Source organism: Melopsittacus undulatus, chromosome 3, assembly GCF_012275295.1.
Source record: "Melopsittacus undulatus isolate bMelUnd1 chromosome 3, bMelUnd1.mat.Z, whole genome shotgun sequence".
Classification (NCBI taxonomy): domain Eukaryota; kingdom Metazoa; phylum Chordata; class Aves; order Psittaciformes; family Psittaculidae; genus Melopsittacus; species Melopsittacus undulatus.
In genome coordinates, this window is record NC_047529.1 from 318665 (window position 1) to 605531 (window position 286867).

The 286867-nt window shown below is 49.8% G+C and overlaps 4 protein-coding genes across 4 annotated transcripts; 2 read left to right on the plus strand and 2 right to left on the minus strand.

Moving 5' to 3' along the window:
* Nucleotides 1-2347: 2347 nt before the first annotated feature.
* Nucleotides 2348-13588, minus strand: CRNKL1 (crooked neck pre-mRNA splicing factor 1). The gene is made up of 14 exons (XM_034061212.1): nucleotides 13508-13588; nucleotides 12902-13054; nucleotides 11644-11735; nucleotides 11368-11526; nucleotides 10842-11008; nucleotides 10129-10307; nucleotides 9305-9475; nucleotides 8493-8684; nucleotides 7723-7782; nucleotides 6728-6808; nucleotides 4415-4654; nucleotides 3909-4010; nucleotides 3093-3341; nucleotides 2348-2599 (listed from the first exon to the last, which is right to left on the minus strand). The coding sequence occupies exons 1-14, from the start codon at nucleotides 13553-13555 to the stop codon at nucleotides 2432-2434; spliced, it is 2061 nt and encodes a 686-aa protein (XP_033917103.1). The 5' UTR covers nucleotides 13556-13588; the 3' UTR covers nucleotides 2348-2431.
* Nucleotides 13589-15901: 2313 nt separating this feature from the next.
* Nucleotides 15902-112892, plus strand: CFAP61 (cilia and flagella associated protein 61). Its single transcript, XM_034060368.1, has 25 exons — nucleotides 15902-16044; nucleotides 17144-17294; nucleotides 19859-19935; nucleotides 20860-20927; nucleotides 22004-22130; nucleotides 28044-28176; nucleotides 30148-30301; nucleotides 35318-35409; nucleotides 36425-36603; nucleotides 40437-40476; nucleotides 42983-43122; nucleotides 46505-46631; nucleotides 47434-47511; nucleotides 48638-48844; nucleotides 51440-51589; nucleotides 64562-64689; nucleotides 79248-79346; nucleotides 83030-83198; nucleotides 85005-85179; nucleotides 90748-91040; nucleotides 95182-95509; nucleotides 96006-96097; nucleotides 98342-98547; nucleotides 111153-111243; nucleotides 112704-112892. The coding sequence occupies exons 1-25, from the start codon at nucleotides 15902-15904 to the stop codon at nucleotides 112890-112892; spliced, it is 3636 nt and encodes a 1211-aa protein (XP_033916259.1).
* A 1435-nt stretch (nucleotides 112893-114327) lies between these two features.
* INSM1 (INSM transcriptional repressor 1) lies at nucleotides 114328-115577 on the plus strand. The gene has a single exon (XM_034061065.1). It carries the CDS (start codon nucleotides 114328-114330, stop codon nucleotides 115561-115563), a length of 1236 nt encoding a protein of 411 aa, XP_033916956.1. The 3' UTR covers nucleotides 115564-115577.
* Nucleotides 115578-122364: 6787 nt separating this feature from the next.
* RALGAPA2 (Ral GTPase activating protein catalytic subunit alpha 2) lies at nucleotides 122365-232386 on the minus strand. The gene is made up of 40 exons (XM_034060969.1): nucleotides 232281-232386; nucleotides 224487-224597; nucleotides 223820-223869; nucleotides 214334-214391; nucleotides 211023-211066; nucleotides 210589-210763; nucleotides 209955-210070; nucleotides 209426-209564; nucleotides 207660-207859; nucleotides 205950-206180; nucleotides 202412-202585; nucleotides 201411-201548; nucleotides 200678-200826; nucleotides 200131-200242; nucleotides 199189-199426; nucleotides 198508-198672; nucleotides 194657-194794; nucleotides 194072-194169; nucleotides 192145-192235; nucleotides 191811-191987; nucleotides 190415-190608; nucleotides 189851-189949; nucleotides 189432-189587; nucleotides 178926-179054; nucleotides 177572-177700; nucleotides 176894-176952; nucleotides 176539-176647; nucleotides 175480-175590; nucleotides 175081-175149; nucleotides 174815-174952; nucleotides 174204-174387; nucleotides 172718-173486; nucleotides 172145-172216; nucleotides 171347-171470; nucleotides 170173-170328; nucleotides 163026-163184; nucleotides 157518-157645; nucleotides 132863-132984; nucleotides 124937-124976; nucleotides 122365-122442 (listed from the first exon to the last, which is right to left on the minus strand). The coding sequence occupies exons 1-39, from the start codon at nucleotides 232384-232386 to the stop codon at nucleotides 124972-124974; spliced, it is 5622 nt and encodes a 1873-aa protein (XP_033916860.1). The 3' UTR covers nucleotides 122365-122442; nucleotides 124937-124971.
* Between the last annotated feature and the right edge of the window lie 54481 nt (nucleotides 232387-286867).

Genomic DNA, 286867 nt, shown 5'->3' on the forward strand with positions numbered 1-286867 from the left:
CTGACAGCAGGATCCTCACCTCATGCACCAGCCAGGCAGCAGCAGCCCCGCAGCCTGCTGGGTCCCTCCAACAGAGGTGCCCCATGCCAGGGGACCTCATCCCACAGCATCTTCCCTGTTCCTGCCTCCCCTCTCCCCACTCACTGCAGCACAGGTCAGCTCTGCTGCTTCTTCAGTGCAAGTATAAATCAAACACTCCAGTTCTTAATATTCTGCCCCAAATCAACCACCTGCTCTTGTTGTGGAGAGCAAACCAGGACATCACAAACCAGCTTTTAAACCACACACACATTTTCCATCTCTGGAGTCAACATCCACCAGAGTTCAGGAAACAGATGAGATGGCAGCAGTTCCATCAGTTACCTTCCATTTGGGGCACCTAAAGTTCTCTCTCCTTAAGCTCCTAAGCACATGCCTGGATAAACAGGTACCACCAGCTTCTTTACTTGCCAATAACAAAAAGCAATACCCCCCTGCCCACTGCCATTACCAGGGCTATGGCTTAGCAGGACACAAACAGAGCTTCAGGGACTCAATTTACAGGGGTAGAATTAAGAGACACAATATATCAGCTAGACAGGGACCCTGAAGGAAACCAAGCTCTGCATCACCAAAGCACTCCACCAGCACCCCTTGATTGCACAACACATGTGTGAGGTTTTGCATCCCTCCTCAGAGCCAGCAGGCAAATGGTGTCTGCATCAGAACGTCTTACAGCAATAAAACAAGCTGCTCTCAGACAGGAGTGCTGCTCTATGCTGGGGTGCACCAGAACCACCACTGTGGCCCCCCACTACCCAAAACATCCCTCCCCAGAGCACCCAGACACCAAAGTTAAAGCCTGGGAGGCATAAGAGCCACTATGAACTTAAATAAGCTGATTTTTGTCTCACCAACACACTCCCATGAGCTGCTGGGATGAAACAGCCATGCCTCACCATGCAGGCTTTGGGGAGGCTTCAGGGAGTCAGGGTAACTGGTGCAAGACATGTCTGTGTTACAGCCACTGGTTGCACGGCCACAAACCTCCCTCCTCCCATAATGAATCTTTAAAATAGAAGGTATAAATTTACAGAGGTGGCTCAAAAATCCAGAGAGAGGCCTGTTAGTTTGACTAAGAACAATGGTCAGCGAGAGCTCCAGCACAGGCCCCAGCAGTGGAGTCATTCAGCCAAGTGACTGAGATGAACAAACCCAGGACAAAATGAGGCAGGAAAGACTCACCCAGTGCAGCAGAGCTCTGCATTCACAGGACTGGTCCCAGGCACTCCAAACAGGCTCCTAATCCCACAGGATTCCCAAGAGAAGAGCCAGAATATCTCTCTATATGCAGCATACCCTCCATGTAAGTATTCCCTGTGCTGCTGCCCCAACTCACTGATCCCAACCCCACCAGTCCCTCTACCCTCTATGCTCCCAATTTAAAGCCTTCTGCCACCACCACCTGGCCCCTCAGCAAGCTCCCTTTGGCTCTCCTTTGCCAGGTGGATGCTGTTGCTCCCACCCACGGGGGCTGTGGGGGTGAAAGCCCATCGCTCTCATCAGCACCAGCTGCATGAGCAGGCTCTGACCTGCATTGCCCCTAACCCTAACCCTGTTCCTCAATGATCAAGGGGAAAACCATCTGGGTCCCCATGCCCTTGACCACCCCACCTGTGGCCACAAATTCCTGCTTCACCTCCTGAGTGTCCCCTCGCAGAGAAGCTGTGGCTGCCCCATCCCTGGCAGTGCTCAAGGCCAGGTTGGACACAGGGGCTTGGAGCAGCTGCTCCAGTGGAAGGGGTCCCTGCCCGTGGCAGGGGTTGGAGCTGGAGGAGCTTTAAGGTCCCTTCCAACCCAAACCATTCTATATTGAAACATGGACTGGGTGGTACCATCTCTACAAATTTGCCTTCTCAGGGCTAGCTTCAGTACATTTAATTTCTGTTATTGTCTCCCCTAATCAGTTTTCTGGGATAAAAGCTGACTTGGATGGAAGTTGGACAGGCTGCGGTCAATAGGATTTACTGTTTTCAGCTGTCCTCATGATCAATACACATTTTACAGGATTACTGGAAAAATCATTCAGGGATGGTTGGAGACATCTCATTACAGAAACCAGATCTGCTGTCTTGGCACATCACAATACCCTTACTGTGGTAGCTTGCAGAAGCGTTAGAACAGTGGGTCTTGTGCTAGAAACAAAGCTGCTGTCCAGTTCTCCCAGTTCTCAGATCATTGAAACAGCTGACTCTTGCCCATGACCCCTCCTTTCAGTTGCTGGAATTCTGTCAACTGTTGGACTATCAAAGGGAATCAACCCCAATAAGGTTTTTTTTTTTCAAACAAAAAAGTCTGAAGTCAGTAATAGTAAAACTCTTCAAATCCATTTATTTATCACCAATGAAAATACTGTACAATGCCCAGGAAAAGGGCAGCGAAAGGCAAGGCCTTAAGACTGGCTCTCATCAATGTCCTTGTCGGGATCCATCTCTGCAGCTTCACTCTCCTGCTGCTGTTTCTTCCAGAGTTTGGCCATAGCAAGCAGCTTGAGATTTGGCTGGTTGGCAGTATCTTCTGGGAAAATATAATCGTAGTATTCCTCCCAGCCAGCATCGGACTAGGGAAAAAAAAGTACCATAAAGCACATTTAATCTGCATGTTTAACCATTAGAAGGTGCTTCTAATAAGCTTAACAGCGAGATAAATTAAAATCCATGTTTGTTAAACCAGCAAGCTGAATGGGTATAAGACAACACTACTGCTGTGCACACTGTGCAGGCAGATGTCATGAACAGCCTGGCTGTAGTTTCCCAAAGGAAATTAAGAAACAAACACAATCTGCACAGTACTACCTAAGCTGGTTTGATTTGTCTAGGGTCAGAGTTTAAACTACAGGTGGCTTGAGCATGGGTGTATCTCACTCTGAATCAGCTCTCCACCAAGCCTGCTGCAGAGTAGGGAGCTCAGCAGCACATTTCAGGCCAAAGCTTTTTTCCAGCTCCTGCAGTAGCACACATGCAGTTACAGCACCCAGACAGGTTTGCATAGCAGATCCCAGCACGAAGCCACCAGGGATTCAAAACAACTATGTGCAGTGTTTTTCCTCTTACCCCATCTTCAGCCTGCAGTTTTCTCCTCTTCTTTATCTTTTCAGGCATAAGTTTATCTACTCTCTCTTTAGTGGCATCGCTTCCAAACTCCTCTTCAAAGCTCCTCCAGGATTCCAGCAGCATGACCCGCTCCTCTTTCTCCTCACAGTTCCGCATGGCCTTATTGGCCTCCTCATAGATCTGCCGGCCCCGGGACAAGCTGCCCTCACTCCCTGCAGAGAGCTCGAACTGTGCAAAGCTGATCCATACCTGTGGTGGAAACAACCAAATCCAGCTGAAACCTCCACTCCCACCTCTGACAGAGAAGTGACAGTTTAAAAACGAGACAGCCAAGAAAGCAAATGTCAGTGCAAGTCTAAAGTAGTTTTTCACAGCACACACCTGGAAAATCCAGATTTGTTTCCCATGTGTGAGATTTGCCTCACTTTGGCAAGATAGAATATTCACAGAAGCCATGCTGACAAACTCCTTGTGGTTGTTTTTGGTCATGGCAAGTCTGCCTGAATTCAGCCAAACAACAGCAACAAACTACACTGAAACATCACAACTATTTTTACCTTGTAAGGTTTTTGCAAGTAAAATTCCAAAGCTACTCAGCAGTAAGAGGGCTGCTTGGAAAAGCTTCTTTCTTAGAGATGCCTGTTGTCATGTGCAAGTTAGAAAATGCTTTCCCTCTTCATGGCACAGACATGGCTTAGATTCACTGTTGATTTCAAAATCAATAGTGGAAAAGCCAGAGAAGCAAAGCAGTCAAGGGCTTCCATCCACCATGGGCCAGATCCAAGACCAATCTGTGCTCTGGGTATCCATACGTACCTTAACGTGTTGTGTCCGCTGAAGTAACCTGCGGTAAAGACTTCTTGTTTTCTCATACTCCTCTTGCTCAATTTCGAAGTCAATGTAGGACTTCCAAAGAACCTGCAGAAGAGAAGACTCTTGTTATATTCACAGAATACTGAGATGGTGGGGAAAGGAACAGAACAGAGCAGGAGCAGGGATAGATGTGAAGACTCTGAAAAACGTTTCAGAGGTGTGATGAGGAACTGCCTGCAGGAGCAAGGGCTGCAGCCAGGCAGGATCAGATCTTGTGCACGTGATCTGCTCAGCTCACTGCTGGAAGCATGCTCCCCCTCCATATTCTATCATGGGATTTTCAGTCCTGTGTACCCCGCTAAGACACAGATGCTAAATTAATGAGACAGAGGCTAAGGCACTCTGTGAGCAGTTCTGTCCAGGTCAGGAGATGAGTTACATTTAATTAGCCATAATGGGTAATAAATACCTTTAAATGGTGCTTGCATGGAGCTGCTGCCCCCTCTTACCTCAGGCATGTCCAGACGGGGCTGCCCAATGGCCAGCTCATATATTGCACGGGCCCGGTCGATGTCTCCCAGGATGGTTTCCAGTTCTGCAAACTTAATCCAGGAGGTGCAGTTCTCTGGGGCAAACTCCAGGAACTTCTCATAGAGCTTTCGGCAGCGATCGAATTCTCGCAGCTGTAGCTCCAGTTCAATGTAGCCTTTGAACAGTTTGTTCTTTGGACATTTACCAATGGATGTGCCCTAGGAAGAAAAACCCAAATGCAAAACCCACTTAAAGACCTTGCAAAGAGGAAAACCTCACCCTGTCTTCTCAAGGTCCATTCACTCTCCAGTATTTGAACTGAAATTCGCTTTTGAGCAGTCTGGATTTTAAGACTGACCAGGGCCAGTCTGAATCCAACCAGTGTGTGCAAAATGAGTGTGCCTCCATAAACATCAACAGCAACTCTGAAAGCAGAAAACCTAACTTACTACACTCCTACAAAACACAACTGCCCACAATGTATCATTGACACTCAGCCTGTCTCATCAAATGAACACTTCGTGTTGCATCAAAAGCTGTAGCAAGCATAGTACCAGGATGTACCAGTTCCCAGGTATATCATAAAACAACCTAAATCAAGAAGAATCATCTCCTGAACCACCACTGCTATCACCATCACAGAACACTATCCACGCTCCCTGCTTGCTCACTTATGGTAAAAAGTGATGGAGAATCATATTTTCAAAAAAATACTTCCTTTTTGGCATGCTTCAGCATCTGAAGAAACCTGTGTGTCCTGAGCCACAGTGCCAAGCTGGGAGGAAGCAGTTTCTGATTCTTAATTTGGGAATCCTGTAAAGCCAGAGTTAAGAATGGGCCTATCTGAGACTGGTACGTGGTGAGCCTCATGCTTTGAGTCACTGGGAAAACAAAGAATCCACACACCATCTGCAGCAGACATGAAAATAAGGCAGAGGATAAGGCAGAAATGCCATCTGCATCCTGATAAAAGCTTCAGATCTGGAGCTGGACCCTCTCTTCTGAGTGGTGACAGTGCAGGACCCTCACCTTGGGAAAGGAGCAAGGCTTCCTGCCAAAGAGATGGCTCAAAGCCAGCCCATTGCAAAAGAAAGACAGAAACTGCCAAATCTTGGCTCAGTCTGAAAAAGTATTATGGCTGCAGCAACAAAACCTGGTTTCCAAAATAAGACAAAGGTGACCTACTAAAAATAGTTTGTCAAAGAAATTAAGCAACAAGAGGGGAAAAGATCAACAAAAGAGAAGCCTAGAAGAAATGGAGGAAACTTTATTTCTAGCCAGGCCAAAGCACCCCTTCCAGAATCTCCCATGACATTTACCCAAAAAGTAGGCAGCCAGAGGCAGGGTGCTGGTGGGTGACTGTGGTAGTGTTGGGTGATAGTTATTTTACACCAAGCTACAACAGCAGCATGCTGCAGGACAGATGGCTGTCTTCTCCTGCAGGGTGACAGTAACAGTCTCATGGGGAACTTAACCCCTCTGCTTCATTTTGTTGTGGTCATCAGCAGAAGTCTGTCTCAAGAGGCTTTACTACCACATAGGGGCAGATTGGCCCAGTGGCAGCTACAGAATGTCACCCATATTTATGCTCTTGGCACTGCTGTGCCATGGGTTTGGTAGAAATCCTATCAGCTTCCTCTTTAAAATCAAACCACCTCAACTACTACCAGCGCTGGCTTCCTCTCATAATTCCCAATGCCATCACTGAGATTATTTAGAATATCTTAACTGAAAGTTTCATTTCAAAAGGGTTTTTTTTGCTGCTAAAATGTACTCCATTGTTCTCTGACATGCTGACATTCACACAGCGAATTTGCACAGAAGCTCTTGAGCCTGCCCTAAGTCCCTGTGATTGGTTTTATTAGCAACCTTGTAGCTGGCACCCCAATGCTCTAGTCAACAGCTCTCCATTTCCAGGATTCAAAACTTCCTGTTTATTTCAAATGCTTTTTAAAACGCTATTGTTAGTGCAAGTGTCACATAAACAAACCAGCAGCAGTTAAATACTTCCAAGTGCACTAAGCTGATTTGGGTGTTCCTGCATTCAGATGTGTGTTGTGTCAGCTGAAACAAGAAAGCTGCATTCATGCTGCCCATGGCTAATCATCATACCAAGTTACGCTTCTTTTTAAATCATACATGACAGTGAACACTGGTCCCTGCAGACCTCTCAGATGCTTTATTTAAGTGGATTAAACCAGCACCTTATAAAGGACAATTTAAGAACTTTTAATGCCATTCCCTTGGTACTGTCAGTTAGTGAAGTCTATCATAGATTAACAAAAGCTTACCAAAGCTCTTCTGGCAAGTGGAAGATTTTTCTGTCGTATTTCAAACTGTGCATACAGCAGCCACATTTTGGCAAACGTAAACTGAAAGAAAAAGAACAATGTGATGCTTAGGGTGGAAGCTTATAAATAACTGCATATATTCTTTAAAAAATAATCGTTTCATCTGGGTCTGTACATTCTGTTTTGCCTGCACAAGGTGTTACTGCTACTGTTGTTAATTCCACTTAACCTCAGTGCTTTCCTGCTGTGAAGTTGAGAGTTCATAACCCAAAACACCCTCTCTAAAACAGGACAATATACACCAAAATAACAAAAGCAAAAATGGCCAGGACAGAAGTCTTCTCCAACACAGAAATGTTTTTTTAATCCATCAACTGATGGGTAAAGTATCAGCTATCCCTGATAGCTCTAGATTACTAAAGATTCATCCTAACCTATCCAATTGATACTCAGAAGACATAATTAATGACAAACTAAGAAAGAAAGTACATGAACTAAGATGCTGATTAGTTGTTTTAATGGTTTGGCCACATGGATACTTTAGTTAAAGCTCACTGGCAATAACATCCACAAACCCAAATAGGTCTTAAAGCCGGATTGTAACAGGGAATGCACACCTGGAAGAGTTTTATCAAGTGCACCTCCCTCAGGTGGGGCCATGCAGACAATTACAAACAGTTGCTATAAAAGGTAGTAACTCCCTATTAGAAAGGGCAACAAGTCTTCTGCAGAGACTACAAGCAACTGGGCTGAGACAGAGCAGTAAAAGACTCAGTAGGAGGAAGAAAACAAGTAAGTAATGAATAGCAGAGGCTTTCCCTGCTACTTAATAGTACTGCATGCACTATCCTTTGGCTCTGTGTTATTTCAGCTTCTTAGAGCATACTTAGAGATTTGAGAATACTGGAGAAACCCTTGCAGGGAAAGAAAATGAAAGGATCTTATCTTGGCAGTTTTAATCCAAGACTCAACACTAAACCCTAGAGGAGCCATACCTTCTTGTGGGGAATGAGTTCGATGCAGGCCTGATACACCTGCCTGGTTCGCTCCGCATCCTGCAAGAACAGGCAACAGAAATACTCTGTCACTGCTAGGGTTATGCTGGATTTTGCATCATGCAGTATCTGCCAAACTGCAAAAGTCAAGCTATTTAGAACTGTGTATCCTTAAGATGTAAACGTCCTTATCCCCTTGATGTGCACAGTCCAAAAGTAGTGACTTGTGAGAATCAATACAAGCAATCTTTTCAAAATAAGATTCAACACTAAAAAATAGACAATGAAACCAGAAGTGTTCCTGTTTTCTAGGGAAAAAGTTGTGGGTTTTTTTTCCTTTAACAAACACTCCAAACTGCACTCCAATTTTATGAAATGAAGAGCAGCTCATGTTGTGTGACGGGTAATGAGAAATCCTTACACAGCCTCAAAAGGTCCCTAAAGCAAGAGTTTGATTGTTCAGCTCTTGATGAACAATCACAGATCGGTCTTTTACTTAGAAAAAAAGCTTCACAAGTTCAGGAACAGGCAATTTAACAGGGGCTGCTTTTACTATCAACCTGTTTGTGGTTGAATTGTGATGAAACTGAAGTATTTTTATCCCATATATATGGGAGGGGGAAACACTCCCCTACTTCAATAGCAAATCCAACAAGTAAGGCATAATATTTTTGTATCTCTGTTTTCTTACTAAAATATCTGTAGCTATTCAATGTAAGAAAAATACATGGGAAAGACAGGGAAAAAAAACCCCAGTTCTTACTACTTGCCTTTGCCTCCAGCTCTTCATATAACGCATAGTTTATCCAAAGATAGATGTATCTCTTCCAGTGCCTCTTCTCTTGAACTGGGGGAACATTGGCGATGGCTCTTTCATACACTTCTCGGACAGTCTCAGCATCTGCATCGCTTTCAACTAACCTCAGGTAGTCAAACCATGCATCATAATTATGTGGATTTGCCTTCCAGAAAGATGGGAAAGAAATTTCAGTAACTACAAACAACAGACCTTGTTTCTTTACTTATGGCTTTTATACAGAATTTCATCTTCAAAAAGAGATGATTGGAATATTAATGCAAACTGTCAGTCTCAGGTATACTTATGCGAGAGCTCTGGGGTTCAAGTGTATTTAGTTCTTTAGTTTACCTGCAAATGTTCTTTAAATGAAGGCAAACAAACTGAACTGTGAGAAAGGAAGAGGAAATGGTGAAATATGTGATATTTAGTGAATAGCAGATAGGTGTGGAACACCTGTTTTCTCACAAAAAGGTATTAACACCCAGGTGAGGTGTCCTATAACAGTTACTGTACAATGGTAGAAGCTAAACTGTCCTGTACCCCGAAATGACTGTGAAGTATACTGAGCTCTGAGTTCAATCAAAAACATCTCTGCAGTCTGTGTTAAAATACAGAATCAAAATAAGCCATGAACGCAAGTATCATCCTCTTTCTGGTGGGTGGCATTTTCTTTGACTGGGCATCGAGGGTAACAAGACTCATCAGCCTTCCTATTCTGAGACACTCATGTACCTTAAGCAGCAGCAGGATGCATGATGAGCCCAGTGGTGTTTTAATACGTACCTTTACTTCCTCTTCATACTGGAATCTCCTCTTGCTGACAATGATGTCCTCAATTCCCCTTCTGTCTCCAAACTTCTTCTCAAAGATGGTGTAGTTCTTGAAGAGATTTGAGGCCTCCTGTTTGGGGATTCTATCCAAGGCATACTTGTAGATCACCCTTACTCTTTCAAACTGAAAATATTAAATATCATTTTAGTAACACCTACAAAGCCGCTCCTGTCTTCCCCCCAGTTTCTCAATGAGCTTTCGGCAGTATTTAATAAATGCAGAATCTTAGACTATCTTACCATAAATTACTTTAGACAGGACTAGCACAGATCTCCCTGAAAGTAAACTAGGGGCAGGGAGTGGAAATATCTATAAATACTAAAACCCACCACTGTTTATTCATTTGGAATATTTAGGATATATTCAAGAGGTTGTGGGTTTGTGTTCACAGAATTCTTTCAATTCCTGAATGGCCTGGGCACTTTAAAGAGAACACCTGGGAAAAGCATGGCTCCTTCAGTTTTTGTCATGCAGGCCTGCAACCTCCAACAAACTTTCAAGTCTGAGGATATGTATTACATCCAATGATACTATTCTCAGGCTTGGCAGATCTGGTGCCCACCTTTCTTAGAACATATTTCCTTGATGTCACCAAAAGTTAAATAGAAGCTAAGCAAAAAAATTGCCTCTTTAATTCAGACTACAACAGCAATATCTCACAAGGTGCTGGAAAATGAAAGTATTGCAGTGAATGTTAAGTGGCCTTAAGTTTGATATTCAAGAAGGAATCTCATGCAGGTGGTTGACATTAGTGTGATGTATTATCAAGGTCTTACTTCTTTTTGGTTCTCCTCAAATTTTGCAAAAGCCACGTACAAGTGCTCATCCATATGTTCTTCTCCAAAGAAATCCACTGCCCTCTCATATACCTTCCTTGCATGAGCAAAGTAACTGTGCTTCTCTTCAAAGCGGGCATACTTGATCCAGTTTTTAACATCAGGATGCACAATTACAAGTAGAGATATGTTAAAGAAAAGGTGGTTGAATTGACATTTTGAATTGCATTCTTCCCAGTGACTGCAGGGAACCCACAGGGACCCAGGGACCACATGGAACAACTCCCAGGGATGGCAGATGCAAAAAAATCCAACTGGGAAGAGGACACAGAACAGCTCCAAGCATGCACTGGCTTTGTGCCTTCCTGAGAACTTGAAGAAAGTTTAGGAAATGATAAAAATCAGGCAAGGGTCAGGGAGATGTTTAAAGAGGAGGAATCTGAAACAAATGATGACTGCAAGAAAGCTACATGAGTGCTGCATGAGTGCTGTTAAGTACACGCTGTTGTGACAGGATGTGCATTTGCTGAACGACTTTGGAAAGCATATACAAAACACTTTAAACACCTACTGCTGGCTCTTGGCATGGTGGCCTACTCCCATCATGCTGCAGTAAAGAGAAGCACAGGGACATAGGTGGAGGTAGAATAGATAAACAAATGAAAGATGCAGGCCTAAACTTGGTCAGTGTTTCAGTACATTAAAAAGGATATATCTCTCATAAATGCTACGTGCCCTGTCCACCTCCTTGTATCTGAGCTCGAAGTTAATGTAGGAATGCCAAGCCTGCTCCTCTGGCTGCCATTCCATCCAGCGTTCAAACACCTGACGTGACCCGGCAATGTTCCCCAACATCTCTTCCATGTACGTATACTTGTACCTTAGAAAACAAGATCCAGTTTTACAATCACACAATAAACACAAATTACAAGGATTTTGTTAGTGCTTGGTAAGAGCGTTGCTGAGATTTCTTCACCTATTTCCCACCTGCACTCCAGAAATGCCTGCAGACAGTGTTGTGATTGGCAGCATGCAGGCACACGAACATCCTCTCTCCCAATACTCTTTACTAGTTGAAAAGTACAAAACCATTCCAAAATTCAAACCTTCCTCTTTTCTTCAGATTAGCATGAAGACTTGGAGAAACAGAAGCCAATGCACTGTTGCATGATACCAAACCAGAAACACGATCCTTATTCTCTGGGGCTGGAAACAACACTCTGCTCCCTGCAAACGTACCAGAACTGGTTCACCCTGGGGAGGGTGGTGATGGCTCGGTCCCAGATGTTTCGGGCATGATTAACCTGGCGGTTCTTCATCTCCATCTCTGCATACTTCAGCCAGAGTGTGACATTTCTGTAGTCTACATCTAAAGCACGCTCGTAAATGGAACGGGCTCTGGAAAGCAAAGAAACGTAAGCTGTGTCTGTAATGTGCCTCCAAGGCTTTGATGATGTTTGTCACTATGTGTTTTAAAAGCTTTGCAAGAGATGTCTGCAGCTGTATCATAATTACCTCTGTATTTCTTTCAGGCTTTCCTCCCATTGTGCGTACTTTATCCAGTTACTGATAACAGTCCTGTTTTTTCTTATGTTATCTTCAAAAGTCTGAGGAGAAAATTATTTAAGTAAGAAATCCCTCTGTGCAGACCATTGTTATAAATGGCTCATGGAATATTACTGCAATTATTGGAATTAATTCTAAATGTCTTATACCCATACAGATGCAGTAACGGATCATACCCAATACACTTCCTAAAAATTGCATAACAGAAGCTCAAAGTGTAAATACTGATGGAATAACAAATTCTTTTTTGCCCTTTTATTTTAAATCTCCTGGTTAATGATTCTATAGCAACATTATGTGGACAGATGTAATCCAGCTATTGCAGACAATCCAGAACATACTTGGATGCTTCAGCACAAGTTTGTTCACTCTGATGTGTATGTATCACTACTCTGAATTTTTCTTTAGAGCAGGATCTGTTATTCCCCAGATTTAATATGTGCCAGACAAATTCCACTGCCAGTGGAACAGCAAGGGCACCTTCAGTCCTTTGCCTTGCTACCATCAGGATCAATGCTACTGGTGTTTCACATGGTGTAACACAGTTAACCTGCTGACATGTAAAAAGGTACCATTAGACACTGTTTCTGCAGTGCTGTATGGTGCTGATCACTGGCTCTGGCTGCTCTCCATGTGCCTGAGGGAGGTACACCTGTGTCCAGCACAGCAAGGCTTGATGTGTTCACGAGGAGGCCTACCCACTGTGGTAAAGAGGTAACAACCACCGGCTCAGGGCTGCGCACGGGTGCTGGGCCAGGCCACCACAGTCCCCAGCTCTGAACACATGTGTGTGCTTCAGGGAACAACAGCCCTAGTTCATGCTGTCTGCATCAAGATGTTTCCAACACTCAGCAATTCCTTTACAGTTCCCTGTAAGGGATATGCTTGCTTTGCTGATGCACAACAGCCCTTATTAATGGAAAAAGCAGAACAAAGCCACAGGTAAGTTTGCTTCAGTAAAGTAATCCTTTCACATAAAGCAGAAAAGATGATCCCTAAAATCTCTTATGGGTAATGGTCAAGTTTCAAGCCAATTATCAAATATAATCGCGATTAGTGCAGACAGCTGTGGACCAATACTGTAATTATACAGCACAGCAACAGCACTTGCAAACACAGTAAAATAGACTGCCTCTTGTTTAAATTAGAACACAGCAGAAGCTTTAGGGCTTCTTGTGAGCATCAAGATTAGGGATTTTTCCTTTACCTTCCTTTTCCGAAGTTTATAGTCATTTAGTTCCTCAACATCTGTGATCTTCTGCTGGGGAGGCGGTGGGAGAAGCTCGAGCTCTCTCTCCTTTGCTTCTCTCAGAAGCTGCTCTGCTGTGATCTGAACTTCTGCAGGCGCTTTATTTTTCACCTGTGGAACGAGAGCCCTCGAGTTGCGTTTTCTCCCGAAGGAACACTCGGATTCCCCCCGCTCAGACCCATGAGGTCACTCCGGTGGGTGCCTGCGCTCGGTGTGTGGCGAGGACGGATCCGGCATCCCCCGTCCTCCGAGCGCGGCAGAGCCCTCAGCGCCAGCCCGAGCCCCTGTAAGGGGCATGGCGAGGGGCGAAGCTCCCCGAGGCCGCGGTGAGGGGCGGCTCACCTGCCCCCCCGAGGCCGCGGTGAGGGGCGGCTCACCTGCCCCCCGAGGCCGCGGTGAGGGGCGGCTCACCTGCCCCCCGAGGCCGCGGTGAGGGGCGGCTCACCTGCCTCCTGAGGCCTCGGGAGCTGCGGGTCCGGGACGCCCGGCAGGGGTAGGTTCCGGCCGCCCTCCGCTCCCTCACCCGCCCCTCCGGCCACGAACCCGCCGCCTTCCCCCTCACACCTTCGCCACTTTGGGGATCCGCTGCTTCCCGGCCGCCGTAGACGCCATCTTGCCGCCTCTCTGTGCTAGCCCCGCCCCGTCACCTCTGACCTGACGCAGCGTCGTTGCCGGGGTAACGGCGGCGCGTCCGGACGCTGCTGCGAGGCGGAGAGTAGGAGCTAGTCGGTAAGTAGTCGGTCAGTTGTCAGTCAGTAGTCAAGCAGTCAGGCAGTCAGTCAGTTAGTTAGTAGTCAGTTAGTCCGGTCGGTCAGTCACTCAGTAGTCAGTCAGTCTGGTCGGTCAGTCAGTCAGTAGTCAGTCCTGTCGGTCAGTCAGTTAGCAATCAGTCAGTCAGTAGTCAGTCAGTCCGGTCGGTCAGTCAGTCAGCAGTCAGTCAGTCAGTAGTCAGTCAGTCAGTCCGGTCGGTCACTCGGTCGTCAGGTGCTGTCTCTCCGTGCCTCAGCCGGGCCGTGGGCTCCCCCAGCGCCGGGACAGGGTGAGAGCGCGCTCAGCTCGCGGCCCCGTGCAGCAGAGGGCGCCCCCTGGCGGCGGGGCGGCTGGCGGAGCTGTGGGAGCCGTTACCGGCTGCGGCGCTCCGCGGGTCCCTCGGTGTGACCGCAGCAGCAGTCCCGCCTGGCTTGGAGTGTTCGTGCGGGGTCAGAGCTGGTTCGGAGCAGCAACGGGTCCTCACCTGCTGGCTCAGCCGCCGCCCGTCGGTGCTTTGCTGCTCCCGTGGCAGAAACACAGGAGCTGCGGCTGGAAGAGCACGTTTTCTCAGGGTAACGATACGTTTTTAACTTGTGAATGCTGCTTCCCTTTAAAGGGGAGCTAGTGAGAAAGGGGTGAGACTTTCTCAATGTAGTTAAAAACCTGACCATAGAAATGTGCAAACTTCTCCTCCGTTGGGGTAATTTTACTGCTTGACTACAGTTTGTGAATGACAATTTAAAATTCTCATTTATTTTGATAGATGCAGTTGGTATTAATAAAACCCATTTTACTGATGGTTGTTTACTAATGATTTACTCAAACAACTGTTTTAGTCTCCCAGCTTGCAGTTACGGAATGAAACGCGGAAAGGAATTCTTTGGCCATTCTCTTCGCTCATTTGAAGAGTCAGCTGTCATTTAACCCTGGGGGTAGCTGCCTTCCACTCCACTGGGAGAAAAAACACACATCTCTCTCTATATATACACCTTAGTACTGCAGACGTTTGAGAAGCTTGTTACCCAAGCTAGTATAGGGGGTTATCTTGTAGATGTTATTGCTATATTCCGTAATAAGTACACTCTTACACCTAGCTGGTTCTTTCTACATCACCACAACTCTGCTGAGCGCACACATTAAAACCTGCGGAGGACGTTTTGCCTCAGGTTGGTTCTGGAACCTCTTTGCAAATGTTTGTGGCGTGACTGCCACCTGTGCTGTCACCTGTAACAATGTATTGGTTGTGGGAGAAAGATGGAGTTGTATATGCAACTCTCTCTGGATTTAAAAAGTATGAAATTCGGGATTATCCCATTTGAGCTGGGATCTGTGGGGCCTGATACCTGGAGCAACTGTTAGCAATGGCTGTTGTGTTTGGTAGGTTGGTAAAAGTGCCCTGATAGTGTAAGTATGTTGGTTATTTAGACTTCTTTTGAGCTAGTAATGCTATATTTTGCACAAGTCTATTTAGAAATTGCACTAAGCTGATGTGTTGGTCCATTTGGGTTTCACATGCCCAATTCTCAATTATATCACAACAGGCTGCACTACAGTGTCACAATACGGGTGAAAGATGACTGAACTGTTAGTCGATAGGCATGGGTGGGCTGTTGCCCCTGTATGTTCCAAAACTGCCAGGTCAGTAAATCCCGTGGACCTGGCAAATGGTGTGAGTGTGGAATCACAACAACATTTGTCTTGTGGGCAGGAAAGCTGCAGATCTTTCAGCTCCTCCTGAAAGGCAGAAATTAAAGGTGCCATTTTGTACAAAATACATGAAACTGCTGTTTAATGTCACCAGGATGCCCTTACCCTAATTGTTTGCAGCTCATCCTCCCAACCCTGTAGACTTACAGCTAGTAAATTTGACATTATTACTGATGGGCACTGTTTTGATAGACAGCATGCAAATGCCTATAAATGAACAAATATAAAAGCATTTTGTAGCCTATTAAAGCTATCTATTTCCTGTGTAGCATGTACAATGCATACAATAGGAGTGATGATTGCCTGCTATATTTCTACATGTGCACTGTTGGCATGCTCTATATCTATGCAGGCAGTATGGATTTATGTTGAGGTGTACGGGAATCCACTTGAGTTGTGCTGCTTCAGCTTCTTTGTAAGGATCAGTTTAACTGCACTGCATGGTGGATTGTAGTGGGATCTGCCAGAGCAGCAATGTGTTCTCTTGTTGCAGCCTGCAAGATGACTACAGAAACATCTTCCAGAGGAGACAGAGGAGTGATCAGTGCCAGAAGAACAGAATCACACGATGTGTCTGATATTATTGGCCTCTTCAGCAATACTACAGATGACCTTTTTGGAAGAATTGATGTTGTGCACCTGTTGTAAGTAACAGTTTTTAAGGGTCATTATATTGCCCTTCTTGCAGGAAACATCAAGAAATTGTGTTAAATGACAGAAACCATTATGAGCCTTTGCATGGTGTGGCTTTTTATGCTAGTCAAAAAAAGGGACAGAAAATCTGCTTCCAGATCTTCTCTGCCTCACACAGATGTGACTGTGCAAACTTCGTGCGCTGCTGCAGCGTGGTACAGCGTCACTCCAGGCTGGCTTCCTTTTTACACAAGTTCAGGAGAAATACTTCAGAGTGGTACCTGATGAAACCATCAGATTGCAGTGCCTACTGTCTGCTGCATCTAACAGAATTCTTTTGCCTCTGGAGGGTGACAGAAGTAGAGGGGCTGAGGGTTTTAATCACTACATCCCATGACCATTCTCTTTTCTTTTCCTGTGTTTGTTGAAATATTTTCCTTCTCCTCCATTTACCACTTAATGTAAGGTACTGGTTATTTTTTGCCTCTGTTATAACCTGGGAGACAGCCTCTATCTGCCATAAAATAGGTTTCAAGGTGTCTCGTCTTTTTATGGCCCAAGATACCCAATATATTCTCTGTGTTTTGGCACCTGTAACATAGCTGCTTGCATGGCAGAAATGGGTGGTTGTGGAGGTCCTCTGTTACCATATTTTCACCACTGGAGATAGTGATGAACCCTCTGTGCTTCATCTTTCTTTGCAGTGATGAACAGCAGAGATGAGCTGTGTGAAATGCTGATGGGTCACTGAGGGTTAATGACAACCGTCTCAGATCCCTGCTATCTGGGTGACAGACAGACAAATGAAGACACATACAAAAAAGCGGGAGCATTTCCATTTTGTGTATCAAATTCATAGTAATTGAGGGCTTGAAAAATGTAATATTTCATCATAGTAATGAATTGTTATAATGCCAGCATACACAAAATAAATATTTGGAATTGATGATTTGGAATCAGATTGGGATGTGGGTAATGAAGTTTTATTGAGGCCTAATCCTGGGAGCACTTTTGAACATGGTTAGTTTTGTGATTCTGACAGGCTGAATTAATAGTCACTTTTCTCAGTGTAGTTTCTTCAGCTTCTGCAAAATTAAATTGTTTTTACAGAGAAAGAGCAAGCCTGGCTTTGACTCTCTGCAATGAGAAGAATGTGGCTATAGCCCATGCTGTCTTTCTGGACTATCCAAATTGGAACATCACTGATCAGTCTGATTGGGAATCATTCCTACGTGAAAACTACATTAGCAGTAGCTGCACTGTAAGTAAATTGTGTGATTTTAGCTGAGCTTTCTTTTAAGGTAATGGCATCTAAAATCTGTGTTGGGTAGATCCGAGGCACTCATGCTGAAGGTGGTCATCAGATTCCTTACTAAACCCTCAGGTGCTCAGAAGCCCATGAGCACCTGTCTTTTTGCCACAAGGATAACTGAAGATAACTACAAGGATGGCTGTTGGGGAAGACAAGTCTTTAATTTGCCATACATGTGCAGAACATGAGCACTGTGCTAGCACTGAGAGCAGTGTGAATCATAGCTGCCACCAGTATTTTTCATGCAAAAACCGCTGGTGTTATCTAACAGAACATTTACCCCAGAGGTAGAGTCATTGCTCTAAGGTCCTCTTGCTGTAAGGGAACTGGAATCCTCATTTTTCACCTTTTGGAAAAAAGGTCTTGTTATTTTACAGAATTTTATGCATATTTAATGGCTTTAGAGAAACAATAGGGGATGGGGAGTGTACCCTGCTTGAAGAGTGGTGACTCATGCTGGGAGAAGGACCATGCTGACATGCTCGTGTGGAGATTGCTGTGCTCTGTTTTGTGTGGTGGCAACTTTCGTACAGGCTCCTAGGTCAAGATTATGAACTACTCTTAGGAAATATGGACTAGAAATAGGCACTTAGAAGCTTAGGATTCAAATGCTGCCCCTCATTCAGTCTAGCTAGGAAATCCTGTGATTGTTGAGATAAGATGGACAGTGTTAACCAGGAACACTCAAAAGCCAGGCAGCACATGCCATAGTAAGGTTTTGGCAGCACTGAAATTACCTCTAGACAGTTTGTTCATCAATTTTCTAATGTTCTGGGAGACCTGAAGCAACAGCTTGCAGAAAAGCTGACAAATGCAGCAATTATATTTGCAAATGCTGTTAAAGAAGCAAAATTATTACAGCCAAAGGGAAGACAGAACAAACCTATGTAATTTTCCTGTAATCTGTTTTCTTTGTCACTTGAGCAGTACTTTGTGTCTGGGCACACTGCAGGCACAGCCACTTCACACACTGTGCAGCTGCAGCTGCTCCCATGGGTTGTGCTATGCCATCAGCTCCACAGGCACGACAGCATCAACTGCAGCAGAGCTGCAGCTGACCTCAGAGTGCAGTGGCATACAAAGAGGAAGCACAAAAAGGGAGCTTGAGCATATTAGGAACTGCTGCTGGTAAACAGGACTGAAAGGTGCTTTGGAACACTGACAAGAAGCAGAAGGACTCTTCTTATTCTAGAATGGAGATTGTTTTCTACACACAGAAGTTTCAGTATGTTTTTTGCTTCTGCAGTGACAAAAGAACCAATGCTATTCTGAATTATAGCTAGTTGAGGTATCACTGGTTAACTGCAGGTTACATCCATGCAGATGTGCTTTACAAAACTGAGATCTTCTGAAAATAGAGATTCTTAAAAGTCTGGTTGCCATTTTTTATTGTGGAGCACAGAGATGATAATGTAGCCTGGAGGTTCCAGTCAGGGCTTGACTTGGGCAGCATTTGATGAGTAAGGATGCTTTCCAGCATTGCCTGGTTACCAGTGCTCTTCAGGAACGGTTCCAGGCCGAGTCTTGCCTCCTGGGCCTCCTCTTGGACCTCAGCAACAAAACAGGCTTTCTTTTTTTTCCTTCTTCCTTTTTCTTTTGCACTAAAAAAAAACAGGGGCAAGTCTGATTTTTAGAAATGGGTTCTGATGCTTATTCATTACAACAGCCTGGTGTCTTTGTGCTGGTCCATATACTGCAAGCTCTGTTAAAATCATACTTGCCCTGAAGCTGGTGAAATGTATTGGTGACTCTCACCATCACATTTTAGTTGCATATTCGACTATTCAGAATACCTCTGAATACAGTTTTCCATTTAAAGTATTTTTTTGCTAGGAATATTTCATGTCCAGGTAGACCTTGGTTGACTCAGCACTTGAATGGTTATGCACGAGGCAGCAGCAGAAGTAGCAGCACCCTCCATTCCAGCACAGTGTTTCCTTTGCTCATGCTTCCCGATTAACAGCAGGCATGTCACAGAAAGGTGCCTTTCAGTCTGCCCTGTTTCTGCCTGGCTATTTACATGTGTCTAATGATGTAATCTTAAGACTTTGTGATTTTTCTTACTTCTGTTAAAGAAAAAGCATTTTGGTAGGATGAGAAGCACAAGAGCTTCTGGGTTTGGTTTTTCTTTTTTAAACCTACTGAGAGTGTCTTTATCAGCCAAATGTTAAATTAAACATTGTTAAGAGTTAGTTGTTAATTTCTGTGGTTAAATTAAAATGTTGTTAGTCTGGCGTACTGTTAAATACGATCTCATGGATGTATATTGCAGTCAAAAAGGTGTAAGCCTGAGTGTAAATCAAAAATATGGCAGCAGCACAAATCATGATATAAAAAAAAGTCCTTTAATTACATAGCTTCATCCACACATGCTTTGACATTATCTTTACATGTAGAATTACTCATTTTGAGTGCAGATCATATACACTGGAAATAAATGTGCATATTAATGCTTGGGATGACATATAAATGTTAGCTGCCTGGTGTTTAGATTTTCATTCCTCGTTTTGTAGCCTCTTAACACGTTGTTCATGCATCTGTGTGTGGCAAAAGAAGAATATGCAGCTGAATGTCCCCAAGAAATTGTTAGGTGAGTTCATCTGTAACTTTCTGTAGTGAAGCATGTGCATTGTCCTCCCATCACCTGGAGCAGCAGGGAGTTTAAAATGCCTAAATGTGAGCACAGAATCAAAATTAAATCTCTCCAAACAGCCTTGGAAGGTAATAAAACATAACCCTGTAGTAATCAAATGTGCACTGCTGGCTTGGAAACCAAGCTGTTCTAGTTCCCAGTGCACTTCCCACCGGTGCTAAGGTTTAGCTGTGTCTTTGCTGTAATTTTCCATAGAAATACTACTGCAGTTGCAAGGCAGATTGATTTCTCTTTGTCTTAAATTTCTGCTTGTAAATATCAAAGCACAGGACTGAGCAGGAGGCTTGGAAAGCTGTAGATGTTTCTGGAATATGCTTGTTCCCAGGTAATCTATTGGTAGTTTGTTAGCTCCAGATTATCTGGTAAGGCTGCAAGCTGTACTGTGCAAACAGCACAACACATTGCTGTGTTAGCTCAGTGCTCCAATATAACCATTGCTCAGGTTATCTGGTACAGCACAGAATCTCCTTACATAAACAGTAAACTGCTCTTGGTGCTGTTGAGTTTACAGCTACTTTGTCATGTCAAGGCAGCTCATCCAGATGCCAACTCTGAGATACGCCAGCAGAGATCTGGCATCTTTAATATTTCACTGCTGGGGAACAGAGATAAAAAGGAGGATGTTTAAAATCTAAGGATTGGGAAATGAAGAGAGAAATAAGGTAGAAAAACAGTAAAAAATGCCCAGATTAATTTTATATAAATTTATTTGCCATAATTTTTTTAATTTTTGAGCCATGTGGACTCATGAAGGAGGATCAGAGACACTGGAGATAAAATTGCATATTAAAAGACTAGCTGCTGTATCTGTTTGATGGGTATAATGATGAAAGATTTAATACAGTTCTGTTATTTGTCCAGGAGAGCTTTTATCACAGTACCAGAACTGCAGTTTATACTTCTCTTCATACCAGCTGAAATGAATTTAGGTGAGAATTGAATGCAATTTTATTCTTAAAATAATGAGAACAATCTCAAACCTCATGGTCATTAATGTGCACTGTGGGGGTGGGTTTTTGTGTGGCTTTTTAGAATACTGACAACAGTTGCAGTTTCTTAAACATACAGAGAACACAATTTTAAAGTATCCTCTAGTGCACACCTTGTGGAAGAGGTTTCTGTGGTTGCGTGTTCACACCACCATTCATAGAATCATAGAATAGTTAGGATTGGAAAGGACCTCAAGATCATCCAGTTCCAACCCCCTGCCATGGGCAGGGACACCTCAAACTAAACCATGGCACCCAAGGCTTCATCCAGCCTGGTCTTGAACACTGCCAGGGATGGAGCATTCACAACCTCCCTGGGCAACCCATTCCAGTGCCTCACCACCCTAACAGTAAAGAATTTCTTCCTTATATCCAGTCTAAACCCCTGCTGTATAGAATCATAGAATAGAATGCACATCTCAATCAGAGAGCAGCACCTGACGTGGAGTTTCAGGCCTGAATTCAGAGTAATAAACCAGATGTCTTCTTAACAACTGAGTTTTTTGCTTGGAGCTTTCCCTGAAGTGAACTGATACCTTCTCCCATATGCCAGTTTCTAGGCATCTTAGTTCCAAGTCACAGTAAACAATCTCCCTAGCAGTGTGTCAACTACAGGGAGCAGCACCTGAAAAAAGGATTTTGTCAAACCCACCCTAGTAGCAAATGCCAGATTTCCTTCAGCATAATGAGTCCTGACAAAGAGATTCTCTAGCGCCATATAGGATTGGTTATAAGACCTGTATTTCTGTAGGGATTTGATCCTACCAATTCTGGTTTGCTTTGAAGCTTATTCAGGTTTGGGATGCTGGATTAATTAACAAATTAATCCAGTAACAATTCTTTCACATGTTTATACTACTGTCACTTCAGCTTCATCACTTAAAAGACTTAAGAGCATTATGCCATCTGGGGTTTAAGTTCAGATCTCTGTTTTCCTCAGACAGGTTTGCTGATCATTTGGAAGCTTCCATAATGGAGTTTCTCTGTGGCTCCTAACAGAGTTTTGTCATTCACAGAGCCAGACATGGAAAATGTCTTTGAAAAGATGGCAACTGCTCCAGATTCAGTAGTGGATAATGACTTCACCTTGTTTGTGTGCCCCAGACATCGGCAGTACCCACAGCTGTATGTCCGCAAAGCAAGGTAACGCAGTTTCCTCTCCTGCTTCTGTGAGCAGATCTGTCTGGGGTAATGGGAAGAATCCTTTTTGTTGTTTGCAGCATCAGTATCTTGGCTAAACTGCTGTAATTTTCCTTGATGACCTAATTAAGTAGTTCTATGATTATGCTGGTTCTATTCTACTTCACCACAAGATCAATTGTATTTTGTGTAAAACTAGTTTGCTCTTTAGAAAGAATACACTTTTTGTCAGTGATGTTTAGTCTGTGAATCTGCTGCTGAATTCCTTCACTGCTGTTTAGTGAGTACATGTACTTTCCTGGTCTCTTAGAGCATCTTCCAACTTCTTTTTAATTGCCTCATGTTATATTCTGACCAGTGGAGCAACATCTGAATAGGAAGGTCTATTATCTGAAAGAATTCAGTAGGAGCTGAGAATCCCTAGTTCCACTAGTCTTTCAGGCACAGAGAGTAATCCCTTTTGTCTGTTGTGCAGTTCCTTATGTGCCAGCACTGATGCACCCCTTTCTCACTGCTGCTGACAGAGATTAAGAAATTCAGGGGGTAGCACTTTTTTCCTTCCATTGTGTTCCTTGTTTTAATGGATGCAGTTTAGAGCAAGGACTCTGATATGCTCACACCATGTCCCTTTAACACAGCCTTGCTTTTGTTTTGGGATTCAAGTCATAAATGTTATTTTCAAAGTTAGACTCTGAATGAATTTCCTCTTTTCTGCTCAGCTGCCTGCACTGTGCACCAGGCAGAGCTGCAGGTTTCTCTAGCAGCCTTGCTGGTGATGCCTGCCTGCATGTTCACTACTACCACTCTTGTGTATTTCTGCCATTTGAGTTCTGCTGCCTGCACCAAATGGCAGCTTCCTGTGCCCGTGCCAGCTTTGTGTGCCACCAGCATGAAATGCAGCTCCTGACCCAACAGGGCTTTCTGTTTGTCTGTGTGCATTGCTGGACCGTACATGCTGTCACTGATGTGTAGATGCTTCCCTGTAGTGTGGCTGAAATATAGCTTGTATCCATGCATTTTGGTTCACTCGTTTTCCTCTTCGCAGTGGGAATAGTTCATGTAGACTAGTGGTTTACAAAGTAATGATTTTGTTTGATTCTGATCCATTCTGGACTTGCTCTTGTTTGTTCTGATGTAAGTGTTGCTATGTGTTATATACCATTTCTGGTCCATGTAGTGGAAACTGAAGAGTAGGGACAAGCAGATCTCTGGGACAGTGTACCGTACGATACCGATGTGCATGCGGGTCTGTATCGACCAGCAATAGCACTAGTGCTAACACCACATTAGGCCTATCTCTGCCTGGTAAATGCATGCCTGTCTGCTTATGGGTTAATTCACGTGGACATCTCAGGATGGATTCTGGCAGGAGCCTATCTCAGAGATGATTTACACATATTTAATTTTTCCAAATAGGCCTAAAAACAAATCACAGATCATGCTCTTTATCCTATAGATTCAGTCAGTGTTTGCAACTTCCCATCACTTGACTTTAGGATATTCTAAGAAAAAGGACAGAGGCCTGACCTTGCCCACACCATCCTGCTATAGCTCTGCACGTTTCAATATGCTACAGAATTATTTGCATACTAGTCTGATCTACAATTTTTAGGCTGCTTATGAGTCTTTCTTTTGAGTTGTCTACCATTGATCAGAAAGTGAATGAACCATAATCCTGAGAAGTTATCAGTAGGTGAATTAAATCCTAAGGATTTAAAGTTCTTCTGTATGTCTTGTTCCCAACTATTATGTTTGTCTATTTAGTTTGAACCATAATCTTTTTTTTTTTTATGGCTATTAGATATTATCAATAGAGATATTTTTAATATAACTGGAAATGTAATGTGGGACATACAAATAGTCCATGTAAGAGATACCATCTTGCCTGGGATTTCTGCAGTTTGTTACAAATAATAAACTCTATTTACTTTAGTTTGTTTATTATTGTTAGAAAAATAACCAGGAAACTGGGTTTTTTTCTCTTAAATTGCACAGTATCTGGTGATATAAAATTTATACTTCAGTGCTGTCTATCATCAGATTTTCTGAGCAAGCTAAATTCTGTTTGCAGTAGATGCTTTGCCTTTCCTTTTCCTCTGTATTCACCTTTGTACTTCACTGGCATCCATAGTAACGTTCAGTGGAGCCCTGCAGAGACTTATCTATGGAAGTTGTCCCAGCCACCTGCCTAGCAACACGTTCTGGGTCAATGACAGGAGATTAGGGTAATCTCTGTTCCCTTTTCCCTTGCTTATATGATGGGGGAAGAGGGGAAGATGCTGTAAACTGATGCTTTGCTTAACCATTAATTTGAAGTTATTCTCCATCTGACCTTTATAACGCGAAATAAACCTGTACTGTGCCAGAACACAACCCACCGAGCTTTTATATCTAAGTTTCTTGCTGATTTATCATCTAGATCCCATCATTCTTGGGTTTGTACCATATACAGGAGAGCTCAACAAATTTGGAATGCCTTTATTGTGCTTGTTCTTACCGTACAGGAATTTTGTAGTGTTTTCATATTAAAAAGCTATTGTGTTTTGTGTTTCTTTGTTAAAGACTGTGGTAATATTAGAGGATATCAAAACCAGAAAAGTATAGAAGTAGTTGTATTCCTGCAGCTTCTGGTGTACAGGGAGATGAATGGGCTTATGTGGAGCCCCCCTGACTACCATGAGGTTAATCTTTCTATGTCCCGTGAGCTGGCAGAATTGCCATCTGCATTTTGATGCTGTTTTACGGAGCAGAATGCTGGAAGGGACTTGGAGCAATGAGAGCGTTCACTTTGGAGGCAGTGTATGTATATTATCTACACCAGGGAAACAACACTTAGGGCATCTCATTCCTTTACCCCTAAATTAACTTGATTGGTTTGAGGTTTCTAACACATTATCAGACTTGCTATACTAATTAATTGTGTTGAAGTAATGAAGTTCAGATGATAGAAAACCTTGCAGCAGCTCTTTGAGATACTGCCTGTAAAGAAGAGGAAGACTGCTCTTTTGATTTGAGAGAGAAAGAATATGAATTACTATATGCTTTTACAGGGTTTCATTGTTCTTGGAACTTTATTTCAGCTAAAAATTTTGATTTAATGCTGAAGACAAGTAATTGATGATGTGTTGTCATTTTTGTACTTTTTTTTTCTTCCCTTTTTTTCCTTTTCTTTCCTTTTTTGTTCCTTTTGGAAGTCACAGAATCCCAGGCTGATCTGGGTTGGAAGAGACCTTAAGGCTCATCCAGTTCCAACCCCCTGCCATGGGAAGAGACAGGAACACCTTCCACTAGAGCAGGTTGCTCCAAATCCCTTCCAACCTGGGGCTTGGAGCAGAAATATAAAATAATACATATATAATGTAGCAATAAAATACTTACAATGAAAATTCTCACTTAAACAGTGACAAAAGAATGGAGAAGTGTGGGGCTTGAAAACTTGTCACCCCTGGTAGCTGTCTCCAGCTTTAGTGGGCAGTGATGGTATCCATCTCTACTGGCTTGCTTAACTTCAAACCCCATGGAAGAATCTGGCACCTGCCCTTCAGAAAAAGGCTGAAGTTACATAAAGCTGCTGGCAGGTGCAGTAATTCTGTGTGATTTCGGACATCCTAAAGGGTTTGTTCACCCTGATTAAAGGCTGTATGTGAGGCCAGGTACTGTGACCCCCTTGCAGCCCACCCTGCCCCACAGCCGCGAGGATGCTCAGGGCCTTGGCTCTGCAGGGCAAGAATGTATCGAGATAGCTCCTAAATCATCTTTCAGGCTTCTCTAGCATCAGTCAGTACTTGGAAACTCAGACCCTGTTTGACAAAACCGGAAATAATCTTTTGAGCCCAGTTGTGTTATCTTTAAGGCTTCTTCCAAATCTGGAAACATGTAAAGAGTGGGAATGAGAATCTGTTTTGCTTGTTTTTCTGAATTGCTGTGTATGCAGAAATGAGATGGCAAGTTACAGGCACGAGTAGGTAGAAGCAGATACAAACTTGAGCAGTAGGAGCCTGAGCAAAACACAAGCGAAGGAAGGGTTAATAACAATTCCTGCCAATTACCTTCAGAAACGTGTTTCTACCACAGGTAGGAAAACTATGCAGAAAGTATCTTCCTGTTGGCATTGCAGGCGGATCAGCGCAGGGTGATGCAGGGTGGACCGGGGGTACACAGGGCTGCGGCCATGCTGTGGGGGTTCGGTCGCAGCTCCCGGGGTGCTGAGCACTGCCGCACGGCCGGGAATACCGCTGGCTCCTGCTGGTGCTCCGGGAGCGCAGGCAGGGCTGGGCTGCGGCGGCCCCGCAGCGCTCCCCAGCCCGACCGCCAGGTGGCAGCAGACACCCGCGGGCGGCGGAGCCAAGCGCAGCGGAGCGCCGGCCGCAGAGCAGCGCCGCTTCCTTCGGTTGTCAGGTGCCGGTGGCGGCGGTGCGGGTGAGAAGTGGGTCTGGAGAGCTTTAGAACGGGTGTTACACGTGTTCCCATCCGATGTGCTCCGCAGGATGCCGTTTGCAGGGCGCTGCAGCTCAGGCTCGCTCTGCAGGGCGGCTGTCCGGCCCAGGTACACTCCTGGGCGCTCTGTACCCGACGGGCGCAGCCTGCTGTGCCCCAGGACCCCGCGGGCTGGGCTCGGTGGCCCTCAGTAAGCACAAATACGTTCTGTGTTTGATGAAGTGCTTTGTTCACTCTTCGTTTAATTCCTCTGCCCTATGGGGCTCGTCGTTCTCGCGGTGTGTGTGTGTGTATGTGTGTGGTTAACCGAGATAGCCAAGAGTGTGCTCACCAGCAGTCTGCTTACAGCCCTGAGGAAAGGATTGGCTTAACTCTACAGTCTGGTAGCATATTCCTTGGGGCAGCCCAGCACAGCCCTGCTTTTCTCGCCACTTTTTTAGCTGCAGAACTGTTGGTTGGACCACTTACTTATTGTATTTTTCAGACAGATAAATAAAAGTGTTTTTCATCTTAGTGAAAGCAGCTCTGTGCTGGAAGGTGTTTTCTGTTGCCCTTTATGCCATGGTCACGGCACATGAGGCTAAAGAATTCCTTCATGCACTGGTAAAAAGCACTGGAACTCCTTGTTAGGGCTGATGTTGATCCTGGTTAAAAACTAAGACTTTTTTAAGTGGGTTAATGGGAAGAAGCCCTTGTTGCCTATTTAGATAAAAATCCATGTGGAATGGGGCCTGTTTGAGCCTAACCCCAAACACTGGGCTCGCTGGGAATGGCAGGAGCAGCCTGGAGGACAGACTGCGTGGTGGAGTGGCAGATTCCCACTGGTGCAGGGAGACTTCCAGGAGGCACAGGAATAGCACAATCACACTTTCTCCTTTGCATCTTCATCAGAGGTGGAGCATTAACTTGACCTTACAAATGCATATGGCTGGTTCCTGTGGGGTGGCTCCTGTGCCACTGGCTGTAATAACAGTGGTCTACCCGGTGCTCAGCACTGCTGCTCCCACCCAGAAAGGCACTATTGCTGTTTTCTGCTTTATGTTTTGAAGAACTGGTTTCCTAAACTGCACTGATGTTGCTGTGTGAGATCTCTGCCAGCTCTAAAGACTGACAGTTGGGCTCACTGAGCATAATCATTTTAAATGAGGCCTAAAGGCCAGCTCCACCTGGCCTGGGATGGCAAAGGGATTTGAATGGGGCTGCTCTTGTATTTTCTTAGGGAAAAGAGAAGCATCCCTGTTGGGCAATCCAGATCTCAGGTGGCCTGTGCTGGCTTCCTGAAGTGGTTCTGTCTTTTCTCTGGTGCTGAGGCTCCCAGTTCTGTGTGCACTGGTGACATGTCCTGGGTGAAGTTATTTGTGGGTGGAGGCTTTGGATGGTATTTGTAATATCTGTGTAGATGCTAATGGAGTTGATCAGCAGGATCAGGACCTATTAATGGTGGAGCTTTAGGATGTGACCTCATCTCTTTTTTTGCAGGCTGGAAGATCATGATGACATCAGGGCACTCTGGACACATCAGAATGAGACCCTGAAAGAAACCTGTAGTGAATATTCCCTTGCTGACCTCATAGAAAGTCAGGATGAAGACAATCAGGCTGCTGTTGGTGAGGTCAGTCTGCCATGAGCTCTGGTTTTGTCTAATCCTAACACCAGTGATGTCGCCTGTGACAGCTCACATTGCAGCTCAATGAACAAAAAGAACAAGCTCACACTTGGAAGGCAGATTTTGTGATCTGCACACACTCAGTGCCCTCCACCACATGTTTTATGTCTGTCTTTAGGAGCAGTATCTCCTGTTAAAGCAAATGAAGCAGCAGTTCCAATAGTCGTGTGGATTCTTTCCCAGTAACTGGAATGGACCATCTTGAAGAAACCATGTTGCCATTTTAGACATTTGCATTATAGATGACCAGTTTTCATTCCCAGTGAAAATGAACATTGCATGTGAAAACCAGTAGTCAGTGTTACCTTCACAGTTACAATGCTGTAGATTTTTCCCATCTCCAGGCTCAGGCAGTCACATTTTTGCCAAACTAAAGACAGAAACACAGAAATGAATTTAAATGAGAAAGAAGTGATAATAGTGATCCTGCTGAAAATTCCTGTTACGATTTCCCTGTGTTAGTAATTGTGCATGGTGTTGTGAGCTGATGGGCAACATAACCTGCTTAATTCCATAAGTCTGCTTGCTATAGCAAATGATTTTATAAACTGTAACATGTAATCACTGCCATTGGAAGCCAAATGGGAAACAATAAAGCATTAGTGTAACAGCACATTACAAATGGCTATCTTTATAAATAATACATTTCAATTGCACATTTATAGCTCAATATGATAAGAGGAAAAGGTGTTCCAGGCCCTCATGGCTTACACTTGTCACTGCTGCTGCAGATTGGGAAGACACCTCCATGCGAACCAAGATAGTTGCCAATTTTCCCTGCAGAGAATGAAGCTGGCAGGCTCTTTTTGCACATATGGTAGATGGATTGGTTAATCAGCCTCCGCTGAGCCTTGGGCCTGAAATTACACAGCAGCCAGACAACTGCAGCGCCCCAGCTTTTGTTCAGTTACGCAAACAAGCAAAGGAACAGTCACTTGTTGTTTGAGGGCAGAATGAAAGTTTGTGTTTTCTATGTTGATGGGAGTGCTGATGGCCTGATAAAACAGCTCTGCAAACCCGGCCACTGCGGCTCCATTCTGTGTACAAAGGGGCCTGCAGTATGTGTAGTAAGAGGAAAAAACCTGAATATGACTGTTTCACCAAAAAAGTTGCACACAGCATTAACAACTGAAGAGCTTCCTACTTCTGGACTCATATCTGCCTAAAGCCAAAGCCCTTCAGCTCACCAGTTCTCGTTGTCACAGTGCATTTCCTGCTGAAGACCCCAGATATGTTCAGTACCAAACATGCAGAGTGACGTGGCCTTTCCCATGGCAGGGGCTCGTCACCATGGTACCTGCAAGTCTGTTGCATTTCTTTAAGGACTAGGTCTTAGCTTATTTTTTTTTCAGAACTTGAAAATATTTAGTGCTTATAACTGCTGCAAATAACCCACACCATGTACTGCATTAGATCCTGCTTTTATACTAGGGAATTGCTTTCTTGTATTCATCATTCCCACAGGAAAATAAAATACACTTTTCAGTTTGAGCACAGCTTTCTTTACAAAGCCGAGTGCAGTAACTGGCCTTTATAGGTAACTAAAGCCTGGTTTTACTTCATCTGCACTTCAAGTTAAATATAAATTATACCTTTTTGGAGTTATGTAGCTGAAAGTATAGGGTTTTTATATACTGTAACAAATGCTTTAATGAAACAATAGGTCATTACTTAGTCCATACTTATAATCCTAATGCTCTTGTAAGTCATAGCTAGCAAAACAATTGTAGCATCTAATATAGAGATCCTAACACTGACATTAGAGGGAAAAACCATTAACGTTTAACTTTTGCTGAAATAGTTCCTTTGTGCACAACCAGTAACTTTCATGTTTCAGAAAGCTTTTTGTTCACATTTTTGTCCTGACCTCAAATCATGCTCAGCTTTCACACATGTACCGTTGCTTTTGTGTTCCAGGCTGGTGGCACTGCAGTAGGATTCATGAGCTTGTGTTCACAAGTGAATGTTTCCTTGTTGCAAGAGTGTTTTGACTTGGGGCCTTTCCATGGACTCTGTAAACCACATCCTGAAGATATTCTCAAAGTGCCACAGGACCCAAGCCTTCAAGAAGGTATCTGTGTCCTAAACCATTGATACATTGGAGGTGCATCTGGTTCTAGCTTACAAGTAGGTTTTGCCAAAGGTTGGAGGAGGATGAAGGTTTACTGGCAAGAAAACACAAGTTAATGTGTCTGTTTTGGAGATGGTTACCTGGTGGGTTGTAATTCAGGAGGGAAATTTTGCTAGCCCTGGTGTCTGACTGGGAAGTGGTGGTTGGTTGTGGGGAGCTGGTCTGTACCAGCTATGGGCTAAACCTGGGTGTCAGGTTTTGGAAAGCTGAAGCATCAGGTATGGTTGTGCTATAAACTGAAGACTCAGTTTTGAAGTGTGCTTCTAATGTCTGTAGCTAAGCAGCTGGTTAACTGTAGCTATTACATTGTCCCATTGACTTGTGTCATCCTATTAACTTGTGGTGCAGCTTTGCTCTCTTTGCTTACTGTTTTCAGTCTTCTAGATGACAAGACTTTGGAGATCAGGGACTGTCTCTTTATTCTATTTTTATATTGGGCATGATACAACACCACATCTACAACCCTCCTTACTGCAAAGCATAGAAACCAGTAACATGAATATATTACCTCTTTGCAGAACGGAAGTGTCATGTACGTGATTTACAGTTGTCATCTTTGTGTGTCAGTGTCAAAGGGCTTCTTAGGCAAAGGGCAACATTTTGCTGTCTGCTAATTATCAGTAATAGAATTAAAACCCCATGTTAGGCTGTAGGTATCTGCCTGTCTGAACACAAAGCAGCAGGCAAAACAGGCAGCAAGGGAGCACCAGAGCAGCCACCAGCTGGCACCTGAGAGCTGACAGCCATGGAACAGGAAAGGGAAAGAATGAAGTCCTACAGCTGCTCCTGTGGATTTCCCTCCCCCACAAAGAAGCAGCTTGCACACTGAGGTGAAGGGAGCCACTGTCTCCTCCCGTATGGTCCTGTGCTGCTGGAGCTGCAGCAGTGTCATTGTGAAATAGGTGACAGATGTGTGGAGACATAAATGAGCCTGGGGGAGGAAGAAACATCAGTCATCATAGTCTGGTCTGAAAAGTAGGAACACAGTCCTGCACAGCCAGACCTAGGTGACCCTGCTGGAGCAGAGGGCTTGGACAAGATGACCTCCAGTGGTCCCCTCAACCACAACCACTCTGTGACTGTTACTGGTTCAGGGAAAACCCTCAAACACTTCCGAGTGCTTTCCTTGTCCCAGGGCTACAAGCTGTAGGCCCATATTCTGTGGCCAGTTCTGTGCTGCTGAGCTTTTTAATGAGTGGGTGGTTAAAGTTTTTAACACCACGGTTCTTACACAGGGTTTTACATTTAGGAAATCTAAGAGAGTTGTTCAGAATGTGAAAACAGCATGAACAAGTGTTGTGTTCAGGTTGTGGTGTCTCTAAAAGAGCACTGCTCACAGCTCTCATGCTCATCGCTCTTCTACCTCTCCTCTGAAGTACTAGGTTAGTTTTGACAGTTGTTACTCGTTTGCAATCCTGTGTGTCTCCTCCAGGCAAGATTTTATCCCTCTGTTCAGAATGACAGGGGCAGCTCTGGAGAGAGAGAATTACTTGTAGGCTTTTCAGGTAGCTTGAGTTCAAATCACTGACGGTCCCAGATCCCTGAGAAGGAACTTGAGTGGCGTAAGCCAAGAGCCTGGCTCTGACACTATTCCTAGAGAGAAAGAGCCACTAGAAATGTAGTAGTAAATCAGGGTTAGCTCATGACTGTGCAGCTCAGGAATATTAATTCTCTTATCACTGAATAAGAATTATTGTTGTAGCTTTGCATGTTTTTGGATAAATGAACAGTTACAACCCCTCAGGAAGCTGTTGTCCTGAAACATTGGAAGTTGTTGTTTATGCCTCCCCTTTATGGCCCAAAGGAGAGATGTGAAACCAAGGGCTGCGGCAGCTGAATCTCAGGGAAAGGAAAAAGAAAGAGGGAAAAGAAAATCAAATGTAGACTGTTGCTGCCCAGGTTTCTGATACCCCTTCAATGAGGCATCAGCTTGAAGAGTTCCTGAAGTTTGTTACGGCTCATTGAAAGTATGTGTCTCATATGGCAGATGTTTGATAAACAGCTTTTCCTTTTACTGCTTAGTACACATTTGACTAATGGCTATAAACAGAGTCCCTATTTTTGAGCAGTTTGAGTGAAAAGCCCTTTCCTTTGGGATGATTTGTGTTTCATTATTCATGAGAGGCAATGCATTTATTTCAGTATTCATTCATGACAATTTCCAGGAGAAACAGGAATGTTGCTTTTTTTTCTTTTTTTCCCTTTTTTTCCTTATTTTCCTTTTTGGAAATAAAAAATCCCACTCTTTTAATAAAGAAGTTTACAGCAAAAAAGGCCCCAACCAAGTCATAAGCACAGTTCCCTTCCTTCTGCCTTTTGTTTTGTGAAAATATGTCATTTGGAGAGAGCATTGTCTTGTCTGGGGGGTGGTTTGTTGGGGTTTTGGGGTTGGGGTCTTTTTGTTGGGGTGTTTGTTTGGGGGCTCTTGGGGGGGGTTTTGTTTGGGGTTTTTTTGGTAACTGCAGAGTCCATATGAGAGTTGCATCCCAGGAGCGCATTGTGGAGCCTTCCCAGTGTAAGGGTGAAGCTAAGGCCTTGGAGTGTATTGTAGTGTCAGTCACACATAGTTGGTATTTGCTTACAGTGCATAACACAAGCACTCCATGAATGACTGAATGGTGTTTCAGCAATGTGTACTGGAAACCTGGGGGCAGTAGTGCTGGGACTTCCTGTCATGAATTCCAAGTGCAGGCTGCATCCCTGGGTAAGGTCATTGGATGTTTACACATAAATAACCCCCCCTATGTTTTCCCATGGTAAGTAAAGATCACAGGTTGGTGATATTTTTCCCTTCAGAATGTAATACTGAATAGTAATGCAGGCACATACAGGAATCTGTCTTTAACCCAGTATTGATATGCCACTTAAGCCTTGGGGTAATTACAGTCATTTGGTTGTTACTCTATATGGTGTCACGAATTAGTAGCTACAAAACATTATGATGCAGTGAGAATGATTCAAGGGCTTTTCATCAGGCTTCAATGGTGAACTGGCTTCTTGCTCCTGCTGCCTGTTACCTCTGCTAACAACCCAGCAATCACAGGATTAGTTCCATTTTCCCTTTGTTCACATTCCTTACTTCATTTAGTGCAACAACATTTGTGTTCATCCCACCACTTGTGTGCACATCCATGCAAGCAGTGCTGCAGCTGCATTTGCCAGTGCTGGATGCTAGAGCCATTGAGGGATTTCATTTCAGTGTAAAGTCAGGAACAACATCTCAATATTTACACACAAGCAGAGCCCTGTATTAATTACCTGTGACACCTGCAGGGCTGTTTGTGATGGGGAACGAGGCTGGGTTAGTCCACAGCACATCTCATCATTCCTGTGCAGCCTCACATCTGTGATACCCCTGAGAAACCACCGTTTCAAGCCCCGTGTTCCTTCTTGCCCTACCATTGCCTCTGCATTCTTCTCTGCTAACAGAGGAACAGATGTTCAGATAACACATATTTCAGAATACTTTTGGCTGAATTATTTTAAACCTTGAAGGTATTTTTTAAGCTCATTACTGTATGAAGGAATGCTCCTGTGGGAGAATGCACTTCGATGGGTTTCCCAAGGTAAAGTTCAGAGAGGAGTGAAGGATTCTGTTGTGCTGGGTCTTCTGAAGGCTTTTTGCTCCTCCTGGGGCTCAGAAATGTTGACCTCCGTGTGTCACTGGAGCTCTCACATGCCATGTCCAGCCTGATGTGTTTGCTGCAGCAGCGATACCCACACCTCCAGAGCTCATGAGTTAAAACTCACGTTCAGGCTTTCTTGTTAAATAACCCAAGCTGTGAGCGTGCAGCTGGGGAGGTGACAGCACCAGGAATGGCATGACTAGTACAGGTACGTTCAGGGCTAAAAATACAGGAGCTGACACTTGGCTTTAGTAATTTGGGTGGTCACTTGGAGTACCATGTAGGATTCATGTGTATTTCACATGTAGGATTCATGTGTATTTCACATGTAGGATTCATGTGTATTTCACATGTAGGATTCACATGTATTTCACATGTGACCTTAGTGACCTGTTTGACCACAAATACAGTATTGCTCAGGTTGGAATGAACTAAACTGGAATGCTACTGGGATGTGACTGAGGGTGGCAGGATGACCTGTGATGCAATTGTAAACCTGGTTTCTGTTACTTTGTCAAGTGCTTGTCCCTTTCCATGGAGCTCTTTTATTCTTTTTCATGCTGCTGATGTCAAAGCCTGTGCTCACTGCTACTGAAGCATTCCTGGTGTGGCTCAACAAGTGTGTGTTGTTGTGAGTGAGTAGTCCTGCACACACCCCAGCTTGCAGTGACTGACAGTTACTCCAGCAGTTGGAGCAGTTACTCCAGCATCTGAGCAAAGCAGCAGAGGAGAGAAACTCTTAGAGGAAGAGAAGGGCAAAGACAAATGAGCAACCACCTTATATAGAAATAAAACAGGGTTTAGAGAGCTAGTTAAATTTAGCAACTGAGAAGGGACTTTAAATACCTGATTCTTGTCCCTGCTTGCACCAGTAAGGCCTGACTAGGATTTATTCTGAATTCGGGTTGGTTTAGGAGAGCTAATCTGAGAATCAAGAGCCCTTGCTTGCCCTTGTGATCATCAGAAAATGAGTTAGAACAGCTTCAGGGCTTAAGATACCAGTCAATACACTGATCACTCAGACTTGTCTCCTCAAATAGGGTAACAATTTACCACATATAATACATGAGTTAGGAGTTGCTTCAAAACTCTGTCTTGTTCAATTCTCCTTCTGCAACCAATTCTCTGATTCTTTTGCCTTGAAATCAAAAAGTCTAATGAAATTCTAGCCAAGTAACTGTGGGAGGGTCTATTTTAAGTGTGCTTGTTGAAAACCAATTAAATAACCCTTCCAATAGAGGCAGCCTGGCACACTCTCCTCAAGGCTGTGATCCTGAGGGTTCAGCCTGCGTTTTTAAGCCTGATGCATTCATTCATTTTCATTACTCAGGTGAAGATAAAAGTAACCAAACAAGTCAAGAGACAGAGTCTGTTCCATCTCCAAACGTTGAACATGTTCCTGATGAGGATGCAGCTGTGCCGGTAATACCTCTGCACACAGCAGTGCCAATGACTCAAAGCTAATGTGAGGCAAAGGTGGAGGCTGCCAGGACAGGCAATGCTTGTAATTGCCACTCCTGCACTGCCCTGTGCATGGACTCACTCTTCGATCCGCTGTTGTGTGGGATCAGGATGGACAGGGGTGGTTTTCCCATCCACTTCCATGGGATGATCCGGCACAGGGGTGGCAGTGAGAGGAGGAAGAGGATGGGGGCCTGTTTGTGCAGGCATGTGGAAGCACAGCTCTGAGTGAGCTGCTCACAGGTGGGAGAGAGCTGTCCTGGAAGAGGAGGGTGGGAGTCAGTGCAAGGCCTGAGGGTTTGACTGACTGCATTGGGAGCTGAAACTCTGCTGTTGATGGGAAGCTGGCAGAGCTGAAAAGCAGCAGCACAGCTCCAGTATTGCCCTGTGGGCTGCAGAAGTTAAAGGGCGCGTGTTCTCTCTGTGCCTCTTCTGTTGAGTGAAGCTCAACCTGATGAAGACCATTACTATGAAATGCAGGGGAGCAACAGAAACCAGCAGAGAATTTACCCTGAGAGATTCTGAATGGCTGCATCAGTATGTCCCAAAACTCCTCTGGTTTTCTTCCCATTGTTCATTTCCATCTCCACAGTATTCTCTGCATTGATCCCATTTTCTTTAGCATCACGTGTTTTCAGCTTTCACCTATTTCCAATACACATCTGTTTTATACAGGAACATTTTTGAAAGATAAATATTTTCTTGCTTTACAGAGGGACCATCATGGTAGGTTAGTTTGTGAATCTGTTGCTCTCAGCACCAATGTATGTATTCTTAAAGGCCATTTTTATCTAGTGTTTGGGAAACAGATATCCCATGAAATACACCTCCTTGAACTTCTGTGTTTGTCAATATGTGACAAGGAGAAAGTGCATCCCTGTGGGTGTGCTTGGAATGCTGTTAGGTAGGAATAATGCAGGAGCTGTTAATTCAAAATGAACTCTTATACATGACCACTTGTGTGTTGTTACTGCAGAGCAGTGGAGCCGTTACCGTCCCCCACGCTGAGCTGCTCCCAGGTGATGCCAAGGATTTCAAAGGCTCAGCAACACTCCTTGAGGCTGAAGAAAAAGGTTCTTTTCGCCCCTTGTACAGAGGAGCTTCCAATGCTTTCTGTATCCGCCTGTTTTGGATCGATGAGAAGTATGAAACCAGGTAAGCTTGAGTGAAGAGGTCCTGCTTCCCCACTTTAATACCTGCTCTCAGTGCTCCATGTTTAGGACAAAGCTGGAAGTGGCAGCACACACTGTGGGAGGTTGGGTTTTTTTCCTGACCTCTTTTTTTTCCATTTCTTTCACTTTCACTAATAACGTAGTGAAATTCTCAAGCTCTGCTGCAGCCTCCCCCTGTGGTTGGACATCTGTGGGGCAGGAAGTTCAGAGCTCATTTCTGTTGGGAAAATGCTAGTTGAAATCTTGGAAGAAGGCCACTTCTTCCTCTGAAGAAACATTGATGCCAAAGCTGCCTAACTGCAGAAGGAGCTGGGTGTTGCCATACTGCTCACCTTGTTCCATGGGGCAGTGAAGCTGTTCTGAACTCTGCAGTTAAATGTTGTCCTTCCTAAAGACTCAGTCTCCCATCACTGAGAGAATCGATTCAGTGTCCTGGAATCCACTGCTGCAGGGGGAGGCAAAGGCTTTTTGTCTCCAGATGATTGCTGCTGACTTTGGTCTCTGAGATCCTGGTGGAGTAGAACAGATCTATACATATGGGTAAGACATTCTGTTGTCAAATTTCTCTGCACCCCTGCAGAATGAACTTCTGCTCAACCACACCAGCAAAAGCCTCTCCAGGAGCATTGGCCCTTTCTGCTTACAAGTGATCCCTGCTCTTGTTTATAGAGAAATACAAAATATATATCTTTATAAAGAAATAAACCATGTAGGTACTTATGAAAAGGAGACAGAAAGAGGCTGAGCTCACTCCAGGTCTTCCACACTCTTGAACAGATGTGATTTCTGGAGATCCAGGGTATCAGTAGCAAGGATTTTATAGATGAGTCTGACAACTGCAGCACTGTTTGCAGAAACATCTCTGTGTTTGTGGTAGCAGTCACTGGTGATTGCCAACTTCTCAACTCATCTGCTTTAAAGGAGAATCAGGAATAAAATTCATTAAGAAGACAAATCAAAACTCCTTGGAAATGAATTCTGTTTATTAAGCTGTTTCTTGACTAAGGAGGAATCCTACCCAAAGGGATTAAACACTGAATCTGCTTCAACTACAGGTATCCTAAGTTACAAAAGCAAAGCAAACACTTAGTCTTCTTGTAATGTATTTCCCAAGTAATGCTGGTTGGATTCATTAGGAGGAGAGAGAAATGCAGTGCCAGAAGTCTGTGGTGTACTTAGAAACTCTGATGCATGTACATGCGACAGAACCATGGCACTGCAGAGAGTCCATTCCAGAACACTGGATTTATGGACAATCTGCTCTAAAATAACATTCAAGTAATATAATTATTCCAGAATAAAATAATTTTAAAGTAGTGCTGAGGGAAGGGACTTGCTGTGGATGACTTCACTGCCCTGAACCAGCAATTCACAGCAGTGGTCCGTATCTACGGTGGGAAATATTCCCCTGTAGGCTAGCGTTCTCTGCTCACAGCATCCTGCTTACGATATGGATATCACACTTTTTTGCTCCCTTCTCACATTCTATCCTTTGTCTGCATCATTGTTGTTTCTGTTCAAGCTCTCTTCACTCTGTTTATCATTCAGCACTGCAGCTCCATTCTTTTTTCCCCTGAAGACATCTCTGGAGCAGTTGGGATTCCAAGATGGGTATCTGTGGAGAACACAGCATTCCTTCCTGAAGACTTCTCAGATTAACTCATGCAAGATCCTCTCCTCAAGAGCTGAGGAATCTGTAGATCTAGGTGTTTTCAAGTATTTTGCTTGTGTTTGCTTGATCCACCTGTTTGCGAAAGAAACCTCAGGGAAGTGAGGATGTTGAAAGGGTGGCGTGAGGCAATCCTGGCTGTGCGCTGCAGGAGTTACTGCTGACCTGCATGGATCCAGAAATAGAAATGCAGGCATGATTGCATCTTAGTCCTCGAGGGGAGCTTACTGCTGGGGAATTTGTGTTACCCAGTCAGGTAGCTAAATGTTTCCATCTCTTAAATCTAGAGTGGCTTAAACCTCCACAGTGAACTGTGGAGGAACCAATCTGCTGGTTCTTCTGCAGACATCTGATACCTTTTTAGGCCCCCTGAAAAATCTTCCACCTCCATTCTTGTGTTCCCTGCTGCCAAGGAGATGCTGGATAGGAGAGAGCAGAAAACTCCATTGCAATAGCATTTTCCATTCCCCATTTAGCTATTCTCTAGCTGTAATTATGGACTGTATAGGTGACTGTATAATGCCCCAATCCAGATCTGTGCTTACAGCTTTTGTTGAAAGGGTTATTTCAAACATAAATATTTTTATTAGAAATTATTTCTCTTTTGATTAATTAATATTATTGGTGTACTAGTTAAAGGGAACTTAAGTACTGGTCTGGAGGAAGGAGGAGGTTTATCACTACTGTTAGGTAGTGTATAGGAGGTTTATCAATAGTGTTAGGTAGTGTATAGGAGGTTTATCAATAGCGTTAGGTAGTGTATAGGAGGTTTATCAGTAGTGTTAGGTAGTGTATAGGAGGTTTATCAATAGTGTTAGGTAGTGTATAGGAGGTTTATCAATAGTGTTAGGTAGTGTATCTTGATTTGGCAAAAACTCCAGAACAAAGTTGCCAACAGAGTTTCAAGCTGACAAGCAGGTATTCTTTATTGCAGCACCAGGAGACACGGGGGAGAGCTCCTCCTGACGTGTGTCACCGTATTGCTACACAGGTCATCCTTATATGGTCACCGGGCATATGTACATATTTATGAGGCTGCACATGAATTGCATCACTTTCCAGAAAGTTTCCTGCACATATACAAAAATGTGATGGTCTTTAAGGGTCGTTTACTTCTCCCAGCAATCTTCATAACATCTGGCAGTCTTTGAAGCACCAGCTTACTCAACATTACAGACATAGCAATCATCCTGTCCTTCTACTTATCAGTTAGTTTTACTGTGCCCATCCTGGACATCTGCTAGTCCCAGATACTCCCCATCCCCAGTCCTGGTTTTCTGTTCTGCTTTTCTTACACTTTTTGTACTAAGGTCCTAAGGACCTAAAATGATGTCAACTACCTTCAAGCACTGCTTGAAACTTTTCTATTCTATAGAAATTTTTATATTACAAAGCCATCAAACTTAACGTGACTTAGAACTGATTACATTGTGCTTTTGTGCCTCCTTGTCTCAATCTATATTGAGTTTCTTCAACTTTGTACAATGAAAAATATTTTATAATGCTTCAGCATCATTTGTATTTGGGTTTAGAGCTTACACGTAGGAGAGACACAAAGAATTTGTTAGATTTCTCATGTCTTTTTAAACTCAAATGTCACATTTCACTGTCACCATGGAAAAGGGGGTGGAATTGCTCTAAACCAGTAGGTGATAAATGGAAAGAAGTGTTCAAAACCAATTCAAAGTATTGACACTCCTGTTAGTCTCATCAAGCACCTTGGAGACGTTTACCAAGTGAGTAAAGACAGAACTCTTGGTAGTGCCTACGAATATTGTGGCCCATAGCAACGACTGTTTGTAACCTCAGTTAACACTGACTGACTGCTAATGCTGCTCTGACAGCCCATGAATGACCTCTGGAAAACGCTGGAGTCAACAGTGTGAGTCTTTTTCTTTTTACCTTTCAGTGAAGAGCCCAATGCTGTGAGATTAGTTCAGACATTCGGGTTTATTCTTGTTACTAGTAATGCTTTAAGCCCTGGAAGTCAGCTGCAGACAGTGCAACATCTGCAGCGGATCAGTGAGGAACGAGTGGACTGATCACTGTGAACAACTGTGCCTTGCACTGATAGGAATGTAAATGCCAACATGTACAGTCTCTGGCTGATGTGTGCTGTGTTTAACAGTTTTTTCTCTTGCTTGCAGATCGCTGGATTTCCTGCAGTATGTTTTCAAGCTTTTCCCAGTGAGTATAATTCAAGTTTGTGTGCATGTGAATGTTTGGTGGGACAGCAGTGCAGTTGTCAGCCAGAGTATTTGGATATGATGCCTGAGGAAGACTGTGACTGACAGGAGTGTGCCATGGCTGAGTTACCCTGGGCTGAGTTACCCTAAGGAGTTCAACTTCCCCTCATGGCTGCTTTGGACTTTTATGTTGCAAACATCAGTCCTTAGTTTCTGTTCCATAGAGGCTTTTCTGAGATGCAGATTTAGAAAACAAGTGTTTCAAACTCTGTCGTGGTTTAAACCCAAACTGCACAGCTCGTTCACTCACTCCCCCCCTTGCTCCCCCAACTCCCAGAGGGTTAGGAAGGAGAATCCAAAGAATGTAGCCCCCATGGGTTGAGATAAGAACGGTTTAATAGCTAAGGTATAACACAAATCACTACTGCTACTACTACTACAAATAATAATGATAAACCCAATAACAAGTGAAGAGAATACAACACCTCACCAGCCACCGACCCATAACTCACCCCACCCTGCCTGACTGAGCACCGACCCATACCTCCTCCATTCCCCCCCAGAGTCCCAGCCCTTCCGGGTCTCTCCCGGTTACATCCTGGGTATGACATGCTATGGTATGGAATACCTCTTTGGCTAGCCTAGGTCAGGTGTCCTGTCTCTCCTTCCTCCCAGCCTCCCTCCTCCCTGGCAGAGCATGAGCTCAGAAAAGGCCTTGGACCAACCAAACCTTTGAGCAGTAACTCAAAACATACTTGCTATCAGCAACCGTTCTCAGCCCGAAAGTCAAAACCCAGCACTGCACCAGCTACCAAGAAGGAGAAAAATGACTGCTACTGCTGAACCCAGGACAAACTCCTTTAAAATCCTGCATACATCCAGACTGTACCTAAATTAAAAACCAAACTGGGAGAAATACATTAGAGGAAATGAAGTTAAAGCCTACAGAATAGCGGTTTTAAGGAAATACATGGTATTTACCCATAGCCTAAACAGTGGCACTGAAGGCTTATTTTTAGGGCAAGACTAATGTGTGGCAAATAAAGATGTGAATTTACAGTGCCACAACTATTTAACACTATGCCCTGTGTGCTCCATCTTTAGCTGAGGTAACAGAGTCCACTCTCTGAGGCATTCTTAATGCACACTTGTGTGTTGTGAAGCCACACTGCAATTTACTGCATGGTAACATCCCTTAATGCCAGGTCCCAGTGACCAGAGGTACAAACTTTGCCATAGAGATCAGCATGTTCAAAACTGCTGCTTCCCACCATAGAAAGCTCCCACAGAATGTGAGCACGGGAGCATTCCAGATCTCTGATTTATCCATTCAGCAGTGCACCTGCCACTCCTTGAGACTAAATGTCATGATGGAATCACCAGGTGTAGTGAGAAAACTTAATCACCGTGTGCTTAAAGAGAAGAAAAGGACTGAAATTCAAGCAGCTTTCCATTGGAAAAAATGCCATAGAATAATCAGCCAGAATCAACTGATTAAACATCTTCCAGATCTGTGCTGCTTGGGAGTCACACGTCACGTGCATGAAGTGTCTTTCTGAATGGGCAGAGTTCTCCAACATCCCTGTGTGCAGGCAGATTATCTCAAAACATGGATTCAATAAAAAGGGATGGGAGAGACTCTGGTGAAAGGAGTGCTTGAGCAGTTGAATGGATAAAGTTAGTGTGCCATGAAGCTGTCTTTCATCTGAGTAGGGACAGGCCAAGGGGAACGGCTTGAACCTGCCCAAGAGAGGGGAGACTGAGCTGAGCTCTGAGGCAGAAGCTGTTCCCTGTGAGGGTGCTGAGGCGCTGGCACAGGGTGCCCAGAGAAGCTGTGGCTGCCCCATCCCTGGCAGTGCTCAAGGCCAGGTTGGACACAGGGGCTTGGAGCAGCTGCTCCAGTGGAAGGGGTCCCTGCCCGTGGCAGGGGTTGGAGCTGGAGCAGCTTCAAGGTCCCTTCAACCCAAACCTGTCTGTGATGCCATGGGGTTTCCTGCATTCATTTGCACCTCTGCAGCCTTTACAGCACAGGTCTCAGCAGTTACAGTGGCTGCTGTTCCAATGTGTTTGTTTGCAGGTGCACCCTGTGGTGCACACCAGCAGTGCCAAACCTGGGGCAAGCTGGACATTACTGCTCATATACAAACTTGCCTTCATCAAGTCTACTGTGCACACAGTGCAAAGTCAGTCTGTGCTTATTCTGTTGAGGAAGAAAGTTGGGGGAGCTGTACATAAAAAGGAGCATTAGGGAATATCATGATATTCATGAATAAGTGTTTACTATGGGAGCTAAAGGACCTGCTTCTGTGAGCCAGCTTAGTGTTGAGCTCATCAGCTCCTTTGTGCTGCCCAAGCATCAAGCCAGCTAAGTAAAGCGGTGCTTGGAGTGTACGTGTGTTGTAAGCGCTGCATTCGGTTTGGTTTCTTTCTGTCCCCTCAAGATAAGCTTTTGTGTTAAGCTTCTACTGAGGTCACTAAGAACGTTTATTGTCTGCAATTTTCTTCAGGACAAAGACTTCTGTGTCATCCTCGTGCCACATCATGTACCAGAGTTCCCCCTGCTCCAGAGTTTTGTCCGAGCTGTTCCATTCTGCACTTCCAGATTTGGCCAGGAGCTTTACGTGTTCCACCGTGCAGGGCTGCTCACGTGAGTCCTGTGCCTCATGGCAATAGTTGATGGATCCCCCAGCCCAGCACCAGTTGGGTGTTCTCTGCTGGTATTCTGCACAGGATGGCAGAGCTCACAGCTGGAGTCCCCATAACAGTGTATGGAATAGCCCTAAGCTGTGCCTGGAGCACTCAGGAGCAGAGCTGAGTAACTTAGTCTCTAGCAGGGTTACTACAGCCTCTTGTTACCTTTTCTGCAGTGAATCCTAAGCCTACTCAGGTGTATCTCCAACAGCACTATATGAGACAATGTGAAAATAGCCTCATATTATTAACTGAAATAAGTAGTTAGTGATATGAGTTTTAATCAAAGAAAAACTGTGATCATTAAAACTGTAAAAGCAAACACTCTTCTGACTGCCAGCATTTATATATAGCTTCCTTCAAGGAGAAGCAAAGTGCAGTGAGAGGATTCATGAACACTGGTACAGACAAGAAGCTTCTTCAAGCTGTCTCATTGTGAACCAAGGCTAATAGAGAAACACAGTGCAGTGTTTGGCCCTGTGGACTGGGTCAGGTTATACCTGAAAGTCTGGTATAGGTGTAATTTATGCAGTGTAATGCATTTCCGAAACACACAGAACACAGCATAGCCTCATTGTTGAGTTATCTATTTTATATGATTTATCTCTTTTTGTTTAATCATCTATTTCATACCTTTGAATTTCTGAATGCTTCTGTATCCTGAAATACTGGTGGACTGGGACCTACAACCACTCTTGTTGTGACTGCTGTTGTGTGGTAGGAGTTTCCAATGCTTTGTTTGTGTAACAAGCCCAGGCTGGCCCAGACACCAGCTAAAACTGTGGCACAGTTAGAGATTCCCCCCTCCTTTTTTAATGTAGCTAAATAGTACATGGTTTCAGAGCAATACTTCTGCTGTAATTGCATCCTTAAGCACCTTTGGTGCTATACAAATAGCTCATGCAGGGTCTGGCCGGCTCCTCTTGGACCTGTGCAAAGCTTTTTACCCTGGGCTGAAACTGGGCTTTCGTGTGCTCTGTCAGAATCCAGCTGGCTGCAGGGAAAGCCACTGGAGTAATTCCTGCTAATCTCAGCCCAGCTGCTCAGTAATCCATGGGTAGGTTTGGGAGTCACACGTCCTCTTGTGATTTTGGTCAGAATTAAACTTGTTATCAAGGTTTGTGTAAAACTCTTACAACTCCGATTGAACTGTGCATATTCCAAATGATACCAGCCCTTCTATGAGAACACAACAAAGTCAGTAGTAGCATTTTCCAACCCCCCTACTTCAGCTGTGCAGGGAAGTAAGGAAAATAGCCTTACATTGAGGTTCAGGATCAGAAAAGCTATGGAAGGAACCAGCTGAAACCTTTGGGAAGTTTCTGAAGAACAAAGAGCTTGGTGCACAACAGCAGATGCTCTCTTAGATGAAACCAAAATATGAGCAAGTGAAAGATCAATATATTGTACTTGCACCAAAGGCTTTCGACAGGCAGGAAAGAGAAAAGGAGGTCACAGAAAATGGACTTAAAGAAAAGCAGGGCTAAAGAGATGGGATATGAAGACACAAAAGGGCAAAATCAGAAGAGGCACAGGCACAAAATGAGATACTGATTAGTAAAGGTTGTAAAAGGACTAAGAAAAAGTGTTAAGTACACAAAAAGCAAGAGTACAGCAAATGGAAGTATGGGCCTGCTACTTACCACTGAAGGAGGAAAAATAACAGATGACGAGGCATAGGCTGAAATGCTTAATGGACACTTTGCCTCAATTTTCACTAACAAGCATTATAATAATAGCAGCATCCTGGTCTCTGAGCAGTGGAAGGAACTGGACATCTAGAATCACTTAATTGTTTGCTGGAAGAGAAATGGGCACAGACCTTGGATGGTCCTTCCTAGTCCTCCATCCTCCCAGTGGATCTGGGGTTTGGGTGTATTTAAAACTGGGTTCAGTTTTGGTGTGTTCTGGGTTTTGTCATTCAAAACATGGTTCATTCTGACAGCGCTCCAGGACATGGAGGGGGACACCTCTGTGCTGGGTGCAGTGGGGTGGCAGGAGGGGGCAAGTGAACTGTGCTGTGGGTCTCCCTGATCATCATCCTCATCACTTATTCCATCCTGCAGTGAACTCTGTGGAAGCAAATGTGCAAAGGAAGCTGATGCTCACTTCCGAGTTCAGGATAGTTTGTGATTTAGCAATCAATGTGTGCTTTGAGCACTCAGAACATCCAGCTGAAAATGAGCACAGAGATGGAGCTGAGACATTTCCCATAGCACATCAGAGATTTGGTAGCTTTGGGTTTTAAAGGTCCTACTGCTGTTCATTAAAGCAGTGTTCCACAAAATCAGTCTGAGCATGACTGGGACTTAGGCTGACGAATAGCATGTGAAGTTGAAATGGCAAACAAGAGCAGGAGTGGCAGTCAGACTGCCTGGATCCCAAGCTTTTATCTGGGGGGAAAGAACTGAATTCTTGGAAAAGAATCTGTAGTTTGGCTCCTTGAATAGCTAAATCTTTGTTCCATGGACCTTGTCTAACCAGGAAGGGTCAGTGCCTTTAACAAGCAACGTGAGAGAGTTCCTCAGCTACTGGAGACTGTCACTGGGAAGTCATTCTTTTTCATGCTTAGTGGTGGTAAGGCGTTCTATAGCAGTGTGTGTGTGAACTCAGGAAGTGCTGGGATATTCCTGCTGTAGCTCATATGCTGCTGCTTTCCCTGTTGCACTGACACTTTCACACTGTGTCACTGGTGTGTGATCACTAAGTAGTAGTCTTATGTTCAGCAGGGGCATTTTGTTTGTGCTTCATCTAAGTTTATGCTCATGTGTTGCTGTTTGAAGAACCGAGGCCTAACACAAATGCTACTTGGTTGTTCCTGCTGGAGAAGGATGCTACCGCCTTTCCTTGGTATCGTATCCCAGGATGACACTTGGCTCTGGCTTATCTTCTTCTCTCTCCTTTTTTCTTTTCTTTTTTCTTACCTTTTTTTCCTGTTCTTCTCCCCATGTGTGTCACTGTGCAGCCACAGCTGCTGCTTCCATCTGAAGTGATTCTTTGGCTCCTTTCTCTGCTGCCTCTGGTCACATGAAGGTTGGGTGGTACCTGTGGGTACAGCAGTCATTGCTTTATGGGACTGGACTGTAGGTACAGAAAGACTAAGTGTTCAGTAACAGTTCAAGCAGCATCTTGAGTTGTCTCAAGTAGCTGTTGTGTGATCTTCTATGTTCTCATACACTAAGCTAATATATGCACTTGGAACCATTGTCATACAGCAATCAATTCCAGCTTCTAAAAGAGGTGTGTGCAGTGCTTGTGGAAGGCAGGTTGTCACAGTGAGGGAACTGGCTTTAAATTGTCACAAAGTGAGCTTTTTTCTTTTTCCCTTTTTTTTATAGGTCATTTAATGTAAGAAGCGCAACAAACAATGACCTGCCTGGTGTCCAGGTGCTCACTGAAACCCTGAGCTTGAATAAAAGGATACTGAATGACTTCAGCACATTTACTCTGCTTCGCAGGGATCCCGTGAGTATTGCTTGCAAAGACACAGGAGAATGGATAAACACTGGTAAAAACCTCCATAATTTGTTACATGAAACTGGTGAACTCTCTTTGTATAGTGTAGAGGTACTCAAGTCAGTACCAACAGCCGGCATAGGCTGTATTCAGCCTGACCTGATGGTTAATCTAACCTGTGGTGTATATCGGTGCAGGGACAGAAGCAGGCTGGATGCATGCCTTGGCCACCCATAGCCTCCTTTATGTTGTTGCTTTTCTTGCATGCGTATCTGGTTGTGTGATGAACATGTACTTGTGTCTGTCACAGATGGGGCCTCTTTCTCCTTCCAATGATGCAGACAGGCACATGCCCAGCAGACTGTTCCTTCTCATGATGTGGATGGGTGCATGCCCAGCAGACAGCAGGGAACATCTGCAGTTTGTTGTGTGATGGAAAATGCTGCATTAGACCCAAGTGTTGTCATGACAGCTGCAGGGAAATCCATTTTATACAACTATTAATGGAGAATATCTGTTGTAATTAATATTCTTTCCTAAGACCAGAACTTAACCCAGGACTAAAGTAGTGGCTGAGCTTATAGCACTGCTGTTAGCTAGATCTTAACTGAACCTTTAGTTCCATAAAGTTCTGCATGGTCCAGAATCCAGCCACAAACACCACTTAAACATTGTGCCTCAAGTTAGGGCAGAGTGGTTAAACTGGGGGAGTGTGTATACTGGGAGGAAAGTATTTTAACTGTGTGTTGAAATGCAGTCAGCTTAAAGAGTAACAATGAAATAGGGAATGTGCATGTGTTTTGCCTTGCAGGATGGGACTGCAGTGAAGGCTTTTGTAGCAGAAGTTCTGGATCAAATAGTTGGTGTTTCTGTCATTAGAGATGAAATGGTAAATCCTGTTTCTGTGTTGTGTGAAAACTGTAATGCTTAGCCCTCAGTGCTACAGCCTGAGTTTCAGGCTTGCCTCTATAGGTGTACCTAACAGAAAGTCTATGTAAAAGATACTGCTCCTCTAAACTTTCTTTCTCTTTCCTGACAATGCAGACCTCATTATTGCCCTTCCCATAGATGATGATTGGCACACAGAAACTCATCCTGTGATTTGCAGGAAGCTGCTGATGCATTCTGGAAGTGCCTCCTGCACCTCTTCTTGGTTCTTCAGCAGAAAGCCATTCTGCCTCTAAATATGTTCATAATCACCTGTTTTGCCCCCTAATTGACAAAGTCAATAAGCAGTTTTGCCATGTGTACTGCAGAGCAGGAGTTGTCCTTCTAGATTTGCTTTCTTACCTTCTTTTCTCCAGCTGTAGGTTCTGAGTGATTCTGAATCACACCCTTCAAAGCAAATAACAAGTGCATGTTCCAATGGAGCACAAAAGAGATAATGTTGCACATTAGTCTGGAAAAATAAACCTTCTTTGAGGCTTACTTCTGGGGCAGATTTTACATTGCTCAGCAGCTGTTTGCTCAGTTTTTAACATAGTCATTCCTGGTTTCAAAAATAGCTTTTAATTATATTAAGAGCATTGAGATAAGAGGATATAGCAGTTTCTCTTGAGTGTATAATGTGCAAAAATGTCAGCTTATCACTTCAGCCCTTGCTGGAGGGCATTTCGTACACAGCTCTTCCTCAGTGTCAGTGTTGTGAGGGGACAGTCTGGGCTCCTCTGTCTTGAGCTCAGCAGAACAGTTGTGGGGTTTGGGTTAGTTGGTTGGCGTTTTTTCCCCTCCCTGAATGTCCATTACCCTGTTTACATTAACACTGTGAAAAGGTCAGCTCTGCATTCCCTGCAGGAAAGGTGGGCAAGCTGCAAGAGCAGGCTTTGATACAGTGACAGGGCTTCCAATAGAAGTATGTTCAGTCAGTGCTTTAATTGAGAACAATGCCCACAGGCACTGCATTTCAGTGCTCAGATTTGGTTTCTTAGTTGATAGGAAGCAACTCACTGGACTTGCTCCAGTAGTGTAAATGGAGCTGTCTTGTCACTGCTGACCTCCACGTTCTTGTTTTCCAGCATATTGAGTACATTCGATCACACTACAACATTGAAGCCTTTATTAATTTCAATCGCCACCAGCAAGAGGAACACGGACATCTTTGCCACTTTGTCTTAAATCCCATATTTCATCACTATACAAAATATTTTCTAAAGGAGATACTTCGCTTGGCCCACAAATCTTCTCTTTACTATCCTATTTATCCACAGTATGTGAAAGGCAAGGTAAGGACAAAGTTATTTGTATTTCTGATACTAAATGTTGTCACCTTTTCTCACTCTATTTTTCCTCTGTGAGTGGCTGTAAACAGGGATTTTTTTAGCAAACTGCACAAATTGTACTTTCTTTACTTCTTGCATGATATCATCTGCACTCATGGATGTAGCAGTTGCATTGTACGTATGCTCAGTAGATGCTCGGTAGTGTTGTGATTCCAGATGTACTCAGTAGCTTCAGGAAGCATGTGGAGGAGCAGCAGTTTGAAGTGTGCTTGGCCTTGCCGTGCTCCAGTCTGTGAAGAGAGAGCAGCTCTTCAAGGGGATGGCTCCTGCTGAGCCAAACCACTCTGCAGGTTGAATTCAGAGAGTCTGAGTGCAACTGACCTCTAAGTGAGTTAGATGCCTTAAGGTAACACACCCAGGATGCTCCCTGGTAGCAACACAGCAGAGGAATGAATCATTTGTTTGATACCTCCTTGCTTGTTTCTAGGAGAAATATGTGCTTCTTACCCATCCAGGCTTGTGTGCTGCTGTTGCTTTGTGCCTTGTTGGCCCCCTCCATAAATGAGCTGTAGTCCCAACAGCCAAGTGTCTGCCCTTTGCTGTCCATTCCCAATAGATGGGTTCTAGAATGAAGTAGCAGGCATGCAGTATTCCCACTCCTGCCTAAGTTAGAGCCCTGTGTCTGAGTTGCAAGCTTTGGTTTGGGTTTGACTTTGTTTCTTGCCATTGTGTTAGATGTTTAGATAAAGAAACAAGAACCTCATCAACTGAGGAGACCAACACAAGAATTTTCATGTCATTGTTTTAACATGCCAGTACATGTGCTTCACCTTCACTTGTAGTGACAAGGCAGAAAGGACATGGTGTATCTTTAACAATGATTTGTATTTCCTCTTATAGTTTATTAATAGAACCTGATCAAGTTGTGCTGTCCCATATACCACTCACCTGCATAATGAATTTTGAGTGGTACCAGTATCTGTTTATGTTCAGGATGAACTGGAAGGCAGGGAAGGCAAAAGGAATGATGTCACTGGGTGTAAAGTAGCATGAGTAAATGCAAGGGGATACTACTAAAACCACTAAAACACACAGCTCTGTAAAAACTCTTCAGAAGTGACTGAGGCTCTAGGCTGTGTTTCATCGGGAGCTGGTGGGATCTCAGCACCTCACTGCTGTTGAAAATGAGGCTTGTGTTTCAGCAAGGGCCTGCAGAGCCCTGAAACCCTAATGCTGTGAAAGAAAAGCCATTGCTGAGAACAGCATCATTTCTGGAAGCAAACTGAAAGATTCTTTCCACAACACTGATGTGTGTGTCTTGTCATCAGTCTCTTGTCAGAACAGGGTAAACAAACATGTCAGCTCATGCTGTGTAGCCTCCTAGAGCTACTGTCTGGTCCAGGCTCCTGCCAGCGTTAACGGAGGATGCTCAGTGCACCTAGAGGACACTTCACCCATCCATCATTACTGCCTATCTCAGGGTGGAAAGAATTGCCCTCTGGGGATGCTCTCTCTACCTGGGGGCATCTGCACGGCTGCCTCAAGTAAGCACCCAGCTCTGAGATGGTGACTGAAACACTCCTGTCCTCAATGGCTTAGGTGTTTTTGAGACGGTCACACTCTGCACACAGGAATTGCCAGGTTAGACACAAGCAGGTTTTCAGAAGGATGTTTTTTCCTGCGCACTTTTGTGGAGGTTTATGAAGTGTTCCCTTGAGGAACCAATGTCCTTACGTAGCATTAGGTTCTCAGATGCTTAAGAGGCACTTACAAAAATGCAGTTTAATGGCAGTGGATGGAAGAGGAAAGTTAAATCTTACTAATGATTCTGGTTTGGCCCATTTCCAAGCTACAGAGTTCCTTTAAGTTACTTTAGCTTACCATTGCTTTCTAAGTGGTAAATGTGATATTTTACTCAGTTCTCAACATAGTAAGATCAAGTTTTTCATTACTTACGGCTGGAATGGTACTTCAGTGTAATTTAGTTTGCATTAACGCTCATTCTCTACTTACAGGAAGTCTCATTTATTTTTTGTCCCTTTCATGTTGTAAATTACGACAGAGCCAGTCATGCTGTAATAAATGGAATACAGCTATTCCTAATGATCCATGCTCCTCGCATTAGCATCGGGGTTTGTTCACCTCAGGTTTCTGCCAGTTGATTAACATTTATCACTCGGATGAAATTGACATTTTGGTCGGTATAGAATCCGATATGAATTCATAACCCTCCTTTGCCAAAGGAGCAAAGGTTAGAGTAAGCAGATAACACCACTTAATGGGGTCAAGTCAAGCTGATTCATGATCACTATGGAGCAAAATATCCTCCTGGGGAAAATACTTGTGCTGAAAAATCCCATAAACCAAACCACTTGTTTATCTGTCATTCCCACAGAGCTGGTAATGTAATTACTCTCATAATTATCTTCATTAGTGTCAGGAATTAGCTGCAATTCATTCCTCTGCTCTGAGTATGTTTGTTTATTTGCTGATTTTTCTCTCAGATTTAGCCAACAGAGCTAAGAATTCTGTATTTGCAAAGCCATACAACAGACATCTGTGATGCACTGCTCTGACATTCTCTCTGCTGAAATATAGATCGCTGCCTTTCAGTTTCAGACTCCCTGTGCCCATTCCCTGACATCTGCCCTTCATTACATGGCTCCCGTGCGACCAAGACGACAGATTGTCTATCCTCTGGAAGAGCTTGGCATAAACGCTCCATCAGAGCAGGTCTCCAAGGATCAGGTGGGTAACAGAAGCAGCAGCAGGCGGAAGGCATAGTGCCAGCTAGTGCAGGCTTTGGCAGATGGGATGGCATTACCATCCCACTGTTGATAGGTTGCTTCTTAATTACACTGAACATGGTGTCCATACCCTCACAATCCCAGCCCTGCTTCTGCACTGCCACTGCTGCTTCTGAGCTTGAATTTCAAGCACGTTATAGGAGCAGCCACTGACCTGGAACATCTGCACACAATTGCTTCCATTTTAGCAGTGGCTTCTCATGATGCTGCTCTCAAACTCCCAACACATTCTAAATGCTCTGACTTACTGTTTACTCCTTCTTCTGGTAAGTTTATTTAGGCATCACTCCGCAAGTGGAAAAAAGACAATGCCATGATGCTGACTATTGCTGTAGAAATTGCTTAAATACATGTTAGTTTTCAGTCCCAAAGCCAGATTTCTTCCATGCACAAGAAACTCTCAAAGAACACTCAAAATATCAGGAATGATTTAACAGCAAAAGAAAGGGTTGTTGTTTCTACCAAACAGTTCTGGTTTGTGTAGGACTCATGAAGGCTGGAGGCTCTGACCTAAAAGTCTCTCCTTTTCCTATGTTAAATAACTGACACCTTATTCTGTCTTACATTTTTAAGTAACTAAAATTTGATATGAAGATGGTTCCTCACAAGTAACCAGCAAAGCTGACATCAGAAAAACCCCATTAGTGATGGATACTCTCAGTAGGTAGCTGCAATTTCCTAAAGAAATATAATTAGGGAGCTTTGTGTCTGTCTGTGAACTCCGGTTGGCTGCAGTGGGCCCATATCATATTTTAGAGCTGTCCTTTTCACAGTTAGTCAGTATTTTTGGCACCCAGTACTCTTAATTAGGCAGCAATTGGCAGAGCAAGATCCAGAACATGGCTGAGGCTGTTGGTGTGAGTTTGGCTTTGTTGAACAGTCTTCCCTCAACACCCCCTCCCCCCCACCTGCCTTCCTCCCTCTTCTCTGCAGGACAGACTGTCCAACACTGTTCTTTAAACTACATTCTGGTTTATCTTTAAACTGACCTGTTGCTCACTTGCAAGAAGAGCTCCTCTGAGTGTGTTTGCTGGAGCTGGGAACCAGACTTCCTGTGATGGGGACATTCGCAGATCTTTTGTGTGCTGAGGTTGAGCCTGAGCCTGTCTGAGTTGCAGGCACTCAGATGATCAGTTAAAATCTTGAAAGTTTAATCAATTTCTAATGAATAAAACTTGTGAGATTTTCACTAACCAAGTTGCTGAGGTGAAGGCTGCCCACTGCATGAGAGCTGATGCATATGTGCCAGCATTAATTATAGATTCCTGACAGACTGTGTTCTATCAAAGCTGACATCTGGGGTTGATCCCTAGGTGGTAACTTGAGGATAAAGCCAGTCCACTGCTGCTGCCTGTCGTTTTCTGAAGGACCAAGAATCTGAAACCACATAAAGCTAAATTGACTCCTCTGTTGAGTGAATGAATTGACCTTTGGCCACCATACGTTGGGAAAGCTTTATGAATTGGGAGGTAACCTACCACAGGGGACTGAGTGTGCTTGTAGAAGTAAGAACCTGGTGCTGCTTTTAGATCCTGGATGTTTTGTTAGCTCTGGCAGTAGCAGGCATAAGGCATTTACCCTCTCTCTACTCTGAATTCAGCAAGGAAAATTGATCCCCGTGGATAATCTTGCACTTTCCTGCAAAATCCTGCAGCTGAATTGCAAATAAAATGAGGTGTATTCTATAAAATTAATATGATCAAATTTCAGTAGGCACAAAATGATACTTCTACATTTTGCAACGATCACAAGGCCTCCCCAGACACTCTGCCAACAGGACACAATCTGTATTGCAAAGAGCAAACTATCCCACCAAGGAGTTATATGTGATAACTGCAAAATGGAAAGGCTGAGAATTGTCACCCTTCAAATACTATGAGAAGGTGAGATGTGTTGGTCACCAAGACGCCAGCAGCCTAGGAAAGGAGGTAACAGGGAAATGGGAAAACAATGTTGTAGGGAAAGCTTGGAGAAGAGAGGGAGAAGTGAGGGAGGACAAAGAGGCTGGAGCAGGAAGGAGGAGGGAGCTGTCTGGTGCGAGCACCTGGGGAGCAGCAAGGAGCAAATTTCTGCTGTGCTCTGGTACAGAGGGTTTAAGCAGGTGGGCAGGATCCTGCAGGATCTGGAAAGCTTTGGGCAAGCAGAGATTCCAGGGAGTTGAGACCTCTCCTTGTTTCTTTATGATACTCTTCAAGCTTGCCGAGTGTGGAGACAGCACTTCCTTCAGACATCAGCCCATGGCCCCTTTGCTTCTGAGAGCTGGAGGATCTCTTGTTTTAGGCACCTCTGCAGTGGTGGCAGGAGCCTTTCACATCAAGTACAATACAAACATTGTAAATGCAAGTCAATGTCAGAAATGCACAATCTTCATTTGATTGCCCGTCCTAACCCATTGCTGGAATATCTGTCACTTATGATGGAGATAATAGTAGCCAAATTCTTGCTTTGATGCCCAGAAGATGCCCCATGGTATCTGGCCATCAGCATCTGCTTCTGTCTCTTGGTTTTTCAGCTGCCTTCCTCTCGTTCCAGCTCTCTCTCCTATTCCTGCTGCAGAATCCATTTCTCACCAGGAACAGCTCGGGGCTGAGCAGCTCAGCCGTTCCCTGCCTAAGCACGGCTCTTGATTTGTGCCTATACATCTCTGTAGGCCATTAGTGGCTTACTATCTCAGAGAGGGTGTGCAGTGGGAGCCCTGGGGCTCCATCACTTTGTGTATCTCTTCAATACATTCCAGCCTGCCTGGGAGCATGAAAAGATTTGCTCATAAATATTGACCCAGTAGAGATAACTAAGCCAGGAGCCACAAGGACTGTTTTCCCCAATTCCTTCCTCCAAAGCCAGAAGCAAAAGCTGCAATCTCAGTCAGAAAGGCTTTGCCCTCAGCTAATTCCCATGTGCTGCCAGTCCAGATGGATCTCGGCTGTGCTGGAGAGGTGGTTTCCCTGCAGGTCTGGAGGGGTTGTTACAGACAGATGAGCACCCGAAATTCAGTCTGTGATAACTTGTTCTTGTCTCAGATCTCTGTTCTACTGCAGTGTTGGGAAAGCTGTGCACGGCCCTGCCATGGATTCCTGCCTGCTTGCTCCTGCTCCTAGGAGGCAGCATGGGCTGTGCTTTGTGGGGTCCTTCTTCCTGTAGGCTCCCTGGGAGCAGTGGCTCTCTGTTTCCTGAAGGGCTTCACATACTTAGTGAACATAGTAACGTTTTCCTGTGACAGTCACTAGTGACACAGTGTGTCTTTACCCCCTCCTTGAGATGGCAAACACATTTTCCTGCTGATTTTGTGTCCGTTCCACAAGACTCTGTCTCCCATTGCTCTATGGCAGAGATTGGGGTAACTCGGGCACAGAGGGAGGTGCTGAGTCCCGCTGCCTGCCCGCAGCCCTGCCCAATGGCACAGATGCCAATGGTCTTGTTTGCTGTAGCCTGGGAAGCACGAGGCTTGGGAGCCTGCTCATGCTGAGCCCCTGTAGGAGCATCCCTGCTGTGGGGCTGAGGACAGCCCTGCAGAGCCCCGGCTGCTGCTGCTGCTGCATCAGTCGCTGCTGCAGCTGCTCCGAGTCAGAGCAGAGCTCTCGGGTTTGTAGTCCAAGTCAGTAACTGGCTCTGAAGAGCCAATTGGCAAAAGATGCAAAGATTCCAAATCTTAATTCCCACAGTGTTAAAGCAGATTAGATGATGATTGTGTTTTGCACATCTGTCAGTCATTTCAGTCGCGTTACGTTAAAAACCAGTTGGTTACAACGGAATACTAAATAACATGTAAAGTGCTGCTGGCCCTGGCAATGCATGTCATTATGGGTGCAGCAGAACACTACAGGTAATGAAATAATTTTTAATGATTCCTTCATAAATAAACAATTGATAAACTTGTTTGCTTTGCCACCATCTGGGAGCATTCTGTTATCCATCTGCTTCATGTAATTATCAATAAAAGGGAAGAATAGGTGATATAATTAACAAGAATAACTGATCCACAGTGAAGAACAAAAATGTCACACATCTGTTGAATTATTTTCCTGTTTCTGCCCTTTCATTATTATTCATGCTACCAGGTTTACTTGTGTTTTTATGTCATGGCTGCATTCAAGCTGTCAGGTTTTATGGCAGAGTTCAGAACTGGTTTTTCTGCTGTAGCTCATAGGAAGAAGACAGAACAGTTATTGAGGCATTGCAGAAACACATACAGGGCTGTATAAGTTTAATTGGAAAAAAACCCGAATCAACCCACCAGTCAGTTCAGTGTTTGTCAATGGTGCAGGTGTGTTACAGGGAATCCAGACATGGGGCCAGAAGCAGTGAGTGGAGGAGGCTGAGCCCCTGTAGGGCTTATCCGGACGGACACTGTTTAGAAGCCGGAGAAAAGACCTTGTACCCATGGAATTGAGTAATACTGTGCATGAAAACATGCTGCCTTCTGTTCTGAGCAGTGGCACGGGCTGTGGGAGGTGGTATCCTTCTGCTCCCGCATACTTGCATTGCTCTACAGCTTATGGGAACAGAAGGGTTGTCACTGGAGTGGTGAAGTCTGCTTACCTCCTGCGTAACAAGTTACTCTAAGTAACGGCACTAGACTGTTTTCTTCAGAAGAAGATTTTTCCTTTACTGTTTCAAGCAAAACTTTCAATGTCCTCTTCTCCCCTCCAAGCAGTCGTGGGCCTCTCACTGTGACCCTGTCAGTGGTGGGTGCTGTTCTGCAGATGGGTGGGCTTTGGTCTCCAGCCTCTGCACCATTCAGAGGGGGTCTGCATATAGGAGACACCAGGAAGAGCTGGGTTATTGTGTGTGTGTAGTTCTACACTAACACATGGAACCGTCCGGGGTCAGAGCATGAGAAAAGGCTGAAAACCTGAGGGGGAAATGGAAGCTCAACCGCAAAGGGTCAGTGTTAATTTAAGATTCAAGCAATGGGAATACAAACACTGCTACCTTCCTGATTTCAGTGCCAGTGTCGTGTGTGTTTACTTGATTCCAGGCTCATGCCTGTGGCCTGAAAGCAGTTTAATATCATTTTTCAAATGTAAAATGAGAGAAAATACTAAAACTTTCAAGCATGTTTTTAATCAATGTAGTTGTTTCTAGAGCAATCTCACAACTTGTTCCACCGAAGTCTATGTTCATGCATATTCTATGTATTGCAAAAGCTACTCAATGAGTTGCAATTGGAAGTACTGTCCTGCACTAATCTCTGTTAGATGAGCTTTTTTATGTTCGCTGTAAAGCTTCAGGTCTTTAAACCCAGAACCAAACATGCTCAGTATGTCTGCAGGGTTTCTAAAAGGAAACAAATGGAGCTACCAGGTAAAACTGAAAACCAAAAACCTAACTCGTTTTCAGGCTTGACAGGACCTGTCATTTGGGGCAGCTTGTCTGAAAAGGAAAAGAAAGCAGATAGACATGAGTGCTTGTACAGAAAACTCCTCTGAGTGATCCTGCCTCCCCAGGAAGCTCTTGAGGCATTTGACACTTCTGCTAAGGAGAAGCTGCCCTACCTCTTCACTTGAACCTGAGGGGCTGTGTGCAGGTGGGACATACCTGACTGCTCCATCCTCAGTGCTTCCTACTGAAGCAAACTGAGCAGGGTCTGCAGTGTTTGGATCAACCTCCCAGAGTGAGCATAATGCATTACCCTGGCCTATGGAGAGCTGATGCACTGACAGTTAACACCTTGCTGTGGAGGGAAGCAGAGGAAAAGGCAACCCATGGCTGAGTCCCAGCTGGTCCAGAGAGTGCAGATAGAAAATCTGTGCTCAGTTGCACATTAATGATAATAAAACAAGGAGTGGAAGCAGGTTCTAAAACAGTGGGAGAGGCTGTGTACAACAGAACAACCTGTTCTGAACAAGCAGAGCTGTTTGCTTCTGACAGGGTGAGAGAAATGGAGGGAGCAAGGTTTTCACCTTAGGCATCCAGAGAGAAACGTCAAGAAGGAGGGCAGGACAGGTACCAGCACTGCTCTGCAGGGCATGCCCTCCTCGAGTGCAGATGGGTGTTAGAGCAAGCTCCCCGCAGCTTCCTGAGCCGCAGTTGACTGGGAAGCTTCTGTCCCCCATCCCTGTTTGTGTGGCAGGGAATAGTTGTGCTTCCGAGGTGCCTCCTGTCCAGCTGTGCTCCAGCATGAACACTGACAGAGCATGGAATGACTGAGTGGTGAAGAGAAGCTGTTAGTGCTGTTGTATTTTATAGCTGTCTGCCTTCAAGCAAAGTGTATTCAGACTGTGTGAGAAACCTGTAGTAACAGGAGGCTTTGTTGTGACTCAGTTCTGTGTGAACTCAGCTGAGGCACTGCAATGTACCAAAACGGGCTAAAGTTGTTGTGGATGTCCCTGCTTCTTGCAGGAGGGTTGGGCCTTCAACAGTCCCTTAGAACCCAAACTGTTCTATGATTTAAATGGGACAGGTTTTTGGTTTTGGGTTTGTTCTTAATCATTAAGCCTCTGCTAATGATTATAATGATGCTAAGCAGGATGAGCAGCAGCTCACTGCTTTTAAACATCAAGAGTCACAGATCAGTTAAAATGAACACATTCCTATGTGCTCCCATTTGTCTGTGACCATGTTGGTGTCACAAACACAGGCTCAGTGTGTGCAGTTTGCACTTAACCAGGAGGGTAGTATTAATTTTTAAAGAAGTAACTGTTGCTTAAGATGCTGTTGAGTTGGGGCAATGAATTTTTCATGCTTCAGTAATATGTGCATGGGTGAAAATCCATTATTTATTGTACCTCCACTTGGTTGGGAAAGGTGATGGTTTTACAGCACCAGCAGCCATGCAAACACAGCCATTCCCAACTGCTGGCTGGTAATAAATTTCCTTACTGTAAATGTCAGTGGGTTTGTGTGTTGCTGCCATTACATCTTGTTTGGAAGGCTCAATATTACACAGTTATGGGAGGCAGCAGATGGCATCATTAACAGGAATGCTCCCAGTGTTTACCACTTATGTGCCTGTGTGAAATTAAAAGTAGGGTGACCTGTCTTTATTTTGAAAGCAGGGTGTCAGGCCTGGGCAGGTGTTAATGACACTTGCAGCAAACTCAAATAGTCATTTCTGCCTAAAACCGGGTCAGACTCGTTCCAAAGCTCCTTCAAAGGGTTTTGCTGGATTGACTTTGGAAGGAGCAGAAGTGCAGCTTGGAAGGAGGGCATAGATATGTTTCCCACAGAAACGGATTGTTCCCTCTCACAAATGGAGAAGCAGAGCTGCTGTCACTAATATACAACTCTCCAGTAAGCTGCAAATCAATGTCCCCTGTACCCTCGTGCTGTGCTTTCCTTACCTCATGTTTGTCACCTCCAGTACGAAACCTGAGGATGGTTTTTATGGTTTATTTTTTACAGCTTTTAATTTTATACATCTCTTGGATGATGTAATGAATTCTGTCCATTTAGCAAACGCTCCTTCTGTTGCCATGCGTGTGTGTGCTCAGTAGGTGCAGTGCACAGAGGTGCTTCTGCCCTGTCCCTCTCCAGGGCATACACAGCCCTGTTCGGGTATGGGCACTGGTGTAGCTGTGCTGTCTGTGGCAGTGACCCCTCAGGAGGGGCTCTCAGAGGGAGCCTTCCTCAGCCAGCACCCACAGATCTTTCCAGTGAAGTCTCTTCACGGATGTTCAGGTTTCCCTTTGGAGCTGGGCAGGGAGGTGAAGCAGGACTTGCTTCAAATCAAACCTTAGGGAAGTCCTGTGGTTCACTGTGGAAGCAAGAATTGTCTGGGAATGCTCATGGTGTTTTCTGTTACATATCATTCTGCTTTTTATAGGTAATTATTTTATGCAGTCTTAGTGGGCTGTTAAAAGAACTCTTCACCCTTTAGCATCTGTCTGCTGTAAAGGTATGGGTGACAGTCTTTTTCCAGGGCTGCTGTTAGTGACTTTCTTAACAGATGAGAATTGGTCTCCATAAAGCAGGTTTCTTTATCTCAGCACCCTAGAGCCAGCCATGGCTTCAGCCCTGTAGCCATGTACCACCCCTGTGCCTTCTGTACATCATTGTCTACCCCTGAGGGATGGGGAGACCTCACCTCTGAAAATGACCCCATTCAGAGTTCAGCCATTTGGCCTTGTAAAGTGAGCAGCAGAAGTCATGAGATCTGTATGCAAGTGTGAACTGTCCAGCCCTCGTTGGGCTGGGAATCCAAATGTTGGTGCTAAAGGGAAAAAGCAGTTTCTTACCATGGTAACAGTGGTTCTGCAGGGAAATTAGATCCATGTGCCCATGCTCTGCTCTCCTGTGCTGCCTTGTGGAGTGGCACAGGAAAGCCCTGGTTTCACAGGGAGTCCTAGGGATTGGTCATGAATACACAGACTGAGGTCAGCATTTACCTGCATGAAGATTGGTATAGTACTAATGACTTCATTCTCAAAGGCCTTTGAGGTCTATGGATGAAAAACTCGATACAAAGGCAAGGTGTTACCTGTGCAAACTGGTTTGACAGAGCTGCAGTTGCCAAAGGAGGGGTCTTGACAAAGATGACAAAATGCTGAAGGCTGCACTCCTCATCACAGTTTCTTTCTCCTTTTCCTTCTGTTCCTGGTGTTTGTGTAGATCTGTGAATGCTGTAAACAGCTCCTGGAAACACGTTTACAGACATTCCTAATGAGGCTCTTTGGAACATAGCTACTCTTTAGAAAAACAACAATGCAGGCTGGAAAAGCTTCCATTTTCCAGTAACTTTTGGTCATATCTCCTTGGTAAACATTGATGCTTCTTTTTTTCCTTGTGATTCAAATGGAGCTTGAAATTAAAATAGCTCTGTTTGTTCACCTCCTTGTTTGCCTGCCACTAGCGCTGAGCTCAGCACTAACCCGGAGCAGCTCGGTTAGTCCGGTGGTTCCTACAGTAGTGGAGTTCAAGCTGTGTAGATCCTGTCCAGCAGTAACTATCACTCAGTTTCTCAGTAGCAAGTGCTGAATGAAACCAAAAGCCTGTCCTGCAGGCTTAGGATACCCAGGACAGGGCTGGGAGGGTCCCTGGAGTGGTCTCTGTTACATCCTGTAGCACTGAGGGATCTGTGAGGATGCCGAGTACGTAAGGAGCAAGTTGGTCCCATGTTCCCTATGTGGTACCCTGAGCAGTGCTTCTGAACTCAGCACCACTCTCATGTATTTAAATGTAGCAAACACTTGAGGGTGTTGAGCTGTGTAACACCCAAGTCCTCCATGTGCAATAAAATCAAGTCTAAATCCTGCTGCGTGATGCAGTCTTTGCATGAAGAGCCCCAGCAGTGAGTGCAAGAGCTCATTGACACACTGCTGGTGTTTTACTGGGATGCATTTACTACCACCCACTGCAGAACGTAGCACTGCTCCTTCTCTCTTGGATCTGAAACCCTCTGTCCAAGGTGGCTGTTCATCGTTGGGTGTTCAGGCTCCAGTTTTCTGTTTCCATGAAGGTAACGTTTGCTATAAAGCAATTCCACAAACAGCCCAGAGTCAAATGTTTAAATCAGAACTAGGAGGAGCTATGGGTTATCTCCATCTGAGATGGTGTGTATACAGCAGTGTACATGGGCATGTGCTGTGGGTGTGATGCTTTACATGGGTTGAAAGTGCAGGGGGAGAAATGCATACAAATGGATTTGCTAAAACCAATAATGATTTCATATTATCTTTTCCCGCTGGTTCCTTAGGGTAAAGGGATGTGAGAGTTCTAGTGCTATAAATCAGTCCTACACTGCACGTGGTGTAGAGATCCATGTAGATACATGTGAGATCCCAAGTGACAGACGTGCTTTGCACACAGGGTTTGTGTGTTCAGGGAGTACCCTGAGACATGGGTATCATTGTTAGTGCAGCGCAGCCTGAAGGCCCCAAAGAGGGTGGCACCGACTGTCCACATGAGACCTGTCCCCTGTGGTCTAGTGAAGAACAGAGGAGGTGATGGGATGGGGGTGATGCTGAGGCTGTCGGGTACCAGGGCAGGAAGGGGGACAACATCTCTTTGATACCCAAAGAACATGGAACCTTTACCCGAGGTACATGCACCTCTCCTGACAACAGCTTCGGTGCTTTCTTGCCTTACGTTAGTTACTGATTGCTGGTTTGTTTAATGAATTGGGTAGGAAATAAACAAGTTAGAGCTGGCGACTGACCTATCAATTATGATGTGTGATTGCTCCTCCGGGGAACATATGCAGTCATTTGTCCTGACATTTTGCTAAAATAAGGTGGTATTATGGGACCAATCCACCTAATTCCTTACTCCCTGGGGCCATTTAGTGTACTTAGCCGTTAGAAAGGTGATTTCTGAAGCATGACAGCTGTTGGTGTTGGGGCCATTGTGCGGTGAACAAAACCGTTAGATCCTGCTCATGTGCTGCCTTTGTACCCTCGATACAGAAGCCATTTCATAAATGAGGCACAACTCGTGCCTCAGAAATGGTGTTGCTGCTTTGTGCTTCATCACTGGGGTACATGTGTAAAACAAACCCCACACAGCCTGCAGAGCGGGTGTTTGAACCTGGCACTGCTGCAAGCCCGTGGTGTTGATTCCATGAGCTGCTGCCATTCCTGCTGAGTTCTTTCGGCTGAGGTGCACTGCAAGTAGCATCTCCTCATGTTCTCTTGACCTTCTGTTAACGTGGTTAAAGCTGCATTTCAGCAGCCATCACTGATGCTGTTCTGCCACAAGGCTTGGCTACAAAGCTGCAACTGTGTGCAGCAGAGGAGCCTGTTCAGTTCCCGTCTGGGAGTCACAACCCCAGGACTAGGGCCTGAAGCAGGGTCCTCGGTGCCTGCCTGTGGGACCACGAGGCCCCTGCACCCCCCTGCAGAGCAGTGCCAGAGCTGTACTTGGGGCAGACCTGCTCAGGGTGTCCCTGAAACACGTCCAGGTCTTCTTTAAATGGGAGGGGGCAGTCGGTTCTTCCCATTGCTTCACATCTCCCCACTGATGCATGTTCTCAATGAGACAGAGAAGGGTTTCCAGTGTTGGAAATGTGACAATGGCATGGATCCGTTGTCATTTATGGCCAAACCCCGTTGCAGCCGTGCTGGACAGGTTCGAGGGGGTGTTCAGGTTCAGGCAGCACCGCAGCGGTGCCGGGCTCATCCCCGGCTCGGTGCCGTGCTCAGCCCCGGCTCGGTGCCGTGCTCAGCCCCGGCTCGGTGCCGTGCTCAGCCCCGGCTCGGTGATGTGCTCAGCCCCGGCTCGGTGCCGTGCCCAGCCCCGGCTCGGTGCCGTGCTCAGCCCCGGCTCGGTGCCGAGCTCATCCCCGGCTCGGTGCCGTTCTCATCCCCGGCTCGGTGCCGTGCTCAGCCCCGGCTCGGTGCCGTGCTCAGCCCCGGCTCGGTGATGTGCTCAGCCCCGGCTCGGTGCCGTGCCCAGCCCCGGCTCGGTGCCGTGCTCAGCCCCGGCTCGGTGCCGTGCTCAGCCCCGGCTCGGTGCCGTGCTCAGCTCCGGCTCGGTGCGGGGCTCCCCACGTTGGGCTCTGCGGGCTGGATACGGAGCTGTCTTCTGGAATGTTCCCAGGGAGGGCTCCGGTTCACCACCGGGGGTCAGCGTTGCGCTGCCGTGCGCTGCGGCCGGGACAGCGCTTGTCCTGCGGCAGGGAATGGTGTTAACTCGGGGATGGCTGTGGCTGCTGCCGCCTGTGCAGTGAGGTGCTGCACAGCGGACGGGATGCCGGTAACCGGTCCTTAGGCACGGTACAGCCACCCCTGGGTCAGACAGCCGGCTCTCCACCTCCTGCACTGGGCTGTGCTGCGGCTCCGGCTGTGGGTCTGCAGCAGGCACGGAGCATCACTGGGGATCCCAGCGTGCTATGGGCTTCTCGAGGAGGCCGATGCAATTGCCATAGCTTTAAAATAGAATGGTTGTTCTTTGTATATTGAGTTACTCTGACAACTAATATATAGAGAATATAGTTCGACTGTAATCTCATAGGAGGAATTTAGAGGAGTTAATTTTATTAACCCTGTCTCCTGTTTGTAACCTGCTAGAAGAGAACAGAACCTGTTCAAAGTCTTGGGGTGCTTCCTGCCTTGGTGGCACAGCAGTACTGTGTAGGAGAAGTGCCTGACAAATAACAGGAGCAGCTCCATTTTGCTTGTCTCTTCAGTGCATTTCTGAGTGTGCAATTATGTGTTCTGTGAAGTGGGATCATGCATAACCCGAAGCGGTCAGAGCCGTGCCAAGGGGGCTGTGCTGCAAGGTGGGGAGTGTTTTCCTGCCTGTCATCAGGTGTTTGAGCATCAAATATAGTTCAGGGCAGGAAACAATTGTCAAACACAACATGATCTCTTGTCCCTTGTGTATTTGTTGTGAGAACCTGTTAGCTGCTGAGACCTGGAGACACCAGGTAAACAAATACATGGGATTTGTTGTCTGAGCCAGGGTCTGCATTAAGAAGAACAGAAACTGAAGCCAGTAATGAAAAACTTCATAGCCAGATTCCTATCACTATTCCTATACCTTCCTATCACTTTGGAAGAGTTTTGCATGAAACCCATGAAGACATTCCAAGGTAGAAGTTCCTCCGTAGAAGTAAAGCAATTTCCATGGATAAAGCAGCAAGACTACAAACTGCTCTGGAAGGTATAGAAATGGCTTTAACATTATGTAAATATGCTGCCCAGGTGTCAGCTAATGGCAGTAAATGACAGCAGAGGCAGTGTTTCTCCTCTCTCACAAGGACTCCATAGCATCTTTCCCAGGAAGAGCCAGACCATTAAGCTCTGCTAATTTTCTGTGACCTATTAAACATGCACATATTTCAACATTGTAGTACCATTTATCTGCTGTTTATCTTGTGCTGTGCACTGGAAAACCATAGCGTTAGTCATGTCAGGGAGCCATGGTGAGCTCTGTGTGAGTGCACGGTGAGGCATGGCTCGTGCTTTAAGGATTCCCAGCAGGCTTTGGCTGGGTTCTTTTCATGCATTTCTCTGTTTTCCATCTTTTTCCACAGCTGAGTTATTCTCTGAACCACACAAATCGAAAGCTGGTGCTGGAATCCAAAGTGTCTGTCAACACCAGGATTGTGGTGGTCGGTGCGTCCGACGTTGGAATCTCTTTTCTGGAAACACTCGTTTTTTGGTAAGTTTTCTATTTTATTTCCTTTATTGAGAAGAATGTGTTGCCTTTTGGTTGAAAGCTTTGCTGCATCCATTCAGAACCGTGCTTTGAGTCTGTCTCCATGTGCTAGTTGGTAAAGGGCTGAGTGTCTGAGGATGTTTAGAGGTAGGTGCTGCATCCTGGTGGGCTCTGGAGCTTGGAGGTGCTGACAGAGCTGCTCGTAGATCCGCAGGATGAAGGCACATTTCCATGTACTTCAGATCTCTTTGACAGTTGTTCTCGCACAGAAATACGATAAGTGGAGGTTAAATCCATGGCCCTCACATGTGCTCCAAAGCAGTATTGATCTGTAAAGCCAGCTGTGCTCAGTGGGATCACAGATCACTGAATCCTTCCCATCTCTTCCCTGTTGTGATGTGTGTTTTCAGAGCTGTGCAGTGTACGACAGAAGCTTGCTGAGTTTTAACCCCATTGTGCTGCTTTTGACTGTAATGACACCTTTTGATACCTGTGATTCCAATGAGTCTTTTGATGTTTGGGATTGCTCAGGAACCAAGGATTGCCCTTTTAGGTCCTTGTGCTGTTTTTGCTGTAGACCCTGGGGTGATGGAAAGGGCTAGCAGAGGACATGCTCTCCAGTAGTCTGGGCCTGCTCTGTGGCCCACCAAGAGCACAGGCCACCAGCACACGTTAAGGGATTCATGATCAGTAAAACTGCAAATCAGATTGCTGTGGTGACCTTGACTTCTCCAAACTGGAGTAAATGAACAGTCTGAACTGGTTCAGAAGGGGAATAAATGTGTACAACTTCTTATACCTTCCATTGTCAGAGTGTCCTGTGTTCAGCTATAGCAGTCATGGGTGTTATCAGCGCTGTTCCCAGGCTGAACGTCAAAACCACAGCACTGCACCAGCTACTAAGAAGGAGAAAAATGACTGCTACTGCTGAACCCAGGGCACTGAGCCAGGGCGAAGTTGTGTTTCACAGACAGTTAGGACAAGGTGCCCCCTCCCCGATACCTGACTGGTTGCTTTTCCCTGCCATACCCATCCCTAGCTGTTGTGGGGGCTGTGGGGAAGTCAGGCTGTATGTGAGAATCCAAGTCCTTCCGTGCAGTTGTTGTTTTCCTCATAAATGAAAAGTACATCCTAGAAATGTCTGCAAAGACTTGCAGATGAACATGGCATTCAGACTGTGAATGCTGTGGTTACAGCAGCGCAGCCGGTGCAGCCGGGGAGGCTGGCAGGGAACCCACAGTTCTGCCTGTTTCTGTCGGCTGAGTCAAGAGTTTGTATTTCTACAGCAGCCATGAATAACATCACAAATTAAAATATCAATATGGCAGGAGCTGAAGTGCTTTGTGGATGTTATTATAGTGCTGGAGCAGGGAAGGAAAAATACCAGCTGCTTGCTCTTTTTCCTTAGGTTCTGACTGCCTGCAGAGCATCCCTCTTGGGATAAAATCCCTTTTCTCTCATCCTCCTGTGCCACTCAAAACTCAGTTAAAATGCACTTTACAGCTATCAGCCATGTTCCTGTTGCTCACTCCATGCTGTATGACTGCACTTTGAGCATGAAGTACTGTGAGGGAAACCAAAGCACATTGATGCTCTGAATGTGTTGGCCAGAAGCTGGGTCCCTGCAGTGAGCAGGGCATCAGAGCCTGTCTGCAGCACTGCACCAAGGGGTGCTCCTGCTTGGGAGAACCTGAGCCTTGCTCTCAGACCCGAGAAGCAAAGAGGCAACACTTAGTGCAGAATGCCCCAGCATTGATATTCATATGTGTATGGACTTCAGGAAGAGGATGTTTTAATTTTCACATCAGCAGCAGATTGTCTCCTGATCAATGTGAAGGCCTTTTAATACAATTTTGTTTAATTTACTCGTATTTTTCTAGTACTGTTTGCAGAGGTTACATGCACTAAAAATAGGCAGATTGAATTAATTTGTAAGCCCCTAATCCTGAAAAAGAGGAAGTAGTTTTCTCCTCATTATTCTTCATACTTAATTATTTTACATGCTCAGTCACCATGGAAACACACAATGTAATTCACTTACCAACAGAACAGTTATTAGAACTACATGTTACAAGTGTTTTCAACTTTTTTGAGACTGAACAAATCCATTTTCCATTGAGCAGGGATCATCCCGAGCATTGCCTCTCAGCAGCCTCTGCTTCTGCTGTGCCAGGCAGGGCCCTGCAGCATCTCTGCTGCAGCACTGGGGAGGGTTACCCTGTTCCCTGCAGCCAAGGGCACCCCTGCTTATCCACCCGCACTGAACACAAGCCTGGCAGTGCCTGCTGCAGAGGTATGTGTGGTGTGTGGTGACACTGGCACAGGGTGCCCAGAGAAGCTGTGGCTGCCCCATCCCTGGCAGTGCTCAAGGCCAGGTTGGACACAGGGGCTTGGAGCAGCTGCTCCAGTGGAAGGGGTCCCTGCCCGTGGCAGGGGTTGGAGCTGGAGGAGCTTTAAGGTCCCTTCAACACAAACCAGGCTGGGGTTCTGTATGTGCTGTAAACTGCTGTCTCAGTGCTGCTTCAGTCTTCCCATGCGGCTCACTGCCTTGCTGCTGGTGGAAACAGGTTGTCACAGAGGTCAGAGCACCGGTGCACCCAAATTGGTGCCTGTTGTTTCAAAGGGCAGTGTGGAAATGCTGCAGATGAGTGTATGGAATGACCTGCTAGCAGGAACACTTCTTCCTGATGCTTGGGGTGCTCTGAGCCCTGGAGAATTCAATCTGTTGTGCTTAATCTATCTAGGTCAGGGGAGGTGATCTCATTATTCATGTTTCACCATTCAAACATATATCTCCTGCTGATTCTTGTTCTCGGACTGTAATCACATGCAGACGTGTGTGCTGCTTTCCTGCAGGCTCAGGGTGGTTTATTGGGGAAGCAGGGGGGCAGTGCAGGCAGAGCGGCAGCTTCCCATCCGCACAGGGCTGGCTGCGGGCGCAGGTGATGGAACGGCTCCTCCAGCACATGGGGGGCTGCAGCAAGCTGGCAGCAGAGCCCAGGCGCTGTGCAGGGCAGCGAGGAGCTGCACTGTCCCTTGCTGCAGGCATCACCTGCAGTGCAGTTACATCCTTCCCCCTGCACAGAGCCAGCCCTCAGACACGGCTTGCAGGACCTGCAGCGCATCAGCCCCCGTGTTAAAGAGGGGCAAACCTGCGGGATGTGCAGTGCTGAAGGAGAAGCAGCCACTGAACCAGTTCCCCTCGTGGAAACGCTGCTCAGCCCAGCAACACCCGGGCCCTATTGTTCCCTGCCTTCCTCGGCTCTGGCCTCCCTGCCTTTGTCGTGGGGCTTTGTGGGGAGAGCTTTCAGCTCAGTGAGTCAAGCCGGAGAAAGTCCAAAGAGAGGTTGAGCTAAAACACGAGTTTTCCTCGGTTTTAGTTTTCCTTAAGGGACTTGGTCCTTGGGGGGAAAAACAATGAAGAAAACAAATGACAAGGAAGGGGTTTATCAGCCATTCTGGTAAATACATGCATGCCCCTACACTGGCAGTGCTACGAGCCACTAACACTGACACGTTGTCATGGATGGAAACCCTAAAAGGAGCCTGAATTTAAGACCAGAGGAAGCTTTTAAGAAACTGGGCTTTTTTTTGTCATCCCCACTGAGCTGAAGTGTGCATCTGCTAAACTCACACATGAAAAAGCTGGTTTAAATACTCAGCTTGTAAGTGTTCAATGACAATTGCATCTGGAAAGGACTTGTAAGCGTAAAATCTGTTTTGTGAGTACAGACCGTCAGTACCTCTGAGTGTGAGGAGAGGAGAAACGAGCTCAGTTCTGAGTTCTGCATATACCAGTTGTTAGAGGTGAGGTTCAGCAGGAGAAACATCCACTGCAGCTAACAAGGTGTTTGAAAGCCTGTGAACAGCTACAGCTGGGGATACTGAGTTGCACAGTGCTCAGTTACACCAGTGTTCCCCATTGTGTATATCCTTAGGGGAAGGTAAGCTACAGCCCAGCTTTCTGATCTTCTCATATGCCCCACTACTGAGATGCTTTACAAGTAGCCCCAGTGCTGAATGCTGGTGTCCCAGGAGGGCAGGGCCAGGCAGTGGCTTGGATGTGCTTATTTCTTTGACACTGTAAGAGCACGGGCCATGCTGCAGCGTTAGGCCAGAGACCCAGTTAGACCCAGCCGTGCCGCTGGCTCTGCGTGGCTGAGGGCACAGCGTACTCACAGCACTGACAGTGCCCACAGTGCTCACAGCACTCATGGTGCTCACAGCACTGACAGGGCTCATAGTGCTCATAGTGCTCACAGTGCCCACGGTGCTCACAGCACTCACAGCACTGACAGCACTGACACTGCTCACAGTGCCCACAGTGCTCACAGCACTCACACTGCTCACAGCACTGACAGTGCTCACAGTGCTCACAGTGCCCACAGTGCCCACAGCACTGACAGTGCCCACAGTGCTCATAGTGCCCACAGTGCTCACAGCACTCACAGTGCTCACAGCACTGACACTACTGACACTGCTCACAGCACTGACAGTGCTCACAGTGCCCACAGTGCTCACAGCACTCACAGCGCTCACAGTGCTCACAGTGCCCACAGTGCTCACAGCGCTGGCAGTGATCACGGTGCTCACAGTGCTCACAGTGCTGACAGTGTCTCCTGGCAGCCCCCGGCTGCAGGCATGCAGCTCCCAGCAGTGTCTTGTCGCTGGTCCCACTGTAGTGAACCAGTTAGCTCTTTATCCACCTCTTTGCATATAGCTGTGGAGAGCAGCATTGTCTCCTGATTGTAGGGAAAACCCTGTTTAATCCATGATCTCAAAACCCCCTTAATCCAACTTCTGCTGTAAACAATGACTTATTTGCTGAGGACACTGGAAATATACATAACATGCTACACGAAATGAAGGTGGCTGTGGGAAGGGGTTGGGAAATAGATTTCCCTTTCCACGTGGGTGCACTTAAATAACTATAGCATTTAAAACCCAAATGAATTAAAGGACATGTTTATCAAAGCCCCAAACGTTTTCCTTAAGGCAGAACCAGAACCTGGCACAGGAAACTCGTGTTTGTCTGCAGGACAGTGTCTCCCGTGGAGTTGAATTTGTCAGGGATCAGCTTGGGGATGGCAGGGGTTAGAGCAGGGAGTGTGACAGGAGAGCGCAGCGTGCACTGCCCAACACATCTGGCCTCTTGGCAGTGGTTACCATAACGCTTGCTGTTTAATTAGGCTTTTTATCTCTGCATTTGTCTGAGAACATCTGAAGCTTCCATGTTGCCTGGCACTAATTAGTTGACTAATTAAATAGTTAGTGCTTACTTGCTGATCACAGAGCTAACGTGTAATGAATGCGTTGGTGATCCTCATTGCTTTATACTATCTGTCTCTGCCACAACAACTGAGATACATGTGCTTCCTTCTGACTGCCTTTTTCTCACACCAAGGCAGAACAATGTTGTGGTTGACCATGTGTTCAGTGTCACCGGGTCCGTGTCCTTCAGATGTTGTTGCCTTCCATCATTTCTGGTGAATAGAGATCAAGTTGTGACAGAGATAAATACAATGGGTCATATCTTGCCGTGCTGTGCAGTCAGGATCACAAAGGACACTGTCAGTGACTGATACCAGACACAAGCTGGGGGAGAGGATGTGGGTCAGCTCTGCCTGCCTAGCAGCCACTGACCTGCTTCTGCCAAAAGGTATCAATTAGCATTGCTATGAGGTTGGTTTATAGTTATGCTCTTGTTTTGGAGACAGCTTTCAGTTTTAGACAGATAATTTCAGCTTGAGGTACTTACCTTTAAACACATGAGAACATCTGTCTGAGCCCAAACCATTCTTTCACACATCAAATTTGTAAGTATTTGGTGATTTTGCTACTATTTAGGTAGGAATATTTGTAACTTCCTGTTGCATGTTAAAACTGGTCTTGGAAATAGTGTTTTTCTCATGAAAAGCCAGTTTCAGAATTGCCATGAATCACAGGAGCCTCTATAGAATTCTGTTCTGTGTGCGTTGTACCCCTCCTGCTGACTGGGGATGGCATTCCTGGGCTCTGGGAGCAGCTCTGTGCCAGGTAACCTGGCTGCCCATCGCGCTCTGATCAGCGCAGGTCAAAGCAAACAAAGCAGCATTCCAAGTGTAAACAGTGCATGCGGGTGCTCTGGGTCTGCTGAAGTCATGCAGGAGATGTACTTTGCTGTTCATGTTTGGTTTTGTTTGATGCTTGTTTCCCAGGGCTGCTATGGAGGTGGAATCACTGAGCTCTCCAAAGCCATCTGTAAACTGCCTGTCGGTTGGGTCTGAAGCACTGAAGAGTGTTCAGACCCCTTGGCTGTTAAGTTGTGACCCTTCGCCCTAGTGATTAGTGTACATAGATCTGTATGTACTCTAACAGAACATCACTGCTTGAAGATGCTTGCTTGGTTTTTCTGACTGCTTGATGAAATGTTAACGTCCTTTTCTGGAATGATGCAGTTACCCTCCCGGTCCCAGGAAGGAGATGAGTCTGATACAGTTTACATTGCAATGAGGGGTGGGAGTGCACAGGATAGAGCAACGAGCTGATGAATCTCTACTGCATGCTGTGTTAGCCAGGCTGCACAGGCTCCTAGTGGGGCTTGGTTGGGTTAGGTGGAGCTGTAGCTTGATGGTGGTGGGGACTGGGTCACGTTGTGCTGTGGGGTTGGACACCCTGGGCCCTGGTGTCAGTGACACCTCTGCAGTAATTGGATGTCCCTTCAGTTTCATGGGAGCTGAGGGCATGGGGATGGGAGGGAGCTGCTGGAGAAAGCACCTCCTTGCCCTGGTGAAGAGCTGGGTGCCAGAGGCTGTTGTGTGCTGCTGCACCTCGTGGGCTGCTCCCCACTGGGGACCAGTACCAGTGAGGCAGCTGTGCCTCCCAGGCTGCCAGAGCCCAGTGCCGCAGCTGCTCCATGCAGATGTTGGGCTCAGGGATGGTGGCCCTGCTCCAGCCTAGCCCTGGTGCTGCAGCTGTCTGCCAGGAGCCCATGGCACTGCCATGCTGCCTCAGGACATGCAGCTCTGCTCTTCCTGCCTGCTCCTGCTGCCAGCAGTAGAAGTGAACACAGAAACCTTGGTACTGATCTCAATCCATCCAAATTCAAGGCAAGTGAATCCTCTGACATCCGTGTGCTTCTCCAAGTGTGTACTCTTCCATCTCTGTAAAGGCAGCGTTACCAGATCTGCACTAAGCAACACCACAGAGTCAAAATACTCATGTCCTCTGCAATAACCTGGAAAATTGGGGTCTGGTAAATAGGCAGCCATAAAAAATCCCTTAGTTTAGCATGGCTTGGCTGGCCAATAATATTAAAAATGTTCTATTCACAAGCTGGAATTTGTGCTGTGTGTTATGCACTGAAACATTCACCCTGGAGCAGACAAAACAGCAACATTTCAACCACGTTCTAGTTTTACTGCCCATTTTATGGCATCTTCATCTGTGGAAAATGGTGTTGATGTGTCTCAACTGCGGTTCTGAAACTGCCAGGTGATTAGATTCAAACAGCTAGAGACTGTAACTGCGAGGCCATAATCAGATACCCCTCATTTTCTGTCTAGAAACATAATTGCCCTGTTTTATACTTTTAAGAGGATGAAATGCTGAAACATTTATGGAATGGAAATTGAAATTTTAGTAAGGAAATGGTCTCAGTAAAGCAGTGCTTGGATGGTGCTTTGATTTGGTCCAGCTCAAAACCAACTTATATCTGGGATAATGGGGCTGACTTGGGCTGTGGATGTTCCCACATAAGTGTGTGGATGTGTCTGAATGACTGCATGTGGTGTATGGGAAAGGAAAGAGCTTTCAGATCTTCCTGTTGGGTGGCACAGTTCATACTGCAAGGACTTTGCCACACTGGTTTTGAGAAGCTCGATCCTGGAAGTGCTGCAGTGAGCACTCCCCTTGCTGAGAGAGAAACCTTCAGCGGGGACGACACATGAGCCATCATCTGTTTGCCCTGTGCTGCCCCAAGGCACTTGGTGCATGTAGCACTTCTGAGTGCAGCTCACTGTGGGAAAGAGAACATCTTCCAGCAGCATAGTGAGGACAAATGTGATTATCTTCAAAATGGTGCTTGGAAACGTTATGGGAAGCTTGGGTTTGGGTTGGGATTTTTTGGTCTTGTGATGGGGGCACTAAGCTTGAAGCACAAGGAGGTGCCTCCACATCCTATGTAGATCAAACCATCAAGTTCAGGGTCCAGAGAGATGAGGAGGAGCTGTCAGCTGGGGAGAGGAACACTCACAGCACCCACAGGAAATATTACCTGGCTTTTTAATGGGTTCTTGCTAAGCTATTGGCAGCGGTGGCTGTGGTGGCTTTCATGGCTTGTTCTTAAGGCTGCTCTTGAGAATGCAGCATCTGGTGAAGTCAATCACTGCTAAACCTGGTGGGGAGCTTCTGGGAAACAGTACTTTGATAGAAGCATTTGCCATCAAAATGGATGAGGGGAGGATGTGGTGTGTCAGGAGGAGGGACATGGGACATGGAGAGGTGTTCTGCTGAGGTGCATTGGAAAGATCTATTTGATTTATCAACATTCAAGATGTAATTTCTTTAAAAACCCAAGTCAGCAGCAAACACTTTTAATCTCTTGTGAACACCTCAGGAGAGTGGTCCTGAAATGAAAGAGGATGGTGAATTGCAGCCATGTTGGGCCTGTCTTCAATGGAAGTAGTCCTGTTCTGGGAAGAGTATGTGAATCCTCCCACTGCCCTGACTGATCTGTCTCCTGGTGTCCTCAGTGGCACTCAGATTAAGTGGGAGCTATTGGCAATTAGATTCACTTGCCTTTCTATTTTAGTTGGTGGTGGTCTGGATGTGTCTGTTGCTGGTCTTGGAGGAAGAGTCACCATGGGCACAGCTTTGAGAACAAATGAATATGTAGAAACCCTTTTCTTGGCCCGTGCACTGACAAGTGTCCCTGTAAAGACTCTGTTGTCACCCTCCTTTCACTGAGCAAATGCGTTCACAATCTTCACACTTTTTCCTTAGGTTGATCCCATGGAGAACTGGTTTATCTTTGTTCACTTGTAATTACAGGGGATAATTATTAATAATTATGGGCTCAGACTGAAACAGGGGAGACTGAGCTGAGCTCTGAGGCAGAAGCTGTTCCCTGTGAGGGTGCTGAGGCGCTGGCACAGGGTGCCCAGAGAAGCTGTGGCTGCCCCATCCCTGGCAGTGCTCAAGGCCAGGTTGGACACAGGGGCTTGGAGCAGCTGCTCCAGTGGAAGGGGTCCCTGCCCTGGCAGGGGTTGGAGCTGGATGATCTGAAGGTCTTTTCCAACCCAAACCACTCCATGGTTCTATTCTATAACTCACCGATGGACACTGCAGTTAAGCTGCCCTCCTGCTCTGGGGGCTGTAACTTATACATGAGGATCTTGGGTGACTGTTGGTACAAACCATAAACCCTTTCTGCTGCTGCTGGTCCCAACAGCCTGATGCCCCAGTGCTGTTGGGTCTGTCAGAGCCCTCATGCCACCAGAGCAGCTGTGTTGCACATGCAGGGGGATGGCTCTTGCTGGGTTTTCACATGGCTTCATACTCAACTTTGGGTGGATTCTTCCTTGTCTGAGTCCAGTGCAGCTGCCCTGGGAGTGGGAGCACACAGGAGGTGAAGGCTTTTCCAGCTCTGCCAGCAGAAGCAGTGGGTGCTGTCCAAACAGAAGCAGTTTAGTCCTGTGGCAATATGGAAACACTGTGCTCCTAAAGGGTGCCAACCAGGGCTCCGGTGCTGAGGAATGTGTTCATCCTTGCTGAAAACATGGGCGAGTGGGGTGTGCAGCTCTGTGCAGCTGAGCAGTTCTGTGTGGGGCTTGTGTAGAGCTGGAAAATGGGTCAGAAAGTCTTTTCCTTCTGGAGCAGTCTGCTCTGGAGGTCACATCCTGCCTGCTGTGGGGTTGGAGTGTTTGGGTGCTGACAAATGGAAAGTCCTTCTTGGGATATATTGTTATTTGGGAGCAGGAGAAGGGTCTGTGTCCACCTTCTCCCAGAGACTGGGACCGGGCCCATGGTGTTCCTGTGCCCTGAGCACCCAGTGTCCTGCCTGGAGCTCTGCTGCTCCTTTGCTCTGGGCTCCTTCCCACTCCAAGCCTGAGGTTCCTTCCTCTGTTGCAAGACAGATTGCTCAGATCAACCGGTTCCATTAATGCAAGACCTGATCACATCCGAGTGTTCAGGGTCCAGTGCTGGAAACAGACCCTTTGCTGCCCTTTCTGGAACGATCTTGAGCTGAGTGAACTGAGGGTACAGGGTACTCAGGACTTGGATTTGGGTAGGTTATGAGTGCAGACAGTGACCGCACTGTTTGAGGCTGTGCCACAGAGCAGTGCCCACTGCAGACAGTGACCGCACTGTTTGAGGCTGTGCCACAGAGCAGTGCCCACTGCAGACAGTGACCGCACTGTTTGAGGCTGTGCCATACAGCAGTGCCCACAGGAGCCAGGGTGAGTAGGTTCTTCTGTCACCTGTTCTGTTTGAGCTGCCCCAGCGCCTGCAGGCACAGGGAGATGCTTTGTTCCAGCTGACTGCAACGCTTGGGTTCACACACAGCCTTCACCCAGCTTGTTGTTGTAAGAGGAGAGATTTGACTGTGATTAGTTGTGATAATGAAGGGTTTAATGAGAGCAATTAATTAAATCATTTGCTCAGGCACTTTCCACCATCCCAGCCTCCAGCATTACACCCTGCACAAGGAAGGAAAACAACAGGTAGCAAAACATGAGGCAGAAATCCACAAACACGGCAAGGAATAGCAGGGTTCAAACTGCAGGAGACACAGACACAGATCTCTCTATATTTGTAAGTACTGTACTAAAACTTTGTGTTTGCTCCTTTGCTTATGCTCACAGTAAACTGACAGACCTATTTTATTTCAAGGACAAGGGTGTTTAAACTCTTCTTGTAGCTGTCCTCTAAAGCTGTGCAATGAAACCCAATACCTTTTACTTATTTCCCTAGATACTCTAATCCCTCCCTGCTTTACCAGTATCTTTGAGCTGTTCTTCCCTCTGTATCCACAGCAACATGAATCCCTGCTGGAATTAGTTGCTTCTAAAATGCAGGTGCACTTGGTTTATGTTGCTTTCGTTCAGGCTCTTAATTTGAAGACTTTCCCACCAAACAGGAGCCTCTGCTTTTACTCTACCTCGTATTAGGCATCAATTTATGTATTAGAAGCTCACAAGACGTTCACTCTCCTGCAGACACTACCTGTTTCTCAGAGCCTTTGGTGTTTTCTGTTATCAAGAGATTGTAGGCAGCAAGAAGGCATCAAATGCCTTAATCAATAAGCAAGCCATCCTTTTGTTAGCCTGGAAGTAACACTGCTTCATGGAGGGGTGGATGGCACAGTGTGGCTGTGTACAGCCCCTGCTCAAACCCCTCAGAGCCATTACATCCATGTGCTGCTCCCTGAACATAACTGTGGCTGAACACCCCCAGGTTGCCTGTTGTTTCCAGCCTTGGAGTTAAATGCCTGTATATATGTGTGTGCATATATACGAATATGTATGTGTATAAATGTATGTATGTGTATATGTAGATATGGGCGACATGGTTTAGTGTGAGGTGTCCCTGCCCATGGCAGGGGGATTGGAACTGGATGATATGAAGGTCCTTTCCAACCATAACTATTCTATGAATCTGTGATTCTAAATGCCTGACCGAGGAGCAGCTCCCCATGACCCAGTATCAGTGAGCACTTGAGCCCAGTACCCCCCCGTGTGCTGGGCTGCACCCCAGAGTGTGAGCAGCAGCTCAGGGAGGGGATCCTGCCCCTCTGCTGTGCTCTGGGGAGAGCTGAGAGCAGCTCCAGTGCCTAAAGGGGCTGCAGGAAAGCTGGAGAGGGGCTTGGGACAAGGGCCTGTAGGGACAGGCCAAGGGGAATGGCTTGAACCTGCCAGAACAGGGGAGCCTGAGCTGAGCTCTGAGGCAGAAGCTGTTCCCTGGGAGGGTGCTGAGGCGCTGGCACAGGGTGCCCAGAGAAGCTGTGGCTGCCCCATCCCTGGCAGTGCTCAAGGCCAGGTTGGACACAGGGGCTTGGAGCAGCTGCTCCAGTGGAAGGGGTCCCTGCCTGTGGCAGGGGTTGGAGCTGGAGGAGCTTTGAGGTCCCTTCCCACCCAATCCATTCTGTACTGAAGCATGGACTGGGTGGTACCATCTCTACAGACTTGCCTTTTCAGGGCTAGTTTCGTACATTTGACTTCTGTTATTGTCTCCCCTCATCAGTTTTCTGGGATAAGCTGACTTGGATGGAAGTTGGACAGGCTGCGGTCAATAGGATTTACTGTTTTCAGCTATCCTCATGATCAATACACATTTTACAGAATTACTGGAAAAGTCATTCAGGAATGGTTGGAGACATCTCATTACAGAAAGCAGATCTGCTGTCTTGGCACATCAATATTCTTACTGTGGATATAGAATCATAGGTTCTATGGTTGTATATATATATATAATCCTAAGGTTAGGATTACCAATTACAGTTTTGAGATACAGCTTTTGCAATACTCGACAGTGGTGGATTTTACTTGTTTTCTTTAAAGATTCTGATAATCTTCACATATTCCAGCCTGTGTTTTTAAGAATGAAGCTTCACTCATGGCTTAGCCATTTAATAGAGTTTGATTCTTAGCTGAAGAAGACTTTTACCTCTCTGAAAACGTGACCATTGTTTGCATGGAGCTGTGCTCATGGATGCAGAGGGCAGCGTGCCAGCTCCTGGAGCACAGGCAGTGCTGGGTACCTGCCTCTGCAGCTCTGCCCCCAGCATCACCTGCCTTTTTGACAGCTCTAATCCCATTTTCTTTGTGCCTTGATTTTCCTCACTGTAAAATGGGAATGGAAGATACGACCCATTTCATCACAGTCTTCTAAGGAGATGCTAATCAACATTTTGATGCCTACAAGATAAATGAATGGGAAACATTGGATCATGGCAGCGTATGGAAATGTCGTGGGAGCACCAAGGTAGAAGTAAATCATTAGTTAGTAAATCAGTGAGTGAAAGGTCTGAAGTGAAGCCTCCTGTGCAGTGGGGAAGAACTGAACAAGTTCCAGGTGACTGGAAATGCTGGATGACTGTGTGTGGACTAAACAGAGGTAGAGCATCTGCAGAAGAAAATAGGATGGGACCAGATCAGTGAAGTGCATCACAGTACACTCATGAAAGAGAGACATATTCATGTTGCCTAGGACCCTAATTCTGCTGCTTCATCCTAAATATTGTTAATGGCGTTTGAAAGTCATGTTTTCTGTAGCACCTGGACATGGAGACCTGTTGGCCTGAGGCCATGCAGTGTGTGATGTGCTGAGGTCATTTCAGTTCTAACCCGAAAAAGAACTTGATGTTCCTAAAAGTCTTTTCCAAGCCGGGTTATCCTGATTCTCTGATTCACTGCTGTGGGGACAGGCAGGATGGGATTGACCAGCAGGTTTGTGTATTGGTCTAGTACTTCTCTTCATAATTACATGTAAATCCATTGCCAAGGAGCCATCCTGTTAAGGTGTATAAAGTTGTAGCTGTTCAGTAAGCACCCGCTGGCAGCGCTGCACCTGTGTGGGTGGTGTTCTGTGTACTTGGAATTCAGCTCAATGTATTGGGATACCTCGGGTTTCCATCAGGACCACTTGGTATCCCTCAGCCAGCATAATGTGGCCATGAATGAAGAGCAGATCCTGTTTACACCCACCTCTGCAGAGTGACCTTAATTTAAATGAGAATCCGGCCCCTAATCTGTATAAATATATGCACTCTGTTACATGAAGGTTATTTATCGCATTGCACTTGGCCTGCGTATGCATGGAGATTTACCATAGATAATCCATAATCCAGAATTAAACTATTAATATGCATTGTGAGAGGGGCAGCCATAACCTTGAAATTCCTTGGTTTAAGGATGACCTTTAACTTTGTTTGAATATATTTTTTAGAAGTATGAATAACAAATTAACATTGGTTGATAAAAAACATTCTGATTCCTTTGTACCATTTGCATCGATCCATACTCAACTTACAGAAAGCCTTGAAGATTAGAAGGCTTAATCACTCATAATATTTATTTGGTTTTAAATGTCAGATCACGTTTAGTTCAACATGCTGTCAGCCTGGTTCTGCACCACACTCTGCCCTTCATGAAAGTAGTCTGGTACCCAAAGACACGTGCCTCTTAGCGACAGGGCAAAACACTTTGTAGCTGCCCCATGTAAAGGAATTGCTTTCTGTATCCTCCTGAACATGGAACTAAGAGCTATGCTGTTCCTCTGACCTGCCCTCCTGACTGCAGCAGGGCTGGCACCTGAAGCAGACCAATTCCCAGTTGTCAGGAATTGGTTTTCCTTTCCCACTCCTACCAGAGGTGTTTGGGCAGACTCAGTGGTCTCACAGGTAAGTCCTGGCATAAGGAACAGCCTGTTAGTTACATTGTGAAGTCTAAATACCTGTCAGGATTAGGACAGATTGTGATGGATGCTGACTGTATGTGTGTGACCACTCACTGATGTGCACTTGGCCGGAGCCTGGCACGCTTGCTCTGCTTCAACCATGGTGTTTTGGTTCCCTTCCACAGGCCACGGCTGCAGTTCAACAACCTGACCTTGATTTCAACTCACGGCCTTCCAGGAAAAGACCCACCAGGCTCCAGACATAGAGGATTTTTAATTAACAGGTTTGATTTCGGATCTAAACACTGCCATAGCTTCAAAAGAAAACATGATGCTTTGTGATGCTCTGTGAGCTTGTCCTGAAGCTTAGATAGATACATAGACAGCCTCAAAACAATCCAGTCTGTCTGTACAACATGCATTCACCTGTGAAATGAGCTGAGTATAATGACTGCTAGAGCAGTTACTTCAGGTCAGCAGTCCATGGTATTACACCAGGACACTGGTCTGGGCTTCCCAAGACATTTTAGATTGTTTAGATCTCCGGGTTAAAGAAAAAAGACAAAAGATGTATGTTTGCTTTTAGAACATTACTGAGGTTCTCATTTTCATGGGGTTTGTTCCAAGCGATGCTGACCAAACAGACAAGAATTACCATTAGCAGCGTGACCAGTGATGTGAGATGCTGTCACCAGTGGGGACTTTGCTGAGTATACAGGGGAAGTTTAGGATTCTTGCTGTTGTTAAGTCAGTTCTGCTACTTGTGAGCTGTTTGTGTGCCTGTCACTGGGCTGTGTGTCTCCAGCCCAGCTCAAGTGCTGTCCTGCACGCTCCTGGGCTGGCAGAGCTCACAGCACTGGTGTGCAGGAGCTGCAGGGGAGGTTGTGACACAGGGCAGCAATGCCTGTGGCTGAGTGTGGGTGTTCCACAAGCTCCCTCATTGGCCAATAAGGTACATTTGGTTTGATGGTTGTGTTTTGTACTTTGGAATAGTGTCTGGGAATCCTCGCTGTAGAAAGGAACGTGATTGTCCTGGACATTGAGGAGGATAGAATCAAAGTGAATTCACTATTTTGAATGGCTGGGGAATGAGCTTTGTACAAGTTATTTAGATTTGCAGTGTGACTCTTTGGAACCCGCTCATTGGTTTCTACCAAATATTGCAGTAAGTAAGCAGCAACGCACTGAAGGGACAGCCTTTTAAATGGCAAAACAGCCCCTGTCTGCTTGCTGCACTTTAAAAATGAGCTCTCTACAGGGACGTGAGGGTGGTGTGATGGGAACCTGTTTAAAACCACCTTATCCTGTTTGGAATTTTGCCCTAGCAAGGAATTGTTATAAAGTTACCTGAATTGATGTTTTTATTGCAGAAAGGGAGGTGTTCAGCTGGTAAATGAAAGGCCTTTATGGGCACACAGACACATGTGTTCTTTCTCCTACATATACTGTAAAAAAGAGTTGCAATAACAGAGCATCCTTCCTGATGGGAACTTGTGCTTCATCTCTGCCTCGCCAGAATTAGCTGGTAACATTTGAAAGCAGATTAAGAGTGAAAATTGAACTCTGCAGGGTGTGAGTTTTTGAAAGCATCCCTGTGATTTTGGAGTGCCAGTCTCCTGGGAGCTGCACTCCTCAATTATAAAGGTGCTTTTGAAACCCCTCAGCTGTCCTTGATGTCCATGTTATTTATAGATGTGTGCCTGATTACAGCTCAGATTGTCAGTGGTTCTGTTCCCTGACTTACTGCCTCTATCTGTGAGTACGGAGGATGCAGAGAGCCTCGGAGGCGTTCTGGCCTCAAATTCTTGAGGCCACAAACAGCTTTGTCTGTGGCATCCTGTGTGATAGTGCTGCAGCTCAGTAACCACAATTAACACACAGCACCCAGCTCTTTCAGTACATGTGTGCTGCTGCTCGTAGCAAAGAGCAGCTGCCAGTGCTGTGACTCTCCAGCAGTAACACTGCAGGCAGTGGTGCAATATACAGGATCAGATGCTTCACCACGAGCCCAGTCCCCTTCTATTTAATCACAGTCCAGGTAGTCCCATGGAAGAAAGGGGAATGTTTTTCATTGCTCTGTGTCAATAGAAAGTAAAGTCATTGAGCCTCTGGATGGCTGTGAGCTTTGTGTGGTAGACAGAGTTCCTTCTGCAGTGACTTCAGATCACAGACTGCAGAAAGTGCAGGATCTCTTCGCTGGCCATCCTCACAGAGCCTGCAGTGCTGGCAGGGGTGAGACCCAGCTTCCTGTCACACAAGATGTGTGAATTCCATCTTCTTGCCATGTCACTCTGATCTCATAAACCAGACATCTGTGGGGCACCAGCCATTCATCTTTTTGGCTTGCTTCAAGCCTGTTGCATTAATTTTTGGTAGATCCCACAGATTCATCCCTTCACAAAGCTAGAAATGGGTTTGGGCTTAGCATTACTCTTCAGTCCTACTGCAAGAACCTGATTGAACAGAACTGTGCCTGGTTTAAGTTCTCTGTATCAGAAGGCACTGAGCTGCAGAATGGCCAGCAGCAGTCTGTGTATGAAAATACAGGGCTATTGCAAGACTCCATGGTCTTCATGAATCACAACAGACCTTGTTGAAGTGTCCTGGTTTAAGCCCAGCCGTCTTTAAAGTTACCAGCTAAAGCTGCTGGCTGGGCTTAAACCACAACATAAAGATGTGATTTCTCTGCTCTTCCATGTGTTCTATAATGTTGTGTCTGTTGTACCTCTTATGGGAGTGTTTTACCTTCAGGAATCATTGTCTTCCCAGAAGTCTATTAAAAGAGGATAGTACAAATGTAGACATAAATAAGCATCCTGGTATTTGCTGGCTTGGGAAGGGGGCATGCTCCGAGTCAGGACAGACCTTTGGAAACAGTTGTCATTTTCATTGCTGAGGCATTGAAAGAGGGTTTGTTCCATTCAGATTTTGCTTCAAAATTGTCTTTTTAAGTAGTGGCATCTCTGATACTTCCATCATAGCCAGGAGTATGAGCAATACTTTACTCTGAAAACAGGCTGAAACTGCTGACATCTGAGAGCTGCAGAAGTCGGTCCTGTGTGAGGCTTTGGAAATCACAAGTGGTTTCAGGTTCCGTGGTGGCCTGGTACTGACCCTGAGTGAACAGCACCAGAGCTGAGCTCAAAACCTGCACACCCCAAAGACCAGGTTCCTGTTGAGGTTTCCCATTTGGACAGCGTTCAGTCTGTAAAACCTTCAGGGGCCCTGGAAACCCCAGCTGTCCATGGAGCAGGGCTCTGCTGTTGGAACAGACAGACCTTCCTCTGGTTCCTTGCCTCACAGTGCAGAGGATTGCTTTGAAATTATAGAAGTTCCTTCCCCATTTCATTGAGAATAATAAATTGTTCAGCTACAAATTAGTGCAGGTTGATACTTCCACATCTGCACTACTTGTGTGTCTCAGTTCCTGTCTAGTTCTGTGCTCGTTTGGATAGCCTATGGCAAAGTTCCTCCTTCTCCCCCGTTACTGTTCAGTTCATCCAGCACACGAGCTCAGCTGCATCTTACAGACTTCTGTTTGGAGCAGAGGATCAGATCAGAATGTTTCCAGGGTTCTTCACTCTTGTGTTTTGGAGCAGCACAACTGGGAAGGGGTCCCCAAGAGAAGATTGGAGCTCTCTGTCTTTCCTCCCAGCTCCGAGGGCTGCTCTCCTGCCTTCTGGGGTACTTGCAAGGTTTTCATGCTAACACTTGAGACCACAGATGTTAAAATGCCACTAGGGCCTCTGAAGCACAAAGTCTCTTCCTTGCAGGAGCCTGCAAAGAAAAAGCAGATAAAGCATGTAGTTGTGACGTTGTTTTTACATGATGTGGTTGTAGGGCCCAGTGCTGGGAGGGTTGTTTGGGTTTAGCAGAGAGCAGTCAGTGTGTAACTGTTCCATACGGGCTGGTCTCATCTAATGCCTGCTGTCAGCTCATGTCACTCACAGAGTGTCTTCCTTCACAGCCACTGCTTTAATGATGAAGATCATGCAAAGATGTCACTTCGTTCCTGGGTTAACGTTGTGGTTGGCAAAATGACCAGCATAAACCGCGCTGCCAAGTACGTGGTGGTTTCCAAGGAGGAGAAAGTGCCATATGATTACCTTGTTCTGTGTGCAGGGCAGCAGTACCAGGTGAGGTGTATGTCTGCAGTTGTTGCAGTGAGTGGTGTTTCTGTGCTGAGTGAGTCCACAGCCCGTGGGTGCAGCAGTTTGTGCTGTTCCAGTGTGGCTGCACAGTGGGAGATGTGGCTTTGCAAAGTTTCCTCTCAGCAATGTCACTGCTCAGCATCAGGTACTAAGCAAAGCTGCCAGTATTTTGCCACCATGACACTGACCCAGCCCACCCTTCACAAGGAGCTTGCCCCCAGCTGGTCCAACACCGTCTGACCAGGTTTTGGTGATGGAAAGAATTCCTTATCAGATTAATTGCTCATCTCACCCCATGACCATGCCAGGGCACGCACATGGTGCTGTGTTATTGTAGCACACGGACACGTTTCCAGTGGCATCAAAGCAGATCCTTAGTTTCATGTGAAATGTGGAATCAAGCTCATCTCCTGTTCTCAACTTGGAAGGAACCCAGCCTGGGATGTCCTTCTCGTGTACCATCCCCTGGCCTTCGAGCTAGATATCCAAATAGCCATCTTTTGTGTAATCCTGTTGCCTGCAGGGTTTTGCCTGAGTGATTGGTTTGGGCATGAACAAGGTATGTTGCCTGTAAAATCAGGAGATCACACTGAGCCTGTGTCTACAGCTCTTTACTGTTCACCAGAAGTCACAAACATGAATGTGTTCAGCCCTGCAGTGAAAGCTTGGCCTGCATGGGTGCAACAGGTCTGGGGAGCAAGGAAGCCCTGAGTAATCACTTTGCAGAGTAGAGCCACTTTAAACAGCAATCCACATTTGCTGTCCAGAGACAAACAAAAGCTGAAGTGTGCTCTGAATGACTTTAAATGCTCCTACAAAAAGAAGTGTGGAAGTAACCCTGACTTGCAGAGTAAGTTATGGAAAGTAACCACACTGGAGAAATGAAGCAGGGCAAGACTTGGGTTTTATCTGCTTTCAAGAAGATAACCTAATGTCATCTATTCTCACTTTTAAGCCCTACAAAAAATAGGAAGGAATTACTTTTATCATGTGGTTTCTGTTGTATTACACATTGCTCTAGTCCATCCTTTTTCTAAGTTGTCCCTTATTTGGTACATAGTCAAATTAATCCCTAATATTATTCATTATGATTAAGAGGATTTACTTGTTGGGTAGGTCAGTCTTTTGATGTCATGCCTGGTTTTATATGACCAGATAGTATTGCAGTGGATCCAAGGGGCAGTGAGAACACTGTTCAGGACTTGCTGGTGCTGTGAAAGTTGCAGATGAGACCCCCTTTTTTGCTCTATATAGTTCAGATTGATTTTGTTACTGTAAAGTAACATTATACAAATAACACCTCAGTGCTGCTGGCACTTCAGCCATAAAGCAGGCTTGGTCCCTTTCTCTGGGACAAAACCTCTCTTCTTTTAGGAAGTTAATTTTTGCTGCCGAATGCTGGAGGCAGTCATGGTGCACAAGGCTTTCTGAGTGTCCTGTAAAGGTGTATGTTATCCAGATAACCACAGAGACCCTTCAGATGTGTAGTTACATGTTTCTGCTGTTTGCTGCGAAGTCCTTTCCCTTGTTTTGCCTGTGTTGTTACCCCCTTGTGCCGGCATGACCCTTTGAAGTGGTCATCCCCATCCCAGAGGCAGCATGGGGCGCACACAGACATGTACCTGTGTGTGTGTGCTCAGGCTCGCACCGATGGGTGTGCTACTGCTGAATGTCAACAGGGATGAGGATGTACAAGGATAGCAACCCTGAAGTTGTGTCCTTGGTATTGGAAATCTTAGCAGTTCTCTGAGATACACACCATGTATTCACTCACTCACTCATTTCTTCCAGGTCCCGGCTCCCACTGGAGCAGATATCCACAAACTCCCAACTAACAGAGATGTCCTGAGTGAGTGGCCACAGAGATACACAGGGAAGGTCCCTTCCAACCATTTTACTCTCAATGACAGTCAGGACTGTGCAAAGGCAGCGCGGTGGCTGATGGAGCATGTTGTCAACGCGGAAGGTGAGTGCCTGCATTGACACTCACACATCCACAGCAGTGTTTGCTGGGCTCATTGTTTCCTTAACTCCATGCTGCAATTGGTGCTTGGTTAATTCTAACAAAGCCTTTCATCTGCTGAGCTTTGGTTTCCAGATGAATTTAACATTTGTTGTCATTTGTGATACCCACATGTGTAGCTCGGAAAGAAAGGCTTGAGATAAATTAATTAGCTATGATTATTATATAAACCAGAATGAGTCCCAAATGCAGATCTGGCTGAAGTCATTAATTAGTCAATTAAATAATAATTTAATTACTGGGTGTGTTTTTCTATATAGCAAAATGTCTGGATTTGAGGCATAACACAAAGAAATCAGCTCTAAATTAGGAATTGGGTTCCTTGTATTGGGTTACATCTGTTACAGGCATTCACACAGAACTGAGGCTCCCAGTATTTCCTTTTTTAACCCTTAAAATCACACACCTGTGCAGATGTCCACCACTGCTGTCCTTCCTCAGCCTGTCCCCAGCTCCATATGGTCATTAGTTCAGGCACTGGAAGCGTGTGCTGTGAAAACACCTGGAATCATCCAGGCTTCTGAGCTGAGCTTAACTCCAGAAGAGAGCTGTTGATGAAGCGTTGGCTCCGTGTGCTGGGTCTGGGGAAGGATGGACCTCAGAGCAGGAGCGCTGGCCTTGTGGGAAGTTCCTGCTGAGTGCAACAGGAGCAGTATCCTAAGGGTGTAGGTCACCTGGCTCGTGCCTGGAGAACATGGTGGTTCCTTGGTGTGGTCTACAGGGTTCATGTTTGGCTTGGCAGACCTGTAGGGAGGTTCTCAAGACACTGGAAGGTTCTTTATCACACTCCAAGTCTTGCAATGATCCGGACAGGACACAACAAACATGACAGTGCTTCTGCTCTCACTTTCCTCCAGCAGTGTCCTGGCCTCAGGCAGGCAAATGGAGCCTGTGCAGTAGTCCCAGTGACACCAGCCCTACCCACAGTGCTTCACATCATGTCCTGCCAACAGGCACGGATGCATTTGCATAGACAGATGAGGTTGTTGGGCTTCCCGTTTGCTGCTCCTACTCTTATGTAAATCCCTGTGTGCCCAGTCCTGGAATGTGCTGCAGTATCCCTGCACAGGAATGCAGTGCAAGCAGCACCTGGGGATTGCTGTTCAGGCCTTACAGCACCTCTGCTGCTGGGGACAAATGCACCTTTGGTTTATTAATACTAAATTAAAATTAATCATAATGCAGAGGAGGCCATGGAGCTGCTGCGAGGGCTGGAGCAGCTCTGCTCTGGAGCCAGGCTGAGAGAGCTGGGCTGGGGCAGCCTGGACAAGAGAAGGCTCCTGAAGGGGAGAGCTGAGAGCAGCTCCAGTGCCTAAAGGGGCTGCAGGAAAGCTGGAGAGGGGCTTGGGACAAGGGATGTAGGGACAGGCCAAGGGGAATGGCTTGAACCTGCCAGAACAGGGGAGACTGAGCTGAGCTCTGAGGCAGAAGCTGTTCCCTGGGAGGGTGCTGAGGCGCTGGCACAGGGTGCCCAGAGAAGCTGTGGCTGCCCCATCCCTGGCAGTGCTCAAGGCCAGGTTGGACACAGGGGCTTGGAGCAGCTGCTCCAGTGGAAGGGGTCCCTGCCCGTGGCAGGGGTTGGAGCTGGAGGAGCTTTAAGGTCCCTTCCAACACAAACCATGCTGGGGTTCTGGGATAGTTTCATTATTGCTGCAGACTTCTGCTGTGGTGTGAAGCTGCAGATCTTCATTAGGTACGATCCTGTCTTCAGTTATAAGGTATATCCACAAATCCCAGTGAGTCTAATCTGGAGGGACCTTTTGCAGACATGCTCTGTGGGAGATGTGGCCCCTCTGTCCTCATGCTGCCTCTGGCTCCGGTTCCCTTTCATTGCTCTTCCCACTTTGTGTTCTCTGCCACTGCAGATGTAAGCTATAAAGAGTGCCCAGCTGGAGAAGTCCTTCACCAATCTCCATTTCTGTTCTTGGTCACCCTGCTTCTTTTTCCAGCTCTATTTCTTATGGATGTTGTTCTTCCCAGCTTTGTTATGGCTGCATCCAAGATCCCTGCTCTTGATGACAATGAGTCCACTTCTCAGCCCCTGGCCTCTTCTAGAGGCAGTAATAAGTGACAGGCTCATGGAGGTGCAGAGGCAGAGCTCCTGTGGAGCCCAGCAGTTGATGTGGATGTCCATCAGCTCTCTACAGGCTGTGCTGCTGCTGCACTGTACTGGCCAAAAGTGGCTGTTTGCCTTTACTTTTAACCTCTGAAATTCTCCAGATGGAGTCAGAGCTGGGTTTTCACTGAGCACCATGTACTGCTGCGTGCTGGGTGGGTGGAACTGGTGGGTGCTGGTTTGGGGGCTGTGAGTAGGGCAGCATCACCCCATACATGGCATGTGGTGGTGGCAGTGGTGAGTGCACACTGTGGTGGAGCCTGAGGCTCCTGAGGGATGGTGAGACCAAGGGTGGCTCCATGAGCCGTGTCTGCCACCACCAGCTCCTCCTCCAGCTGCCGTGGGGCTCCAGCGCCAGGCTGGGAGCCTCTGTCCCATATGGAATGGTGGTGGCTCCGGAAGGGCCCTTCCCTGATGAAACCCGAGAGCCCAATGCATGGACCTGTCATAGCTGTCATTGTGACTAATTGGAATCCAGCCCCTGCCAACACTGTGCTTTCCATGAAGATAAAAGGTAGGATGGAAGGAAAGTAAAGAACAAAACTGCTTTAATGGCCCCAAATGGAGCAATTATTTCTTTCTCTTTACCTAGAGATAGTTACTGCCGTGTTAGAAGTGTGTTTGTGGGAATGCTCCCGCATTAACATTCCAGTGCATGAATCACCAACCAGAGCCACTGATGCTGCAGTTAAACCTGGTTCTCTCCTGTAGCGTTTGCAGACTAAAGAGATTCGGGTCATGCTGGGGTCAGTGAAATCTTGAGCTTCCACTTGTGGAGGATGAATGAGCCTGCCCTGCACAACGCGGGCAGTCTGGCAATAAAGGGTACAGCTACTCTAACCACCCTTATTTATGGCTGCTTTTCCCATGGAAGATTATTACGTTTACTCCCCAATAGATACATTTTCATGTAGTTAAATAATAAAAGCATGCTGAGGAACTGCTGTCTGTTCAGTGAACATCATTTCAGGCTGTAATGAATATCTGTAGTTCCTATACTACTAGCTCTGTAATCTAAAAAGCCACTAATATTGTAATAAGCAGAAGCCATAAACTGCTGATTTACAGGAGGTCAGTAAAGGAGCAATGGTTTCCTTCAGCTAATGTAGCTCTACTTGTTATTACCATATAAACCAGAATGTTAATTTTCCTTGGGAAATGCCAGCCTGGAATCTGATGTGATACACAAAATGCCAGCATGGAACTGAGCGTGTGCCATGCAGTAACTGAGCTGCCCCTCAGAGGCTGATTGTGCCCAAAGGCAGAGGCACCTCAGGTGCCCAGACCTGCTGCTTGGAGCAAGAACCAACCTCTGCCAGGCTCTGCCTCTGGAGAGCACCTCTCATTCCCCTCTCCCAGCCATTGCATCCTCTTCAGCTGCTCATGGTTTTCACCCCTTGCTGGTTGGGAATGTGTAAGTGATGTGGGGCTGTCAGCTCTATGTTCTTGCTGCACTATTAGCACATCATATTATGAATGTATCGAAGTTTGAATCATACCACTAGTCCTGCTTGTTCACTTCTTGCATTGCATCCTGCTGCAGCAGTGGGGAAAAAGGGTTAATCTTGTGTCTTCCTTCTCTTGTGGTGCTCTCCTGAGGACAATGCTGCCCACAGACAGGCATCCTGGCAGGCATGCCACAGAAAGAGCTCTCTGGGCTTGGGAAGTCAGACTAGCAATGTACACATTGAATGCAATTCCCATTATCACATATCATATGTTTTCTCTGTGGCTTTTATGGAAGTAGTAACATCTCTTCTTTATGACTTCAGGTTAATACATTTGCAGGTAAAATCATTCTGTCCCTTTGGGCACTGGTGTGAACAGCAGAAATATGCTTCCTGTCATTCCTGAGCATGTCTATCCATGGGGCAGTTCTTTCCTCTGGCAGTTAGGAAGAGGTATATATATTTGGCAGCTACAAGTAGCCAAACGGATATGGACAAATAAAATAACATTGTAGGCAGTCAGAGAGGAATAACAGAACGTCTATAAACAACCTTTATTAATATTGTTGGTTGCTGGAGCTCTGTGGATGCTGTGTTTAGTATTGCCCTGTGTCTCATGCAGTAAAACATGGTCCCAGTGAAAGCAGTTTAGCCTATAAGATAACAAAATGTAGTTTATAGGGGATGCCATCACTTGGAGTGAGCATAAGTGCCAGTGCTGAGACAAGCACACGAGTCAGTGGCATGAGGCACACTTACCTGCTCATCACTGCTGCCTGCAGTGCCTTGCAGGGAAACACATGCTGCTGAATGTGATGCTCAGGTGGGCTCTGAGGAGGGTCCCCTCTCTGTCCTGTTCTGGCTGCAGTCACTGCTCTGCAGTCACTGCTTTGGAGGCAGCTGCTGTTGGTAAAACACTGTTCCTGAAACAGCTTCTATAATTCTACACTGGTTTTTGTTTAGAACATTCACAGAATCCCAGCCTGGTTTGTGTTGGAAGGGACCTTAAAGCTCCTCCAGCTCCAACCCCTGCCACGGGCAGGGACCCCTTCCACTGGAGCAGCTGCTCCAAGCCCCTGTGTCCAACCTGGCCTTGAGCACTGCCAGGGATGGGGCAGCCACAGCTTCTCTGGGCACCCTGTGCCAGCGCCTCAGCACCCTCCCAGGGAACAGCTTCTGCCTCAGAGCTCAGCTCAGGCTCCCCTGTTCTGGCAGGTTCAAGCCATTCCCCTTGGCCTGTCCCTACATCCCTTGTCCCAAGCCCCTCTCCAGCTTTCCTGCAGCCCCTTTAGGCACTGGAGCTGCTCTCAGGTCTCCCCAGAGCACAGCAGAGGGGCAGGATCCCCTCCCTGAGCAGCACACGGGGGGGGTCTGGGCTCCAGCGCTCACTGAAGCTGGGTCATGGGGAGCTGCTCCTCACCCAGTACCCCAAGTCCTCCTCATGCTCCTCCATCCATTCTCCACCCAGCCTGTGCCCAGTCCCTGTTTTCATACCCCTGGTCAGGAGCATCCCTCAGGTTTGTTTTCTAAACTTGGTCTTCCCACAGTTTGTGGGGTTTCTGCATGAACTATTCCATTTGCTCCCCCTCATCCATCCAGCCGCCCCATAAGGCATTTGAATGAGCAGAACTGAGGAGGGAGGGCAGAATGAAATGAAAATGTGGGTTTTTCCTCCCTAGAGGATTTCCAATCAAAATAATTTCAAACCCCAGGGTCAGGTGAATGTCATACTTGTGTGTGAAGTACTTGCCTACTTTGTGGGATGTTTTGTACAGATTCTTCACTAAATTATCTTGCCTACTGTTGCTAGGTAACGCTGTTTGCTTCATAGCATCAGAGGAGTGAGAGGGTCAGAGGGAGCAATTCTGTGCTATTATCATCCCAGTTACACTAATAAGGTTTTCATTGTACATCTTAGAGATTGTTCCCCTTTTTTCCTTCCCTCAGGGAACGTCATTGTCTATGGAAACACAATGGACATTTACACCACGGTAGAGGCCCTCTTGTCCCTCGGGATTGCTGGTGCCCGCATACACCTGGTGCAGCCTCCACTCCGCTCCAACGTGACGTGCCTCAACAACAACGAGCTCGAAGGTGCCGTGGGGCAGGCACTGGGGGAGGCTGGTGTGTCAGTGCACCGGGACTGTGTCCTGGCACAGTGGGGCACAGGTGATGACCCAGACCTCATCACCTCTGCTTCCTTCACCACCAGCACAAAACCCTTCCAGCTGCAGTGCTCGGTAAGTGTGTGCTTCCACTGTGCTTCCGTCGGTCTGGCTTAAGGCAAAAGCCATCAAATTTAGACAGTCCTTCCTTGGTTTAGCTGCTGTCTCAGTGTCTGGAGCAGGTTGAACACTCACTTGTTAGCCTAAAGGGTTGTCTTTAAAAATCCAAACAAGCCCATCACTGTACCCTGCCTGTTTCGATCACAATGTACTGAAGTCACCTGACTCACAAGTAGTTGTTCACTGCTGAGTGATGAATACTCTTAATTCATTTTCTAAACAATTCCAGAAACCCTTTTATCATTGAAATTTGCAGTTCCTCCTGTCTATAGTTCTGTGCATTTGATTAAGTCACAATAAAAGCCAAAAAGGGTAGAGGCCTACTGTGTAATGCAACCAAAATGTATTGTAAACACATCTTTCTCCCCCTCCATCCCTGACTATGGGTTTGCTCATCTACAGGATCAGTGTCTTACCATAGCACATCAATGTGCACACTCTCTGGTGTGGCCCCTCTTTGGGATCTGGGGCTTTCCTGATGGGCAGAGTAGTTCTGGTTTTCACCCTCAGGGTAACCCTCATGCCTGTGATAGAGCCACATCAAACCCACACCTGCCAGGAGCCATGCGGCTCCATGTGTGCTTCCTTGGCAGCATCCTGCAGTCCTGGGAGGGAAGAGCTGTGTGCATCCCCTGCAGAGCCCCAGGAGCTGTGGGCCCTGGGGCTCCCCTCGCTGGAAGCTCTCCGTCCCTGGGCTTTACCAATCCTTTTATAACACATGATAGTGAAGCCCTTCCTGGTGCAGTGCAGACCTTGCAGAGCCTTTCGCTGGCAGGCTCCTGGCTTTGGTCTCTCTATTAGTACTGACATTCCTCACTCTCTCCTCATATGTCCCTGTTCAATTTCTCTCCTCTTTCCCTAAAATCCCTCTGGTTTATCCTTCCTCCAGAGGGATCTCCATGTGGTTCTTGTTCTTGCAAGTGAACATCCACCCCCCGCCTCCCACCAGCCCATCTCTTTGCCCACCACTTTGGGCCAGGCCTCGCAGAGCAGCCTCTGCCAGGAGCGGGCTGTGCTCTCAGCCAACATCACCTCTTGACTGGCAGCTCTGGGGGGGCTTGATCTGTAGAGTCCTGCAGGATGGAACAGTGGGAACAATCCCTGCCTGCCTGTTCCCTGCCTGTTTCCTGCCTGCCCCCTGCCTGTTCCCTGCCCCTCTGCCTCCCTGCCTGCCCCCTGCCTGTTCCCTGCCTGTTTCCTGCCTACCCCCTGCCTGTTCCCTGCCCCTCTGCCTCCCTGCCTGCCCCCTGCCTGTTCCCTGCCTGTTTCCTGCCTGCCCCCTGCCTGTTCCCTGCCTGTTCCCTGCCTGTTCCCTGCCTGCCCCTGCCTGTCCCCTGCCCCTCTGCCTCCCTGCCTGCCCCCTGCCTGTTCCCTGCCCCTCTGCCTCCCTGCCTGCCCCCTGCCTGCCCCCTGCCTGCCCCCTGCCTGTTCCCTGCCCCCTGCCTGTTCACTGACCCTCTGCCTCCCTGCCTGCCCTCTGCCTGTTCCCTGCCCCTCTGCCTCCCTGCCTGCCCTCTGCCTGTTCCCTGCCTGTTTCCTGCCCCTCTGCCTCCCTGCCTGCCCCTGCCTCCTTGCCTCCCCCCTGCCTCGCTCCCTGCCCCCTGCCTCCCTGCCTGCCTCCGGGCTGACAGATGGCTCCCAGCCTGGAGCCCGCTGCCGTCCCCTCCCCTCGGTGACCCGGCTGCTGTCAGCAGCGCTGGGGCTGGGTGGTCCTGGTGCCCGTGCGGGCAGAGCTTCCCTGCTTTGGGATGCTGTGGATGGTACAATTCCCTGTACGTGCTGCCCAGCGGCTCCAGCTCCTCTGCTGCCTGCCTCTGCCGTCCCAGCGATGCTGATATTCTCAGGCCTCCTTTCCCCCCTCTCCTGTGCTTTTTCTTCTGGTCGTGAGCATCTGGCACTTGCCCTTAGTCCACAGGGATGCTGTTCGGTGGGATAATCAGGTAATGCCTTTACCCAGGTCACAACCGCCTCCTCCCCAAGGCTGGCGCTGAGGGAAGAGCGTGTTACTGGTGCTGGTTTGCCCTCATACGGTTGTCTCAGGCTGGTCAAGGTGAAGGCAGCAAGGTGACATGTGTTTCTCCAAATACTGTTTCACCCTTTCCCCAGCCTGTACCATGATACTTCTTGATGGTGGGCAGCAGCAGTAAACTTCTGTTGTATAATGATTTTAAAAGCTGAGGGCACTGATGAAAGGGAGAGCTCTTTGTAAAGGCTCTGAAGCTGCACAGACTGTATTGTACCAGTGAGATGGTCAGTCTTCATCTGCACCCCTTGCAGACCATGGTCTTGTTTAGAACATCTCTCAACCTTGTCACTCTTACTACTTTCAACCCTCAATGTCCCCTCAATGTGTGCACTTTTGTTTTACCCTGGTTTTGGGACACTTGTTCTTCCAGCTTTCTGTTTATCCCTTGGAAGAGGCCATTGCAAAGATGCTGCTCACAGCTGTAGCTTCTCCCACCTCTGCTGTCTGTGGTGCTCAGATGGGGGTGAGGCTGTAGTGCAGGGGCTGTTCTGTGTGTGTCCCTGGCTCTAAGCTGCAGTGACCCAACCTCCGTCCGCTGCTGCTCATTTCTCCTGTTCCAGAGCTGAGCTCCTCCAGGTGATGCAGGTTTTAGCGTCCGCAGCACTTCTGTCCTCGGGGACCGCGTGTTTGTCACCCGGTTTCAGACGTTCCTTTCAGGCAGCGCAGACAACCGGATGAAGCCCATACCCAGGCAGGGATCAGATGTGATGTGCGTGGCTCTGAGCTCCTCCCGGGTGGTGCCTGTGAGGAGCAGACAAAAGGCAGTGCGGGTGTGAGTGAGAGCGGCTCCTCGGGCCCCCCTCGCCGGCAGCGCTGCCTGTGCATCTGCTCCACGCTCGGCTCCTGCCCTGGGACATGGGGCTGAGCTGCTTCCGTGTCCCAGACAGGGGCTGTGCGGCTGCCACGGGAGACAAAGGAAGGGAATCATCAGTGCTTCCTTCTCTGGGACTTAGAGGAGGAGCTGAAGGGTTTAGGGTGATTTTCTTTCAATGACTTTGAAATCTCCCTGTGGGAGATGAGCTCATGGCATCAGTAGATGCTGGTCCTGAGAGAAATCCCTACCAGAGCCGCTTCAGACAGCCCAGGCAGTGTTACCCAAGAACAGAAGTCCCACAAAACAAACCACAGTGAATGGGTATCTGCTCATCACCAGACTCAGTAACTGAGTGCCAGATGTACCAAGGACTTTACAGACAGACACAGCCTTCCCTGGGCTGGTGCAGGTGATGTACAGGGATCTGGTGTCCATCTAGACCCGTGCCCTGTCTCTGGGAGTGGCTCAGCAGTCTCAGGCACCAAGGGGGTGCAGATCAGTATTTACTTTGCCTCCCAGAGCCAGATCTGGAGCAGTTAGAGATGTCTTTCAGTCCTGACAAAGTCTGGGTAGGCTTCCCAAATTCGACATCACTATCAAGGGTAACAGATGTGAATGCTTTCCTCTTCATGCGGATACTCAGTCTTTTTGTACCTCTCTCAATCCCCTTGGCCTCCAGAGCTTCCACTGAAGTTCTGCTGTGGTCTGAGTGGGGATGACATTACCCCCAGATGATTTTCATTTCTTCTCTCCCATGAAGGTCCCTGTGCTGGGTGCCAGGGTGATGTGGTTTGTTGGTAAAGAACCAGGCACAACAGTTGGGAACAGGTCTATAAGATGCAGTTATGATGCAGAGTACATTGTACTTTCTTATTTCTTAGCTTTTCTGTTTGGCTTTTCTTTGAAAGGAGAGAAAAAGCTTCAAGAGAAGGCTCAAGTCTGTTCCCTAAGCTCACACTAACACAGATCTGCACAACCACTCAAGCTGCTCCACACAGTTACTACTAGTTTCTAAAAGAAAGCTCCTCTGGTAACCAGAAGTAGATGAGTCCAGTTCAGTAATTCTCCTCGTTACTGTCAGGTTGAGGAGCTGTAACTCCTGCATCGGAAGGATCTTTCTGTGTCTATGAAAATCATACTTTATGTTCTTGTTTTATAAGATACATAATGTTGAGCATGAAGAGCAGGTTTTGATTTATGAAAAGAACCAGTAACTGATGTGTAATAACCTCCACTTATTTACATCTCTTTTCCAGGCATTTTTTAGCTTTGCCTACAGGACGGTGGATTATGAAACCTTTAAGGCAATTAATGATGCATGTCTGGTTTTTGATGGGAGACTTGTGATCGATACTAAATTCTGCACTAATGATGTGAGCATCAGGGCTGCAGGTCCCTTAACAAAGTACTCCAGGAGATATTATGCAGATGAGAGGACACACAGTCACTTCAGTTCAAAAGAGATTGGCTCTGAGCTCGCTGTATCAATGCTGAGGCTCCTGGATCTAACCCCTCAGCCCTCTTCTGTGGCGCCAGAAGGCACAGACAGCCTCATTCCCACATACAAAGGATGCAAAATTAAAGGTATGTCCAACTGGATTCTCTCATACTTTTGTACCCTTCTTGGTGTTGGTGTTCTTATCTAACCAGGGTAGCTCCACCTCACCCAAGCTGTTATCTCATGGCAGTGAAGCTCTCAAAGTTCCTTATCTAGTCAGTGGAGAAAGGTGAGTTGCAGTAAGAGCTTACACTGCTTTAGTAGCTTTGCTACTAACAAACCAACCTGTGCTTTCACTTACATTGCAGTAAACGTGGAGTGTTTCCAGTGAACCCCAGTGTCTTTATTCCAAGTCCAAGATCAATAAAACTATAATCAGAACTTTCCAGTGTGTGGCTGCTGCACCAGTGTGTGTAAGAGCACCCAAAATGTTTATAACACAAAGTCACCAAAGCAAAAGAAGTTCCTGGTTCTGCTTTTAGTCATTTAGTAAAGAGACAAAATGAGATGAAGGAGAGCAAAGAAATACTTTACTTTTTCTTTGTTTATGATGTAATTGATCTCTTGTTTTCCCCCTGGCAGGAGGTGTCCTTCCTGGAGGCTATCACTACTTGCATATTGCCAAACCAGGAATCCCCGTCCGCCTGGACTTGGAGCTTTGTCTGAGTGATCATGTAAGCTGCAGTATTGAACTTTCCTTTGTTTTCACCTCCGTTTGGGAAGATGTCCTTATCTGGGATGGCACAGGTACCTGCACAGGCACCACACACCTTGAAACACCTTCAGTAAGCATGGTCTCTGTAAAGCAGACGTAGGACAGGATCAGCTGAGAGTCAGTAAAATACCCTTTCAGCCTTAGTGCTTAACCTCTTTCCTCCCTGCATTTAGGGGCTAGAGATGCATACATGTAATCATAGAGATGATAAACCTTTGCAGTCTGTCAGTGAAATGGGGTTGGTTTGTAGAGTGGTAGGGAAAGGACATGTTCTGGAAGGGGTGCCCTGTACTTCACTGGTGCTGCGGCTGTGAGAGTTGTCTCATGGTGGGGAAGCACTTCACACAGCTGGGCTGCACAGGAGACTGTCCCATGATACCAGTGAAGAGACACTTCTACAGGAGAGCCTGACTTGTGAAACAAGAGTAGGACAAGATTCATGTCTTTTAAAGCCAGAAAGGACCATTCACCTCGACAAGCCCCATTCATGCTGACCGTACCTTTTTCCTCTGGGATTTCTGCATCAAGCCCATTCTTGTAGTTCATATAAGAAATGGCTTTTAAAAGACTACTTCAGTGTTGATTCTAAAACTCAAGCCAAATGGTCCATGGACAGAAATGGTTTTGTTTTAAAAGGAATCCATGCTCTGGGGCAGGAATCGGAGCATGGCTCACCTTGCTTCCCAGCTTTGCAGGTCCAGATGAGCTGGCCAAAGCAGCATGTACTGGGAAGCAGAACGGACTATCAGGGAGGGAAGAACTGGCTTTATCATCCCAGATTGCTAGCACATGGTCAGAATTTGCTGCTGCAGGTTTGCTTACCTGCTCTCTGCAAAGGGAACATCTCACAGCCACTCCAGGAACTTCAAGTAAATCCTGAAAGAATTTCCTGAGGAAGGAGTAAGCCAAGGCAGTGAGATGTATTAGCAGAGAGATGTGTAACAAAGGGGACTGTAGCCTAGCAACAGGTCTCAGAAATGGATGAAACTGGAACATGAATACAGCTTAAAAAACAGCTTCAAGCTATTTGATCATCCCACTGCAGTGTGAGGTCTGAAGCAGATCTTTACATTTGTGCCTTTTAAGTGATTGATTTCATCAGCTTAACCTAAATATTACAGTTTGAGCATCAACACCCACCATTATTAGTCCCTTATTGATAGGAGAGTTGGTGGCAACCCTTATTCAAATTAGCAGGAGGGAGTCATGGAGAGCAATTCCAAATCAATATACATGTGTGTGTATGTGTGTATGTGTATATATATACACAGACATGCTCATACACACATGTATTTTTTAAAGGCAGTAATAATTTACCATTTGAAAGGGGGAAACATCCCAAGAGATGAAGCCCAGGCTCCTCCAGCTGTGAGCAAGCATCTAGTGCTCAGTGCCATTTAGGAAACATAGAGGTTTGCTTCAGAACTGACCAGGAACCCTCTTATATTTCTTCCTTTGTTGGAGGTCACACCTCTGACTGTGGAAAACTTCTACACAAAGCCAAAAATGCTTCATCAGTCTGTGATAAGCCTTTGAGTTGTAATGTTGAAGTCTGCTTGGAGCTGGTTAATGTGGTAGTGCCAACCCTCTGCCTACAGTGGCATAGGTTCTATGATGTGCTGTGAATTTGGACTCTGGACGTATACTGTTTGTATATACATATATGAAAATATATGCATAGTTATAAATCCACAGAGGGAGTACAGGTACACCCCTGTGTTCTTCATACATCAGGTGGTATCCTATAGTAAACTACAGCACACATGTCTGCAGTAATGCAGACTCTGCAGAATAAAGTGAGATGAATAAAGATCAATTCAGTTGCATCTCCTGCTGTCTGGGACCCCAGCTGCTGCACCAGGAGGTCACAGGTCCCCATGGCTCCTGTGTCCCAAGTGCTGGTGCACTCCATGGTGTCTGGAATGGCACTGGGGACTGGCAGCACAGCCCACCCGGCCCTACGCTGCAGTTTGTGTGCAGTTACCAAGGTCTGATCCACACAGGAAGTGTTTGCATCCAAACCATAGCAAAGCACCTTGTTGTATAAAGTGTGTTACCGGGAATGGGTGTTGTGGTGCAAAAAAGGGCTGTGGGTTTTCAGAAGTGGTAAATACAAGCTGGGGAGCTCTGGCTGTCCTCTGTGTGTGTGCCCAGTCTGGAGTTCATTCCACCTCCACAGCTTCCCTTGTGTGTTCTGTTCCAGGGGATGGAAATCATCACTGGAAAGGCAAGAGAAGGGAATTACTTCAGGATGCATATCAACAAATACAGCATGGTCGATGGCATCACCTGCTTTTCAAAGGAACCCTTTCCTGCCTCCAACTACATCTGCCTGTATGGCCAGCATGAGCGTCTGCTCAACGACCTCTGCTATCGCTGGAATCAAGGGCAGATTACAGACCTTTACAGGTGAGAGAAACCCACCATTGTCCATCACATCCACATGCTGGCAGAACTGTAGGCTTAGTTTATGATGCCTTCTGCCTGTTTTCTCTTAGAGCAAAAAATAGGTTTATAAGAGTATTTTCTGCTATTTGGCAAAATTCTCAGTGGCAGTGCAAGCCCTGGAGACCTTCCTGCACAGTGCTGTGTGACTGAGGTCTGCTGAGGGAAGGAGCAGATCAGCATCTTGATAACTTCTGGTTAGAATATTCAGCAGGCTTAAGTCATTAAGCTGAACCTGACCAATCCTTTCCTGCTGAGGATTCATAGTCAGAAGTCACTTTTAAAAGGGGATATTTTTATCACTTTGAATCAAATTTATGAATTAGATTTTAAATCACTCATGATAACAGTCACACTCACAACGTGCCTGAGCATCTGGTGATTAAACCAACCATGAAGTTTATCCTCCAGACAGTGTTCTGTATGTAAGCGAGGTATTTAAGTGAATTCAACAGCTGAAGGCTGTGTCAGGACTCTAGTTAGTGGAGGTTCCCCATTCACTTTGCAGGACTTCTCCCACCATGGCACAGGCCTTGCACTATCCAGAGGTGGTTCCCTCTGCCCCCTGTGCCCACAGTCGGGGGGCTCTGTGTCCCAAGGCAGGTCTGCAGGAGGTGGGAGGGACTGAAGAGCTGTTTCTAGCAAGATTTATGTGCCACCTCCTCTGAGATGATTCTTCATTGCCTTTGGAAATGCAAACTTGGTTAAGGGGGTTATTGCAGAGAGGCCTATCTGGGAAACACCATCTACCACATCTTTAATCTGCTTCTCCAGAGTTTCATAGCTTAACAAAATTACCTGGCCTAAAAACTCAGACTTGAATTGTTCCTTTTGCCTCAGTGCAAACAAGTGCTTTGGAAGTCAAGCTTGGTTAAAACATACACAAAACCCCAACCCAGCCTTGAGCATGTAACTGAAACAGGAGGTAAAGAAGAATTTGCTGAAACATCCTGTTTGATTCTCCTTCTGAAACATCCCTCACAAGTGGTGGTGTGGGAACCTGCATTGTCACAGATGGAGAAGTGAAGCACCACACAACCTAGGCTGGTCAGAGACAGAAAGCCAAGCACAGGAGCAAATGTATATTTGTCATGATGCAGAGCTCATAGTGGTGCCCTAAAAGTCACCAGCTCTGATTCTGTTGTATTTGTAACCAGTGTGAAGCAAGACATAAATGGTGGCAGAATTTCCATATTAAACCCTGTTATTTAAGTAGCAGTTTGTACAAGTTTGCTGTACAGGATGTGCTGTGCTCCAAAAGAAACCGCATCATAACAATGATCTGCTGGTCCAAAAACTCTGTAGAATGAAGCACCTGATCTCTTGAGACAGGGGCTGAAGAGCCTCTGGTTTCTGTACCTCCTCCTCTGGCTTCTGCCCTTCCACTGGTCCAGTGTCATAGAGCTCCACAGAGCACGGTGAGGAGCTGTGCGCTGCTCAGACAGGGGAATGTGTCTGTGCTGGACAGAGGAGGGGACACCCAGCCAAGCCCCTAGGTTAACAGCAGAGGGATGCTTTGTGAGCCGTGTTTTGGGAGCAGTGGTGTCAGCTGCATTCCTAAGGGTGCGCTCCCTGAGAAGGACTTGTCCATAGAGCAGTTGATGGCATCTACCTGGACTTGTGCAAAGCGTTCAACACTGTCCCACACGACATCCTTGTCTCTAAATTGGAGAGACATCAATTTGATGGGTGGAGCACTCGGTGGATAAAGAACTGGCTGGATGGGCGCACACAAAGAGTTGTGGTCAATGGCTCAATGTCCGGCTGGAGACCAGTAACGAGTGGTGTCCCTCAGGGATCAGTGTTGGTACCAGTCTTGTTTAACATCTTTGGTGGTGACATGGACACTGGGATTCAGTGTGCCCTCAGCAAGTTTGCCGATGGCACCAAGCTGTGTGGTTCCGTTGATACGCTGGAGGGAAGGAATGCATCCAGAGGGACCTTGACACACTTGTGAGGTGGGCTGATGCCAACCTCATGGAGTTTAACCGTGACAAGTGCAAGGTCCTACACCTGGGTTGGAGCGATCCCAGGCACAGCTACAGGTTGGGCAGAGAAGAGATTCAGTGCAGCCCAAGGAGAAGGACTTTGGGGTGTTGGTCAATGAGAAAATGAACATGAACCAGCTTCAGTGTGTGCTCCCAGCCCAGAAAGCAACTGTATCCTGGGCTGCATCAAAAGGAGCGTGACCAGCAGGTCAAAGGAGGTGATCCTGCCCCTCTACTCTGCTCTCATGAGACCTCACCTGGAGCATTGTGTGCAGTTCTGGTGTCCTCAACATAAAAAGGACATGGAACTGTTGGAACAAGTCCAGAGGAGGCCACGAGGATGATCAGGGACTGGAGCACCTCCTGTATGGAGACAGGCTGAGAAAGTTGGGGCTGTTCAGCCTGGAGAAGAGAAGGCTGCGTGGAGACCTCAGAGCAGCTTCCAGTGTCTGAAGGGGGCTACAGGGATGCTGGGGAGGGACTCTTCAATGGGGACTGTAGTGATAGGACAAAGGGTAATGAGTTCAAACTTAAACAGGGGAAGTTTGGATTGAATATAAGGAAGAAATTCTTTCGTGTGAGGGTGCTGAGGCACTGGAATGGGTTGCCCAGGGAGGTTGTGAATGCTCCATCCCTGGCAGTGCTCAAGGCCAGGTTGGACACAGGGGCTTGAAGCAGCTGCTCCAGTGGAAGGGGTCCCTGCCCATGGCAGGGGTTGGAGCTGGAGGAGCTTCTAGGCCCCTTCAACCCAAACCAGACTGGGGTTCTATGATAAGCCCAAACCTCAACTGTGAGATTTAAGAGTTTCTTGGACAAAAATGTCTCTTCATAAATTTCACTTCAGGAAACCTTCGTGTGCCTCTGCTGAGTGTGGGACTTGTGAATTACTGCTGCTACAGGGATTGATCTTCATTTCTAGACAACGTTGGGTTTGTTTTACAAGAGAGGACCAGCGAATGTCAAGTTCACATAAACAGTGTATTGTCAATAAGTGTGAAGTAGAAGCTGAGGGAGGATGACACGACTGTATGAGATACAGGCTAAGACAACAGATAATTTTCCTGCCTTGTCACAGCTGATGCTGATCGGCTAATGCGTCCTGAGCACTGGAAGGAGCTCAATACTCAGGTTGTGGTGATGTATCATCAGTCTTTTCCATGGTGTGACAACATGCAAACACAGCTGTGACCCCAGCTTTCCTATCAGCCACAAATGCTGACACTGACCGCTGCTGTTTGCCCAGATGTGCTCACAGTGACAGCTGTTCTGTGTGTGAGCACCTTTCACACCAGCATCAACATCTGGAGGAGTAAATCATCTTGCTTTGGGACCTCTGCCTGCAGCACAGGCAGCAGGATGTGCCTGCCCTCGACAAAACCAGCCCTAGTTCCCTTTCCCACTGCTGGGTGTGTAGCCCAGCCAAGGACCTCAGTGCAGCTCCACTTGTCTGCACCCTTCATAGCTGCACACACAGGTCTGGAAGAGGTGAGACATTGACTTCTGAATGGACAGCTTGTTTCTTCAAGACAAGAACTCAGAATGCATTACCCCCCTTGCTGCCACGATCATAATGGGATCCCCATGCACTGCACAAGCTGATTACAGGAAAGGTGGAGTTCAAAACTGCTCAGAGACTTCACAAACCTCAGTGGAGATGAAGATCACAGTGCCGATCTGTGAACAGGAGTCAGGGCAGTCAGCACAGACAGCAGGAGGTGCAGCTCTGCCCTCAGCTCCTGCAACACCACTCATGTGAGCTGCTCCCTGTGCGCAGGGCACCTGCTCAGGGTCCTCACAGGCACCACATCCGCATGGCCTGGCCAGGATCCCTCGGGTGCACAGAGGGACACCCTCATCAGTCCTCACTGCATCCTGAGCTCCTCTTAATTAGTGCTGATGGGCTAATTTTGGACCTGTCTTTTACAGCCTTTAGATGTGGATGTTGTTTGGGATCTTTGGCCTCATTATTTTCTCTCACCTCTCATTAGCCTGTGGCAAAATTCCTGAATTACAGTTGCCAGGTTGTTCTTACCCAGTTATGTTATTGCCTCCAGCCCTGCTTTTCATCTTCTTTAAGATAGGTTTGGTCTTTCTCTTCTTGCTCTTTGGTCATTTGAATGAAATCACAGATGCTGCTCTGCAGCAATTAACATTCACTTTAATCCTTGGTTGCTTGTTTCTTCCAGTACTTGTACATGCCTGCACCCACACACGAGTGTGTTCCCATTCACATCAGTCCTGGTATGTCTGTTAAAAATGTCTGCACTATAAGGAGCATAGGTTCTCCATAGTTCAACAGGCAGGAGGCAGAACAACCTGCTGCAGTGCAGGACAGCCCTTTGCAGGCAGCCTGGGCAGGGGGAGAAGGCTAGTGAGAAAGGGAAAAGGGAGGAAGCAAACTGCCCATCATCTCCATGGGATCATGGAGTCCTGGCACAGAGAGACCAGCACAGCAAATTGCTTCTTTCAGGAGGATGCAGGGCAGTGGAAGAAGGCTGGCAATATAGCACAGTCTCATGATGTTGTATCATATATATAGTGCATACACATCCACATAATGCAATGTTATATACAAGGCATATATGTATATGTCCAATATACAAAAATACAGTGTTAAAACCTGGCCATGAGAAGACGTGTCTATTAGAAAACCATATAATTGTGGTTTAGCATCTCTTGTGGGATGGAGATTGTCTTGAGGCTTTGATGTAGACAAAAAGTGGTGTCTGGTCATCTTCTGGCAAGGAAAACGAGAATGCATTAGTTGATTTCTTTGTGTGGAGATGCGATAGAGAAGCAGAACTGTTTTGGGTGGTGTTCACGTGGGCTGTAATGGTCTCACATGGGTGTGTGAATGCAAAGCTGATGGTAGGACCAAAATTCTCCCTTTGACTTTGGAAAAACTCCTTTTAACTTTTAACCCAGTGCAGGTTCCTCCTGCACCCACTGCAGTCCCTTCTAGTGAGATGTGGAGTGCCCTCAGTGAGAAGGTGGGCAGTGGGAATGCTGTGCATTGATGGGTAACCTTGTAAACCTGCTCCCCCCTCCAGGCCGGTGTCCAGTGGGTTCAATGCAGCCGGGAAGTGCAGGTCTGATCCTTGCTGTGTTCAGGTTTCTGGCTCCTCATTCCCAGGGCAGGCTCAGCTGCCACCCGGGAGCTCATTTATTCCTGTGTAACATGCAAATTACCTCCTGACTAATGAGAGGCCGTGCCAGCAGCGCCTTTCCTCCCTGATTTGCATGGGGTGTTGGAGCTGGACGTTAACCCCACGGAACCACATTTCCTGACCATCATGTGCCAGTGCCAGCTTCAAATTAGCATTAACCACAGGCTCCAGGGCCAGGCAGCCCAACAAGTAACTAACCCCTTCCGCTGGAGCGCCTGGAACAGGGGTGGTGGTAATGATGACAGAAATCACATTTCCTCTTGTGTGAGACACCTTCCACTGCTTTCAGTGGGAGTTCAGGGTGATTAAAACCTGCAGGACTGGACCCACAACCAAGTGGAAGATGGGAGGCACATCCCTTACCCCTGCCTTCCTACAGGTGTGTCTGTGGGGGGGCAGGCAGGGGAGGAAGCCACTCAGCCCCAGGGCTGCAAGCCCAAGTCTGATGCTGCGGACACATCACTGCTGGTTGTGAGTATTCACACTGCTGCCCTTTGAGACTCTAAGTTCATCAATTACCAGCCTATCACACAGTATCTGAAAAGCCAACAGAGAATCATCATTTTGTATTGCCACAGCCACCTGCCTGCACGGTGCATGAGGTGTGAGCTTCCAGTGGGTTTGATGCTCCTCCTCTGCAGTAACAGGGTTTCCACAGCTCACTGAAAGCCTCAGAGGCTTTTGAATGAAACTTGTTTTCCAGGGAGACAAAGGTTTGAGCTCTCCTGGTTAAAGCAGCAACACTGCAGCTGATGGAACTGAAGGGTTTGGGAGTTTCTTTTCCTTCCTCCTTTAGCAGGCACGTACTATGGGCATTTCTAAAGGAGGTCTTGGAGCAGCTCTACAGCTGCACACACGTGGCTGTGATCCCAGTGACAGGTATTAATGTGATAACAGCACATACTAATCTTTTGCAGAAGTAATTGCCTGTTGTTAAGCTTCTGCAGCCACATTTGGGCCTGTTCTCACAGGTGTTGGGTGTTGCAGCTCCATTCAGAGCAGCCTCTGAGCTCACTGTGGGCTCACTTCATTCCTTAGCGGAACAGGAATTCAAGAGCCAACGTTTCTGTTGTCACCCATGCAAACAACAGCTGGGGAAACGGGCTGTTAAGCCAGGAGATGACCACATCCAGTCAGACAGCTGCCTCTGACTGCACCACAGTGGGATGCACTGCATCCCTCTAACTGGGTTATGGGATGCCAAGGTCTGTGGGGAATGAGGTCTGAGGGCCAGAGGCAGTATCTACTGAGAAGGAAAAGTCTCATCCTCACTTGCCATTGTGCTGCAGGAGAAAGGCACCATTGCCATCAGCAATGGGCACCCTTCCATCTGCCTTGTGCCACCACGGTCGGTGTCCTTGCTCCATCCAGGCCTGCAGCCATCACATTCTGCAGTTGTCCTGTGTCAGGGCATCAAAACCACAACAACCAGAGACAGTATCTAAAGCTGGGTATTCTGTATACAAAGCCTTCAGGTCACCTGGAGATTTAACAGCATTAGTGCCTAGGTTTGGAGCCCACCTCAGGAAGGATCTTCTGCAATTTTTATTCATTTCCCATAAGTTTGCATCTCAAAAAGACTCAACTGGAATTTGAGCACCCGAGAGTGAGGCTTCTTCTGACAGGGAGGACTTCTCTTGGAGGAGGAAGAGGGCTTGTGCCCCACAGTTACACCATGTGTGCTCCATAGGGCTTCACAGAGGAGGAGTGTCCCCAGTTACACCCCGTGTGCTCCCCCAAGGTAAAGGCAGTTGCCTAGTTATGGAAGGTGTTCATAGAGCAGTGGAATCTCCCTCTGCTGCATCTTAAGTACAAACTGGATTATTAGCGGGGTCTCCTGATAGCTGGCAACCAAATGGATGCTCACTGACATCATGCCTTTAATATAGGGTACAAGTGCTTCATGTAGGCTTCATTTGGCGTTAATGAAAGCCAAATCTACTAATGTAACATGTAGAAATCTGACCCGCTAGTTTCTAAAATACTCAAGTAGTTTATCAAATCAGGTGTGAGTGGTGCTTTACTTGGGATCTGTAATTAGGGTTGTATTAATGGGCTTGATTCCAGTCCTGACCCTCAGAAGGTGCTGGCTGCATCACACTGGTGTGGCAAACATTGATGACGAGGCACAGTAGCACTGTTGTCTGACAGCAGAGGCAGTGTCCCTGCAGGTATGGCACAGTTTGGGCTGGCAGTTGGTGTCCTGCCAGAGGCAACATCATCTGCCATCATCAGGGTCTGAAACGTGCTGCTGCCGTCCCCTCTATGGGTTTCTTCTCATACTTACTCCCCAGGTTTCCTCTTGTGTCCGCTGAAGGTAGTGGGATGCTCTGTGCAGAGCACTTGTGGCATCTAGCAGTTTATGGAGCATCTGACAGGCTAACACATGGTGTAGCAGTCAGAGTTCTGAGTCACACATAATGCAGGGTGCCAAGTGCTCTCCTTATAGTGCATTTACATTTAGTGCTTACCAGAAGTGTGCTTCCAACCATCTGCACTTATTACCCCTCCGTCTGCATCCCGCAGCCCATGGTGCATGTGTCTGGATGCTCAGATACTGTTGTGTGTGTGTGAAGGGCTGGGGGGTGATGGGTCAGTGCCATGCAGGACCCCATGCAGGCAGCTGCACTGGGGAGGAGGAACCTCACAGGCACACACGTGTTCAAGCTGAGCTCACGTTGTTAACACCTTGGTTCCCAGCACTTGAAGCACTTGTGTGACCCAGGGACCAGTCTCTACCCAACGTGGTCACAGGTACACCACGAGGAGCAGATGGTAATCACACAATAGCAGAGCCACGTGCAGCAGGATGTAGGTGTGCTCCCAGTGCCTCATCTCCACTGCAAGCAATGGGGCTCTCCAGGGCTGCGGTTGCTGTGTCCACTGTACTGCATAGGTCACTATGGGACCTGGTGATGAGGGGCAGGGCTGCAGGGAGAAGCCCCTTTGGCAGAGGTTCTTTGACAAGTGGGAGTTGGGGGGTGGCTCTGGCAGTGCCTGTGTATGGGATTCTGCTGGGATGTGGGGAAGGAATTTCCTTCCCAGTGATGGAATTGCAGACGGGACTCGGTGCTCACATCAGAAGGGAGTGAGTAACTTTGGCATGTGTAGGTTTCTTAGGAGAAGATGTGTCTGCAGCCTGTGCAGAGGCTCAGCACCCGTGGAAGTGAGGGATGCTCTATGGAGAGCAGTGCAGCTTCACCAGCAACAGGTACCAATACAGGACAGGACACAAGCTGCCAGGCATGCAGCTGGAGCATGTCACTTGTGCTGGAACAGCAGCATCACTCGTGCTCACGTTACATTTCTCATATGAGCTGTACAAGCTGAGCATTCTGAGTGGTATGAGCAACATTCACTCCTTTTAAATTAACCATTTACATCTTTCCCTTGAGTTCAGTTCGCACATTACAGCTCTGTTACATCAGGCTGAGAGGGATTTATTAAGCAATGCCATTTAACGAGAGTTTAAGCAGAAGCACCACACCAGATTGTTACTGACACAACTCTAATTGAGCATCTCACAATAGAACAAATAAGAAAAAGAATATTTGATGGTTTAAGTGCTTTTAAAAGGGGAAGGTAACGATACAAATTTATTACTTGGAGCCTGGATAATCAGAGGTTATTTAAACATGAAATGCATGTCGCATTTAAACATGAATGCTGCATAGAAAAGCTGTTGTTAAGCCAGCCGTTCAGAAATGGAGAGGGATTGTTCATTAAGGAAAACACTAGGATGTCTGCTGTCTGGAATGTGCCAGCTCCCACCCCATTAGCACGCTGTGATCACTTAGGGACTCCACCTAAGGCTTTTGTTCATTGTACAGGCAGTGAGACTCTTTTCTGCAGGGATGAAAGGAAGCAGAAGGGAGATGTGGCAGGTACGAGTGTGGCTGAGGGGCTGATGCTGCTCAGTGCACTTTGTGGCCTCATTAGAGGGAAAACTGTGCTCTTTTCATGAGGAGACAGACAGGATGAGGGAAGAGGAGCACAGGAAGGAAGATCTGATAGCTCTTTTACTACCAGAATTAGCTGCTGACCCCGAGGTGCACAGGCAGAGCTGTACATCCAGAGCCAGGCAGTGAAAACGGTAGGACCCTTCCGTGGCTTTAAATTTCTCTACAGCACTGCAGTTTTAAGGAGCTGGTAACTTGCTAATGAAGAGCTGGGTTACTAAGAAACCCCACGTCCCAATCAGCAAGTGAAGGCTGCTCAGCTGCGCTTGCAGCAGAGCCTTGCTGATTCACATTGATAATGATGCAAACCATTGCGAGTGACTGGCCTCGGGATCCATAAAGCAGGCACTGAAGCACTCATAGCTCTGCACACAGCCTGGTTGGTATTTGGTGCATCACACTTAATTTCCTTTAGATTGGTTTTTCATAATGCATTGCACTGAAATAGAACTGTATGAAAAAATGCAATAAACCTCATTTCAGGGGCAGCCCTTTTTTCTATAGAAAGAGCTGAGAGTGATGTTTCTACATCAGTTTTAAAGAGCACAGAGAGTTTAAAGAGCAGTTCAGTGAGAATCAGCCCCGCAATAACTGCTCATATCTCATCAAGTATCTAAACTTCGCCAAATTCCAATGCCGGAATGGACGCTTGGGATAGGACAGGGCTGCCACATCCCACTGTGGAGACAGTACTGCTCAGATGTGCTTCCCAATGGTGCCTCCAGGTAATGGTACACCTTTACTTTTGCAGCTACAGACAAAGGGGTTTGTAAACCCCAGGCTTCAAACCAGTCATCTTCCAAAGAGACCACACTGCAGGTCTGGCTGTAGATCTGTTGGAAGCACAGGCTTCCCTTCTGTGCCTGACCCACAATGCATGCAAAGGGAACACCAGCCCCATCACTGTTGTGTAGATCTGCCCAGTGAAGTAGCTCACAGGCTCGGTGCCCATAGGACCACTGATGTCAGTAATCCCTGGGTCGGAGCAGCAGCAGAGTCCTGACTGACGAGCCCAGCAGCAGTGAGCAGGCTGCCTGGTCCATCGGGTGCACAGAGCCCGGAGCAGGGAGTGCTCAGCCCTGCCAGGCTCAGCACATGCCACTGGTCCAGCAGTGCAGGTGAGTTCTGAGGCATAGCAAACCAGGGAACACTTTATGTTCCTTGAGAACAATGCTTCAGGTGGTGTCTGTGGCCTGTGCACGGATTATCTTGCTTTTTACCTATGAAAACAAGCTGCCTTTCAGAATTACTGCTCAGATGATGGTGAGCAGGAAATGCTCAATGGCTTTACTTACATTGTCTTTAAATGTACACTTTATGATTCCTATGCAAGGTATATCTGGAAGTCATAAAATCACAGACTGGTTTGTGTTGAAGGGACCTTCCTCATGATGGAGCTCCCCTGTAGCTGCTGTATGTAGCTCCCCAGAGCTACCACATGCCCTGTGGAAAGGGAACTTCAACACAAGAGATAAATGGGTAAAACTACAGAGCCTGCAAAGAAAGAGAGTTGTTGCTGTGGAGCCTTGGTTACCTTTCTGCAGGGGAAGCAGAGGGCACCTGGGAGGCAGTGCTGCTCAGTGGCAGCTTCTCAGCACCCACGTAGGAAATGCCAACAGGGCATTCTCTGTGCCTCCAAAAAGGACGTTTTATTTGCATTGAACACTGCAAACTGGGTGACACACGTCAGGTTTTGACCTCCAGATCTGTGAACATTGCAAGAATGGTTAAAAGTGCAGTTATGGACTCAGCAGGCAGGAGCAGGAATATGCAGCATCCCTGAAACATTTCATAACCACTTCATGCAACATCTTAGTGAGGCAGATGAACTTCACCAGGGTAGGGATGTTGGGAGGTGTGCAGCAGCCAGGAGGTGAAATCACCTTACCAGGGTCAGAACTGAAAGTAAGATGCCAGGTTGAAGACAAAATGTTTGGCCTTTTAGCAGGGCATAGCAGTAAAAGTAGTCTTCATGTATTCCTGTACAACACCCCCTTCTCCTTGCTCTGCTCTCTAGTACCAATGCTGAGATAAAGGTTTGTGTTGGATGAGGGTTTCCATGAAGGGGGTTTAAATACTTGGGGAACATCCTGTTCTTCCCTAGCTTTCTGCACACGCTCTGGGTGTATAATAATTAAAGACACGTAAAGCTGAGCTCATCTTTTCCAACATTTCATATCCGAATGAGTTTTATGGTCGTGGTGATGTGCTACCACAGATTGCCAGACTGGGAGCACCCCCATGGCAAGAACATGGGACTTCATAGACTCCTAGACTGGTTTGTGTTGAAGGGACCTTAAAGCTCCTCCAGCTCCAACCCCTGCCACGGGCAGGGACCCCTTCCACTGGAGCAGCTGCTCCAAGCCCCTGTGTCCAACCTGGCCTTGAGCACTGCCAGGGATGGGGCAGCCACAGCTTCTCTGGGCACCCTGTGCCAGCGCCTCAGCACCCTCACAGGGAACAGCTTCTGCCTCAAAGCTCAGCTCAGTCTCCCCTGTTCTGGCAGGTTCAAGCCATTCCCCTTGGCCTGTCCCTACATCCCTTGTCCCAAGCCCCTCTCCAGCTTTCCTGCAGCCCCTTTAGGCACTGGAGCTGCTCTCAGCTCTCCCCTTCAGGAGGTCTCCCAGCAGAAGCACCCAAAGAGAGCACATTGGCTGCACCCACCCCCCCCCCCAGACAAGCTCCTGCAGGACCCTGCTGACAGCTCCCAGTCCTTCCAGGGTGAACACAGTGCACCCCAACTCCAGAGGGCATTGACAACAGTTACACACGGAGCATCTCCCTGTAGCTACACAAGTTGTTCATCCTGGAGAGAGCAGCAACCTAGTCCATAGCTTGCTGCCTCCGGCCACATCCACAGCCAGGGGCTCCACATCGAGCTGGGTCCTTTCCATCCCTTCCCTGCCTTCCCACAGAAGGATGCTGCCATGAATGACAAAGTTACAAGAGCTTCCTCCCAGAATAGGTTCAGTTTAGCTCAGTACCAGTGCACAGAACATATTGCAGCACCGCGGTGGCCTGTTTTTCTGGCCTTTATTAATCCAGAAACCTTAATGATGAACAACATTTGTGTCATTGTCTACACAAATTTAATTTGTTTATGCAGCAGTTCAGTTAATCCTGCAATCTGCTTTTCCCAAATGAGGACAGATAATGGAGACACCGTTCTTTACAGGTCTTCAGGCTTTTAAATTCTGATAAAATCAGGATTCTTCACTGGGTCTTGCCACAGCTCTGAATTAAGCCACTTTAAATGTAATTACTGGAGCTGGCTGTACATCAGGAACATCCATTAAAAGAATTGATTGACCATGCTGTTACAGGAGGCATTTTATGAACAAACGATCGTGATGGGTCCAGAACTGTCATTTATAAAGGCAAAAAAACAGGTAAATACTTTATTAGTGGTTAATGAGAGGTTCACAAGATAACTAAATTTCTTCTTTTCTAACCAGGTTCTTCAGGGAGCCTTGGTCCATGGCCATCTATCACGATCAGTTTATTGACCTCAAGGAGGAACTGCGCCAAGCCCTCCTATCAGAGCAGGTAAGGCAAGCGGCAGGGGGGCACGTTCATCACCAGGGTAATTTGTCAGTGCTGTTCACTTCGGTTTCTGCTCTGTCTCTCTCCTCAAGCCCCACGTTTCTGTTCAGCTATTTCCACGGGCAGTATAAGCGGGTCCTGCACCCGCAGTGCTCACCATGCACAGCCCATCGTGCTCCTGCTGTTGTTACCTGGGTGCATTTGCAGGTTGCCAGTAGAACTTGAAGTCATTTTGTTTGCCTTCATGGGTATTCCACATGCAGTTCAGTACAGCCACCCAGAAGAACCAGGGGTCACCTGTCCTGTTTCCCCCCATTGCTAGTGTTTCCTGGTACAAATGTGTGACAGGCCACCCTGAACCTGTCCCAGCTGAGCCCAGGAGGAGCAGACTTATCAAGAGGGAACAGCCTTTTGTAGCCAAGAATGAAAGCAACTGGCTTCCTTCAGTGATAAGTGGATTTACTGAGTGAGGATGACATGAAGATGTTTGCTAAAGCTCCTCCTGTAGTACCGCAGGCAGGGGCACAGCGTCTGAGCACCACACTGTTGCCTGCTCCAAACCCAACACCAGCTGCACTCACAGAGAGCAATCCCAGCCCCGACGAGTTCCTGCCTGACCTCAAACATGATTTGGTGCTTGAGCCCTCAGCCAAGGACCAGTTCCCCTCTCCTGCTGCTGTTGCTCACAGTTAACATGGAGCAGTTCCTGCAGCGACAGCTCCTGGAGGTTTTAACAGGGCAGAAACCAAAGGGAATCAACTGTAAACACAGGCAGGTGACAAGGGGATGGGGCATAGGCCATGCCCACCCATTTCCATCACACAAACTGGCATGTGTCACAGCCATGGCCATGCAGATGCTCATCCCCTGCCTCCTGGTGTATGAACACAGGTGATGGTGTCTGCATCTGAATGCAAACACCTTCTGCTTTTTGTATTTTATTTGGCTTTTCACCGTGATTTCACCCCTATTTGCTAAATGTCAAATTTATGTTTTCCTTGGGTGTTCCCTGTAGGCATGCTGGTAAATACAGTCAGTACCATGCACTTAATGGAATATACAGTGCCTTGGGGCTGGCTGTATTGCTACACAGAATCCCAGCCTGGTTTGGGTTGGAAGGGACCTTAAAGCTCATCCAGTTCCAACCCCCCTCATGAGCAGGGATACCTTCCACTAGAGCAGGCTGCTCCAAGCCCTGTCCAGCCTGGTTCAGCCTGTAGATAAACCACTGATGAAACATCAAAACGAGGGGAAATACAACTTTGCAAGGGGTGTTTAAGTGCAGGTACACTGCTGACTCCCACAGGAGCTGGGAATTTCACGTGCATTTAGGGGTAATATTGATGGTGGTTTTGAGGGTGCTGTGGTTGCCCCATCCCCGGCAGTGTTCAAGGCCAGGTTGGACTCAGGGACCCTCTGTAGCCCCGGAGCGCCCGGTGCTGACCAACCGCTGTGCCCTGCAGGTGCCCCAGCCGCTGCCGGAGGACGCCGCGGAGCAGAGCCCCTGCCCGGAGCCGCTGCTGCGGCCTGTCCTGCGCTTCCTGCGCCGCCACCGACACCGCCTGCCCATGTACTACCCGGCCATGGCCCTGCGGAGAGCAGCTGAGGAGGCAGCGACCGGCCCGGGGGGCGCCGACCCCCCGGCTCCGTAACGGCTGCGGCCCCGACGGGAAGGACGGGACACATCGGTGTGAGCCTGAACACGGGGTTCCTTGGTGTGAGCCCGAACACTGGGTTTCTCGGTGTGAGCTCCGGGGCAGGGGATGTTCCGGTGTGAGCTCCGGGGCAGGGGATGTCTCAGTGTGAGCTCCGGTGCAGGGGATGTCTCTATGTGAGCTCCGGTGCAGGGGGTATCTCGGGGCAGGGGATGTCTCGGGGCAGGGGTTCTCGGTGTGCGGCTCTGCGGGTCTCGAACCGGGGCCCCAGCCCCGGGGGTCGCAGGGTCGGCGGTGTCGATGCGAGCGCCGCGGGGGGGCGGCGCGTGCCCGGCGGCCCGCAGCTGTATGCTAATGAGGCGCGCCCCGCCCCGCCGCCCGCCTGGCCCAACGCGGGGGAGAGGGGAGGGGGGGGAGCGGCCACGCGCACCCCGCACCCCCCCGCTCGGCCCCGGGCGCTGCCGCCCCCCCCCCCCGCCCCTTTGTGCGCCCGCCCGGCGGCTCGCGCAGCTTTATGCTAATGAGGCGCACAAAGGCGGCGCGCGGGGGGGGCGGGGGCCGCTCGCTCGCGTGCCGCCCGCGTGCCCCGCACAAAGGGGGGGGTGCCCGCACGCGCCCCCGGGGCCGGCGGCTGCGCGCGGCAGGGGGCGCTCACCCCCCCCCCCCCCCCCCCGGGCTCCCCGCAGCGGAGCCACCTGCGAGAGCGGAGCAGAGACCCCCCCGTGGGCAGGGGGTTACAGTGGGGCTGCACCTGCCGGGGGCACCGCACCGGAACCGGCACCGGCGCTGCGGCAGCGGGGACAGGGACCGGGAACCGGAACCGGAGCTGCCGGCAGCGGGGACCGGCAACGGGAACCGGCACTGGGAACCGGCACCGGGAACAGGCACCGGGAACCGGCACCGGGAACTGTGTGTGTGTGTGCGCTGTGTGCGCTGTGTGCGCTGCGTGCGCTGTGCGGCCCGTGCCGCTCCCGTTACAGGTGCTGTGCTCTGCCGCCCGCGGCTCCGTTCCTCTCTCAGCGCCGCCGGGGCAGGGTCGGGTCTCGGCGCTCCGCTCGCACCACGTGACGCCGGCACCGGGCTCCCCCCCCCCCGTTCCCCCCCCCCCTGCCGGCACCGGGCACACGGGGGGGGGAGGGGGGGCCGCACACAAAGGCCCGCGCGTGCCGGAGCGTGCCGGGGGGCGGGGCCGGGCGCGTGCCGCCGGCGGGGGGCTCAGGTGCACGGCGGCCCCGCCCCCCGCCCGCCGCGCCGCCGCTGATTGGTCCGCGCCGCCGCCGCCGGCCCGAACAATGGCCCCGGCCCCGCTTAAAGGCGGCGCGGCCGCGGCCGGGCTCCGTGAGCGGCGGGGCCGGGGCCGGGGGTACCGGTATCGGTACCGGTGTCGGTGCCGGTGTCGGTACCGGGGCAGCGCCGCGCGGGCGGCTCCACGATGCCGCGGGGCTTCCTGGTGAAGCGCAGCCGCCGGCCCGCCCCCGCCTCGTACCGGGCGCGCTGCTGCCGTGAGCCCGCGGGGGAGCCGCCGCCGCCGCCGGGCCGGCCCCCGCCGGTGCCGTGCGGGACACCCGATGCCGCGGGGCAGGCGCTGTCCAGCCCCACGCGGCCCGTCAGCAGGGACACGTTCCTGGAGCGCGGCTTCAGCCTCGGCTCGCCCGTCTCGGCCGAGTCCTTCCCGGCGCCGGCCGTGCCCGTCACTATGGACCCGCTGCTCCTGGCACCGGCGGAGCTCAAGCTCTGGGCCGCTGCCGCCGGCCCCGCCGAGCCGCCCGCTGCGGGTCCCGGTGCAGCCCCCGCGGCCCCGGCCGCGCCGCCCGCTGCCGCCGCCCGGCCGCAGCCCAGCAAGCGGCCGCCGAGCGCCGCGGAGCCCGGGCGGCAGAAGGGCCCTGCGGGCAAGAAGGCGAAGGCGATCCGCAAGTTAACCTTCGAGGACGAGGTGACCACGTCCCCCGTGCTGGGGCTGCGCATCAAGGAGGGCCCGGTGGAGGCTCCGGCCCGGGCGCGGAGCGGCTGCGCCCGACCGCTGGGCGAGTTCATCTGCCAGCTCTGCAAGGAGGAGTACGGGGACCCGTTCGCGCTGGCGCAGCACCGCTGCTCCCGCATCGTGCGGGTGGAGTACCGCTGCCCCGAGTGCGACAAGGTCTTCTCCTGCCCCGCCAACCTCGCCTCTCACCGCCGCTGGCACAAACCGCGTCCGCCCGCCGCCAAGAGCGGCCCCGAGCCGGGCCGAGCGCCGCCGGAGGAGCCGCCGAAGGAGCCGGGAGCGGGCAGCGGCAGCGAGCGGGACACGCCGAGCCCCGGCGGCGGCTCGGAAGCGGGCTCCGAGGAGGGGCTCTTCGAGTGCCCCCGCTGCGCCAAGCGGTTCCGCCGCCAGGCCTACCTGCGCAAGCACCTGCTGGGCCACCAGCCCCCCGAGCCCGCAGCCGAGGAGCCGCCCGCACCGCCGCCCGCAGAGTGCCGCCTGTGCCCGGTGTGCGGGGAGACCTTCCCCAGCAAGAGCAGCCAGGAGCGGCACCTCCGCCTGCTGCACGCCGCGCAGGTCTTCCCCTGCAAGTACTGCCCGGCCACCTTCTACAGCTCGCCCGGCCTCACCCGGCACATCAACAAGTGCCACCCGTCGGAGAACAGGCAGGTGATCCTGCTCCAGGTGCCGCTGCGGCCCGCCTGCTAGAGCCGCCCGTGCCTTCCCGCACCGCCCCGCACGGCCGGGGCCGACACACGATTAGCTTTAACCCGGCTGCAGAACCGCTGGAGCCCGGCTTCGCGTCCGCCGCCGGGGCCCTCCCTCCCGGTTCACCCCGGACCCGCCGGAGGAGCCGCCCGAGGGTTCCCGTTCCCGCAGCCGCCGATGCCTTGACGCCGCTGTTGATGGTCTCCAGAAGATGCTGTAGAAACTGCCTTAACTGTGACATGCCAACCTTCTGTTTCCGTTCGGTTTGCCCTTCCCGAGGTAGCTCACGAGTTGACTATCTGTATATGTTGGTTTGAGTAATTCTGTTATTTATTCGTTATTTATTTATATTAATTATGAAGATTGATATTATTTGATCGCAGATGCTCTGACGCTGGTTTTGTCCCCGCCTGCCATTTCACTGTGCGTTTTAGAAGAGTTTTTTATTTCTCAAGGGATCTGCTATAAAGGTTTTAACTTTTATACCTAGAACACACACGACCTTGGCCATTCGATCCTGTGCAACCGACAGCTCTTACTTTTAGATGCAATCTCTTTTTCTACACACATTATTTTCTTAACTGTTAGCTATTTATAGAGTGCTTCAATAGAACTGTTTCAACTGTATAATTATTTACTATTCAAATAAAATATTTTCCAATGCAGGCGTGCTGCTGTGGCCGGGGCTGGGGGCTGCGCTGCGCCTCGGGGGGGGGATTAGGGGGTGTCTGGTGCTGGGAAGGCTGCCTGGGTGCATGGGGGGGTTACAGCATCCTCAGTGTTGCCAGCCCCGTGCGCCAGGGCTGCTACCGGGACCGGGATTACACTGACGGGTGAGGAACCTCCGAGGGCAGGGGCAGGACAAGGAGCACAGCGCTCGGGTCACCCTGCGAGGGGAGAGGTGGTCGTGTCACCCAGCGGGGACAGGAAGGGGCCTACGGGTGTTCTGAGGAGCGGCAACTTGTACAGAACTGTCCGAACTGCTCTACAAACAGAATCCAAGGGTTCGCTCTGTGCAGGGACTGCACAGGTTGGGCCAAAAAGGAGTTTCTTCGTTGTTTTAGCAGCGTGTTCTCATGTCAGCTGTGTGCGCAGCTGGTGCGAGCCCTGCAGTGCTGGGTGCTGAGTGCTGGGCGCTCCCTTGCGCAGCAGGAGCCAACCTCCCATCACCGCCCTACCCGGGGGCCGGGGCGAGACCCTGCCCCATCCCGGTGCGGGGAGGGCTGAGGGGCACCGATCTGGCGGCTCTGGCACAGGCTGAGGGATGGAAACGCCTCTGAGGCTTTTGCGCACTGGGAGAGGTTTAGGACCTGTTGCTGCCGGGTTCGCTCTCGTCTCTTCCATCGGAAATGGCAGGGGACCGATGGGAGCTGTTGCTGGAAGCTGCCCGGGAAGCCTCGGGGTGTTTTTGGTAAAGCAGCGCTTCAAGGGAAAGAGAATCTTCCTAAAGATGTTTTTTACCTCCTTGTTCAGCAGGGCTAAAAGCCACCAGAGCAGCGAGTTCCTGCTGCTGGGTCCCCGGGACACAGCTCCATTATCCCGGAACCGGCTTCAGGCTGAGATAAAACCGTGGTTTGAGTTGTAAACCGGTAACAGTGAGACACAGAACGTAGCCTGAGAGGTGCGGGCAGCAGCCCCTCAGTGGGCTGCGAGTGCGGGGATGCTCTTCCTGCTTCCCTGGCGCTGTGTTATCACAGCTGCAGGCTGCTCTCACGACCGGAGCAGAGCAGGAGCTCCTGAGGGGTTCCCAGTGCTCGTGGTTGTGCTCTCCAGCACACAGCAGCCACCGTGCCCGGAGTGATGACCAGCACATCTATCGGGGTGACCTGGAGGCTCCACCCCACTGGGTGCTCCCAGCCTGTACCTTCACACTGACAGAGATTTCTCCATGCTCAGGTAAATCGCTGCCTGTCTCGGCAGGGGCCAGGTAAAGCCGGTCAGGATCAGCATCATTCCCAGGTCCGTAGGGACCATCGGGGATGGCCACGGGCCCCCGAGCTCCCCCGTCCTCCAGTGGGAGTGGGAGTGGTGGAGGCTGCTCGTGTAGGGCCGAGTGAGGAGCAGTGACACTGGAGCACGTTCAAACGGGGCTCCTGTAAAACGGGGGAACCGCTTTGGTGTCCTGGGGCTGTACCCGCGGGGCCGGGAGGTCTGAGTGCCTGTGGGTGTCTGAGGGACGTTATGGCAGCACCACTGCTTGTCCTGAGGAGAAGGGCAGTGAATGGGGCTGTTGGCACATGGGGTCGGCGGGCACATGGGCAGTGTCCAACTGTGTGCAGTCAGCAGGAGCCCCCTCCTCTCCGGGCACACAGGGGTGTGCACACACAGGGGCCCGGACGGCTCTTTGCAGCCTGAAAGGGACCAGGACGTGCGTTCCAGGAGATACAGGGCCCTAACAAGGGGCAGCCTGGCCTCGTTGGGCACCTTCTGATGGCCCAGGAATGGGCAGGGACGGGGCTTTGGTTTTGCCTTTCAGAGTTCTGCCCCACACAGACCCATGTAATGAGCTGGCAGGAGGGAAAACAGCTCATGGAGTCGCGGGCTGGCCGTCCCCAGCAGGGCACACGGTGCCATGGGATGGTGTGGGGCGCCGTGGGCTGTGAGTCCCAACACTCCGCCTGTCCCATCACCCTCCTCTGAGGGTGCTGGGTCCCGGAGATTGTTTTAGGCCCACGTTGCTGCTGCATCGAGTCCCTCGAGCCCCCAGACGTCTCCCATGGGTGGCTGGAGCAGGGTGGCTGGAGCCCATGTTCTGTACATCCCATCCCAAGGTCTGGAATCCTCCCATGCACATAAAAAGCCTCATTATGGCTTTAAACGGTTTAAACTCAATGTAGTTTACAGCCTGCAGCTGATGTGTTCACCTGTGCTGCACCGGCCGCAGGGTGAGCACCCAGTGACTGCGGTACCGGTGACACGACAGCTTCCCATAGGAGCCCCTCCTGGAACAGCTCAAGAACACCCAGACAAGTCCCAGGCAGGCACCGTGTGGGACACGGCGCTGGACCCGCTCACTGTGGGTACGCACAGGAAATGCAGACTTTGCTGTGTGTAATCAATGATAATCCTAAATAAACACAGGAATTGTGAGCCCTTTATCTCCGGGTATTTTGTATCGATTATCTCTGTATTTAGTAATATGTAGTTAACTATGTAATGAATTACACATAATACATCTGCATAATATAGAAACATATAAATATGCATATACAATGCATATTATAAATTGTTGCTTATTGTATAAGGCATATTCTAACACACCATACACAGTATGTAATATTACAGGTGCATTATATATATCGTTATAGGTGCTTGATCCAATGCTCATGTGAGGAAACAATACTGTCTCACTGGGGGTTTTAGTAGCTCTATAGCCACTAATTTGTATGTTCTGGAGCATGGAGTAAGCATTGCAGAGTGCACGTTGTGTACGTGCATGTGTACATACATGCACAGGTCTGTGTGTAAGTGCAGGTGTAACATACCCATTAGACATGCATGTTATGTGTAAGCCAGAACCGGTAGTTATGGACTGTGTTGTGTGCAGGGCTTTGCTTCTGTGATGTACATTAGACAGGCATTGCACTTAATGTGGTAGCAGGGGTTGTATATTCATTATATAATTCAGCCATTGCTGAGATGATTTATAGAACTACAATTTTCTTATCTCGACTGTATACTAAGTATGTGTTCAGATATACATGTACATATCTCATGTATATATAATATAAAGTATAGATGTAATCTATAATCCGTATTTTGGTAAAATTAGTAAATATATAGTGACTATTAATTGTAATAAATAGAATGTATTAATAATATATAATAGAATATGTAGTGCATATTGTATACTGTATATTATATAATAATGTATATTTCATTATCTGCATTATATGATGCTGTTCCTAAGGCATCGATTGTAGAATATATATTATGCTTATTATATAAGCATTATATCCATGTATATTTAATACCTGTAATATATACTATGCTTAATATGCATATATGGATATACTTAATATAAACTAATATATACTAATTAAATATACTATAGCATATAATTGTAGCATGATATATGTAATTATTATGTTTATTTAATAATACAACCTAGATCCTATTAACAGACAGCAATAATTCATCCTAAAGGTTAAGCAGCCTGGGTATGAGCATAAAATCATTTCTGCTTTTATAATGATTTTTACTTTTGTTTTATTGTACTATTTTATTCACGTTGTTTGTCTGTCTGCGCATGTCCATGGTTCTGCCGGTGCCTGGTCCTGCTGCTGCTGCTGGGGGTGTCCGTGCCCCCCATCCCGGGGTCAGCGGCGCTGTGGGGCAGGGGCCGGTGTTTCTGAGGTGGGGTTTATCCGGAGCCCTTTGGATCATTCCCCATCGTGCCCAAAGCAGCTGCAGAGGTTCCTTTGCCTCCCCCCTTCAGCACAGGAATGGACGTTTCCAAGCGCCCTCTCCCAGTGCCCGACAGTCCCCTTGCATTCGGCTGGCACCAGCGGGGGTGACACGTACCCCCTGTCACAGAGCAGAGACCCCCCTCCTTTCCTTGAGGGATGTTCCCATAGAGCAGAAAACCACATCAGAAACACGCTGGGTCCGATGTTCACGCAGGTTGCTCCGCAGTGAGGCTCCGCGCACCCCAAGGGAAGCCTCACTGAGCATTCCGTGCTGAACGGGACATAAATCATGGCTTGGGGGGGGTGTAATGGGCTGTAATTAGCAAATTAACCCATTGCAGAGTCTGGTGGCAGGGTCAGCTCCTAGAGCTGCAGTGGGATGGAGGCCAGAGGGCCAGTCCTTTGGAGGTACTGACCACACACACACGTGTGCTCCTGTGCCTGTGTGATGCAATGCAGCGTGCAGCAGCCAAACACACATCGTGGGGGGAGTGAGACCAAGGACACCCCAGGTAAAGGGATGGGGTGAGGGAGGGGAGCTGGGTGCTGATGCTGCTCTGTGTGTGCGGCTGAGCTCGAACCTCAACAACCCATTGTGTGTCTCTCTCAGGTGGCCTATCCTTATGGACAGTGAAGGGAGCACCAAGCCTTTAACATGAGCACAGCTCTGCACTGAGGTTAAGATCCTCTTCCCTTGCTCTGATGGTGTTCCTGGGCAACCACAAGCCCCTTGGCAGGATCCAGCCCAACAAACGTGTTCATCTTCCCCATGGAACACACAGCCGGTGGCAGCGTGTCCAATGGGTCCCATGTCCCCCCAGTCCCACCCCCCAGGAAGGGGCTGCTGACGGCCCCGGCGCAGGCACAAACCCCCCTGCTCATGCGAGGCTGCTGTGAGCACAGGTTTACTGGGGTGTGAGGGAACCAGGTCCGTACAAAACCACAGCCGAACTTTACAAATCAACAGGTTTCAGGTTCTGACATCAGGAAAATACCATTTTATTTCCATCAGTGTTTCAGTTCTTCCCTGAATTAGTGATGGGTATTGCTCAGTGGGAGACGTCTCCTGCTCAGGAGACCTCTGAAGTGATTTCAGACCATGTACTGGGTAACTCGGAGCGAGCCAGCCCTGAAAACAGCACAGTTCAACACTAGGGTTCATTTTCTGCTGTCCGTTACCCACACACGATCAGTGGTACCCAGGCTGGGAGGCAGCAACGGCAATGGGGCAGACCCTGAGTTTGTGTTGGGTTTGTTTCACCTTTACAACACCAGGTTCGAGCTCTGAGGTGTTGGCACCGTTGGAACCCCATGAAACACAGCTCCTGTTGGAAGCACAGTGCCAGGTGTGCCACAAAGTGCCAGGAGGACTCTGGCCACCCAACACCTGCAGATCCACCTGTAAGCAGTGAGGCCGCAGGGTGCAGAGTGTGGCCTGGCTGTGGTGACTGGGGGTGGTCACCCAGGAGGTCATTGCTATGGGGCCTTTGCTCTTCAAAGGGAATTGGGTTGTGTCTATTCCTCCCTCCGGTTCCAGCTGCCATCACAGCCAATGGTGCCACAGCTGAGGAGTCGCTGCTGTCCGCAGTGGGAGCCCTGCAGCTCAGAGCCTGCACCCTGCAGGGCAGCAGTGCTGAAAGGTGCTCGGGATGCTGCCACCCCAGTGACCGGTCAGCACCCATGGATGATGGGCACCAAGGACAAGAGCTGCTGCTCCACTGCACCGACACGATGGGCTGGGACAGCTGCACACACACGTGTGACCCTGCACAAGGTACTGCAATTAAACTGGTGTTAATGGAGGTGCTGCCACTGTGTGAGGATGGTGGCACCTCCTGGCTCTCTGGTAAATGATCTCTGTGATGATGGTTACTAATTCCCAGCTACAGGCACAGAACTGGTGCTGGATGAGCACACAACAGTGGGGGAGCAGAGGTGGAACGCAGGCTGTGCAGCATCCCCATCCTTCACCCGCTGTCCAGGGGAAGGGGATGGTTGTTGGGTGGCCACGCATGTGAAAACCCCTCTGGGGACACCATTCCCTGAGGCAGGACCAGGTGCTGGCCGGGGTGACCAACACAACGCTCTAAAGCTACGTTAAGTAACAGGTATCAGTGCTGGTTCGTGTCCTCTGGCTGTGACACCAGCGTTTGTGCACTGGTGCTGGGGGGGACATGTGCTGCTGTAGGGCTGATGCTGCCCCAGTGGTGGGAGCATCCGGTCACCTTCCTGTGCTCCGCGATGGAAGCGATGGAGCAGAACACGTCACGGGCAGCATCTGATCCCAGAGCCGCAGGGCTGAGAGCGGAACCCTCGCGTCTGCCCTCGGGAGCGCGCACGTCGGGGGGGCAGGATCTCACGTGTGCGGGTCCCGGAGCCCCGCGGTGCCGCACGGGCACCCGCAGCGGGGGCGAGCGCCGCGCAGACACCGCCGGGGACACCTCGAGGTCGGCGCTGGTGCTGGGGCAGCCTGGAACAGAGCGGAGCAGAGAGCACCGTGAGCGGGCACAGAACCGATGCAAGGGCAGCAGCTCCCATCCCTGAACCAGCACTGGGAGAGCCTGGCTTTGTAAACAGGGACTGGGCTGGGGCAGCCTGGACAAGAGAAGGCTCCTGAAGGGGAGAGCTGAGAGCAGCTCCAGTGCCTAAAGGGGCTGCAGGAAACCTGGAGAGGGGCTTGGGACAAGGGATGTAGGGACAGGCCAAGGGGAATGGCTTGAACCTGCCAGAACAGGGGAGACTGAGCTGAGCTCTGAGGCAGAAGCTGTTTCCTGGGAGGCTGCTGAGGCGCTGGCACAGGGTGCCCAGAGAAGCTGTGGCTGCCCCATCCCTGGCAGTGCTCAAGGCCAGGTTGGACACAGGGGCTTGGAGCAGCTGCTCCAGTGGAAGGGGTCCCTGCCTGTGGCAGGGGTTGGAGCTGGAGGAGCTTTAAGGTCCCTTCCCACACAAACCGGTCTGGGATTCTGTGGTTCTATGAGGTTTGGCCCAGGCAGCTGAGGACACTTTCCAGCTTTCCTGGAGAAATTGGGAATTTCTCAGCTTTCAGAAACAGGGCTCATGCAACCCCCCCCCCCCCAGCAGTGTCCCCCCTCAGTCCTGGTACCCCGGTTGGTGCAGCCCCTGCACTGACGGCTCCAGCAGCAGCTGCAACATTGCTGCCTTGGGGAGCATCCACCCTGTCTGCTCACAGCTCCCACCCAACATCTCCAAACACGCTTCTTTTGAGCATGTGCTGTATAAAACTATTGTCTGCTGTGCCTCCAAATGCTCTCCTGTATTTGATCTACTGCAGGGAGCTGGAAATGAGTCTCCATAGTGTGAATGCTCTATGGGGACCCTGCCCAGGAGGCATCTTGGCCCCTGATAAAAATCCCAGAGAATCCCAATCTTTTCTGATTAGTTCCACTTCTTGAACAGGACCCATCACATCAGTGACCTGCACCCCCCGTGCGGGACCATTACGTGTGGGCTGGGGTGGCTGCAGCTGCTGCACTCGTGGCTCAGCACCACCAGGTTTCATTGCGATGACCCCACAGGCGCTGAGGAGCAGCGGCCTGGGCTGAACAGGTCTTAATGAGAACGGGGAGTGAAGAACAATGGGTGTGAGAGGGGCACAGAGCCCCTCAGTCCCTGTGCTCTGGATGGAGACCCTCAGGCCTGGGCGAGCCGGGCACTGCTGAGGGCTGCAGCCAACCCAGGTACTGCCAGGCCCTGCCATCCACAGACGGCGTTTGCACGTCCAGGACAGTCTGTACTCACCGCTTGGTCCGGGCGGACACGGGACTGAGGGGACACAGCGTTAAAGAAAGGTGAAAACCCTGACTTTGGGTACAGGCATTTGTGTGACAACCGCGGAGCTGTCGGGCTGGGGTGAACCAGAGCTGGGTGCTGCTGTTTGCAGGGGGAGGGACGGGCTGCGAGGGAGGTGTCGCACTCCGCATTCCTGCGGTGCGCAGAGCGGCAGATGGTCCAAATAATACAGTTTTCACCCAACAGACGAGCTCCAGCAATATTCATGCAAGCGCAGAACAAAGCAGCGCCCGCGGCCGAGGGAGGCGGCTGCGGGAGCAGGGAATGGGGAGCAGGGAGTGAGGAGCGGGGAGCAGGGAGCCGGGAGCGGGGAGCAGGGAGCAGGGCTCACACCTCACTCTGCTCCGCAGCACATTCCGGCAGTGCCGGCGAGCCCCGAGCGGTGCCACCAGCCTGGAGCTCCCCGAACCGCCGTGATTGATGGGGCGGCAGCAGCTGCGGAGTGAGCCCCGGCCACAAAGGAGGCAGCTCCATACAAATACTGTAATTCCACTTGCAAGCTGTCTGGCACGGGCCATAATTACTTGGCGTCTTGCAAGGGCTCTGCAGCTCCGTGCGGGGCCGGGCTCAGCCGTGCGGGGCGAGGGGGCTGCCGAGAGCCGGTGTTACCGGTGCCGCTGCGGAAGGGGCTCCCTCTCCTGCTGTCTGTGCTTCAGAGGGGCACACACGGGGTGAAATCAACCGGGCAAACCCAGAACATCCGCTCCCGACTCACGGGGGTCAGTGCCTGACGTGTACAACTCGGCAGGAGAAGCCGCACAAAGGGGGAGCCCAGCGCCAGTATTCCCTGTTTCCTGGTGAGCCCCATCACGGGTGCTGCCCGCAGCCCATTCCCGAAGGCTGCCCCATCCCCGATCCCATCCCGAGGTGCCCTGGCCACAAACACGCACAAACGGGCCCGGCCGTGGCCAAACACTTCCCGCAGCAGCAGGTCCCGGCACAGCCGAGGGAGCAGCAGGCACTGGGATGGGCGCTGGGCACCGCGGGGTGCGGGAAGCACAAGGAGATGGGGCTGAGGTTGACAGGGACAGGCAGAGACAGACCCGAGAGCCCCAGAGCCGCCATGCACTGAGCACTGCGCAAGGAGGAGCAGGGGGAGCAGGGCTGTTAGTGGTGGAGCACACGGGCGGCAGCAGGGGAAGCATCGCTCTTACCTGCGGCAATTACCGTAACGAGCCCGGTACTTATTCTAATCTGAAGGGAGAGAACACAACAGGCGTCAGTCAGAGCGGCAGCAGCCGAAACCGGCCACGGCATCACGGCAACGGCACCCCGAGAGTGGCACCAGCCTAAGGACAAGCCGGGACCCAAAACCCGACTTGGGCAGCACAGGAGGTGTGCAGTGACAATCCCTGGGCACAAACCCTTCCCACCCATGGGAGGCAAACCCCTGCTACAGGCAGCGCTGTACCCATCTGTGAACACTGCACCTGAACACCATCAGAGGCCTCCGAAGTCTCTTACAGGTAGAAATGCTGTATGCAGGTGAAAGAGTAAGCTGTTAAAGTATGTTCCTTGCAGCAGGGATTAAGAATTCAGTTATTAATACAGATACAAATACACTTTACATGCAGAGTCATCTTCTGGAGAGCTTTCATCATCTCAAATCTGCTGAGCAGAACAAGGCTGGTTCCTATGTGCTCTAGGACAGAAGGGTCTCTGAGCCATTTCTCTTCAACTTGTGAAGCAGAGAAACCCTCCTGGAAGCAAAACAACTCCTCTAGACCACCCTCCACCATACACACATACACATACACACTCCACCACACATATATACACACGTACAACCTCCACCACACACACACACACATACACACTCCACCACACACATATATACACATACAGCCTCCACCACACACATATATACACATACAGCCTCCACCACACACATATATACACATACACCCTCCACCACACGTATACACACATACACCCTTCACCACACGTATACACATGTACACCCTTCACCACACACACAAACACCCTTCACCATACACCCATCCACCCTGTACCACACACACAGACACAGCAGTGTTGGTACTGATGATGGACAAACAGCTTGGAATCCTATGGAGAGCAGAGGCCGGAGCCCCCAGTGCTGTGGGGCCAGGTCCAGCTCCACACCACAGCCAGCCCAGTCCTCACCAGGACAGCACACACAGCACCAGCACTGAGGCATCTCCTGCAGCCCCTGGGGCAGTAACATCCGAGGGCTCCTCTCCCTGGAGGCTGAGGTGTTTCCGTGGTGGAAGGTCAGGGTTTCTTGTGTCCAGCAACAGCATCGCACGAGCTTCTATTGTATGGAAGACCTTAGGTGGTCAATGGAAGACCTTCGGTGGTCCTTCGTGTGCAGCCCGAGCAGTACAAACGGATCACAACACGGTGAGTGGTCACTAAGGATTCTGAATGTTCACACTTGAGAAGGCCCATGGGGTTTTCACAGCGACCATGACCTGTCCCCTCATCAGCCCCTCAGCTATGGCACATCTCTGGTGTCTTTGTTTTCCTTCCCAGTGAATGTGAAGGTAAGGAAATTCCAGAGGGAATCATAGCAGCCGTTAACTGATGCACCCAGCACAGTGACATCCTCTGCTCTGCCTTCAGCAGGAGAGGCTGAAAGCACATGAGCAGCACCCTGAGCCTGCCTGTCCTGGGGGTGCATTTGGAGGGAACCACAGAGTCAGAACCCAGCCCGGTTTAGGTTGAAGGGACCTTAAAGCTCCTCCAGCTCCAACCCCTGCCACGGGCAGGGACCCCTTCCACTGGAGCAGCTGCTCCAAGCCCCTGTGTCCAACCTGGCCTTGAGCACTGCCAGGGATGGGGCAGCCACAGCTTCTCTGGGCACCCTGTGCCAGCACCTCAGCACCCTCCCAGGGAACAGCTTCTGCCTCAGAGCTCAGCTCAGTCTCCCCTGTTCTGGCAGGTTCAAGCCATTCCCCTTGGCCTGTCCCTACATCCCTTGTCCCAAGCCCCTCTCCAGCTTTTCTGCAGCCCCTTTAGGCACTGGAGCTGCTCTGACTCGATCCTGGCCAAAGCCTCCTTCTGGCACTGCACCAGCACAGCACTGGCACTTACACTGGTACTGCACCAACACTACACTGGCACCACACCAGCACCACACCAACACTGCACTGACATGGCACTGGCAGCACACCAGCACTACACCAGCACTACACTGGCACTGCACTGGCACTACACTGGCACTGCATCAGCACTGTATCAGCACTAGACCGCTACTACACTGGCACGACACTGGTAATGCACTGGCACTGCTCCTGCACTCCACTGGCACTGCACCAGAGCTCTCCTCTGTGGCTGCAGGGCTGACGTGCATCTGCACAGGAGCTGTCACCGCAGCACAGGGCCCATCTGGTCACACCAGTATTTCCCTATCCTGTGCCTACAGGCAGCGGGAATCCAGCCCTGGCCATGGGCTCTGGTCATGGCTGCAGAGCTGCTCGGAGCTGGTCACTGGGCCGGGAAGCAGCAGGAGCACAGGCTGGGCCTGGGGCTGTGCTCATCCCACCCCACTGCAGACCCTGATGGAGCAGCAGCCCCAGGGCTGCGCTGTGTCCTGGGTCCTCATCGGGGGTGGGCACAGGGGAGATCCCACAGCAGGGAGTGCAGAAGAACAGCAGCTTCCTGACCTGAACCAGGCCTGGTCCTCCTGCAGTGCCCTCCTTCAGCCCCTGCAGTCACTGGAGCCTGGGGGTAGAGCTGATGCACCCAGTGACTGCTGGTATTCACTGTGACTTTGCCCTGGTTAATAACAGACCAGCTCCAACCCCTACAGGGACAATCAGAGTCTGACTGACTGAGAAAGTATTTCTCTTTCATGTACAAACATAAACTATCACACTGCCAACGTGCACAACTGAACCCAAAGGGTCTGAGGGCACATCCCACGGAGTACTGAGGATGCAGAGCTCCTTTTGTTCCCTCATGCAGTGCTTGAAGCCTTCAGACTGCTACATGCCTGACTGACTGATGAGTTAGGGAAGACTCCGCAGCCTGGGAAAGGGCTTCGTCCGAAAGAGGAAGAACTGTTGGCTTCCAGTGCTGTCCCTGCAGCTCTAACAGGTGCCCCTGCAGCAGGAGGGTGTACTTCCACCCGGACATGGATTCACTGTGCAGCATCCATGTGTCAACACAGGGATCGGTCCCTGTGCTTGCTCAGTTCCTCAGCTCTCTGCTCCACCTCCCCGAGGTTCTCCTCTCTGTTTAGGGCCTGGACAACCACTGCAGTCATCCAGCACCTGCACTGCACATGCTGCTTCTCACTCGGACCTGGAAATGAGCTCGAGTTAGTGACCGGACTCCTTGTGCTCCCTCCATGCTCCAGCGCAGTGCCTGCACTGGATAAAGGCCAGATTCAGCTTTGAGGTCCAAGCCCGTGTCCAAGCACCATGTGTGGCTCCACAGCAGCATCCCAGCTGTGATGACTGTGGGGCAGGGTCAGCACACGGATTCCCCATGCCTCAGCCACCACAAACTCATCCTTCCATTCCAGCCTCAGAGTCACGTTGATCCAACCCAGGCTCAGGTGTGCTGTGCATGCCCCAGCACCACTGCACTGCAGCTTGTTTCAGACCTGTGGGTTTTAATGTTCAGCCCCTCCTGGTTTCCTTAAATATTACACAGAACCTGGAGAGACTTTGATTGTCTCAGCCAGACCTGGCCAAACACCTACAGCTTTGCAAGGAAACACACAAAGGAGTCAAACAACCCCCAGAAAACCCAAGCTAACCCAAGGAGAACCGCTGCTCTATTAGCATCAGAAAGAACACAAGTCTGTTTATGACAACAGGGTTGGTTTTGTTCCTGTCAAAGAGCAGACTTTAAAATGACATGGCCGTTTGAAATACCCCTTTTCTCTTTGAAGTGGGAAAGATGCAGCTGGGCATCCAGCAAAAAGTGCCTTAAAACAAAGCCCATCTCGCCTGTGGGACTCAAGGATTTCCTATGAGGAATGAAGTGTGTAGAAGTCCGAGACAAAGGCAGAGCCTGGGTCACCTTTCCGAGAGAATGGCTGCAGAGTCCTGGGCTTATGTAAATCACAGGCAGGCGTCAAAGCAGGAAGGCTGGAAACCACAGTTCCTCAACTCAAGTGTTGCTCCTGGGCAATGCTCTAACACTCATTAAAGAATCCATTTATCAACAGATAGCATATGGCAGACTTTTCCAGCGCAGTTTTCCTGACGCTCCACTGAAAACAGTGCTTTAAAGCACGGAAATGGAAAGCAAGAGCCTGGGATGCTTCTGCTGTGCTTCATTCCACAATAGCTGTTAGCCAAGATGCACACTCTATCCCTCCTGATAACGTCAAGCATTATGCTTTATTTTCCAAATCATTAGCATGCACAAGGATGACCTCATGGTGAACAGATGCACTTGGATATGGCAGTGATTAGATCAGTCCTCTCAGCAGTCAAGTGTGCCCGCTCCAGTTAACCCTTTGAGAACCAACTGCAAGTCCACGCTGCTGACAAGCAGAGCTGGGGGCTGTCTCCAGAGCAGGAATCTGCCCCTGTGAGCCTAAAGCCCTCTTCCCCTTCCTGGTGCACCTGAGCTTCCATTTCCTAAGGGCTAACACCATTCTGGCTCCTGATCTCAAGTGAAAAAGAAACCCCAAACAACAAACCAACAGCGCTCTTTAGTCCCAGAGGTAATTAAAGTTGGAATGCTTTTGTATGGGTTTGTGCCTGTTTCAGTTTGATGGCGTTTCTTCAGGAACACACACGCATTTTGGTGAATAACTGCTTTTCTTTTTGGCAAGAGCAGGGAAAGAGAGCAGCTTAAACCCCATCCCTGAACCTGAGAGAGATCTGCAGAGGGAAAGGATAAGAGCAATTCACTGGTGTTGGATTACTGAGGATTTCCTGGGCTGACTCTCAGACCCAGCCTAATTAAAATACAGCATGTAATGTACCAGTTTAACAACAAAGGCCCAAATTCTCATCTTTTGTTCCTAATCTGCACATCCCCTCAATGAGCTCAGGGATGCCCATTCTGCCTACCAGGAGGCACTTCCAGCCTTTGAGATACATGGAGCTCTCTGTGCTACGGGAGGGGAGTTTCAGGCTCTGCTGAAAGCAGCAAGAGAGGGTCTCAACTGGATGATTTCTGTGCACCTGCGAGGCCATGTGTGGAAGGGGAGAGCCAGGACATCCTTGTAAGCAAGCCCCATCCCAGCTGAGTCCAGGGGCAGCATCCCTGGGGCACCATCAGGAAACATAAAAGCATCAGGTTCAAATAAATAGATGACAGTTAATAACACCCCAATAACGTGTGTCATTAACAGCCAGATACATGATTCATTTCACACATCTGATTTGCTTCTTGCACCATGTTGGCTGCTAAAACCAAACTTCAGTTTAATAAAAGGCACACTTACTCACTGCCCCTTTCTCTTGTGCACGTGCAGTGATGACAGGATTGCAATTAACTGGTATTAACATCACAGGAAAATTCACCTGAGTTTTACCTGAAAGGTTTAAGCTGGGCAGCTGCCTTGTTACCGGAGAAGGGGAAACACAGACCTGTGTCAGCTCCGCTCCTTCACTGCTCTGTGATTCATTTTTCCCATTTCAGAACAGACATTCCCCCTCTCACATGGACAGAAACACCATCCCTGCTCCTCAAGCAGCAGGCAGTTCTGCAGGCACAGGGCAGGTGAGTCTAAGCCTGGAGCAGGTCTAAGTGCCTGTGGCAGAGAGGGACAGTCTGTGTGCTGGAGAACACAGAGCAGTGCTTGCCCCCACTGCACCCACACTGACAGTGGCTCCAGAAGAGTTTTACATACCTTCCTATTCCTCATCACCAGAGGGATGAAGAGATGCTGCAAACCTGGTCCAGCTGCACCTGAGCTGGTGTGTTCTTGATTTCTGGATGCTGTTGGTAGCATCCCCACACAGCAAAGGTGGGAAAACAACTGAGGGATGCTCAGGATCTGTGCACAGCCCTATACAAGGTTGTGGGAGGGGAACTGCTGCCTGGGCCTGAGCTTTGCAGTTTGCATTCAGCCTCCTTGCTCCTTGGGCAAGTGATGGAAAACACATCCTAATGGTAACCCCCGACCTGGCTCTTGGGAGCATCCCACTCCAGATGCAAGTAAATCACTGGGTAAGGTGAGGAAAGTCTCTGAAGCAAAGGGTTTGATGCCAGAAATCAGGCCCAGCCTCCAGGTTCTTATGACATAAATTCTGATGTTTGGAAGGCAAAACCCAGGACCTGACTGGGGCAGGGTCTGCTCTTACACACACATAAAGTCCTGAAATCACAAAACCACACTCAGGTACTGCTGCTTGAACAGTGCTCTGGCAAACTCAAGTACCTATTAGGAAACATCTTAAACAGTTTCAGCACAGAAAACATATCAAAGACTTCAGAAAGTACAACTCCAGCATTACCAAATGACTCTGTCCTTGCTTGTCAACCTGAATCTGTAGATAATACAATCACTGTGTGCCGCCAGAAGAATGTGAAAGCGAAATACAATTATACACAGAGCAAAGCAGTTAAAATACACCCATAGAGCTGCACTTTGATTTGCTGATGCGTCAACAGATAGTGATTCACAGCGCGAACAACACTGGCACGCAGGCTCCACGTCTATTGAAACCCATCATCTTTTTTGTCTCAGACTTCTGGCAGAGTGTATAAAAGAATTTAATTCACAGCTGTTCTAGTTTTTAATGTAGAAAACATTAATCAAAGCTTTAAGTTATAAGCTTTTCTAATGTTGTTTAGTATTCCAGTTCAGCAGAGATCAATAGAGGCCATCGCTGTGTTTCTTGACGCCTCTCCAGGAAGCGGAGGCGCGATTATGTTAATGGCCCAGCTCCCCTCTCCTCCTGCCAGCTTGCTTATCTGCACTGCCTGCTGCCTGCTGCTGCTGGCCACCAGCGCCGGCCCTGCAGCCTCCTCTTATCTCCCAACAAAGCTCCGGGAGCTGCAGGACCGGAGCCAGTAACGTTCAACAATGGCGCACGCCTGGTTTTATTTGTAAGTGATTTATTTGGGTAAATTTAATTTCTTCCTTCAATGTTTCAGTTTAGATGGAAGATATTTGCTAACAAGTCAGGCTGAAGAGAAATAGAGCAGATGTCCTGCAACGTTTAGACAGGTCTGAAATAATCTATTAAACAATCCGAAAGAGGAGCAGGGAGTAATGAGAAAGTGCCAGTTTCCCCTCTGAGTGTAGAAAAGGGATTAAGGAATCTTTGTTCGGGAGTCCAGCACACGGGGACCAGGCACTTTCTGGAGGCTGGAAAAACACATCTTGGGGGCACTGGAAATCTGCATTTCAGAGTCAAAGCTCTGCCTTTTAGGAGGTGTTTGTTTAAACCCAATTACCGCAGCAAAGCAGCAGTTTGTGTCTCACTAGCGTCCAGGCTCACAGAGCTCAGCATTACATCTCCATCTTTCAGCAAGGCTGATGAGTGCTGATCAGCATTCATGTGTGTGTATGTACATACATATATATGCACACACATACACATGTATGTGCATCCTTCCATACACTAACCCAAGCCAAGCAGGCTCCAGGCCAGGTGTGGGAAGGCAGCCTGGCCATGTATATTGCAGGGATCTGTTAGCATACTGCTGGCTGCTGTGGCTTGCGCACAGAGCACCGCTCTTACATTTCTGGTGCATTAATCCCTGACCCTGGTATCTCGGCAGCATAATCCCCATTTAGCATTAGTAGCAACGGCTTCTACTGCGAGGAACTCTTTCTCGATAAGTAAGCACCGATTCAGGCATAGCTTTTGAACAACATATTCCCAGCTCAGCAAGAAACCCACCCTCCTGAATGGAGCAGAGCACATTACTGAGAGAAAGTTCATTAACCTTGCTAGATTCGGGGGTTAACAGGATAGCTGAAGAAAGGAGCGGAGTGAATGGCTCTGATGCAAAACAAATTAAAATGAATGTCATCATTCCTTTTGATATTCATTAGTTGATCCAGGGGAAGAATGGTCGTCTTAAATTTGCAAGCATTTATCTACAAAAAACAGGTGTACATCTGCTGCTCAAGTGCTTCTTAGTGCTAAAGAGAAGAACAACGCGCAGAGACTCACCAGTTCCACCGAGGGAGTAGCTGGGAGAGGGAGAAAAGACCTGAGCGGCAAAATCCTCAAATGTCATTACTTCTTTATGGTTCTGGATTATTGCTTCGAGATACAGAGCTCGTTCCTCGTAACTGCAACGACCGGGTTAAGGAAACGTGTGTGCAGGGTTAGATGCTGTTGCACGGAGTCCACCAACACCAGCACTTCAGATTGACAGCCACACTAACCGGGCTGTACACAGCCGTGGCAAAGCGAGGACCAAACCTGCCCACTGCTGCTTAACAGTTCCGAACACACTTAATGGCTTGAAACTAAGGGTAGAACCTTTTAGCTCCATGAATGCAAAGTGGTGACCTGGTAGATCTGTGGGACTGCTGCTTGTTTACACCAAACCCCACCTTACAGACCAGCTGCAGCACTGAGGGGTTCCCAGTACACAACATTCCCATTGCAGCCACCCATCCAGGAGAGAAAAACATACTAGCTGGAGAAACAAGCTGCAGGACAGAGGGAGGACCCCCCCCCCCCCTTATTTCTAACCCCATTTATTTGATCACTGTAGTTCTTAATAGAAATCAGCTGTAATAAACCCAGCTCCTGAAAGCGTGTGGTTTGTCTGTAGGCAGGTGCTAGAAGGTGCAACCTTCTGTATCCTAAATGAGCCATGCGCATTGGAGGAACTCACCCCAGCACTCGCATGCATTATAGTCTGCATAATGCAGACAACAAAGCCATCTAACATCAAGACTATTGCCTTTTAATTAAAACTCGGCAACCTGGAACACACAGCATTCAAATGTGTAATCAAAAACCAGTCACCAATAAAACTTACAAGCGTAACAAGCTGAAGCAACTTTCCAGCTGTCTTAATAGGACCCCTGCTTGCGGCAGCTTTTCACTGTGGAGAAAGCAAATCTCTCCCTTTGTGTGCAGCTTCTGTTTCCTCAGAAGGTGAATCAGATGCTTCCAATACCAGGATAACGCCTGAAGCAAACCTACAAGGGGCTGCAGCACCTTGCATATGACTTTCTGCATTAGGGCTCGCAGGAGCCACTCTGACAGCTCATTCTCTGTTCCCTCGTGTAAAACAAAGTTTCAGACCCTCGTTATTGTGTCTGTGTGACTGGGATCGTGCTCTAACGCGGCCAGCAGGAGCAAGGGCCAAGTGAAAGGTGGAAATGAGGAGCAGTGAGAACACAGTGACAACACGGTGCAGGTGAGTGCTTACGAGTGAAAAGCATCACTAATAACAGTGAAGTGCCACGGGTGACTGTCACCACATAACAAACCCCTCTGGAACAGGGTTACAAACACCTCCAGAGCAGCAGTGTCCTGGTCCTGCGGCACAGGGCAGCAGGGCCGGGCTCTGCCCAGGGGCACAGGACGTGCACGTCCTGCAGGCCGGGAGGTGACCCCAGGTGAGGGGAGGAGGGCGCAGAGTGATGCTCTGATGCGCGCACCCGAGGCTCCGGCCGGGATCAATCTGCTCACACGGGTCCCGCAGATCCATGCGCGCTCCCCGCAGCCCACAGATCCATGCGCGCCCCCCGCAGATCCATGCGCGCCCCCGCGGCCGGCAGATACATGTGTGCTCCCCGCAGACCCATGCGTGCCCCCGCAGCCCGCAGATCCATGTGCGCTCCCGCAGATCCATGCGCGCCCCCGCGGCCGGCAGGTCCATGCGCACCTTGCTCCGAGCCCCCGTGTCCAACCCGGCCTCGGCAATGAAGAGCTGACAGCAGCAGGTGCACACCACAGCTCAGTGAGGAAGACCTGGCCCCCCCTTTGACCATCACCTTCCTCAGCTGGGCACACCTCTCCCGTCTGTCCCGGCCTTCCCAAAGCACAACTGTCAGGACCACCACAGCCTGATCTAGAGAGCATCAGTCACTGCAGGAAACTAAACTGAACTCTGCTGGCTCTGCCTTAATACACACATGGATCAGGGAAAACAGTTTGGATTCATTAAAAAACACCCAAAACTGAAGCTTTACCAAAGTTTAGGAATTCTAATGGCGGCATTAGGAACATGACAAACAGGCTGTGAAGTACCCTCCAAAAAGTACCTCCAGCCCATATGTACAGGTCAAGAAACAGCATCACAAGTACCACCTCACCTCTCACACAAAACCTTTGTACCTTGTTCGAGCTGCAAACAACCTGACTGCAAACAACCTGTCTGCAAACAACCCCACTGCTTTGCTGCTCACTTGTGCTCATGTCAGAGTCTTCTGCCACCACCTTCATCACCCACTAGGGCGAGATGTGACCTGTCCAGCTGCAGCCCTTGCACATCTGCTGTGCCATTGTCCTTAGGAACCAGTGGTGGGAGTTTCCTGACTTACACGTGTTCAGGTATTAAACTACATCTTACTGTCCTGTGGCGAAACACAGAATCAGCTAGGTTGGAAAAGACCTTTATGGTCAAGTCCATGTGCATCCTCCTTCCAGATGGAGGATCAAAAGAAGACAGAAGGTAGAGCTTTTTGACACGGCACCAGGCAGTGTGTGGCTCTGGCCTACAAGCATCACTTCCACATCTCACCTCTACAACACAGAGCCGGTTTCAGACCCACAGTTTAAAATGCAGGGACTTTGAAAAGCCTTCAAGGTCCTCATCTGGGTTCTGCAGGTGAACTGAGCCACCCTGGAGTCAAGATCTGTCCAACGTTTCCCCCTCTGCGCATACACACAACACTGACCCATAAATAACTGCATTTGGAAACAGGAATAGAGAAGATGATCCTGAACATCCAGGACTGTTGGTGATTAACCTTAACTCTGTGCTGACCTTCAGCAAAAGCATCAGCTCCACATCACCCATCCTTCCCCACGCTGCTTTAGCAAACCAAACCCTCCTGGCAGCGTTTGCCTGTGCTCTCCCCTCTCTGCAAACCACTGCGTATCTTGTTGACACAGCTCTGCTCGTGCAAACAGAGACAGGAGTATCTGTGGTCTGTGGGAGCTGTGACCGGCTGCTCTCCACGGCTCCCTGTTCATCATGTGCCAGTGCCAAGGGGCTCCTGCCCTGGGACTGGGACCCAACTGCTCGGGCCCATGGAGAGCACACACTGAAACGACTGTTCCTCCGGCTCCAGGGGGACTGCCAAGGAAGCTAATGCAGGCTATTGGCACCAACCTAATGTAAATCCCATCTGTGATGTGCATCCCACCCTGAGAAGGGCTTTCAGGGCATCTGGCCAGTGGAGAAGCTGGAAGTATAGAGGTCGACAGCTCTTTCCAGCTCATCAGACATCAAGGCTGTCTCCATGTCCATGTGCCAATTCCCTCTTCCACCCAACCGGGGAGACTGGAAGAAAGAAAATCCTTAACTTTTCATTTCCCAGGTGCAAGCCAGAGCTCTCCAGCCCCACCGGAGCTGTGCTGGACTCTGTTTTACTGCGTGCCCTGTTGAGACTGCAATACCAAAGAGTTACTGCTCAGTCATTTCTGACCATCACACATACTTCAGTCTTCTAATACGTACCATAAGCACCCAAGATGGTTCCACAAACAGCTTTGCTCCTGACACCATGATAGGCTTTTGAAGACAAACAAGGACATAAATATTTGGGACTTACCAAAGTTGAGTAAAGCAGGGACCATAAAACTGATCTAACATAAATGGTAGATGACCTTGAGGCACTAATTGGCTGCACAAGACAGAGCTGTGCTTTTCAAACGTGGCAGGCAACCTGAGTGTGAAACCCAATCTGCCTGATAGGGTTGCCATCATTTATGGTCTGGTGACTGTCATAGTGCATACATTTAACTGGAAACTTTTGGGGGAATTTCAGTAATGTATATCCCTCACCAGGCAGGTGCAGTCAAACCATTCCTGTCAACAACTGCACATTTATGGGCTTGTTTAAACCAAAGCATCTCCGATGAAAACTTCCCAGGGTGATGCTTGTCTTACACTGGGCAATGCCACATGAGACATGTTCTGCGTGAGGCTGAGTCTGCCACGTCCAGCTCAACCCAACCGTTGGGTTCAGCACCACGAAGACCATCTGTCTGGAGGCAGGGCTCCATGCTTGGCCGGTGCCAGCTCCTCTGTACCCACAGCAATGATCCCCTGCTGCCAACCCCAAGAGCTCATCCCCTCCACTGCACACCTCCCTGCCCTGCCACCCCTCTGTGTGAGCTGTGCAGCAGGCAGCCCTCTGACTGGGAACACTGGGGCACTCCCAGTGCAGGGGGTGGCTGTGCCCCAGTGTACATGAGATGGGACTCACTGAAGCCCATGGCCTGGAGAGGTTTCAAGTGGATTCTCGGTTGTGGAGCATTTGGCCAGCACCTTGGCACCAAGACTGGAGCTCTGCCACCTCCATGTGTGCACGGGGTGACAAAAGAACCCCAGTCCTGAGGGGTGGAGATGGAGCTGCAGCTACTGCAGAACACAGCAACACATCACCTGTGACTGCTGCTGCTGCTGCAGGGCACATGGCAGGACTAATGCTGCAGGGCACACTGCTGCAGTGCTGCTGCAGGGCACATGGCAGGGCTAATGCTGCAGGGCACACTGCTGCAGTGCTGCTGCAGGGCACATGGCAGGGCTAATGCTGCAGGGCACACTGCTGCAGTGCTGCTGCAGGGCACATGGCAGGGCTAATGCTGCAGGGCACACTGCTGCAGTGCTGCTGCAGGGCACATGGCAGGGCTAATGCTGCAGGGCACACTGCTGCTGCAGGGCACATGGCAGGGCTCATGCTGCAGGGCACATGTCAGGGCTAATGCTGCAGGGCACATGTCAGGGCTAATGCTGCAGGGCACATGGCTGCTGCTGCTGCAGGGCACACTGTTGCAGTGCTGCTGCAGGGCACATGGCAGGGCTAATGCTGCAGGGCACACGGCTGCTGCAGGGCACATGGCTGCTGCTGCTGCAGGGCACACTGCTGCAGGGCACACAGCTGCTGCTGCAGGGCACATGGCTGCTGCTGCTGCAGGGCACACTGCTGCTGCTGCTGCAGGGCACATAGCAGGGCTAATGCTGCAGGGCACACAGCTGCTGCTGCTGCAGGGCACACGGCTGCTGCAGGGCACACTGCTGCAGTGCTTCTGCAGGGCACACAGCTGCTGCTGCTGCAGGGCACACGGCTGCTGCAGGGCACACTGCTGCAGTGCTTCTGCAGGGCACACAGCTGCTGCTGCTGCAGTGCTTCCCACCACACAGCACATTGGCTTCCTCACAGAGTGTCACCAGGAATTGCTTCAGAGAGGAAAGTGAAACCAAACAACAAACCCACATTTCATGTGGTTTCAAACCATCTCCGTGGAAATCAGCAGCATAAGAGCAGAATCCTATGGGAGTGCCCAGGGCTGGCAGCTCCACTCAGGCTTGCAGTGTGCAGTGCCCAGGGTGCGATGGGAGCACAGCCTGGCACCTCAGTCCTGCCATGTACTGGGGGAAGAATGCTGCATTTATTAGGAATGAGGCATAAAACCAGCTTTCATCTTCACCAAATCCTCCTCCTCCTCGTGGGAAGCCTGGGAGCAGACACATTGTTCCATTACAGCCCAACCCTTCCACAGGAGTGCGAAGAAACAGGGGTTGGAACTGGCTGATTTATAAGGTGCCTTCTACCCATTCCCTAACTCCTGATGCTGTATTGTCCTGCACTTCCATGGGCACTATTATCCCTGTTTGAGGACTGTTTGTTCTAATGTGGAGCCCCTGTGGTTATCTCCTAGGAGGACCTCCTGTTTGCGCAGGTACCTGCTCTGCTGAACAGCCGCTCAGGAATGCAGCTCACCTCCCTCCTTAGTCCTGTTGTCACTGAGATCATTCCTACCCCAGCACAAACTCAACACCACAGCAGTGCAAGCACCACACACAGGTGCACTGCACACTCTGCATTGTGCACTCGTCCCTCTGCATGCCGCAGGTCCATGAGCAGCTGTACTCCATGCTCCATCACGCTGATAAGGCTTTGATTAAAATACTTCAATTGATTACAATAATGACATAATTGCCTATTATCTGCTTGTGCAGCAGCAGACAGACTGGGAAATCATTCCACAGGGCACATGAAGATGTAACCACCAAGATGCTATTTCTGAGTGTTCTGTATCACAAGAACCGTTGTGACTTCAGTTACACAAGTTTTTGGCCAGTAGACCAGTGGGCCATGGTTCCCCCAGTGTAAATTTTCTCTACAAGTATCCATGTAGTTCCCTATCCAGTCCTGAGAGATCCCCCAAAGGGATGGAAGCTGCTCAGGTCTATTGAAAGTCACCTTCCCAGTGCTGCAGAGCAGAGATGCAGAGGTCCTCCCTCCTGAGGGTGGTGGGGTGAGTTATCTTACAGAACCACAGTCTGGGTTGGAATTGACCTTAAAGCTCATCCAGTTTGTTGGGGCCAGGTGGGCCCCGGCCAGGATCCGCACTGCCTCCCAGGATGGGATTCCATGTGGAGCTCAGAGGGAATCTCCATATCCAAGCTGGTGGAGGCAGGGAGCTCCCTGTGCAGATGCTCTGCAGTGGGCACAGCCTGTGCCCTGCACAGGGATGCAGGGAGCTGGTCCTGGGGGGGGCTCCACCAGAGCCAACCTTCCTGTCCTTTACCCAGCCTTTAGGGAAGGTGCAGACCGGCTTCAAGGGCTGGGAGCCATTATCAGTGCTCTCAGCTATGGCAAATGTTGCTGGGAGTCACCCATAGCTTCAAATCTTACAATGAAACACATGAGAGCCATGAAAGGCTAAGAAAGAGGCTTATAAAAGTTGTGTGTTGTTATCCTGGGGTCACATGAAAACACACAAACATGCAAAGAGACACATATGGACCAACGTGCACGTGTGTGTCTAAACACCAGCACCTGTATACCCTGTCAGTGTGTTTCAACATGACTGCACTCACTGCATTCTCTGAGCACAGGCATGTTCACCTGAAGTCCAATGTCACCAAACTGGCACCCTGCCTCTTAGAACCCTCAAACACTGCTCTCAGCCCATGGCTACACAGAGCACCTTCAGGAGGGGTGCAGGCCACTGCTTGTCCTCAGAGCCCATGTTCTCAAGCTCCATCACAGCAGTATCAGAGTGAAAGTACAGCAAGGGATCTCCCAGGATAACAGCAAACTCAGAGCCATTCAAAACCTGAACGTGCCTGCAACAACCAAAGTCATTCCCAGCTTTGAAAATGAAACAGCCAAAGGCAAAAGAGGGAGATAATGACAGATTCATAACTCAGAACTCTTGAGAACTGCTCAACAGACTTGTAAGACAAGTAACTTGCAGATAACTTTGCTATAGTAAATCAAAAGTCCACTTGTGTGTCACCATCACATTTAAATGATCGGAGAAAGCAAAGTACATCCTGCACATCCACCCCAGGAATCCGGATGCTTGGGTAGTGAAAGGGGGATAATGGCTGACAGCTTCCAGACAACAGGCAGCACGAAGTAGGGACACCCCTGCAGAACCATTGCTGTAAGCAGGAACAGCACCAGCAGGTCTCTGGGCAGAGCACACCAGCCCTTATGGGGCAGAGGGGTCCCTGGAGGTGCTGAGACCACTTCAGTGCTGTGCCCCCCCAGAACGAGGGGATGGCTTTGGAGCCTCCACTCATGGCACCTTCTGCAGCACAGAACCTTTCCTGCAAACCGGCCTCTTCCCTAAGGCAGCATCGGAATTCCCTCACCTGGGCAATGCCTGCACTGTGGATCGTGGTTCTGAGACACAACCCTCACCTCCACTGATGTCCAACACTCCCCACAGCACTCACATCACTTACCAGCTCACCAGGCAGTCAAACGGGCCCTGCAGAACAGGCAGCTGAGATGATGGACAAACCACCTACAAACTGCTCCTGTGTTAAACAGCAGGAGCCCACACCAACAGTACACTTCCAGAGATAGCTCCAGGGGCAGGGAGGTGGGCTGGCCACTGCAGACACATCCATCAGATGAGATTACACCCATCTATAAAGCTGCTGGTAAAAGCCCATGTTTCAGGTTTGGGTAAAGGGAACATCTTTCCAGGTGAATTTAGAATCAGACTTTGCCACCTACTAAAGGTTAATAAAACCATCACCGTGGGTTTGGTGAGTGCAAGGATCAGGCAGCCCCAACCAGGCCAATAATCACACAAAATAACTCTGCCCCTTCTAGTTTATTGCAGATCCTTTCATCATTCCTGGAACTACCACTAAACGGCTCCGTTTCAGCTCCATTACACCTGACAATTTACATTCATTACAATCATGGATGGGTAACATGAGTGACACCATTTGCAAGATGCTCAGCACTAAATGCACTTGTTGCTGCAGTGATACAGGCTGGGAAATTGCTCTGCACTAGAGGGCAGGAGGGAAGGATCGGTCAGATGAAGGTGCTGAGGAATCAGTGGGGATGTCTGGATTTAACTAAAGAAAATCAATGTGGAAAGAGAGGGGAAGGTTTAAAATTCCCATCTGCCTTATTCTTAATGGATGTAGATATCCCAAGGCAGAGCGGACCCGGATGCTGAGCAGGGGATCTCCTGGGCACAGGACTCCAGGTAATGGACACAACACATTGAAAAACATCTTCCCAGGTCTGATTTGTGAACCATGAGACCACAAGAGCTTTGTGGGGCTTAATCAGCAGTGTGCAGCTCTGGTGTCCCCAGCATAAGGACATCCCTGGCTCTGGAGCAAGTCCAGAGGGGGCCAAGAGGATGCTGAGGAGCTGGAGCACCCCTATATGGAGACAGTCTGAGAAAGTGGGGCTGTTCAGGCTGGAGAAGAGGAGCTGCATGGAGACCTCAGAGCAGCTTCCAGTGTCTGAAGGGGGGTACAGGGATGCTGGAAAGGGACTCTGCATCAGGGACTGCAGTGACAGGACAAGGGGTGATGGGTTCAAACTGAAACAGGGGAGGTTCAGGTTGGAGCTAAGGCAGAAGCTGTTCCCTGTGAGGGTGCTGAGGCGCTGGCACAGGGTGCCCAGAGAAGCTGTGGCTGCCCCATCCCTGGCAGTGTTCAAGGCCAGGTTGGACACAGGGGCTTGGAGCAGCTGCTCCAGTGGAAGGGGTCCCTGCCCGGGGCAGGGGTTGGAGCTGGAGGAGCTTTGAGGTCCCTTCAACCCAAACCAGGCTGGGTTCTGGGATAACAAGGACCCTTACCAGATACTGTTTCTGTGGTGAGGGCTGTGCAGCCTGCCCCAGAGCTGGATGCAGGACTGCAGGGAGGCTGCCCAGAGCAGAGCAAGGGGGTTTCCACTGGAACAGATCACTCTCAGCTGTAACACTGCTCCTTGAAGACCAGGCCCTTTAAGCTGCATTTCTCATGTCCTTTGAAGTCCCTGAGTGCTGAGTAATTTCAGAGCTAAAAGGAGATCATGGGGATCCTGCAGAGGGAGAGCAGGACATGAATCTGTCTGTAATGAAGCATCAAAGTTGGTGGAGGCAAATGAAGGAGAATCCCTATGGACAGTGCCCTGGGAAGAAGGTGCCCAGCAGCAGTGCTGAGCGCTGCTGCCATCCTAACACGTTTCCAGGGCAGCTTCTAAGGGTTCTATTTATTCACGTTGCTTTCCAACTGTTGTCAAGCCTGCAGTTTCTCAATGAAACGTGTGTCCACCTGCCAGCTTCCTCAGCTACCACCTTTCACTGCAATGTAATCAAAACAAGAAACGATACCAGGAACATCTCTGAACGTGTCCTGCTTCACTGGCACCTTGCTGCTCATACAGTACAGCTTTTGGGAGGCTACAGTGTTCAACTGCTTGAGAAACAGGCACACCTCCTGAGCTCTGGGCTGCTGAGCATCCTGGATGACACCTCCCTCACCAGAGGCCAGCTTAGGGCTATTTAACTCAATCACCAGATCTCAGCCTGTTTTAGAACTGGTTTGTACCATTTAGTAGGCAACTGCTCTGTCTCTTCCTGCGCGGTTCCACACTAACATTTCCCATATACTTATATGGGAATAGTTCCTCATTCCTCATGATGAGTTATTTCTTCCCAGTCCCTAGCAAAACAGGAACGGTGTCTCTGGCAGAAGTAAAAGTAGCCACAAGCAGCCCATCTCCGTGCAAAGCCATCCCAACCACACCAGTCCCCCACCAAGTGTGCTGCAAGCAGCCTGCAGGATTCGATCCATTTGCTGCAACGCAGGATGAGGCCATCCAAACAATTTCCCTTGCTGAATAACTTTGGCAATCCCATCCTCGTCTTCAAGAGTGATTTCAGCAGACTACAGTGCTCACAGCACCGCGAGCTGTCTACTTTAAACCCAAGCTGTGTGAGTTGGAACAACAGCAGAAACAGCTTCAAATCCAGTATCTGGCTTTTCTGCAGCATCTATTTCAATAGGGCTTTGCCTCTGCCGTGGTATTTGTCTGTGCAGGCACATGGTTACCTGATCCCAGGGCATCACACCACAACTGTTACTGCCTATTTCTATTAGCTACCTTGGGCAAGGTTGGGCTACCGGGTATTGGAGCCTCCTCAGTGAGCAGAGGCTGCTCTGAGCTCAAAACAATGGCCAGCACTTGGGAATGAAAAGGGAGAAAGTGAACATTAGCACATCAAAGGGCCTTTCTGAAAGAACAGAAATTGCATGATGCACACTTTAATCTTTCTGACAATCTATGCATGGATTGAACTGGCTTCTATTTTTCACACAAATGTGAATGCTTGATACGAGGACATCTTTACCAACAGCAAAGGAACAGAGAAAGATGTGCTCGTGCAGCCTTTGAACTTCTGAAATATGGATTAACACGCAATAATATTTAACAACAGATAGAATGACATCCTTCTCATCTCTCCTAATAAACCCGGAGAACATAAACCTCATTTTCTGGGCAGCACAAAGAAAAACTGCTATAAATATTTAAATTCTGAAAAAAACCCCAAAAAGCAATTTAAGAAATTAGTAGTAAATATGGGCAATATGAAAATGTTAAAGTATATATCAAAATGATGGATATCATGTATATCAATATTAACATCTTCATGCAAACATCTATCATTGCAGATCAGTTGCCCATCACAGAACAGTCTCAGTGTGATTCACTTCACTGGCACTTCTGTCCAGGTAACTAAGGTGGAATGGGTTTGGTGCTCAGAGGTGTTAAAGAAACTATTGCTAAAGGATGCACACAACATCCATACACTCACAGGCTCCTGCTGCTGTAGGAAGTGCAGAGGTTTCTGCACATGGATCTTCTCACACTGCAGAGGACTTGTGCTGCTCAGCACGGAGAAGCAAACCCAGAGGAGCTGCTTCCCGATCCAGACAGCTCAGTGCATATCCTGCTGCTGACAGTTAAACTGAGTCCAAATGCTTGTGGAGGGCAGAAAAGGGACTGAAGGAAAAGACATCCCCGAGTTCCCCTCATTTAAACAGAGCTGCATCCTCCTACCAATCAGCTTGCAAAGGAATGGTGTGGGTTTAGAAATGCGCCTTATTAAACACACACGTGAATGAATTTGTTCCTAAACCCCCTAACTCCTTTGGTTGTAACTCGGTCACGGTCAGTGGAATGACACCTCAGGAGAGCTGAGCTGATGTCACTGCCCTGGACCTCAGAACATCACCTACAGAGAGCACGGCAGCACCAAGGCTGAGCCTCACACAGGCCTGGTACAGAGCACAGATAGTGCAATCCCAACCACAACACGTGCACTTCCCCCCAAACCAGAGAAACCCACGTTCTTCTTGTAGACATGGAAGTTAAAGTACATCAGGGACACAAAGGAGGCACAGACCATGTTTGGATTCACCTGCATAGACTGCTGAAGTGTGGGGTTGGCTGTGACAGGATGAACCAGAATATGGAAATACTGGACAAGGAACTGGAAACAGCCAGTTTGGAAATCTCTCTTTCAGAGCAATGAAAACTCAGCAACCACATCAGAATGGGTCCAAAAGAGGACAGGGAGGGAGGAAACCCGACAGAAGATTAACATGGCTCAGAACTGTCACGACGGAGGTTTGCTGGAGCCCTACCTTTAGGCACCATGACCATAGGACAGCCTTGAAGGTCCAACAAAACCCAGGCTCACGTCCAGGAACACCAGCATTCCAAGGGCAGCAGCAGCCACTTCCAGCCCCAGGGCCTGTTTCAGCTCCCAGTTTGCTCCACAGGGTACAGCACCGCTGAGCACGTGCTGGGGAGCACGGTGGGACCGCACAGATGGTCTGCCTGGTGCTGAAAGGGGCTGAGGCACTGGGGATGGCTTCAGTCTCATCCTGAGTATCTACAGTAGGCACAGACCAGGCCAAGGCAGGTAAAGCACAAGCACAGGACTACAACACTGAGCTGTAATGAAGAGCAATAGATCATGAACACAAAACCACCTGGGAGAAAGCATCCTTTTCCTCTCTGTCATCTCTCTGGCTCCCGAGTCAGGCAGGACAGCGACCTCAGACTGACATTGAGCACAAGTCCCTGACTAGATGTTAACATTCATCTCCTGAGATAGTTTTTCCTCACCCCCCTGGTGCTCTGAGCTGTCACCAACTGCCCAACCAGCGACCAGGAGTTTACTTGCATTAAAACCAAATGCAACCGTTCTATTTGTTCTGCCTAAATCACTGCCCCAGTGTGTCACTGCACAGCCAAACACACAGAGGAGAAGCAGCACAAACACCCAAAGAGTTCAGGACCTGTGTCCCATTGTGAACTCACAGCTCTGGGTGTGAACACAATCATCTCTACAATAACCCCAGCAGTGCAGGTGGGTCCCACTCCATCCTAAAATCTTATTATATCGAATACTACAAAAATCAACCAAACAAAACCAAACCCCAAACCACAAAGGTTTCCAGCCCTGATGCTCTAAATGTGACCCAAAGATGAAGGGAAGGAAAATTGTGTCTGCGTGCATCCTATTTCCGATGTTGGTTGGGGAACCCAGAAGAGCACTGGAGTCCATGGTACCCCTTTATTTGTAACCACCAGTGACAGAGACACTGCAACCAACAGGAAGAATGGAAACTAAACCCACAACGTCTCCCCTTCACCTCCCGGATCCCAGTACTTGGTGTTGACTTTTGGGATGCCAAACTGCACGTTGCTGTGGCATCTGAAAACAGGGAGACGCTGGCACGCGGATCCCATTCCGCAGCTCCCGCATACCGAGGCGCAGCACACGCTAAAGTTCATTAATTAAACAGTGCTGGGAGCAGATGGACTGGCTACCCAGGCTCTAATTGCTCCAAGTTGGGACAGGGGTTCACAGGCCTTAATGAGCCTCGATGAAATGAATGATTACACATCCATCACAATTAGAGGAACCTGTAAGATGAGCTGAATTATCATGGCAACAAGTCATAAAACAGAGCACAACACCCAGCGGGGCCTGCAGAAGCCGGGGCAGGAAACCTTCCTGAATGAAAGCTGCTCTGGATGGGGATGAATCCTCTCTAATGCCATGGCCATAAAGCTGCTCTGTGATGCGATGTGAGGGTGTCCTGGAGGCATGCACAGAGTGTCCCGGGTACCGCGGCACACTGAGGGTGAGCTACAGCAACACAACACAGCAGTGAGCAGAGAATCAACTGGAGAACGGGATCCCCGTGTCACACGTGGAATATGCTGCTGACAGTAAAGACATCAATGCTGCTGTTTACCCTCCCAGTGAAGTGGAGATGTCAACCACCAGGTACAGCAGAACCAGGACAGGCAGAAGGCATGGCTATGTGGAAACTGTGCAGCTGAGGTTATTCACCCTGACTCACGGGGCTGTAACTGCTGCTCCTGCAACCCCAACCCTTTGAGTAACAGAGGGTTTAATTCAAACATTAAGGGCAGAAACCCAACCCCAGTCACTTCCACCTCCTGCCAATGGAGCTGCCTGGGCAAAAGTGGGTTTGGATGGAGACAGACATTCACAATATGGGGAGGAGCTCACTTCTGAGATGGGAAGTTTCTGAACAGCAGCATCAGCTCCTTCCCCAGAGTAACAGCTCTGTCCTTTATCACTTACTCTGGTGCTACATCACCTCGTAGGTGTCAGCATGGCGACACAGCCCTTCAAACCAGAAGCCAGCCTGCAATGCCAGGAAGTGAATTAAGCCACCGGGATGGAACAAGCTGAGGTGAGATCTTGCAGGAGCAAGAGGGAAGACAAATCCATGCCAGTTTGAGGCCATTTCCTGAATTTTAATGACTTTTCTTCCATGATGCTGCATTTCTGGTACTGAGGCTTTGAGGCAGTGAGACACTGAACAAACCCAAGTGAGCATGTCACTGGGCTAACACCCAGGTACCCAAGTGACATAACTGCTGAGGAACATCATGCAGCCCAGCTGAAGGTGGCAGGAGGATTCCAGGTTCATTTATGGAAGCCAATGCACTGCAGGCTGGCAAGGCTTTAAAGCTCACTCACACTGTTACACAGGTGAGCCTGGCCGGGGCAGATACCCCTGCACAGGTACAATACACCTGGCTGAAGTCACAGGCTCTCACCAACACCAGCCCCAGCCCAACTCAGAGAGTATTAAAATCAGCACATAAAGTGATATTATTAATTTTAAACAGAAGATGCTGTACATGCACTAGATTGCTGCAAGCACTAAAGAAATCATTAAGAGCCATCTGCTCCTGTTTGTACACTAGAACCCTGACAGTTAATCTATGGTGAAACACACACAAAAGTAGGATACTGAGGGAAGACAAAACACGAGTACACCAGCCTGTGAACCCACCATGGAGTAGGGCTTCCTCCTACTCCTCTCTCTTGCTGTCTCCACATTAATGTCCTCAACCCAATAAAAAGGTCCTCAGTGACAGGATGGCTTGAGAAGTGTTTCAAGTGTGCGTAGAGGGAAAACCTTTCCTCCTTAAAGAATGATGTAGGATTATGGTGCTACCCATTACAGTAGGGTATGAGATACACAGAACCAGTCAGGTTGGTGGGATGTCAGGAGGTGACTGGGTCTCACAGCACAGTCAACGCTTAATTCAGCTCAGTTTTACTAGAAAGTTTAGTTTAAGAACACTCAAAGCTAAACCTAAACCCATTTCTCCTGCTTAGAAAATGATTGCTTAACTTTTTATGGAAGAGACCACACGTGCGTGGCTCATGGAAAACACTCACTGCGCTCAGGTTTTCCTTAAAGGACAAACCAGAGGGGTTCGAGACCTGCCATGAACCCGTCCTGGTGGTTACACACTGGTGCTGATGGTCACTGGCGATGGGCACCTCCAGCCTCACCTTCCCACCAGCCCTGCAGGGTCTGGGGCACAGGAACTGCCTCTCCGGATGGACCCCGCTGGCACCACCGCCAGCCCCAGGCTTTGGGGTCACCATCCCGTTCCCGAGGCCAGCACCTCTCCTGTACCCATCCCGCAGGGCACCGGCCGCAGCTCCGGGCAGGGCCCTTTGTTCCCGTGCCCCGCGGAGGCCGCTCCGGCTCCCACCTCCCGGTGCTCTTTGTGCAGCCCCCGGGGCAGCCGCAGCCCTCGCTGGGTGCAGAGGGGGCTGCTCAGGGGATGCACGGTCCCCCCTCTCGGCCCCCCGGTTTAACGCGGCCGTTGCACAGCCACAATCAGTGCGCGTCCTTCTCATGTGAATGACTCGGGGTAATTCCCTTGGTGTGGTCAGAACGGGGAACGATCGCTGCTCGCTGCGCACAAAGGAACGGGCTGGGGGCAGGAGCCAGGCAGGAGCCGGGCTCAGCGGCACCAGCAGCTCCCTCTAGTTGGGAAGCGAATCAGTTTTCTCCCCGAAGAGCCAGCACAGAGGGAAGCGCCCGATACCAGAAGCTGCTTCCAGTAAGCGGCTTGGTAATTCCTGCTGTAACACATGAGCACCGCACATCCACTCGCTACATTCCTTGATTCACTCTTACATTAAAGTAACTTTTTATTTTCTATGTTGACTCCTGTTTGTAAAACGTAACTACGGAAAAATTAACGATTGCCAACATTTGGCAACGAACCTGCTCTGGAACACAAAAACCTGACCATGTGTTAGCATGAAAACCGGGCTTCACTGAAACCTAAAACAAGCGTCAGAACCTGCATATGCTTTAAATAAATATAGGGTTTCATATATTGATCCCGGAGCCACCGCCTTGCATTTCCAAGGCTTTGAAACTAAAGAAGCGGCTCTTTAGCCTGAGGGGTTAAAAGTGTGGGTGTGGAAGTGGGCTTTTGTTGGGAAAATTAGCAATGCTATGAGTCATTGTGCATTAGGGCAGAATAGTTTTGCATCTTGTATGAATCCAGACACCATATGCCATGCGAGGGCCCTGCTACTTTATGCGGTGCGGCGGCTGCCGGCGGCCACGTGGGCATCCCCAGCGGAAAGGCCGGGTGGCCGCGGCGCTCCGGCCACGGCGGCCCCGACGGCAGCCGCAGGGACAGCTGGCGAGCCCGAGCAGCCCGGCCGCCAGCATGGTAATGAGCAGCACAAAGGCAGCGCCCAGGGACCGGCCCGAGCGGGGCTGCGGCTCCGGGACCGCTGCGCTTTGTGCCTGAGCGGCGGAGGCAGCGCCCGTGTGGGGAGCCCTGGTTTGCACCCGTTTGGGGCAAGCACCGAGCGAACACAGCAGGAGGCCGGGAGGGACACAGGGGCTTGGAGCAGCTGCTCCAGTGGAAAGGTCCCTGCCCGTGGCAGGGGTTGGAGCTGGAGGAGCCTTAAAGTCCCTTCCAACCCAGACCCCTCTGGGATGCTGTGAGCACAGAAATCCAAAGTGCAAGTGAGCATTGAGGAGCACGTTCCCAAAAGATAAAGCAGGTTTCAGCTACACAAATCCCTTCTGAGTTATCGGGGGGGACAGCAAAACCAGCAAAACTTTGAAAACACAACACAAACCCCTTTAATTTGCCTGGTGTGAGAGTGAAAACAGACAAAACCAAACACCAAAATCCAACCCAAGCCACCAAAATACCCCATAACATTGAATGAAGTACTTGGTAGCAACCACCTATATCAGTTTTGTTTCTGTTAAGCTCTGAGAGCTCTCATCAAACACAAGTTCGAGGTTCCTTGTCCAATACAACAGAAAGCATAAACCATCCTTCAATAACCATTTGGAGCTCTGTGTGTCTTACCAGAAGAGAGCTGGAGCTTGAGTCCACACCTTACTACAAAATGTACATTCACTGGTTAGCTGTAAACAACCCCGTGCACCACACTGTGTACTGGGTATGCACTGTGATCACCCTCAGCTTGACCACAGTGTAGGTACCATGAGCAATGCCCCCAGAGCAGCTGAGGGCCCAGCTGATGCAGAAATGTGGCAGTGTCAGGGTGCTGTAAGCGCCCGTTGGGCACCCCATGCACACCCCAGCAATGGGGCTCAGGATGCACACATCTCCCTCTGCCCTGTGGCTGTGGTGCTGGTCAGCCTGGCACAGAAACCCACTTAGCAGATAAAAGCCTGTAGAGCTGCTGGGGTGCATTTACCCTCACTGTGGAGCAGTTGCTGCAGAGGTCACCATCAGGAGGGCACAGGTTCAAACTGCTACAGACCCAGCTTGGGGCTTCCTCAGCAGCCCTCAGTGATCTCTGCAGCCTCCAGCAGTGGAGAACAACGATTCCTGCCCCTTGTTAGAGCAGAAAATGAACTGCAGTGTGAACACACAAACTTGGCCCTGCCTCCTGAGCCTGCAGTGAAGTGGTGACACTGCCTGGGTGTTCACAGCAACATGCACACAACATGTACACGTATGAACAGATGCACACGTGAAACTGCAGAGATTCAAAGCCAGCACATCCCAGCATCACTCAGCAGTGTCTGAAACCCAGGCTGTGAAGCCGGATGTACTCCCGGTACATTCACAAGCAGGATGAAGTGGGTTTCTCTGCCTGTCCATGAAGAGCACTATGAAGAACAGCTGACGAGCGGCCTCCACAGTACCATGTAATGCCACCTAAAAGCTTCTCCTTGCATGACTTGGTGCAGGCTGGAACAGGCGAGAGGCATCGATCCCTGCCTGCAGAAGGTGCTTGCTGTGAGGAGGGAGCCATGGACCGTGTGGGCAGGATGCTGTGCTGTGAGGGGCAGTGCTGCTGCTGTGCTCAGCCTGCAGAGCCCCACACGCTGCTCACAGACCCTCTGAGGGTTGGATACAGCCTGGAGAGGAACCCGCTGCTCCCCACAGACAGGCACACAGAGCCCCAGCCAGAGCACAGAGCAGTCAGATGCTGTGTCACATCAATTGTCACAGCTCCTGTGACACGTGCTTTAGGATTCCATAGTCATTCCTGACAGCATTATAGAGCCTGGGGCACGACTTCTGTGGGTAAAGCCAAGGGACAAGCTGGGAAGCCTTCTCTATCGAGGGGACCAGGCTTCCTGCTTCATTCTCATGGCACAATCACACATGCCGTTATCACCACACCAGAAGCAAGCTGAGGAGCACACAGTTGGAAAGGTTCACACACTGTCTTTTCAGGCACCTGACATGATGTGCACCTACAGAATACGTGATGGCCACACCAGTCACACAGCAAAGTCCATCACAGCACAGACCTTTCTTCTTTAGTCCCTGGTAAAGTGGGTGAGCAGATCAGCTGCTCTGCATTCAGTGCATCAGAAACTGGCCTAAAGGGAATGAATAATGAAAATAGAATATCAAAGTTTATGTTCTTTGCTTAATCTCCTTGACGGCAGACATGAGAACCTGAGAGATGTGTCAATACCTGCATGCAATGTAACAAATTACATCTACACATGCCTCTTTCTGCTATGGTGGTTTGATTTTCCCCCATGAACCCTGTGCCTGGTGTCATTCAGCAGCCAGACCCTATTCCTTACAGCAGGTGGGACTTCCAGAGTTACTCAGGTACCAGTTCACTGCTCCAGAGGAGGAGCTGTGAGTTCTTCTGGCCCACAAACAGGATCGCAGGCTGTAAGCAGGAAACTGGTGACATCCAGTGCTCACACACTACTCAAACTATGCACACCCTCAGTGTGTCCTTTTTGTCTGTTCCAATGCGTGGACACTGTCACTGTCTAGTGCACAGGGGCATTACCTTGCAGCAAGTACTATGAACATCCACAGTCAATTCAACAGCAACTTAACTCTTGTATCTTTTCTCTTGGAATGAACAACAAGTACACAAAGTACTTTGGGAACACCACAACCTGCCACGGTGCCAATTGCATTCTTCTGTAAGACTTGGAATGTTTAAGTCAGCCCTTCTACAATAATGTTTAAGTTACTGATAAAGGCAGAAGCAGCACAGCTGATACAAGAGCTCTGTTGGGGTAACACTTGCAGGGACACCTGAAATGGGCAGTTCTGAGGGCAAAGCCAGCAGGTGACAGCCAGGAGCCCATAGGGGCTCACTCACCAGCTCCCACCTTCCCCTGCAGAGGAAGGTGCTGCACTCGAATCCAGGAACTGCAGAAGAGCATCACAAATACATAGGAACCAGCAGGCAGGATAAGAACAACCCCCTTTTTAGCGTAGGAATAAGCCAATTTATGCTGAGATTGCTTAAAAAGGTAATTTCATAATAAGCCTGTTTGTTGTCAATAAGCCCCAACAGGAACTAACTCCCTATTTACTCATGCTCAGGGAGATCCGTGTAGCTTAAATTGCTAAGAAAATAACCCAGAGACTGTGAGAATCCAACGAAGGCTCCAGGGCAGCATCCGATGCTCATGGGACCATCTCCCACCCTGCCAGGCTGCTCACACAAACTGGGAACACAGACACAGACACCTGCAGCATGTGGGGCCGCTGCCCCAGCCCCACAGACCGTGAGCCATTCACCCAAGCTCCTCTCCACTGCTATGGGCACGTCCCAGGCTCTGCTCCTTCCTCTCCACTCACACAGCAGGGAAGGGCTCACAAAGCACCGCTCATCCTCACACCTGGAGGGGTTCAAACCAGAGCTGCCCTGGCACAGTCCCCACCAGTGCAGCCTGCACAGCCTCTGCCCTGCCTGCGAAGGGCATTTTGCACTACCAGGGTTTGAAGAGAAGAACAAAAAGCTTGTAGAAGATGCAGGAATGAGGGATGCTCACATTGATGTTACCGCGGAACGGGTCAGATGGGAGAGCAGCAGCATCCTGGCTATGGAATGTCATGAGTAAACCTGAGACCAACGTACAGATCTCTGAACAAGAATGGAAGTCAAGGAGCAAGGAACATGCTCCATTGGACAGACAATCTGGGTCCCGGATAGTCAAAGCTGCAATTCCCTGTGCACTCCAAGGGGAGATTCTTGCTCAGGCATCACTGTCCCCAGAGGCCAAAGTCCTTTTGGAGACAGACATTAAATTCAGGCCCAAGCAAAGGGCCTGGTAACTGCAGACCCAGCTATGTACCTGAGCTTAGGATCTGTGGGCTGGAACAGCAGCTGTGCATCAGACCCACAATAAAGACCTGAACACAGACCCCATTCTCTCCCCCAGTATTTGTCTTTGCAGCCAAGACCAGCCCCCAGAGCTCAGAGCAACTGGGGCTCCATAATGCACCAGTGTTCAAGCCCCCTTTCCAGCACACAACTGGTTTGGTATCAGCTGGAAGGGAGCACAAAGGGGCAGTTCTGTGTCAGCACTGCCCCCATGCTTTGGAATACTCACTGTTACTGGAACCAGAACAGCCCCCCCTGCTCCAGGTGTCCTGCTCACCCCAGCTATAGCTCGCACCAGACTACCAATGTGCTGGGTTTCATCCTGCTCTGGGAACTGTGGTGCTCTGAAATCCTGACCATCAGCCACCGCTGCTTTAGCTGCCCTTGATTCAGAGCAACTTCATTTCTGATTTAGTCATTATTTCTCTGTGAGATTTGTTCCTTCCTTTCCCCAGCACGGAGAAAGGCAGCTTAAATGATCCCCCAAAACTGCCATAAACAGATGCATTTTAACACCATAATTTTAGGAATGTTAAAGATGATTATTTAGGAAGCATAAGTATCATCCTTCCTTGGTTTGACAGAATTTAACCTCATTGTTGAAGATTTCTGTAAATACACAGCAAGGTTAAAACAAACCTCCTGCCTGAGGAGCTGAGGCTGTTGAGGCTGCTGAGGCTGCTGGGGCTGCTGGGGCTGTTGAGGCTGTTATGGCACCATCACCCCATGCTCAACAGCTCCAGAAGGACGGGGAGAGCACCCAGTAGGGTCTCAATCCTCAGTGCTCAGGGATGAAACTCTGGACACCATTGGTTTGAGCACACACTCATGTCTGACTACCATGGCCCTGCACACCCTGCAGAGCGACAGCCAGGACCGGGCTCCAGCATGCAAGAGACAACTGAGCTCTGTGATACCTACCCCGGGTTCTGCCATGTGGTGTGTACAAAGAGACGGTGGCTTTGAACTCAAGTCTGGTTAATTACTTTGTGAGGAGTGTTTCTCTCTCCCTAATGAACTCCTTAAACAGCAGCGGTCCCATAAACACAAGCACATCCGCTGGGGTCTGCTGTTACCTGCCTCATTTCAAACAGATTTCCACCAACAAACGTATCTGGGTACGACAGAGGAATTTGTGTCATGATGACCAAGTGATGACGGTGCAGCCCGAGGCTCTGTGGGGCTGGTCCCCATGGAAACCGGGCTCAGATCCTGTCCTCCCTGCCTGGAGCACGGGGACTCTTTTGTGCCTGATGAGATTTCTTCCCCAACCTTCCAGCAACAGACCCCACTTCCTCCTGACTCCTGCCTAATTGAGATGCAAATGACTCCGTGGCTGATTACACTTCCCTTACAGCCCTGACAAGTGCAGCTGGAGCCGGAGTTACCAACTTCAACAAGTGACTTCAGCTGCCACTGCTGGTGAGGGGCTGCCTGGCTGCGGCATGCGACCCTGCGGGCACCGCTCCCCACTGGCACCGTGTCCCAGGGACACTGCATCCCATGGGCACAGCATCCCATGGGCACTGCATCCCATGGGCACCACTCCCCATGTGCACTGTGTCCCAGGGACACTGCATCCCATGGGCACTGCTCCCCACTGGCACTGTGTCCCAGGGACACTGCATCCCATGGGCACAGCATCCCATGGGCACTGCATCCCATGGGCACCACTCCCCATGTGCACTGTGTCCCAGGGACACTGCATCCCATGGGCACAGCTCCCCATGTGCACTGCATCCCATGGGCACAGCTCCCCACTGGCACTGTGTCCCAGGGACACTGCATCCCATGGGCACAGCTCCCCATGTGCACTGCATCCCATGGGCACAACTCCCCATGGGCACAGTGTTCCATGGACACTGAATCCCATGGGCACAGCTCCCCATCAGTACATCATCCCACAGACACCGCATCCCATGTGCACCGCTCCCCATGGGTGCTGCACCCCATGGGCACCACTCTCCACTGGCACCACCCCCCATGGGGCTGCACCCCATGGGCACTGCATCCCTTAGGCACCACTCCCCATCAGTACTGCAACCCATAGGCACCGTTACTTACAGGCACTATATTCCACGGGCACTGCTACCCATCGGCATTGCATCCCACAGGCACTGCACTCCATGGGCACTTCACGTGGGCACTGCATCCCATGGTCACCACTCCCCATCAGCACTGGACCCCAGGGGCACCACTCCCCATGGGCACCACATCCCACGGGCATTGTATCCCATTGGCACTGCTTCACATGGGCACTGCTCCTTATGGGCACCGCTCCCCATGGGCACAACTCACCATGGGCACAGCCTGACTCCTTGCTGAGCCCCCCACAGCCTGGGGTCAAGAGGGGGGGAAAGCCTTGCTCACGGGGGGTCACCACAGACACTCTGCACCGGCCGATGCTCCAACAACAGGAGCCCATCGCCATGGAACCAGTGATGCCGGATGGAGCATCCCGTCCATTTCTGACCATGCTGGAATCCAGAACGTTTTCAGTTACTAACCCTTATTCTGTGGGTTCTGACTTAACATGGCCCATGTGAGGAACACCACTGGCAGACCCTACCCAAGCTGTTCTGCACACCTGAACCACAGCGTCACGGCCGATGTGCTGCCAACCATCACCCCTCACTCTTCCAGGATTACTGACTTCTTTTCTCCCTCCCATTGGAATTTTTCGTATTATTTCAACTTTTGAGTTATTTTCATCTCCAAACAGCATCTCTCATGAAAACAGAACGATTATTTCATCATCCTGCAAGTAACATCTCACAGTCTGACAGTCACTGAACTCCTTCACTTACTGTTCACATCCTCCTGTTCCAGTAGCAGTCAGCAGAGTCATTCCCTGTGTGTGCACCCTGCACACCCCACCACTGCATGGGACAGGTCCACACACCACCTCACACATGTATACACCTACACCCCAGCTTGTGGCTCACTAAGGATGAAGTACATCTAAAGGTGTTTTCTATAACAGCAGTTACAGGAAGCTTCCTCTCCCTCTGCAGCATCATCCTGATGGGATCATCCCACCACGTTCCCTCTGGCCAGCGTCAGAGGCTTCTCAATCCACTTCCATCTATCAAACAGACAAGTGGCCGTTGATTCACTGCAGATACCGTTGATGTGAAAGCAGGCACAAGAAAGGAAGAAAAGAACCTGGGGACAGATGCTCCAGCAACCCCACACACATATGTTGGGAAGGGGCATGTGCTATCATGTTCCTGCTGCTCATGCTCCCTTGGGATGAGGGGGACCCAGAGAGGCCCGGCTGGGAAAGCAGGATGCTGAAAGCCAAAGGGAAGAGCAGGGGTGGGAATTGGAGGACTGGGATAGCAGCAGGGTCTCTGTTCCTCACGTTAACTTTACTGTGAGCTGTTATTATACATTGGCTATAGGAGCGGACAGGTGAGGCTCAGTTCTGCACAGAAGCACTCTGGTAATTACCTAGAGCTCTCTCCCAAAGCCACCCCAGAAGACTCAGCAAGGTTTGTATCTGCTCACATAGGCAGCAACCACATCTTCACTTTAAAGCAGGTCACAGCCACGTTCATACCATAGGAACTCATTCAACCACAATGCTACTTCTCATTGCTGCCGCTTCTGCAGAGTGCACTGGGGAGAATTTAGCCTTTAAATAAACAGAACAGTGTTTTGGGGATATTTGTGTTTAAACACGTCTCACACTGATCAATGTTCTCTCAAAGGTCAAAACGTTTCATCTACAAACTCTTTTTCAATGGCACATGGTTATAGGAATACTCAGATCAACAGCTCCCCAAAGCAAACGAATGCAGCGAGTGCTGGTCCCAGGGTAAGAGATATGATCACAAAATGAGGTATAAAATGTTTCTGGCATAATTATGCCATCATGAGAAAACCCCAGGATAGGTGAAACCTGCAGCAATGCTGTCCATTGGCACAGAACACAGGAATGGGTCTGTGCTCGCAGCCCTGCAGCAGAGCAGCACACCTGAGAGTCACCTTCAGCACCTGAAAATGCCCCAGTACAGATGTGGCTGGAAAGAAACTGGAATTTGGGAATGGAAACATCCATATCTGAGGCTAAATCCCACCCATCTTACTAACGGAACAAGTCCAAGTGAAGACTTTTGGACCACTTCTTTGAGCAGGATAAGAATAGAACCAAGCTCTGTGTACACCCCAATGCACACAGTAGGAAACTTCTGTTAGGGAGAAAGCAAACTGAGTGCTGTTGTCACTTACAGTTCAGAGTCAGCGTTAAGCCCGCGCCTGCCTCCATCAGACTGAAGCCGCTGGAGAACACTCCTGTCACGTTATGATCTATGAAGCCTTTCCCAGTAAGCTCCAGTGGAAGGTGCCATCCCAGCTTACCTCTGCAGAGCAGTGCCCTGCCAGGGAGCCCGGCTCCCGGAGCAAAGGATACAAGCTCTGGTAGAGCGGGATGAGGGACTTGACGGCCCTGCTGGCGTTGATGCACGTGGCACAGATGAGGCTTGGCAGCAGCTTCGCAGTCACGATGGCTCCGTCGAACAGAGGACCAAAGAATGGTACCTGCACCCAAGCAGAAACAACATGTGTGAGGATGAGGTTGGTGCAATGCACGGGAGCAAGGTGCCAAAACCGTGTCCCACTCTGACCAGTGCGTTAGTGTGACATAAACCAGTAGGACCACAGTGTGGAAACCACCACCTGAGGGGCAGGGCTGGGACAGGCACAAGCACCTGGAGGTGCTGAACCCTGTTCCTGCAGTGTCACCTCCAGAGGAACCCCCCAGGGCCCCGTGCTCACACACAGCTCATCACACAAAGGCTGTACGAGGGTACAGAGATGCTTATAACAGTGAAAGGTGCCTGGAATTGCATATGTGTAACAGGCTCTGCCATGTCAAACCCAGGACACGCTGGTGTTTAACATCTTAGCGTTCCCAAGCAAACTGCTTCCCCTTCCACAACAACCCCAACCCCCAGCCCAAGCCCCAGCCAGAAGCCAGCAGCAATTATCAATATTGAAGCTATGGATTTTTTCCATCTGTACAGGGGCTTATCACGTAAATAAATACCCTCCATTATCCTTCTGCAACTGCTGGTGGGTGACTGTGACAGTCATTCAATAACCGGACAAAGGGAATAATATAAATCCCCTGCATCTGGGGAATTCCTCTAATTAGAAGTGGCAATGAATTACAGGAGAAATTTGGGTTTAATCTAACATCTGCAATGACAGCTGTCTTTCCAGCACAGTTATCTGTCATTCCGTTACTTAAAGAGTCACCCACCCCCAAAACCAGGTTAAAGTGTGTCCATAGTGGCTTTGCTTTGTTTTCTGATGCTGGCATTCCCACCTCGGCGGGTGGAAAGAAAGGGGCCAGGGAGGAATTCTATGCCACCAATGGGAGATGTTCTAGAGCATCAAGTCTGTCCTCCTTAAGCAGTAACATTCCCTAGTGGTGTTCCTAACACATACTGTGTTCACAGGACGGACAAAGGAGAAACGTTGTAAACCTGCATTTGCACAGGAGTACAAATAAGGAGGTTAAGCACAGACTGCTATTAACATGACACCAACTCGCAGTTACCAGACACTCAGAGCAGCCGAGCACTTCCACACGGATGGAAATGCACCATTGGGCTTTCTGATGAGCCAGGTTTGCTGCAGGGTTTCCAACCCAGCTGCAGCCCAGGGATGGGGTGGGTTTTGTTAACACCGTATCACGCAGGTTGTACATGTACAGTGCAGACAAGGGGTGTACGTTTATACACCTTATCTGTGTGTGTGTGTGAACACACACGTGTGCATAAGCTCACGTTTAAACCATTCCAGTGGCTCTCTCCACCTCGGGTCTGTCTGACATTTAAAACAGAGTTAAATAACGGCTTCCTCTGAAAGTTTAAAAGTCAAACTCCATAAGTCATAATTTATGCTCCCACTAACCACAGGAGGAGGTTAAGTCAGGCTGAACCCTAAACCCAGAGAGCTTTCCTGAGCATCCCTGAGCAGGGTGAATGGTGGGAGCACTGGAGGGTGACTTCCCAGCACTGAGACACATGAGTGCATGTCCCAAGCACTCTGATTTCAGGATCTGTCCCCTGGGCACCTGCTTTGTCCGAAGCTCCCAGCACCTCACAAGGAGCTCGGCCTGCTCTGGCAGATGGAAAAGAGAACACTGCAAGGGATGGCAGTGACTCTGTGGCGGGCACTGGGTTTCCACTGGCAGGTGAAGCTCAGCACAGCCACAACCAGGAGCAGGCTTTGCCAGCGGGATCCCAGCTCTGGGATGTGTGGCTGACCCTGGGGACTGCCCGGCCTGGCAGGAGCAGCACAGGCAGGTGCAGTGCAGGCAGGAACAGCAGTGCAGGCAGGAACAGCAGTGCAGGCAGGGAGCAGCAGCGCAGGAGCAGGGAAGGCAGGAAGAGCAGAGCAGGCAGGGAGAAGCAGCACAGGCAGGAGCAGAGAAGGCAGGAAGAGCAGCACAGGCACAATAAGCACAGGCAGGAGCAGCAGGGAAGGCAGGGAGCAGCACAGGCAGCAGCAGCAATGAAGGCAGGAGCAATGCAAGCAGCAGCAGCACAGGCAGGAGCAGCACAGGTAGGGAGCAGCAGTGCAGGCAGGCAGTAGCAGTACAGGCAGTAGCAGTACAGGCAGGAGCAGCGCAGGCAGGGAGCACCAGTGCAAACAGGAGCAGTGCAGTGCAGGCAGGCAGCAGTGGCAGCACAGGCAGGAGCTGAGCAGGAAGGAGCAGCAGCGCAGGCAGGAGCAGAGCAGGCAGGGAACAGAGCGGGCTGGCAGGGAGCAGTGCAGGCAGGAGCAGAGCAGGCAGGAGCAGCGCAGGCAGGAGCAGAGCAGGCAGGAGCAGAGCAGGCAGGGAGCAGAGCAGGCAAGAGCAGGCAGGGAGCAGTGCAGGCAGGAGCAGCGCAGGCAGGAGCAGAGCAGGCAGGAGCAGTGCAGGCAGGAGCAGAGCAGGCAGGGAGCAGAGCAGGCAAGAGCAGGCAGGGAGCAGTGCAGGCAGGGAGCAGAGCAGGCAGGAGCAGAGCAGGCAGGAGCAGTGCAGGCAGGAGCAGTGCAGGCAGGGAGCAGCGCACGCAGGGAGCAGCGCAGGCAGGAGCAGAGCAGGCAGGAGCAGTGCAGGCAGGAGCAGTGCAGGGAGGGAGCAGAGCAGGCAGGAAGCAGCGCAGGCAGCAGCAGAGCAGGCAGGAGCAGTGCAGGCAGGAGCAGCACAGACAGGAGCAGAGCAGGCAGGAGCAGTGCAGGCAGCAGCAGCACAGGCAGGAGCAGCGCAGGCAGGAGCAGCGCAGGCAGGAGCAGTGCAGGCAGGAGCAGAGCAGGCAGGAGCAGAGCAGGGAAGGAGCAGTGCAGGCAGGAGCAGTGCAGGCAGGAAGCGGAGCAGGCAGGAGCAGCACAGGCAGGAGCAGAGCAGGCAGGAGCAGAGCAGGCAGGGAGCAGTGTAGGCAGGAGCAGAGCAGGCAGAAGCAGTGCAGGCAGGAGCAGAGCAGGCAGGAGCAGTGCAGGCAAGAGCAGCACAGGCAGGAGCAGAGCAGGCAGGAGCAGCGCAGGCAGCAGCAGCAGCGCAGGCAGCAGCAGCACAGGCAGCAGCAGCAGCGCAGGCAGCAGCACAGCCGGACCATACGCCCTCCCTGACACAAAGCCGGGCATTATTCATTCCGAGCAGCCCCAGCGGCCACGCTCAGGGTCATTAAAGTCAATGGGAGTCGCTATCGTCAGCTTCCATCTGCACAGGGCCTGGAGGGGGGACCCCGGCCCAGGGACGTGCTCCGAGGCTCGGCATTAAACACCCACTGGAGGAAAGCGGTGCTTTGAGTGGCTACAAACCCACATTGGCTTTGGCAGGACTCGAGGAAAACGGGAGCGAAGGCAAACGTCCCCTTCCCTGAGCACCCAAATGCTCTCCACGAGGCAGGAATGAATATTCAGCCCCTCTCAAGCACCTGCTTCGTTACAACCTCCCGGACAAAAATCACCATTTCCGTTGCCCGCAGGAGAAGTAGGGAAGGTTAAAGAAACCTTGTGAGCACAAAGGCTGCCCCTCTCCAGCGCACAGCACTGCTTAAAGGAGTGGGGAATGGGGAAATGATTGTACCAAATGGCTGAGAATTAATCTCTGCTGACTAGCTGCAATCTAACGAGGCATCTGTGTCCCAGGGAACCCGCAGCATGTCCCTGGCGGTATGTGCCGCGTGTAGAGTCTGCCTGGCATTCTTTGTCCCCTTTTGCAGGCAGCTTTTCGTCTCATTGTTCACAATATCCTCATGCATCTGTGACGCGTGGAATGCATTCACACCAACAGACTTCCTATTGTCTTCCCCCAGCAGCTTTGTCGGGCAAAGACTGCATCCCAGCTCCTGATAATTATATTGCTTAATTAATCAAGACAAAAAAAATTTGCAAATCATTGCCCGGTTGCCAAGCAGGGAGATAAAAAATGAAAACAATACAAGCTGAGGCCATAGAACAAAAGTAACAGCTATCTGATCAGAAATTCTTCTATAATGAAGCTATTAATGCTAAATCGGTTAATGTTAACATTGCTCCAGGTGTCTCTGCTTAGATGCAAACAAAAAGGCTAACATTATGTATATAAAAGGCCAAATGTTGCCATGGATTCTGTAACCTGATAGAGAGGACAGCCTTTTCATTTGATTAGGGAATGCAATTTAAATACCAGGGACCCAAGCCAAACAACAGACATTTCTCTCTGCAAGCCTCTCTCATTCACCCTGGGGTCAGTAGCTGGTGAACAAAAGGTCAGGCACACTTGCCCTGGAAATGTCTGGATTAATTTTATTACATTGTAATGGTTTGTACTTTAAATGTAGGGATAACACTAAATTTCCAGTTAGCTATTCTTCCTTCTGCCCGGTGGGTGTTTTTGACTAATATGGAAGATGACATGGCTTTTCTCCACTGCTCCACAGCATCACCGAGCACGGTTGTGATGCCAAGTCCTGATGGAACAGGAAAAGCTAAAACTCCCCAAAAGTACATTGCAGAGCTCAAAATCAAGTGTAGGGAACCCCCCACTATTTCAATATAGAAACCAAGTTTGGAACATACACTGGCAAACCACTGGTGGTTAACACCTGATAACTCCATCAATATATAATATAATCGAATATATAATATCAATATATAACAACTCCATCATTCACAACTCAAAAAATACCAGCTGGTAAGTACATACCTGATGTGGGCATTTATCCACAGCTGATTATTCTCTTGACAAATACTGTCCCTCATATAAAGGAAATGGGATTGATCACACTGATTACTTTCATAAGGCTAATTTTATATATATATTTACATCCAGAATGTACCAGACAAGCATTAAAGTAGGGCTTTTTTCTCTATATATGGGCAGATGCACCTACACACCTGACATCTGGCAAAGAAAAAACTTCATTCTTTCCAAAACGTGTCTAAACTGTGGTTATATGAACAATGATTTGAACAGAAAACACCAAACCTGTTGTAAGGATACCCAGTGTCTGCACCGTCCCACTGAGCCAGATTGTGAGGTTACACACGGTACCACACATACAACAGCAACCGAGCTCTATGGAGTGAATCCATAGCAAATAAGGAACTTATGTCTTGATTATTTTGCTGTTATTGCCTCATAGTGGAAATTCACAATGACTTTAAGCACTGTTCTTATTGTACAATAGCTCCTATGGGTTGAGAATACTGGAATATTTAAGTACCCGGCACAACTGTAACATGAACTAGCAGCATTTCCATCCTGCTCACAACTCCAGGTTTAAGATACAAGCTTGTTGCTCAGCATACTTTTAAACTGAGATGAACTGTATCTTGTATTTGCTGGTAAAACAAACCCAAAGCACTGAGCTTTATTTAAGCAACAACCGGTCCCTTGCATAACACATAGGAGAGATGCAGTAAATCAATCCAAACATACCTCTGGTTTCTTCATTATCTCTATGAAAAACATGTGATTCTTCATGGGGTAAATAACAATTAGAACATCTCCAAAGTCAGTGGGAATAATGCCTCTGCGGTAGTTCCTGGTGTGCTCAGACCAGACGATGTGAACCTCATCATTTCCCAAGTGACGAAGCTGCAACAGCAAATTGGCTCTTTATTAATCAGAGTGATAACAACAGTTTATGAGGGGTCAGGGCTTACAAATTGAATTACAATGCTCAATAGTAGAAATATTTCATTACAGAAAGAGTGAAAATATTGGGTTTGTCCAGTTGCCCATGAAAAGATGAGCTAAAGAATCCGTTCCCTTCTGAAGGCATCGCTGGTGATGGCTAATTAAGTAATTACCAAACCAGCCATTAGTGTGAGATGTGAATGTACATCACCTACAATCACTTCACATGGAAATCTGCACTACCAGAACTGTTACCCTGCAGAACATCATAGTGCAGCCACAAGAAGGTGGCTGTCAAAGATGCAATGCCTCAACACGAGGTGTCCAGAAACCCCATCACCAACCACTATTCCTGGTCTGTTACATTGCAGATCGCCCCTTGCTGCCTTTGGGAAGGACTTTGTGTTGGAAAATAGCTGGGCACCGTGCATTAGAGGCAAACACTGTGGCAGTTACCTTGTTATCTGGAGCCGAGCTACATAAAATATGGATAATGCTGAATGTGACGTAGGGAACGCATCTGAAAGCCGCGGGTCTGCTTTGTTACTGGAGGGACTGGAGGTGATCTAACAGATGGCAGCGAGTGTTTGGCAATGGTGTACAAGCCACGCACAATAGTTTCAACTGTAAGCTTTAAAGTTAAAATTTAATCCACACGCAGAATGCCAGCCCGGAGCAGAAAGGGAATTTAAGTCCCACTTAGAGCTTAAACCCCCCCCCCTCCCCTCCAGACCCACACAATTCGGTGCAGCCCCTGAACAATGTGCACAATAGCCCTGACAAAGCAGCCAAACGGGCCTGGCTCTTCACTGCCTCTGGGCGGGGGGAGGAAAGAGGAGAGGAAAAGTAAGTAGTGATTTTCCCTGGTAAATAAGGGAGCAAATCCCCCCCCCCACCTTGCATCAGCCATACCCCACTGCCAAGATCCCCATCCACCGACTGCCTTCTACTGCTGTACATGGGGGACACTGCTCCCTCCCTGGGAGAGAAACATGGCAAAGCTGGGACACGTTGTGAGAATCAGGTACAACCACCAACCTGCCCTACAGCTCCTACTCTAGTGGTGTAAAATAAAGCCAAGTTTGCAGAGTGACCCAGATTCCCAGTTTAACTGAAACGAACCAGCAGACAAAGAGCTGTATTTTACCCACCGGTGTAAATAAAAGGGATTTTTAGTTCTGCCTAACGAAAATACAAACCATTTGTCTTATAAAATCACTAAATGCTATTCCTAAAGCTTCTTCCATGTACAGCCATCTACACAAGGTGCTGTTCTCAGCCATCCTCATTTCTGTGAGTCTCTTTTCCTACTTGCTCAGTAAAACAAAGCAGCACCCACACAACACCGATGCCGACAGTGCCACATGCAGCCTCACACACACCAACCTCAGCAGGAATTCAGTACAACCGGACCCGGATTCCCATCTGTGGGCAGATGCAGCCGTGTCACCTGAAGAGCACCCAGAAGCCAGACCTGAGGTTTGCTGTTAAACCCCAGAGATCTGTGTGGCAACAACAGGTTTTAGTGTGGCAGAGCCGGGGGCCAGGCTGCTCTGCCCCAGCCGAAGCAGGGCTGTGGTGTTCCATGGGAGCGGAGTGGGGAGCCAGCTGTATCCAGAGCAGGCAGCGCCCGCAGGGTACCAGGCTGTGCCCAATACTACACAGAGCTCTGGCACAGGCTTCACAGCGCAGAGGAAGCCCACATTGAGCAATCTCTGCTCTGGAAAGCCCAACAAATGAGCACAGAAACTGAACTCTAAAGGTGATGCAATTACCCAGTTGGTTGTGGCAATTCCTGAGCTAACACAGCTCGTCCCCAAAACAACCTGTGAAGGAAAGGCCCTGCACTGCCTCACCTCTGACTGCTTCCAGAGCAACAAATACCACATACTGCTATAAACCGGTGATCACACTTTGTCCAAACACTGCTCCAGAGACTCTTTGTCCACCACAAGGAACTGTCCTGCTAATCAAACACTTTCCATGCTGAAGAAAACCAAAACACTTTGTAGTTATACCACATCCAAGAGAACACAATTCAGTGAGCAGAAGTCAGATCAACTGATGCTGATGTGCTGGAGACAGGGAGCAATTTGTGGCTCACATCTTGCCAACATGGTGTAATAATAAATTCCTTCCTCTGCTACAGTCCTCATGGCAGGCTGTAACGCATCGCAAAGCTCAAACTACCTGCCACTGTCTCCAAGCCACAGGTCTTTAATCATCACATGTATAAGGTATAATGCTACAGATATAAAACTGGTATTAATAAACATTATTTGCTCTCGAAAGAAAACACCACTGATAAAAAGCACTATAATAATGTTATCAGTGACAACAGTCCAGCTGCTGTTGTGCTGCCCTGCTCCCTCACAGCAAGCTGTGGGGCAGAGTCTGCGCCCTGAAGGATGGAAGGGAGCCTTGCCTGGGGGCCCGGAGCAGCACAGAGGTGGTGTGTGGAGGCAGAGGCCTCGGCCGTGTCCTCCATGAGGGGCAGGGTCAGAGGGGAATTAAAACCGATGTTAAAGAAAGCCCCACAGCAGCCAGGAAATAGGATCTGTGTTAAAGCAACCCCCAGAGCGCAGCTCAGCCGCAGGCACTCGGACTTCACAGGTTATTGCTGACCTGAGGGGTCTGGGCAGATGTGCCAGGAAGGCAGCTCCCGAACCCGCAACTGCTCCTGGGGAGCGAGTGGGCAGCACTGGGGGCTCAGCCGCATGGGCAGGAACAGAGCATGGATGCTCCCAGCTCAGGGCCCGCTGCCCCTGCAGCACCAGCGCCTGCCTGCGAGCGGTGGGTACCGCTGCTGCCGTGTGCGGATGAGCTCTGCTCTGAGCCCCATCAGCGCTAACACGGAGGGGAGAGCGCAGCCGGATGCGAGCACCGGGAGCGCACCGGGAGCTCACAGAGCACCAGGAGCCGTCCGGTTGCTCACCAAGAGCCGTCCGGTTGCTCTCCGAGCGCCGGGGGCTGCACGGAGCGCGGCGGGGCTGCCCCGGCCGCAGGCAGGCGCTGCTGGCGCGGCGCTGGTCACGGCACACACCTCCCGGCCTGACCTCCTTTCCCCGCTAATTGCATTACACAGCCAGCTGGCTCCAGAGCCGCGTCGTCTGCTCCGCTGAAGAATTCCTGCTCTGGGGAAGCACGGCTGCTGCCTGTGCTGAGTACCAGTGGGGCTGACATCCCCATTGTGTGCTGACAGCGGCCGCATCCGAAAACCTAAGTTTTATTTGTAAATTAACCACGAAACTTCCTGCCAGAACAGTGCTGCCTGCAGACTGATAATGTGTGCCTTTCATTCCCTTTCACTCTTACTGTATCACTGCCAATTTGGTTTTCTGCTGCTCGCCAGCCCTAGGCTATAAAAGCCTTGTAAGACATAAGTGCAATTATAGTCCTGGAGTCAAATGAATTGGACAAATCCAATAGCGCGGCTCTGTCCCCACTTTGCAAACCCCTACAGCAGTTAGATTAGCTGCTAAAAATCGAATCTAGCTCCAGCTAACAAATTTCTGCAGCAAAGGAGCAAGAGTTCAGTGTGGGGTTGCAAGCAGACTTCTGAATTGGAAAGTTCTGCTATGACAATGGGGAAGATGGAATAAAGCACAACTGCTGCAGCTCGGTTTTAAGCCTCTCAGTACAACTCAGGCAGGATGCTGCTACTGTGATTGATCTTTGCCACAAGACAGGCAGGTTAAAAACCAGTTCAGAGCCAATGCTGCAGAGCCCCACAGTAGCACAGATACCTGCTGAGGTTTGATTATTCCACCAAGAAACAGGTTTTTTCAGGGTTCAGACTTATTTGGAGAGGGTTTTTCTGTCTTTTTTCCCTTCCCCAAGTAAGAAATACATCAGCATTTACTTCAACTAAAGGAACACAAACTGCAAACCACAACTGCACTACACAACAAGGGGCCACGCTCATCCTCAGTAGAGGTGCTTATTCTTGTGAATTCAGCCCAGAAATGAATTGTCCCTCTTGTGTGCAGTAAAAATAAAGAGCCATAATAACATATTTAAGTAAAATGACTGCATCTGCTTCATTCCGCACCACAGAGGATGCAGCCTCTGCCCCGGCTCCTGGGCCAGCAGGTGGTAAACCCTTCTGTTCTCCTCAACCTGAGCCCCCGAGCCAGGCACTGAGCTCCTGCTGCTGTCTGCAGGCAAAACAAGCCCAGGGAGCCCATAGAAACGGCATCAAGATCGCAGAGATAAGGGGCTTGGGTCCCACACACACCCATGCACAGCCCTGCCTGATGGGAGCAGGGGAAGGCAGGAAAAACACTGTGGCCCCCATTGCATCCTGACTGGCAACCTCTGATTATCTACTTCAGTAACAGTGTCCTCGGTGCCCACTGCGCTGTGCTCCAGCACAGCAAACACTGACATGGAGCAGGGATCGGGGGACACTGGAATCTGTCGTCCTTCGACACACTGCTATGAAAAGGGAGCATTATTGGGAAGAAGAAATAAGCATGAAACGATGTTGCTGACCTGGACACACTGCCCAACAACCTGAGGCAGGAGCCAAGCCCAGCGCTTGCTGTGCAAGTACAACTATTAAAGTGCTGGTGATGACCTGCAGATTTGCTGTGATCCCCACTGCATCCGATGGTGATGGTAACCAGGTACTGCAGGATGCACAGGGCAGCACAAACAGTGGGGGAACACACATTTTCCTCTTGCTTCAGAGTATGTCACAGCAGACACATGCTTCTCCCCAAGCACATTGCCAGTCATGCTCTGCACAGGCAAAGGCTGCCAAAATCAGCATGGGACTTGTGTGGCCTGAGGACCTGTGCTGCTAAAGCATCGATGCAGCTACCTGTCTGTACTGAAGTACAGGGCCTAAGGTTTGCAACAGAAATTCCCATAAATGAACACGGTTATTGGGTTATAAGGAGCACAGGAGGTTTAATGCTGTCTTTAGAGATGGTTTGGATATGCTCATGCCCCAAATGCTGGTTTTGAACACAGGTGAGTTCATTCCTCAGCATCTTCAAAGAACTGGAGACCTATCAATCATCCAGTGCTTCTGAAGCACATCCTGCCTCCACCCTCAGGTGGGTAAGAAGTCTGTGCTGATTTGCACAGGAACACACACTTGCCTATGCAAGAGCTGCCACAAATCAACCAGAAGTGCTCTGTGCACAAGCACAGATTATTCCTTTCAATGGAAACCCTCTGGTCCAGCCCATCAGCTCCTCAGGTCCATGAGGCTGCTCAGAGCTTTGTCCTTCTTTCCAGGACACACAGTTTGATCCCTGCAGGGCTCCATCCCTACAGCAGGTTTTAAGTCTCAGAGCAATTACTGTGCTTGTTTTCTGTGGGTAGCAGGTACTGGAGCTGGGCTCGTTTCCCAGCACTTCAAGACTTGGGGACTGGCAGCTACAAACTGCTCTTGCTTTTTGTTCCTGACAAATACATTCTCCCAAAGCCAACACAGGGAAGACAATTAAACAGGACAACCAGACCCTCTCAATGTCTGTGTTAATCCCTAACGTGGGTGGGAATTAGGACAATCAGTAAAATAGACTGTTTGCAATTAAACCCCATTCTTCCCCTTGTGGTAGCTCTGTCAGACTGTGCTCTCTCCTCTCCCTGGTGATGTATTACTCAACAGTGAGACAGTATTTCCACAAAACCCAGGAGCTCAGATTAAATGAACACAATTTGAGTAGGAAGGAGACATAGCAGCAGCTCTCAAACACCAGCAAGTCTGCTGCAAAATAATGTGTGTGGAACAGGGTAAAGGGCTTCAATTGGAGCAAAGTAGATGCTACAAGAAATGTTCTGGTGGAGCATAGGAATATGTTGCCTAGGGAAACTGGAACGCATTCATCACTGGAGTTTCTAACTAGCAGCTGGATAAATACTGGCCAGGAACAATAAAATACAGATGGTCCTACCTTAGTGAAGTGACAGAGACCGTTCAGCCTCTTCACATGAGCCACAGCCCTACTTGTCCATCCTCAAGTACTCAGACTGCATTTTCCCATAGCCACGTAAATCCACTAATATGAAGCTAATGAGTTGCTTTCATGAAGAGGAACATGTCATTTTGTTGACTTTTGTTTTAAATGCCAGATAGCACAATAAGACAAGCAAGGATGTGGTTAACTCTTCAGTGCTGGGTTAGGCTTCAGCCCCAGTGATCAGAAACCCACCTTTTGATTCTGAGGAAAAGCACACGTCATTTTGAAACCAAGTGGACAAATGCAATCACCCAATGACATAGTTATGGATGATTTTCAGAGCACAACAGCATCACATGGTAGACGGGATGGCTGTAGCAGCATTATCAACACACATTCACAACCTAGGCAGGACAAGTGGCCAATCCTAATTAAAAAGGCAAAGATTTGGTATGCACCTGAAGTCTTTGACTCTGAGCAGCAGTTGGCAAGCACCATAATCTCACCTCACTCCTCGTTAGGGAAGGCAAATGACTAAGCACTGATACCAGTGAAATTCTGGGCTGGGTTCTGGCCATGTTTGAAGCAGAGTCTGCTTGTCAGGACTGTGAATAACTGGATAAAGGCTTTACATATCAGCTGGCTGCCTTCGGTACTATGCTTGTCACTTCTCTTTCTCTTCTTTTCTTCCCCGTTCCACGCTGGATGATTCATCTGTGAGGTTTTATTATGCTGCATTTGGTTGGGTTGTTCCACCAAACTACAACAGTTTTGGCAGGCAGACAACATACAAATGAAATTATTGCTAATACCATTACTAATGGTGGCATTTGAGGCTACCACGGAAATGGTGTGTTTCAGAATCCAGAATGTAGATGCCATTTCATCCAGATAACGTAGCTGCAGAGCACCATGTGGCACAGCAGAATGGCCTGCGAGGAGCAGGCAGCACAGTCTGCTTCCAGTTTAAACTCTGATTTAAGCCCAGGGAAACTGCAGGCTCTGTTCTGGAATACCAGGAAGTGATTTACCTTTTTGGTGAGGGAATCATCTGAATCTGAAGGCATCCTTGTGGACACATGGAAGATGATCTCCACGGTGGAGGTAGCATAGTAGGGCGCTGTCTGTCCCGTGCTGCCATTGCGCTGCAGGCCACCCATGAACCCCCCGTGCGTGGAGAGATCAACCTGATCCATGGAGAGGCAGAATGAGAAGGGATGTGAAGAGGCTGATCAATCATCAGTACTTCTTTATGTATCAAGCCCTAGTGAATTTACCCCTTTATTCTGCAGCCATCCCAGAGAAAGAGAAGCCTCCCCCTGTGTTTGTGATCTTTGCATTAGTTAGAGCTGTCTGTTGCCCATTCCTGTATCTGACCTTTACTAACAGTAACCTCCTCTTAACCAGGCCCCAGTCATTATCTCTGTGGCTCTTTGCCTCCCTTCCAGCAAACCCAGCCAGGAAGCAGCAGTATTGTCACGAGCAGCTGCTCTAAGGGCTGTGCAGGCTTAGCAAGCCCACTCCAGACACACACCCTGAGAAGTCACTGAAGTGCAGAGCAAATACAAACCACCAGGAAAGCTGCAGAACAAAGTGGACATTGGTACAGGAAGAGAAACCTCAGAAGGAACTGTTCTAGAAGATTACTTAGAACATCCCTCTGAAGAGAAGCCTGCGTCCAAATGCTTGTTTGTTTCCCAGCTGCCTCACTGAGGATGCCACCTTCCCCTGCAGACCTTGTGTCACTTAAATCCTTCAGCATGAACACAGTTACTCTCTATAACCATAACCCAGAAGCATTCATGACAGTCAGGTCCCTGACACACCACTTCAACAGTGCAAACTGAACACAACCGTGTCTGCTCTCTGTAAAGCTCTCCTGTGGCCCGACCACATGAGGAGTTAATAGGAGGTAAAATGAAGGTAAAGTCATGCTCCAGCTCTCCAACATGCAGAAAGCAGAAGTGTCCCATGCAGCAGTGTGGGTCCCTCAGAGACAGGGAGGATGCATTTGTGCAGGAGCAGCATGGGGATTTACAACTGCTAGGGAGGTGAGCTTTTCAGTGGTGCTAAATATCAGTGTGCATTAAAATTTACCTTCTCCCCCACAAAGAATTACAAACCACAGAGTGATCAAAGCCCTTGGTCTCCAGTATGTAAGCTTAAGCTTAAGCTTAGCTTGCCTAAATTCATGACGATTATTACCTCCCAGCCCAGTCCAGCAACAAAATCTTCATAGGCCTGGCTTCCCCTTGCATTGGACAGGATGGAGCACTTGTCCTCCTGCCCCTCTGCAATGTAGAACACTGCGATCTTGTGGGTCTCCCGGCTGCAATGGGATACAAGAAACAGAACTTACACAAGCTAGAGCTCAGTTACTCTTTAGACCACCTGCCCTCAGAAGCAATGAGCAGGTGACCCCCGTTAGCTCTGCATGTTCCATGCACACAGTACATCCCTCACTTCCAGCTGCAGAAGCAGTTTTCCCTGGTGTTTCCCCCATGACCACAGCGCAGGCACCGCAGCCAAGAGCAGCAGCAGAACTGGTGACCAGGTTCCAATTAGAGGGTTAATGACATACATCTGTGCAGCCCTGCAAGGAGGTGCTGGCCCAGGTGTTAACGGGAGCTTAATGTGACCTACAGGATTTTAATTACAGGCTGATGATGTACGAGAAACAAAAACCATTACTGACTTCCAGAGCTGGGGCTGAGCTGTACATGGCCAACAGGGACAGTTCCCTGCTCTGAAAACAACCTGGGTGGGTTGGGTATGGAAATCGCTGGGATAGCAGAAAACCAGGACTCTTCAATGCTCCAGTTTCCCAAGGGCTGCATGTCGTGTAATGAAGAATCAAGCACAACAAGCAGCACTTCAGAAACAATCCATCCCTGTTCCGTACTGATATTCCTATTGCCAGCACATGCAGTTGTACTGAAGCTTGGGTTTGGTGACTTCCCACTGCTCCCCTTCCAATGGTGTGGGCAGTAACCATTTGCCTACCACTGTCGGGAATCCAGGTTCTTCAGCTCTCGCAGCAGCTTTGAATTCTTCTTCAGAAGATGAAAGCTTTTCCTATGGATATATAAAAGAGGAGTTGAAGCAATTCACAGCACAGACACAGCATTTCCTCATTCAAGTACCAAGAGAAGGGAATCAAATCAGCACGATGCAAACGGGTTTATCATTACTCTCACTATAAGCAATCTACAGGTGTTTTTGTAAAAGAATCACTGAAACAGGTACATGTAGAAGTTCAAAATCCTGCTCTGACCACCACCCAGCTGTATAACTCTCAATTTAAGTGTGCACATGTTTGAGGGTAGAATCATAGAATCATAGAATAGTTAGGGTTGGAAAGGACCTTAAGATCATCCAGTTCCAACCCCCTGCCATGGGCAGGGACACCTCACACTAAACCATGTCACCCAAGGCTTAATCCAACCTGGTCTTGAACACTGCCAGGGATGGAGCATTCACAGCCTCCCTGGGCAACCCATTCCAGTGCCTCAGCACCCTCACAGTAAAAGGAGTGAGAAGAGGACCATAAACACGCTCTGAATCCTCTCTTCCTACCGTCTATCCCAGGAGTTCATTCCCAAGTCATTCAACAAGAGCCGACAGAAGTAGAAGGAAGCCTGTGGTTCAACAGGACGTGGTTCCTCCTGGTGGGCCACCCTCATGCTGAGGTCTGAGCTGCACCTGAGGATGTACTGCTCCTCCTGAGCACTCTGCCTCACCAGGGCCTCGGTGAGCGCACGCTCCTGCTCGCAGCTCATGCCGCAGGGAGGTGGTGCTGGCTCGTTCAGCCTCCGCTGGGGATGCAGGAGGCACTCGGGGCTGGTGGTACCGATCCTGTCCAGCAGCCGGTCCAGAGCATCTTCCCCCTCTTCCACCTGGGAAAGGTCCTTCTGGGACATGGAGTGGTGCTGGGGGGTGCTGGAGACGAGCAGGGCGCTCGGTGAGCTCTGCTGTGGGATGCAGCCCTCCAGAGGCCCATACAGTATCCTGCCATCCCAAGAGTACTTCCCTGAGATATCCCTGACAATGACCCTGACGTCCGAGGGCGCTGCCGGTGGCTCCGTGTCCGTCTTCTCCGTGGGGATCTGGAGGTAGGATATAAGAGCACTGTCATTGAACACGAAGAGCTGCAGGTTGGGGCTCCGGAAGACATCCGATGACAGCTCAGAGGACTCCACATAGGAGTTGTCGTGGTTCTCGCTGAGGAGGCTGTGCAGGATGGCAGGGCCCCCGCTGAGCGGGTAGTGGCTCAGGTGGTTCACCAGGTGAGTCATGACCATCCGCGCAGTCAGAGGGATCAGCTCTAAATTCCTCCTCCTTTTCTCTAAAACAATGAAAACATCACAGATGGATGGGAACCAAAGGAGCAATTCAAACACAGCATCGGAGCGTTCCTGTTCCTATTGGGGAAGCTTCCCTTAGTTGTTAGAGAATCATAGAATGACAGGATGGTTTGGGCTGAAAGGGACCTTAAAGCTCCTCCAGCTCCAACCCCTGCCACGGGCAGGGACCCCTTCCACTGGAGCAGCTGCTCCAAGCCCCTGTGTCCAATCTGGCCTTGAGCACTGCCAGGGATGGGGCAGCCACAGCTTCTCTGGGCACCCTGTGCCAGCGCCTCAGCACCCTCCCAGGGAACAGCTTCTGCCTAAGAGCTCAGCTCAGTCTCCCCTGTTCTGGCAGGTTCAAGCCATTCCCCTTGGCCTGTCCCTACATCCCTTGTCCCAAGCCCCTCTCCAGCTTTCCTGCAGCCCCTTTAGGCACTGGAGCTGCTCTCAGCTCTCTCCTTCAGGAGCCTTCTCTTGTCCAGGCTGCCCCAGCCCAGCTCTCTCAGCCTGGCTCCAGAGCAGAGCTGCTCCAGCCCTCGCAGCATCCTTGTGGCATTAAATGATATTTAAACATTTTTCACATTTCATTAAAACCAGAAGTACTTGCACGAACCCAAAGGAGACAAAACCCTTTCCAGGAAGAGCTGTCCCATAGGAAGCCCCATTCCCAGCTGCTGAGGGCTGATGCCCTGGTCCTCACCCCACTGAGCTCTTACCCTCGGCGACAGTGAGCAGGTTGCCCAGGTCTGTGGAGGAGTGGCACTGGGCTGGCTCTGAGCTCCTCACGTTGCCCAGCGGCAGGAAGGGGTCATAGTCACTGGAGGAGAGGTCTGCCAGGCTGAGCACGTAGTGGCTCTGCTGGGTGTAGGTGCTGGAGCCATTCACACAGCAGTGCAGAACCTGCAGCACACAGGCATGGGCTGAGGAGCAGGAAGGGGGACAATGCAGCTCCCCCTTACACACGTTCACTGTCAGCCTTACATGGTGAAAGCCTGGACGTGCGACAAGGGACACTCATGTCTACATGCTGCTTCTAAAAGAACACTCTTCATCAGCACCGATTCTGTACTGAAGAGCTCCCTGCAGGACTCACTTGGTATTTAACAGCCCAGGACAAGTCACTGAAATACTTCTGCAAGGATTATCTGCCCTGGCTCATTGTTTTAAGCACTTTGTCTGTTCTACCTCTCTGATGTCACCATCACAGTGCTCTGCATTCTGCACTCCTCACTCGGAAAACTGCTCACTGTGAGAATTCAGGACGTGTTAAAACGCTTCTGTGCCCAGCAGGATCTGTGAGAGCATCCCATTCATTGCTCAGACTCACTCTGTAAATGTAGTCCAGTAAAGGAGCTTTGGATGCATGCTGATCTTCAAGAGCACCAGCAGACACAGGCTCCAGCAGCATCTTCACAGGCAGCGCCATACACCAATCCAACAGGCAGAGCAGCAATGACACTATGAACTGAATAAAACCATGTAACACAGAATTTAGGTATATTCTATTAAACTCACCCAAACTTAAAGCAGTTTCACTCAATAACCATCTCCAATAGCACACAGAAAGGAGAGAGACTCTTTCCAGCAACCTACCTTTTTATCTGCTTCCACTGAGGAGTATTCGGCACTTGGCAAGAGAAAGGCAATGGTGGCCACGAGGATCTACATGGGAACAGAATTTCACAAAGACATCTCACTTCTTTCAGCATAAGGATAGAGCATGAACTTCATTGGAACAGGGCATGAGAGAGGTTAAACTCTCTCAGGAGCATCTCACTGCCCTTATAAATCAATATCCAAGGGAGACCATAAAGTTTTCCTGAGCCTTTGGGAAATACATCACTACAGATAGGAGGAGCACACTGGTACTAGGGCCACGAATCGTAGAAGGTTAACGTAAAGCCACAGTTAGAGCAGCTCGAGCAAGGGATGAGGGAATAAAGACACTTTGCCCATGACTTGCACACGAACACTTGAAAGCACCTGCCTCACCTCAGTGATCTTTCTGGACAGGGAGGGTTCGTACTTCTGAAGCTTCTGCCAGTAAGAAACCAGCAGCTGAAGAACATCACAGGCTACCTGAGCTACCAGTTTGTTGGAGAACTGGAAGAGATCAGAATACAAATATCCATGTAAAATATCCAGGTATATTTCCTGTATTTTAAATCATTGTGCATCCATACAAACCATAAAACCCTGGTGATGTTGCAACAGCACATTGTGCACACCAGGATAAGCCAGATGAGACCTTATCTGTGTGACCTTAACTTGGCCTGTGGTGGGAAAGGTCTTTAGGTACAGAATCAGAGGCTGGTTCTGCAAGTGTCTTGCACTGTTCTATAGGACACAAGAGGGACATGGAGCTGATGGAGCGAGGCCAGAGAAGGCTCCTGAAAGGGAGAGCTGAGAGCAGCTCCAGTGCCTAAAGGGGCTGCAGGAAAGCTGGAGAGGGGCTTGGGACAAGGGATGTAGGGACAGGCCAAGGGGAATGGCTTGAACCTGCCAGAACAGGGGAGACTGAGCTGAGCTCTGAGGCAGAAGCTGTTCCCTGGGAGGGTGCTGAGGCGCTGGCACAGGGTGCCCAGAGCAGCTGTGGCTGCCCCATCCCTGGCAGTGCTCAAGGCCAGGTTGGACACAGGGGCTTGGAGCAGCTGCTCCAGTGGAAGGGGTCCCTGCCCGTGGCAGGGGTTGGAGCTGGAGGATCTTCAAGGTCCCTTCCAACACAAACCAGGCTGGGGTTCTATGATACTGCAAGGGTCCCACTGAAGAACCATGCACACTCAGAACCATGCTCCCTGAAGATAAGGAGCTGCTGATGACAGGCAAAGGTTCAGAACTGGGAGATCCCTTCCTGAGGACAGTTAATGCCATCCCACTACAGCCTGCAGAAAGCCCCAGGCTCCAGTTTGCTCAGCAGCATCCTGTTGGGGCTTTAAGCAATGGAACAACAAACCAGCAGAACACAAAGAGCTCCATGCAATCAGCAACTACTTATCAAGTGAAACTACACCTTTACATGATGCTATCGACTGGAGGCTGTCACAGCAGTACCTTCAGTGTCACACCTATGACATTGATGGCTTCCTTCACTTGGGGGTGGTTTGTGCACTGCGTCAGCTCTTCACAGATCCACACTCCGAGGCCACAGATGGCTATGCACCTTTGGGAAAGGAGAAGTGCTTCCATCAGAGGCTTCTGAACAACAACAGACATGGCAAAGACACGATCTCTGCTTTCCCTCTCACACCACAGCTCAACACCTTCACCCCACAGAATGAACCTCACCTTCCAGGGCTAAAGAACCAATCTAAGCAGGATCAAGGCAGCAGAAACAACTCAGCTGTACAAGCCCCAGGAATAAGTAGTGACTTCCCCATTTTCCCATTTGCTTAACTCAGTATTTTACCTTGCAGCTTCACTTGGCTCCTCTGTAGCATTCTTCAATAAAATATTTATGAGGTAACACTAAAAAACAAAATAAATTTGAATAAACATCTCTTTAATATATGTACTTTAAATAAAGTTGTTTCATTTTGCCATAGCAGCCCTTTGGTGTGTCTCTGGGGTGGGCACGTGTCACTTTTCCCCTACAAGACTGTTGCTGTGAAGGCCAGGAACTGACAGAGCTCTCCATCCCTCAAAGCAATCCATGTCTCCAGGTGTCCACTGAAATCAACACCTGGGAAAAACCATTCCATGAGGCGATGGTTCCAGTAGTGGAATGTTCTTAACATTTAATGTGATACCAAAACTACCTCCCCTTCTGCACCCCCCACATCTCTCACAGGACTATCGCACACAGATTCCGTGAATGGACACTTTCAATAATACCACCATCATCATTTAATGTGACCTGACAGCATCTGCCTGACAAACATTGCATTTGGTTGGAACCAGTTCACTCTCCTTGGAATTCAAATGCAATTGCAGCATCTCAGCTTTGTCAGTGTTATGGTACCTGCTGCACACAGCAACACTTCTTGAGTGAGTACCATGTAACGTGTGCGGCTGTGCAGGCATGGGGTGATGGAGCAGTGAGAGCACATGGGGTCAGTGAAGGGTTTCCTGGTGGATCTGACTTTACCTTCACATCCGCCGTCCCCGCGATGATGTCTCCGGCTTCGGCAATGGGCCGCAGCAATGGGATCTCGTGGTAGATGTTTGGGAAGCAAACAAGAGAACCAAGGATGGTGTGAGCCTCGGAGCGGGGAGCCTGCAGGGGCAGTGAACACAGACACCCACAGATCGGCTCTGAGGCCGTGTGTGTCACCATGAACACCAACTGCACTGTACTCCCACTGCAGCAGGGTCCTGAGGAACACATCCCTGTGGCTTTTCCCTTGCACCTACAGCAAGGGCTGCATTAAAGCAGTGACGAACAAGCACTTACCTGCCCATGTCAGCTGCTGTGTTGCTCTGCTCTTTGAGCCTGAGTGCTGCCTCCAGCAGGGACCTGGCCCCACTTCTAAGCACATTCTACATATTTAATACCTCCTCTGTTATTACACAGCCCAACCATCAGCTATTTACCATCAACAAAATCCACAGAACAACCTAAAGAAAAACTGAGTGAGAGTCTGAAACATTAATCCAGCACTACTATTAGCTGATCGTGGGACACAAGGGACAGCACAATGCACTCAACCTGACTGTATATGTGACAGAAGTGCATAGAGAGATTCCTACATCAGTAACACCATCAAAAGCAACATGGCATGAGCTGTAAACACATAACTGCTGCCATATCATCCTGTGTCCTGTTGAAATGCAATGCATGCTAAGTTTCATGCTTGTAGGAGAAGCAGAAGGTGGTGGTGGTTTGGGCTGTTCCCCCATGGAAAGCTCATTTCTTACTACAGCCTGAGCTCTGGATCACTGACCAGGGGCTTTGATGAGATGTCTGTTTGATGACAGGATGATGGAGAAGGCGCAGTCAGGCACTCGGCTCTGCTGGGACAGGAGAGAACCATGTCCCTGTGCAGCTGCACCAAGGGCAAGAGCAGCAGCACTGGTGCAGAAGGGATGGGTAGGTCCCCCTGGGCTGGTGCTTCATAGACCTGCTCTGGCAGCACTGCTGTCACCCCTCGCTGTGCCATCCCACCACTGATCTGCTGGTTTACTTCTCCTTCACTACCCTCTTTGTTTCGAGCCATGTTCCTGTTAGTGCTAAAGCATGAGATCCTGTGTTGCCACAAGAGTCCATAAGAGCTCCCTGTGAGTACCTAATGAGGCTCTGAAGTGCATCCCTGCCTTCAGCACAGAGATGTGCTGCAGCCCCAGTGGGAGCACTCCTCACATGGTGCCTCTGATGAACCCCCTGCACCAGGAGCGTGCAGCGCATCCAGGACCCCGTGCTCAGCTGCCCCAGCACCGCCCCACATGGCACTGATGAGTCCATGCACACCAACCCCATCAGCAGGCACCAGGCAGCCCCTCACCTCCAGCGTGTCCATGCTCAGCACCCGCGCTGCTGCCGTGATGAAGTCCCCGATGAGCATGGTAAAGCCAGGCAAGGCCAGGAAGAAGAACCAGGGTGGGCAGTGCCTGATGACTGTGTTCAGGATATCCTGGAAGAGAAGGAGCCTGCTTCAGAACACAGAAAACACAACAACAATGAAGGCCAAACCCAAAAGGAAGAGGTGAGGCTGCACCTCAGATTCTGTGTCCAATTCTGGGACCCTCACTGCAAGAGAGACCTTGAGGAGCTGGATGGGGCCAGAGAAGGGCAATGGAGCTGGTGCAGGGCCTGGAGCACAAGTGTGATGGGGAAGGGCTGAGGGAGCTGGGGGGTTCAGATGGAGAACAGAAGGCTCAGGGGGGACCTGATGGCTCCCTCCAAGTGCCTGCAGGAGGATGGAGCCAGGAGGGGCTGGGCTCTGCTCCCAAGGAACAAGGGATGGGACAAGAGGAACCGGCCTCAAGCTGCACCAGGGCAGGTTTAGATGGAGCTGAGGAACAATTCCTGCCCCACAGGGTGCTCAGGCATTGGAACAGGCTGCCCAGGGCAGGGCTGCAGGCACCGGCCCTGCAAGGGTTCACAGCCCGTGGAGACGAGGCCTCAGTGCCATGGGTTAGGGGTGGCCTTGGCAGGGCTGGGAATGGTTGGACTGGGGGAGCTTGAAGGGATTTTCCAACCTGGGCTTTGCAATTCACCAGTTCCACACTAATCATGGTGATAGATAATTCAGACCCCACAGCTCTATGTAGGAACTGACCATCAGGTACCAGCCATTGCTTCCTGCTGATGTGCTTTGTAGGAAAAGAGCGGTTTGTCTTTTTATAATAGTTGTAATCTTAAATTCCTGTTGGAAAAAACCCAAACAAACCCTTGTGGGACTCTGTGTCCAAACATAACTGTTCTCCTGTTAAATAAGACTGACTCCAAAGCCATTCATCCCTTTCAGATGAAGTATTGCATCATTCCCAGTGAGTTATTCCCTAAAACCCCATTACCCAAACCTCTGTAGCCATGAACTCCCCAGGTGCCACCATGGGCTGTGGCTTTGCCCAGAGGAGACTGGGCAGGAACCAACAGCAGGCACCAGCCATGCCAGGCTGCTCCAGCATCCTGGGATCCTGCAGCTCTTCTGCACTGGCAAATGCATTGATGTGAATTGCATCGAGTGATGGCACCGAGCACAGTGACACAAACCCACAGAGCAGCTGACCCCAAGTCACTCTTGAGAGCAAACCCAGCTCAGCCCTGGGGAGCAGAGCTGGTGCTGAGGACACAAGGGGCTCTCCTGGGTTTGCAGGTGTGAGAGCAGACCCCAGCCCCAGCTCTGCTCTCACGTTACCTGTGCCACAGAACACATTCCAGAGCCCCTCCAGCTTTAATCCTTCCACACTTCCATTCTCCACAGTCCCTCCCCATCAGAGCAAAGTTCCTCTGTTTAGGATCTCTTTCCTACAGGGTTTCAGGAGGTTTAACAGGGACACAAAGTCTCTATAATCCTTACACAGAACACTGCTGAAGAACTGGAAAAAGCTATTTCCACATTATGTGGAAAATCAGGTTTTGTCTCAATAAAATATCAAAGGAAAACCATTTCCAGTGCCCACCTTTTCTGGTGCTATGATGTGCTAAGGAAGGCTTGAACTCAGCTTCAGTCCCAGAACATGCCCGTACATCAGACCCCAAAGAAGCCAAGCTCCCTTTGCTCTCCATGAGGAGGAGCTTTTACACCCCCAGTGCTTTCTGTAGTCCCTGCTGAGCACCTGGGCAGAACCTGGTCAGTGCCCTGCTATGAGTTCACAGCAGTGACACCCCATGAAGTAACTGGTGTGTATTTGCAGTAAATAACACTGGTTTTTCACATAGTAGCAGATAATGCTTTCACTTTCCTCAATAAGCTAAATGCCACTCGAGTTAATGTTTAAACTGCTTTTAATCACTTCCTTTGATACATTTTAAAGTCAATATCAGTCAAGGCAAACATGCAAAGAGGGAGCAGATGGATGCAGCTCATAAAGCGGGTGATAAACTCGCCCTGGGCAGAACAAAGGACCCACCTTTCTAATGCAGGCTCTGATTGATGCCCGGCTCCCTGCAGCACCTGTAGCCAGGTAAGGGATGTGTGTGGGCTCTGCGAGGCTGTGCACCACCGGCAGCAGATGGAGCAGGCTGCTGTTGACACATGGCACAGGGAAAGGGCCTGGGCTAACCTGGCCTGGGAGGTAACAGCCTCACAGGTACAAACACCCTGTCCTCGCTCAGCCCCATCTGTTCACCAGCACCGCAACAGGCACCGGCTTCCTGGGCTCCCACCAATGGTCACTGCACAGGGAACACTGCCGCTTTCATACAGTCACACTGCGGGTGTACAGCGAACACAGTTTTAACAAACACTGTGACAACACATGCCAAAAAGCTGTGAGAATGAGGCCACACAGATACACTTGCTGTTTGTGAGATGTGCTACCACTAAAGTAGTACATTCAGAGCAAGAAACTTGGAAATTCCTTGGGAAAAGCTAAGGAACAACCCTCACTTCCTGCTTTGTCCTGTAGCTTCAAAGTGATGGATTCCCAGCACAGGCTGCGCACTGGGAGCTCCAACACACACAACTGTTGGAAGCTGACAGTGCACAAGTGTGTAACAGCCCAGCCAAAACCACATCCAGCCTGGTTCCCATCAGTTCCCACTGCCATCCCAGGCATTCCGGCACAGATCCACACCAGCCTGAGTGACTTCATTTGAACTACCACAAGCAGAGTGTGTCCAAGGTAACACTGGTGTCCTGCTTGAGCTCAGAGCAGCAGCACTGAAGCTCCCCATGGGATGATGCTTGCAGGTAAAGCTGCACCAGTTCCTCCCTCTTCCCAACAGGAGCGGCTGCATGGAGCAGTTCAGGAGCACCATGAGCTCATCAAGGAGACCTGGGCTCATGAGAAAGAGTCCAAGGGAGAACATATGTCCTATCAGTGATAGCACAAAAATCAGGTAGTTCAAACAGAGGCCGTTGTTTCCTCCCATCCGAAGCACTGCCCGGTACATGCAGCCCCTGCTCAGCAGCTCGCAGCCTGGTAAATGAATCACTTTAATTGAATGCTATGTACACAGTAACTGGGAAAACACAAGCAATAAGAAAAGCATATGGTGATGGCAATAGAAATTGGTTTACTCATTCTGGGCCGTGTTGTTTCTTTACTTCTTTCATAATTGACCTTTAGAACGATAAACGTGTAAAATAATTTGGGTTTATTATGGCCCCAAACCTTTGAGCAATTACACAAAATGAAAAGTTAAAAGGAAGTATTCATTCTGGAAGCATTTCCATTGTTGACATAATTGCACTGCTATAATTTAGCGTTCACGTTGTTGAAGACAAGTGAAAAAAGGACCATTATGGACTATTTCAATTCAAAATGATGCTCTGCAGTGTTAAAAACGGGGAGGAGGCGAGAGAAGGGGCAATCACCCGCGTGTCCTCCTCAAATGCATTAACCCTGTCAGCGGCATGGGATTCAGCATAGGTTGGGCTGGAAAACCAAATAATAAGGTCACAAACGTCCACTGAGTAAGTGAGAAAACCAATGGATGAGGTCACTGAGAGCTCAGTTACAAACACCCCTCACCAACATCCATCACCATCCCAGGCCTTCCTCCCTGCATCACCTTTCAGGTAACAGTTACCTTGTCAGAAATGAAGTGGCAATAACAAGGTATGAAGTATTCTGGCACCCTCAGGGTCAGCCTGTCAGGAACAGCCATTCCAACCTGTCATTTAACCTCCAAGGAAGCTGGGTTTGCTGAAGTGTCTTGGGACTGGAATGCAACAGGGAGACAGTACAAACCAGAACAACGTGTTTGTAAGACACGGGTAAGATTACTCACAAGTGCTAAAGATGACAGATTACTGAGTAAATCACCTGCTGGTAACTGCTCCGTCCCCTCTAAACTGCATCAGAAAGCTCCCTCTTCCACAGCTGCATTAATGAGAGCAGCCAAAGCCCTGTGCTGACAGAGCTGCTCAGATGCCCTCACAGAGATCACACAAACATAGGAGTTTTTAAACAGCTTTTAAAGCTTCTCCTTTCAAGTACATTGGATATATCCACAGTCTCAGAGGGCTAGGGACATGCTTCAGACTGGAAGAACTGTTTAGTTCACACACACAGAGAGGGAGGAATTCAAACACCCATTTCTATGGAGCTACAGGTGCCAACACCTCAGTTACTGGTCCATGGCACTGCTTCAGCAGTTGAGCTTTGTGCCACCACAGGGATTTCTCCCACATGCCAGTGGCAGGACACTGCCAAGCCCTGGATCACAGGGAGCCAGGGAGACACTTGTATCTACCTGCTGCATCAGCTTCCAGGCTGGAGGACCACAAGCAGAGCAGAAGGGGTTGTTTTACACATCCCAAAGCACGGCAAACACGGCTAGTGCAGGTGCCAGTGAGCAGCTGCAGGGGCTGAGCACTCTAGAAGCTGTCCACAGCCCCTTGTGTTGAATAGGAACTTCAGAGAAACATACAGCAGCTCACAAGTGGTTTTTGTTGAACTCCAGATCAATGTCGGTACAAACAGGTAGATAACAGATAGATAACAGGTAGATAACATGGCTTCTCTCATAGCAATTCTACTGAGAAATGCTTCAGATTTCAAATCAGCCATCTCTGATGAGAGAGCTGCAGTCAGTTTTCCCCACAAGCTCACCACATAACTGGTGTAGCTTCCCTGCTGTAACCAGGGACAGCACATTTGAAATGGATGATGAGGCTTGTAGACAAGCACAACCTACATTAGTACATCACCATCTTTATGGCAGAGTATTTCAGCAGTCACCCTTCTGCTACCGAAAGGCACAGCGCTAACAGCATAGCTGTTAACTCCTCTGCCTGCAGCTGCCTGCACCCTGCACGGCCTGAAATCTGATCACCAGGACATCTGTCAGCTCCTTGGGTCCGGCTTTGTGGGGTTCTTCTTCCATATTTAACGTTTGCTCTGCCTCAGCATCACTCATCAGCACAGCCTCCCTCCTTTGCTGTTAGCTGTCTTCCCACAGGGGATCTCTGAGGTCTAGCTTTTTATTATGTCCATTAGTATGTGCTATAAGCATTCTATTCCAGAGGTACTCTGCGAGCCAGTGGAACTGTACATTCATTAAACTTACGTGTTAATACTCACTTCCAGACAACCTCTGACTACAGAGCAAAGTCTCACTGGCATGTGCTGCTGAGAGGTTACCCAGAGCATCTCCACCAGTGCCAAAGCCCTGGTAGCAGGGGGAGAGCTGCTACAGAAGTGACACCAAACAGCTGTGGGGCTGACATTGCCTCCAAGGCAAGCACCTGCCTTGCACTGCAGTCTCTGCTCAAAGTAGGAGTGGAAATGTGGAGGCAAGAGTGTCATGGAAATCCAGCACTAATGTGAACTATTGAAGTACCAAAAGCACCAGAACTGAGGCATCGGAACTGTCTCAAGAGCTACTTCTCTGAAGGGGGTTGAGCAGTGCCAGGAGCATTTTGGGATTACGTTCTGGTGCTTTGGTTCTTCAGTAAAAGGAAGGAAGCTCTGAAGCAAGGAGATGCTTATGGACATCACAAAGCTACAACCACTGCTTGCAGTAAGCACCCAGCAGCACCAGGGTAACAAACACCTCTTCTCTCCTGACTCAGTGTGTGCCTTGCAGCATCAGATGTGGTTTCATTTAAAGTCCAAACTGAAAGACCCATGTGGGTGCAATGATGGGCACGGGGGAGGGTTCACCAAGCAGCAGAAGACAGCTATGCCTACCCAAACCACACCAGGCTCCCCTGGCACACCCCAGAGCATTCCATGATCCTCCATAACCCAGACAAGGCACTGGGACAATGGGAGGTGACCTCCCCAGCAGGGCAGTGAACATCCCCACTGCAGCCCTGCAGACAGGAGGGGGGGAAGGCAGAGCCCCACTGAACTTCACTGCTAAGGAGCTGTAGGAGGAGGAGCCCCATCCCCACAGATGGTCACTTGGCCCCTGACCTGAGGCCCCTCATTGAGCTGGGAGCAGTGACAGCACCAGCCTGGGCTCAGCCCTTCTCCCACCTGAGGAGGTGATGCAACCGTGGTGCAGAATTGTTCACCTGCCCTCAGAGACGGCTGTTGTCCGGGTGTCGCACACACAAACAGGCGCAGCTCATTACCCTGTTGTGTCCTAATTGCTGCATCCTGCCCCGAGTGCCAGGGGAGCCCTGTGGGAAACACACCTCACACCTCACCCCACAGCACACCTCACCCCACAGCACACCTCACCCCACAGCACACCTCACCCCACAGCACACCTCACCCCACCGCACAGCACACCTCACACTGCTCTCTTACACACCCCCAAGACGGCCCCACTCACTGATGCTACTGGATAACTCACAACCGTGTTCCAAATGGACTGCTTTGGTTTCCTGTCAGCACAAAGAGCTACACAACACAGCAGAATTCTGTACCCTTAAGGGAGGAGTGGAAACAGAAATATACTGCAGAAAGAAACACTTGTGATGCTAACTAAATAAAATAACCAACTATGAACTATTCCTAATAGACTAAACTAACCGATAATCACATTCAGCTCAAAGGGCTTTCTGACTGTAATTTATGTAGTGTCTCAAAGCTCTTCTAACAGAGCCAGTGTGTTCTCCTGGGGTTTGTCCTCATTCCTCCTGCTTTCCACAGTAATTCTGAAGTTGCACTAGTGATACACACCGAAGGAAAACTGCTCCATGAGAGCATCCCCCAGCTCTCCATTGAGCATCCCCCAGCTCTCCATGAGAGCATCTCCCAGTTCTCCATGAGAGCATCCCCCCAGTTCTCCATGAGAACATCCCCCAGTTCTCCATAAGAGCATCTCCCAGTTCTCCATGAGAGCATCCCCCAGTTCTCCATGAGAGCATCCCCCAGTTCTCCATGACAGCATCCCCCAGTTCTCCATGAGAGCATCCCCCAGTTCTCCATGAGAGCATCCCCCAGTTCTCCATGAGAGCATCCCCCAGTTCTCCATGAGAGCATCTCCCAGTTCTCCATGACAGCATCTCCCAGTTCTCCATGAGAGCATCCCCCAGTTCTCCATGAGAGCATCCCCCAGTTCTCCATGAGAGCATCCCCCAGTTCTCCATAAGAGCATCCCCCAGTTCTCCATGAGAGCATCCCCCAGTTCTCCATAAGAGCATCCCCCAGTTCTCCATGAGAGCATCCCCCAGTTCTCCTCTTTGTGTTCCTTAAGAGTGAGAAATTGATGCTGCTGCTTAGCACACAGAAACATCTGTGCTAAAAGGATCTGCACCACAGCTTATTCTGGTGGGCACTGCCTGGAATCCTGGAATTCTGCAGTGCTACAAAGCACACGGGTCTGTGTCTCAGTGATCCCTGTGCCCAGGACATCACTCCCTCTATTATAGAGGTTTATCAGGGAAGAGCATGTACCAGAACCCACAAAGTACAATCACAGAACCTGTTCTTGCAGCAGGCAGTGCCCTCAACATCCAAACTACTGCACCAGACTCAACACCCACTCAGCACCATGAGGTGAATCATGCCCCATCCCTGGCAGTGCTCAAGGCCAGGTTGGACACAGGGGCTTGGAGCAGCTGCTCCAGTGGAAGGGGTCCCTGCCCGTGGCAGGGGTTGGAGCTGGAGGAGCTTTGAGGTCCCTTCCAACACAAACCAGGCTGGGGTTCTGTGATACTGGAAATACAGACATAGGCACATGGACTGTGGTTTGTATCAATACATTGCATGAGAATCCGAGCTCCCAAGCACCATGAGCTAATAACTCAACCAATTCCATAGCTAAGGAAAACAAAACTGGAAGGAGAGCAACACAAGGGAAAACCTGTGGTCAAGTGTGCCACCAAGAGGCAAAAGCAGCAAACCAGAGCAAGGCGAGGAGGAACAAAAGAGCAGCATCAGTGTGGAAAACAGCCTGGAAGGATGGGCAGTGTGGGCTCCGCCTTCACTGCAGTGTCCACCTCTCCATCCTTGTCCACTTTGGACTGGGGCTCTGCACAGGGACTGAAATCCAGTGCGCACAGCACCAAGAGCTTAAAGCCTGTGGGACTGTTACTGACACCAACACGCAAGGGACAGCGTAAAGAGCAGCTCAACAACAACCCGCTCACAGTTCACAAGTCCCCCAGTCCACCCTAACCCTAACCCTAATGCAAAAAGCTGAGCATCCTTCAGCTTAGAAGAAAGGAGCTGCTGACACTTCCGAACCTGGCCTGTAGATGAAAACAAGTGAAGTCTTACAGGCACTGCTACTGCCCATCCCTAAGGCCTGTGCTGGCAATCACTGCTCTACTCATTCAGGGTCTTTGTGTTTTCAGATGTAAAAGTTAATATTTTGTTTAAATTCAGCCTCCATCAGTTCTAACGTTTGGTGAGTTGTGTGCTTTATGTGAGAGGATGTAATGGTGAGTGGTTCTTAACACTGAGGGGGTCAGATCACAGCGGGTGTTTGCACACAGGGGGGTTGTAGAGGAATGAAGTTACGGTGTTCACCAGGCAGTGTTAAACTGAAACACGAATGGCATCAGGGGGATGGAAGAGCACCAAGCTCTTGTTACCCCCCGGTTACACCCTGACAGTGCAGGAAGAGGAGCTTTCCTGTTCCAGCACTGGCCAGGACCTGGTTTCCCACAAGAAAACCATCTCCTTTCTACTCCTCCCTGCATTACCTGTGTAAAGGTGGATTTTCCGCATGCTCTCACCTGGCAGGGGGGGCAGGGACTGCCAGCACCCCAGCCTGTAACAACGGATGGTCCCTATGGCACCGCAGGGTGCCGAGGGGTCCTCTGCCGGCACCGGGGCTCAGCTCTGCCCGTGCCCTCATGGGAGCAAGGAACCACTCTGAACCCATGGACGTGTTCTCACACACCCTCTGTGTTACACGTGTTCTCACACACCCTCTGTGTTACAGATGTTCTCACACATGCTCTGTGTTACACATGTTCTCACACACCCTCTGTGTTACACGTGTTCTCACACATCCTCTGTGTTACACGTGTTCTCACACATCCTCTGTGTTACACGTGTTCTCACACATCCTCTGTGTTACACGTGTTCTCACACATCCTCTGTGTTACACGTGTTCTCACACACCCTCTGTGTTACACGTGTTCTCACACATCCTCTGTGTTACACGTGTTCTCACACATCCTCTGTGTTACACGTGTTCTCACACATCCTCTGTGTTACACATGTTCTCACACATCCTCTGTGTTACACGTGTTCTCACACATCCTCTGCTGTGCTGGGGGTAACCCTCAGAGCTGTCACACACATTCAGGGTCTCTGCAGCCCAGCAAGCTCCTTACTCCTCAACAGATGAACACTCGTCTTCACTAATGAGGCCAGCCCAGGGCACAGGGACCCGGACACACTCATCCTCAGCAGCAGTGTTCTGGCAGCGCCCCTTGGCTACAGTGGTAAGGTAACCTCCTGTTTCAGCCCCCTTGCAGCAGTCAGGAAGAGCTGGCATCTAAAACCTCCCCAGAAGGACTCATCCTGAAGGGCAACAGTCTGCAGAGGACAACAGTCATTGTAATTGTGAGGAGGTTCTTGCACACAATGCACAGGGCAGTCAAAGAGCGTGCTGAGAGCAGACACTGCTCTGAAGTTAACAGGAAGCTCTTCACAGAACCTCCTTCACCCAAGATCATGTCTGGCACTTTTACCTTGTGCCAGAAGGTACAAACGTCCCTAAGGTGAGCTCTGATGTGGTTGTGACACTGCCTCACAAATACAGTTGTTAACTGGGGGAGCAATGAGAAACTTATGACTAAGTAACCTAAAGAGAGGTACAGAGCAGGCTACACCAGACACTTCCATGCAACAAGTGTCACAAAGCATTGCTTCCTTTCTGCTTCACATCTTCAAGTATGAAAATCACAGAGCCCCAGCCTGGTTTGTGTTGAAGAGACCTTAAAGCTCCTCCAGCTCCAACCCCTGCCACGGGCAGGGACCCCTTCCACTGGAGCAGCTGCTCCAAGCCCCTGTGTCCAACCTGGCCTTGAGCACTGCCAGGGATGGGGCAGCCACAGCTTCTCTGGGCACCCTGTGCCAGCGCCTCAGCACCCTCCCAGGGAACAGCTTCTGCCTCAGAGCTCAGCTCAGTCTCCCCTCTTCTGGCAGGTTCAAGCCATTCCCCTTGGCCTGGCCCTACATCCCTTGTCCCAAGCCCCTCTCCAGCTTTCCTGCAGCCCCTTTAGGCACTGGAGCTGCTCTCAGCTCTCCCCTTCAGGAGCCTTCTCTTGTCCAGGCTGCCCCAGCCCAGCTCTCTCAGTCTGGCTCCAGAGCAGAGCTGCTCCAGCTCTCGCAGCAGCTCCATGGCTTCCTCTGGCCTCGCTCCATCAGCTCCAGGTCCCTCTTGCGCTGCTGCCCCAAAGCCCCAACACAGGAATTGTAACACAGAAAACAGACATCTCCATCAGCACACAATAACAGATTCACTTTTGATCAGGTTGTACCTGGTCCTCACTTGTCAGGCCAAGGTGCATCACAAAATAGAAGTGAACCAGGAAATCAGAGTTCGGCAGAACATCCTGCCTCCTCGTCATCATGGCACAGATGAGTCTGTATGCCTGCAGCTTGCCTTCCTTGTACTCGCTGGGCAGGGTGGTTGCCTGAAAAGAGCAAGATCCTTTATGAGGGCTATTTTCTCAGGTAGCCAGCGAATGCCAAACTGCATCTCCAGCAGGTTCTGCATGAGGCAAAGCTGTTCCCTGTATTTGCTACAGGAGATTCGAGTCTGAACAGCCCTTGGAGGATATTCATCCTCTTAGCAGCAGTGGTTGTAACCACCAACAGTAACACAACTGAACATACACACATTCAGTACTGACACAGGAGACAACACCAATGTGTGAGAAGTTCAGAAACCACTTACCTTGAACAACCAAGATGCAAATATCCTGAGAGGAGGAATGAGGACAGGAGGAGAGGGAGTAGACTGATTGTCCACACTTATAGCGAGGTTGTCCCGAATCTGGGGGGGTTTAAAAGGGAAGAGCCAGTGAAACTGATGGCTCCTTAGTTCACATTATTACTTTCTCATTTTAGTTGGGTTCAGTTATTTTGAGGTACTACATTCTGCACTACACAGAGCTCCTACTTCAGCCAAAACCACCAGGAAAGCTTATTCTATAGGACTTCCCCATGTCCTAAGCAAGTGTTGCCCTTTCAGGTACATACTATGGGCTTCTGCACCAATATTCTGCTCTATACCTCTCTTTTCTTTGCCACTGTTTCTTCACCCCATATAAATTAGATGTCTAAATTCTCTTATCATTGAACAGGAGGATACCTACAGGAAATCAAACACAATTGGCCTTCCTGACAAGAGAATCCTCCAAATGCCAAGCTGTTGTTCCAGATGCTAATCCTCAATCATATTTCATCATTCTTAAACAACAGAAAACCAGATCAGTAGGTGTAAGCACCATGCACCTACCTTGGCAAGTTTGTACCACAACTCATAGAGATACCCAAACACTTTTGCATGAATTTTAGGTGACTTTATGTTGTTCACATCTCCAAGAATTCCCAAGATCCTCCTCCATAGCACAGCAGCAGAATCGGGATGCCAGCCGATGAGGCTTCCACCAGCAATGATACTGCAGTCATCAGCAAGGAACTCACTGCTGTCTGGAAATCCAACACAGGTCCATTGCCATGAATCAGAAATGCAGCATCAGCATAAACTGGGTCAGTAAACCAGGAAAACTGCTCCTTTTAACCACTTTCCACCTCTTAAGTTCTCTCTCTCCCCAAATCACCCCTCTCTTCCTCATTGCTCAAGCTAACACATGGTTCAAACCAGGCTGGAGTTCCACAATTCTATGCTTTCTATTTCTAGAAGCCCTTTCTCTTTTAAGATCACACAGTATGAAACAACCTGGCAATGCAAGTGAACAAAGGCCCTAAGAGGTATGCAGTGCTAGTGATGAAGAGCATGCTTGGGCATCCTCATGTATGCAGGAACTGCTCCTCAGACTGCAGTACTCACACTGAGCAGGAGAGCAGGGCTGTGAAGACCAGCAGGACAATGGGATTTGTCTGCTGGGACAGTACAAGCAGAATCCCATATTGAAGTGGAATTGCTGCTGACAAGAGCCTGCTCTCAGTGTAGTGAAAGCCATGCAGCAGCCTGTCTGCAGGCCCAGCCTGTCTGCAGGCCCAGCCTATCTGCAGGCTCAGCCTGTCTGCAGGCCCAGCCTATCTGCAGGCCCAGCCTGTCTGTAGGCCCAGCTGTCTGCAGGCCCAGCCTGCCCCAGGGGCTCAGCACCCATGGGTGGGGGAGAGGTGCAGGAACCCTCTATACAGGCAGAGGGAAGTAACCCCAGCACCCAAAGAGGGTCAGCAAAGTGAAATCAATTCTTGATGATTGATCAGTTTGAATTTGATTCCAGATGCTTTTATGTTCATGTGAATTGATTTCGTTAAAAAGCTTTGGGATATTTTGTTTTGCTTCTTTGTTTCATTTGTACCTTTCTGCTACAAAATAAAACCTATTCACTTTATATAGAAATGAACTTACTGGGCATTAGTGGGACAGGCTCAGAGAGCACATGTGATCAGCTGGCACAGCTCAGCTGGTGAGTAGTGATCTGACACAGAAAGCAACCCTATTCTTTTCAACTGTTTGATCCTTTCCTGTATCACAGTTTACAGGCACCTATTCCAGCTTCTGATTATCCAAATCCTTAAACTCTGGGCACTGAACACTCATTCTGGAATGAGCATCATGAAAGGAACACGATAAATGGAACATACATTTATAAGCAAACTGAACTGTGGGAAGTCCTTTGGGAGCCCACAGTGTAGAACTGCTCCCTGCACTGCAGTACCTGTCAGGTTTGTGGTGTCCGAGGGGCTAAGCTGAAGCCAGCGAGGGGCATCAGCATCCACACAAACATCTGCTGAGGCATTCACCTCAGGGTCCTCTTCAGAACCTTGCCAGGGGATGAGAGCAATGTCCACCTCGTTGTTGTAGCCAATGGACGTGTCACTGCTGATGCTCTCACCTGCAGCAGGAAGGGCATTAACCAGGTCACAAACCCTGTTTGTAACAACTACATTAGCAAAGTACCAGCAGAAAGTGACCACTGCATCTGCAACAAGACAGAATGTGACACTGACTCCAGTTGTTACACCTCAGAAAAAGGCTGTCTTGGAACTCACTTTTTTCTCTCTCTCTGCAATTGCCATGGGATTGCTGCCAGTCTGCCCTCAAATCCAACTCAGCTGTGCTGCTGCTCCTTCGGACTGGTACCTTTGGAGAAACACATTCACCTCAGTTTACTGCAGTTCTGAGGACCACATCATGGTTTAGTAACTCTGAGCTACATACACAGTACTAGGGACTAACTACAACCCAGTCAAGGTATTTTCATTAATATTAAGACTGCCCAAATATCTCTAAATGACTTAATGGAACCACCATGCTTCCAGTTCCAGCCTTTATCCTCCCTTCCTTAGGCTCGGTTTTCATACCAAGAAGCAGGACTTTTTACATACATTTTTTCATAAATCTGATATGTATCAACACAGAAAAGTATCAAAACACATCCAGGAAGGAACCAGCATCACCTCTTCTGTCAGAGCATTACCCTGCTGCAAGATAACCCATGCAAAGATGCCCCATCCTTTGTTCACCTCCTCCTTCACCAGATGGGTTTAGAGCTACCTGCTGAAAACTCTTCAGACCATATTCTGCTTCTACACAACACTGCTCTGTCCCTGTACATCACTGGGTTTCTTTACACCTGGCAGGTCACCTTCTAGTTCACATCCCCATGACACCTGCAATGGCAGAACTGAACACAAAGCCCCTCGGGGCACACTGGATCTAACTGCAGAAGCAATCTCTACTCTCAAGAGTAGAAAACCTGAAGTTCTTCAACTCGGGTGATATTTGTGACATTCCATTTTGAGATTTGCAATGATTAATGTTACTATTTTAAATAAATGTATACATCTCTTAAAGCAGTTTCTGACCCCCGATCAGACATTAATCCATTCATTCTTTCTGCCTAAATCTGAGGAATGCCTGCCCCGAAACAGACATCTGGCTTCAGAAATCATCATGGCATCATCTAACACTGCAGCTGGAGAGAGCTGCCCATCACTCCAGGCAATGCCTGCCTGCGCTGCCTGACAGGCTGCAGTGCTCTCTGCCCTGGTGACTAGCTCCCAGTGATGCTGGTGCTGCAGTGGGCTGGGACTGAGCTCCAGCTGCTTCATGTGGTACCTCAGTTACACAGGGAGTACATGGGCAAAACCAGCTCCTGCTGCAGGGAGGGTGGAGGGGCCCCCCTGGGGGTGTTCTGTAACAGGTTCATGCTCCATTGTCCCCCCAGGCTCACTTCTCTCCCTCTCCCCTCCACATGCACAGCAGACAGGGGTTTCCTTCCTCTCTGACACATTGGCTGCTCCTGAAGCAATGACCGAAAGCAGCCTGCAGAAAACAGCTCCTCTCCTTTCCACAGCAATTACTGGTACTTCCAAGTCCAGACATATGGGAGAGCCACGGTCCAAAGACAAGACTCAGCTTGAAGCCTCCATGCCACACTGCATTACACCTCCACCGGGATGAGCAGCCCCAGCCATCATTATTTCTGCCATTTATCCCAAAGTTGCATTAAAAATTGATGGAGCTTTCCTGTCCTGATGCTAACTTGCACAGCCCTCTGCAGTACACAGCTGGGGACACAAATGGTGCTGGAGGAGAGCACTTCCCCCAGTACTTTACACCATGAAACATTTATTCCAGTGCACTGTAGCTCTGTAATAGCCATGAATTATTTACACTTTAAAAGTCATTAACTTCGTGTTTATATTTAATATAAAAGGCACAGGAGTCTTGCATAAACCCACAATACAGGCACCACCTCAGCCTGCAGAAACAACTGACAGGATGGGGAGAGGCAGAACACTCACATCACCCAACACGTGAGCAGCTACAGTGCAACTCCAGGCTCCAAACTAGATATGTGATTCATGGCTTTTCACACTGGCAGCTGCTGGAGTTCCTAAACACTAAACCCATCCCATTAGAAATGAAACATTGTCAGGCTCCCATCAGTGGTTACTTCCTATTTTGCCTTACTTGCTCAGCTTCATGCTCCTTCTTTGCGCATCCCTTGTTTTCCTGACCACATCTGGAGTCTGCAGACGTGGAATTATGAGAAGCTGCAGCCTTTTTACCTAGACATTTGGAAAAGCAAACAAGAAACACAGACATTTGTGGGAGCAAAGCACACAAGCACTGCAGTTACATTTACATGTCACTTGTGCCTAGCTCAGGGAAGCAACACATTCCAACAGAACACAAGGTGCTCTGGAAGGTCCTTCATAAGCATCACCTCCATGATGGAACAGCAAAGTTGTTCTCTTGAAGACAACATTTAAATGCAAACCAGGTGAAAAGAAATAAATGTCAAGAGTTACACACAAAGTGCACATTTCAAGGTTTCTTTGCTCACTGCCTTGCTTTAGAAAGGCCGTGTCCTGCATTTGGGTCTGTAACTTCTTACCAACAGTTACCTCAACAAGACACCAATGATATACTTGCTAAGAAGCCAAGATAAAAACACATCTTAGAACAGGGCTGGAAAGCAAAGCAGGTGAGAGCAGCACTTATGGGGCTGCACAAGGCTCCACACTCCCCTTCAGAGGGGTCTGTAGGAATTACCTTGTAGGAACTCAGGTGGGAACTGCTCTGCGATGTCCGAGGTGCTGCTGCTCCGAGGCAGCTGCTGCTCCTGCTCTGCACACAGCCCCGAGCCTTCTGCTCCTGCCAGGTTCTCCAGCTGCTGAGCTTCTTCCACATCTGGGGGTTGAACACACAACATTCACACACCTCACAACGATGCTCTCCTGTGAACTCCTTAACTAAGGCAGCTATATGAGAAGTTCAGTATCTATTCAAATGCATTCAAACTTCCCAAGCTCCACAGCTGGAACATCCCTCCCAGTTACAGAGGTTATCACTTAGGTTTTATACACTGTCCTTAGAAAGCTGTGAAGTTTAGAGGGGTGTAGGAGTGGTGCCAGTGGTGAAAGGGCTATAAAAGAGACAGAAACAGCTTTGGGGTTCAGGGTGCACGAGGAGGGGTGGGAGCCATGGGAACAAAGCTGTTTTCACTGCTAGAGCCCCACATTAGGTCCTGCTCCTTCTGGAAACAGGACAGAGGAGAAGCTGCAACACTGCCAGGGATGCAGAGTGTGGGACATGGCTGTGCTGACCAACCTGTCCATGAGGATGGGAGGGGGACAATGAAAACACAACAGCTCAGACAGGGTAAAACTGATCTGAGGTTTCTGAGGGCAAACTGCATCCTGCAGCCTTCTGTTGTAACTGCAAATGAGCAATCCAAAGAGAGGAGAAGGGGCATGAAAATTCAAGTGAGGAAGTGAACTGACAGAGGGGGAAGGAGCATCAGGAGCTCCTGAGGTGGGCTCACAACACGGGGCTTGCAGAAAGGCATTTCCCTGAGCACTGGGGTGGGGGCAAAGACAGCAACACTTGGGATTGAAAATGTTCCCATTCACAGAGCCCAGCCTGTTTTGGGTTGGAAGGGACCTTAATGCTCCTCCAGCTCCAACCCCTGCCACGGGCAGGGACCCCTTCCACTGGAGCAGCTGCTCCAAGCCCCTGTGTCCAACCTGGCCTTGAGCACTGCCAGGGATGGGGCAGCCACAGCTTCTCTGGGCACCCTGTGCCAGCGCCTCAGCACCCTCCCAGGGAACAGCTTCTGCCTCAGAGCTCAGCTCAGTCTCCCTGTTCTGGCAGGTTCAAGCCATTCCCCTTGGCCTGTCCCTACATCCCTTGTCCCAAGCCCCTCTCCAGCTTTCCTGCAGGCAAACAGAGGTGCTTTTGGTTATGGCTATGACAGTGGTTAATGCCACCTCCCAGTCCTAACCTGCTTGCTAACTGCTTCCCCTGAAAACAGCCAAGGTGGGGGCCCACGTACCCCACCAGAGCCACCAGTGACTGGTCAGGTCACACAGGCAGTGGTACCTTCCCTTCTTAAAGCAGGATGGAAAGTGCTGCTGTGGCAACTCCTATGAGATTCCTGGCATCTCTGCTTTCCAGTAAGGACCAGTGTCCTTTCCACCAGCTTTCCATTAAGCTCCTCCTGCCTCCTCTGCTCTGCTCCACAAGCACTGACCTCAAGGCTGTGCTTATTCAGACAGGATCAGGAAGTGCATCCCTTGGGATAGGTGACAGGTGACACACAGAGGCTGCAGCAGCAGCCCCAGGAGGACACAGTGCTCAGCCTGTTCACCCTGCACAGAGTGCAATGCTGGAGCACTTCATGAACGCTGTGTGTATGTTGGAGAAGTACTCAACTGTGGGCACCAGCACAGAGCTCAGCTCAGGAGCTGCATGCTCAGGGCTTGCTCCAGCTTCAGTTCTCACAGCAGCAAGTCCCACTCCTTGGGAACTCCAAGGTTTACTGCACTTGAGCACAAATACACCCACTTGAGTCTCAATAACACTAAATGCCCAGATCTGGACTGCTGCCTTTAGTGTTTGCTTCCCTGATCCTTGGTATGTTTGGTCTGCACTAAATTAAACCTTTAACAACTGCTTGGAAACCTTCCATAAATCAAGTAATAAAAAGTGTAAGCATGAATAAAAGGATTTCTTTATTAAGAAATTAATTATGATTCACAGTAATCTAATATTAATTAAAATGAACTAAACTACAAGTAGGGACTGTTTCACCCTCTGTAACTGTGAGAAAGGACAAGTTAGGCTCCCATTAAACTTGCTCATCTCTTAATGGCTACCACTATTAGCTAACACCATGTTTTGAACAGCTCTGATGTGTGAGAAACAGAACCAGGGCAACACATCTCATTCCACACCACTAAAGACAGAAGGGCAACAGACAGACAGCACTTTCAAATATAAAGAACATTCATATAAAAGGTGATTTCAAGTACAGTACCTGACAGTCTGTGAGAGCAAGAAGTGTAAGAGATACCAGGTAAGAGAGAGCTCACAGTGTGAAGCAGGAGAGGGACGCTTTTAGTGGCTGGCAAAGCCTCATAAAGGTGCACACAGTTGCTGATAGACTGGCTGCGCTTGGCTTCCAGGGAGAAATAAAGCAAGAATTAGGTCAGAAACAGCAAGGAGATATTTGGGGTTCTGAATGTTGTGATACAATGAAACACAATGATTTTGGGGGGGAAAATTACACCATTAAGCCCACAAGTTTTTCCTATGAGCTCTAAGTCAATAATGTACAACTGCCTCTCATCCATTGAGAGTGCAACCATCAGTGATTCCTGAATCACAGCAGCTCCCCCACAGGGAATATTTCATTGTGCCAGTGTAGAATTCCTGTCTCTGGGCTGATTTGCCCCAAAGTACCAGTAGCAGAACATACAGCTCAACAATAAAGAGTGGAAAACCTCCTGAAACTGATCTGAAGGCAGAGCTGCCTCTGGTTTGGCTTGGGAAACCGCATCCCAGCTCCAGGCTGGGTAAAGGCCAAGCACCGTGCTCTGAGCAGACCTGCTCTGAGCTGGAGGGTAGACTTGAACAGCCCTTGATGGTCAACACCTCCAGGTTCTCTCCACTGCTCTGGTGAGCTCCTAGGGAGAACCAGGAGAGAAACACTGGGGCAGAAGCAAGAGCTCCCACTGGAGCACTAATGGGAGCTCACTGGATCTGAAAGTAAAACAGACACAAAGAATGACCGACTCCATTGACAAAGTGTTTTGTGATCTAAGCTGAAGCCTGTGGCTTAGTCACAAAGCCTAAAGCCTCAAAACACAAAATCACCTTCAAGTTCTCCTGGTAAGAAACACAACTAATCTGGTAGGATGGAGGCAGGAAGCTGCACAGTGAGATCCAACCTATTCAAAAGCAGGTTTTCTATGGGGTTTTCTCATCCTTACCCCACTGCACTGGAACACAGAACTATGCTCCCATGAAATAAAGAGAGCAGATCCAGGCTGCTGAAATGCTTGAAAAATCAGGTATCTGTTCCATGCCTGGGGTCTCAGACATGACCCATCCCTGGGTCATTCCTCATCCCTGTTCTCCTCTTTTCAGAGGTAAACATGAGAGAGAAAAGGAAAAGGAGGTGCTGTACATACCTCATCATGCCAATTAAAAGGAAGCAAATAAAGTGAGTAAGAAAGGATGAAATTGTTTGCTACGTGTCTGGTTTACCTTGTGCTCCCAGTCAATAGCTGTGTGGAAGGACAGAAGCACCAGGTACTATCTGACTGATGTTAATAAGTGCTTTCTTATCAAACCAGAAATAGGAATGGGATGTACTTTACAGAAAACCATAGTGTACAGGACTAACTTGCAATTAAATGTAATGTACTGCAAAGCAGCTATTTAGAGTCTTCCAAAAGACTTGGATGATCTGCTCACAGCGGCAGTGGTCAGGACACCCACCCACAGGTACACAGCATTTAACTATGAAGTTTCACTACTTCTGGAAGCAGCCACAACTCAAAGGCAGATTTAAGACATGAGTGTTTGAGGATACAAGCATTTAGCTCTCTATGTCTAACCTGTTGCTCTCTGACGGACAATATTCCTTGCCTTCTCAACCCCTGGGGCTCCAGAGGTTGTGGCACTTCTAAACCTCATGGGCTCCACAACTTCAGGATGGCTTTTCCAGCTTAATGAGAAAGATCTTCCCACTACAGCTGTCTTCTGAGGCTCCAAAATGCCACCTTGAGAGAGAAAACAACCAAATCTTCAGTCATCACATGCACATGTTTCTGCTAAGTATGAATGGGCTTACAAGCACTGGGGCATGGAAAACATTCACCTTTAAACAACACAGGTGAACTGTTACTATCAATAAAAACCAATCACTGCTTCAGCTGTGTGCATCAATTGTAAGTGGCACAGAAATGCAGCTAAAATACTTTAATAAAGGTTAATTAAGAGACATGGAAAGGAATTCCTGCACTGCTGACTAGGCCAGACCCCAGCACTGGGAACCACGTTTCACTGCCATTACACAGCAGACTGAATTTAAGCGCGTACTAAAACCTGCTTCTTCTGTTGATCCCAATTACCTTTCCTCCCACAGCAAGAACACACAAACCCAAAGCACTTCACATTTGATTAAACAGGTTCTTACATTAGATTAAGGAGTATTTAATGTTAGATTAAATCAAATTAATTCTTGAGATTAAACACTTAACTTGCTGGATACAAAAGGCACCGAAGCACAAACCAACCTTTCCCTCTCTGTTTCTTCTCTTTCTGTTCACTGAGCTTATCCAAGGGCAAGTTTGTCATCTCCACCCCGTACACGGTTCTGGCCAGCACGGCTGTCAGAGAGTCCATGATGTTGGCCCACTCAGTGATGAGCTCCTCCCAGTCAGTCAGGGAGGACAGGACACTGAGCAGCTCATCCCATAGATCCCGGGAGATGTACACGCTCAGGTTGGCTCTGATCCATGCCACGATGAGGGTCTGAGAGACAGAAATGAGTGACATGAGTCCAGCACACCAACCCTGACCCATGCTGCTGAAGTCAGCACCCACCTGCACATCAGCACTGAGTATTTGTGATGCACAGGCAGGGTCTTTCATCAAAAACCCATCCCCAGACATTGGGGGTAGATAACTGTGAAAGTTGTTCACTAAGGAAATCCCAACATTCCCAGACACATACCTCAAGTGGTCTGTACATTCCCTGGCAAACTGAAACAAACTGTGACTAATAATAATGATGATGATGATGATGAAGAACTGTCTCCTGTATCTACAGAGTGATTGCAGTAACTGAGCTATCCTGTGACACTCAGACCTCGACACTGTAGCTGAGCTTCTGAAGTGCAATAGGATGTATAAGTGTTTTCATGTCATTCAATGTGCTCAGTTGTGATGTGCCAGCTGGACTTAGTTACATCAAGCTTACACCTTAGAGATACCCACGCAGAGGCTGTGCCTGCATGTTGTAACACTGTTTGTCACAGAGCCCTGAGGAACGGATCAAATCAGCCTGTCTCCCTCTATTAGGAGCAATTTACAAAGTAATTCCTTGTAGTACTGCAAAGGAGAATCTCTTCATGGTTTCCAAGTAGGTTTCACAGCATCTAACTAAAACTATGGGTAAGCACCATGGAGAACCAACCTAAAGCCCCCAGACAAACCAACCGACCCCAGTCACTCACTCGGAAAAGCAATCCTGCCATGCTTTGAGCGAACGTGTCTTTGATCTGGTTTTCCTTTGGCTTCTGCATCACAGCTTCTGTTATCCTAAGGAGTATCTGTAACATCTGCTCCCTGCAGCCAGAACAAAATTGCACTTGGTGTTCACAGGTTCTATCAATTGTACTTGTTAATTTTCATGTACCAAAGCCCCTTGTTCATTCTCCAGTGAGCTTGACTTATAATGTCATCACACTTGAGACTTCACAATCAAACATTCACAGTGCACTCCACAGTGCAAAACTGTTTGTTGTGGACAATAACAACTCATTTCTGAGAGATGCAGTCAGGAATGGCAACACCAGCCACGACACACATCAGATCACACAATGATGAGGACTCAGCAGAACCTGAAAGCTCACAGATCCATTCCGAGGCAAGTCACCAGGGTACCTGACACAGGAAGGTCTGTCCCTGGGAAAGCCAGTCTGCTCCCTATCCAATGGTTCTCCCATAAAACTTAAATGTTGATAATCTCCTCTTAAACAATGCAGAATGCAGTAAGCTCACCATGTCTTTTTATTCATTGATAGCTCCATTATCATGCGCCTGAAGATGCTCAGCACAGCTTTGCAAGCATCCACCTGCTCCTTCAGCAGCACAGGGACTTCAGGGCAGGGTTCCAGCAAGAAGACATTGGCAGAGTTTGTCAGGAACACCTTAGAACAGGCATTGACAGGAGTTTATGTGGTGTCAGGAACAAAGAAAACACTTGTCCCCCTTCAGCCAAACCTTTCCCTAGAGCAGGTTTCATGGTTTACCTATCCCTTTGTTCTGCTGCACGGCTCCAGCACCAGCTCAGGTGGCATTCCAGACTGTGTCACACACTGTGGGTTTGGTGAGTACCTCTGCTATGTGCTGAGGCAAGAGCACCATTCCTCCAGCTACCCATTCTCTGGCATTGCATGCCTGAGCTGCCACCAGTACTGCCCATAACTGAGGCTCAATGAGAGCAAGGGTACAGTTCTGATTGATCCCCAGCACACCCAGCAGAAAACCATGAACTTCCCATCACAAAATATAGCTATCTGGCTGCAAGATATCGTCCCAGGGCTTAATATACATTATAGAAAGTCATAAATGAAGTGCAAATCCTATCTTACAAAGCCCATCAACTGCTGGTAGCTGTTTTGCTTAACCTCAGACACTGTATTATAACCTGCAGTGTGAGTTACAGACTAGGTTAAATGATGAAGCGATGGGGTTATGTGATTACAGCCCCGTTCCCCTCCTCAGACCACACCTGTAATGCAGCTTGAGCACCAGCTTTAACGTTCCTGTCCTCCTCTTCCAGCACACATCCCCTGTTCACAGCACTGGTGAAGGAGTACGTCCTGCCCCAGCTGGAGGAGCGCTTGTGTCCCGAGTGCTCCGAGGCGAGCTGTCAAACACACACTGGGTTAGTGATGAGCAGGACGGAGTGTGCCCATAGTTAATCTAAAGCATTTAAGCTGTCAACAGCAAAAGGGGACCTCTCATGTCCTGCTTCATTGCAGCAAGGAAGGCACTGGTGTTGTTGCCTGATCTCTGGACAAACAGGCGGTATGTGGAATATAAAGGTTCGTAACAGTCTGAAGGCTGTTATTTGAACTATTTCATATCACATTTTATAGTTACTGATTGCAGTAATACTTGAATTCAAGCCTGGCAAAACTGTAAGTTCTCTACAAATAATCTGTCAAAACCTTGTAATTCTCACTGTGTTTTTACAACTCAAACCTCTTTCTCAGTACAACAACACCTCCCTTTGAACAGCTTCACAGTGTCAGTAGCATCAAAGTCAACTTCTACTGATGTTCAGTATAGGCTATTAAAACGATGCACAGAATCTGTATCTACCCCTTGATTTCCTAGACTAACCCAAGTATTTCACTGGGTACATAGAAGCCAGTACATATTGTCAGATCCTGAAGTACCTACCACCAAAAGGAGTTATTCTTACACGCACAGGGCCAACAAACAACGTGGATGTTAACACTGCAGAACCTATCAGTGATTTGCTCCATTCAGTTCTTGCTGCCACGTTAGTGCAGGCAGGGAGTAACCAACAAGTCATGTATTTCAATACAGGTGCAATCTCTCCCTGCACTCTGCAAGTGCTACTGAGCACTCAGGAGTTAAAATAAAGCCTATCTTAATCTTGATTTTCCACACATTTTTAAGTTATTACTCATTTACGCTGAGAGTTTAAACTTCAGTCGTGCTGTAGGTGACAGGATGGAGTAGGTAACACTGATGCCATACATGTTTACCATCCGTTTGCACTGAGGAATCTTCTAGGTTGTCACCAGCATCCTGCCCATCGTCCTTCTTGTCTGGCTCCTCCATGAACACAGGCTTCTCCTGCAGTATCCACTTCTGATACACCTTAACCACTTTCCGTGTTGCAGATACATCACAAGGTGGCAGCAGGAAAGCCTGAATTGAAAGTTAACTCATTTTACTAAACCTAGAACAGAGGACGTGCATACATGAACACACCAGCACCATGACCAACAGCCCAAAACAGGAAGGACACCATTCTTACTCTTCTGTCTGTACCAGGAGTTCTGATTCCCCAACAGCCCCTGCATACACCAACATCACTCACAACCCCATATTACTTCCACACTGCATTTGCTGTGACAACCCCAAGTGGTGGCTGTTGCCCTGTGCAAGGTCTCTGACTCCAATTGGACTCAGCCCCCAGGCTGTCACCAGCCCCAAAGACAACAGGAACTGCTCTGCACCTCCTGGAAAGGGGTCTCCCTGTGCCACCAGCAGTGTGTGATGTGAAGTGCCACCTCAGGAGGTGCACACACAGACAGGGCAGTGAGTTGTGATGAGGGTGACAGCAGCTGCACTCGATCCTCCCTCACTGCAGCTGTGCCAATGTGCTGCTCAGTATCTGTATCTGGGAGTCACCCTGTACAGACACCCAAAGGCTGCACTGCTGCTTCCACACATACCTGTGGGCCTCAGGAGACTGGAAACAATCCAGTGCCCAACCTGTGCACTGCAGTGAACAGGCAGAGAAATCAATACCTGAGAACGTCATCTTGTAGTAAAAAAGCACATTTTGCCAACAAAAAATGTTGATATCAATATGCATTATGCTATAAAAACACTGAAAGAGAGGAAAACACATTTTGCATACTGAAAAAATAGGTATTTTCAACTCTGAAGAGGTGACCCACTCTTCATGATCAACAGGCCCACAAGCTATAGCAGCTCCTACCCCAGCCTAGCTGCAAACCCATTGCAAGGGCACACTGCTTGGGTCAGGGGAAATCACATCACACCACACACTTCCTTGTCTCCATCCAGCAGGAAGCACAACACCCAACAGCTGGGTCAGCAGAGATGGAAGGGTTGTAACACAGGCCAGTTCAATTGTGCCATACAGCAAGGGTGTGAAATTACTGAGCATGGCTTCACAGACACTGTCAGCTTCTGAAGGATGCAGAACCTGGAAGAGCCACAAGTCAGCTGAAACAGGAGCTCATCAGGGGGAGCAATGGGCATCACACAGAATGCTGTCAGAAAGGCCAAGAAGTGGGGGAGAAAGGAAAAGGGAAGCCGAAGGGGAAGGAAAGCAGAAGTGACAGTGCCGAGTGAGTTTCCTGTAAGGCTGCACAAACACAACCCGGACACAAACACCATTCCCTGCCTCAGTTCTACCCCTGACCCGACCGAACAGCGGCAGCGCGGAGCCTTTGTTCCCGCAGCGGATCCAGCCTCACACTGTGAACACGGACCAGGAGAGGGCAGCAGGACACAGGGATTCGGAGGCACAAAACTCCTGCCTCCTGCCCCAGGGCTGCCTCCTGTCCCACTGCTGCCTCCTGTCCCACTGCTGCCTCCTGTCCCACTGCTGCCTCCTGTCCCACTGCTGCCTCCTGTCCCACTGCTGCCTCCTGTCCCACTGCTGCCTCCTGCCCCACTGCTGCCTCCTGTCCCACTGCTGCCTCCTGTCCCACTGCTGCCTCCTGTCCCACTGCTGCCTCCTGCCCCACTGCTGCCTCCTGTCCCACTGCTGCCTCCTGCCCCACTGCTGCCTCCTGTCCCACTGCTGCCTCCTGTCCCACTGCTGCCTCCTGCCCCACTGCTGCCTCCTGTCCCACTGCTGCCTCCTGTCCCACTGCTGCCTCCTGTCCCACTGATGCTCTCCTGAACCACTGCTGCCTCCTGTCCCACTGCTGCCTCCTGTCCCACTGCTGCCTCCTGAACCACTGCTGCCTCCTGTCCCACTGCTGCCTCCTGCCCCACTGCTGCCTCCTGTCCCACTGCTGCCTCCTGCCCCACTGCTGCCTCCTGCCCCACTGCTGCCTCCTGTCCCACTGCTGCCTCCTGCCGCACTGCTGCCTCCTGTCCCACTGCTGCCTCCTGAAACCACTGATGCTCTCCTGCCCCACTGCTGCCTCCTGAACCACTGCTGCCTCCTGTCCCACTGCTGCCTCCTGCCCCACTGCTGCCTCCTGTCCCACTGCTGCCTCCTGTCCCACTGCTGTATCCTGTCCCACTGCTGCCTCCTGTCCCACTGCTGCCTCCTGCCCCACTGCTGCCTCCTGAACCACTGCTGTATCCTGTCCCACTGCTGCCTCCTGCCCCACTGCTGCCTCCTGCCCCACTGCTGCCTCCTGCCCCACTGCTGCCTCCTGAACCACTGATGCTCTCCTGAACCACTGCTCCCTTCTCCCCCAGTGCCAGCCACGTACTGACAAGCACCCAGACAGGCTCCTAAACCCATACAAGGGTTCCTATTCTGTGCCACATGAGACACTTCGCAGTGATGCTTGTGAATGATGCTCACTCAGTTGCTGGTGAGCATCTCCTGCACCTCTGTGTCCCCTGGAACTGCTGCTTCAGCCGTTTGTACCTTGGTCCCAGAAACAACAATGGCAAAATCAAAGGAAAACAACAGGAAACAGAAAGTTCCAAACCAAAGCAAAATCCAATGACCCAAGACCCCCAAACAACCAAACAAACATCCCAACAAACAGGAAACAGCCTCTCCAGCAGGGCCACATGCATGTGTATCCTAAACAACTGAAAAGGTGTCAAATTAATGACAAGTACAAGTAGAAGTAATTAATACTCAACATTAAAGACTGATGTTGATCACAGGAACTAACTCAAATAATAAACTTGTAAGCTAATAGCCTTACAAGGCTGAGAACATTGGGGCTGTTCAGCCTGGAGAAGAGAAGCTGCATGGAGACCTCAGAGCAGCTTCCAGTGTCTGAAGGGGCCTACAGGGATGCTGGGGAGGGACTGTTCATTAGGGACTGTAGTGACAGGACAAGGGGTGATGGGTTCAGACTGAAACAGCAGAGGTTTAGACTGGATATAAGGAAGAAATTCTTTCCTGTAAGGGTGCTGAGGCACTGGAATGGGTTGCCCAGGGAGGTTGTGAATGCTCCATCCCTGGCAGTGTTCAAGGCCAGGTTGGACAGAGCCTTGGGTGCCATGGTTTAGTGTGAGGTGTCCCTGCCCATGGCAGGGGGGTTGGAACTGGATGATCTTAAGGCCCTTTCCAACCTTAACTATTCTAACAGCTTTTTACACACCTTTAAATTACATCCCAATACCAACAACAACTGAAGTGGCCCATTCAACATTCTGGCACCAGCAACAACCTGCAGCTCCTGTAAGTATGTCACAACACTGTTAAAGCTAGCCCTAGGACGGACTCCAGGCTAAAGGTGCTGGTGCGTCAAATCCAGTCTGACCAGTTACCTGCCCACCATCCTCCTCACAACCATGACAAAAACACCCGGCAGCCACTGGTGCCCGCACTGACCTGCCTGAACACCTCATTGACGAAGTTCACATAGCCCCGTGTGGACAGCAGGATCCTCTGCACCATGTCATAGACGGGGCGGTGCTGCTCCTCCAGGCTGCAGAGGCTGCAGCTGCTGGGCCGGCGCTCGCACAGGCTGCTGCTGCTGGAGTGGCTCCGCTCCTGCTCTCCTGCATGTGATGTGCCTGTGTCTGGCTCTGTGGGTTTATCCTGGCCTGCAGCACCGACTGTCTGCAGAGAGAACACACTGGGGTGAGGAGACATCCACACACACACTGGCACTCATATGGATGCCCTATGCCACACAACGCACAAGGGTCATTTCCAGTCTAGTGCTCCATCCAAGGCTCTGGTCTTACACTCTATGCACACTTCATATGGGCCCCAGCCCAAACAGCAACCCCCTTGCCCAGGTCAGAAAGCAGAAATGAGAGAGGGGTGCTATGGAGGGAGTGGAGAAGGCACAGACACAGGGGAGAGGAATCCCCAGGTCCCCTTGGTTTTGGGAAAGGATGGCTCATAGCACTACACATAACTCATACTCTCATACATTACTATTCCTGACATGTCCTGGTCAGGTTTTGTTCTGCAATTGCATGTGTTTTGCAACACCCTGCACTGTGTTAGTGATCTGAATCATCTGAACCACTGCTGCCATCATCTGAAGTGATGCAGCCAGAAGTAGGCACAGGACTAGAAGTTGCCTCTGAGTTACCAGAATCCCAGCTTACACTGAACAAGGCATCACCAAACACAGTTGTGCTTTCTGTCCATGTTGGTGAGGCTGCCTCTGCTCAGCTAAGCTGGCAGCAACAGAGCAGCACCAACATCTCTGCTGCTTTCCACAGGGAGGCTTTGGGTGAGGTTCAGGCCCAGGCTGCAGTCAGTGAATTCAGAGCCACAGAGGCCAGCGTGTGCCCAAGGCTGGCACCCACCAGCAGCTGAGTACTGACTCCCACCCAGCTCCCATGCTGAGGGCAGCACCTTCATGCAATCCGAATTGGTGTGTATAAAGCTCAGGCAGAAGGAAACCATCCTTTCTGCCACCTCTGCCTGTTGGTGCACACCAGTTTAAATGGTGGAGTTTCCAGTCAGAATGAAAGATCAATTAAAAAAGCACTTTCAATTGCTGGTTTAGAGCCTCCAACTTGTACAGTGAAGGGCTCCCAACCCAATTGACATGAAAATACACAGCTCTCCCACACCAGTTCCTGCAGGCCACATGGCTCAAGAGGACTGAAGCTGACATTGATCCTAAGCTTTAACAGGGGCTGGAGTCTCTTTAAGGAAACACCCATTCCTCCAAGATCCCTGCAGAGCCCTGGTCCAGAGAAGTCTCAACCAATCTGAAAGTGCAGTTCTCTAATATCCCATTGTACACAGCTGCTGTAATCCAGAGGGAACAAAGAGGCCTCTGATGTGCTGGGAAATGGCCCATGCACAAATGACAGTTTACAGATTGAATTCCGAAGGTCTGAACATTATACTGCTGGTGCTGGGGAGGCAACAGCTACGAGAGAAGAGCCACAGACTTCCAGTGGATTCCTGAAGGGTTTCCCTTGGAGATTCCCTCCTCCAAAGGGCAAATAATCAAATCCATCATTTATTCACTCAGGGGCAGCATCTCCTCCCTGCTCCCAATGTCAGTGCATGGTGACCATGCACCAGCCCAGTGTGAACAGAAGGAAAGAGAGGGGAACTCCAAAGCACCTGAATGATCTTAGGGAGCACTTCCCCCCCGTTCTTCATGTTCTGGGCAGCAGGGAAGTATTTCTTCTCCAGGAAGAAGGTCACAAGCCACTTAATGAAAACAACGCGAGCTGCCATGTAGGGGATCTTGGTGCTATAGACGCTCTCATTGTTCCGGGTTGCAGGGATGTACACTGGCCTCGGTCTCACATCAGGAATATCTGGGGAGACAGAAGATAGAAAGCAAAACTCATCTGAGGAAACTGCAATTGCTTCCAGACTGTGGTTAAATGTCCTGAACACGTCACCAGCATCTTCTCCCTGTGAACTAAGGGATGCAGTAACTGACTGCTGTTATTACAGTGATGCTTACACTGTCAGAATTGTGTCACTCCTGAACAAAAGCAAGAGCATCAAAGCAGAGATTTTTCCCTGCAGGTTATCATTTGTATCATGCAAACCAAAGGAAAGCAAAGGAGAAGGGCTGAAAAAAGAAGGGCAAAACCTGAAACAAGGAACTACTATTACAGTATTAATGTCATAAGTTTCACAGGTTTATTAATGAAGTACAGTGAGAAAGAGAAGAGGCTCTGGAACACCCCACAGTGCAAAGACTGAGAAGAAAACAGATCCTTGGTGCAAAGAGCATTGCACAGGCTGAAATGGGGAGGGACTCTTCATTAGGGACTGTAGTGATAGGACAAGGGGTAACGGGTTCAAACTTAAACAGCAGAGGTTTAGATTGGATATAAGGAGGAAGTTCTTTCCTGTGAGGGTGCTGAGGCACTGGAATGGGTTGCCCAGGGAGGTTGTGAATGCTCCATCCCTGGCAGTGTTCAAGACCAGGTTGGATGAAGCCTTGGGTGCCATGGTTTAGTGTGAGGTGTCCCTGCCCATGGCAGGGGTGTTGGAACTGGATGATCTTAAGGTCCTTTCCAATCCTAACTATTCTATGATTCTATGAAATAAAAGATGGAAAATACATGGGGAGAAGTGGAAGGCTGCTGAAGGGAGACAGGGTTGGGTCATAATTCACTCAGATGCTTAGAGTTAGGGCAAAGTCACTGGTGCACAGCTCAAAAAGGCCTGGGCTGGAGTTGTGAACAGAGCTGAGGTGGCACCGAGGTGAGCCTGCAAAGGACAGGAGTTAGATGTCAGAGGACTGGGGAAGAGTGATGCAGAGGCTGCAGTACCTCCAGTGAGGATTAACACCACTGCTCCTGTTGACTCCCATGCAGAATCCAGTAGAAAATAAGGAAAAATGTGAGAGTTTCTGGATGAACATGCTTTTAATCCTGCAGCTGCAGGTGTGCATCTTACCTCCTTTCATCTGGCCCTTCCTGCCCATCTTCTCTTCAAGGAAACAAGAAGTAAAATGAGAGTAACTAAGTTAGCTGCTCCCTCAGCCTGGGGCAGCCTGCTGGTTCTTTAACAAACCCATCAGAGAGCATGTTCTGGCACTACACATCAAAGGTACAGAGTCTTCACTCACTCCATGTAAATGCTATGTCTATGGAGATGCCCTTAGGAAAGGAAAACCAGGCCAGCCCTTATGCAGCCTGAGCAGAAGCAGCTTCCTGGACTGCCTCAGAAAAGCAGAAGTTTGCTACAGATATCAATCAAATACAATGAAAAATATGGTACAAAACCATCAAATCATAAGATGAGGGAGGAAAACGCCTCATTCAGCAGAACTGTGGTGATAGGAGGCAGAGAACAGAGATGCTACTTGAGAACAGTCACTATTAACTTCTTTCTCAACTTACAGGACAGAATTCACTACTCACCCAGAACAGGCTTGTAGAGGTTGGTCAGCTTTGTGAACGATGGAAACAAGTGAGGAAGGTAGTATTTTCTGAACAACGTAAAGAGAAACTTAAACCCAGTGTCTTGGTTCTCCTTGTTCTTCCACTCTAAGCTTGCAGCCTTTGTCATGGAGTTAAGAGAGAAACAAACAGACAAGATAAAACAGTCTTCTTAGCTCTGCCGTGTGGCCAAGAGAACAAACTGCATCTTTACCCCACGTCAATCCTCTGCATGCAACCAGAAGCACATAAAGCAGTCAGTTCTCCTGCAAGTCTGGATAACATTCAGCAATCCTTATCACAAGTGTGCAAAACTGCTTAGTTTAACCAAAACAGCCCAAGGAAATAGCTTTAGGATGACTTCCCTTTTACAAACCAGAGTAAGAAAGTGCAGCAAACAGCTTCTTCCTGCGGAGGGGCAAAACCAGCTCCGTGCAGGTACAGCACAGACCAAACTTCCTACCACAAGTACACATATGAAGAGTTAAACCCATGTATCCTCCCCAGGTACCTGAATCACCATGTATTTTAACAGCAGCTGAAGGAAGTAGCAGGTTTGGTCTTCAGCAATTTTCTCCCCAGAGACCGCGGGCACCAGTGGGGTTATTTCTTCTGGAGCAATCTTGGCTGAGATAAAAAGAAACTGTTTTAAGCAGAGAAACCCCCAAATAGTTAAATAAAGGTATTTGCTAGAAAAAGATAGATCTGAAGATAACCATTAACGCACTCCTAAGCTGTACAGAGCCAGTAACTACTTGGGCTTCCCATGTTTCCCCAAGCCCTATCACATACAATCAAAGGTGGCACCAGCCTCTGCCTGACAGCAGTTGGGGGGTTCACACAAGCAGTCACCGCAGGTTAACTGCACACCTGCACACCTGCCCGTTGTGCAGTAACACACGTTCTCAGAGCTGCACAAACACAAACTACACCTCCACAACAGCCAACCACGAACCAGCAAACCCAACGTTCTGAACTGAGAACAACAGGACCAGAAGGCTGCACAGCCGCACTAAATACAACAGCTTGGCAAAGACAAACACCATCATGTAACACCTTCCCCACGAGACGCTCGCAGCTCCACCACAACCCCAGTGGCAGCAGAAGCGATGTGCCCCTCATGGAAACGGTGTTCATTCACTCACCATCCGGTGCATTCGGAGGACTAATGAGGTTATCCAGTGTACAGGGACCTCGGGAGGAGGCAAGAGGTGGGAAGCCAGGCACGAGGCATGCAAATATTAATATCTGCTCTTCCCCACAGTTAGTCTGCAGTGCTTGAAGCCAGAGCAGGAACAGGCGGATTCCTTCACATCTTATCTACGAGGGAATGATGTTGTAGAAGAAGATATTGAAACAAATCTGTAAGTACAGCAACAGTGAAGAAATGAACAGCAAAATGACTGAGGATAGATATTAAAATAAACCAGGATTACAACAATCAAATTTGTGGTTAAAAGGTAAGTAACAATACGAAGCCCAACAAGCTGAAAACCACCGATGATGGAAAACTGTACAGTAATACACTCATAGGAATCCAGGTGAAAAGCACTATGAATGCATCACCACAGAGAAATACCTTGAGAGAATTCCCAGTGTGCAGAAGTTTCTTCAGAATGGACCCTGGGTGAGAAGAAGGAAACAGGCACACGTCAGATCCCGAGATGGACACTCACCATGATGGGGTATAAAGAGCACCACAGAAAGGCCAGTTTAGTGCCATTTGCTATGTGGGTACTGAGAAGGGACCTAGAAAAGGAAGACTATAGGGTGAAAAAGCCCAAAGTGAATCCAGTTACAACCATAACCATCATTGTCAGTGCTACAAGATCAAACATGATTTATCTTTCCAGTGGGGTATTTTGGGTTCAGTCAGCTGACAGTTGCTCAAATCATTCGCATTAAACATAAGCTACGGAGGAGGAATTCTGAGTTACTGGATTTGGAGAAATCTTCCTTACTCCTAACTGGTAGGATTAATGCATATAAATACACTCACATTGACAGCAGTGGTGAGAAAATGATGCTGGCAACCCACACTGCGTTCATGTCTATGAACACAGCTATGAAACTGCAAAACGTTTCAGTTCTGCTTTTAGAGATTCCAAACCAACCACCCTGAAGCTCAAATGAGAGTGATTATACCTCAGATGCTCCAGGTAAAGCATGGCTTTAATCCAGTTCTGAGAAAGGAACACAATAGGGGGCCTATAGGGATGCTGGGGAAGGACTCTTCATTGGGGACTGCAGTGACAGGACAAGGGGTAACGGGTTCAAACTGAAACAGCAGAGGTTCAGATTGGATATAAGGAAGAAATTCTTTCCTGTGAGGGTGCTGAGGCACTGGAATGGGTTGCCCAGGGAGGTTGTGAATGCTCCATCCCTGGCAGTGTTCAAGGCCAGGTTGGATGAAGCCTTGGGTGCCATGGTTTAGTGTGAGGTGTCCCTGCCCATGGCAGGGGTTGGAACTGGACGATCTTAAGGTCCTTTCCAACCCAAACTGTTCTATCATTCTATGATCCTACAATAGAGCACTCAGCTGCTCATCCCCCTGGGTCTGGGAGCTCTGTACATCCCTGAATGGAGCCTTCCCTCAGGATCTCACCATTCCACAGGACTAAATGGAATTATTAACATCTACAGCAAATACACTCCAATGCATGGGAACATGGAGCACAACTCATGAGGTACAGCTGTAAATAACAGCCCTGCCAAAGTCTGTAGCTCATTTATCAGACTCAGGGAAAAATATCCAAATGTGACTATTCAAAAGAAGCAGAAATACAAAGAACATGCCAGCTCTAGAACAAGGGACTGAACCCAACCTGCTCTGCACTAGTTCAGGTGAAACAGCAGTCAAGAGCTCAAGCAGGTGACTCCTTGTGTTCCCATCAGTGCTAACTGGGAATGTGACATGACTCCTTCCTTAACCTTTAACTGCCAGTCTGTAGTTGTGCCCCAGCAAACACACTGTGTTGATGGTAACGTGGTAGCTGACAGAATGGTGCTGGGGCCAAACCCCAGCTACTGCTGCTTGGAGGAAGTACATCCCCTTGCCCCAGCTGCTCAAATGTGCTTTTACAAACAGCAAACCCAAACCAGTGATGGATCAAAGATGTTGAATTCAGAGGAAATGGATTCACTGGATTTCAGGGTGCTCTGACTATCACAGTGAATGCATTGCACCTTTCTGTATGGCTGCGCCCATTTAACTCCAGCTTTATTCCATGTGGAATAATGAGGAGAGGAATAAATTTTGCCTTCTGGCTCCAGTCTATGATCACAGGTCACAACATTCCCCATAGCAGCACTGGAGGCTGCAGGGAATATTTAAACCATTAAAAAGTTGACTTTCATCTAACTGAAGACAATGACATTTCTTTTCCCATAGCATTAATGTTTGAATCCAGTATTTAAATCTAGTTAAAAGCTCTATATGAACTATATGAAATCCTCTCTTAAACATGATCATTGTGCGGAAGAGAGTCCTGGTTTTGTTACTGAGATATCCAAAGCTGGGGAGTGACTAAACCAAGCCTGCCACAATTTCTATTACCTTTAACAGAAGCCAAGTGTAGCAGAAGCAGACAATGCTTTGAGCCAAGCACTTAACTGAGCTGGCAGCTTTATCCTGTCCCTTCCCATGCATGTGCCCCAACACAATCTTCAGTTCGTGCCTGTGAAACCCCTTCCTGCCGCACACCTGCCCCCAGAGCATGCAGAGCGGACAGGAGGCTAGGGAATAAAGCAGAGCTTTACTAATACCAGCACTACTCCCTGCCCGACTCCCCCTGTTCCTTCCCTTGTTCCAGGAGGCACAATGTACAGTGAATCCCATGGGAGCCTGGGGAAGGAGCGGACAGGCTGTTGGTGTGACCCAGCAAGCGCCACCATCGGTAGCTCCTGTCTGTCATGGTCAGTGTCACATCCTAACGGAGTGCTTGGCAGACCCTCCACTAGATGGGAACTGGTGGCAGAGAGCTGGGACCACGCTTGCACAAGCACTGTGCATTTGTGATTCCACTTATATAGGACAGAAAGATTGGGGCCACCCGTTAGAAGCAAAACTGACCAAAAAGAGCTACCAAAGGGTTTGTATGTTTGTCCTTAATCTCTTTCCTTCACTGTCTCAGCCCTAAACCAGAAATTCCTCCTTTAATTCCCACAAATAGTGTGAGACAACCGAGTGTTTCACAAACATCAATGGACTAAGCTGCACAGAGAATACAGGATACCAGAGATGAAATGAAGCTCCTTTCACTGCAGCAGCCCCATGGCTTGCACTCGGTTTAGCACAGCCTGTGCTCACCTCCTGAGCAGCCCCTGCTCACAGCCTGGGTTCTACAGAATGAGATGCAGGAGGTGGCAAGGGTTGAGTTCAACAGCATCCATCGTGAGGAATGGAGCCACACTCAGCGCCATGGGTCTGTTTGGGCACCTCAGGTACGATCACATGCAAAAGAGCATCACAACATACACATCCCACAACCCTCCTCAACCCTAACTATGGGGTTAGTCTGTGAACACAAAGGGAGACCTAAGTAGAAAAACATGGGTTGGTTTATGAGCCCCATCCTCTCGATAGCTTCCAGCACATGAGAAGGGAACAGGACACAGGTAAACCCAAGAACATAAGATTTAAAAGGCATTTGTGCAAACTCAGAGTGAAGCAGGCAACCAAACACACACAAACCAGGGACACACAGAGCTCCTCGAGCACGTAAAAGCATTTCCCATATGCTTCGAGGTTTTTCAGCTGCCAGCCTCGTGTAATGCTATTTGTATGGGAATACTATGGGAGTCGGTGGTTAACAGGACCTGCAGAAGCGGAAGTGCCTACAGAAAACACTGATTTCATGTAAGTAGGAGTTTTAAACCCTTCCTTCTTACCTATACTGCGGAAATGCCATCGGTAAAATATCCTCTCAGGCAGCAGCTGCAGTATTTTCTGCAGGAAACAAAACTAAAGTCACATTGTCTGTAGTGAACAGGCTCCTTCAGGGGACACAGAAATCAACACACAAGGCATCAATGAAATGGCAATGTACACATTGAGAACACAACAGAGAGCAAACAGCTATCATAGCATAACTCTTGCCCATTACTGTCTTGTAGCAGAGAAAGATACGTGGAATGGTCCTGAATAAATACCATGACACTGCCATGAACTGCTTTCCCTCCCCATCACCTCCCAATGCCTGGCATTCCCACATATAAACTGCTTTCCAATGCAGCAGCTGCAGCTTTCGAAGCAGCATCCCCTGCAGTGACCGGTAATGATGGGGTGGATACAGCCCAGATCCTGAGCTCCGCATCACTAAACGTCAGTTTAGTGTATGGCACTGCTGGTAAATAATCTGGACAAATCAAACTATCCAGGGCCTTACCTGGGTAAATGTGATTTTAAAAGGACTCTCAGTTAGCAGGCTCCAAGCATCTTTTTCTCTCTTACACTATTAGCAGTACAGACCAGGGCTCAGCATGGAGGTGTATTAGTGACAGGGAACTCATTGCTGCTCAGCTCCCCAAACAGTGGGAGAGCAAACCTGGCTTCACATGGATCCCATAGAAAAACAGGTCTGATCTCACACCTTTCCAGCCATTGAAACATGAAATTAAGATACATTTAAATGGGAAACCAGCTTTTAATGTCTATTCTTGGAAATGAGATTAAATGATGCTACAAATGACTAACAGAGCTCCTCTTAACTACCAAACAGAACCACTGGAACAAAGTTCTGCACACAAAGCACTGTTAAGCTTCCAGAAATACCCCATGCAGAATGCAAATGAATGACAGGTCATTTAAGCAACAGTTGTGAGTCTTTTGAACATAAAAGCTCACAGGAGGAAGTAAAGCATCACAGCCAAGAAAGCCAGCATGGGCATCCCTTCAGAGCCAGCCAAAGTGCTGCTGCTGGGAGCAGCATGCTCGAGATGGGACAGGACAAACCTGTCTATTTTGACACCAGCTCAGGAATGATGCACAACACTCCAAGAGTCCTTCTGGAAATGGAGCATTCCTTTCTCCATGGCGGAAGATGGCAATGATGGCACGTCCATAGACTTGGGGAACTAGACCTCAGGTCCCACTGACAGCCTGGCCTGCTTCACACCTTCACCAGGCACATGCTCCCAATGGCATTTGGCCTTTCTAAAGGTTTACCTGGAGCAGAAATGGGGCCCATCCCTTCCATGCTGTCGTGTGCTTTGTTTCACCCTCATGGCACTGTGGGGTAGGGACCAAAGGAGAGAGGCGGGTGGCCAGAGGTCTGGCTCCCCATCCATGGGCAGCAGGAATGCGCTTGGGATGAAGGCTGTGACAGGCTAAGAATGAGGCCATGAGTCACACTGGGGCTTTACCTGGTAGGAAGGGGCCACGCTTCTGCCAACCAGACTGCAGGAGCCACAGACAGAGAGTTATCGTTATCCATCTAATACTGACATAGTCACAGCCCATCACTTCTCCAGCCCATTTCTGGCAATGAGCATTACTGAACCCAGCGCAGGGCAGAAAGGAGCTTCTGCCTGAATCCTGAATACTTCAAATCACTGCAAGAGTGGTGGTTCTCTGCATGCAGGGTTCAGTCTGCACCCAGCACACATCTGAGCCCGTAACACAAGAGCAGGGGCTCTGTTAAACAAAACCCTAAGACACACTGGCAGCAAATCTGCCTGGGTTCAAGCATCAGAACACACTGAAGGGAGAAACCTTCCAATAGGTTCACATTTGTCACAGCAAACCGGTCAAAACCACATACGTTTTGTTCCCATTGTTTGAGCCATCATGAGAAGTACAGTGGATTGTTAGAGCAAAAGCAGCTTCCCTTCACAGACAACGTGAACAAGGTACCTTCAGCTTGTCTTCGGATGTAAATCCTCTCTCACCTGTTTCAAGCCTCTCACTTCTGAGAGGCAATTGTATTAAACCTCCAAAAACCCAACTGCAACTTCTGTATCAGACGTTTCATCAGAAACTGCCAAAACCTGGCACTGCCACCAGTGAAACCACGTCTCAGTCACGTCAGCCTGTGTGTCACACAGTGGCACCTACACCTGAACACGTCGTCCTGTGTGTCACACACTGGCACCTACACCTGAACATCAAGGTCACACCTAGACAGTGAACCAGGATGAGGTGTAAGCTGGAAGGTGGCAAAGCTGCAGAATAAAGACCCATTTTGAAACACATCTTCAGCACAACTTTATATCCAAGAGTGAGTGAATTGAGGGTTGTGCCAGAGGAAGATGAGAAAGCAAATGCTGGTGTGGAGTACAACCACCACCAGAACACAAGCTCAACTAAACTGCGTGAAGCTGGCAGGGCTGGGGAAGGAAAGAACACACTTATGGGGGGGTTCTTTATAAACCACAAACACCCTCCCCAGGTGACTGAGTCAAAACAATTCAAGGGCTGAAACAGGCAGTAAGGGGACAGAGGTTTCCATCTGAGGAATGCTTCCATATCTCAATGTCTTCATACAGCAGAAATCGAGACACTTCAGTCATTTCCCATGGTGTTCTGTGCTTCTGCATGTAAAAACCAGGAGATATATATATATATATATATATATATATATATATATATATGACAGACTTTGAAGCAATGCAAAGATGTGGTTAATCACCTGCCCGTACTGCCACAGTGACCAGGTCACACTGCCTGCACCTCAGCCTCCTAATGAAGATAGGAAAGCTGTGCAGCACATCAGCACCCATATAAAGAACCTGACTTCAGAAGCCACATTTGCTCCTCAGTGCAAACCAAGTTATCCTGGTGACAAGTCTGCACTATCAAATCAAACTTGTGGATGTTCCAAGTTCAGTCAAAGCTACACCTCGAGCATTTGTCAGCAGGAATTTCCCATGCGCACAGGCAGTGTCACAGCGTGACGGGAGCACGGACACCCTGAGCGAGCTCCGGCTGTTGTCCTGCCAGCATCCCATTTCCAACAGCATTTTCCATGCCCTCCCAACCCCTGGTGTTCTAAAACCACATCCTGCTCTTCCTATGAAACAAATGACAGTCGCTTCCACTCCAGCCTAGAGCTGGAGCAGCACTGCTGTGAATCCACGCTGGCCATTGACTCCTGGCTCTGGTTTCACAGCAGACTAATAGGAAATAGTTGAAGAAACCCCACAGTGCGAAATAATATTGCTTTTCCAGAAAACACATAGATCTATTTAATGCTTAGTGCTTTGCTGCATCTATATGGTAATCCATTATAGCACACTTGAAATAGAAATTAGGTATTACTACTGATCAACACATCAGGGTATCTGTCAGTTCTTTTAACTGATTATCCATAGTTTTCTTTCTTCCGGACTTCCTGCATGACTAGGAATAATGTTCAGTTTAAACCTCAGTTTACACAGGATGCTGCTTTTGGAAAGATCTCTCTCTTTTATCAAAGCAAAATAAAAGATATGAGGGTTTCCATTTCCACAGATTCACTCTGGCTTAACCAGTCCTGCACCTGCTATGGAAAGGTCTGTTATTGTGCCAGCTTTGCTAAACCCAACCCATGGGTGGCTTTGTGCCTATCACAGTGTGCTGTGCTGCCCTGCAGCAGGGGCAGGGTGGGCTGAGGCTGGGACCAAATCACACTGAAGATCCCTATAGCCTGGATGTTTCCCCTTGAACTTCCACAGAGGTGAGACAATAGGTGGACAATAGAGTCCCAGAGCTCTGTGACTTGCTGTGCAGCCTCTTATCAACCACCAACCAACACCAATGTTCTTGCTGATTGAACATGCTCTCAGAGGCAATGTCAATGACAGCTTCACACTAATGTTCATTCCGGGAGAATGGATTCTGAGACAAAAAATAGCTTTTATTTGCTACAACCTGCACATCATAAGGAGTTTGTGTTAGTCAGTGGCAGCTGGAGCTGCTTCAAGCCAAGTCGAGCTCCCCTACACCCCTGCTCAAGCACTGCTCGGTGGTACCTCCACAAGACTTCAGTATTCAACTACTAAAACCTGCAGTAACTCACAGACACATGAAACATACAGTTAGAATGAACAGAGGAATGCTGTAAGAGTAACAGCAATGTCAGTTAAAGAGCAACAATAGATGAACCATCAGAATTATGGCAGAAGAAACTGGAGCTGCTTCAAAAAGTCATTTACTCCAAGAAGGGCTGTAAGTAATTGTATTCCTATAAACAAATAAGCCCCTGGTACTCTCCTGAGCCTGAGAATCAGCCAGCCAAGTGTGTGTGAGCAGTGGAACTGGTAATCACAGGAGCCACCGGGAATCAACTGGAAAGCTGCACCGGAGCCTATAACCGGCATTTAAAGCTGTGGCTCTTAATGGTAATTTGATTTCAAGTGTAAGATAACCTGCAGATGGGGAAATTAAGCCACTGAGCTGCACAGACATGAGGAAAATGCAAATGGTAACAAGAAAGTTAAATAAAGGGGAAAAGCCAAATAGAAAGGATAACCCCAAGAAATGAGACACCAGGACCTTGGCAATAACAACTCAACAATAACCTGATTTGATTGTTCTTTGTAAGGAATTTTACAAGTACTTTTCACATCGGCCGTTTTCCATACACAATTTATTTCAACAGAATTCAATTTTGCTCAGTTTTATCCCAAATGAAGGAAGTAGTCAGGAGCAACAGCCTCAGATAAGCAAACCAGCCCAAGACAATGCTGCAGATACACAACAGCCTTTTGGATGTTCATAAGAAACAGCATCATGGCACTAAAGTCCTTTGTAAAGAGTGAGGAATGTGAGAGCAGTGAAGGTGTCACTAACACAGGGTTTATGGCATTGAAAATGACCTGCTAAAATCACCACTGGCTTTGAGATTTGCTTTAAGCTGCTTAACCCCTCTTGCTAATTCTTCACACAGGAGTCTATATAAAGCACTGCTACAATGTGCTGGAAGGATCCAATATTTAAACTATCCACAGCAACCCTGATAGAGTATGAACCACAGCTGTACATTTTAAATGATGTTATGTGCATCACTGGGCAGTGCTATCCAGCTTCTGTGCTGTGCCAGTGCAGAGCCCTGCCTGGTCACCCACAGCACAGCCGGTGCTCCTCTGACACATGGGGTGTATTTACTGTGCCTGGTCTGAAGCTACTTCTCCAAAGGGCTCCTATTACAAACCTACACAGAATTAGCACCACCATCTGCGGAACAAGTAACTTGTGCCCACCTGCACAGGTTGCTTCTGTAGTCATTACATTCCCCTTCTGACAGCAGAGCACCTGTGCTGCAGTGGATTCATACCACATCTTAATCCTCTGGGTATATGGCCATTCGTAGTTTATATTCAGATGTGCTCCTAAGGACAGCACCACTGTATTGAGACCTGTACCTGCTGCTATAGAACACAGAGCACAAAGTGTATTGGGCAAGTTCCCACAGTTTATTGATGATCAGCTCCATGTTGTACAGAAGCCAAAGCAGAGCATGAACCTGAGTGTGTGCAATGCCAGCACTGCAGAGGCTCCAGCACATTCACATTCCACTTTACATCACCTGCTGGTCCATACTGGGGACACTCCAGCGGAGAGCTGGGAAGGATGAATCAGCATTTTGCTGCCTGTTCACCACCCCTGCTAGCCTCACCTCACTGCAGCAGGGCAAGAGCCATTCGGAGGCTTGGTGCACAGAAGGGGCTAGAAACACAGTCACAGCAAGGCAGTATGAGCTACACCAGGCTGTAATTCAGGCTGTAAGTCCTGCTTACCCCATGTCTGGCCTCACTCTCATCTTCTCCCAGTTCAAGGAACCCCAAGTTCCACAAGAAACATGGACTTGGAGCAATGAAGAGTTCCCAGCAAAACCAAAGCTTATTGTGCAAGCTGTATGAAAACCACAGCTTGCTTTTGTAAATAGGAGCTGTGAAACACAAGGGCACTTAATGCTACATCAGTATGCACTGGTACAGAATAAACAGGCAAAGCAATCTGTGCTCTGCACACACCCCTGGGGCAGTGGGGGCACCCAATGCACCACCCCAGCTACCTGCACTCAGCACAGACCTGAGCTACACTGGCAGGACCTGAGAGAGTTCCAGCAACAATAGCAGCTATTGTAAGTGACTTTGGGAAGCCTTCCTGCACTAGAAAGTGTATCTGAAATGAGAAGAATAGACTATTTGATATAGCCAGCAGGTTGCATCAGTGCAATGAATGCAGCATCAGTGCAATGAATGCAGCATCAGCACAAGAGATGTAGCTGTGCTTAACCCATCACACATAATCATAGGGAATGGGAAGAAATTGATCTGTGTATTGGATCAACCTATCAGCCTGTTCTTACTGCATTACCAGTGCAAAAAGAATGCAGCCTCAGAGGAATACCTGATGCTGCAGACAAAACCCTGTTTCATTAAAACAGACCCGAGCTTTCACACTCAAACGATGGCACAGGACTTCCATGGGACCCAGAAACTGCAGTGCACCTCCCTTAACACACAGTGCTCAGTGTAACAAGCAGTGCCCTCAAATCAGAGAGAACAGTGACACAGGAAACGCTGTCAATGCGTTCTGAGCACGCACTGCAGTCTGGGGGTAACCAGAGAACAGGCAAATTCAGGTCCCACATGATCTGGCCTTTGAGATGATACAGGGAAAAAGAATACAGCCAACTACAGTCACTGCATCATTTCATGAATATCTATTCGGCAAAGACAAGGCCAAAGCACCTTAGAAAACATACAGTTAGACCTAAGAACTTTGCTAAATTCTAACAAAATACTTTACAAAATGAACTGTTACCCTGTCATGTTACCCCTTCTGACTAACATTTCTTCTTTAATACGTTGTTTGATGTTCCTGTTGGGTGGCCAGGCTGCGTAGCTGACATGTACAATGAAACCTTCAATAAACTACAACCGAACCAACAGTTTCCAGGGGCTCATGGCAAAGGCATCGGTTACTTTTACCTCCCATCCACACTAGGTGTCACCAGAACGGCAGCAGGACCCACTGAGCCACCGGCACAGGCAACAGTCAGTTCCTTCCCTAACACTGCTGCTGATCTGCAGTGTCAGCCCTCAGCTCCCGGACTCCAGCACTGTTAATCCTCACTAATTACCTATTTAGCTAATTAGAAGGGAACTCCAGGCACCCTCCGGCTCAGCTGCCACCAGATGAAACATGGGCAGCTTAACAACCCATTCCTTGGGTTTCCTATGGATTGCACTATGAATGTTTCATTGCTTGGCATTTACACCTCCTCGTGTCCTGTGCTCAGGCTGATGTACCCTCTGTTGGGGTGTTAAAAGGCCCTCTAAAGAACTGTTCTCCTACACGTGAGCAATGGTTACAAATGGAGTGCAAACTTACTTCAGCAGAGAAACAGCAGGAAGCGATCCAGCCAAAATCCACACAAGTATCCAAAAGGATTTCTTCTTCCCCAGGGCTGCCAATGACCAGGCTGTAGCATCATTCCCTTCCACTGGGACCCAAAGCAACAGCGTGTTCCATATAACTATGGGTTTTTCTCTTCCTCGTACAGTGTTTTCTGATGTTCCTAAGTGGTGTTAGATGCAGGGTTCTCAGCACCCTGGGTTTCAGGACCCAGGAATGCACGTGTGTTCACTTCAAGCAGGTGAGTAATCAGCAGCTATTTGCCATTTAATGACACAGCCACTGAAATGACTTCCTCCAGACACAGTGCAAGGGTATTACTGAGCTCCCATCAAGCTGCAGAGCCCTGCTCAGGAGATGTGGCCATACCTTCTCCATCAGCATGGGAGGAGAGGGAAGCAGAGTTCCTCCTGCCCAAATATGGCACTATCAGGTGTGTGAGCTCCTGTTCTTCAACCCTGCCCCATGCAAAGCCTAAAGCAGGCTCTTTTATTAACACGTAGCAGAAAACATGATTCAATTGTAGATTTCAGTGTGAAAATGCAGCCTGGGAGTTGGAGGAGAGAGTCAGAGATGAACTGGCTACCTCAGAAACATCAGAAGGTGAGACCACAAAAATACAGCACTTCATATCATCATTTTCATGGCCATGTTTCATATTACAGCCTGTTAAGCTAGACAGCATCATTCTTCTTGTCAGGGTAAATATTATTGTAACTACATTATACTGTATAGTATAAGCTATACATTAATGCAATGGATTTTTTCCCACTTTTAGAGGGAGGGGAAAGAGTTCAGAACATGGAACCTTCATTTTAACTTCAATTTCTAGAGTCCCATTGAAAGTCTGGGGCTTTCTTTCCTAACACCCCTACCAAAAAAAAGCCTAAACTATAAAGACGAACACTTCTGTGATGCAAGACTCGAGTAAAAAGTTAGCAGATGGATTAACAAAGAGAACTCAATAGGAGATGTGTATTCACCCTTAAGAAAGAAATCAGGCCGATTATTTACCTAATGGATTGTTAAAAAACCCCAAACCAAAACCCCTACAGGTACCACTGATCCTGCCTTCAGACAGGCAGAGCTTCTGCTGTGTGTTTGTAAGACCCTTTATGCGTCAGGCTTTCATCTGGTTCAGTGATGTTTTCTCACACCCAAATATATGTAGGTAATACCTGACTGTAGAGGTCCCTGAGCAAATGACCTATCCCAGTCTACTCTTCTTTAAATCAAAGACACCCAGTTTGGCTCTGCTGAAGTTAACTGGCCACCATTAGACACTGCAGACACTGTGAGTGCTGGTGCTGGGAAGGGCACGCTTCTGGGGGAGAAGATGCTCCTCTTTAATAAAACACATTTTAAACATTAAGCCATTAAAAGAGTTAAATGAACATTTCACACAGTTCAAACTGCTATGCAGGAGTTGACAACTCTTATCCATTGTGTTTTCCTTGTGCTGCAAGACCCAATACTGTAGTCCTAACAGATGCCTCCCTGTGAAAGGAGCAGAGCCCAAACTGCTGTGAGACATTCAACACAAACACACACTGAACTTCCCACTGACAAAGCACAGGGGAGCAGAGCTGTTGTTTCAAACCAGCCCTCCATGAGGCACAGAACGTGATTCAACAAATTGCTCCCAAATTCCACTGAAAGAAACCAGGACACTTCCAAAGAGCTGATCCTCAGGACAGGGATAATTCATAATCACACTATTCATTCTATATTATCCACAGCTAAATGACAGTAATACACCTGTCATTTATCAACATAACTATCAAGTAATTTTGATGAACTCTCTTAACTCTGGATATTCATTCAACCAACATTCCTATTGCATAATAAACTGTTTATTGTCATTGTATCTGGAAGCTTAACACCCCCCCAGTTCTCCTCTGCCTCCCACTTTGTACAGTCACAGACACCTACTGTCAGTTTGACTGCCATCCGGCTTCACTCCTCATTGTAAAGGCCTAAGTAAGCATATAATGACAGTGAGGTTTAAAACAAAAAGTAGCTGGAAAACTTACTTCAAACAGAAAGAGAATGGAGTCCAGCTCCTCTCTCTGGGATTTATTCCCTGCAAGGCAGAAAACAACAGTTTCCCATAAATACACAGTACGAGACAGATGGCAAAATCACACTTAAGTCAAAGATGTTGCACTCTGCTTGTTTTATTCATCTTTAACATCAAAAGAGCAAGATGCTTCCAGGCTTCAGTGCCCCTCTCTCAAATCCAAGTGAGGGACCACTGGAGTCCAGGTCACTGTGCCCATCTCCAAGCATACAACCATTCCTGCCCACAGAGCTCCATGCTTGGTCTGTGCATCCCTGACAGCGCTGGGGCTGAGCAGACATCTGCTTAACTGCACACTGAAGGCTGCAGCACTTCAAACCGAGACAAGAGGATGTGTATGTAAATGCACAAGGACTGGTTCTTGAGCTGAAGTGACACTTCACCATAAAAATGTATTCAGAATTCTTTTCAGTTGCGACATTTCAGAGCAATTTCCGTGCTCATCTCTCTGCTACCATAAAATTAGCATGATTAATACTAATACTGTACTGCACAGAGCCATTAATGCAAATAGAGGTAACTGTGGACTAGATAAGCACCAGATAAGCTCTAACGGAACGCTGTTGAGAACAGGTGGGGAACAGTGACTCAACAATCGCTGGCCAACCTCTACACCTTACCTTTCTGTTTCAAGCTGTTTTCCAGTGTTATGAAGTTTTCATAGAATACAAAATAGATTTGAGAATAATTGTTCTCAAAAAATTGCTTCAGGTCACTCCCATCCACAATATCTGCAAAGAGGAACAGGCAGAGTCATCGCACAACATCACAGGGCTGGAAGTCGCTGTCTTCATGCAGATTGAGTGTTAGAGAATGAAACAAACGCAATACAACACCATTTCAGTGAGTTCATGGGATATTCTACACCAAACTGACTCCATCCTTGCAAGTAAAACAGGGACATTTCCATTTGCACTTCACTGATGAAAGGTTGCCTGTGGCTGAGGTCCACTGGGTTTCCATAAACAGAAAGGAGATGGGCTCTGTCTTGGCTATCAACCTAATGGCTTCCGTGTCATTACAAGCAGGTGCTGGGGGAAAAGACAAACACCAGCAAAGATTCCTGTTTGTGAATTGCAGGCTCTCTGACAAGCAGATCAATGGGAAAACAGCAACTTCCCAGTTCATTTCAATGGGAAACCAGGCTGCTCCCTTCCCTGAGCCTCAGCTTGGGGCTGGCGTTTGAGATACGTTTATAAGAAGAAATAAAACCCTAATGTTTTCTATACCTGCCACTTGCAAACCACATTATAACATCACTGCTCTTCCCTGAGCTGATCTGGTCAGGAAAAGGGAGATGATTCCACCCGAATTAAGCAGATAAAGGGCAGGAATTAGTAACAACAGCTCCTCACTCAAATTCCACCTCTCAAGAACCCCTTTCATTAATGACGACAAAGCAATCGCAGCACAAGCAGTAATGTCACACAGCTGCAAAGAGGGAATGACTTTAGTCTTGGACAATGTGGAGGGGGTTAATTTATACCTTTTTGGTGGTAGGGCATTGCCTGGTTGCTTCTGCCACGGAAACAAGCAGGGCATGGAAACTCTTCTCCATGGTATCTGTTTCCTACAAGCTACTGGTCTCCAATGTGTGAGCTGAGTGCAATTACTCCCCTCTCTGAATGCATCCTGTTACATACAACCCCAGGAGAAAACAAGGCCTCCATTTACAAGGGTTTCACATGAAGGGATGAGGTCATTAAGAGCTGAACAAAAAGGAACTTTCCCTTTAAGCTGTGAAAGGAACTGCCTGACCAAAAAAGCACATTCTCCTTTTCTCTATGGGTGACTCTGTTGCTCTGCTGTCAGGAGGCACTGGAGCACTGCAGCCCTCTCCTGCTGCACCATGGGGCTCCTCATGCTCCCCTGTGAGGTGTGCAGGAAAACCTCCTCTTGCCATAGAAGCAGCCACCAACAACACTCCCATTTACTACCCAAGAGCTGATATTCACTCAGAGAGCGAGACTTCATTGGAATCCTGCATGTGAGTTGTCATCCTGACACCGCTGCCCACTGCACATAAAACATCCAGCACATAAGGAATAAACCACTCGCCCAATAATTCCATTGCTCAAAGGACTGTAGTGATAGGACAAGTTGTAATGGGTTGAAACTTAAACAGCAGAGGTTTAGACTGGATATAAGGGAGAAATTCTTTACTGTGAAGGTGGTGAGGCACTGGAATGGGTTGCCCAGGGAGGTTGTGAATGTTCCATCCCTGGCAGTGTTCAAGGCCAGGTTGGACAGAGCCTTGGGTGATATGGTTTAGTGTGAGGTGTCCCTGCCCATGGCAGGGGGGTTGGAACTGGATGATCTTAAGGTCCTTTCCAATCCTAACTGTTCTATGATTCTATGTTTCTATGACAGAGCTTGCATGGGCATTTCACTCCCATATTCCTTATTTGCCACATACATTAAGAAAACACAATTCCCTTACTCCTTCACCCCACGTGTTCGTGGTGAGGAGCAGTGGAAAGCCAGTGAGCAGAGTGCTTCCCCTGCTCCAGTGGGCACAGGAGGGCAGAGGTGGGTGATGGCTCTGCCAGTGAAACCCAAGGAAACCAGGGCAGACAGAGCTCCTCAGGAGGGCTCATGGAAAGCTGGCAGGAGGCCTGAGACACTCACTTGGCTCACTGCTATATGTGTGTTCAGCTTGTGGCAGGGTAAGGCTCATTCTTCTGCTTTCCAAATGGAAAACATCAGTGAACGTTTCATGCACTATTTATCATCTAAAACAAGACAATAAGACACTGACTTCAGGGTGATCATACTGACTGAAGGACTTAGAAGCATCCAAGGAAATTCAGCTGCAGGGCTGGGATTGAATTGCAGGTATTGGGTAACATTTTTATATTTACTCACAAGTAGCTCTCAGGTTACTCCTGCTGAAACCCAGTGCAGCCAGAGCTCTGAGCAAGCTGGCAAACACTGCCAGCCAGCAGATACAGAGTGGTTTTCCAAACCCACATATACACTAACGGCATTCCCCAAACATGGATAGGTGATCCATTGTCCATGCTTCCCATGGGCACTTCACAGCTTTTACAGCAACACACAGGAGACAACGAGATGTTCATGAGGGTGCACATGGTATTTCTCCCATATAAAACATGGAGCAGTTGGCTCATAAGGTACCTGTGCATCACCATTACTGCCTTACTGAAGCTGAGAGTTTAGGGAAACAACTATCCAGGTACCACTGAACAAGCCTCCGGGTTTCCTGCCAAGCTCTCATTACCCTTCTCATATGATTAAATCTGCAGGGACAATCATCCTGTCCTTAGCAAGCCAGAACCTTTCCTGTTAACTCCCAGTGTGGCTGCAGTCACTTAAGTAACCAAAACCCTCCTTTCACTCCATGAACTTCCAGAGTCGCTTGGCTTCATGTTATTCATACAAAGTTGCCTCAGTCCTGAAGGGCTTTCTTCAGCTCAAGTACTTGAGAATTAAAGCAGATGAAGACAACGGTGCAGTCGTACCCCGGTTAATGATGAACTTTTATTACTACTCTTGCTTCAGAAGTTACAAACAGATTTTACCTTCAGAAAGGTGCATCCGCATGGCAACATCCTATACTAACCCCTCTAGTCAGAACAGCCTCTACAACAACCGAACACCTCCAGTTTCACATGAAACCTCCGGATAAGGACTGCTCTAAACTCAGCAGGAAGGCTGGAAGCGGTCACCTCTCAGTGTCTCCAAATGAAAACCTCTCCTAAGCCCATGCCATAACCGGACAACCCCACTGCCCTCCTTCAGTACCTTGTTCTTGGGCTTGGCAACGGCACCAGTCTGCTGCTGCTTTCAAAGCAATGTTATCAGCCTCAACAACACTCAGCATCAGCACCGTCCCATCCCAGGCAGCTCGCAGTGATCACCGGTGGCTCTGGGGCAGTGCCCACTCTTTGCTGTTTGTCAGCCTAACACACATGGTGGTGGGCAGCTCAGAGCACCAGGGTCTGTTCACAGAGACAACCTCCACACCAACAGCATCTCCAGCCTTACAGCCCTCTGCCAAAGCACTGTGATATTGGGAGGAGTAATGACACCCCATAGAAAGGCTCAGCATCCTCAGGACATAAATCTTACCCATTTTCTGCATGAGCAGAGTGACCTCACATAAATTACTGGAGTACAGCAGAGAGTAGCTGCTGTTCTTACTACACCATTACTCATAAAAGATACTATGTCATGACAGAGCAGTTCTTGGAACCAGAAGAGAAACTCCTGGGGAATACACCAAGCCATGCAGAGATGTTAGACTGAGCTTGTCACTTGTACCTGAGAACATTGAGAGATGCTTAAACAAAGAAGATATTTTAACCCATGAACAGTCACAGAAACAAAGTTTTAAAGGGCAAAGACACATTTTTATGCTAAACAATGTCCCACAGACACTACCTGGGGAACAGTGCAGAGGGCTTCAGTTATGGCCAAACCACTGCGAAAGAGCCAAGCTTGTCACCACCACCGCTTGTAACACCAGTGTGGTTCAAGTCTGTCCTCAAAAGACCACACTGTTAACACTGTGTTTGGGAAAAACCATTCCTACCGATTTTGGCAGTAGTTCTGAACGTCAGTTTGTCCTTATAGTAACAAAACTAAAGGAACTTTTCTGGTCACACCATTGTAATTCCAGTGAGTGCTCTGCATGGCCATGCAGACTGCCCACAGGAAGCAGGAGCTCACACCCTGAAGGGCATCAGGGACTTGAGGGATGTTACAGCAACACAAATGTACAGGAATCTTTTCCCTCAGTTTGGGTACTGGACAAACAGATGATAGCTAAGGGACCCAAAGCCATCAAAGTGGGTGTTACTGATCCTGGTGCTCACACAACCCCTTATTTATGGAAATACACATTCCTCCTGTTGTACCATCCTCTGATTCCTGTCCTCCTGCGTCAGCAGGATCTCAGAGGAGTAACTGTCATTGTGTTTACACATTAATTCCTGTGATTTAAAGCTAACAAAGGAAGAGAGGATGGCACCTCCTACGGAAACACAAGAACAGGGTGGCTATTTTGAGAACATGTGCCACTACAGCCTGAGCCAAGCATGGGGACAGGAGTTTGATGACTGGGGTGGGAGGACACGAACACACACATTCCTAGCCCTGGCCAGCACAGGCAGTGCCACACTGCAGCGGGAGAGAGAGAAACATCCAACTCTGTTTGAGACCTGTACCAAGAGCTCAGTTTGTTTTCAATACAGGAGAGATCCTTACCATGAGCTGCTTCCTTCCCCTGCTGAATAACACCATAAAACATGTGCTTGCAACAATATCTCTGAAGATACTATCTTCAGAAAGCCACTCCCATGTTATCTGAAGTGTTTACACTGATGCTCTCAAAGGCAGACATCAGGAACAGGACCAGAGCCTGCTTTGACACAGCCCTGCAATAAACCACATCCCCTACAAGCCAGCTGTCACATCACAGCCCTGCAGGGCCCTCATTCACTGCCCAGCCTCTGGTTCTGATAACAGCTCCACCTGAAACCAATGTTCAACAGGAAGTTCAACCAAAACAGCAGCTCAGTGCCTGTGGAAGCTGCTTCCTGAGCAGTGATGGGGATATTCCCCCTGTTACCGACGGGGTTGGCAGTACTGTTACAGAGAGCACTGCTTTCCTTTCTGTTCCATCTGCTCAGGACACAGTTAATCTCATCACGCTCATGGGTGTATTCCCCATTAGTTCCCCCCTGACAACCTTCTGTCCTGCACAGCACACAAACACCACGCTCCCTCAGATGGGGATCACCAGGAGCCACAGCCACGCCAGTGTTTCACCTTCACCTCACTGTGTCCTCCTGAGAGGTAGAAAGGGGAACATTAACCCAAGCTGCTGTGTTTCTTGCTTCTTCCAGTGCCTTTACTTACACAGGGCTGGTGGAGCAGGACCACATGAGGTCTGTGAGCTCCCATTCCGGTCTCTCCGAGCATCTCTCCCAGGATGCCTTCACAAAGTGCTCTAAACCTCACCTCAGAAACAAGAAGCTTCCCAACATTTCTTTCCACACTGAAACTTGCCATTCTTTTACTATAGCTTGCACAGCACATGTGCAATGAGACATACACGGTTAAAAGGCACATCATAATGCAGGTAATGTGTGTGCTCCCACCTTTCCAAAGTCCTGCCTTAAATATATGGCACTTCAATACATGGTACCACTAAAAATTACATACATAAAAAGGCAAACAAACCTATCATATACACATTTGGTCCTCAGAGGGAAACCAACATGAAACTGACACCAGATTGCCAACCATGGAGATCCTGTACACACAGAGCAGAAGGCATTCACACCCAGAGCAGCCACAGACCCTTCCCTCAGCACTGGTTCCAAAGCTAAGGTTCAATGCTGCTCTCAAACATGCAGACTGCAGGTGCTGAGGGACTCCAACACGTGAGCCTCTTGTGTCCCACCACCACAGGGGTCAGAACTGCTCCTCTTGCGAGTCCACACTGGGACCATTAACTATGCATGGCCTGGGCACATCAAACCTGCATGCATTGCTGGTCACAGATGAGCAAGACCTGGCCACTTGCAGAGCATGGCTCAAGACCAGTTACAGATCTGCCCAGCACTTGTCCACTAATCAACAACCCACAGAAGTCTCTGGTTCAGATTAGCTACCTAAATGCAGCAGATCACAGGGGAACAACACCTTTAAACCAGGGTGATGGGTACTCACGTGTATGAAACACAGCCCCAAAACATCAGCGAGATGCTCATAGCAAGATAAACCATCACAGGCTTTGCTTTCACTTCACTCATTCACTTCCACACTGAGCACAGCTTTCCCCAAGGGCCCATCCCAAAGGAGGTAAGCACTGCTCTTCTCAGGCCCACACTGGGTGTCCTCACCATGAGAGCTCCAGGATTTGTTACCTGTTTGTGTATGTTCTGTCCTCACAGATGACATCTTAACCTGCAGCTCCATCTCCAGCACCGCAAACTGGCCCATGCTGCCCACAGGGTTCATCCATGCAGCCTCCTGCTCCCTCCTGATGAGCCACTAACACCAGGTCCTTGCCCCAGACACTTCTCACAGCTCATAACACATCTTTAGGCTGTAACACACCTGCAAACCTGACTGAATGGTGAACTGGATGACAGCTGCAGTACACCAGTACAGATCAGATCATTCTCTCCTCTTTCACTGAGGAGAACATTCTAAACTGAGAGGAACAAACACTGCCACTGGTGCTCCTGAACAGGGACAGGGCATGAAAGCTCCTACGAGCCTTCTCCTGCTGCAGTTTGCTGAGTAACAAAGAACATGAGGCCACATAAATCTTAGCAACTCATTTCTCACAGCTGAAATCCCAGATCCCAGCCTGGTTTGGGTTGAAGGGACCTCAAAGCTCCTCCAGCTCCAACCCCTGCCACGGGCAGGGACCCCTTCCACTGGAGCAGCTGCTCCAAGCCCCTGTGTCCAACCTGGCCTTGAGCACTGCCAGGGATGGGGCAGCCACAGCTTCTCTGGGCACCCTGTGCCAGCGCCTCAGCACCCTCCCAGGGAACAGCTTCTGCCTCAGAGCTCAGCTCAGGCTCCCCTGTTCTGGCAGGTTCAAGCCATTCCCCTTGGCCTGTCCCTACATCCCTTGTCCCAAGCCCCTCTCCAGCTTTCCTGCAGCCCCTTTAGGCACTGGAGCTGCTCTCAGCTCTCCCCTTCTCTTGTCCAGGCTGCCCCAGCCCAGCTCTCAGCCTGGCTCCACAGCAGCAAGCACAAGCTATCACCATGCTGTTGACAAGAGCAGAGCTCCCAGAACAGCTCTTCCGAAGAGCCCCGCAGGAAATCACCCCCATAGGCACAGCTTTGTCCCCAACAACAATGCTGCAGCACGAGTATTTCGACACAAGCGACCCAAGTTCCGAAGCCAGGAGCAGCAGAACACACCGATAACCTTCGGCATCGGCCCCTGTAACCTGGGAAGGACACGGGCTGCTCCGAGAGGAGCCCGGAGGTCCCCAGCACTGCCACGGGAGCCGGGAGAAGCAGCGGGCACCTTCAACGGGAGCTGCCGGTTACGGCTTCACCCCTCAGCCTGGCTCCTGCCCGAGGACAGCAGCGCTAGTGACCGGACCGAGGCACCGACGGGGAACGGGAGGTGTGGGGGAGAACGGGAGGTGTGGGGGGGGAACGGGAGGTGTGGGGGGGAACGGGAGGTGTGGGGGGGGAACGGGAGGTGTGAGGGGGGAACGGGAGGTGTGGGGGGGGAACGGGAGGTGTGGGGGGGGAACGGGAGGTGTGGGGGGGGAACGGGAGGCGTGGAGCGGGCGCGGCCGGTACCTTGCCTTGAGGTGAGGCTTCCCTTTCCTCCTCCCCCCTCCCTGCCCCGGGTGTCCCTGCCCCCGGTGTCGCTCAGGGCCGGGGTCTGGGTCCCCGCTCCCCGCTCCGCTCACCCAGCAGCGCCCGCAGGTGCTTGAGGCGGGTGAGCACGTCCCGCTTGGGGTCCAGAGCCTTCTGCGTGGATTTCCTGGCATCGGCGTGGCCCTTCCTGGAGAACATCCCTGCGGCGGCTGCGGGTGGTACCGGTACCGAGACCGGTACTGACACCGGTACCAATACCGGTACCGACACCGACACCGTCCCCGCCCGCTGCCGCCGCACGGGGGGGCGTGTCCGCCCCGCCCGCCCGCCGCACTGCGCAGCCGCGCCCCCCCGCGGCCGGGAGGACTACAGCCTCCAGCGTGCCCCGCGGCGTTGGATGTGACGTCACGGCCGGGTTGAACGTTAACGTTTAACGTTTAACGGTGGCTGCTTGCAGTGTCCGGGAGGGATAACGGCGTTGGGAACGGGTGTTGGTGTTGGGAACGGGTGCTGGTGTTGGGAACGGCTGCTGATGCTGGGAACGGCTGTTGGTGCTGGGAACGGGTGCTGGAGCTGGGAACGGGTGTTGGTGCTGGGAACGGGTGCTGGTGTTGGGAACGGCTGCTGATGCTGGGAACGGCTGCTGGTGTTGGGAACGGCTGCTGGCGCTGGGAACGGCTGCTGGTGCTGGGAACGGCTGCTGGTGCTGGGAACGGCTGCTGGTGTTGGGAACGGCTGCTGGTGCTGGGAACGGCTGCTGGAGCCGTGGGGCACCCGGCGCAGTCCTGCTCCAGCCGCAGTTCGTTGCGCTGGATAGCACTGCCCGTGTGCCCCGAAGGAAGGTGACTCCCACAACGCCCGTTGTTGGCAGTGTCACTGTCGGGTTTGATACCTGCGGTGCTGATGGTGCCGGTGCTGGCCCCAGTGCCACAGGCACCCGCACCACTGGTGTTCAATGGCCGCATCGAGGGCACCCTCAATGCATTCCCAGGCAGCACCGTGTCGGGCGGCAGTGCTGATGTGCTGGAGGCTCTGCAGAGGGGTCTGCACAGGCTGCATGGATGGGATGAGGCCGATGGGATGGGGTTCACCAAGGCTCAGTGCTGGGACCTGCACTTGAGCCACAGGAACCCCAGGAACGCTCCAGGCTTGGGGAAGAACGACTGGAAAATGGTCATGGGAAAGGAGCTGAAGCAGGACCTGGAGCACAAATGGGATGGGGAAGGGCTGAGGGAGCTGGGGGGTTCAGATGGAGAAGAGAAGGCTCAGGGGGGACCTGATGGCTCCCTCCAAGTGCCTGCAGGAGGATGGAGCCAGGAGGGGCTGGGCTCTGCTCCCAAGGAACAAAGGATGGGACAAGAGGAACTGGCCTCAAGCTGCACCAGGGCAGGTTTAGATGGAGCTGAGGAACAATTCCTGCCCCACAGGGTGCTCAGGCATTGGAACAGGCTGCCCAGGGCAGGGCTGCAGGCACCGGCCCTGCAAGGGTTCACAGCCCGTGGAGACGAGGCCTCAGTGCCATGGGTTAGGGGTGACCTTGGCAGGGCTGGCAATGGTTGAATGGGTGAGCTTAAAGGGCTTTTCTAGCCTGGCTGGTGCTGTGACTGTAGCACGCTGTACCGCAGGTACAGTGATAGGAGCACAGGGCTCCATCCCTGCTTGGCAAGGTCTGCATGGTTTAATTGGAGTTGCCTGTCTGCCCCTTACCAGAAATCCTGCAGTTGGATTAACATTTGCTCTGGGTTGTAGTGCAGCAGTGAGCTTGATGTGGGGAATGCCCCTCTAATGGTCAATCCGTTGTTGCTGATGTTGTTTTCAAAGCTGGCAATTCCACAGTAACTGTCCCAGGTAACAAACTCCTGTTTTCACAGGGGCACGGAGCTACACACGGTTCCATGTGTGGGAAGAGCCTTTGGGTTCCCAGTGCAGGGACCACAGATCCTCTCAGTAAATATCCTGGGCAGGAAAGTCAGGGTTGTAAAGTCCCAGGGCAGGATGAGGAGGAGGAAAGAGAACAAAGTGTTTCAGTGAAGTAAACTCATGGATACTTCTTGGTTTTTAACACAATTAGTTACAAAGGCCAGGTTGGACATGGGCTTGGAGCAGCTGCTCCAGTGGAAGGGGTCCCTGCCCGTGGCAGGGGTTGGACCTGCATGAGCTGTAAGATCCCTTCAACCCAAACCAGGCTGGGGTTCCATGAGCAGTGAATTTACATGTCATGTATTTATAGAAGTGATATCTGAGCCATGGAGCACGGCAGAAAACCAAAACACCACAAGTACCAAAGCTTGGGCTATTCCTGCAGCCCTGTGGAGGTCACTTCCTGCGGCACAGGAGGGTGGATGGTGCTGGCACACAGCATTAAACCAAACAACATCATCGTTCTTCCACAAACTGTCTCATCGCACGACCTTGGAATGGGACACACCATTTGCTGTCAATAGTCTATTGTGTCAGAGCCCATTTGGGGCTTACAGTAACTCATACTGCATATCCTTCCCATAACTGTTACACAATGTGTCCTCCTAGAAGAGTGATGAATCTTCCACAACAGTCTCAGATCCATGGTCACAGGTTCCCAGCTGGGTGTCTGCAGCTTCCTGAGGAGAGCCGGTTGGGTCATTCCAGCTTTTCCCTTTCACTGCCATGAATCCATGTGCACAGTTGGCTCAGGAAGCGCATGGCTGAAATCTTGGCTTGCTCTTGGCTTTTTGCCCCTTTTCCTTTTATTTCAATTGACTTAGAAAAACAGCAACTTTCAGTTTGTCCCTTCTGGCAGTTTCTGGTCCTTCCAGGTTACTGTCTTCCTGCTTGGTTAAACAAGTCCTTGTTATTGTGGATGAGGTGACTGTGGCTGTATGGCTGCTCTCATGTCTAATAACCTGTGTGATAACGGGAGCATTTGGTGCCTCACACCTCAGTGCATGGCCTCAGGCACTCTCTGCTTTCACGTTTGCCAGGAATTCTGCCTGTGGAAAGCTCCCTGGGATCTCATTCCATGCCTGGCGTTACAGTGCCCTGGGAGGGCAGTGCTTGCGCTGCTCTCCCTGTTAGGTCTGCACAATGTGGTCACATGAAGAGCTCGGTGAGTCATTTAGCATAGGCATAATTAGAGTGGTTTGGGGTTTCCTACTTAATTCTGGGATTAAAACCATAGAATTCAGGTCATTGGAGCTTGGTTCTTGCTCATCAGTGAGCTGCAGGGAGGAAGAGGTGCCCAATACCGTGTGTAGATGGTAGGGAGTTAATCCACCGTGGGGCAGACATTGACGTCTGGAGGTTGGAGGGTGTGAATGTGCCATGATAGGCAGCAGCAGGCAGCCAGGGCAGGTCTGAAGGCAGCTTGTTGTCTCCCACAGCACTGAGAGCTTAGAACAGAACAGGGCAAATTCAACCCTGCTGCTGCTACAGTTGAAGTGTTAATGCCCTTTAACACTTACATGAGGACTACATCTGACCTCAGCATCACTGCTAGCTCCTCTGGAACAGGAAAAGGCAGGCTGGCGAAGGGAGGCCCATTGCCATCATCCACTGCATCCCTGTGAGAAGGGGGTTTGGTCACTTGGCTGCTGTGAGGCAAACCTCAAAGCTGCCAGGAATTCAGATGCTAACAAATGGGCTGTGATGAGGCTGTGCCTCTCACAGGTTTCCTGCACCAGTTCTCAGGGTGTGTATTATGTGGAAACACATCTGATAAAAGCTTTTAGAAATGGAAACTATCTTAAAGAGTTCTGACCATTTTCCCATTATAGTTGCACTAGCTGAGTCATCAGGTGCAGAACTGAATGATAAACTGTGGATGTTCTGACTGCATCTTCTGCACGTCATGTAACACGAGAGAATACTTTACTGATATGCATCACCATACTCTGGCTCATCTTCCCAGTGTAAAATCCCTTTGTCTCTTACTAAGCACAAGCAGTCATAGCAGCAAGGTTCAATCCCATTTAACAGCTCCTCCTATGAGTTTTAGCTAAGGAAATACACCCAAATGGAGTCATACCTTGAACTCAGGATTGTGCACAACTGATCTTTAAACTGTGTGTTAAAATATCATAAAATACAACTCTTGAAATGATCAATTTCTGAGATGATGTAGAGGGATGCAGAGAGCCCAGTAAACAGCCAGCAGTGATCCCAGCCTGTGGAATCCCCTGTGCAGGGAGCTGCATGTGGAGCTCTCTGCCCTGTGTTCTCTGACGGCTGCAGTTTCCCACATCAGATGATGCATTTCCGAAGGCTGATGCTTAAGGCAGAATAATTTCCTGCAGGAGGTTTGGTCATTCAGCATCCAGGATCTGAAGTAATATCTATATACAGCACTCACTTAAGGGGACACAGCAGTAATCAAGTACCACCGAGCTGGGTTTGTGAGGGTCACAGCACCGTGTGGTATCACTTGAGAGCTGCACATCCCGGTGGTGGGAGCAGATGGGGTGTTCACATGGGTGAAGAGGAACCTGCTTTGAGCCGGGTGGTTTGGACAAGGCAGGGCACAGACCCCGGCCCAGGGCAGAGGAGCAGCTCCATGGGGAGCTTCCTGGGAAGTCAGAGCACAGCCAAAGCCCCACACACAGAGGATGAATGGGGAGCTTGAAAGTCCAATCCCAGGAGCCTGCCCTGGGAGGGAGGCCTGGCACAGCCACAGCCCCTCACTGCCCTGCTGCAGGCAGTGTTTCAGCCCTCAATACACAGCAGCAGCACAGCACCACATCAGGAGCACATCAGCAGCACATCAGGAGCACATCAGGAGCACATCAGGAGCACATCAGCATCAGGGCAAGGGCAGCACATCTCCTGTCAGAAATAGAACAGCCTAAATTATTAATGTGCACTTAGCTGCAGGCAGGAACACTGCTCTGCATGGCTCTTGTGTGTTCCTCCCCTCTTGGAAGCACCATGGTACTGCCAGGGGATAACAGGGTCAAGCCAGCAGGGATGGCCCCACAGGCGGTCCCTGACACCGGTGCTCAGTTGCCACCTGTGTGACAGTGTGAGGGATGCAGGGGCAGGGGAGCAGAAGCAAAGTGCACAGCGTTAGTCTTTGGTTGTGATTCCTGACCTTGCATCCGGGCTATTGTACAATTCCAGACTGGTTTGGGTTGCAGAGACCTTAAAGCTCATCCAGTTCCAACCCCTGCCGTGGCCAGGGTCACTGGCAGCTGATGGGAGCCCAAAAAGCAGCACCAGGACAGAGCCACAGAGGGTTCTGCGCTGGATCGAGTCCATGGGTGCAGGTGGGGAGGATGCTGAGCAGGGGCTGTCCCTATGGAGCTTCACCTTGGCAAGGAAAAGGCTTCCTGGAATTCCCAGACACACACAAGCTGCAGCTCCAGCTCTGCGCCCTCCATGCAGTGTTGTTTCCTACACCCCATGCATCCGCTTGCCTGTGCCTATTCCTGATGTCAGGCATGCCCAAGGCCTCATCCCTCCCAGGGACAGAGGAAAGGCTCAGCAAGGCCACGAGCATGAACAGAGCCATGTGCCTGTGCAGGGACCCTGCTCCTCTCCTGTTTGCTGCAGTGGAGAGAGACCTCAGGAGAGCCCAGGGCAGACCTCGTATGAACCCTTTAGGGACAAGGGCCTGTAGGGCCAGGCCAAGGGGAATGGCTTGAACCTGCCAGAACAAGGGAGACTGAGCTGAGCTCTGAGGCAGAAGCTGTTCCCTGGGAGGGTGCTGAGGCGCTGGCACAGGGTGCCCAGAGAAGCTGTGGCTGCCCCATCCCTGGCAGTGCTCAAGGCCAGGTTGGACACAGGGGCTTGGAGCAGCTGCTCCAGTGGAAGGGGTCCCTGCCCGTGGCAGGGGTTGGAGCTGGAGGAGCTTTAAGGTCCCTTCCAACACAAACCAGGCTGGGGCTCTGGGATAACCAAATGTATTGCCCAGAGCAGCAGTCACAGCATCCAAACCCAGGATGTGCCTCATCTGCTTTGATCTTTGTGCTGTGACAGCACAGGAGGAGCCGGAGCTGCCTCGTGTTTCTGTGCTCTTAGCACATCGTGCTCCTTAGAGCAGGGTGGGCTCTGTCCTGTTCCCTACAGCCCCGTGCAGAGCCGCCTGTGCTGAGCCGCCTGTCCCTGCGAGAACACAGTGCTGCGTTCCCAGGGCTGAGGACCAGCAGGGGCACTGTGGGGAGCATGAAACTGTAGTGGCATAGATTAGGTTACGGAACTTCTCGGTTTACCTGTGTGAGTGCAACACCTGAGCCTGCAGACGGGGCTGGGGAAAGGTAAACACAGGGACTGCCTCTGCAGGAACTGCAGGTGAGGTAATGATGGTTTCCATGGCGTGGGATGCCGGAACCGACTGTTTGTCCTGCCAGCCAAGAGCTCAAGGTCTAGGAAGGTTTTAGTGTATCCTGTTGCATATCCGTGGCCTGACACATCCACCCCTCTGCTGCGCTCTGCACACCCCCCACATCCTGCATCAGCTCTGGGGCAGCACCAGAGGGACGTGGAGCTGTTGGAGCGAGGCCAGAGGAGGCCATGGAGCTGCTGTGAGGGCTGGAGCAGCTCTGCTCTGGAGCCAGGCTGAGAGCTGGGCTGGGGCAGCCTGGACAAGAGAAAGCTCCTGAAGGGGAGACCTGAGAGCAGCTCCAGTGCCTAAAGGGGCTGCAGGAAAGCTGGAGAGGGGCTTGGGACAAGGGATGTAGGGACAGGCCAAGGGGAATGGCTTGAACCTGCCAGAACAGGGGAGACTGAGCTGAGCTCTGAGGCAGAAGCTGTTCCCTGTGAGGGTGCTGAGGCGCTGGCACAGGGTGCCCAGAGAAGCTGTGGCTGCCCCATCCCTGGCAGTGCTCAAGGCCAGGTTGGACACAGGGGCTTGGAGCAGCTGCTCCAGTGGAAGGGGTCCCTGCCCGTGGCAGGGGTTGGAGCTGGAGGAGCTTTGAGGTCCCTTCCAACACAAACCAGGCTGGGGTTCTGTGATTTCAGCTGTGAGAAATGAGTTGCTAAGATTTATGTGGCCTCATGTTCTTTGTTACTCAGCAAACTGCAGCAGGAGAAGGCTCCTAAGAGCTTTCATGCCCTGTCCCTGTTCAGCAGCACCAGTGGCAGTGTTTGTTCATCCCAGTTTAGAATGTTCTCCTCAGTAAGAAGGAGGAGAGAATGATCTGATCTGTACTGGTGTACTGCAGCTGTTGTCCAGTTCACCATTCAGTCAGGTTTGCATGTGTGTTACAGCCTAAAGACGTTGTGTTATGAGCTGTGAGAAGTGTCTGGGGGGAGGGCCTGGGGTTGGAGCTGGATGAGCTTTAAGGTCCCTTCCAACCCAACCCAGTCTGACATTCCACATAGCAGGTGACAGTGCTGAAATGAGCCATGCTGAAGTAAAGCATGTGTAGAGCTGGAGCAGGAGTGTCCCTAAGCGGAGCAGCACTTGGAAACTGGCTTCTCAAAGTTCCTGACCCTGGGAATGTGGCAATGAAAGGGGATGAAGCCTCTGGGTGCTGGGCTGTTCCCGAGAAATCCGATGGGAAATCTGTAACCACTGCAACATGTGAGGCACTGAAATGGCATTTCTGTAATAAAAATGATAGATAGGAACAAACCAGCGTCAAGGAAAGCTGTCAGGATTCCTTCTGCCAGGATTTCAGGCTGTCTGTGGAGCAAAGGAGAGGAATGTATGCCTATGGATGGAAAATAACCCTAAAATAGAAGGAACGTGGGTTGCGGGTCCCCTGGTGCCTTCCAAAAGGAAACGGCACAGGGAATGAGGAAACTTCATGGAATAAAAACACCAACACAGCAAGGAGAGCTCCAACGGCTCTTGCGAAAGGGTGAACCACGTGGAGAGGTTTATGGCAGGTTGTGAAAGCCCAAAGAGCTTCCCATGGGGAGCTGGTACAGTCTGAAGGAGCAGTGATGCTGGCAGCCAGAACACTGCTGCTCTGAGGAAACAGTGCTCCGAGGGCAAGAGCTAAAGGTCACTGTTCAGTACACGTTACAGCTGAAGTGTTCTCCCATGCGGAATGAGGCTCTCTGCTCTTGTCCTCTGCTCTTGGTCTGGTTTTTCTGGTGCCGTGTATTGAACCTCAGCTCTCTTGTTTGGATTCAACAACGTGTTTGTGTTCTCAGTTTTCTCTCATCTTGTGTTTGCTCTTTATCTCTCTAAGGAACAATAAATGAGGAAGGAAGCGGTTGACTGGGATCACCCTTAGGCTGAGCTTTGTTAACATCAAGAATGACCGTGCGGATTGGCTTAACCCTGAGTGTGATTCATACCAACAAACCAGACTTCATCTAATGGCACCTAACATGTTACATGGTGCTTCTGAAAGTAAGATCTCAGATTCTCTTGTAGGGAAGAGAGCAAAACCCCTTAAAACAACCCAGAAACACACAAAGCAAAGCACTGATGTTACCCAGACTCTTCCTTCTCCTCTTCCTTTGCAAGTCAGTGACCGCTGAAAGCAGTGCAGTGATTGCAGCCTCAGAACTCAGCTTTCCTGCATGGCAGAGAAGAACAAACCTCATCTTTGCCAGCACAGCTGGTGCTCGGATGAAATGATGTGGTTCCCTTTGAAACGGTATTAAGAGAGAAACTTTAATTAACCTGTACCACTGAGTCAGAAGATAATATCTGCTGCATGGAACGGGCAGGCAAAACGGGAGAAAATCATTATTTGCAATTAGATATATGCATTACAGACAATGCTGTAATTAAAATGTACTTAATGTCACAGGAGGTCCTTTATTATCCAAGTAATTTGTGGGAACAATGTGGTGAGGATCCACCCTCTGAAGAGCAAAGCAACACAGAATTCCACAGGAGCTGGGGTGGTCTGAGCACCGGAATCCTCTGTCCCGTGCCCTGTCCCATTGGATGCATATGGGTTACCTGTTTCTTGCTCCTGTGGTCCCCTGATGGGTGACAGGCAGGCAGTGATATCCCTGTGCTGCTGCCCCTGGCGTGTGGGCACCTCTGGATGTGTGTGGGTCACAGGGAGGAACAGATGCCAGTGGGCATCTTTCCCTGGGAAAATGGATCTCTTCATTATTGGCTTATTATCTCCATCAAACCCAAGTGATTAAGTCTCCTGGGGCTAATCCTTGTCTCTGCTGTAGCACTTCCAAGGCACTTAAGCCATGAAACAGACCAAACCCAAACCAAATTACACTTACACATGCTTGAAGTGCTCCTTTTCCCTTCAGAACGAGCAGGGTGAGGGTGGGATAAGCACAGCCGAGTACATGTGTGGGGATGCTCAGGAGCAAGGCCCAGCCCTACCCCCAAGAGCTGGGCTGTACAGACAGAGAGGATGACACAGCCATGGGAGCAGACATGGAGGGGTTGGTGATGGAGATGGCAAAGATGTGGAGACTCCTCAAGGACCAGTGACCAGGCATGAGCACTGCTCCTGTGCCCGAGGACATGGGCACTGCTGCCTCCATGGTAAACCACCTCTCAGCACATGGTATTTCCCTGTCTGAGACAGAGGCTTGGAGGTGTCTCCAGCAATGCACAATGGCTGCTGAATGTAAACTGACTGTGGTTTTTCATGAAGAGAAGAGCTTGTTTTACCCAGGTGATACCAAGCTCTGACTTCCAAAATGATGCAAAGATTCCATGCTGCTGCCTCACATACTGCTGCATTTCAATGCTCGTTTGAATCCCAGCCTCGTTTGGGTTGGAAGGGAGCTTAAAGCTCCTCCAGCTCCAACCCCTGCCACGGGCAGGGACCCCTTCCACTGGAGCAGCTGCTCCAAGCCCCTGTGTCCAACCTGGCCTTGAGCACTGCCAGGGATGGGGCAGCCACAGCTTCTCTGGGCACCCTGTGCCAGCGCCTCAGCACCCTCCCAGGGAACAGCTTCTGCCTCAGAGCTCAGCTCAGTCTCCCCTGTGCTGGCAGGTTCAAGCCATTCCCCTTGGCCTGTCCCTACATCCCTTGTCCCAAGCCCCTCTCCAGCTTTCCTGCAGCCCCTTTAGGCACTGGAGCTGCTCTCAGCTCTCCCCTTCTCTTGTCCAGGCTGCCCCAGCCCAGCTCTCTCAGCCTGGCTCCAGAGCAGAGCTGCTCCTCTGACAAGGCTCTGAATGAGTCAAGCCAACACTTGGAGGTTTCTGGGTACCCTGCACCTGCAGCCATGGGGAACCCCCCTCTGCTGTTCTGTACCTGTGCACATGCTGTGCCTTGGCTGCAGCCGGTCCAGCCGGTTACTGCAGCTGTAACCCTAACCCCAGGTGCCAGGGGAGGCTCCGGTGCAGACACTGCTCTGGACCTGACCCACTGATGCCAGTGTGGGCTCTGTCAGACCCCTCCATCCCATCCGTGTTTCCCTGTGCAGACCATGGTGCTGTTGCTGTGGGGCTGTTGTGCTGTTCTCAGGCAGAACTTCTCCCACTCCGGTGCCTGGATCTGTGCCCCCCATGTGTAAAACCCCCACTGAAGTCAAGGGGGATCTTGCCCATGTACAGAACACAACCCAGGCTCATTGCAGGGCAAGTCTGACCCATGGGCCACATCATGTGGAAGGGAGAGGGAGCAGCAACCAACTGTGATGAAGTTCATGTTTCTGTATGGAAATAACTGCTTCTTCAGACCATAAATCATAGGCAAAATGGCCTCGAAATGTATTAAACTGAAGGAATGGCTGGAGGGGAAAGCACCCCCAGTTATCATCAGCTGCTGCTCTCCCTCCCAGAGGCTTCTCCACTTCCCTGTTTGCCAGAGAACAAAGAAACTCTGCCAGAGCTGCCCGGGGATTCATGGGGAATAATGAGAATTCATTGCTAATTAGGGCTCCAATTAAAAACCTCATCTTTGCAGGGCTACTCTTAATGAACTTGTGAATTGCAGCTGCAGACTTGCAGCCCTAGGAACATCCCTTGCGTGATTCTGGTTGTGTATGCACAGGGTGAGCGAGGGATGGAAGCAGGGGTGGGTGGCAGGGATGGAGGCAGGGATGGATGCAGAGATTGATGCAGGGGTGGATGGCAGGGATGGATGGAAGGGATGGAGACAGGGATGGATGGCAGGGATGGATGCAGTGGTGTGTTCAAGGATGGAAGCAGGGATGGATGCAGAGATTGATGCAGGGATGGATGGCAGGGATGGATGGAAGGGATGGATGGAAGGGATGGATGCAGTGGTGTGTTCAGTGATGGAAGCAGTAGGGGGGAAAGGGGAGAAACGCAGGTGCTGGGCAGCAGGAGGATGGAGAGGGGCATGCTGGATGTGCTGTAGGTACCGTTATGAGCTGGGGTCTGCCCTTGCCCACTGTGCTGCACACAGGGAGGTTTGCCCTTCACACCAGTGTCATCCCATGCTCACTCACAGTGCAGCTGGTGTGGCCATGTCCCCTCATGGCCTCCCCATGCCCAGAGCTGGTGACCACACTTTGGGGTGGGCAGCAGCAGCGCTCAGTGTGGGCACTGCTGGCACCAGGCTGGGATGTGAATCAGGATGGCATTCATCTCACAGCACATCTGCCTTTGTAAGGAAGAGGGATGGTAATCCATGGGGTATCCTGATCAGCCTTAGTCTCATTAGAAACCTCTGTTTATTCATGCACATGCTGTTAGGAGTGGTGGACAAGCACAGGTACCACACATGGGAGCTGATGTGTGGCTGCATCTTTGCTCATGACAGCAAACAGCCACCTTTGTGCACTCCAAGTGGCTACCACAGCCTTCCTCCATGGTCCTTGATGGTTTCCCACAGTGATGTGCTGTGTTTGGTGTGCTCCAGATCCTGGATCAGGGAATGGGAGCCTGCACTGGTCAGGAAAATGGGAATGTACCTGTGCTGGAGGAACATCGTGTTCTTTTTGTCCTGCTGCTGGTTCAGGTACAAAACCCAGACCCATCCATGCTGTAACCCCCCAGCCACAGCAGCGGCTGCATGCACATGGGAACAGGTACCCAGGCACACTGCTGCAGGGCACCAAAGACCATTGCTCCCACTTCCAGGCTCTGGAGGCCCATCCCCATGGTGTCTGGTGCCAGGATCCATTGCAGGAACGTTTTTTCTCCTGGGAGAACACTATGAAACCACTTGGGGACAATTAATGGGGGTCTGAAACACTGATGGAGACTACATGACCTCTCCATGCAACCTGGGCCAGTACCTGAGCACCAAAAGGAGCAGTTTGTGTGCCTGCCTGGAATTCCCTGTGTCTCAGTGCCCCATTTGCCTCTTCCCCAGGGCTTGAAGACAAGGTTGTGATGGAGAGCAGAGTAAGGGAGGTACCCAGGCTCTTGGTGAGAGCCTCTGCCCAGGTCAGACACAGCCATGGGAGCAAACAGGGAGTGATTCTGGTGCTCCCTATGCCACCAGCAGTGTCCTCTGCTCCATGTAGTCCTGGACATGCCTGGAGGGTCTTAAGGATGTGCTGAGCCCATCCAAGCGCCCTGGCTGGTGCCTGTGCCCCACTTCAGCCTGGGACCCCATCCCTGGGCAGGGCTTCACACCTCACCATGCACTGCATAGAGAGCAACAGGGATGAAGTACACACAAACACCCAGAGCACAGGAAGGGAGTGAAAGGTTTCACCTGGTCCTGGAGCTCCATATTGAGTTTTCCCATCTCATCTGGGTGCACTCATTGCATTTCTGTTGTCACACACAGAACGGAGCCACTCAGAGCACCCTGAACGTGTTCGTCTCCCACACATGAGAATGGACCTGAAGTTCTGAGGGATCGAACTCTCATCTGCTGATTTAAAAGAGAATGAAAGAACAAGAGGGAAGCTCGTGGAGTTCAGGGGCTCCATAGAAAACCCATAGAAAAGCACATGTACGTTTAGAATGATGCTGACATTTCTGCAATAAGAGATAGGGTGTTTTATCCGAGGTACACCCAACCCCCCCAAGGTAATGTGCTGTGCAACAGCTACAGCTTTAGACACTCCTTCATCTTCAATTTTCTAGACAAAAAGCATGATTCTTACCCACAATTTCAGTTCAGGGCTGGACCAGTTACCACCCCACCCTTCCCAGTTACACCTGCTGGAGGGAAAACTGCATTTTAGCAAGAAAAACACCTTTCCCACCTCTTCTGCCAACTTTACCAATGTTCTGTGCATGGTCAGGTGTAAAGCCCAGGGTGGAAAAGGGGTGGAGGCACCACAGGCACTGATAAGGCTGAATTGTCCTAAGGAGCATCACCTGTGCCCACAGCCGAGCTCCATATAAGCCGGGGCCAGGCTACACTCCCTGTTGTGAGTTGTGGTCACTGCTGCTTCTTGGTCCTGCTCTTCTCATCCTGGCTGGCTCCTGCTCCTGGACTGCAGGTACCTCCTCACTCAGTTCCTTGTGGGTTGTCTCTGCTGCTTGTTCCCCTGGGCCTGGATGGGTCCCTTGGTTTGGCTCTGTCCTGTGTGAGAGGAGTGAGTGTCTTCCTCCTCCTCCTCTCTGCACATCCAGTGTGTGTTTGCAACCACCTCACTCAGCAATGCCCTGAGCTGTGGTGGGGAGGGGGGTACCCTGCTTCATGTGAGCCCCTTGTTCCTCTTGGTGTGTGTTGGCTGTAGGAGTGACCCCAGAAACCCCTGTAACTCACTCACAGAGCCTATGTACGTGGGTTCTGGTGTTTTGGAGGGTCCTAAGGTGCTGCTGGGCAGCCTGTGCTGGCTGGAGCAGGGTCTCCAGAGCTCCTCACAAGCCTGTTACAGGGGTTGTTTTGGGGCTGTTTAAAAGCAGGCTCTGGATGTGTGTTAGTACCTCTTGTGCGGGTTGTTCCCATCTGCAGTGCTGCTGTGAGTGCTTGTATGTGGCTTGTCCTGTGGGTCTGGGGTACATTGCAGAAGTGTTTCCCTTCCCTTCTGGCAGCTGAAGGGGTTTAAATCCCTTTGACACCCACTTGGCATCAGTGGTGATGCCCCTGGTGTGTCCCACCCAGGGCTCTGCAAGGTGTGTAAGGTATAAAACACATTACCTGTTCTGAGGATGCTTGCCCTGCTCTTGGGGTATCCATGTGAATCACCATGTTCCGGTTCAGAGTGCCCTTGGAGGGGCAGCCTGACCTTCCCCAGGCTCCCTTGGCCCGATGCTTCTGTTTCCAGTGCTTATTGACCTGCTCTGCAGCAGTTTAGCAGTGTGGGAGGGCTGTGTCTGAGTTCTGTGTGGGGCCACAGCTGCAGGTGTGCCTCATACTGGTGACCACAGAACCCAGCCTGGTTTGGGTTGAAGGGACCTTAAAGCCCCTCCAGCTCCAACCCCTGCCATGGGCAGGGACCCCTTCCACTGGAGCAGCTGCTCCAAGCCCCTGTGTCCAACCTGGCCTTGAGCACTGCCAGGGATGGGGCAGCCACAGCTTCTCTGGGCACCCTGTGCCAGCGCCTCAGCACCCTCACAGGGAACAGCTTCTGCCTTAGCTCCAACCTGAACTTCCCTGTTTCAGTCTGAACCCATCACCCCTTGTCCTGTCACTACAGTCCCTAATGAACAGTCCCTCTCCAGCATCCCTGTAGCCCCTTCAGACACTGGAAGCTGCTCTGAGGTCTCCACGCAGCTTCTCTTCTCCAGGCTGAACAGCCCCAATGTTCTCAGCCTGGCTCCATACAGGAGCTGCTGCAGCCCCTGAGCATCCTCTGATGCTGGAAGAGGAAACCTGCAGCTCTGGGTCAGCAATGGCTTGATTCTCACTCAAGGTACCATGGCAGGGCTCACACAGTGAGGTGATCCCTGCCATCTGAAAGGTGCTATGTCCACACAGCTGGAGGGCTGGTGTGATGGGTGGTGAGCCTGCTCCCTCTGCAGGGAGCTGAGGCCTTATCAGTGTTGAGGCAGAAAACCCCTTCCTCCTCAGGGCTCTGCTGGGATGCCAGTGAACAGGCTCTGGAATGATGTTGGGTTTGTGTATGTACTTACAAGTGAGTGTTCCTCAACCACGTACAGGTGCAGTCACAGGGATGGAGGGTGGTGGACCTGGTGATGTGCTGAGGGGGGTGTCAGTGCACCTTGTAATTAGCAGGGAAAGGGGGTTCAGGACACCCAGAAAGCCACAAATAGAGCTCAAGTTCTGCAAGGAGATGAAATGCAATAGACAGAAATAGTTTCCTTGGTGAGCTGAGGATAACGCTGTTGGCACTCACACTGGTTGCTAAGTGAGGGGCAGAGCAAGGAAAGGACAGCAGTAGCTGTGATTATTGCTCCTACCTTAGCAAATACACACATTAAGGTAAGAAATGTGTACTTCTAAACCTGTGCAGCTTCCCAGGGTCACGAAGATCTCTTTGTCAACAGAGCATGGAGCCAAGGGGCAGTCAAGCCTTGGTGTGTGTCTTGGAAGCAGGCTATGGTCCAAATGAAGTGCTTATTGCTGCTGTGCACTGGAAGGTTGTTCACTATAGGTCCACAGGGTTCAACAGGGTGTGCTATGGCAATAGCCGTGGGTGTCAGAGGGGGATCTGCCCTAAGAGCAGCAGAGCAAGAGCCAGTGTTGGCATCAGCTGTGCCCTTGCCCTGGCTCCTGCCCCAGCCTCCCCTGGCTGCAGCACTGTGGGTGAAGCTCTGCCAAGGGCCCATGGGTGGGTGCTGAGGAGGAGATGGAGGTGCTGTGTTTGTGCCCTGGTCTGGAATGATTCATGGTGTGACCTTGGGTTAATGGTACTGGTTGGTCTTCCTGTGGTGTTTCTCTGTGGCTTTGTTAGTGTTAAATCAATGTGGGAAATGCTTTTGCCACAGCTAATGCAAACTTGCCCAAAATCGGGTTTTTGTGCATTGTTTTAGTGTGGAAGTCATGTCCTGGTAAGAAGCCAGATACAGCAGCAATGCTTGTGACTGGCAAAGTGATGTGAGCGGCTATTCCAGACAGGTGTTCCTTGTGTGACAGGGCAGAGATCCCTCAGGCTTCCCTTGAAGCTGTAGTGCATGGTGCAACCTCCTTATGGACGGGTGTTAAAGGTCCTCAGGACCTACAGCTGCTCACTGGCTTGGCTGCCAACCTGGAGTAGAAATACAACTGGTTTACTTAAAGCTTCTCTCTTGTGATGTGTGCTGTGGTTTCCAGGTGCGGTTCTGTGCTGCCATGTGCAGCTCCTGGGTCACCCCTGTGGATTCCACAACAACCCCTCCCTCCCTGCTTGCTCAGTCCCCTCATTCCCAGCTAACTGCAGCTTGCTCTTCTACACACATGGGTTTTAGGGAAAGGGATAGACTGTTCTTAAACACCTCCATAGGAGGGTCCTTGCTTAAATACAGCACAAGTTCCTGTCTGCTTGTCAAGTTCACTTGTTAGGATGAGCAAGAATATTCAGCCACATGGATCCCTTTCAGTGCTGGATGAGCTCTAGTTCATCTCACCCATTGCAGGGATTTCCTGCAGGGAGTGGGGTGCCAGAGATCTTTAGGGATGAGCTTGGGGGTATTTGAGTTGCGTCTGTCATCAGCATTGGGGTTGAAATCTGAAAACAGGGTCTGTCCATGAGTGCAGTTTATGTAGCTTGGTGCTAGCTTGGACACTGAGCTGTGCTGGTGACCAGTGTCTGTGCCTTTGCCCCACTGCTGCAGGGGGGGCTCGGGAGGGCTGTGGGGCTGCAGGGATGTGCAGGGCTCTACCTTGGGGCTCACTGGTGTGTGGCAGGAGCTGGGGTACTTGTGCTGCTCCTCAACAGAGGTGGTTTCTTATGGAGGGGTTCATTGCAGCAGCAGAAAGGAGCAAATACATGGGGGGAGTCTGGGGAAGAATGGGTCTGAGGTTTGAGCTTGCTCAGGCACTGCCTTATCCATGATCCACAGTCCTGAGGCTGAGCTTCAGCAGGGGTTTAGTCTGACATCAAGGGGCCTGTGTTGCCCATGGGGGAGGATGTGGCTCTGATTTCTGTGTGTATAGTTAGGATGTCAGAAGCACTCTGCTAAATGCCAGCATTGGAGCGAATGTGGGAATTCTGCTAAGGTTCATCAGGAATGGGATGAAATGAAGCACGAACATAGACTAGATTGGATGTTAATGTACCTGTGTGAACACTGGTGTGATCCAGTAACCAGAGCAGTGTTGGGACTCAGCTAAGGAGCCCATCATGGACCTGTTCCTGTTGGGGACACTGCTGCAGCCCTGACTTGGGTGGCAGCAGCAGCAGATGGGACTTTGCTTTGTGGAGGACCAGGATGTGCTCTGGAGAACCCTTCTCTGGAGCATCTGTTGTGGTTCCAGTATAAACCATGTGCTTCTGGCTATGGGAACAGGAGGGAGAAGTGGCAAAACTGGATCTCCTTGGTCATCAGAACAGGCACTTTGCAGCCACAGGAGCAGTTTGTGGTGTGGGAGGTGACAGACTCTGACCCACCTGATACTGCTGGTGCTGCTGCAGTGCACTGTAATGGGTATTACTGCTCAGCTTTCTGTCCCGCTGCTGTTGGCAGCTCCCACCCGGAATCCTTGCTTTAGTGTTTATTGGGATGTTTAATTGCTCCATTAAAGTGCCATAATTACCATGTAGCTCCAGAGGAATTACATGGCTGCTGTGCCCTGCAAACCCATGTCAGCCTCATCTGCAGGCAGCTCATTGTGCAGCAATGTACCTGTTGAGCTTGCAGCAGGGAGCAGGGACTCGGGAGAAAGGGAAACACTTGGTGCTGGTATAAACCATCCCAGAAGTCTTCAGCTCCCTCGTTTCTTGTGCTACCGTGATGGTAAACGCATGAGCTGGAGCCAGGAGCAGACACTGCAGTGGGGGTTAGGGCTGATAAAGGTACCTGTGAAGGGTGCAGCTGTCCCCTGATCTCCCACCGCCTGATCCAGGCTGGGCTGGGAATGGGTCCCTGTGCAGGTAACTCCGCATGGGGTCGGCTGCACCTCTGAATTTCGGGGCCTCTGGTCGAAGCTGGCGAGAAGCCACAAGGTGGCAATGTGCGCACGGGAATGGGGATGCTCTCCGTGCCCGGGGCTGCTGGTTCGGGGATCCCACAGTCCTTAAAGCCCATCCAGCTCCAACCCCTGCCACGGGCAGGGACCCCTTCCACTGGAGCAGCTGCTCCAAGCCCCTGTGTCCAACCTGGCCTTGAGCACTGCCAGGGATGGGGCAGCCACAGCTTCTCTGGGCACCCTGTGCCAGCGCCTCAGCACCCTCCCAGGGAACAGCTTCTGCCTCAGAGCTCAGCTCAGTCTCCCCTGTTCTGGCAGGTTCAAGCCATTCCCCTTGGCCTGTCCCTACATCCCTTGTCCCAAGCCCCTCTCTGGGTTTCCTGATTAAATTATTCACCCTGAGGTTCAGCTGCCTTGGCTCTTGCCACAGGAGCTGGGATGTGGGTTCCAGCATCTGGTTGGTTTTAAACATATTTTACAAGTGTAAGAAATATAAGTTAGTTTTTCCAAGGCCAAACCCCACCTGCAGGGGTGAACCTCTCTTCTCACTGCTTTGCTTCATGGAATCATGGAGTGGTTTGAGTTGGAAAGGGCCATCCAGTTCCAAAATGCCGGCGGATACCTCCAGTGAATTGTGTTTGCTTTAGGTTCATGTGCTCCCCACTGAGCATTTGTGAATCGTGTTTCTTGTGTTGCCAGTTCCACCAGAGCCTCTTGATGTGCTCCCAGCATCACTGCTGCTCCAGCTGCATCTGGGACATGGAAATGGCAGCTTTTGAGCCACCAACACCTCCACCATCCCTCACAGCTGGGGGTGTTTCTGCACTCCTGGGTGCACAGGACCTGCTGGTGCACTGTGTGCTCAAGCAGTGGGATACTGATGGTGGAGATGAACTGGTTTGCCCAGTGTAAATCAATTTGCAGATGTGTATCCCAGGGATGCTGGGAAACAACATCCTGAATGGAGCCTCCCCAGAAAGAGCACTGAGTTTGCTCCTTATGGTATTGCTTTTGGGAGGGCAAAACTGGCTAAATTCAAGGAAATGCAGTTTCCTGCATTATCCTGGGCCAGTGTGTGCCAGCTGTGACTTCCATCAGGGAAGAGATGCTGTGGGGTCTTGGGGATGAGTCTGCAGTAGCTTCCTGGAAGGAGATATCCCTGCTTTAGGGAAGCACCACCCAAACTCCCTGTGTGGGTTCTTTCAGGCAGACCTGTCCCATCCCTCTGCGGGAAGGAGGGTGCTTCCTCCCTGCTGCTCTTATGGAGTCAGCGCATTTGGTCCTTGAGAGGTCTCTTTACAGCCCCTTCAGGCCCAGCGGCGTGTGCCAGGGGCTGTGCAAGGAGCAGATCCTCAGCACGGGGCATGTCCCCATCCCAAAGTGTCCCCATGCAGGGAGGCATCAGTGAGGGGGTTGGGGGTGAGCAGTTACCCACGTCCTGCTCGGAGCCCGAGCCCTGAACACGGATGCTCTGTGAGCCCGTGCGGTGCAAGGGGATCACCTGCAGCGCAGATGCTGAACTCATCCCCCGGGTACCCTGACCCCTGCCTAGGAGCAGCCTGGGCTGGGTTTACAGCCTGTGAACACCAGATGGCAGCGAGCGTGAGCGCTGGAGCCGGGGGAGCCCTCAGCCTGGAGACAAGAGCATCTTCCGCAGCGGTTGTGCGGGATCTGAGCTCCACTTCCATGAGACACCCAAAATAAAGCAGCTGCTCAGACACCTGAACCCCTCCCGAGGTGTGTGGGGCCTGGGGCAGAGCTGGATTGCAGGGATCCCAACTGCCTTGTGTGGAGAGACCATGGTGAGTGTGTCAGGTCCCTGAGCCCACTGGGGCTTGGTGTGGGTCTGGAGCCTTGCTGGCACATCTTTAACATCCAGCACCTCCCACCTCTGGGTGCTGCCACCCTTCATTACATGGGAACAGCGTTGGGCACTTGCAGCCAAAGTGCCACCAGCCAATGCCAACCAGCTCTCCAGATGCACTGGGGTCTGTGTGGGGTCATGTCCTGCTCCCAGAGCCACCTCTGGAGGCTGAACCCCCAGCTCCCACCCTGCTGAAGGGATCTGCTGAGGCCAGGACATGTTGGGATGGGCAATCCAGCAGCAGAACAGCAACTGCAGCCCATCCTGCTGAGCCCTGCACTGCCCCTGCTCTGATCTTCCTGCTCTGCTGGTCCTGTCATTCAGATACGTTGCTGTTCCTTTGCTGTTTGAGCACTCCCATGTGTAGCTGCACAGCTTTGTGAGTACAAGGTGTTGCCCCCAGAGAACACTGAGATTTTCAGCCCTTCCAATCTGTCTGTGAAGGTAACTGTGGCAGAAGAACTTTGCCTCCCCAGCAAAGCAGATGAGGCTGCTCAGTGCACCCTGAGCTGTAGCTCCTGCCTAGGAACAACTGTTTGCTCTGTGGGTTTGTAAGGGTTTGTTCAGCACAGACACAAACAGCCGAGCTGATGCTCACTCACTGTAGTGTCCTGCAGGAGAGGAAGGCAAACTTCACCCCAGATGATGCTCACATGAATGCAGGGCTGGGTGGGGAAGTCAGAGCTCTTTTCTGAAGAATAGAGGCCTCAGTGTCTGTGCTGCAACACTTCCCCTTCTGTCCGTCTGTCTTTAGCTCTTTGTTATGTCAACATCTGTAGCTGTGAGTAAATAGCTCGAGGGGTGAATGCATCTTGTGCTGCTGCTGCTCAGCCCGGCTGGGGGGGCCAGAGGAGTGCATGGACTGAGCCGGCTCTGCCTGATGCTGAGCAATGGAGTGAATGCATCCGTGGGGCTCCCAAAGCCCCTTGTGCTGTAGTGAATGATGCTGCCTGGTGCTCCATTGACTGGTCCTCGGGCTGTGCAGACCACAACAGCCCCAGTGTCAGTCCTGTAGATGTGCTGCTTTGTAGGAGCTGAGCACCTGATGCTGTGATCGGACAGGATGCAAGTGCTTGTGCAGTTACTGTATGAAACATTCCTGTTCCCTCTTCCAGCTCCCTCTAGATGTATTCCAGCTATGATGCTCAGGGGCTGCAGCACCTCCTGTATGGAGCCAGGCTGAGAACATTGGGGCTGTTCAGCCTGGAGAAGAGAAGCTGCATGGAGACCTCAGAGCAGCTTCCAGTATCTGAATGGGGCTATAAGGATGCTGGAGAGGAACTCTTCATCAGGGACTGCAGTGATAGGACACTGGTGATGGGTTCAGACTGAAACAGGGGAAGTTCAGGTTGGAGCTAAGGCAGAAGCTGTTCCCTGTGAGGGTGCTGAGGTGCTGGCACAGGGTGCCCAGAGAAGCTGTGGCTGCCCCATCCCTGGCAGTGCTCAAGGCCAGGTTGGACACAGGGGCTTGGAGCAGCTGCTCCAGTGGAAGGGGTCCCTGCCCATGGCAGGGGTTGGAGCTGGAGGAGCTTTAAGGTCCCTTCAACCCAAACCAGGCTGGGGCTCTGTGATTCTTGTAAATACAAACTAAATGCTCAGCTCTGGGAGGACTGGGTTCCTGCAGATGGAGTTAAAATTCCCCCTCTGTTCACAGCCAGTGCCACCAGCTCATCACCCCAGTGGTTCCAGCATTGCCCTGGAGCTGCTCTCCAAGGGAAGGACTCTGCTGTGGGGTAGCAATAGGCAGCTGAGGGGGTGGCTGAAGGGATCCAGCCCTCACAGGCCGCAAGGATGCAGAGTGGGAGATTGACAGTGGGATGCTCTGTGGCTTGGGGACCAGGTAAATGTCAGTGTCTGCAGGAGGGGAGCAGCGCAGGCAGAGCTCTGATGTGTGGGGAGCAGCTAATGGTGTGATGTGGGCCTGTGTGGCATTTCCCTGCCAGGCAGGCAGCTAATGAGGAGCTGATGTGCTGCTCAGAGCAGCCTCGGAGCCAAAGGAAAAGCATAGTTACGGATACTGCCGAGTGGATGGTGCTGAGCCCCATTCAGGCTGCAGGAGTGAGCTCTGGGACATGTGCTTCATCTCCTGTCCATTCTGCTGCTGTTGTGTAACTCCTGAAGTGCCACTCTCATTCCTGCTGTGGGACAGGCCTGCCTTGCTGGGTCAGCAGCTCCCCTTCTGTCCTCCCATCTAGCTGTGTGTTATGTGAATGCATTTAAACATGGTGTATTGGTTCTGCAGCCCCAGAGAGGAATATGGTCAGTTCTCTCTCAATACAAATACATGTGTCCCCATCCTCAGCTGAGCTGTGTCTATGCCCCTATAGAGCTGTGTCTGTGCCCTGTTGAAGTAGCTGTGTAATTATCCCTTCCACTGAAGGTTGTATTCGTTGGCTTCCAAAGGCTGTGTTTTGTGTGTGCTGGACTAGGTGGTGTGAGGTCCCATGGTGCCTGGCTCAGCAGCTCATCTGTGAGCTTTGCAGATGAGCACCTCTGAGGTGTCACCAGCCTCTGGACGGGATGCGGGAGCCATGGACGGGATGCGGGAGCCATGGACGGGATGCGGGAGCCATGGACGGGATGCGGGAGCCATGGACGGGATGCGGGAGCCATGGACGGGATGCGGGAGCCATGGACGGGATGCAGGAACCATGGTTGGGAGTGTTTCTCCTTGGCTCTGCTGTTGCGCAATCCACCTCCATCAGGTCCTTCCTGTTTACCTTCTGCCTTTTCCCTTGTGTCCTTGGGCTTCAGTCCCCTCAGGGCATGATCTGCCCTCTGGTAGTCCTGTTGTGCCCTGTAAGAGCTGGGATGTGGCCTGACAGTGCTGCTGTAGTGCTAATGCTGAGGAATGGGTGTTGGCATTAAGATGTGCCCAAGTAAATACATGTGTGTGCCACCATTTACAGAACACAGCTATTAGGGATGGCTAATTAGTGTTTTCTCTATTTTGCCATAATTAGACGACTCTAATACATGCTGCAGAAGACAGTTCCTGTGGGCTGGGGTTCCCTTTGCTTTACAAGGAGCCTTCACCTGCCTCTTTGTGTGGTGCACATGAACCATTCTCTCGGCTGCAGCTGATATTTTCCTGCTCTGGATGCTTGATGGTAAATTCTGTTTGCATTGAGCATAAGGGGAAGACTTTTAAAAGCACAGAGGACCACAAGGAGCCCAATTTCCCCGGGAGGCTGGTGCCTAATTGCCCTTAGTGCCATTAAAACCATCCCCATCGGCGCTGCGGGTTTGTTTGTGGGCGCCTCGCTCCCACCCCCTCCGCACCGATTGATCAGCGCTTGTCACAAAGTGGGGAACAAAGGTCCCTGCTCCCCTTGATGCGCTCCGAGCTCGCGAAATGAGTTGCGGAGTCAGCAGGAGGCTGCCGAGAACACAGAGCCCCGGGTTGTTTGCATAGCGCAGCGCTGCCTTCAATCACCCGCAGCCCTGCGCGGCCGCGGGGCGAGCTTTGGGTTGGGATTGTTGTCCGGATGAAAGGTCCTTTGCTGCCTGCCCAGGGGCAGAACAAGGGAGCGAGTGTCCGGGGTGCGCTGCCCAGCGCCCACAGAGCGGGTGCTGTGCGGGGCTGTAAACAGCACCAGTGCCCCGTGGTGCTGGGCAGGGGTGTGGGGTGCTCAGTGTGTTCATGGGGCCCAGCACCCAGAGATGTGGGGTGCTCGGCGCCTCCATGGGGCCAGCACCCCAGAGATGGGGGATGTGGGGTGCTCAGCATCTCGATGGGACCCAGTGCTGCAGAGCTACATGGAGTGCAAAGTGTGGATGGAAAAGAGCTGGGGATGCTGATTGATGGAGCTGAGCATGAGCAGTTTGTGCCCAGGCAGCCAAGGGTCTGGAGCACAAGAGATGGGGAAGGGCTGAGGGAGCTGGGGGGTTCAGATGGAGAAGAGAAGGCTCAGGGGGGACCTGATGGCTCCCTACAAGTGCCTGCAAGAGGATGGAGCCAGGAGGGGCTGGGCTCTGCTCCCAAGGAACAAGGGATGGGACAAGAGGAACCGGCCTCAAGCTGCACCAGGGCAGGTTTAGATGGAGCTGAGGAACAATTCCTGCCCCACAGGGTGCTCAGGCATTGGAACAGGCTGCCCAGGGCAGAGCTGCAGGCACCGGCCCTGCAAGGGTTCACAGCCCGTGGAGACGAGGCCTCAGTGCCATGGGTTAGGGGTGGCCTTGGCAGGGCTGGGAATGGTTGGACTGGGGGAGCTTGAAGGGCTTTTCCAACCTTGCTGATTCTGTGATTCTGGGGGGGGGGTGCTCAGCACCTTCACAGACCCAGCACTGCAGACAATGGACATCTCCTGGTGCTATTGGGATGCAGAGTACACCCAGAGCTGAGGATGTGGTTGGTGAATCATCCTGCAGGACCAGCTCATTGTGGCACTTGAGTCCCAACAGGGCACGATGTGAGCACCTCATTTGTACTGTGACTTGCAAACCCAGAGCTTGCCAGCTGTGATCAGGCTGGGCCACCACCTCATCTGACTGGTGGTGGCTCCCGGAGTGGTTGATCCCTTGAAAGCCTTGGGCTGGAATGGCAGAGGAGCAATGCAATGTTTGTGCTCTAACCAGAGCCTGCTCCTCGTCCTCTGCCAACAGTTCAGCTCCTCATTGACATCCTCATCCTCCTCCTCCTGTGTGCTCTATGGGGCACGATGTGCCTGGGGATGGGAAGTGCTCACGGGTAGTGCTGCGTCTCCTGTTTGCTCCCCAGCTTCTGTCTTCCCTGCTGGATTCCAGTCTGAGTCTCACCATGCTGTTAAGCTGCTTGTGTTGTGCTTCACTGCTGTTCAATATTCATATGTTATTGCTAATGTATGCGAACAAGCACGTCCTGGTGACACCAACAAACTGTAATTATCACTTCCACCTTTCCCCAGTGTTCCTCGGGCTCCGGCTGGAACAGCAGGAACCAAACCCATGCAAAATGAAGAGAGATTTTTAATTTATGGGAGTTGTTAAAAGGCTCCTTTGGGTTCAGATTAAACCGACTGCAGGTTCAAGGGAAAGTTGAAGAAAATCAATTTTCCCAGCAAAAAAGAGCAAAACCTCTGCAGTTCATCCCGTGCCCTTTGTTACTTGAATCAATGGCTCTGTTGCCATGCATGGCTGAATAATCACTGTTTTATGTGATGCTGGTACACACAGACTTATCTCCCCAGGCTTTGTTGGTGAACCTGCAGTAAAACAGCTTGGACCATGAGCAGCTCCTTGCTCTTCTTGTTTGATTTCCCTGTGTCTGAGCCCTGTGCTGAGCCGTGGTCCTTGTTCCTGCTGTGGCACTGCCATGGAGTGAGGAAACCTCCCAAATGAAAGCTTTTCCAAGGAATCCTAAGACATGTGGAGTGGAACAGCAGTCAAATGCAGCAGCATCTGGGGCTCTCTTTGGGAAGAGTTTCAGCTTGTCCATTCCTGAATGGATGACACTGGGATGCAGTGAACCCATCCTGGCCAACAGCCGTGTCTGAGAACAAACCACTGGGGTGGGATGTGTCTGAGGAAGAGCTGTTGCTTTGCCTGTCCTGAAGCACAATGGGTACTTCTGTTGGTGCTGTCAAGAGCCCTGTTCTCTCCATGGAAGTTGTTTTCCTTCCAGGTGTTCCCCCCTCTGGATGGGGATGGGGGTGTTTGTATGCACGGAGGCTGCAGACCCATAGCAGGATGGGTGTGCAGGTACCTGTGTGTTAGAGGTGTGATGGGAGGATTCCGGTAGGAGACTTCTATTGTCTTCAGTGGCTCAGTGGTCTTAATTATGATACTGCCAATTGCCTTGCAAGGACATGATCCTGTCAGATGCGGGCAGGATGCGCCTGGGAAAGGCTGGCTGGAGACAAAGGCTCTTTCTGGTTTGTTCAGTAATGCGCACTGATTGCTGCGTGTGTTTGGAGCATCACCTTTCCCTCTTACAAACAGTTACGTTATTAAACAGATATCTCCAGCCGATAGTCACCTTGGCAGTGGCTGCCTGGGCTAATGGTGTGACAGTGCACATCACCCACAGCTGATCAGCTGAACGTGGCAGCACATCCCAGAGAGCCATTAGGGACATGCGGCTGCCACATCAAGCCCTGCATGGCATGAGGAGAGAATGGTCCTGAGGGGCTGGGGAGACACCAGTGCAGGGTGGGAGCTGTGGGGAGCACCCATGAGCAGGGAGGGGATCCTGCCCCTCTGCTGTGCTCTGTGAGACCCCCCTGCAGCCCTGACCCAGCTCTGGGGCAGCAGCACCAGAGGGATGTGGAGCTGATGGAGGAGCCCAGAGGAGGCCATGGAGCTGCTGCGAGGGCTGGAGCAGCTCTGCTCTGGAGCCAGGCTGAGAGAGCTGGGCTGGGGCAGCCTGGACAAGAGAAGGGGAGAGCTGAGAGCAGCTCCAGTGCCTAAAGGGGCTGCAGGAAAGCTGGAGAGGGGCTTGGGACAAGGGATGTAGGGACAGGCCAAGGGGAATGGCTTGAACCTGCCAGAACAAGGGGAGACTGAGCTGAGCTCTGAGGCAGAAGCTGTTCCCTGTGAGGGTGCTGAGGCGCTGGCACAGGGTGCTCAGAGAAGCTGTGGCTGCCCCATCCCTGGCAGTGCTCAAGGCCAGGTTGGACACAGGGGCTTGGAGCAGCTGCTCCAGTGGAAGGGGTCCCTGCCCGTGGCAGGGGTTGGAGCTGGAGGAGCTTTAAGGTCCCTTCAACACAAACCAGGCTGGGATTCTGTGACCTTTTCCTTAGCACTCTAAGGATGTCTCAGGGAATCTTCATTCACCTCAGCTGGGGTTTGTTGTATTTAGTGTGTACCATCCGTGTGTCCCCAGTGCCTCATCCCAGTAGCCAGAGCTGGAAGGAGATGTTGATGTCTCTCTGTTCCTGTGGCCGCTGGCTCCTGATGCTGCCAGGGATGTCTCAGCCTTCTGGGGCTCATTAGACCTGCGGCTGCTGCAGGCAGTGGTTTAAATCCCAAACCTGGCTATTCCTGTGTGCTCTCAGTGCAATCCACTCCCGAGCTGCTGGCAATTATATTGTCCCTGTATATAGTTCAGTTACGTGAATCTTCCACCTGAGCTCTTTTGAAAGCCATGTCCATACACGTAGCATGACTTCAAAAGCAGCAATGTGTGGGTTCTGTTCCTTGCAAGGCTCACCCAGGGGCTGGGGCAGCTGCAGGTTGGCCAGGAAGGGTAGAACTGGCTTTAATGTAGTGTGCACTTAAGTTCTCCTCAGACTGAAGCCAGAACCCTGCACTGGGCCAGGACTGGGAAGGCAATTCCAGAACAGAATCCTGCTTATCTGTGTCTGGAGAGAGAGAAGAAACCAGTGAGCCCAATCTGAGTGTGGTTTGGCTGCTCCATGCCTCTGCCCCTGCTGTCTGAACCCCATTTACCTGCTCTGGATGTGGAGGTGTTGCCTTGCTGCCTGGGATCAGGTGCTCCCAGTGCATAAACCCTCCAGTGCCCCCAGTCCAGAGCTGTGGTGGGAAGGAGGAAATGTTGGCTGGATGCTGAGGATGTGAGGAGTGGAAATCTCTGGTGCAGTTGATGGGATGTCCTGATGTGTCCTCCTCCATCACCTGGAGGACATCTGGACTTTAGGCTATTCTTCATTATTCAAATCATTCCCATTCTTGTTCCTGTGTGCCCCAGGCAGGTTACTTGTTAGGGAACTGGGATAAAACCCAACACATCAGCTATGGCTTTATGCTGCTTTTGAGCTCCTGCTGTTTGCAGCCATCTTCTAATGGAAACTATTCTTCCTCTTCCCCACCCTTTGACAACTGCTTGAGTTTTGGGGGGAGAATAAGGAGAAAACATGAGCTCAACATCTTTGTTTTCTGGGATTTTTCCTCATTGGCTTAATTGCAATAACATTTATATCACATAATACAGTGCAGCAGGGTTGTAATTTTCCTATCATCTAAATTGCAGGCTGAAAATTGTGTTAAGAAAGGACTGTAGGGAATGAATTGCTGCTTTCAACATGACTGCTGCTGGCTGACAGGGTGACTGCAGATGGGTACCAAGGCAGGGAGGTTTGTGGTGGTGCTGAGCTCCAGCACAGCGGTCCTGAACCCAGCACACACTGAATAATGCGTCGTTAATTAAAAGTAACTGTCTCTTGACAGCACTTTGATAAAGGGACACATTCAATGGGCTTCATTGGCTCTGTTTACTGCGGGAGGGAATGCAGCTAAAAGGGATGCTGTGAGTGCCGTCTCCTCTGCTGTTTCGGTGTCCCTACAAGCAGCTCGGCTGTCACGGGGCAGGGTGCTCCAAGGTTTGAACCCAAATTCAGTCACATCTCAGTACAGAGCTTCCTCAATGTGCCTGTGCTCTGTGCTCATGGAAAATGGTTTTGTGCCTTTTACCTGATGGTTTCTGGGCAGGTTGTGGGGCTTGAGGGGTTTTGTGTGTTTCGTTTGGTTCTGGCTAACAGAGGGGTTTCATTGGGTTTGGATACACAGGTGTTGCAGAGGTGGTGTTTAAAGGACCTCAATTCCAGAAGCAGCATTGTCTGCATTCTCAGGCTGGTCAGTCTGGGCCTGGGGGGTTGTGTGGACCCATGTGGTGGGTCCCATTGTCCCTTCCCACTTGGGTCTCAGAGCTACACGTAGCTCCTGTTACCATTTGCTGTTCTGGTTCAGGCCCGTGCCCACTGTTGGTAGGAAGGGGGTTCTTGGGGTGAGAAGTACAACACAAAGCAGATGGGGCCCTTACTGCAGCTCCTGTTTGCTTCCAGGTTTTCCTGCTTCACTCACCCATGCCTCTTTGGACACATTAGTGCATGGAGCAGGGGCTGCAGCACATGCGTGCACAGAGCCTTGCCTCCTGCAGAACACAGCGATCCATGATCAGAAATAGCCAATTAATGTAATGTGGTGGGTGGCTTTGGTAGGTTACAGTAATTCCTATTAATTGTTATGGAAAACACCAATGTGGTTGCGCTCAGCATGAACACCCAAGCTTGAGACATTGCCAGTTTGATTAGTGGGCTTTGCAAGGGTACAGGGAGCCGCTGGATTAACCTGTTGTGCACAGCCCACACTGTGTGTTATCTCCATCTTGTTCCCAAGCTGTGTTTTGCCTAGCAGAAAACATTCTGTTGCTCAAGTCCTCCTTTGTCCCTCCCGTTCCACACCACCATCAGGGTTCAGGTTAGCTCAGGGAAACGCATTCCGAGGTGCTCACTCATGCTCCGCTTGGTGTGTAAATTAGCTCTGTAAGCATTACTTACAGCAAGTATTAAGCTCCTTTTACCAGATAAAGGACCTGGATGTGCTGGGAATAAAGCCTCCTGCATGTATAATTCCGCCTGGAAAGGCTTTTGATTATTTAAACCTTAATTTTTCCCTTCCTTCCGCGACTTCTTGTTGCCAGAGCCGGGGCCTTAAAGTTTTGAAGCACCAGGTGAAGAAAGCAATTTCATGGTTCACGCCACCATTGAGGCCCTGTTGTAATCTCCAGGCTGCAAACCCCTTCCGCTGGAGTTTGGGATAATGAAGGGTTTAACTCTTCCGTCCTGTCAAATTAGTGGTGGGAGCCAGGAGAGCCCCACTCCCCCTCCGGCTGCGGAGATTGCCTGGCACACAAATAAGTGAGCATTACAGGTGATGCTTTCCCCGCGCGGAGGTAGAGAGGTTCCATTTATCGCCATCAAATGCATTAAGCTGGAAGTCAAAGCCCTTCGCTTTCTGCTTGCTGCCAGTCTGGACCACAAGACAATCAAACCATAAGGGTCATTTTCTGCATGAGCTAACCTTTTCCTCTCCTCTGGTTTGAAGCCTTTGTTGACAATGAGATGCTCAGTGGGAACATTAAATTAACACTTCATATTCGTGGCTGTAAATTTACCGGCAAGCTGAGGGAAAGGCAGGGAAAACAAACACTCCATCATTTCTGCTTCATTTAGCTGCTGAATGGGGACACTCTCACCTGCAGAGAGAAGAGGTCAGGGCAGACGGGGATCATTTTACTGCGGCTGTGGATTGTGTTGTCTGCAGAGCTGAAAGCAGAGGTGAGAGCGAGGTGAGGGCAAGGGAACGGGTGCGAGAGGAGCCGTGCGGAGGCACCGGGCCCGTTACTACGGAAACTGCTGCGCTAAATACGGTGAAGTTTGCAAACCCTTTGCTCTGCGGCAGCGGCTGCCTTGAGCCTGCCCCGGGTGAGCCCCAGACCGGGCAGGCTGCAAACCACAGCAGTGTCCTGGCTACAGGAGGTGGTGCTGCTTGGTGGGGACTGCACCCGAGTCATGGGATCACAGAGCCCCAGACTGGGTTGGGTTGAAGGGACCTTAAAGCCCATCCATCCCACGGGCAGGGACCCCTTCCACTGGAGCAGCTGCTCCAAGCCCCTGTGTCCAACCTGGCCTTGAGCACTGCCAGGGATGGGGCAGCCACAGCTTCTCTGGGCACCCTGTGCCAGCGCCTCAGCACCCTCCCAGGGAACAGCTTCTGCCTCAGAGCTCAGCTCAGGCTCCCCTGTTCTGGCAGGTTCAAGCCGTTCCCCTTGGCCTGTCCCTACATCCCTTGTCCCAAGCCCCTCTCCAGCATCCTTGTAGCCCCCTTCAGACACTGGAAGCTGCCCTGAGGTCTCCATGCTGCTCCTCTTCTCCAAGCCCTGTGTTAAACCTCTCCTTTTCCCAGGGCCTGGCCATAGGTTTTGGGTCTGAGGGACAGATGATGGTCAGTTGCTGCGGTGCTGACTGACGTGACAGCACCGGTTGTCACCCGCTGTCAGTGTGTTTGTGTAACAGCTCCTGAATTGCTCAGGGTGTCTTAATGCTGGTATATGAATGTATCCAACTGTGTGGAAGGGAAACCTGAGTCACAGAAGAGGAGAGGGTTGGGACCACACGTGTCTGACCCGCAGAACTGGTGTCTGGTGCTGCTGGATGCCTGTGATGGTCAGCAGCCATGAAAAGGCAGAGCCGGGTGTGGAGCAGGGAGGTTCCAGGTGAGTGGTGGCTGCTTCCCATGGGAAACACCTCTCCCAGCTCCATGACATCTCCTCCCATGTCCCAGCTGCTGCGGGTGCCCCAGCCCTGCCTTGCCTGGGTACCAGTGACCCTGTGCTGGTCCTGCTGGGTTCCACCAGGCAGCAGGGTCAGGCTGGTGCTCAGCCCATGTAATGATGTTGTTATGGAGCTGAATGGAACCTGTGGGGCTCCTCAAGCACCCCGGGGTGGTGGGAGACATTGACAGCCTCATCCCCTCATATCCTACCTGCTGGGGGTCAATGACAGCCTCATCCCCTCATGTCCTACCTGCTGGGGGTCATTGACAGCCTCATCCCCTCATGTCCTACCTGCTGGGGGTCACCAACAGCCTCATCCCCTCATGTCCTACCTGCTGGGGGTCACTGACAGCCTCATCCCCTCATGTCCTACCTGCTGGGGGTCATTGACAGCCTCATCCCCTCATGTCCTACCTGCTGGGGGTCACTGACAGCCTCATCCCCTCATGTCCTACCTGCTGGGGGTCATTGACAGCCTCATCCCCTCATGTCCTACCTGCTGGGCGTCATTGACAGCCTCATCCCCTCATGTCCTACCTGCTGGGGGTCACTGACAGCCTCATCCCCTCATGTCCTACCTGCTGGGCGTCATTGACAGCCTCATCCCCTCATGTCCTACCTGCTGGGGGTCATTGACAGCCTCATCCCCTCATGTCCTACCTGCTGGGGGTCATTGACAGCCTCATCCCCTCATGTTATACCTGCTGAGGACCCCTGTGCCTGAGCCCCAGGTGCTGGTACAGGGAAGGCAGCTGCGAGCTTGGCTGCACTCGCTCTTGTGGCTTCTGCCCATAGGGGTTCAGGCACAGGGGAGTTGATGGCCCTATGGCATGTTCAGTTGTCACTGGGTTTAGGAAGTGTGGCAGCACTGGGGTCTGCTGTAAACCTCAGTGGCAAACTCATCCCCTGCAAGAGCAGCAACAGATCTGTTCCCAGTCAGTGCTTGAGGTTCGGATGCTGCATTGGAGCCTCACGCTGGACTGCTCCTAGAATCCCTGTTTGTTACCCTCAGGAGCTTTGGGGTTCACATGCAGCCTTCATGGGGGGTTCATGTTCAGCTCCCACACACACTGAATGAGGCACCCTGGGTCTGTCTCATGGGTGATTTGTCTTTGGAGAGGAAACCTGCAGAGCTCAGGGCTGCAGGAGCCTTGGTCCTGAGCACTGGGGCCCTCCAGTGCTGGGGACATCCAGTGCTGGAGACATCCAGTGCTGGGGACATCCAGTGCTGCCAGCAGGCTCGGAGGTCCTGAGCACTGCCGGTGTTAATGGATGAGGAAGGTCTTCATTGTGGGATGTGCTACTCAGCCCTAAGCTTGGGAGCTGGGATCCCAGCCTGGGCCCCTGTTCCCATAGGGATTGCACTGGTGAGGCTCCCAGTGCTGTGAGCAGTGCAGTGTATGGGACAGACAGCGCTGGGCAGGATCTCAGCCCTGCAATCACCCCACATCCATGGGGTGAGCTTGCAGCAGTGATGCGGCCCTGGGTGTGCAGCAGGACCTGCATCGCCTCTGAGAGTGTTACCATTCATTTTACTGGCCTCTTAAAAGATAAGGTTGAAAGAGTCCTGCAGTTGAGGGAGAAAATAAAGAGGCTCAGGCACAGACCCGAGCACACATGGTAATTTCTAGTCTGGGCTTATCTTGTAGGAATTATAAGATACTGAGTAGGAAATAAATCATAATGTCAGGACCAAATGCCATCTTCTTCCCTGTGTGATTTGCAGCATCCCAGTCACAGAGATTTCATTCCCTCTCATAGGATTCTCCCCTCTAATTGAATTATGCCCTGACTAGCAAATGGGATTCCTTTGAGATCCAAGGAAATTGCCGTTTGATGAAACAATGGTTTACTGCTTCCTCACCTGCGCGAGCATCCTTCGGGAGAGCTGCCCTGCAGATACCCCTGATGACAGGCTCTTGTTCCTTTGGCCTTCAGCTTGGTTTGCCACAGCAGTGTAGTAGTGTGCGGGCAATGCAGTGCTGCAGAGGTAGTGCAGTACTGTGGGGTCCATGCAGTGCTATGGGAGCAGTGCAGTGCTGCAGGTGCAGTGCTGCAGGGCATTGCTGCGGGTGCAGTGCACAGTGAGCGCACTGGAACCATCCTCCACAAGCTCTGGCTGCTTCCTCAGAGCTTCAGGAGAGGTTTGGTTCTATTTAAGCTGCTCTTTGCTGCAGACGGTGCTGGCTGGAGCTGCACCAGGACTTGGTGCATCACAGTGTCTTTATTCACTGCTCAGGGTGGGGTGTTTGGGAATAATCAGTGCTAACACCCCCCAGAAACCCTGTTTCCTGGTGACTTATGAACTGCAATAATGTTAAGTGATAAAGATGCTTCTGTGCTGCTGCCACCAGTGAAGCAGTGTTACAGTTATCAACTGTTATATTAGATTTGGAGCATTGACTTCTGTCACCACAGCCACAGACCTCGAGGTGCCTTTCCCAGGTGTTAACTGGTGTTTGTCTTGAATTCAGACTGCACTTAAATCCCAGGTCTCTCAGTGGAGGAGGAATTGAGAGCTTCATGTTCAGACCCCAGAGGGCAGCTGAGAGCATCCAGCCTGAATCACCCCTGATGGAGCTGCTGTGATGGGGTGGGAGAGGCTGATCCCAGAGCCCTGTGTCCTTGGGACCAGCCATGTGGGGCTGTGTCTGCAGGAGGCATCGTGTTGTCAGCTCATGGGGATGAGGAAATGGGGGAGAGAAGGGAGGACACTGTTAGTGTTTGAAGAAGGGGGGCCAAAGGTGGCAGTGGGGTCTGCTGGTGACAGGATCTGTGTCTGTGGGGTGATGGTGACTGATCTGGTCACAGTGATGCCATTTCCAATGCATTCACCTGGAGCAGCGGCTGCTCCATGCTGTTGTCATCAGGCTTCTGCTGTTTGCAGGGGTCACAGTGAAGGTGACTCGCTCCATGGATGTGGTGCTGGTGCTCTCCCCTTGCACGGGATGGTTCCATAGCCCCAGAGCCCAGCACTGCCCTCAGCTGTGGGAGCTCTGGGTCTGCACCCACATGAAGGGACCTGTGCACATCCCTGTCTCCAGGGGGTGTGTGCCTCGTGCAGGGCTGCCTGTTCTGTGTGTGTGGTGGGATGGCACCTGCCCCATAACTGCTGCTGCTCTGAGTGGTGACATGGAGTCGATATTAACACAAATGGTGCATTTACAAGTGCAAAACATAGAACCCAGCCTGGTTTGTGTTGGAAGGGACCTCAAAGCTCCTCCAGCTCCAACCCCTGCCACAGGCAGGGACCCCTTCCACTGGAGCAGCTGCTCCAAGCCCCTGTGTCCAACCTGGCCTTGAGCACTGCCAGGGATGGGGCAGCCACAGCTTCTCTGGGCACCCTGTGCCAGCGCCTCAGCACCCTCCCAGGGAACAGCTTCTGCCTCAGAGCTCAGCTCAGTCTCCCCTGTTCTGGCAGGTTCAAGCCATTCCCCTTGTTCTGTCCCTACATCCCTTGTCCCAAGCCCCTCTCCAGGTTCCTTGGTCCCCACAAGCTCTTTTCTGGGCTCTGTAAGTGCATGTCTGAGGCTGGGCTGTTCTCAGCTGTAGACAGACCCTGTGATGCTGTGTAACCAAGCCCTGCACAGCTCGGCCCTGCTCAGCCCTGCTCAGCCCAGCCCAAGGCAGGTGTGTGCTGCTCATCTCTAACACAGAATCCATGTTCAATCCAGCAGCAGGAGAACCAAAAGGAAGGAACCAAAAGGAAGGAACCAAAAGGCTCAGTCACTGGTGCTGTTTATTCAGTTCACATCTCTTTCAGAGCTAATTACAGTGAATCTCATTAGCTGCCTGGAGTGGGCTGGAGAGCAGCTTTCCTGGTGCTGGTGCAGCCCTGGTGCCTCCACACTGGCAGGGATCATCGGGAAGTCTTGATTTCCCAAGGCAGCATCCTCGGAGCTGATTCACATGGTCCCATTGGGTGCATGCTGATGTTGGGGGGGAAGACTTAAAGCTCTGCTTGTCCCCTTGGGTGAATTGTGTGTGCCCAGAGAGCAATCACAGCTTCCTTGAGGCCAAACACCCCCAGTAACACCAGGGTCACATCTGGAATGATGTGGGGCTCTTGCCGTCATTCCCACCCTGTGGGATGTGTGGGTCACTCACAGCCTCCCTGCAGCCATGCTCATGTGGGGGTCAAGGTGGCTGCTTGGGTCTCATCATTGTCCCCCAGTGCTGTTCTCTGCCCCAAGGAGCCGTGGGGTGTGTGCGAGGTAACAGTGCCCAGGGCAGGTTTTGATTGCTCCAGCTCAGCAAAGCCAATGGCTCCATGACATTGCCCACACTAAAACCTGTGTTTGCCAGTCTGGAAACAGCCTTTGGCAAGAGATTGGGCTTCTCTGGGGCTGGAGCATGAACAGCAGCTCCAAGCAGCCTTGGAAGTGAGGAAATGATGTGTTCAGGCTGGGTAGGATTAAAGGAACAGCTTCTTTGCAGCCTGTGCTTTCACAGGAGTCCAGCACTTTCATTTGTGTTCCTTTGCCTTGACTAAAGCTCTGGTGCCTTTCTGTGCTGCTGGGGAAGGGCTGATCCCAGAGGGCTGTTGTTTCCCTGCTGTGCATTGGATGTGCAATTTACAGCAGGGACCTGATTTTCATATCTTCATCTGAGAGATGAATAAGGAACAGGGTTTGCCTGGATGCACGTACCCTGCAATTAATCTCTGCAGTGAGTCTGAGATCAGTGGAGCCTCAGCACCTCAAAGTGGGACCTCTCCTTTTGATCCCAGAAGCCAGGACCGAGCTCTGAAAACATTCAGGTCCCCATTGGTGTCAGTGGTGAGTGTGGGGATGTCTCCAAGGGTCTGGATCACAAGCAGTGAGGAAATGGTTTGTAAGTGTGCTTGTTGCTGTGTAAACACATCTGATGCTGTGGGTCAGAGCCCATGCACTGGGGCCAGGTTTCTGCAGCCAGGAGCGTGTGAGGATGGGGCTGCACAGGAACCCCGTTCATGGGAGGATGGGTTCACAGTGAAGGGTTTTGGTGGCCGTGGCTCAATGCAGAGCATGGCGAGGGCAGCCAGGGCTCGAGCTGCTCATGGGGCTCATTGGATGTGGCTGCTTGGTGATGACATTGGGGTGCCTGAAGTGCCGGATGTGATGGGAGCAGGTTCGGTGCTGACCACACAGGAGCTTTGTAAGGAGCACGTCAGCTGGTGGCCAATTCCCAGCAGAGCTGCCTGTGCTGCCGGCACTTCCCACTCCCATGATATTCCCTTTTCCCCTCCCGGCTTTCATCTCCACACTCAGCTGGGTACCAGAACCGGAGCCATCTGCCCCCTCACCCTGTGCCAGCGCCTCAGCACCCTCACAGGGAACAGCTTCTGCCTCAGAGCTCAGCTCAGTCTCCCCTGTTTCAGTCTGAACCCATCACCCCTTGTCCTGTCACCACAGATCCTGATGAACAGTCCCTCTCCACCATCCCTGTAGCCCCTTCAGACACTGGAAGCTGCTCTGAGGTCTCCACGCAGCTTCTCTTCTCCAGGCTGAACAGCCCCAATGTTCTCAGCCTGTCTCCATACAGGAGGTGCTCCAGTCCCTGATCATCCTCGTGGCCTCCTCTGGACTTGTTCCAACAGTTCCATGTCCTTTTTATGCTGAGGACACCAGAACTGCACACAATGCTCCAGGTGAGGTCTCACGAGAGCAGAGCAGAGGGACAGGATCACCTCCTTTGACCTGCGGGTCACACTCCTCTTGATGCTGCTCAGTTTCGGGGTCATTGATCTTGCTGTGCCTGGTTACCCAGCTTTAATGTGGACTCTTGTTTCTCAGCAGCCTTGCTGCTTGGGATGATGTATGGTCATCGCAGAGTGCCTCATGCCCTGCATGCTCCCATGTCCTCATGCTCCCATGCCCTCATGCTCCCATCCCCTGCAGGGCACCCAGCCTGCAGTGCCAGGCAGACTCCAAGCTCTGGGTACCACAAAGCTGCCAGTGTAGCAGCAAAAAGTGTTTGCATTCTGTATAGGAATCCCATCAGTATTTGGGGTTTTAGTGGTGTGAGGAGGGTTTTAATGCAACCAAGCCTGTTGCTATCACCCCGTACCTGTGGTCCTCTGCACCTAACGGTGCTGCAGTAAAATAAAAGCAATCTACAGTAAATGCTCCCTGGCATGTGTTTAATGATAAAAGCCCCCCCGGGAAATGAAATCAAGTGTTAGTGAGCCTCAGAAGTGTCCACAAAGAGGGAACTATCTCCTGAATTGATGCCATGTCCCCTCCAACACCTCTCAGGGCCGTTTGCAGAAGGATGGATAATAGAGGAAGCAGCAGCAGCCTCCATGCTGCTCTTTCCTTGCAGGAATGTCCATGGCATCATGGCCTGGGGCTGGGATAGACCTGTCTGACATTCCTGCTGCTGCTGGAGCAGAGCCAGGGGTGTAATGGGGCCATGTACCCACTCCTGTTAACACCCTAGGAACCCTTCAGGAATACAGAGGCAGGAATGTGTTGTTGCTGGGGCCCAAAGGCTATTGACACCCCCAGGAACCCAAAGTTTGCCATGGGCAGTCATGGTGAAGGAAGAGCGGTGCATGGGAATTTGCATTCAAGAGGGAGAAAACCGAGGGATTTGGGTGGAGAATAATGGATAGGTGCTGTGAATCCATTAAAATGGGCTATAAAGGATACGAGACAAGGTTCTGGTGACAGACCAACAAAGCTTTTTCTTCCCCTTCATTGTTTCTACTGTCACAGGATCCTCACAATAGCGGATAGTTTAGCCTTGTACTCTGTGGTTCATTATCTATTATTCTATTTATTAATGCATTCTTGGGTCTTGGCGATGTGATAAACCATCCATGCTTTTCTTTTATGGTTTAATAGGATCCTTCTAAAGCCCCCTCCATGTTTACATAACCTTGCAATTCACAGTTATCTATCATTTCTATCCTACTTTACTTGCTGAAGCCAAGGCAGGGAGGGGTGTCTGCAGCAGCAGCAGCAGTGAGCTCCCCATTCCTGCTCTTCATAACAGCACTTCCATGAATCAGCCCCAGGGTTCATCCTGTGCAGAGCTGCCCCTGTGTGAGGCTGCAACCCCAGAGCATACACAGCAGCTCTGCCCTGGGGCCAGGCTGAGAGCTGGGCTGGGGCAGCCTGGACAAGAGAAGGGGAGAGCTGAGAGCAGCTCCAGTGCCTAAAGGGGCTGCAAGAAAGCTGGAGAGGGGCTTGGGACAAGGGATGTAGGGACAGGCCAAGGGGAATGGCTTGAACCTGCCAGAACAGGGGAGACTGAGCTGAGCTCTGTGGTTCTGGGACATCCAGCTCTTATGGCAGATGTGGTTTGGTGGTGCTGGGACCTCTATCCCTCCACAAGGTGATGAACGCTGCTGAAGGGCTCAGGTCTGCAGGCAAAGGGCTTAGGTCTCACCTGTGGAAGACCCAGACCTGTGCAGGTTCTAAGCTTGTCTTTGATAGGGATAAACAGGAATTAGTTGTTGTTTTGGTGCTTTTCCTGTGAAAGTGAGGGGGTTGGCTCCTGCAGTGATGTACTGACTCCCTGTGCTGGGGCAGAAACCCCTGTCTTAGGTGCAGGAGCAGTATCCAGAACTTCTTCCATCAAACACCCTTTGGAGAGCAGAGCAGCAGCATCACTGCAGGGCCGCTCTCCATCAGAGGCAGAAAATCATCTAAATATGACACCAAACCTTTATTAACAATACCATGGAGCTGGATGCGAGACCTCATTTATGATTTCATTCATAATCCCTTCAAAATGAGTTGGTACCAGTATGTGATAAGTGGATTATGTGTTAGGCCCAAGTAAAGCCAGACACAATTAGTGCTTTAATAAACCGGTTGTATGCATTACTAACAACTAAGTCACGAGGGAATTGGTGTATTTACAAACCCTAATTAGTAGTTTGTTACTGTGATACCAAATTTAAACAAATCTGTGGCATCACTGACCATCTGGGTTAGAAATCTCGGGTTTGAATTTAATTAGGAAATAGTTGTGACAGAAAATTGGTCCTTATTAGTAAGCTAACGATGAGCATCCCCTAATTGAAATGAAGAACTGTCTGTCAGGTCTGCAGAGCGTTCACATACAACAGAGACAATCAAGAAACGTTCTCTCACTTCGGAGTGTGGGAGCGGGGGGGGATTGATTAAATACCCCCAAAATGCAAATGCCACAGCGAGGAATGCGCCTGATGAAAAGCTGGCAATTAGAGCTCTGTGTTCCTGGGCTTGTGGCTACAAATGGGTCTGAAGGAGGTGGCTGCAGCAGCACAAAGCCAGCCTGATTCTAGCACGCATTTGTCATTTAGAAGGACATGGAGATGCTGGAGCAAGGCCAGAGGAGGCCACGAGGATGCTCAGGGGCTGCAGCACCTCCTGTATGGAGCCAGGCTGAGAACATTGGGGCTGTTCAGCCTGGAGAAGAGAAGCTGCATGGAGACCTCAGAGCAGCTTCCAGTGTCTGAAGGGGATACAGGGATGCTGGGGAGGGACTGTTCATTAGGGACTGCAGTGATAGGCCAAGGGGTGATGGAGTCAGACTGAAACAGAGGAGACTGAGCTGAGCTCTGAGGCAGAAGCTGTTCCCTGTGCCCAGAGAAGCTGTGGCTGCCCCATCTTCCTCAAGCACACTCGGATTAGGAGTGAGCATCTCAACCTTGCCATCAAATACAGCTAGCTCCTTTAACACACAGGCTGTGGGTCTTAATTAATTTTCCCTTCGTCCCTTTATGGCTCTCTATAGGACTGTGGATATGAGGATTCCTGGGAAGCATTCTGGATTAAAGACAACACACACCGGCAATAACAAACAACCCAATGGCTGCTGCTCCAGCATTACTTGATACTGAGAAACTCTTTATATATTGTAACAGACAATGAAGTTTCTGTAGAGGCTTTAAATCACTTAATGTTGAAAGGAATTCCCAGGCGGCTGTATCAGTCACTGTGTAAAATTGTTGGACATCTCCACCAGCTAATAAATTTGATTTGGGGTTTGTCTCGCTGGCATTTGCACCAGTCCTCGGAGAACGATGGTTACTGTATTCCCATGCAGTGTTTGACTGCAGGATGGAACGGGCTCCGTCCCCCTCCTCGGGGAGGGGAAATAAAACTTTGCAGCTGAATATGAATGCCGGTTGTTTGTCTTTCTGAGCCGGCGCGTTGTTATCTGAGGAGATGTAGTGCTGGGCAAAGGGGTTTATTTGTGGTTCCAATGGTTTATGGAGTAATAAAACTGGGGGAGATGGCTGCCACGTGTGGGGTTTGTGCTGCTGGGATGGGAGAGGAGGGAGGAAGCGGTGCTGGACCGGCTCCTCTCTGCTGGGTGCTGTGGAGGAGCTAAGGGATGCTGGGGCAGGGAGGATGCACTGAGCCCTGCTGGGCATCACCATGGGGTACTGCTGGGGAAGAAACCCACGTTGTTTTGTGTTTCATCCTCCTAGCACTCAGATTTGTCATGAATGACCCTTTTAATGCATGTTCCCACTCCAAATGGGAGAGAAACAGTGTTTTTAATGGAGAAAACCCCCCCAAGCACAGGGGAGCGCAGCTGAAGGCAATGGAGTGCTTGGGCTGCTGAGACATGACCCAGCCTCACTGCCCATGCCAGCAATGCAGAGCATGGACAAACTCTCGGGATAGAAAGTGGCTTTTCCCCCCTCCTGGCTCACTGGAGCTGGGCTGAGGTTCAACAGTTCCTGCTTCAAGCCCTGTGATGTTGGTTCCTTGGGCCGCCTCTCCTGCCCTGGCATCCCCTCACATCAGTGTCTCATGTGTGCAATGGGGCCAGCTGCAATTCTCCTTCAGTCTGGGCTGGCTTTAGGCTTGGGGCTGCTTGTTAGAACCCAGGGCAGGGCAGGCACTGTGGTTCCCTGCTGCACCCACAGCCCTTGGCGCTGGGAGGATGCTCCTGTGCCTGTCCCTATGGCAATGGCTGTGCCTGTGAGACCAGTGCCCCTCGAGCAGGGCCATCCCATGGCTGGGAGCAGCACAGCACAGCAGGAAGGGCTTCCCCCAGGTTCCCAGGCAGGAAAACCCATCAAATCCCAGTGTGATTTTTGCAGTGCTCTGCTGTTTGTTTGCTGTACACACACCTTCACTGGAGGGAGCACAGGGGGAGGCAGCCTGAGCTCACTTGGTTTAGAGCCATCTGAGCTGTCATTTCCTTGCATCTTCCATTACAGTGCGGGGTAAGCTATGTGTGTATCTACAGCCATGTGTGTACCTATAGCCATGTGTGTACCTACAGCTATGTGTGTATCTACAGCCATGTGTGTACCTACAGCCGTGTGTGTACCTACAGCCGTGTGTGTACCTGCAGCTGTGTGTATCTACAGCTGTGTGTACCTGCAGCCATGTGTGTACCTACAGCCACACGTGTACCTACAGCTGTGTGTACTTACAGCTCTGTGTACCTACAGCTATGTGTGTACCTACAGCTATGTGTGTATCTACAGCTGTGTGTACCTACAGCCATGTGTGTACCTACAGCTGTGTGTACCTATAGCCATGTGTGTACCTACAGCCATGTGTACATACAGCAATGTGTGTACCTACAGCCACGTGTGTACCTACAGCTGTGTGTACCTACAGCTATGTGTGTACCTGCAGCTGTGTGTGTACCTGCAGCTGTGTGTGTACCTACAGCTGTGTGTACCTACAGCCATGTGTGTACCTACAGCTGTGTATGCCTATGGCCGTGTGTGCCTGTAGCTTCACTGCTGCCCTGGCAGAGGCTGCTGCTCTCCAGGACGCGGTGACAGGCCCGGGGCACTGGTGTCACCTCATCATTGCCTGCTGACAGGTCAGAGTGATGCTGATGGCTGCAGGGGACGATGACAGCAGCCGTGCACATGGAGTTAATGCCCTGGAAAACACGGGCGCTGTGGAGCATGCAGAGCATCCCTGCGGAGCAGCAATGCAGGGCAGCGGGGCTGGGTGTGTTTAGTGCAGGGGGTGTCAGTGGTTCTGTTGTGTCCATTCGGCATCGGGTTTAGCTCATCCCAAACCAGTGTTTGCTTCACAATTGCTTCAGCTGTGGCACAGAGGAGCCCGGTCTGTGGGGATGGCAGCAGCCCTGCTGCATCCTGCCTCCCACTACACCCCGTGGTACCTGCAGGGAGGTCCCTGGTGCACAGCCTGGCTCTTCCATGTGCTCATTCCCACTCTTTTAATGCTATCTTCACACCTTTGAGCATGCTTCTGCTTTTCTAAGAAGGCACCTCAGGGTTTGGGTGCTCAATGGGGGTTACCCTAAATGGGAGCAGGATGTTTGTCTGACCCCTGCGTGCAGGAGTTGTGGGGTTGTTCTTTTTCCTGGAGTGCACTGCCATAAAACCATGTGCAAGGCTGTTCCTAGGTGGGCTTTGGATGTTTGTTTCGAGCTGGGATAGCCTAGAGCGAGTATTTGTGTGTAGGGCATGGCATCTGTAGAGAGTCCAGAGGAGGCCATGGAGCTGCTGCAAGGGCTGGAGCAGCTCTGCTCTGGAGCCAGGCTGAGAGAGCTGGGCTGGGGCAGCCTGGACAAGAGAAGGCTCCTGAAGGGGAGAGCTGAGAGCAGCTCCAGTGCCTAAAGGGGCTGCAGGAAAGCTGGAGAGGGGCTTGGGACAAGGGATGTAGGGACAGGCCAAGGGGAATGGCTTGAACCTGCCAGAACAGGGGAGCCTGAGCTGAGCTCTGAGGCAGAAGCTGTTCCCTGGGAGGGTGCTGAGGCGCTGGCACAGGGTGCCCAGAGAAGCTGTGGCTGCCCCATCCCTGGCAGTGCTCAAGGCCAGGTTGGACACAGGGGCTTGGAGCAGCTGCTCCAGTGGAAGGGGTTGGAGCTGGATGAGACAAACCACTCTGGGGTTCTGTGATGAAATGGTCCAAGATGCACAGCTATCAGTGATTTGGGGTGTGCCACTGCAGACATCCATCCTTTCTGGTGGGTTTTTCTTCCTCCCTTCAGTCTGAATCGGTTTCCTCAGTGGGCACCTGAGGGATGTGATTTGATGCTGTGTGTGCCCAGCAAGGACACGAGGTAGCCAGAGGGCACTTCCTGGCACCGCAGGGGCATCACAGCGGCGGTGGCCACCGACGGGAGCAGGGACCCGCAGCTCTGCAGGGAGATGAATGGTGCTGCAGGCTCCCCTCCCGCCTGTCATTAGTCCTTGCTCTGGGAAGGCTTCGCAATTCCTACCTGGTAAATTATGTGCCATTGCTCAAAAAAGTGGGTTAAATAAATGGGGCTTGAGCATGTCTTGTTCTGCTCTGGGCTGTGCCGTATTGATCCGGACATATTTCCAGGCCGGCAGCAATCAATTCCTGCGCGGATGGGCAGGACAGGATCGTTTCAGGCCAACTCTCGGAGCGACTTTGTCATTAATTCGCCTCTCGGTGGCTGGGGCCGGGCGCGGAGCGCTCCGCGGCTGCGGACGGCATCTCCTGGGGCGGCCGGAGCGGGGGGTAATGAATGCGCCGGGTTTGCTCGTGCTCCCACAGTCACTTATTACCGCTAATTGGGAGGGACAGTTCAAACAGGAGCAGAGGAGCCGCAGTGCTGGGAGCGTGACATGGGTTTCAAGCAGCCCGGCCCCGGCTGCATCCTGCGCGGCTCCAGGGCCGCATCCTGCCGGTGCGGGACCCCCTTGGGCCCCGGGATCCCGCAGGATGAGGTTCGGAGCTGCGCTGTGCGGGAGGATCCGGAGTCACCGGCTCAGGGACGGGGAGGGCACACGGGGGTTCAGGGATGGGATCGGAGTTAACGCTCTGGGCATCACCTGGGACCGCTCCATTAAAGAGCCCCGTGGGACTGGGGTCTGGCTGGTGCTGGGGAGGGCTCTGTGCCCTTGTGCCTTCATGGAACCACAGAACCCCTGGTTTGGGTTGAAGGGACCTTAAATCCCATCCAGCTCCAACCCCTGCCACGGGCAGGGACCCCTTCCACTGGAGCAGCTGCTCCAAGCCCCTGTATCCAACCTGGCCTTGAGCACTGCCAGGGATGGGGCAGCCACAGCTTCTCTGGGCACCCTGTGCCAGCGCCTCAGCACCCTCACAGGGAACAGCTTCTGCCTCAGAGCTCAGCTCAGTCTCCCCTGTTCTGGCAGGTTCAAGCCATTCCCCTTGTTCTTCCTTGTCCTTCTAGGGCTGCAGGTCAGGGCAGACAAGGCTCCCCTGCCTTTCTGCAGGAAGATCTCCCCTTCAAGCACAAACAGATCTCATCTTCCCGAGTTACTTCAAGTGTTCTCCTCCAAGCTCGTGTTCTTTCATTTATTTCTGCTTTCCCCAATTAAAACCCTTTGGATTAGTCCCCTGCAAGCTGAGTGCTTCTTGCAGCTGTTTAAATTCCATTTCTATGGTAGGATCGATCCATTCCACTCATTTTTAAGAGATTTTTATTTAATGTTACTTGGGAAAAATGGCTTAGCATAAATGTTGTAGACATAAGAGCAGGAGGCGGGGAGAGGATGGAGCTGAGGAGGCTTTCAGCACTCGGGAGGAAAGACTGAGGGGCTGGTGGAAGTAACTTGTTCCTCTGCTCGCCCTCATGCTGGGAAATAGGGTCTGGTTTGTGTCACGTTCTCAGTTTCCATTTTGCCCGTTTTCCTGTTTTTTAATACAAACCTGGGGTTTGCCAAGTGCAGAGGAAAGCTTGGGTGCTCTTCCAGTGAGTAATTCCTCCCCCTTCAAACACCCCCCAAACCTCCCATCTCCTGTTTGTAATGCAGGAGACAGACACCGTGTGCATCTGCAGCCGGTTTTAAGCAGGCGTCGGAGGCGTATTGTGCACACGTTGTCAGTGAAGAGGATAAACCCCGGGACACAGCCTTCATCTGCGGTGCGAGCACCCACCGCGAGCGCCGGCAGAACATGCTCCATGTGTGGCTGGAATTCTAAGCGTGAGAGCCACAACTGCCCTCAAAGGCCGCTCTGATCCAGCGGCCAACAAGGGAAATTTCTTCTTTTGCATGTGTGGCGCTGATAAATCGAGTTTGTTTTGCAGCCTATTCTGTTGTACATTTCCTGTGTCATAACAGAATGAATTTGTTGTTCATTGATACCTTAATATATAGGTTGTTGGGAGGGTTCTTTTTTTCCCCTAGGAGGAAAACAATGTCCCCTTCACGCCGCATGAATGGGCCCATTTATCCTCCCTTGCCTCCGGAAGTCATTTATTTCTCCCCTCGACAGCTGCAGGGTCTGTTTGTGCAGGAGGCAAAGCCCCGGCCCTTCCCCGGCCCTGTGCCCGGTGCCACACTCCCAGTGGCGCTGTTGGAAGGGTCCGGTATGGAACTGGTGCTCTGGGTGTCACTGGTACCCCTTTCGGAAGGGTCCGGTATGGAATCAGTGCTCTGGGTGTCACTGGTGACCCTTTTGGAAGGGTCCGGTATGGAATCAGTGCTCTGGGTGTCACCTGTGACCCTTTTGGAAGGGTCTGGTATGGAACCGGTGCTCTGAGTGTCAGTGGTGACTCTGCCAGTGAAACAGCACTGGTGCCCCCGGCTGTTCACTTCAGTTCCTCTTTATGTACCGTGAACCAGTTCTGATCAACAGCAGTTTAATTAATAGACATGCTTTCACAGACGATGCTCCTCATTGTAACTTAGCAGTTACTAAGGTCCGTGTGGTGGGTCCCTGGGATATTTTCCCTTTATTAAAGAAGGAAGGAGATGACTCCCTGAGCAGACAGCAGTGTTGATCTGCTGCAGCCTAGGCCAAAAAAGCCTGGGACAGCAAAGCCAGGAGCTCGTGCCACGGGCTGTGTATTTGGTCATCTCCTGCTTCCCCCCAGAGCTTCCAGACACCCCAAATCAGCTTCCTAAGAGGATTGCTGTGGTTTTGCAGGCTCGTGGGATGCCATGACCAGTGGGTGATGCTCCACACATGGGTAAGCAGGAGTGGGGGGAACTCATGTTCCCTGTGTGTTGGATGCAGCAAGGCATCTTCTGGCCTCTTTAGAGATATCAAAAGCATCCCTTAGCATCCCTCCTGTCACTCCAGCTTGTCAAGGTGAGAAATGCTAAAATAGGCTTATTAAAGCATGGGAATGAAGAAGAAAACCCTCCACAGACGTGAGGCTGTCAGCTGCGGATCCATAGCTGGCAGAGTGCATGGTATCTGCTGGCTGGAGATGCCCCCCCGTGGCTCTCCCATCAGAGCAGCATGCTTCAGCGCAGGTTTAACTTCCCCTGAATCCCTGTGGAAGGGAAGCGTATGCTAAGCATTGAGCTGCATCAAGACTTAATTCCCTCCGTGTAAAAGCCTGTAGATCACCCGGAACCCAGTCAAACACTCCTTCTTTCCCACATTTTCCCCCTGACACCCAGGAGAACACCCAGAAAACTGACAGATCTGGGGTTGTGTTGCCAAATTCCCAGGAAATCCATCTCCTGTTGAGTTTTCCTTCCTGTCCACCGCTCAGGGCACAGCACCACATCTCCCCACCCCAGGCAGAGGCTCTGGACTCCTGCTGCTTTCAGGGACCAGAGCAAGGATGCTCTTCTCCATGGGCAGAGCAGCCCCAAGGCATCATGATCTGGGGCTGCATCCACCACCCTCTGTGGTCCAGGGATGCTCTCCACTACCCTCTGTGGTTCAGGGATTCATCCATGACCCTGTGTGGTCCAGCAGACGCATCCATCGTCCTCTGTGGGAATACATCCAGCGCTCTCTGTAGCTCAGGGGGACCATGGCACACTGGCTCGGGTGCTCCCTGGGTGAGAAGGCTGGAGGAACTCGATGGGCTGCGGCTCTTCATGCTCTGTCCCCCGGCTGTAGATGCAGCAGCACTCACTGGCTGCACTAATCAGAAATAATGTGTGGCTTAATCAAACTTCTCCATTAAAAGGCTTTGGAAATAATATATAAAATGAATGGTTGGAGCATTGGGTCTCAAACGCCGGGGAGGGAGGGATGGAGGCAGGGATGGAGGCAGGGATGGAGCAGGGATGGAGGCAGGGATGGAGGCAGGGATGGAGCAGGGATGGAGGCAGGGATGGAGGCAGGGATGAAGGGGGAGCCCCGTGCACCCGCAGCCCTGCGCTGTCGGCCCTGCGACGCCGAGCACTGAGGCTGGGAATTGGGTTTGATTTTTATTTAAAATTCAAATGTCTGATGTTCTTAAACTGAACAAATGATATTTAAAAAAATATATCAGTCTGCAACATCTGCAGATTATGATTTGCATTTTGAAATTGGCTGCTTGAATTGAACAAGGATGAATACTGTCACTCTGCTTTTATTCGCTCCGTTTATTTAATGAAATGCTAGAGGTCAACCCTTTGTCCTTAAATTAGTTCCTATAAAAATCTTTTTGTACTTTTCTGCTTGTTATGATGTCTTCTGAGCAGAAGAAAAGGTTGCCATTAATTATGTCTTTGTTGAATATGGATATCTATTCATAGTTAGTTAAACAGTTTCAAACAAAATTAGCATTGAGCAACTCTAAGGCCAGCTTTAGGTTGGTTATCACGAATTTTTTGCTAAGAGAATGCTCTTCTGCGAGTGTGCATTATCTAATATATTCAGCTTTCAGTTGCTAATTTTTTTTCCAGATGAAGATGGGCTTAATTGAGGTTGTGCTTTTAAGTTTGTAGAGCTCTTCAGCATCTCATACAAAAGCATCTAGAGGCTTTTCATTTGTCTTGAGTATGTTTTAGATGTACAAATATTATTTACTTTAAACTCTAAATCAAAAGCTCCACTGTAACTATTTTAAATAAAACATTCTTCTCTGCTGAAATATATATAAATTCAAAGCGGGACTTTTTTCATTATCACTTCATTTATTTGAAAGAGCTGCTATTAGCAAATTTTAGGATAAGACTGAAAGAGTGGCTCAGTAGCTGGTCTCCAACAGGCGTTCAGCAGCGTAATTTCCTCGTCTCAGACAGGGGATGTGTGTTCGTGTTAAGACCGCTCCAGTTCCGAGCCGAACCTTCGCTAAGCGCCGCTTGGAGTCGGGCTTGAGGGATTAAACTGCGTTAGTTTATAGGGAGGTCTCGGTACGCCGATAAAGCCCCGGTTTCCATCGGCCACCACGCGGGGCGGCTGCCGCTGCCTGAGGCGCTTGCGTTGGGATGGGCCGTGCTCCAGGCTCGGTCCCTGGTGCCACCCTCAGCAACAGGGGACACGGTGTCTTTTGGGGGGTCAGGAGAGGCTGGGGGGACCCCGCACGCACCCACATCCCCATGGGATGGGGCGCACAGGGCTCTGCCCGGCCCGTGCCCAGGGACCTGGCACCACCCCGAGCTCCTACGAGACCCCAGGAACGTTCATTAACAGCCCTCCTAATGGGGACCACCCCGCAGGGCACCCAGGCTGGAAGGGCTGCATGGATGGGCTTGATCGACCCAGTCAGCAGCGCTCTGGGTATTTGGGAACAGGAAGAGAGGGAACGGAAAGAGAAAGCTACGAGCAGGGAAAAAAGAAGATAATTAGGAAAAGTAATAAGGAAACGTGAAGGTGGCAGCGAGGATTAGTCCCAGTCATTGGAAATGCAAATGAATCCAGTGCTCGCTCCCAGCGTCTCTTTTCCAAGCTTGTGTTTCAGAAAGGATTTCTCTCCCGTGTTTTCCCCCCTCTCCCTCCTCCCCAGCGCTGCTGCTCCGGCAGCATTAAATATTCCCGAGACGAGGCTGTAACCTTGTAACGCTTTTAGGTATAATATACATATTTTCTCCATTTTAAATGCTAGCTCGTAATGACATTGTGAAGTAGGGATCCCGAGTCAGCCTTATTATCATGGTGTCTCCTTGAGCTGAACCTCTGAGAAATGTGAAGGGGAGACCTTTTGGAATGAACAAATCCTTTAGCTGCCTATAATTATTTATTAAAATAGGCTAGTGGGATAAAGGACGGGGAGGGGGAGGGAGGAGCAGCATTCCTTTCTCTGTACATCCCCCCGTGCAGCCGCAAGGATGTATACACACATCCAGAGATGCAGGGATGCGATTGCAGTGCCCAAGCCCCTGTTTCAGGCATCTAAAGCACAAAGTATGCAGAAAGGTGGGATAAAACACGGGCAGGTCCATGGTGTCTGTGAGCCGAGGGGCAGAGCTGTGCTCTGGCAGCTGCGGGTGCATCTGCACCATTCCCGCTGTGGGGAATCCATGTGGATGCGAGCCCGGGTCGGGAGGAGCATAGTTCTGTACCTGCACTCACTGCTCTCTGTGATAAGGGAAGTAAGGATGGGATCGATGTTATTCCCACTGTGTGTGTGAGTGGTGAAAGAGATCCATCCTGCTCCAAGGGTGGGGGGGAAACCAAACTAAGCCCCTACCCAAACCACAAATCACCACAAACCCCCAAATCAAACCTGGTGCTGTTTATTTAATGAACCGCTTTGATTACTGCGATTTGTCCGAGTTCATGTAATGAGGCAGAGCAGCCCGTGTTGTCTGTGGTGCTGAGCACTGCGGAGGGTGCGAAGCCCTCTCCAATCCTGGGAAATTTTATAAACTTCGCAGGTTATTAGGAGAAAAAAATCTTTGGGGTCAACTTCCCACTTGTGCCTTTAGCTCTTGAGCAAGTACTTTTATGGTTCCTTCTAATATATAGGATTTATCTGCAGCTCCGTGAAGAGCTTTTAAATTTAATCCGGCGTTGAAGTAGTAATTTGTTGCTGGTGCTTTAGAACCGGCTTTTCTTTTAACTTGCCGGGCTGCGGGCTCTTTGTGCCGACTCCTCTGTCACACACAATGCCCGGCGCCGGCTCCTGCGGGTCCGGACCTCGCTGTGCTCCAGCACCGGCAATGGGAGAGAGGTGGCGAGTGCGGTGGGACCGGGATGGTAAGAAGGGAATTGCCTGGGGGGGGGGTCGGGGGGGCCGCATCCTGTTGCATCCTGTGTCGGGCAGGGTCGGAGCGTTTCCCGTGCGCGCTCGGGGCTGTCGGTGTGCGGAACGCACCAGGGCACCGGCCGCTTCCCGACAGGGTCTGAAGGGTTTTCCAGACCGCTCGGATCCCCATTGCCAAAATCCATTTCAAATTCCTCTTACATCGGTCGTGAAATATGTGTGGTTCTTTTCCTCCCGTTGAGGCAGGGAATGGGCTTGTTCCATATTTATTCCAGAGACAGAGAAAAAATACATAATAATGAAAAGGAACCTTTTACCGACCTCTTATTGTAATAGAAATACACACAATTATTAAAATCAATTTTCAAGCAAGAATTTCACCATTCCGCCTTACAAATGCACATCTTCATTATGCAAAATAGCACTTTTGATCCCGTGTGATTAATTAATACTTTCTTATTAAAAATAGCAGTTTTGATCCCAGATGATTGGTGAATATTTTATTACAGATACAAAAAACATCTTGGGGATCTATTTGGACATGGCGCAAGCCTGTGAAATGACACACACCAAATATGAAATAGCCTCCCATAAATAACCATACCAAGAGCAGCTCTGCCTCCCGCCTTCCTAAACTGGGCTGGAATTACCGGAGACTTTCTGGGAGCTGTGGCTCAGGCAAGAGGTGTTGGTGCGTTTACAGGAGCTAGACCTGTGCTTTCTGTTTCAGGCTGGGCAGGATGGGTCCCTGCTATACTCTGGCTCCCGAGGCACAAGGAGCATCAGCCTCTTGCCTTTGCCACGGTGCTGGTAAAACCCTGCCCGGAGAGCTCCATGCTCTCAGCTCTCGCTGGGCTCTTCTGCCTTTTTCCTGCCAAGCCCCTCTGATCATTAATTACAGCCCAAATGAACCTTTGCAAGAGGAACTGCACACCAGAAAGGTTCCTGAGCGGCGGCGCAGGTACAGCAGCATGTGGAGGTTTGCAGGGATGATTTAGTGAAGGCGAGAACATATTTTGTGCTCCATTGTTTAGACTCAAGAAGGCATAAAATCTTTAACATCTATTTATCATGTAGCTATTTTAATGTAAACATTTGTCTATTTGGATGAAGTGTTTTCATTATTAAGCTAATTTCCACATGTTTCAGATAGACTGATGAGTTGGAAGCAGAGCACTTGCTGATGAGAAACGAAATTCGGCCTCGGCTCAGCCTGCTGTCAGATACATCTTCATTAGTTTTTGTCATTCACTGATGGCAAATGCTCTATAAATGAGATGACGATCAGGTCCGCCTTGATAACTTGCCTTATCTCATTAGTTTTCACATCAAAGTTAATCAGCAATGTGAATTGTAATTGCTGGAAGAGACAATGCAATAGATCACTCGGCCTTTTTTTTTCCTCTATGGCATCTTGAAACATCAGCAGGCTGGTGTGAGTAGATAGGCTCAGAAAGAAAATGATGTGGCAAGCATAATAAGCAAGCTGCTCAGAATTAATGAGCTTACCCAATAAGAAAAGAATAACCAATCAATGCGAGTTGGGCAAATATAATTTAGGAATAATTGCTTGATTGGTTGTCTATAGCAGACTGATTTGACCACACACAAGGATTAAGAATTAAGATGTCAAGGCAAAAAAATCATTTGGCAACTGAGGGCATGTAATTTTTTGTTTCCTTCCCTTTATGACTGGAAGCGATGGCTGTTTGATATGTTATTCCCCAAGAATGAAAACATTAGACACACACACGCTGGTGGGCGGGCTGGGGTTTTGTCTCCTTTATGCTGCTTTTATAATGCCAGCTCTTTCAAAGCTCGCCGGGGATGTTTCAGGAGGGGACATTAAAAAGGAATAGAGGGAAAATAAAGATAGGAATAAAGCCCTCAAAATGCCTCCGTTTGGGAGCACTGCACGGGCTGGTGCTGTGCCCGGGGCTGCAGCACCGTGCTGGGGTTGGGGCATCCCTCACCCAAAGCCGAGACCCATTTCTCACCACACACACGCTTTCAATAGGATTCCCCCCCCCAGCCACTGGCCAATTAGTAAAGAACCCTCATATTCTTCTATCTAAACTATGGGGAAGGTTCAGCCAGAAGGTAAATTTGCTTTGATCTACATTACACCTAATTGAGTCACCAACAACGTCTCTATCCCAACATCAAGAAATGTGAAAATGTTAGATTATTTCACTGGGGATTAAACCTAATTTTGGCGTGTTCTGCATTAACCTATTAGGCCGCCTCATCTGCATTGCTAATGCGGCTCAGGCAGCTGTCACTGCTAAAGAAAAACATGATCATGCAATCCTTGAATGAATGATTCCAGCTCTGATTAGTGTTAGTGAAGTTAGCTGAGCCCTGGTGATAAGGCAGGAAAATTCCCAGGTTGCCAATAGCGCTGGAAATTACCAGGCTGTGGCCGCTCGGGCTCCCTCGCAGGCAGCATTATTTAGGGCCGTGTCTGGGCTGCGCTCATCCCCGTGCTTCGGAGGGGCCGGTGCCAGGCTGCGGATTAACATGCTAATGGGAAGCAACGTGGGCGCAGCCGGCGTGGGATGCGGGAGGTTCTCCCTGATGCCATTTCCAGCCGGAGGTGCCGGACGGGCTCCGTAGGATCGTGGCATGCACAGGGCTGTGCCTCTGCCAGCCCCGCTCTTTGTTCACCCGGCAGCGGGCACCAGCTCCGGAGCTTCCTTAGTGCTTCCCACCCGTCACACTTAACCAGCAAAACCAAACCCCAAAAGCGGCAGTGACATCCCCTTGAGATGGGAGAAGTTTAGGCACGAGTTAGGCTCCAAGCAGTAGAGCCAGGAGCCAATTTAATCCGATTACTGCCTGCCGACAATGGATGCTCCGGACCCATTGTGGACAGAAGCTGTCCCTTTATTTGTTTCTATTACCCCAGAGTCTGCTCTATCGGGAAGGGGAATTTTGCCCCATAGGATCGCTCGGACGATCAACAAAACCCAAGTGATGAGCACGGGGTAATGGACAACGTTTGTCCTTGAGCCCTACTTGTCTGCGGAGGGGACTTGTTGAGTGCAGAGCTTGCAGCGGTTTGTGCTCCTGGTTCTCCCCATTGGGTGGGCTCCTGGCAGCTCCCCGCAGTGTGCTGCTGTCTGAGGAGGCAGCAGTGTGATAGAGGCATTTAAATGGGGGACGACTCACGGCTGTCAACCAGCCTGCAGTGCTTGATAGAAAATGCAAAAGGGCTTTAAACTGGAGCCTGCACATTCACATCCTCTGCGCTTTCTGTGTGCAGGAAATCACAGGGGGTGAGCGAGAAACTCATTTTCAGTACTTCTGAATGCTCTCGACCCCCCCCCCCCCCCCCCCCGATCAGAGCCCCTCATGGCATTGATACTGTTACCTTCAGCAGCATGAATGGGTGTTGGTGGTGGCTTCCAGCCCTACGTCTGTGCCTGTGGCATCCCCTTCACAAGGGAACTGTGTGCCTGGGGATGGTGGGTAGGACTGGAGGGATCACAGGGGCTGGTTTTGCATTAACTGACTGTTCGTGAACCATCGTCAGAGTTGGGCAGTGAAGGGTTCATGCCAACCACAGCCGTATGGGGTGGGTGGTGGGTTCCCAGAGCGTGGTGACCCATCCCCTTGCGTGGGGTACCTGCAGGCCATGGGGCTGGTGAGGGCTTCATCATCCTCATGCGGAGTGGGTCCATTGAACCTCTTTACCCCCCAGTGCTTTGGCACACTTGAGCAGTGATGTGAGAGCCCCACACTGCTGCTGGGTGCTGGCTGGGATTCCTCCCAGCAAACCTCGATGAGATCTGATATCATCCTCCCCAGCCACATGTACGGAAGTCCCTACCTGTGCAATAACAGCCATCCTGCCCCATTGAAAGCAACAATAGCTGAAGAGTTAAAGGAAAACAGTGCTCTGTACCATGGTGGTTCTCTTGTGATGCTCACACTGTCACCGGAGCACAGTTTTGTCGGATTTAAAACACAAACCAAGGATTGGATTGTTGTGTTAGATACAGTTAAAGTGCTACAAACCCTCATTGTTCTGGCAGTCACCACCCAGAAATCTCCATCAGGTTTCTTCATTTGTAATTGTCCCTTTTGCATCTGTGACTGCTTTCCCTTGAAGCCTGTTCTGTCCTGGTGGGTGTTTTATCTGGTGGTTCACAGCCCCTGCAGCTCTGGGTCCCCACCACGGACCAGCAGTGCTGGCACTGGACACAGCCCCAGAGCGCTGGGCTGGCTGGAGCAACGCTGGCTGCACAGGGAGCATTGCAGGATGCACAGTGGGGTGTTCAGGACAACCATGGAGGCAAGGAGGAGAGGGATGGGACAGTGGGAGTCCTTCCCATGTGCTGGGGATGTCCTCAGGCTCCAGCACCAGGGACATGTGGAACACATCCTTGAGCTCTGGGGTTTTACCCCAAAGTGTCGAGTTATTGAGAACCCCAATGGATTGGGTTGGAAGGGACCTTAAAGCTCCTCCAGCTCCAACCCCTGGCACGGGCAGGGACCCCTTCCACTGGAGCAGCTGCTCCAAGCCCCTGTGTCCAACCTGGCCTTGAGCACTGCCAGGGATGGGGCAGCCACAGCTTCTCTGGGCACCCTGTGCCAGCACCTCTGTACCCTCACAGGGAACAGCTTCTGCCTAAGAGCTCAGCTCAGGCTCCCCTGTTCTGGCAGGTTCAAGCCATCCTATGCAGCATACAGCTATAAGAGATCTCTATTTGCCCTATAGAACAGAACTGATCCTCTGAGAACACCTGTGCCACCTGGCAAAGGTACTGAATTGCTATTTGGGGAAGTTGTTTTAACATCAGAGCCTCCTTCAATAGCTGCAGAGTAGAATTTCATCCTGCTGGCCTATAGCGTCTGAAGCAATCATTGATTATTCTGCAGGTGGAGAGCCTACAGGGGCTGGGACAACCGGGTTAGCACCTGCTCCATCACCTCTCCATCACCTCTCCATCACCTCTCCATCACCTCTCCATCTCCTCTCCATCTCTCCTCATGGATGCTGCCCTGTGAGCAGCAGCCCTACATGGGGAAGAGAATCAGGGTGAATTATTCCCCACAGCTACCCCAGAAAAAGCTCCAGAGGTTCATACTGTGACCCTAAAATGGCTTTTCCCTCCCAATCTGTTTCAGGGATTGGCTCCAGGTGCCAGTGAGCAAACCCAGGGAATGCTGCCGTCACTGCAGAGTGCGTGCCCACGTGCAGAATGTTCTGGAGCAGGTATTTCACTTTAAATTCATGTCCCGTCTCATTCCAGTGAGCTTTCCCTGTGTGGAGGAGCACTTGGCTGGGGCCTGCGCTCGCTGCTGATAAGATGGATGGGGCTGATCCAATGA

Excerpts from the sequence above, each read along its gene's own strand:
- CRNKL1 (XM_034061212.1), bottom strand. The coding sequence starts at position 13,555 with ATGGCGTCTACGGCGGCCGGGAAGCAGCGGATCCCCAAAGTGGCGAAG. Across the intron at positions 13,055-13,507 it reads GGATCCCCAAAGTGGCGAAG|GTGAAAAATAAAGCGCCTGC; the intron begins GTGTGAGGGGGA and ends CTCGTTCCACAG. Across the intron at positions 4,011-4,414 it reads CCCGTCTGGACATGCCTGAG|GTTCTTTGGAAGTCCTACAT; the intron begins GTAAGAGGGGGC and ends TCTCTTCTGCAG.
- CFAP61 (XM_034060368.1), top strand. The coding sequence starts at position 15,902 with ATGACTACAGAAACATCTTCCAGAGGAGACAGAGGAGTGATCAGTGCC. Across the intron at positions 64,690-79,247 it reads CTGGAAACACTCGTTTTTTG|GCCACGGCTGCAGTTCAACA; the intron begins GTAAGTTTTCTA and ends TCCCTTCCACAG. Across the intron at positions 79,347-83,029 it reads AGAGGATTTTTAATTAACAG|CCACTGCTTTAATGATGAAG; the intron begins GTTTGATTTCGG and ends CTTCCTTCACAG.
- INSM1 (XM_034061065.1), top strand. The coding sequence starts at position 114,328 with ATGCCGCGGGGCTTCCTGGTGAAGCGCAGCCGCCGGCCCGCCCCCGCC.
- RALGAPA2 (XM_034060969.1), bottom strand. The coding sequence starts at position 232,386 with ATGTTCTCCAGGAAGGGCCACGCCGATGCCAGGAAATCCACGCAGAAG. Across the intron at positions 163,185-170,172 it reads ATGATTCCCTCACCAAAAAG|CTTCGTCACTTGGGAAATGA; the intron begins GTAAATCACTTC and ends TTGCTGTTGCAG. Across the intron at positions 157,646-163,025 it reads AGATAATGAAGAAACCAGAG|GTACCATTCTTTGGTCCTCT; the intron begins GTATGTTTGGAT and ends GCTTGGGTGCAG.